Genomic DNA, 257,898 nt, shown 5'->3' on the forward strand with positions numbered 1-257,898 from the left:
TACTCTGCCTGCCATTAAAAATTCACTTCAACTCAATCCCCAAGGTAAAAAATAAATAAATAAATAAATAAAAAAATAAAAAAGTAATGTTTTAATCATTGTATGTCCATCCACTTCTACAAAGACTTAATTTAACTGGTTTATTTATTTGTACTACACACACATCTACTACTTTCATGTATATAGGCAGGGCCGCCGACAGAATTTATGGGCCCCTATGCAATATTGTACTCGGACCCCCTTGAAAAAAGTAACAATTACAAGTTACCAGTTATTCTAACCATAATAATTATTTGCAAAATAAATAAAAGATAACCCGATACACAGATATGGATCTAAAAATATACACTTTTATTACATTGGAAACTTTTAGCAAAACTTGACATTAGCGCAATATATTATATTCATAAAACATTATTCTTAAACACCTGTAATTTCTAACTTGCAGTCTAACATCAACAAACAACTCTCCTTGACTTCATTGATGCAAAATCATCAATTATTTCATCAAAATTTAAAGACCTAGCAAGATCGCTCTCCAGACTAAGGAGCCAAGGTTACTCAGTCGTTCTTGACACATTTTTTATTTCCTATATTTGGAAATAAACTGTCCCGTTTTAATTCCCTCAGACTATTTAGGAGATTCACATAGGTTTCACTGGGCTTGGCCCTAAATTAGAGGCATGAATTGATTTTAAATATTTCGGCTCATCACTGATCTCTTTGTTAATATCTTCATAATATTTTTCACCCAGTCTAGCATCCATATTAATATCTTCCAATTTTTTCTGTCTCTCCTTGTGCTTCTCAGCCCCCGACTTGCCTGTACTTGTCTATTGTGCAGTTAAACTATAACCAGTAACACTAATGAACAGAATTTACTAGACAAACGACAACGAAAAGACGAAAGTTTCGATACGAAACATACAATATACTGAAAAAGAAATGTATCCTACGACTTCGATTTGAGAGAGTCCACTAGCATATTGCGGTGGGCCAGTTAAAAAGGACAAGCTAATAAATACTTGAACGTGTTCAGTACAAGCGACGGGAACATAGTTCAGGCAAATGCCGGGGCCCTCAATTGTCGTGTCGGTGAACGTTAATGCGGGAAACCGATATTCTATTATATAAAAGTCAAATGAAGTGGTAATTTGTATTAATTCTACTATTGTTGAGTTAATAAGTCAGATTTATGTAACAAATATTCTTACAAAATTTTATAGTACCCGTATGTATCTACGAATAATTATTCGTGATAATAAAAAGTAATCAGACTCACTTAATCTGACGGGCCCTTATTGCTCACGGGCCCATATGCACTCGCCCCCTTTGCCCCCCCCCTTCTCGGCGGCCCTGTATATAGGCATAAACTTTTCTGAAGATGGCTTACTTAAGCCGAAAACGTTAAAAAACTAAAAATAAATATGGCAAATATTGTAAACTATTGATATGTTAAACAGATAAGCACAGACGGATCCTGACAAAACTCCTATTGTTATTATATCAGCTTATCGGCCTCCATCATGCCTTTCAAAAATACATACAGTATATAAACTTGCATAAGCCGTACAATAATATGCTAAATGACAAATTCAAATAACATTACCAGTATGTATTTTTCAGCATTGTCCTCATTTTAGATTTTACAGTGAGCTTGAGATGCATATAAATACATAGGTAGGCCTATTTTAAAATCAAATAACGATAACTTTATTTCGTTTAATTTGTTTCCATTTGGACTTAAATTCATGTTCTTATACTGCCATTAAAGTTAATAATGAAGTTAAATGCGTCATACGAATATGTCAAATATTAAATTGCGTATTACTTTGGAAATAAAACTTAAACCAAACATTTCTCCAGTTCGAAAATGTATTATGAGAACTTAGAAATTAAATAGACCTAGTATAATTTTACCTTCCGACAACTGTCTTATTTCTCTTGTCAGACTCGTAAAGTAATGTTATAATGAGGAAATGATCTTAAGCTTCAAGAATCTTCATCTATAAGCAATAATGTCGACTTTCAATTTGTTACACCATTCTCGAACATCTGCTGCTAGTAATTATTAAGTTAACATCGAGATTTAATAATCGCAATTCGTTAATTTTGTACACATTATTTCTGAAAATTTCTTAAAGACGTGTCAGAATAACAATGCATTCACTGAGAAACCATATCTTAGTTGTATCACTAAGATGACGCGGACCCATATGTCTAACATTACTTATGATATTTACAACAATAAGAACACTGGAAAGACTAACATTGAAAATGTGACATTTTTGTAAGAATAATATTATGTTTAAGAATAAAATATAACGAATAACTCACCTCGTTTTAAGTCTCCGCTAACGTAATATCTCAAATAACTGTTGTTTCTATTTTCTAGCTTCTCACTCACTCATGTAGGCTATACGACAATAATGAAAGCAGCGTAACGTTTTGGAGGCCGTGACTTCTTCTGATTGTGTGAGAATGCTATAAAACTGTCCGTTTACATACTGTTATAATATTGCTGTGAACTGCTATTCAATACAAATTCGTAATCGTTTATTAATAAAATTACATATAACATTTATAAATAATTATATTCGTATTTGGTATGTTTATTACAAAATTATACGATTCTTAGATACTTTTTGATCTGCACTTACAGAAAAAAATGTAAAATTAATATTAGCAATCGTCTAATACTATTATCCCATTTTCACGAAAGTGGCGGGTAAATTTATTTCGGTGGAAACAACAAAGCGTAAGTCATTTTATTTAGCCTGCTTTTGTTACACTTAAAAAGCATACAGATATTTGCTGCGTGATTATGTGTAAATTTAAGCGAAATTGTACATCACGTGGTAATCTCAAATAATCATTATTACATGTTTATACACTTTATATTGTAAGGCAAAGAGTTCATTACACTGACGTTTCCAAATGCAACTTTAACAAAGCCATCTTGGACACAAACAGTAATATTTTATGTCATTCATTCATTGTTTTCTGCTCAAGGGCAGGTCTTTCACTACAAACCCAGCATTCTCCAATCTTTCCTATTTTCTGCGTTCCTCTTGGTCTCCGCATAAGACCATTTATATTAATGTCGTCTATCATCTGATATTTCTGCCCCGACCTTTTCTTCCGTTTATCTTTCCTTCCAGTGCTTCCTTCAGTAAGCAGCTTCTTCACAGTCAGTAACCCAGCCAACTTCTTTTTCTCTTCCTTATCAGTTTCAGAATTATTCTTCCTTCATGTACTCTTTCTAGCACAGCTTCATTTCTTATTCTGTCTGTCCATTTCACATTCTCAATTATTCTCCATATCCACATTTCAAATGCTTATAATCGCTTGACTTTACTTCTACAAGCCACACTCCACACAAAGCACTTCACTAGCCTCTTTCTTAGTTTTTTTTTCAAAATCCACAATATGCACCTTTTTCTATTAAAAGCTTCCTTCGTCATTGCTATCCACCTTTTGACTTCTTGCCTAATACGCAATCCCTGTAAATACGCGGTTTACACGTGTTTCCTTAAAGGGCATCTTGTCGGGGTTTGCTCTAATAATAATAATAATAATAATAATAATAATAATAATAATAATAGCCTATTATTATAAACTTTTCGCGAAGCGACCTGGTACTGTTTTATTTACCACTACACTTTTTTTGCTTTTTGGACATTATATCCTCACTTCGATCACAGATACCAAATGGTTTGAATATTCCTCCGGCAGTAACTTTATAACTGATACGAAACCAGAATATAACAGTTTTAATAAGTAAATATATTCCCATTCATTATAATATTGGCATAGTTTATCAATTTCGTTTAAAGGTTTCCACGTATGTGTACTTGTGTGGACTTTCAATCCAGCACAATTAAATATCTGCTATATTAAATATGGTTATGTTAAATTAAGCAGTTATAGGCTTCACACGCGCTTTTGGGTCTGAATCATTGGTCCTCCGGTTGTCTATTCAGATTCACGTTTTAATTTTATGCTTCCTTGTAAAGGCGATGCAGTGTTACATTTTACTGGTACCTATCTCATCAAATCATTAATTGAAATGTTTTAGTAGAGTTTGTCTTATGAATTAACATTAAATATCTCAAATTTTCTCTATTTCCGGTTGTAACGAAATATTTGGTGAACATACGTTACTATCTCATTACTTTGATACCACAGTACATTAAGCTATTACAATAACAACGATTTCCTTGAAGATTTTTGTTTTATTTCTTTAATTGTAAGTTGACGTGATTAAAAATTATTAGTACCAATAATTTATTGAAATGCTGCAGTACAAATTTTATACTCAGCACGATCAGAGTATGAAGCAGTATCTCAGGAATATTTCAGTGTGATAGATTTCTGTTATTAACTACACTACGAAACTAAATAGTCCTTTAAAAAAAACACCGAAATTAAATTGTAATACGCCTATTGTTCGTCACTGAAATAACTAACAAAATGAACGTACTCCTGTACAAATATGGTATGTTCTTCGAAATCTCTGAGATGCAGCCAAAGATTGTAAAATGTTGTCCATACTCTACGCATTCTGGCGGTCACCGCGGGAACTATATTCGAGAAGTGTCACATCTGTCAAACGAAGCCTCTTTGCCTTCATCCCAGCTGATCGATATTTTCCAAGACGGATTGTCGTCGAGCAATGTGACCATGTGATCAAAAATACCTGAATCGCTTTCAAGTAATGGCTGGACGATGTAGTGCCTTTATATTTAAAATAGACGAAAGATTCTACAGGATATGTTCGGTTTCAAGTGAATCCGTAACAGTGTTTTGTTGATTGTTTTGGTGGGCTTTTCTCTTGTTCCTTTGGTTCTCAAGAGCCGGTTCATTTATAGCTCATTGACCGTGAAGTTGCTGGTTTTGTAGCAGACGACGGTCGTTCTTTGTGCCTGGTAAGATAGATTATGCATGTTTTATACGATAACTTGTCAAAATCGATGTCATAGCATGCATAGAGAGTAGTGTTTTATGACATGTTTATGTCATCACAAGCCATTTCAACATTTCTGAATAACTGTATCTAGAGATACCCCTAAATGTTTATTCTTCCGTATATCACGTTATTTTCTGCTGTCAATGACATAAATTATAGTTTATTTGCATTTGCACATTTACTTACCACAGACATTAATTTTTTAAATTCCATAATTGATTTTAGTTTTGGTGTCTTAAGTATATTGTTTTACTTTGTACTGGCGTGAAGATGCGTCAATATTTTATTTAAGTGATTATTTACACTAGCGTGATTCGTAGAATAGTAATTTGAATTAACTTCAATTTGTTTTCATTGTTATTTCGGACAAGCTTAAATCCAAACAATCAGACTAACTCATATTATTAATTTAATTCACTGAATTTTATAATATGGTCACGATTTTTCATTTACCAATTTTTTTTTTAATGTTAGTATAATTATTGTTAGCTTATATTTGATTATTGATAAACATAATATTCAGTAATCTTGCCTCTAAGTAAGAAACTGACAATCTTGTTTTCGTTTAGGATAATTATGCAATGTGTATTTCAAATATATTAATTTTAGTGTCTTAAAGTAGAAAAATAATGCAGATAGTGAAAACGGTTCCGTTACATTGTTTTGCAGATTACGATCCTCGTTACTTTTATTGTCTGAAATATTAGATAGGTAAGCCTACATCAGATTACTATGAAATTTAGGTTGATTGTGCATTTGAAAAATAAGTGGAAAACTTTCGGTACTTTTGGCGGTATTCTTTTCTCTTTCCTGAAAACGTATTAGTGATATTTTCGTTTTTAGTAGAGTTATAAAAGCGATTTATTGTTCGGCGTGGTTGTCAAATTCGCGTGAATTATTGGAAACAAACTGTATGCTTGTTACATTACTTGAACATAATAATAGTGAAACACCATTTTCTTGTGAGTTCGTGGTCGTTGGCAACGCGAAGTCGCGGTTCCACCTTTCAGTGTATATTTATTGCCTGGATTTTGTTTACTGAATCATTATTTTATTAACACAAGCGCAAAATTCAACGTTAAGATTATAAATAAGAGCTTTTAAGAGAATAATAGCTACTAATTTGTTCATGAAATATGCGTTTAATATTTTTTCTTTATGTTTTGTTGACACAGTAAGTAACTTTCACAATAAAGTGACATGTTACATTAAATCTGTAATATAAAACTGATCTCATACTATCAGTTGCATGTTGAGTACATACCTTCACACTTGGTCACTCGTAATGAGTGCATCTCTGCATATTGTATGTTGGACACAGTGCATGGGGGTTGGCCACTAAAGGGAAACTAAGAGGTGGAACTTAAATTGAGAGGATTCCATCCTGCATCGAAACTGGAATCCGGTGTGGCTTAGTGGATAAAGCGTCAGCCCGTAGAGCTGAAAACCCGGGTTCGAGTCCCGGTGCCGTAGAGAATTGTTTTCCGCTCCACCCATCCTTCATCACATGTTTTAATGAAGCTTCGCATGCTTGTGTGTTTTTGAAACTTTAAATTTTACATTTTTTTTTCGATGTGTACCTCAAGGCGTTTCTGAGATATTTTGATTCAAACTTTGCAGGCTTGTGTGTTTTTGGTTTCGTAATAACGTAAAGTATAATATTTACTGTAGCATTTATTTGTTCAAAAGAAATATTATGGGCCATGAAGATGTTAACATAGGACCAATGCATTGTATAAGACTTGGAGAAAAATATTTTTTCAAGAGATAGGCTAAGTAAGTTAAAAGATTTTAGTTTATTTTGTTCATATGATTATTACAAGCATTTTAAATGGAAATCGTTTAAATATTAATAGATTTGTAAAAGATATTAGAGATATGCATGATAATTGCACAGTTTTCATCTAAAATTTTGTTAATTAGAAACTGCTCTACGAAAATATTGAAAATGCACAGTAAATCAGAAGAAATATATTCAAAGTATGCCAAATTTCATTTATAAGGACTGAAATATAAAATGTTAAATTGCGCTCTCTTCTTAAACATATTTACGTTGGGAAAGGAAATGATTGGCAAGTGTTAAGTATGTTTCTTTCAAATACGTAGTATAATATGTTACAGGCCAGAATAAAATAAGATTTCGAATGGCTGCACCACAGTTTGAGAGATGAGTACCGGTATCGCTTTTATTTTTCGTCTTCCGTTAACAGCACAGTAACGGAAAAATAACGATTCATCTGTAGTGATATTCTGTGATTATCTTTCCCATAAGAAGTTTAGCTGGCAGTATTCTATGAAATAATAGACAAATATGAAGGAAGAGAACTTCAGTAAAGTGTTTCTCGCAGTAGAAAAAAGTTGCAATGTTATTGCTACTCATTTATGAAACAAGTAACAAAATACACATAGGCCTACTTTGTGACAGTAACTTATTTCATAAAATATGAGCGACTGGAGTAGCTCAGGCGCTAGCGCGTTTACATGCTGATCTGGAGTTGCGCTCGGGCGTGGGTTCGATTCCTGCTTGAGCTGATTACCTGGTTCGGTTTTTCCCCCGAGGTTTTCCTCAACCTTAAGGTGAATGTCAGGTAATCTATGAAGAATCCTCGGCCTCATCTCGCCAAATACCATTCGCTATTACCAATTTCATCGACGCTGAATAACCCAGTACTTGATACAGCGTCGTTAAATAACCAACTTAAAATAATAATTTTTTTTTACGAATGTGTTGATACAAATTACTTAGAATAACCTATAAAATTACACACATTAAAAATTAATTGGAATAACCATTCTAGGTTGAAATCCGTTTCAGAGACTGGTAACCTTAACCCCTAAATTGGCAATACTTCAGTCCTCACACTAGTTTAATAAACCGTGTCGGACTGTAAAGAAAACAACTATCGCAATGTCCATATTGTATATGTTGTGGAATATTATAGTATTGTGAAATTGTAATTTTCCTACCAATTTTTTTTCTGTTGTATTAAAATTATAGCATACTAGCTTAAATTACCCGGCGTTGCCCGGGTTTTAAATTTTGGTCTACAGTATTTCTAAATAAACTGTCTGTTAGACTTATCGGAGACCTCGGCAAGGGAACTATATAAAACCAAAACGAACCATATTTACTTATGTTTTCTCCTCCCTAGTGACGAATATTAAAGAAAGTGCCACTAATATCCAAAGAAACTGACTAATCGAAATAATTCCATCTCACCTATGAATAGAGTTTTAACAATATTAAGACCTTATGCTACAGGGGTATTTAAGATATTTAACATTGTGATTGATGATAATATTTATCGTACCACGGCATTATGCATTATTAAGCCTTTCTGCCCACAATATATTTCATTTCCTTCAAGGTCAAACTACAATCTGTAACGGATGGATTCTATCAAATACATGGATTTCAGGGTGTTTTGCAGTAACGGAGACTATACTCATCAGAATTCACTCTCCTGGAGAAGGCAATGTAGAACACTACCACAACAGAAAATCATATTTTTCTATAAACGGCCAACTCATTAGTGACCATAACTTATTAATAAGAGACGGGTTAACAGTAACAGTAAAATAGGCTCTATATTATTATTGCAATATTATAATATTGTAATATTATCACAAATATTACTATAACTTATAATAATTGCTTAAAATCGAATGGCTATAATAGCAATAGGCCTACGTGGGATAAAAATATCATCTTCTTTCGTTTTTCCAGTTAATATTGCCACTCATATTACGTTTCGCATGAGTTTTTGACACAAATTCTTGTTAGTGCAAAATTTTGGTGAGTCAATATTTCGCAATAGTAGGTCTACTATGGCTATTCAATATTACGTAAATTATGTGGTAGAAATCCTTGTAGTTTGAAAGAATTCTAGAATTAACAGTCTGCTCACTATCTACAATACTGCATCGAGGAATTCATAATATGGTGCTGGACTGCGTAAAGATACTTATTGCACGAATTATCTAGTTTTAGCCTTTATGATGTGTAACAACAATGTAATTTAATTTCGTGTTAAAATTTCCAAGGCCTCGTTAAAGTCTATGTTGAATACAACAGACAATAATAAAGAACAATTGACTGTAGAAGATTTTGCATTTTAATACATGAATATTTGATCTATTTATTTTTGTTTTTTATATATTTAATTAATTTAACTTCCACTTGCACAATTTTAATGTAGCCTATGTTCTTCTCCTGGTTAAAAGGTAAAGGTAAAGGTATCCCCGTAACATGCTATGAAGGCACTTGGGGGGCATGGAGGTAGAGCCCCATGCTTTCCATGACCTCGGCACTAGAATGAGGTGGTGTGGTCGGCACCACGCTCTGGCCGCCTTTTACCCCCGGGAAAGACCCGGTACTCAATTTTATAGGAGGCTGAGTGAACCTCGGAGCCGTTCTGAAAGTTTGGCAACGAGAAAAAATCCTGTCGCCACCTGGGATCGAACCTCGGACCTTCCAGTCCGTAGCCAGCTGCTCTACCAACTGAGCTACCCGGCCGTTCTTCTCCTGGTTATGAAGGTTAAATGTGCAAACTTTGGCACATATCAGTCAAAGCGTGTAGATTTGTATAGAGAACATACATACATACATACATACATACATACCCACATTCAATTTTATATATTAGCCTATTAACCTGTTGTATCCTATAGGATACATTGCCAATTTAAGGGTTAAGCTACAGTTATCTTTATATTGTTTCATGTTGCTCTAGATAATGCGTTAAGTTATAACTTGCTATATATAATATTTCATTAGTTCATATCTCTTACACGATGATTAATGTGAGGTCGATGCGATGACAAAGTAATACAATTAGAGTGTTACAATAGTTCACCTGTCATGACGGTAACCCGTATGTGTTAACCCATATCATGCGTTTTCATCGTTGTCCGTGCGGGTGCGCCAAGGACAGAGCCAGGAGAGAGTAATTGGGGTGTTTTTCTCGAGTGCAATGTATCACGTATAAATTACACATTTTGACGTTCTAATAATACGGTGCATTGAATCTTCAACATTACAGCCCCTTCATTATATTTAATGGTAAAATATACTAAGTTACAAGGTAGTGCATATGTAATATTCGTATTTTTACGTTATATCATGGTAGATTTTAGCATCCGGAGAATATATTGCTCCAACGAATTTCTGGCGAGATACCGTACAGAATACATTTCGTTAAAATTCCAGATGGCGTGGCTTAGCTCTGTACCAATGAACAGGAAGATTAATGTGTAGAAACATCTGTACTTTATCTTCTATAGCTAGATTTCTCGTGACATCACTACCAATACTCGTGCGAACTTATACAGGCTGTCTCAGGAGGTATGCAAAATACTTCAGGATAATGTAGTTTGGGTTAATCTACATCGATTTAACTTGATATACCTATGTCCGAAACGTAACGATTGTGATGCTATTGATGGGCGAACTTTAAAATGGAATGAGGCATTATAGACATATTTATACGTTTTAGATACAGGGTTGGGCAGAATTATGCACTCTGTGCTTGCACGGTGTACTACGAGCGAAGTGTACTTATAGAGTGCACGAAAACCGGTTTATTCAAGTTGCGGTACGTACTGTATGTTTCAAAAGAAAATGTTATTCTATCAAACTAAAAAAGAACACAAAGTAATGAAACACTTCCTTAAACACACAACAAAACATGTCTGTTGCACATTAATCCATATTACTCAATTTCTAAAGATTTGGAGAAACTTTATTAGCACAAGCTATGCGAAAAACTGCCGTTAAAAGCCCATCATTTCTTGTTTAAGATTTGTTTATTTTCGTAATAGAAAATAACTGTTCACATCTATAAGTGGAACCAAATAAACACAAAACTTTCTCACACAGCTTATGCAGATTGGGAAAGCGTCCTCTTGGGAATCCGTCATAAAACTGCATAAGATTCGACCTTGAATCATATTTTGCTCGCATCTCTCGATCACATCGCAGGTCAATCAATTCACACTATAATGAAGGGGGGACGTTATCAATAATCAGTTGGAATCAGAACATATAGCAAAAATACGCAAATCCATTTCCAGGCAATCTAAATCGTGGAACCTTGATGTAAATTCCTCTAATAGACCGGATAGAATACATGCGTACATTTCGAAATTTTCATTGTTCAAAATTCTATGCGCTTAGATAAGGATGGGAAATGATATATTTCGCCCTTTTGCATTTGACGTATCCATAACAGCAATTTCTCCTTAAAAGCTGCAATTCTATCAGTAAATTGTGTATTAAGAATTTCTTTTCCATGAAGTCCTAAATTTAGCTCATTTAAAAGTTGTAAGATCTGTTATAGCTGCTGGCACACTACAGCGCTCGCACTTGGAATTCCCCGTGTTCACGGAGGGCAAATGCACTCAAACGCCCATCGCTTTTAGAACATTGTGATATGATACATTATTGAAAATGCTGCATCGTGTGTTGTTCCAATAAACTTATTTCATAATTAAATACAAACTCAGTAAGAAAATAAAATGATTACACAAGACAAATTACTAAGGTTGCCTTTCTTGTGTATTACATGATTTATAAATGCATATCCGGTCGTGGTACCGGTTCTCTTTTCGACCTCAATAAAACACTTGATAGCTTGCCAATTTCAGATAACATCCGATAAACACGGGAAAACACACTGCTAGAATGGAACTCTTCGATTGGGAAAACGTCGTCTATATTTCTCAACAGCAGCCAATGCATTGCCATAACAAAATCCATAAAAAAAAACATGTCTGCATATTCACTATGCCAATATACGGATTAAATGTCAAGTGAACGTGTATTCATTTGCAGGTGTTGCGCTGTCGTTGCCGTGCTCAGATGCTGCCGTGTGCAAAAGATGTGGCGTAACACGTCAAGTATAGTACACGAAATCTCAAAACGTTCCAGTATCCCCCCCCCCAACAGATTTCGGACATAGGTCTATCAGGTTAACCGAAACATTACCATGAAGTATTTTACATACCTCCTGACACATCCTGCATATGGCATTCTTTAAGCTGTTATATGCATATAATATAGAATATTTTCAAGCCAAGCGAAGAGTGAGCATGAAATTCATGTTGTGCTTGTAAGGCAGATGACATATGACTCATAAAAAAACTGATAAAAGCTGTAGTTTATGAACATGTGTATAAAATGCAGTAAAGGATAGAAAATAATTATACCTGAAATATGTCTATGAGATGAAAAAAATTTCTCATAAAGCAAAGAAATTGCATGTACTTCGAAGTTAGCAGAACAATAATGGTCTGGAGTTTCATAATCTTATTAGTAACTAGCCGTACCCGTGCGCTCCGCTGCACCCGTTAGAAATAAATATAAAGTAATTACATAATTAAAATAGGACATTTGATCCAAGGAACATTTGTGTTTGATATAAGGGTAAATCGTTTATTATGTTACTTAATTTAAATTGTATTTGCATAATTAAAATGCGATCATTTTGATCCAGAGACCACTCATTTGGTCATAAAAATTATTTTAGGAAATACAGGAAACGAATGTACAGAATAGCCTATCAAGTTTTCTGTGCATAAGAAGCTATTTTAATCTTACCTGTCCTCAATTCACTCAGAAGTTACTGTAATAACATTATAGCATTATATCCATCTAGAGAAACTACACTTTCCAATGGTGAATTAATAATTAATTATACAAATCGGTTAATTTAGCTTCCGATATTACTTCATACAAACACAGAAACATTAGCTGTAGGCTATCTTTCATAGCTTTCGATTGTTGCTGTCCAAGGCCCTTTATAGACGAAGTCATTTGTTTTTTAATTCATTACTCGGCCTTAGATGGCAGTTATTCTAATTTTAAAACTCATTTATCTCATTAAATATCAGTCGTATCAAAATTTTCAAGGAATAAAACTTATCGGAAATTATTTTTAAAGAAACGTTTGTTATGTAACATTTTTCACAAAAATCAATAATAAGCGAGATATTTCGATTTATTTAATTCAGGCCCCCTTATAACCCCCCTTTTAAATAATGTATTTTGAATGCCATATAGCCTAAAATCTAAGTTACAACGAACTTAATTTATATTCCAATTTTCATCGAAGTACGTTCAGCCATTATCGCGTGAAAAGGTAACAAACATACAGACAGACAGACATACAAACAAAAATTTCAAAAAAGCGATTTTCGATTTCAGGGTGATTAATTATATATGTTAGGACCAATTATTTTTGGAAAATCGAAAATTACCAGACAAATTTCGGCTACAGATTTATTATTAGTATAGATATATTATATACGTGTTATTTATTTCCGACTTAACAAATATTTGATATACTCTTTCGGTTGTCAAACATCACAAAATAGTACTATGACATATAAATAGGGACTGTATTTTTGGGGAAACAAAATAGGTGATTTCTGTGTTAATCCTGCCACTATTTCGGTGGGTAGGTATTTCGTGAAATAGGTTCTCAGTTCAGTGGGTATTTCGTAAAATAAGTTGTCAATTAAATATACGAGTATTATGTTTAATATAAAACTTGTTACTTTTTTTTTTTTGCTTCTTTTTTCTTGCACATACTGCGCATCGGCGTCACCAAGATATAAACTAAGCATGATTTCTACATTGTCCACACGAAGATTTGTGCAACAGTCAGTGAGTAACCTATTTTCGTGTACACATCCTCTCCCTCCTCCCTCTCCATATTCTCATTCCACTTTACCAACTGACCTCATCCCTCCACGGTCTCCTCCCACCCCATCGTCATCTCCTCACACACTATCTTCTCTTCATTGTTCTATATACACTTTTAGCACTTATAAATCACTGATTAACTTTTAACTTCTTTATAGTGTTAATTTTTAGGAAATTACCTGGATGACTAGTTTCGAAGTGTTGTTCTTCATTGTCCAAAGTCTAGTGAAGATCCCGCGCTATTCTCTAGTTTCCTGTTGTGGTGGAGCAGGCATGTCAATTGATGCCCACAGGAGCAAGCGCGCGCTTTAGAGCCCAGGAGAGCCTGAGCGCTTTACATCGGAAAGGAAAGAGACAGACGAAAGAGGTGGTATATGCCGCTTGGTCGAGCTATATTCAGGGATGGCCAGCACTGATTCAATAGATAAAGGGAAGAGAACGTATTAAAACTGTACCCATGTTAATTTTTAGATTTGCCTGAGAAGTATAAGTGGATTATAAGAATGTAAGTTTTAATTTTAATGCTCATTTTTCACAAGTTTGATTTTTTTATTCAAAAGAAATATTTACTCAACTTTTCGTATAGAAAAGTGAAATTTTCAGGTATAAGCCTATTTATTTAGTAGTTTTACGGAATGTTTTCGTAAATCTAATATACCGTATATACGTATTACTGAAGATAGTGTATTACAAATTTTGAAAATATTCGCATGGAAAATTGTTTGTAAGGAAATGAATTAACAAAGCAACTACTGTTACATCATAAGCAAAAGATACGTGCCCATGTGTTGTAAAAATGTCAGCTCTATAGCTTCAGCAGATTTCGAGAAAATAATTTAATATTCTGATGATAGGAAGTTGGTCACAAATATCACCTTAAAAGCATAATGCGATAAGAGTTTTGTTATGTAATATTAGTTACACATAAAACAGATACAGTACCTAGGTAACTTTGCTTTGTACTGTAATATTGTTTTGATTAGTTTATTGATTACTTTTGTAAGGCTAAAGATACCATCAATATAAATTCCAACTTCTCATGTCATACTCAATCTCTTTCTTTGGAATATCACTTTCTTTATGAATGATGTGTTTCATCCACTTAATACAGTATAATATCATACTACTATGGAATTTAAGTAAATATTCCTTCTTAACTCTCTATTATGTTATTAAGATTTAAAACACAAGTGCAATATTAAGAAATCAGTGTTAGTACTTTTGTTTTACAGACAGTATAGATAATATTAAACAGAAAGAAGCCATGTAAAAATAACGACATAAAATTTCACGTTCCGTTTGAAGTTTGTGCACCATTGTTTTCTTAATCCAACAGGTTGCTTATTCATATGCACAACCCTTCCTCTTTCCATACTTAGCGCTTGCTGCCCGCGCACGACGTCAAGGTCAGAAAAATGCGCTTCCTTTGACATCACTGTGGTGGAGTGTGCTCATGATTGTATCAAGAAGGGTTTGTGTTTTGAAATTGATTTGAGTGCTCAGGATATACTGGGGGTGTGTTTTTGTATGTTTGTAAATTTCATATTGTTCTAGAGTGTCAAGTTTCTGGTTTTTTTTAGCTAGGTTTGTAGTAATTTCATGTCAGTATGTTGCTGATAGCGTGGGATCTTCACTAGGCTTTGGACAATGAAGAATAACACTTCGAAACTAGTCAACCAGATAATTTCCTAAAAATTAACACAGTAAAGAAGTTGAAAAGTTAATCAGTGTCTATCTTCTCATTTCACTCCACTATCTCATCCAACTTCTACACCCTTCCTCTTCTTCTTTCTCTTCTTCACCACCTTTTCCCACTCTACCACATCTTCTCTTGTAACCCCATTTCATACCGCTCCTCCATTGTTACTTCTCTCGCTCTATTTTCTCATTCCAATCCACTACCACCTCATCTTTACCACCTTTTCCCAACTCCTATCACTCTACTATCATCTTCTCCCACTCCAAGACCCTCTCGTCATATTCCCCCACCACTACCTCGTTCTTATTATTAAATTAACGTCGTCATCATCATTATCATTCAGAAGTGGGCTTTCTGGTTGTTTTAGTCCTCTGTGTGTAACTGCTAGCCATAAAGGAAAATAATCCCCTTGTATTCTTGAGGTAATGTGGTCGGCATCACGTTCCGACCGCCTTTTACGTCCGGGAAAACCCGGTACTCAATTTGACAGAAGTCTGAGTGGATACCGGGGCTGCTCTGGAAGTTCTGGTAACGAGAAAATCCCGTCACCACCCGGGATTGAATCCATGGTCTCCCAACAGAGTTACTCGATTGCCATATAATATACTATTCTCAAACCAGGAGATTAACCGTGAAAGAAATGTGCTTACTATTGGAGCGAAGTAGATAGATAATATTACCGTTATAACGTCAGTTTAAAAAAACATGCGCTCTCCTGCATATATTATTTCCTGTATGGAGGGATTAAAAGACCAGGAAATTAACCGTGATCTAATTTTGTAACTAGGGTAATATAAGAATGTGTGTATCAGTGTTATCATTTGTGCTTTGAGAGTTAGCAAATGGAGATGCGTGTACCCTCGTGTGCGACCTTATGACACCTTATGACATCAACATTCATTCATAGCATAACCCCGCTGCGTCTCATTCCCCTGAGACTTTCCCGTGGTTGGAGGACAGTATGTAGTAGGACAAGAAAAAGAGAGAGAGCCTCGCAAAGCGAACAGGGGTTGGTAACCACACGTGTTGCCCGTAGGCAGAGTACTGGTTTACTATAATTGAGGATCCGGCTTCAAATCCCTGTGATGGTGAAGTCGATTTTGTGATGCACAAAGCCAAGAATCTATGAGATTTTCTCTCGTTTCTCTCTATCATTCCACCGTCACTCTTCAATTCAATATTAATCATTAAAATTGTACTAACATTTTCCAAAGTGGTGTAGCTTTGTGACTGGCGAACCGATGGAATCTGTCTGAGAAGACCGTAAGTACGCTTTCGGGAGGCGGAGAACACTGCAGTGGAACTCAGAACCATAAAGTTGTGCAGAATAAATCGACAAATGCCACTACACAGCTGAGTCAAAATATCCATAATATATACAAGAGCGCAACTGTTCAAACTTCAAACATCTTATTTATTTGTTTGTTTGTCTGTCTGTCTGTCTGTCTATTTATTTATTTTGCTAATAATTGTAACATAAAATATAAATAAACAGAAAAACTTTAGCTCGCCCCTGAAAGAGTAGAACTCGTGCTCAGTGGCGGATACCTGAATTGAAATTAAGTAGTATATAATACAATTTGTCTTATGTCTACTACGCAATAAGAATATATAAATTTAAATTCACAATTTTTCAATTTTTATAAAATTCATACATAACTTTTTTAATTTAATACTAACACTATTAGAATTGACAAGATTAGGATATTTAAATATAAATTTGTTATATATTCTTGGGCCTAAATTACTACTGTGATTAAATACTGTAGCAGTGTTGCATTTTGGTTCAAACAATCTTAAAGAATTCATACTTTTTGTTATTTTGTTGTTTGTTTGTTATGACTCTGCGGTTAATTTTAATAGCGCTGCTTTTTTCAATCCAGGTCAATTCGTCCATACCACAAAGTCCAATATACAGAAAGTTCATTACTAAAATGTCCGCAACCAAAACGTCCATTCAAATAAGCCCACTAGTCAGAATGTCTAACATGCAGAAATGTCCACAAATCAAAATGTTCAATAAATATAAATATTCACTTGTCAACATTCCAATATATAGAAATGGCCACAAATAAAAATGTCCAATATATGGTATGTAGAGACGATTATTCAACATTCTTAGCCACCAGCGTGGCTGAGTCGGTTAAGGCGCTTGCCTGCCGGTCTGAAGTTGCGCTCGGGCGAGGATTCGATCTCCACTTTGGTTGATTACCTGGTTGGGTTTTTTCCGAGGTTTTCCTCAACCGTAAGGTGAATGCCAGATAATCTAAGGCGAATCCTCGGCCTCATCTCGCCAAATACCGTCTCGCTATCACCAATCTCATCGACGTTAAATAACCTAGTAGTTGATACAGCGTCGTTGAATAACCAACTAAAAAATTTCAACATTCTTTCTCGGAGAGCCTCATTTCGCAAATACCATCACGCTATCACCAATTCCATCGACGGTAAATAACCCAGTACTTGATACAGCATCGTTAAATAATCAAGTAAAAGTTACAAGGTGTTCATAGGACCAATAATGTTTCCGAAACAGAAACACGTATCTGGCAAACAGATTTTGTGTTCATTATAATAAATTATGTCACAGTTCGCAATATTTCAAAGAGAAAAACATAATATTGACGAGAAAATAGACGGAGCTAAACTGAAGGTGGCTGTTCATCTTGCAAGTACTCCTACTCAGCAATTTACTGATAACAGGCTTTAATGTAGTTGCCTTCAGTGAATTTATGATTGCAGACGGAGACAAGATGATCAATATATTAGAAGTGACAACTTAACGTTAGTTTGTAGCTATTTATAAGGCTACATTTTGCATTTTACTTACTGCTATATGGATACTTAGGTGGACTGAAGCTGCAAACTTGCAACAGCCAACTTCTAACCCAAGTACTAACTTTTTCTCACTACAAATAGTTCATGAGCGCTTGTCTTGGCACAAAACAAACTACTACAGCAGCGATGTTACTTTAATTAACAGCATTCGTGTAATTGTGATGCTTTTACTGTTTGGTTAATGTTTTAGGACAGTTACACTAGGTTCCTTAGAACCGTGATGGAGACAGTATTTACTTTATCTCTCAGACGTGTGAGTTTTAGTACAGTGACACTTTGAATCGTGTGAACCGTGGTGGGGACCGTGTTTACTTTCCCTCTCAAGTATTACTAGTTTCAGTGGAAGTCTGTCTTCTTTCAGCAACATCTTCACCATTACATCATAGGGGCGCATCTGTGGTTTAACACTAGCAAGCTGTCTTCCATCTAGATGGTCAGGGTTCGATCGCCGTGTAGTCGTGATGGAATATGTGGTGAATAAAACAGATGTTGTGGAGGGTTTCCCTCGCAACACTTCTGTTTCTCTCTTTCATTCCACCAACTCTCTTCCTCCTCCACATTTTATTTATTACCTGCAATAGGTGAAAATAGGCCGCATGAAGTCTTGGGGATAGTGTGGGCCTCCGATGCTGATAGAGGTTCTAACTCCAAAAAATTGGAGCTCCGAGCCTTGGAATTTCTCAGGTCTTGCCTGGGGAAACCTGGTTTGTCAGGGTTGAAGCAGGATGGCCTGTCTTTCAGCGTCGAATTCACGAATGCCACCGAGGCCACCCGTCGCACCTGGAACAATAATTGTATGTATGTATGTATGTATGTATGTATGTATGTATGTATGTATGTACACTCAAAACAGTGGGGGGGGGCAAGTGCATGAATCCGTGCCGGGATCGGCCCTCGGAAGTCTAGCCAATGCATCGTAGGAGATTTACCTATTAACCCTTAGGAGTCGTGCGTCCATTGTAGTAGTGGTCAGCTAGTATTATGGTCAAGACGTGATATAATATGTTATAAATTGTATGTTATATATAATAATATATAAAGAATAATATTATAATACGTTGATATTCTTTAATTTTATACAACTTAAGAACATTGTACTTGAACAATTTTTTTATGTTCTTTTTTCTTAAAAAGGAGCAAAATCATTTCAACTGCAGTCAACTGAAACCCCGTCAGCTTACATGCATACCATTACACCGATTGTTTTACATGGGCCCTCCCCATCCTTTACCACAGGCTCAATTGACTGCACTGGCCGGGACGCGAACCTGCGATCTTAGGCACGATATGCTGGCCGGACATATCTTGTGCGCCTTATACCGCTCGGCTAACGAACCCAACACGAATTTGCACGGTTATTCAGGTATACGAACCCCTGGTTCAGAGTTAGACATTTGCTTGCAATAGTGGTATAAGTCTTCCGGCTTCTAAGGGTTAGCATGTGATAGGTTATTATTTTGTCCGGTTGCTGGTATATTACTTTTGTGCGAGATCGTGCGTATTTGCTTGCTTTCCGCACACAACCAATACGCGGTAAGTGTGAAATACCACATTCAGTATTCCCAACGTAACACACACAACAATTTCCCTCTTCTTACCGCTTAAGCGCCATATTCATTTTACTGCTTTAGGCTTTTAACATATTATTTTTAGAGACGTTCAACATAGTAATAATTATAAATTGGAAACTTACCACTGCAATTTCACCTAAATTGCAATGTTAATTATTGTTTTTAAATATTTTCAAAAATTAAGTAAAGTCTACTACTCCACGAAACTTATTGCATTCCTGATACAAGTAACATTAAGGAAGCCGTGAAAAAATCGACAAGATTCCAGATGCCGATGTTATTACTGCAATATGTTATATAAATAATATTGTTAAAATATTAAAATGAAAAATAAATCATTACATAACCTTACCGTTTGTTTTAAGTTCGCATTTATAGACTGGGGGGGGAAAAAAGGCAGACGTATATCACGGCCTGCTGGAGTTTAGTAAACACAGAAAACATTTTATAGCAACAATGTTGAAGAAAGATATTATTTTGGTGTTCCGAAGTTGTCGTCATTAAACAGAAACCAACATGGAGATTTCATTGCAACTAATTAGAAATTCGTCTTTCAGGTATGTAATAAACGATCTTCGCACAAAATAATGTACGATACACGAGCGGTATGTTTGTTTTCATGTTCTCGGAAATTAAAAAAGCTCAACTACGTTTCGCTTTTTCAATCTTTTCCTCGACCATGAAAACGTCAACATACCGCTCTTGTAACGTATATTACTATTGTGCGAGATCGTGCGTATTTGCTTGCTTTCCGCACACAACCAATACGCGGTAAGTGTGAAATACCACATTCAGTATTCCCAATGTAACACACATAACAATTTCCCTATTCTTACCGCTTCATTTTACTGATTTAGGCTTTTAACATATTATCTTTAAAGACGTTCAATATAGTAATAATTATAAATTGGAAACTTGCCACTGCAATTTCACATAAATTGCACTGTTAATTATTGTTTTTAAATATTTGCAAAAATTAAGTAAACTCTACAACACCACAAAAGTTACTGCATTTGTAATGCAAGTAACATTAAGGAAGCCGTGAAAAAATCAACAAGATTCCAGACTCAACATAGACTGGGGGAAAAAAAAAAGACAGACGTATATCACGGCCTGCTGCAGTATAGTAAACACAGAAAACATTTTATAGGAACAATGTTGAAGGTAGATATATTTGTTTTCCAAAGTTGCCGTCATTGAACAGAAACCAAGATGGAGATTTCATTGCAACTAATTAGAAATTCCTCCTTCAGGTATGTAATAAACGATCTTTGCACAAAATAATGTACGATACACGAGCGGTATGTTTGTTTTCATGTTCTCGGAAATTAAAAAAGCTCAACTATTTCATTGCAACTAATTAGAAATTCCTCCTTCAGGTATGTAATAAACGATCTTCGCACAAAATAATGTACGATACACGAGCGGTATGTTTGTTTTCATGTTCTCGGAAATTAAAAAAGCTCAACTATTTCATTGCAACTAATTAGAAATTCCTCCTTCAGGTATGTAATAAACGATCTTCGCACAAAATAATGTACGATACACGAGCGGTATGTTTGTTTTCATGTTCTCGGAAATTAAAAAAGCTCAACTATTTCATTGCAACTAATTAGAAATTCCTCCTTCAGGTATGTAATAAACGATCTTCGCACAAAATAATGTACGATACACGAGCGGTATGTTTGTTTTCATGTTCTCGGAAATTAAAAAAGCTCAACTATTTCATTGCAACTAATTAGAAATTCCTCCTTCAGGTATGTAATAAACGATCTTCGCACAAAATAATGTACGATACACGAGCGGTATGTTTGTTTTCATGTTCTCGGAAATTAAAAAAGCTCAACTATTTCATTGCAACTAATTAGAAATTCCTCCTTCAGGTATGTAATAAACGATCTTCGCACAAAATAATGTACGATACACGAGCGGTATGTTTGTTTTCATGTTCTCGGAAATTAAAAAAGCTCAACTATTTCATTGCAACTAATTAGAAATTCCTCCTTCAGGTATGTAATAAACGATCTTCGCACAAAATAATGTACGATACACGAGCGGTATGTTTGTTTTCATGTTCTCGGAAATTAAAAAAGCTCAACTATTTCATTGCAACTAATTAGAAATTCCTCCTTCAGGTATGTAATAAACGATCTTCGCACAAAATAATGTACGATACACGAGCGGTATGTTTGTTTTCATGTTCTCGGAAATTAAAAAAGCTCAACTACGTTTCGCTTTTTCAATCTTTTCCTAGAACATGAAAACGCCAACATACCGCTCTTGTAACGCATATTACTGTTATGTAGTTAGGTCAGCTTTATTCCTCATCTAACAGTGAGACTTCATACTGAGTTTTATCATCCTTGAAATGTTTGGTTGTACAATATTAATATTTTTGTACGGATTTGGTTTTTAGTTAATTATTTATTATACAGGGTGTTGCAAGAAAGCGGCGTAACTTCAGAAACGTGTTCCTCATGTGCAAGCAGTGAAACTAATTTATATGTACATAGGTCCGGAAATGCTTGGTTTTCGAGTCCCACAACACATGCTAACCAGAATCTCTGCCTGCCTTAGGTGGTTTATCACACTTAGTTTTTCACAGTACCCTAGAGAAGATGTTTAAAATGTCAGCATCCTGCCTAAATACGGACCGCACCTCGATGTGTCTTCACCTCGCGAAGACGCTTTCGAATTTCTGACATATTTCGTATTCTCACAACCTGCTAAAATTCGATTGTAGAGATTGGCCACATCTGCCGCTGGAATACACCAGTGCTTTTAAATAGCCCCACAACTAGAAATAATCCAAAGGGTTTATATGAGATGAGCGTGAAGATCAGGCAGTTGGTCCACCTCTATGATCACCGACCAAGGTATCTCCTGTACACGTTCAAAAATATCTGACACTACTAATCGATAGTGATCGATAATTTGTTGGTGTAAGTATGGTTTCTTTAGTTATTACTTTTATGAATAGATGACGAAGATAATAGTCGGAATTGCCAATTGTACATAATTATACTCGCATTATAAAATTAAATTTTTCATCCCACTTTTTTACACACGAGATCACCTTGACAATAATTACTGAAATTCATTTTAGACTACTTGGATTGTCGAAGGCATTTGAAAAGATGCTATGAAAATAGATATATTCTTAATATTAGATGAATATTTATCAATCGTGCAGTGAAATAGAATGATGGTAAAACTCTTTTCTCAACATTATCCGAACCCTGAACTTTGTAGTCTGCGAGCAAGCACGCCAGCACAGAGCCATTGGAATGGTTACGATGATTATTGTCATAATCAAGGTTCTCGTACTATATCGTGTTTGCTATTTAATGATTTTTAGACATCCATTTAATGTTATTTCAAGGTTAATTTCATGCTTTTTGTATTAGTTGTGAAATGCATTCCTGTAATAGGGGAGACTGTTGTACCTTTAAACAATTTTCACATTTTTTTGTTTTTTGTTTTTTTTTTTTTAATTTTGGGAAATGAAATTTTTAAATAAAAAAATGCTTGAAATAATTATTGAAGATTCCTTCGCAACTTCCTGTATGTATTTTCCTGTTTTACGGATCTATTAAGGATGGAAAAAAATAAAATGAAGGAATATGTAATGTGTTCAAAGGTACAACAGGTTCATGTACCTTGGAACATACCCTCTTGTACCTTGCAACACATGGCATATAGGTGGGAATGTAGCTGTAAAACTGACAATCATATTTAAAATGTATCTGCCATCATAAACCAGAGCAGGCTTCTCTGATTGAGATTTTATTTCCTCGAGAAGCAATAACTGCTTCAACAGCTTTCTTCAAGGCATCCGGATCAATTGGGGGCCTCGTAACTCCAAACTTACTTCGTGATATGATCTTAAAATAAAATAAAAACAAAAACCGATAGTATCGTGTACCTTGGAACATGTTGCATGATACAAGATGTTTTGTATTCAAAGGTACAAGAGGGTGCACGTTTAAACAAATATGGCTCCCAAAACTAGAGATTCGAATAAATCATGGAAAATAAAATATGTTATTACTCACCAGATGATAGGGAACACACTGTACTTGAAAGATATTAACAAATACAATCTGGTTTTGTGTTAGAAAACATATATCAATGAACGAAATGTTTACTTTTGGTACTAAAAAAATTGTTTTGTCTACAGAACTCACACTTTGCAATAAATCAAACCGAAACTACGACCAGAGCTACTTGCTACTTGGCTTTCTCTTTAGTCTACTTCAGTTTGAGTCCTCTAGGTAGCAGCAAAAATTAAAAACAAAAAATGTTCAAAGCTACACTATGCTAAAGGTACAATAGTTTCTCCTACCATTCAAATAATGCTCGGTCGAAAAAAAATCGTTGTTAAATCGTTCTGGTGTGAATCGTGCTCTATAAGGAGACTCAAGAGTCGGGCCATTTTTTGTTTCTGGGACTGTACAAAGTGGCTGGACGAAAATTCACCCGCTTGTAAACAATTTATAGGAATATTTTTATGCATACAGAAGGTATGAATGAGATGAATGGCAACCCCAACGGTTGGCTTATCAGCCCCGGAGATGTCGCAGAGTTAACTCGGGCAGGATTCTTAAAGGTCGCCAGATATCGCAGATCATTCTTCCCAACGGTACGCCAATTAGACGTCCTTCCACTGACACCATGACCGTGTCTGGGATACTTGCGAGTCTCCAAAGGCGTCCTTCATCTATCATCCCGGATGCTAGCTGGGTATCGCCCGTTGAGCATTTCCGTCTCGCACCGGTGCATGGTTATGAGAGTTTTATAATAGAAGTAATAGCCTTGCTGGTCATCTTCATCCGGCGTCACCAAAGCTTGTACGCCATAGCCTGAAAAAAATTTATTCCGCGAAATGAATAGAAGAGGAGAATGAAATACAGTGTGTTGGAGAATCCTGGAGAGAAAACTCTACGCTGATATCTTCCAGGGCACCTTGTTTGCGCCATTTGCCTTCTACGGACACTTTTTGGGCCACTAGTATAGTGAGGATCACGTAAGTGTAGTTCCTTAATAGTACATTATGCAACGAGCCTATAATGATAGTAATTAAGAAGCGAGTATGGATGTTTATGAAACGAGCGACTATAGAGTGGCCATGTTGTCCTGTACAGCGCTCTTTGCGGTGCCACCGCGAAACACGGCAGATCTGAGCTAAGCGCCCACCTTTGTAAAAATTCGTCTGCTTACAATGTTGTATAACGGAGGTAAGAACTACAAAAAAACGAAGAAAAAACATGCCTGTTGTGTGTGCTGCATATAACTGCAATGTCAAAAGGAAAAAGACAACTGATATATCATATTTCATGTAAATTTTATGAAGTTAAGTCCATAGATTTGTTAATTATCAGCATTTTTTTTCATGCATAAATGTGTAACAACGCCCGGCATAAACAAAATAAATGGTTCACTGGTAATGTACTTAAACTAAATACGGATAAAACCAATACAATTCCGTTTCAGACCCAGTGAAAAACAAATAGCAATACAATATTAAAACTGTATTTCGAAACCGGCATCCTTTATTTCTGCTCCTTCTGTCCTTACTGCTTATAGAAGAAGACGATGAGCTGTAGCTTATAAGATGTAGGCCTATTTCGAAGACAAACGATTAATCAAATAACTGGTTCACTAGTAATAAAGTTAAACTAAATACGGATAAAACCGCTACAATTCCGTTTCAAACCTAGTAATAGCAATCAAATATTAAAATTGTATTTCGACACTCCCATCCAAAATAACGCAAAACTCTGGGATAGGTCGTATTGTTGTTAGTATTTTGACTGGAAGGACATGAAAGAACATAATTGAGCACCCACGTGCAATAATGGGGTAAGTATGAATATATTTCGTAACTACTTATCCCATTATTGTACGTGGGTGCTCAATTATACACTAATAATTATCTGTGGTGCCACAGCCCTTGAAAGGCTCAGACAGACCAGCCGGCTGTTGGCCTCACGTTCACATTTCGATAATAATTATACTTTACTGTAACGAAAAAACTGAAAGCGTGTTTTGTCATGTTTCACCCAAGTTACAAGCTTGGAGGTAAAGGTTGTTTACTACAGATAGGGCCTACTTTCATTCTATATCTTATGGTATAGTAAATAGTTTTGCAACGTGTAGAGACTGGGAAAACAATTTAATAAAATCATCCGAATCATACTCGTTCATTTTATAGGCAATCTTGCAGGTCGCATTTAAAAGAACCTAGGAATATTAACATTTTCTTCAGTATATTTGCTAGGACTTCTTGTCATACTACATGACAATTTTGCTTAGGTTATTCTTTTAAGCATTCCTTCTAGGAATAGCTCAAGTGTTTTAAATTTAGCGTACATAAGTTTAGATTAAGTTCCTAGCACGTATTTGACGAAATACTAGGTTTTTCCACTTCAGTTTAACTGATTTATGCAAACGAAATTAAGACAGCTGACGATTCTAATGTAAGTTATCACCACGCCCACTTTGTTTTGGGCGCATAAGTTCATTACCGACGGTCGTTCAATTTTCTTCAAACATGGCGGCGCAATGACCACTCTATATCTTTCTCTTTCTAACTCGTTGGTCAGTACCCAAAATTCGAAACGAAGTTGGTAAAAGAGAATTCAACCTTAGAGCTAGAAAATCACTATAATTCACTAGCATACTGTATGTAGTAATAGGGTAAAAATAGTTAGGTTTCAGCCTTAGGGTATTAAGTAAGCTGACCCGGACTGTACTCAGATTTGCTTTAGCGCCACTCAGCCATAAGTATATGAATTTTTAAAAAATGTTTTTGAATTGGTGTCCCATGAGGACGTCAAGGCACAATTTTATTTCCCGTCCCACTAAATACAAGACTGACAATTATATTCCCATCTAGTGTGATTAATAATAATACATTGTGCCTCAGATATATTTATGCTTTGAAACACGCCAGTATTTAAAACAATTATAATCATTTTTAAAACCAAGACTGTTAGGTGAGGGATCTTTTTAAATAGGACACGTGTTTTACAAAAACAGTGCGAGAAATTTTGCTTTTTCTACACTTTTGTACAGTATGTACTTTTCAATCTCGTATTCCCATTCTTTTGTTTTAACTAACATCGTGATTTAAAAGTGGTGTGAGTGTTAAAATACAGAATGGCGCAAAAGCCAGTTTCCCCCTACACAGTAATTAATAAGGAGACAAGATATGCTTAGATTTAGGTTTAATTCGGTAACACAAGTGTTGACTGCATAAACACATTCGTCAGTCGTGAGTCAGCTATTGTTATTGAGTGGAATCTGCGTTGTGTAACATTCTTTGCAATGACACATAAGCCTAAGTTTCCTAATGAACCACTCATTTACATGTCCAACTGAGCAGACGCCTTCCTTGTTGAGTTATGAAGACTTGCTACAAATGCTTGAGCTCATATAGTTGAGCATTTTCTTCATAACAGACAGTAGGGGAGACTGTTGTACCTTTAGCATAGTGTACGTTTGAACATTTTTTGTTTTGTATTTTTTTGCTACTACCTAGAGGACTCAAACTGAAGTAGACTATAGAGAAAGCCGCTAAGTAGCTCTGGTCATAGTTTCGGTTTGACTTCTTACAAAGTGTGAGCTCTGTGAACAAAAGAATCTTTTTTAGCACCAAAAGTAAACATTTCGTTCATTGATATATGTTTTCTAACATAAAACCAGATTGTATTTGTTACTATCCATCAAGTACGGCGTGTTCCCTATCATCTGGTGAGTAATAAGTTAATAACATATTTTAATTTCCATGATTTATTCGAATCTCTAGTTTTGGGAGCCATATTTGTTTAAACGTGCACCCTCTTGTACCTTTGAACACAGAACATCTTGTACCATGGAACATGTTCCAAGCGACCAAGCTACATAATACTATTGGTTTTTGTCTTTCTTTTATTTTAAGATCATGTCACGAAGTAAGTCTGGAATTAAGAGGCCCCCAATTGATCCGGATTACTTGAAGAAAGCCATTGAAGCAATTCTTGTTTCTCCAGGTGCTGGGTAACTTTCGGTGCTGGACCCCGGACCCATTTCACCGGCATTATCACCTTCATTTCATTCAGACGCTAAATGACCTAGATGTTGATCCAGCGTCGTAAAATAACCCAATTAAAAAAAATAAAATAAAATTGTTTCTCCAGGAAATAAAATCTAAATCAGAGAAGACTGCTATGGTTTATGATTGCAAATACATTTTAAATATGATTCATGAACCTGTTGTACCTTCGAACATATTACATTTTATTTTTTCCATCCTTAATAGATGTGTAGAACAGGAATATATATACAGGAAGTTGTAAAGGAATCTTCAATAATTATTTAAAGCATTTTTTAATTAAAAAATTTCCCAAAACTTAAAATAATAATAATAATAATAATAATAATAATAATAATAATAATAATAATAATAAATAGTGAAAAATGTTTAAATGTACAACAGTCTCCCCTAAATGGTCGGCCGGATCTTGATGCATCTTCAATCAGTGTTGCCAACTAGATTCTTAAAAATCCGCTGTGAAGCCATGCAGAAACCGCTAAATTGCTATATTGTCAATGTAAAAATATATTATTTTGCCGCTGTGAGTGCTAAAAGTACCCGCCAAATCCCTATATCAGCAATACAAATTTCATAAATTTTACCTGCTAAACTAACGCCGAAAAACTCTAGATCTAGCGGAAAAAATCGCTGAATTGGCAACACTGTCTTCAATGTTTCCCGTGCTTTCAAATTTTAGGTTAAGTTTCCGCAAATGTTGCCGAGTTGGTAATGGTGCATCAGGAAACCCGTAGGCCTACTGAAGTCGTTATGTATTCTGGCAATTTCTTTGTCATACTTCCACAATAATGATAATAATAATAATAATAATAATAATAATAATAATAATAATAGTAATAATAATAATAATAATAATGATTTTATTTGAAAGATAATAGTACATTTTTGATTGGCACTCCTGATGAAGCAAAAGCTTGTGGCCGAGAGTCTACACTAAAATAATTATTTAATTGTTTAATTTAATTAATCAAGTATAAGTAAGCACAAGTAAAGTGAAAAATACGAAAATAATAATACAAGAAATAAAAAATACAAAAAGCATGTAAATGTATATCATGCTTTGATTTGGTTCGTGGCCGGATAGGTCATTTTGTAGAGCAACTGGCCACAGGCTGAAAAGTCCAGGATTCAAATCCGGTTGCCAGCGGGATTTTCTTGGTGCCAATCTTCCAGAACGACTGTGGAGTCACAATCTCTTGTCAAATGGAGTACCGCATCTTTCCTGTGAGTGAGAGTGCTATCGGAGCGTGGTGCTGACCACACCACCTCATGGAACTCTACCTCCATGCTCTACATGCGCCTTAATGGCGTCTAAAGGAAACATCTTTTGTTATGGTTCACACATGCGTATCAAATGTGCTAATAGTCTACTTTAACGATATATATGATGATATGATATATCTATTTCTACAACTCTTATTTGGTAATGGGTCGCCACCACATCTTTGTATTCGTGCTCCCCATTACCTTCCAATTACAATGACACATACAAACTTTCATTGACCTGTACAGTCATCTTATTTTACCGTTGTTACCTCTATTACTATAATACATACTCTCAATTTGCTTTCTAACCTCTCACCTTAAAATGTTCTCTTCTTTCTAATGAACACCTCACCACATTTATTGTTTACTTATATTGAAGTACTTCCTATCGTCTAAAATTTCTCTAATTTTGAACTAACTTTTATTAACACTATTTAATCATACTCATCCACTTTCATCTCTACTTTACAATCAGTTCTACCTCTCCTCACTTCTGTCATCACCCTTGTCCCCTATTTCTCCATTAGACACTGAATCACTTGTTTATTTTGTTTAATTGTTCCCTTTCACCCCGATAAATTTTCCGTTTGGTACTATTTTTGTAAGTCAACTCAACCTTCATTTGTAAACTTACATTGAAATACTTGCTGTCTTCCTATCATTTCAATTTCTCTGATTGTACACTAACTTAGTCGACACTCCAATATTAGTAACATTTCACTACCAATTACTATTAACAAACACTTCTAATTTTGGAGTGTAGGCTTTCACGGCCGGTGTCAATAGTAGAAAAGTTTTCCGGGCTATGAGGCTGTGGTCACACAACCAACAGACCACGGCCTCATAGCCCGGAAAACTAGCAGTGAACGAAACGTTTGGTCACACAACCAACAGACCACGGCCTCATAGCCCGGAAAACTTTTCTACTAATTCTAATTTTCTCTAGTCACTTCTTTTATCAATTATTGTTTCTCTGGACACTAATTCACTTATTCGTTCATACATTCTCCCTCCGATTATTTTGATAGTTACTCTTACTCCTTGAACATTCACTTAATTGTTTCAGTGTCTTTTACCACACTTTTATCACTCCATCCGCCTTAAGCACCAACTTCGTAGACTGTAGTTCTGCGGTTCCTTATTTACTTCCTTTCCCTCACAAGTAGATGGACTACCCAAATCTTCTTTACTTCCCTTGTCGGCTCCGGACGTCTTGCTTGTTTCTTCTTAACCACCTTCTTGATCTGTTTTCTATGACCTACTCTTCCCGCTGTCAGCTGATTCGTCATCTTATCCCTTCCGCTATTGTCAGCAGTCTTCAGTAACTGTTGCTTCAAGGTGATGATGGACTTATTTGCGACCACGCGTCTCTTCTTTCAATGACGTCATACGTGTCTGCTTCCATTCTTCCTGAACTTGCTGTTTCAGACATTCCTTGTGTGGTTACTGCCCTCGCTTCGGATTGTCCTGAGCTAATTGAATCCCTTCTTGAAACTTCTTCCACACTTCCTTGGCTACTAATCTCACTTCTTCCGCCCATTTGCTTGTTTATAATCTTCCTCAATTTCATTTTCAAGTCCCTCCTGTTTCCTTCTATAACCTCGGACTCCAATTCCTTTTGATTCAAATTTTCTAAACAAAATTCTATATCGAAAGTCTCATTATTGATGTACAATTTATCTCCATACAGCCTGGCGAAATGTCCGTTCTTCCTAGCCGCCCACATAAACGGTAGCAACAGTCTTCTTCTACATCTTTAACGAAGTATAACTACAACGTCTTTGACTTTAACAATGAAATTACACTTCACCAATAGTAATAGCTTCATTGAAATTTGACAAAATGACAACGAAAAGTATAAATAATTCCAGAGTGAAAAATATCTTTGGGGAGGCCGAGACATAGATGGGAGGATAATATTAGAATGGATTTGAGGGAGGTGGGATATGATGGTACGGACTGGATTAATCTTGCGCAGAATGCGGACCGATGGCGGGCTTATGTGAGGGCGGCAGTGAACCTCCGGGTTCTCTACAAGCCATTTGTTAGTATGTAAGATGTTCACTCACCGTGTAGTATACTTTATCCAACAGTCAGTTTTTAATTTTGTTTTAACTTGTTGATCATTTGTTTTGTTTCGCCAGATACTATAGTCCTGTCGCTCTAATTTCCGGCAGCCAATCACGTTGCAGGTCGGCTACATTTAAAAGTGTGCGTCTTGTGATTCGCTGATGAAGATGTTAAGCATTTCCTAATCCTGGATAAATACTTAATATATAATCGCCCGCCATTTTGGCTCTTTCGTTGGCGTTCGCACAAAGCACACGAGGACGTTATTTGCCGCTCAATTATTTGCTGAATTACAGTGCGTTTGATTTATTATCATAGGAGCTACGACATGATAATGTTTAACGGTGTGGCAAATAGATCCCTCGTCTGGTAGCTCGACAACGAAAGAACAAAAATGACGAACGATACTACCTACCTAGACTTTATAGAGCCTTGACTTCCTAACACATAAGCAAAGAGGAGGAGTCACGCCGGGAATAACAGCGTCGCGACTATAACTTGCTGTATGTTTCTGTCCTCATACATTGTGGGCACCGTTCATTCTAAGGTTGTGTTTCACCGAACTTAAAGACTAAAGGAATTGTGCAACGCGTATGCACTCCAATTATCTCTTAAGTACACATAAATTTGTAACAGTGTTGAAACGATATATCTTTTAATAAACTGCGTCTCTTTGGCGAGTGTGGTGTAAGATATGCATGAGCTCATTATTTCCTCGCCTCCACGGCGACTAGGTTGGTGAATTTCATTGTCACCACGAAAATTTTATTTTTATAAAAGTATGATTTGGTCACGTTATATTTCAGTAAACGTTTATAATTACGGATTCATATTTTTTTTTGCCTATCATTAACAATTCGAGGGCTGTTGCAGTTTCAATCACATTGCAACCTGTGCAGTGACATGTTGCATTTTAAGTTGTTATTACAGACGACAGCGACTTTATTGATTGCTTGGTATCCGGTCAATATTACGAATATTTTCCTGCACCGTGGTACTTGCGCCGCCTCCCGGTGTCGACCCCAGACACGCAAGATATGTGCCAACATTTATTAAAGAACGATACACGAACGAGGAACGAACCGAAGATATTCATACTTCAGTATATAAAATATCATGTTGTTTATGACAGTTAATTGATAGAGGGAGGAGAAGGTATGTTTTAATTGAAATGTTGTGCTCGGATGTACAAACTACACAAACCAATTTCACTAGTCATTCCCGTAGAATGTCACTGTACAATCCATGTCTCCCCCTACACCGATGTTGAAATCAAGTTCATGCCCTACAAGCTACAGATACTGTACTGTAATGTAGGGTTCCCATCCCAATCTTGTGTCGCGCAGCCGCATGGAGTGTGTCGCGAAATTTTGTAATTGAAAAATAAATTTTATGCTCGACCATGCCGAAATGCAGTAATTATACACCTGGTAGCAGCCCTTTAATGGACCTCATTAAAGTACACCTATTCATTAAAGTTCAGAAAACACCATTGTAGCAATATGAAAGCGCAAGTATTGATTATTCTCGGATATGCAATCGAAAGACAACTAGCGAAACGTCACGGAGGCTGGAAATCCAATACTGTCGCAGAAGGTTATGTTCTGTTACTATAATAATTAGCGTTAATTGTAAATAATATTCAAATAAATTCAATTTGTCATCTCGTTTTTCAATGTCTAAATCAATTTCAAGGTTATGTCAAGATTGGCATTTGTGTCTCGGAAAAAATCAATACTTTCGCGTCTGCGCACATCTCACAATTTACGAGATATTGCACAAGATCAGTTCCGCTCCCCAGTCAGGTAAGAATAACATGAATACTTATGAATAATTTCAAGTTAGAAATATGGTCGAGCATAAAAAGTCGTATGAAACTTGCCTATAATGGTAATTAAGACGCTCGTATGAAAATTATGAAACTCGCTTGCGCTCGTTTCATAAACATACTCGCGTCTTAATTACTACCATTATAGGCTCGTTGCATAATGTACTATTGTATAATCCAGAAAATCTATTTACAACGCATTTTTTAATTTATAAGGATGTCTTTGATATGATATATTTTATTTTGAGACAGACTTTACCAATGAAACGTGAGCACCTGCAACAATGTTCAGTTTAATTTTTCTGCCTGGCGATAATTCGAATGAAAGTGAACACTGCAACAACGTTTAGTAATTCGTTTACTCTTCCCACTTAGTAACAGAGTTTAAAATCGTCAGAACATATCGGTCAGTTTCAGTATATACGTGTTATCAGGTGATAGTGCGGAAATTTTGATCAAAAATGCTTTATTTAGATTTTATCATGGACAAAATTTTAATTCGAAAATGACAACAGTGCTAATTCAAATAATGTGAGCGAAAATTCCTTTCAGGGTTCACAAAAACGTACTGCGCTTCGTAAATATAGTGATGAATACTTATATGGTTTTACGTGGCGTGGCGATGAATGTAAACAAAATCCTGAGTGTCTTATATTGTGGAAATTTTTGTCAAATTAGTCGATGGTGCCGAATAAATTAAAAATATATTTATAACTGCCGTTTTCAACGTCATAATTGTGAGAGTCAGCATTTTCTATCATGAAAATAGTGAAATCTAAACAAAGGAACAGATGGCTACATCTTGATAATGATTTACGTTTTGGTCTGTCAACCATAAGGCCACGTATAGAGAAACTCTGTGCAACTTACATTCACATTAATTTAAATAGGTGGGTTCTCAAAAACGATAATAAAAATCTTTTATCGGACATCCAACATAGATAGGTTGGGATGTTTGACACATAACTTTGTTTTCTTGTAATTCCACTCAAGTTGCTGCTTGTGTTTTTAGAATTTCCAATCGCGTGTTAACATCGGCCACAGATATATAGTATTCCTATACATCTGTGACATCGACCTATTTATAACACTGGATGTCCGACACTACAAAGAAGTTATCAGTGCTTTTTTTCTGGCGGAGTGCGTATGAATGGCGTTCCGGCACCTTCTTCTTGCATTTTTCGTCATGAAACCGAAATATGTTTGAATAACTATGTTTTTAATATACTGTAATTTTTCTTTGAATTCCGCTTAGACCTTGAAAGTTTTAGTCGTACGTAAAGGAGGTTAAAAACGACAAAATTCCCGTGCAGTGAACAGTAGGCCTAATCATCTCCCCGTCCGCTATAAAATATTCTACAAGAGTTTCACCACATTTTTCTCCAGAAGAAAAGCACTGGTTATTATTATTATTTTTATTATTATTATTATTATTATTATTATTAATAAAAACAAATAAGTGTGTCGCGAAATAGTGGGCCTTCAGTGAAGTATGTCGCCAGTTAAAAAAGGTTGGGAACCACTGCTGTAATGAATGGATGAAATCCGGCCTATACGAGTAACCACAATAATGTTCCTTGCTATGTAGTCTCGACCATCAGCGTAGCACACAGGGGTCCGAGTTCGAGTCCCCGTCAGGCCTGGGATTTTTCGCAGTTACCATGCTGACTATTAGATCCGAATATCGCGCGTTCAAACCTAACTGAGAGCAATAGATTTCAAAGTGCTGTAAGATTCTTAGCATGGCTTTCTTCCTTCGGGAATTAAGTAAAGCTCTGGGTGCCTTTCACTGCAAATGCAGCATTCTCTAATCTTCCCTATTTTCCGCATTCCTATTAAGTTAAGGCTGATTCGCAATAAACCGGAAACGAGAACGGAAAAATTGTTAAAATAAATGTATTTAAATGTGCGCATTTACAGTTAACGAGAAATATGCCGGAGCCCGGGAATGGGAACGTGAGAGTTAGCTAAGACGTTTGCCTGCCGGTCCGGAGTTGCACTCGAGCGCGGGTTCCATTCCCGCTTGGACTAATTACCTGGTTGGGTTTTTTCCCCGATGTTTTTCCCAACCTAAGGCAAATGTCAGGTAATCCTTGGCCTCATATCGCCAAATATCATCTCGCTATCACCAATCCCATCGACGGTAAATAACCTCGTAGTTGATACAGCGTCGTTAAATAGCCAAGAAAAAGGTAAATAGTATTGACGATCGTCACTTGTTTCTGTCCATTGTACATCGATTTGGAGCAGTGTTTAGCGTGCTGGCGAAACTAGCGGGCCTGGAATCGAATCCTGGTTGGGACAAGTTGCCTGGGTGAGATTTTTATCCCGGAGTTTTCCCTCAACCTATTAAGAGCAAACGCTGGATAAATTTCGGCGTCGGACCCCGTGTTAATTTCGCCGTCATTATCAGCTTCATCTTCAACCATGCTGTCTGCTTCAATACTCATCCGGGGCAAACAGAATCCGACATTGGGCTTTCCCCTACCTCCAAACAGGATTCTTAATCATAATCGCCAAGAAAGCACTCTAGATACGGCACAAATCGCTACACGCAAATATGCGCGGCGACTTATTTCTGTCCGTAGTTGACTTCTCAAATAGCCTATATGTAAATTCAGTTAGTACGTTAGGTAAATTAGCATGTGTTCTAGGTTAAGGCTACACACTATTATTGGTTCTTTTGAAGTGTCTGAAAATGTCGTCAATCATAATAATATAGTACAAGCTAAAATGTGATGACTAGAGCCCTGCGTTTGATTACCTGAAGTCTCCCAACAACCCGCAATAGTGTATGTACTCGTGTATAGCTTTACGGCATCCAACGCTACTTAGTTCAGGTCTGCTATCCAATGAAAATACGAAAACAAAACAAAGCTAGGCTCTTCGAATTGAGTGCTACAGTAGAAGAGTTTGGTAGCGAGCACAGCATTAGGAGAGAAGAAAATGTATTTTATCAGAAAGAAGGAAAATTATTTGAAACACAATCATTGATTGTAACGTGTAGAGCAGGCCTGCACAAACAGCGCTCAACTGTTTTACGTTGCTTACCAACTGCTACAGTACAGTATGGAGGAATCTAAAAGACGGAACATAACATTTAACATTTAACGATTTACAGCTCGAACTTATTGATCTTCAATGTGACCTAAGGGCTAAAGATTTTTTGAATAATACTACTAGCCTGGTTGAGTTTTACAAGACTAAACATTAGCAATAATATCCACGACTACACAGGCTGGCTGTGAAAATGATTGCTATGTTTGGCTCAACATTTATATTTGTGAGCAACTGTTTTCTATACTCAACTTTAATAAAGGCAGACATCGAACATCTATAACTGATGTTTCATTATGATCAGTAGGCTACTGTTCCTTTCAGCTGCCAACAGCATAAAACCTCGTTTTGATGTACTGATAAATAAAAATATAACAAAATGATATTGTACATTTAAGTAGCTAAGAATTTCTATTACTTCTGTAAAATAAATATTTCTTTATTAATTAATAATAGTCCAAGATAGTTTTGCAAACACTGAACGGGAATTCATTTCATAATCACTCGTAATAGTGCTTCCTTTTGTGTTTATTTTCTACGAGATCACCCCTTCTTCCACTCCACCCTTATACAGAGCGCAGCTAATATCTGCATTCCGCTCATGAGCTGTGAGCCGGCTCGGAGAACGCAAACCTTGTGCAGGCCTGGTGTAGAGATTCGTAAAACGCCCATTTATAATTTTTTTTAATTTACGCTCAAATTTATATTTTTGCATTTGTTAATTTCAAACTTTAATTATGGGGGAACAACTTACAAAACTCCGTTGGTCTGCGCATGCGTCAATCTTAAAGAGTGTCTCCTTCCTAATTGTCAGCCAATAGTAGTGCGTACTGATAACAGTGATGCGTCAGATGACGCCTATATACCCAATGGTGTTTTCTAAACTTCAAAGGCTGTGTAAATCCATACCTTTTTTTTTTGTTTATTTATTTTATTTTATCATTTTTTTTTTTTTTTTTTTTTTTTCTTCAGATCTATCCAGACAAGTGTGTCCGGGAATCGTAAATTTCAAAAGTGAATACCCTACTTCGTAGGCTAGCAGCTGATACACTGTCGTTAAATAACAGATAAAAAAAGTAGTTACCGGAGCAGCTGGAAAGACCTAGTGCAGTGTGTGGTTATTGAAAGTACAGGTATTACAAAAATTGCTAGTAAAATCGAATTGAATATATTGTACAAAGGTTTTCTGCGCTAGAATAATAGTTACATAAGCGGGGTTCCCAACCGGTGTGTCGCGCAATCCCATGGAGTGTGTCGCGAAATTTTAGAATTGAAAAATAAATTTTATGCCATCCAGAAAGTCTCTTTACAACGCATTTTTTATTTACAACGAAGTCTTTGATATGGTACATTTTATTTTGAGACAGACTTTACCAATGAAATATGAAGACCTGCAACAATGTTCACTTCAATTTTTCTGCCTGGCGATAATTCGAATGAAAGTGAACACCTGCAACAATGCTTAGTAATTCGTTTACCCTTCCCACTTTGTTAGTAATAAACAGAGTTTAGAATCGTCAGAACTAGAGATGGGAAAAGTTGTTATTTTCTCGTAACAGTTCCAATTGTTCCAGTTCCATGAAAATACTAGGTTCCAAATAACAGTTCCAAAATAACAGTACCACCATATATTATATAGCCTACGCCGAAGTTCGCTCCACAGCACCGGATCGAATCCCTCCTCCAGTGTTTTTCTCTTTGTGGCCTGATTCCATGTTGTTACCATAGGATCATTCTGTAGGATCAGGAATTAATTTTTACATTATATATATATATATTTAATGTGGAAACTGTACCAAAATAAAACACACCAGGAATGAACGAAACCCCTTCAGAGTCAAATCCCTAAATTCAGTTCTGTCATTCTGTGAAGCGTGTGACACAATTTATTTTTGTTAAAACCCTTTAGTCAAAGTAGTTTATGCAAACATTTGGGTAAAAAAGGCAATAGTATAAGTCGAGGGCCATGAGAAAGTCCAGAAGTCATACTGACAGTATTGACACCACGAAGCCTGTTACGTTATACACGTATTAATGCAAGACGCCAGTTCAGGATTAAAAGTTGGTATTGATTTTGTCTCTGAAAATTGTTAAAAGTAGCCAGATATGGCCGGTTTCACCAACCTTCGTTATTATTATAACGTCTCGTTAAATAATTTAATTAAACATTAGTCAGTTTTTGCGTTTCACCAAGCATCATTATTGCTAACGCATCTTTAAACTCGTCGTTAATTTATTAGGACCTATTCGTCGCGTTAAAACAGTAACGATGCGTTAAGAAGTCAACAACATGGCGGACGTATTCGATGCTGAAATTCTTTATTTAGTACTTCAATATAATGGCGAACTTATATGTTGTAATAACTCTCGGAATAATCATTTTGAAGATTTAAGTGATGAAGAATTCCACGAAAGCTACACATTAAGGAAATAAGCAGTAAGAATGATTCTAGAAGAAACTGAATATAGGTTAGAATACGACAGATGGAAACACCCACTTAACGCCTCTTCAACAGAGTCTTCTCGCTTTAAGATAATGTTACGGGAAGTTTTGAAATAGTAATTGGTGATATGGACGGAGTGTCAAAAGCTGCATTGTCTAGATATGTAAATAAAGTATCCCTACTATCAACATTACGACCACAATACAGTCATTATTTTTATAATAGGTTTATAGCTAAATTTCCTGTCGTCACTGACAACGATAGATTGTGTACATGTTCCAATCATCTCTCCTGGCAGTAATATGGCCAAAAGATTCTGCAATAGAAGATCTTATTTTCCATTCAATATTCAAACAATTTCATAGGCCTATGTAACGCTCCGCATATAAAAATTGTGGCTAAACTAGCGCTGTGGTAGTTTCCTTCGTATTCTGCTTATACACCTTCCGTGACAGGTTAGGTTTGGTTAGTTTAGGTTTTTGTTAAGTCTTGCATATACGTCAACTGCATCTCCTCAAAAAATATCTTATAAATTCAACGATTTTCACTTCCGAAACCAGCAGAATTACCTCAGCGCTAGTTTATTGAAATTGTAATAGGTTAGAATACGACAGACAAGAATCACCCACTTAACGCCTCTTCAACACATTCTTCTCGCTTTAAGATAATATTATGGTTAGCACAACATTCCAAAGGAGGATGCCTTTTTTAATGAAAAGGGTGCAAAGAGGTTTTCTTTTAGGAGAAAATGGATACCTCTTAAAATCCAATTTAATGACGGCTGTCCTGAATTCTGCCACATAAGCATGGTAAAATTGTTACAGAGTACATAAATCTGAATAAAATACAGTGGAAAAGTAGTATGCAATTTATGGAAGAGGCGATTTCCGTCCTAAATTTAGGCCTAAGAACAACTGCTTAGAATGCTTTGATATGATTAATTGTGGCATCAATTCTGAAGCTGTCGACCTTATCGTCCGCAAAATTGTACTGCTCTACATTCTTCTTATTTACATTGGGAAACATGTCTTTTTGTTTTTAATTACGTTATGACAACATACTGTATTTAGGAAGAATATCAAGAACTAAGAACTTTTAGATGTTCTTAAAATTACTGCCTCTTACCCGTTTGCCTATGATTATTTCCTCATGCCAAACAAAGTCAGCCATGATCATATGTAACCAATGAAATATGTGATTTCGAAGCCATGGTCGTATGAGAAATAAAACATGCAAGATAGAAATACAAAATCCCCACGTTAGTAAACGCATACTAATTTTAAAGAAACGGTGCTTGATGAAATACTCAACGTTTAAAGGTCTCGTTAAAATTAAACGATCTATTTGTTGACAAGTCGTTTGTGCTGATTTAAAGAAGGTTGGTGAAACCGGCCCTAGTGACATAGTCGGTAAATTGATAACACTGCAGCAACGGTTGTCATAATGTAGTTCCATACACGGCCGACTTGATGCTAGCTTCGCTTCATCTTTGAAAGCGAAGGTATCATCAAGTCGGCCGTGTTCCATAACATCGAGTATATTGTAACATGTAACAGCAAGTATTTTGTATAACAGGTACAGTACTACTAGTATGCAATGTAACAGTGATGGTTTGGAACAGGCCGTTACGTTATTTTATAGTCATGCCTCATAATGTAGTTCCATAACATCGAGTATTTTTTGTAACAGCAAGTTATTTTTTGTAACAGCAAGTATTTTTTGTAACAGTGGAAGAGCCACGTACTACTAGTACGTAATGTAACAGTGGTATTTAGGAACATGTACGGACGCTAAATAATCTCATACTTGTGATGCAGTACGATGTCATAATGAGTCGGGATGTGAATTCCTGTCAATGAAATCTTTTCTAATGCTAAATTGAATTCGTAGATCAGGTTTGTTCGAAGCAGGAAATGTAATATAATTTTAAATTATTTGTAAATTGGTCACGAAATCGAAATGGATCCCAGTGGTAAATAAAACCTAACCTATTCTTCCTCTTCTGCTCAGCTGAAGGTCACAGTAGTGTTCAATTTCTCCAAAAATGCGTAAATAAAAGCTATAATAATTTTGGCCGTGCTAAAATTCATATTAATAATGTACCGTCATGAAGAATAATAATCTCATTGTAATGAAATATGAAAATTTACCGTTGTACTTTTCTTTAAAACAAAAGAACTTCAATAATAGTCATGTTTCAACAGATTTTAGTTTAATTTCAAGAATTGGTAATGAAACTAAAACTGTAAAATATTTGGAAATAAAACGTAACCTATATATTTTCATCTCCCTTGATAAAACTCCTATAATACAGGCATTATGTTATTTGATAGAATCCTATACTTAATTATCATCAGTTCCAAGATAGTGTGTACATTTTTTAAAGGCTATATTCGTATCTTTACTATTTATCTTTTACTTCAGTTTCCAACATTTATTTCAGTACGACGAAAGGATTCCTAATTCTGCTTTCAAACAGTGGCGCCAACTTATATGGGCTCGTGTTGTGAGATTTATTTAACTTAAGGCTCTTCAAATGTTTGAGCCCACCTACTGTTTTCAAAAGTTGGCGTCACTGCTTTCAATAGTACTAAACATGTTCCGTTCTGTGGAACAGGCGTTGTCATAATGTAGTTCCAAAGTGAAACGAGTATTTGTAACCGCAAGTATTTCCTACTAGGCCAGCGCAACACTGTTATTTTGGAACATAGTGTTCCAAGGTGCTGTTACTTTTTGGAACAGTTCCAAACAAGGAACGGTTCCAAAATAACTGTTACGTTATTTTTTCCCCACCTCTAGTCAGAACATATTGGTCAGTTTCAGTATATAGACTAGTACGTGTGAGCGGATGATAAAGCACTTTTGATAAAATAGTCGCACTATTTAGATTTTATCATGGACAAATTTTGAATTCGAAAAAGACAATCTGAATCGAGTTCTGGGTTAGATCACAGCAGTGCTAATTCAAATAATGTGAGCGAAAATTCCCTCAGGGTTAAAAAAAACGTACTGCGTTTCGTTAATATAGCGATGAATACTTCCATGTATTGTGGGTCCCTATCACCACGGCATGGCGCGTCCTCAGGTTGCGGATAGAGGAGACGGCCTCCAGATATGGAGGGTAGCTGCGAATATATTGAATAAGCAGTCGTGGACAGCTGATTAGGGGTGGTCCTCCAGCTTGGGGGTTGGGCGAAGGGCTAACAACCCATCACCGTAAAAAACAGCTCGTTACGTATCCCTATAATAAGCCTCGGAATAGGACTGATTCTCTGGCACGACCACAGCAAAGGAATAAGGATTTGAGATTTGGCACTTGGAACGTAACTAGTCTTTATAGAACAGGAGGGGTAACATTAGTAGCAAAAGAACTAGCTAGATATAGAATAGACTTCGTAGGAGTACAAGAGGTTAGGTTAGATGGGAATGGCATATCACAAATAGGAGATTACTTGTTGTATTATGGGGAAGGAAACAATAATCACCAATTAGGAACAGGATTCTTTGTTCATAAAAGAATAAAATCAGCAGTAAAAAAGGTCGAATTTATCAGTGACAGGTTATCATATTTAGTACTTAAGGGTAGATGGTGCGACATCATAGTTATAAATGCTCACGCCCCTACAGAAGAGAAAGACGACCATATAAAGAATAGCTTCTATGAGGAATTGGAACATACTTTTGATCAGTTCCCTAGATATCACATGAAAATTTTATTGGGAGATTTCAATGCTAAAGTAGGACGGGAGGATATTTTTAGACCAACTATTGGAAAAGAGAGCCTACACGCAATTAGTAGTGACAATGGAGTTAGATTAGTCAACTTTGCCACATCGAAAAATTTAATTGTCAAAAGTACTACATTCCCCCATAAGGATATACATAAATATACTTGGACTTCTCCAGATGGATTGACACACAACCAAATAGATCACATCTTGATAGATAAACGGAGACATACTAGTATAGTAGATATTCGAACTTTCAGGGGTGCAGACTGTAATTCTGACCATTATTTGGTGATTGGAGAATTAAGAGAAAGATTATCAGTAGCCAAGCGAGTAGAGCAACAAGTTAATATTACTAAATTCAATATTTTGAAATTAAAGGACGAGGAAGCTAAGCAAAATTATCCGGTCGAAATTTCGAATAGGTTTGCCACTTTAGAAAGTTCCGACGAAGTTGAGAAAGAATTAGATGTTAATAGCGTGTGGGAAAATATCAGAGATAGTATCAAAATTGAAGCTGAGCAGAGCATAGTTTATTATGAAACTAAGAAAAAGAAACCGTGGTTTGATGAAGATTGTTGCATGGTAGTAGAAAGAAGGAAACAGGCAAAATTGAAATTCTTACAGGATCCAGTTGAGGAGAAGAGAGATAATTATTTCAATGAAAGACGGGAAGCAAGTCGTACACTTAGGAATAAAAAGAGAGGTTACTTGAAGGAAAAACTGAATGAGGTAGAAACAAATAGTAAGAATAAAAACATTCGAGATTTATATAAGGGTATAAAGGAATTTAAGAACGGATATCAGCCAAGGGTAAACGTGATCAAGAATGAGAATGGTGACTTGCTTGCAGACTCTCCATCAATCTTAAACAGATGAAAAAACTATTTTGCGCAACTACTAAATGTACATAGGCCAAATAGAAATGATCGGGACGAAATTGAAATACAAACTGCTGAGCCATTTATACCCGAACCCACGCTTTCAGAAGTCGAAATTGCGATAGAAAATCTGAAAAAGTACAAGTCTCCAGGTATCGATCAAATTCCAGCAGAATTAATACAAGAGGGTGGGAGTGCATTATATAGCGAAATTTATAAACTTGTACTTGCTATTTGGGAAAAGGAAATTGTACCAGAACAATGGAAGGAGTCCATAATTGTACCTATTTTTAAAAAGGGGGACAAAACCAACTGTGGTAACTTTCGAGGAATATCACTTTTGTTGACGTCGTACAAAATTTTGTCCAATATTCTTTTGAGAAGATTAACTCCGTACGTAGATGAAATTATTGGGGATCATCAATGCGGTTTTCGGCGTAATAGATCGACTATTGATCAGATTTTTTGTATTCGACAGATAATGGAGAAAAAATGGGAGTATAAGGGTACAGTACATCAGTTATTCATAGATTTCAAAAAGGCTTATGACTCGGTTAAGAGGGAAGTATTATATGATATTCTTATTGAATTTGGTATTCCCAAGAAACTGGTTCGATTAATTAAAATGTGTCTCAGTGAAACATACAGCAGAGTCCGTATAGGTCAGTTTCTATCTGATGCTTTTCCAATTCACTGCGGGCTAAAGCAGGGAGATGCACTATCACCTTTACTTTTTAACTTTGCTCTAGAATATGCCATTAGGAAAGTTCAGGATAACAGGCAGGGTTTGGAATTGAACGGGTTACATCAGCTTCTTGTCTATGCGGATGACGTGAATATGTTAGGAGAAAATACACAAACGATTAGGGAAAACACGGAAATTTTACTTGAAGCAAGTAGAGCGATCGGTTTGGAAGTAAATCCCGAAAAGACAAAGTATATGATTATGTCTCGTGACCAGAATATTGTACGAAATGGAAATATAAAAATTGGAGATTTATCCTTCGAAGAGGTGGAAAAATTCAAATATCTTGGAGCAACAGTAACAAATATAAATGACACTCGGGAGGAAATTAAACGCAGAATAAATATGGGAAATGCGTGTTATTATTCGGTTGAGAAGCTCTTATCATCCAGTCTGCTGTCCAAAAATCTGAAAGTTAGAATTTATAAAACAGTTATATTACCGGTTGTTCTGTATGGTTGTGAAACTTGGACTCTCACTCTGAGAGAGGAACATAGGTTCAGGGTGTTTGAGAATAAGGTGCTAAGGAAAATATTTGGGGCTAAGCGGGATGAAGTTACAGGAGAATGGAGAAAGTTACACAACACAGAACTGCACGCATTGTATTCTTCACCTGACATAATTAGGAACATTAAATCCAGACGTTTGAGATGGGCAGGGCATGTAGCACGTATGGGCGAATCCAGAAATGCATATAGAGTGTTAGTTGGGAGACCGGAGGGAAAAAGACGTTTAGGGAGGCCGAGACGTAGATGGGAGGATAATATTAAAATGGATTTGAGGGAGGTGGGGTATTATGATAGAGACTGGATTAATCTTGCACAGGATAGGGACCGCTGGCGGGCTTATGTGAGGGCGGCAATGAACCTTCGGGTTCCTTAAAAGCCATTTGTAAGTAAGTAAGTAAGTAAGTAAGCGATGAATACTTGCAATATGGTTTTGTGCGAGATCGTGCGTATTTGCTTGTTTTCCGCACAGAACCAATACGCGGTAAGCGTGAAATACCACATTCAGTATTCCCAACGTAATACACATAACAATTTCCCTCTTCTTACCGCTTAAGTGACATATTGATTTTACTGCTTTAGGCTTTTAACATATTATTTTTAGAGACGTTTAACATAGTAATAATTATAAATTGGAAACTTACCACTGCAATTTCACCTAAATTGCACTGTTAATTATTGTTTTTAAATATTTGCAAAAATTAAGTAAAGTCTACTACTCCACGAAACTTATTGCATTCCTGATACAAGTAACATTAAGGAAGCCGTGAAAAAATCAACAAGATTCCAGATGCCGATGTTATTACTGCAATATGTTATATAAATAATATTGTTAAAATGAAAAATAAATCATTACATAACTTACCGTTTGTTTTAAGTTCGATTTATAGACTGGGGGAAAAAAAAGACAGACGTATATCACGGCCTGCTGGAGTATAGTAAACACAGAAAACATTTTATAGCAACAATGTTGAAGAAAGATATTTTGGTTTTCCGAAGTTGCCGTCATTAAACAGAAATCAACATGGAGATTTCATTGCAACCAATTAGAAATTCGTCTTTCAGGTATGTAATGTAATAAACGATGGTGTCTAATAAACTAAAAGGACATTTAGAACTGCCGTTTTTAAAGTCATTGTGACTGGTTGTTATTATTATATTAATATTATTACCAATAAAAAACAAATAAGTGTGTCGCGATATCGTGGACGTACGGTAAATTGTGTCGTCAGTCAAAAAAGGTTGGGAACCACTGACATAAGCTATGATTATCAATAGTAATACTTCACCCATTCCAGGATTTCGTTATAGGCCTACTAGTTGCCTGTCAACTTTGCATACTCTGACGTCATCTTCGACTACGTGACTCAAATACAGAGTCCAGAAATTCATTTTATGTAGCTCATGACCATCTTGTTCTAATTAGAGAACAGTGCTGCATATTTCATTTCTCATCATCACCAGAATCCAGAATTACACCCACTGACCTATTCTGCCTAAATACCAGCCGTTCACCTTGTGCGAGATCTCCCCCTCGCCCCGCTCCGCTATCTCTACGTTATGTCGTGTATGTGCATTGACGACGTGTTCGCTAAATACTTTTTGACGAGATAGTTTCAATGAAACTTAACTGAAGAACAACAATTTAAATCCAGCATAACTGGACTGAGGAAGTTTATGCGTATGTTTACTTGTATTAACTGCACATACCGTCGGTAAACACATTGAGTAAAAAAATATTAAGTTACTTCTGAGAAAAGGGTGTAGGATATAATGTAGGCTACATAATTTATGTATATAAACTTATAATTGGAAAATGAAATACATTTAAAGAGAAATAACTAACTAAATATAAATATGTGAATTCAGTTTTGTCAGAAGAAAAACCCTTTTTCTCAGAAGTAGTATGTTATATGATTCGTAATTTCTCTTTGTTATCTGTCAACTCCTCACTTTATTTATCACTAGCTGAAAGTACCCGGCGTTGCGCGGGTTTTCCTTTCTGCTTCTATTTTTAATTGAACTGGTTATTAAATTTTCGGAAATCTCGAAAATCCAACTATAGACAACCATAACAAATTGTCTTTACTAAGCTTTCCTCGTCCATAAAGATGAATCGTTACTTAACTTCACTTACATGAATTAATGAACTCCTTAGCCAAATGCCTGCCAGGGTTAACTAAATTTAAAACAGTTTTAGATCAGGCACCGAGAAGAAAACATTTCATCATGTGCTTCACATTTAATTTTTTTAAATTTATATATTTATTTGTTTTGTTTATTTATGTATTCTGGTGTAGATAAGGCCATTAGGCCTTCTCTTTCACACCGCCAGAAATACAAATAAAATAATAGAAAAATCAAACTACAGTATAAACAAAGTAAAACCCAACGAAAATATATACAGACTACAGTCACACAACCTTTAAATGAGTTAACATTGTCTTGAAGTTCAGCAAAACAAAAACACACCCTTCGCTCTCTATACGCCCTCTTAGTGTTGATTCAATGTTCTACGGATCTTACATGTTATCTCTGCCGGTGAGTTACCGCTAAATTTAAAGTGCCTTATCTTAGTCGTGGCTGTCAGCGTATTAAATAATTTTTCTGCCGTCTCATTTCCTCCCCACCACAAATGTGACATTGTACTGAGGCAGAGATAAAATAATTATAAGATCTGTACATTGATCTGAAGCTGTGCTGACATACATTTCACATAATTTTATGTCTACATGTACTTTCACTTCAACTTCAGAGCTGACGGTAATTAGAGAATTCCTTTGTTCCCAGTCTGAATCCGTTGGGGTGGCATCGTGAGCCGAAATTTATCTGTCTATCGGTCGTACAAAAGAATCAGTATATACGTATATAATTCAGTTTATATTGGAAGATTTTTTTACCCCTTGAGAGCTGTACGTCCGCTTATATCATACCCGGGCTTTTTAAATATGACTCGAGATATTACATCTAACAAATTCAGAATATATTTAATATATTACTTTTTATTTTATATACAGACTGCAGATAGAGTATAATTTTGCAAGAAGTCAACATAAATAATAATATTTTGAAAGACATATGTTATAGAAATGAAGTGACTGTTCTTTCCATAACGCTTAACATTCTACACTGGCAACATGATTACACAGAATTTCGCAATAACACATTATCGGACACGGACAATAATATTTTGAAAGATACGTATTTTAGAATTAATATTTCAGTGGAATTACGTATATTCACATACTACATTAGGAACATGACAAAAGTATCATTGATATGCATACAATTCGTTTTTCCCTCTTTTGTATAAATGTGTATATATGTTTAGGTGTGCTCACTCGAAAGCAAGTTACGCAATTTATTTACAATGTGAAAAATACGGAGTTTTTAAGTGAATGCCTGCAACTTTGAGTGACTATCTTTGAGCTTTATTTTACTACGGTCATTACGAATGCTAGTCGCACTGAAATGGCAGTTTCTTAAAATCGAATGGCATGTTACTGGCTACTATAGGAATATGTGGGATAAAATAATATTTTCTTTTCGTTTTGCCAGTTAATACTGTCACTTCTGTTACGTTTGGCATGAGTTTTTTTCACACCAATTCCTGTTCCATTGCATACTTTTTGTGGATCAATATTTCGCAATAGTACTATTGGTGATTCAATATTAAGTATTCAATTATGTGTTGACAATCCTTGCGATTTCAAAGAATTCAAGAATTCAGTTTGATAAAACACAGTCTGCTCACTATCTATCTCGAGAAACACATAATACGGTTCTGGACTGCATAAAGATACATGAATTGTCCAGATTTGGCCTTCATGATGTATCTACAATGTTATTTTATATCGTTTTGCTTTTTCCATGGCCTCATGAAAGTCGATGTTGAATACAACAGACAATAATAAAGAACAATTTACTGTAGAAGATTGCATTTAATATTATACATTAATATTTGACCGTATATATTCTTATGTTTTTATCTTTTTAATTAATTTAACGTCTATTTGTCCGATTTTAATGTAGCCTATGTTCTTCTCCTGGTTATTAAAGTTAAATGTGCAAACTTTGACACAAATCGGTCAAAGCGTGTGGATTTGTATAGAGAACATACACACACATACATACATACATACATACATACATACATACATACATACATACATACCCACATTCAATTTTATATACTGTATTAAGATAACGTAACTCATTCACAGACACAGCCAAATCAGCACCCGTACTGAAACTGCGTCACTGAAAGAAAAGCTGATTTGCTCTTGCAGGTCTGTATAGCTCTATCGCGTTCCCCTCCAAGGCGATTCACTCCCTCCAAGTAGGGGAATAGAAAGTGCACATCGCACAGAAAACTACTGCACAATGTGCAGGATTTTGGCATGCCTGGCCTATATACTGAAATGTTCATGTTGTTCATAACAGTTTCATTGTATTTAATGTTATTAAGTACATTGTTGCCAACTGACTTCCACGTAAATCACATCAGAAGGTGCTTAAATGTAACCTATTTTCGAAAGAAAAAATCCAGATGTTTCATAAGAAACTTTAAAATGAAATAATTCAAAATATAATTTGTACTGTTAATTAGACCTATTAATATTATTAATTAGTAATTGAAATTATGATTATCTGATAAGAGATTATCTCTGGATCATCAGGGACAATGTTTGGATCCTCTATGTTTAGAAGCAACGGGAAAGTACTAAAGGCTGGTCCACAATAAACCGGGAACGGAAACGAAAACGAGAATGGAAATATTGTTAAAATGTAATTACTTAAATGTGAGCATTCACAATTAATTTTCACGTTCACGTTCACGTTCCCGTTCCCTAGCTCCGGCAAACTTTTCGTTAATTGTGAATGCTCACATTTAAATACATCTATTTCAACGATATTTCCGTTCTCGTTCTCTTACCGTTCCCGGTTTATTGTGGACCAGCCTTAAGTAATGGAGGCTACTTACCACATCTATTGGCAGTATGTAATTTTTTACAACAGTTGCCCATCCGACGAAGTCCTAAAACACTCTCCACCTCATCATTTGACCTGGGGAGAACTAATAGAGAGTTTGCAATGTTGGATAAATCTTCAAAAACATCAGCAGCATCTTTATAGTTTGTCATCTAGTGCCAGAAGCGAAGTATTTCTGATGTTTTCCTCTATTTTATAGATGTTGAATTTTTCCATTGAAACTCTGTTTTTGGTATTTTTTCAACAGAAAAATGAAGGTATTTCAGTAGTGGAATCGGGAAGTCTTTCACGGTCACGCCACCGCAGCATGAATGGGAAAGCGGCTGGAGGGAGAGCTTAAAATCCGGTCACGTGTTCTAGCATGATGAAAAACATTTCGTTTCGTCTTTGCATTATAACATATTACGTGACTGCCAATGAGATCAATGTTAATATAATATTAAATAAATTTACCTGTATTTGGATTAGCCTAATCCAACGGAGATTTCCGCCCGCTAAGTGAAGAAAATAATCTTTTGATTCCTCGCTAGACGAGATTAATTTGTTCCCGCTAAATTAAACTTTAAAAAACTATTATTATTATTATTATTATTATTATTATTATTATTATTATTATTGTTTTTTATTTGGTTTATTTTACGACGCTGTTCAACATCTAGGTTATTTATCGTCTGAATGATATGAAGGTGACAATGCCGGTGAAATGAGTTCGGGGTCCAGCACCGAAAGTTAGCCATCATTTGCTCGTATTGGGTTGAGGTAAAACCCCGGAAAAAACCTCAACCAGGTAACTTGCCCCTACCGGAATTCGAACCCGGGCCACCTGGTTTCGCAGCCAGACGCGCTGACCGTTACTCTACAGGTATGGACGTTATTATTACCATTATTATTATTATTATTATTATTATTATTATTATTATTATTATTTATCGAAGTACATATGATATTTCCGTGCAGGAATTCTGCGTTACCATATGGTGAAGGATGGGTAGAACAGAAAAAAATTATCTCCGGCACCAGGACTCGAACCCGGGTTCGAATGGATAGAACAGAGAAAAATGTCGATTCAAGACGACGCTCATCCCGTCGGATCCCGGCCACTTAGTCACTCGTAATGAGTGCACCTCTGTACATAGTATTGGACATTGTGCCACTGTCACATATTCTGTGACACAGCACATGAGAGTAGGCCACCAGAGGGGAAAAACTGAGAGGTAGAATTTAAACTGAGGGGATTCGAATCGATCCAGCATCGGAACTGGAATCCGGTGTGGCTTAGTGGATAAAGAGTCAGCACGTAGAGCTGAAAACCCGGGTTCGAGTCCCGGTACTGGAGAGAATTTTTCTCTGTTCTAGCCATCCTTCATTTTAAAAAAGCTAGATTTAGCTGTAAAAAAGCTAAATTTGCAACGCGGATTATGTAGTTGCTACAAGACCATGCAAATCAGGCGACTGTAATTAAATCCTGTTTGAAAAAACTGTCGAGGTTTATTTTAACAGTCTTCCTTGAATGTGTTCGTTCAGGTCGGTTAGAATATGGCCAGCATGGTTAAGAATACGCGGGTTTTTCATTGTTGTCGTGGGTGACTATTATCTGTGCATTTCGAACTGGCGGCTCAAGATCAATCAATGAACTGCATTTGCCACGTGTGCTTACCCCAATCCTGGAGCATTCTCTCAACTAAAGTCAGCATGGACAGTCGGAATTACCAGTGCTTCAGGTCACAATTTTTAGATCAGTAACACGGGCGTGGTTTGTACGTGACCTTGATCCGCCGGTTCGAAATGCACAGATAATAGCTGACTTGACAATGCGGACGATAGCTGATCTAAGATAGGTATTTCAGTAAACAGTTTATTGATGCCATTATAAGGATCAATTGCAGTTCACTCGTATAGAACTTAACTTAAAATATCATTACCGGTATTTGTAAAATGGAATTTAAAGCATTAATTTCAACAATATGTGGAGTACATATTTTATTTTGTTTTATAAGCTAGTGATAAATTAAAATTTTTCTTTAGCGAATAATACATTTCTGCGCCGACTTTTTTTTTTTTTTTTTGTAAATTTGACAACGCTGTACTCTCAGAACCATATGCAGAATCAGAGTTTAAGTGGACGAAATCCATATTTGTCACATTTTAAGATAAGCATTCCAAGGTATACATATCTGGAATGCCATATTTTTCAGGCAATAGAGAACTAAGACGTACCTTCCATGTTTATCGCCAGATGTCATCACTTTCAAGGAGCACTGAAGAATTCAGGTATAGTAGGCTACTTACATCGCTTTTAAAATTCCTTTTCTCAAATTCGGGTATCATATCGTTGACTCGCTTTAATCCTGAACCTTCCGTACTTGACTCTGAAATACTGAGAAATTTTGTTCGTCTCTCCACTCCTACTATCTTCGCTACTATTTCTACAGATGACACAAGAACGAAGCATTTATCGAATTTTAGAGGCAATTACTTTCCAATAAATTTGTAAAATGGCTCCATTCAAGCGAACATTTTGTACAGTACTCTAAAGATTCAAAATTTCTTGTGCATGTTCACAATGGCATAAACGAAACTAGGGCGTTTGACGAAAGGTAACGTCGACCTGATTAGCATAGTTGGTATAGTGCTGGCCTTCTATGCCCGAGTTTGCGGGTTCGATCCCGGGCCAGGTCGATGGAATTTAAGTGTGCTTAAATGCGATAGGCTCATCTCTGTAGATTTACTGTCATGTAAAAGAACTCCTGCGGGACAAAATTCCGGGACACCGGCAACGCTGATATAACCTCAGCAGTTGCTAGCGTCGTTAAATAAAACATAACATAACGAAAGGTAACAGAATTGTTATCTTTTTACTTCTGTTTACCACTATTGAAACAATTTCAAAGGCATGTTGGGTCCGATAAGTATTATAATAAAATTTGAAATATTGTTAACAATGTTTGAAAAAGTTAATGTGATAGGCGGTGTAAGCATATGCAATTAAGAACAAACGTGTAACATAAAATTTAAAACCATACAAAGTATAGAAAAAACAATGTGCTGATGGTTAAATGTACAACGAGATAAAATAATTTGACAATCTTCAATTGCAGGTGGTCATAAATCACAAAATACCACAGCATGTTCTACTATTTTGTGATTTATTACGAGGAAAACAGTTGTATAACATAAAACGGCATTATACTACATGTTACTGATGAAACATTAAAAGGTTAAGTGTTATTGTTGTTATCATCATCATCATCATCATCATCATCTCTGTACGTCGACCCTTTTTCAGCAGATGTACGAATAATGCGGTTAGCTCTTCAATTTGAACTCACTGATTTACTATGTGATATCAAATGAAAGCTAGATGTAAGGACTTGACAAATGTTGAACTTTTCAAATCTTTGCCAAAAAATAAATAACCGAAGCTTCGTCCTTTCGCTCTGTTCAAGCCATGTTCGCTACAACTTACGTTTGTGAAAAATTATTTTCAACAATTAAAATAGTAAAAACCAAATTTAGATCACGATTGACAGACAAATACCTTCGTGGTCAACTACGACTGGCAGTAAGTGACATAATTCCTGATTTTGAAATTTTGTCGCAGAGACATTCTGAAGACAGTTAATTTTAAGTTGTGATAATGTGTCCTATGTTTTCTTATTCATTTCTTTCTTCGTTACACGTACTAAACATTAGTTTGTAGCCTTGTACTGTATAAAATTATATTTAAGTGCTTGACGTAAGGAAAATGAAAATCCGTTAATAAGTCAGACAGTTGCTTCACTTCCCCTTCGGGTGTCCGCCTCCCTCCATAGGTGCTATGCACGTGCAGGTTACACAGTGGCTCGACGCACGATTACATTTTCGCCACCGCTGCACTAGACTATACCGTACTTCTAAAGAGAATCGCATTTACCATCTCTCTTATCGCTTGTCTGCAAATAGTGAATAATTAGGGTCACTTAGATGCATAATTTCTTATAATATATTACACTTTCGTCCTGATGAAGTAACTGACACAGTGACCACAATGACTGAAGACTCTCTTTATTTATGGGCTCAAAAGTTTGGACTGAGAAAAATCGCAGGCAATTGTAATGGGACATGAGCGCTTACTCAATACTATTCACTACAAAACCATACTAAGATTGTCAATAAATGGGTCGTTTATTAAGTTTTAGGGACACTGTAAAAAATCTTGGATTATTAATGGACAGAGATCTAAACTGGAATAGTCAAGTAACTCACATCTGTAAGAAAATATTTTCATTGCTCCACTCTCTGAATCACTTGCGAAATTGTCTGTCCCTTTCCATAAAAAGAAACATTGCTCAATCGCTAGTGATGCCCCATTTTGATTACTGCGCTCAAATAAGAGGATGAACTTTCGTTTTCAGGATTGCACACGAAATGTATTCATTATAATCCCAACCGTAAGACACTTTACTTCATTTATACATTATGCTCGATCCTCCACTTAAGCTTCTGTAACTTCTATATTTGAAGGGTAGGCCTTCACGGGAAAAACAATGAATGTGAAAATTTCGTAAGGATGATGTCATTATCTAATTCAAAAGATTATAACAAAATTTATGCTCGACCATGCCGAAATGTAGTAATTATACACCTGGTAGCAGTCCTTTAATGCATGTCATTAAAGTACACCTATTCATTAAAGTTCAGGTTTTCGATTATTCTCGGATATGCAATCGAAAGACAAATATCGAAACGTCACGGAGACTGGAAATCCAATAGGCCTACTGTCGCAGAAGGTTATGTTCTGTTACTATAATAATTAGCGTTAATTGTAAATAATATTCAAATAAATTCCATTTGTCATCTCGTTTTTCAATGTCGAATTCAATTTCAAGACTAATGTTTATCTTACTCTCTAGATTGTATCAAGGTCGTCGACATTCGTTTCCCGGAAAAAAATCAATACTTTCGCATCTGCGCACATCTCATAATTTATGACGTAGACTATTGCACTAACTCACACAACAATAACATGAATAGGCTACTTATGAATAATTTCAAGTTAGAAATATGGTCGAGCATAAAAAGTTGTATGAAACTTGCCTATAATGGTAATTAAGACGCTCGTATGAAAATTATGAAACTCGCTTGCGCTCGTTTCGTAAACATCCTCGCGTCTTAATTACTACCATTATAGGCTCGTTGCATAATGTACTATTATTGTTGTTCTCATTAAAACTGGTGAAAAGGAGAATTATCACCACGGGTACAGTCATCCTTTCTTTGATTTTAAATAGGAACAGCAATAAATTTTGCAGTACTATAATGAATTAGATCCTTATTTCACTCTTACGGAAATGTGACATTTATTGTTTTTCCTCTGTACCCTTCATTTGTAAATTTAAAGGATAGTGTGTAAAAATATTCCGCATAGCTTATTCTGGAAGAACTGAAAAATATCGTCCGGAAAAACAGCACCTCCATTTCTTAAAGGTTATTGCATGAAGTGATGCGTCACTTTTTAAGCACGTGCTGCAAATCTTTTAAATAAGAAGACATACATTTCAGCACCTCCTTGCTTAATTTGAGTGAGTAAATACATGTTAATTGTTTATAATTAATAATATCAAAATTGTAGTATATCGAACCACCGATAACACGCTTTCTTCGTAACCAGTGCGTGGGAGCTCATCGGCCGGCAGTCAAGATGCTGCGCCACGGTAATGAAATAATTTACTTACCCTGTAATTATATTAGACTTCCCTTTACTGATTCACTCATGTGTAAATGCGTTTACAACAGTGACGAGTCGAACAATGGAGCGGTCCTAGAAATCTCATTTCAGCCGTTCCTGTGGCCCTTCTCTCTGTAGTCTATTCGCTGTCCAGTTTTTGTTCGTAGATAACACAGGCATAAGCTATGCCGCAAAGCCATTACAGTATAAAATTTTATCGTGGTATCTCTTCTTGCTCTTTACCCTACAACATCAAATAAGGAATGATATAACAAAACATATTCTTAAGTTTAATAATAATAATAATAATAATAATAATAATAATTTATTTCATCAATATTTATTCACGTCATGGCGGATTAGATGTGTTCCAGTTCTTAATCCGCCATCACTCTCTATACCAGGGTTGGGCAGAATTATGCACTCTGTGCTTGCACGGTGTACTACGAGAGAAGTGTGCTTATAGAGTGCACGAAAACCGGTTTATTCAAGTTGCGGTACGTACTGTATGTTTCAAAAGAAAATGTTATTCTACCAAATTAAATAAGAACACGAAGTAATGAAACACTTCCTTAAACACAAAACAAAACATGTCTGTTGCACATTAATCCATATTACTCAATTTCTCAAGATTTGGAGAAACTGTATTAGTACAAGCTATGCGTAGAACTGCCGTTTGAGATTTGTTTATTTTCGTAATAGAAAATAAATGTTCACATCTAAAGTGGAACCAAATAAACACAAAACTTTCTCACACAGATTATGCAGATTGGGAAAGTGTCCTCTTGGGAATCCGTCATAAAACTGCACAAGACTCGACCTTGCTTCTCTCGATCATATCGCATGTCAATCAATTCACACTATAATGAAGGGGGGACGTTATCAATAATGAGCTGGAATCAAAACATGTAGCAAAAATACGCAAATCCATTTCCAGCCAATCTAAATCGTGGAACCTTGAAATAAATTCCTCTAATAGACCGGATAGAATACATGCGTACATTTCGAAATTTTCATTGTTCAAAATTCTATGCGCTTAGATAAGGATGGAAAATGATACATTTCGCCCTTTTGCTTTTGACGTATCCATAACAGCAATTTCTCCTTGAAAGCTGCAATTCTATCAGTAAATTGTGTATTAAGAATTTCTTTTCCATGAAGTCCTAAATTTAGCTCATTTAAAAGCTGTAAGATCTGTTATAGCTGCTGGCACACTACAGCGCTCGCACTTGGAATTCCCCGTGCTCACGGAGGGCAAATGCACTCAAACGCCCATCGCTGCTCTATACAAACATTACAAGAACAACTACATATTGAACCTATAAGTATCCTCTGTGCACCCTAATAATAATAATAATAATAATAATAATAATAAACTAATAAGTATAGCTCTTGTATTTAAAACTCTTACTTTAGCTTTTTCACTTCTATACTCAATCTTTTAAAAATTATTCTGTTAACTCCATTGACTACTTTTCGCAGTTTCCTATCGTGTCCGACTACACAACATTTATAATTCCATATCCGTTAGAGCTTTGACTTTCTCTTCCCATCTAATTTTAACTCTAAAAAGAAATTTTCCTAATTTATGCAGACTGCTGGCGTTAAGGGGACCATTCATTTTTTATAAGCTACTATAGCGTTTATTTGTAGAAATTTTTTATCCACCCAACTGTGTCTCACATCATTCGTTGCCTGACACTTTAACGCAATATGCATTGCTTCTTCCGCTAGCCCACGCAAAGGACATTTATCCTTCTCTACGTTCCCTCTCTTATTCTTGAGCCTCCAGATACCTAATCTCCACCATGCCATTCCTGTTCTCTCTTCCCTTGAATTTAGTCTAATATATTCTTCCTGTTAAAACTGTTTAACCTCCCTATAGTATTTCAGTGATTTTAAGTTAAATGAAAAAGATGCAGTAAAATAATAATAATAATAAAGGTAAAAAGGTAAAGGTATCCCCGTAACATGCCATGAAGGCACTTAGGGGGCATGGAGGTAGAGCCCCATGCTTTCCATGACCTCGGCATTAGAATGAGGTGGTGTAGTCGGCACCACGCTCTGACCGCCTTTTACCCCCGGGAAAGACCCCGGTACTCAATTTTATAGGAGGCTGAGTGAACCTCGGGGCCGTACTGAAAGTTTGGCAACGAGAAAAAAATCCTGTTACCACCTGGGATCGAACCCCGGACCTTCCAGTCCGTAGCCAGCTGCTCTACCAACTGAGCTACATAATAATAATAATAATAATAATAATAATAATAATAATAATAATAATATCATCTGTGATGCGACAGCCCATGAAGGGCCAACGCCGACCAGACGACTGCTGGCCTCACATTCACATGCCTCAGCAGAGGTGAACGATCATCAAACTAGAACGTGGGTGACGTGTGGTCAGCACAATGATCTGCTCAGTCGTTATAGCTGGTTTACGAAACCGGATTTCGCTACCTGTCGTACGATACTGGTTGGACACTGGTCCCATATACTGGCCGACATGTAATAAGAAAATACATTATAGATCTGGCACACGCACATCCAGCGGTTGGAAAATAGAAAATTTACCAAATACGAGTACAAATCACAGTACAAACTTACAGGATCCTGAGACATTGGCAGGTCAAGAAAAAGGTAGGAAGATAACTTTTGAAGCAAATCGGGGCACTGAACCCAGCTTGTAGATGATATTATTATTCTTATTATTATTATTATTATTATTATTATTATTATTATTATTATTACATTTTTAACGGTCAAATAGTCTTATTATTAGACTATTTACGAAATAATATTCTCTATGACCACAACTATATAGGCCTACAAAAATAGAAATAAGCACTTAACACAAAATATGATCTTATCTAAATCCATTGTTCATTCTGTTTACTCGCTTTTCATTAGGTTAATTTGTAGCATGTTCACTTTTCATTTTTCTCTTTTTAGTTGCAGCAGAAGTATTGATTAGATTAGTCTTTTGCAGGGAAGAAAATTCAACAATTTTTATATATAATTGCAATTAAATATAAATATATTTTCAGCAAACAGTGTTTAATAATTCAGTAACCATATCTTACCGCCTTAGCTCAGTTGGGTCCACGTCTGTGGAGTAACAGCGCGTCTGGCCGCGAAGCCAGGTGGCCCGGTCAGGGTAAGTTACCTGGTTCCGGAGTTTTCCCCAACCCAATATGAGCAAATACTGGGTAACTTTCGGTGCTGGATCCCGGACTCATTTCACCGGCATTATAACCTTCATCTCATTCAGACGCTAAATAACCTAAGATGTTGATAAAGCATCGTAAAATAATCTACTAAAAAAAGGTCAGTTGGCAAAGCACTTCCTTACGACGACTGCGGATCCGAGTTCGAAGACCGGCGATGGTGAAGCCGTTTTGTGTTTGAGAAAGTTCACCCCCCCCCCCTCGTTTGCCTGCATCTTTCCATTGTCAACTTCCATTTCAATATTCATTTTCATTATTTCAGTAGCTTAATCAAAAACGGTGTCGGCGTGATGTATTATGGCTGACGTACACTGTGAGGATGCGTAGTAGGCTAAGCTTTAGAAAGGAGATGAAAGGAATTCTAGTGGGACTTCACCGGAATCTTAAGCCTACATGGCTGAATTGACGGATGGCACTACATAACTGATTCACGATATCTACAAAGAAAGTAAAGTTTGGTTTTCAATACTCATTCCTAAGTATAGGAAGAGGCTGCGGTGCTTGCCTTCGGGCTCCTCTTCCCTACAAAAAACTATGTTAATGACTATCTTTCTACATTTCGTAATATCATACAAGTTATAATGGTCATTATTTATGTATAATAGAAGTTATATTCATGTTCATTTGTCTCGCCCCCCCCCTCGCGTCCTGGACTACTGCTCCTTTAACTTCTTAACTAAATACAGCCATGATAATGCATGGATAATGACGATGTAAATTGTTCCGACTATAGTAATAAGTGCTTGTTGTGTATCTATCATTTTTATGCCCTCTGTGGAACTATCTAGATTTCATCTCATTTTCATTTTTCTATTTTTCAAGCTAAAAGTTTAGCCTCGACAGACATTCACTGGCTCTCCCTTCCTACGCAAGTGGGCGGTGTTGGTCACATCCGGTAGGCAATTCTCCCCTCAGTAAAACTTGAAACTTTTATTTATTTTAATCACCTTTGCATAATAAATGTAGGTCTACATTGAGATAAAAATAGCAGTATTATATGTGACATAATCATACTAAAAGTGAGTTGTTTTACTTAAAATACTGTATAGACCTGAATTGTAAGTACCTATTTCTGTATCACATACCATACATTCCTTTTTAATTTGCCTTTATTTCCTTGGCTCTTATTAACAATAGCTTATTTCGAAGAATTTGCTCGTAAAATTCCTTGCATGTGTAATCTAGGTTCTATTTACATTATAACATAGCGGTCACATCCAACTTGTTTCGTTCTTTTGACTATTGAACATTCACTAATGAGCAAACGTGCTCAAAATTAGCATTATGAGCTAGTACAGGTATACTGAAGATATACCAACACAAAATTGACAAATCTGAGATTTGGTTTGGTGAAGCACATAATGTAAGAGTACCATCTTTCATGGCATAAATTGCTTTGACATTCTTCGTTATGGCTTTGCATATCTTGTTGAGCAATTTTTAGTGATGTCCACTGGTAAAATTTGCGTCATTTATTGAAAGAAGATAAATACCGTAAACTGGGGTTACTTTGAACACAGAGGAAACTCTGACCATTTTTTTTTTTTTTTTTTTTTTTTTTCCAGAAAATCATATTTAGGTTTCTACATGCTGCATTTGTTATAGATGGAGGTAAATTATCATAAAATCATTCTCATGCCAAATTTACCTCCATCTATAACAAGTGCAGCATGTAGAAGCCTAAATAGGATTTTCTGAAAAAATGGTCAAAGTTTCCTCTGTGTTCAAAGTAACCCCAGTTTACGGTACAGAACATTTCGGGCGTCAGTACATGACGCATGACAATCTTACGTACAGTCAATTTCTTATTGTAATTAAAAACACACTTATTTTGAAAAGACCTACAGTCGATCTTTAGGCCTAAAATCTACATTTTTCAGTTATAGAGTAAATATTTTACACAAGTCTTCCTAGACCACGTCTTTGACTTTCGGTGTTGGAGCCCGGACTCATTTCACCAGCATTATCACCTTCATCTCATTCAGACGCTAAATAACCTAGATGTTGATAAAGTGTCGTAAAATAACCTACTAAAAAATAAAAAGTAAAATAAAAAAACCACGTTTTTGACGTAGAACACGACTTCTGTCTTTGAGACTTGGGGACGCAAGGCCTAAAGGACCTAAAAGAAAATTTGTGACTATTTATAAGTGCTTTTAGGTCACATGCTGTAGGTAATTTTTACGCTTGTTAGGAATATGGCAAGACATCGCTGTCCTTTGGAGTTGTAATAATAATAGAATACTGATAATAACAGAATTCCACGTGATCTTCGTAAATCTTCCGGAAAGAGATGATAGAAAACTTTCGCTGCTATTATAACAGATAGCTGGATTAGTTCCAAGAGCGTTTTGGATACCAACCAGGTGCGTTGTCGTGAGATTAATTCGCTCCATTTGTACCCGAAAGGAACGATAGTGAATTGTAAAGCGTATCCTATTCGAATAGTAGGGAATTCCCGATTCCCGACGGTACTGAATTTCACTCAGATCGTGTGACGAGAACGTTAGGCATGCGGTGGCGCCGAGACATCGCGGCGGGAGTTGGGGGAGTGAAGGGGGCATCCCTGCCGTGACTCGCGTAATGCACGGCGAGACTCTTTGGATACGGCACTCGGCAGGCACTCCTCTGTCTGATCAAGCACTGGTGTTGACTACCCAAGGTACAGATCTTTGCATCATTATCATTCTAATTTCTTTCTGTCTCTTTTCTTCTTTACTATTTTCCGTTTCCTTTCTCTTTTCCTCCCTCTCTTTCTCTATGCCTTTCTTCCACTTATTTTTCTCCCTTCCTCTGTTCCTTCCTTTCTCTTTCATTCTCGATTTCTTCCTTCTATTCGTTAGTTTCTTCTTTCTCCTGTTCTTTCTTTCTTCCCCTCTTATTCCCGCTTCCTCTCTTCCACTCATTTGCTTTTTCCCTTCTCTATTATTTCTTTCTTCCTTTCTTTCTCATTTCCGCTCCCTTTCTTCCGCTTGTTTGCTTTCTCTTTTCCCCTGTTCTTTCTTCCTCTCTTATTCTCGCTTCCTGTCTTCCACTCATTTGCTTTTTCCCTTCCCCTATTATTTATTTCTTCCTTTCTCTCTCATTCCCGCTCCCTTTCTTCCACTTGTTTGCTTTCTCTTTTCCCTTGTTCTTCCTTTCTCTCTCATTCCCGCTTTCTTTCTTCCACTCATTTGCTTTCTCCCTTCTCATGTTCTTTCTTCCTTCCTATCTGTCTCATTCCCGCTTTCTTCCACTTATTCGCTTTCTCCCTTCTCTTGTTCTTTCTTTCTTCCACTTGTTTGCTTTCTTCTTTCCCTTGTTCTTTTTTTCTTCCTTTCTCTCTTATTCTCGCTTCCTTTCTTCCACTTGTTTGCTTTCTCCCTTCCATTGTACCTTTCTTCCTTCCTCTCTCATTCCCGCTTTCTTTCTTCCATTCGTTTTCTCCCTTCTTTTGTTCTTTCTTTCATAATCTCTCATTCCCGCTTTCTTTCACTCGTTTGTTTTCTTCCTTTCCCTCTCATTCTCACTTTCTTTTTTCTACTCATTTGCTTTCTCCCATCCTTTGTTCTTTCTTTCTTCCTTTCTCTCTCATTCCTGCTTGCTTTCTCTTTTCCCCTGATCCTTTGTTTCTTCCTTTCTCTCATTTTCGTTTTTTTTCTTCTATTAATTTGCGTCCTAACTTCCCTTGTTTCTTTCTTTCTTCCTCTCTCACTTCAGCTTTTTTCTTCCACTCGTTTACTTTCTCCCTTCCCCTTTTCTTTCTGTCTCCCCTTTTCTGCTTCTTCCTTTCTATCTCTTTCCTGTTTCCTTTCTTACTTTCACTCATTTATTTTCTCCCTTCCTCTGTCTTTGCCTGCTCTTTTCTTCTTTCCTCTCTCTTTTTCTTTCTTTCTCTCATTTTCTCTTGTTTTCTTTCTGTCTTTCATCCTATTCTTCCTTACTTCTTTCCTTTCTTCTTCATTCCCATTTTCTTTCCCGTTCGTTTAGTTTTCTTCCTTTCTTTATTCCTGTTACCTTGTATACCTTTCATTTTCCTTTTCTTTTGCCTTCCTCCTTTCAGCTTCCTTTCTTCCTGTCTTTCTTTTATCTTTATTCACCACCTTTTCTTTCTCCCTTTCCCCTCCTTTCATTCTCTTTCTCTCTCTTTACCATTTCCTTTCTCCCATTCTATCCCTTTCCTTCTTTCTTCTTTCCACACAACACTTTCTTTTTTCATCTTTATTTTTCATTTTGATTTTCTGGATTTTTTTCTGCCACAATCCTTTTCTGTACCGGCTTATTTTTTTACTACGTATTTCTTATATCTGTCATTTATTTATTGTTTTCATGAAAGTATATACCGTGTTTCCACTCTTTATTTAATTTAAATACATTTGTATGTTTTCCCACATAAGTTTTGGTCTACTATGTGGTCAGAAAACATGATTTTAACTTTTGTTCTACTTATGAAAACTTATTTATCATCATCGTCGTCGTCGTCGTCGTCGTCGTCGTGGTTGTTGTTGTTGTTGTAGAACAAGAACAACTTTGGACAAGATGTCTCTGACATTAAAATTTGTCATATTTGTTATGTTGCAGTGTGGGATGCCGGAGCAGCTGGAATTGCAGCAGCTTGTGGAGACAGGAGGCAGCAGACTCGACGATGTGGAGCGAGGTGGCGGAGGCAGCACCACCGTGGCAGTCAGCAGATGCCGTCCTTGCCCATACCTTGGTCTGCTGCTGGCTACCTTGTCGTCTCTCTTCTTCTCCCTCTGTTCGGTGATAGTCAAGTGGCTGGTAGATGTGCATCCCATGGAACTGGCAGCATGTCGCTTTGTGGGTGTCCTTCTACCAGCTCTGCCCATCGTCCTGTGGCGCAAAGAACGTCCTTTTCCACGAGGCAGGCGGATAATGCTCCTCCTCCGCTCATTTGTTGGCACCACTGGCCTCATGCTCAGCTTCTACGCCTTCCGCCATATGCCTCTGGCTGATGCCTCGGTAAATTTGTTTGTCAAATCTTTGAAACTTGTAATTCAGTCTAGGACATTGATGGTAAGTTATATTTCGACTCTGATGGTACAAGACACTAAATTAAAAGGTCAAAGTAATCGAAGATTGGTCATCTTCTACAAGAATACAGAGTTGTCTGATGATACACTCATCATTATAAATGTAAGTTCTCTGTCAGTATAGCTGGCACCAGCGTTTTTGGCATGTGTCCTAGATATATAGTGCCCATTTTGTGAGCATGTTGCTAGTGCATCTGAGAATTGTGCCACTTCCTATACACGTCACATCAACCATTGTCCAAACACAGTTGTCAGACTGACTGCGGCAAATGTAAAACACTAGCACTTAACGTTCCCATTACTTATTTCACACGCCAAAAACGATGATGTGGACTATAACTACAGAGCTTCCAATATCGAGTGCCCTGACTCTCCTGCAAATATAGTATGTGGGAAATCCATCCACGATTCTCAATACTCAGGTAATTGGACTGATGCTGTAATTACAACACATTGCCTGGTACTCAGGTGATCAGCTATAGGCCTACCTATCGCAGTGTGGAAAAACGTATGAATATCTTTGCTAAGTGTAGGTGATATCGTAATGTAGATTTAAATTTGTGAGAAAATTGCCTGGTGTAAATGGCCCAAGCAAGTCAATAATAAAGGTATTTCATAGGAACCTTTGCACTACTGCTTCGGTGTCGAACAAGAAAGTAATCACAGGAAGGGATATTTTAACAGAATAGAAATTGGACGAAATTGAATCATCATTAAAAATAATTCCAAGAAAATCTATCAGTGATCTAGCAGCACAATGTGCAGTTTCATGTGAATCTGCACATACAGCAACAAAATTACTGAAAATACGACCGAATAAAATTTCAGTGATTCAAAGACAAATTAATCCCAACGGCAGTGCTGTTTTGTAACTGCTTTTTGCAATCTGTACATGGCAGGATTGTCCACTTGGAACTGACAGACACACTAAAACACACCCTAACCAAATACTCAACACACAGATCAATTTCAGAACACACACAGTATTTGACACAACTCTTCATCACACGAACGCACCCACACAACAGGCAGCGAAGTTGAGATGACGCCGAGACACAGAAGGCTCTGAGGATGGTGTCAAGTAGCACCGAAACAGCTATAAGCCGCACATGCTTACATAATTAACACGAGTAAGATCGCCATTTAATCAGTTATTTATATTCAAGTGTTAAAAGTAGTGTACGAAAGATTCAACATGGATGATATTTTTTATTAACAAAGTATGGCAGCCACTGGCGTGGCTCATTCGGTTAAGGCGCTTGCCTGTCAGTCTGAAGTTATGTTCGGGCATGGGTTCGATCCCTGCTTGGACTGATTATCTGGTTGGGTTTTTTCCGAGGTTTTCCCCAAGCGTAATGTGAATGCAAGGTAATCTATGGCGAATCCTCGGCCTCATCTCGCCAAATATCATCTCACTGTCACAAATCTCATCAACGCTAAATAACATAGTAGTTGATACAGTGTCGTTAAATAACCAACTAAAATAAAAAAAAAAACAAATTATGGCTACATTTTTTGGGAAATGCCTGTTATTATTCAGTTGAGAAACTTTTGTCATCCAGTCTGCTGTCAAAAAATCTGAAAGTTACAATTTATAAAACAGTTACATTACCGGTTGTTCTGTATGGCTGTGAAACTTGGACTCTCACTTTGAGAGAGGAACAGAGTTTGAGGGTTTTTGAGAATAAGGTTCTTAGGAAAATATTTGGGGCTAAGAGGGATGAAGTTTCGGAGAATGGAGAAAGTTACACAACACAGAACTGCACGCATTGTTTCCGTCACCTGACATAATTAGGAACATTAAATCCAGACGTTTGAGATGGGCAGGGCATATAGCACGTATGGGCGAATCCAGAAATGCATATAGAGTGTTAGTTGGGAGGCCAGAGGGGAAAAGACCTTTAGGGAGGCCGAGACGTAGATGGGAAGATAATATTAAAATGGATTTGAGGGAGGTGGGATATGATGGTAGAGACTGGATTAATCTTGCTCAGGATAGGGACCAATGGCGGGCTTATGTGAGGGCGGCAATGAACCTCCGGGTTCCTTAAAAGCCAGTAAGTAAGTACAGCTAGGTACATTTTTTGGATTATGTAAATTTCCAAAACAATCATTACTGGAATTCAGAAGTACTTCATCAGTTACATGAGCGCCATTACATGATACTTATAACATTATACAAGAACATTATATTGAAGCACTGTGAAACTTGTGTACGAGCAGATGGACATCATTTCGAACATTTTTTTATAACTTAAGGTAAGATCAGACATTGTGATAGAATTTAATTACACTTTTAATCCTGTAGCTTAATCACAAGACTGAAGACTGATCTCTGTTTGCGTATTTCACTGTGAAGGTGTATCCCATTACATTGGACGTAAGGCTAACAACAGGCTGGGAAATGACCAGACATGTTGGGGGCGCTCGAGATTGGAAACCCTGTGTTAATCAGTGGATTGAGTTTTATTCCAAATAATGAAAGCAAAGATTTCTACCACTCCCACTGTAACAATATGCTTTTTTTTAGTCCTGTGTTTGAATTCTACATTGTCTAAAGCAGTAATGTACAACACTTGCATGGGACAAGTGTCTTGTCATTAAGCATAGGCTGCATAGGTATGCGGGCATGAAGGAAGGGGTGAGGAATACAATCATTGTGTGAGCAAAGTAAACACAAGCATATTATGCATCAGCAGTAAACCTCGATTAATATGCTTGCATTGGAGCAAGTAGGTCGACTGCTCCTATTTAAGTTGTATGTAATGTTACTTGACATTTAACTTTGTTCTGTTATTAGCAGTGAGGGAAGTGGGGGGGGGGGGGAAACCAGAGGCGGTATGCTACCGCAAGATTTTCCTCTGGCATACCTCGATTAAAAAAAGGCACACAATATAGACATATATGATGTATACAATAAATTGTTTCGTGCAGTCAATAACATGAATCTTTGAAGCTTACGCAACACATTACATTTCTTAATAAAATAATTTCAATTTACTTAAGTTATTTACTAGATTATTTTACAATGTCCTTTGAGACTTGTTATTTAAAATAATGTTAAAGCTTCAAAGTGCCTTACTTAATTATTAATAAAAAATGTAACAAAAAAATTACACAGTCACTAAATTGGCAACAATGGCCACCACAAGCTACAGATCACAGCCTTCTATAGGCCTACTTGAAAAACCACCGTTGTAAACATTCCAAGGGTTGAGCTTATCAAATAAGCGTGTCTAAATACATACTGAATGCAGTTCCAGAAGGCTGTGGTTTAGATTTACGAAGCAAACTGATAGTATTCTTGCTGTGAAGAAATGTACTGTATAAACAAATTTTTACGATCACATTTTTACGGTGACGGTATGTCATTTTTCACTAATGATATGTTTTGTGGCCATAGAAACCAGTGGCAGTATTCCATACCGTTGCATACCGTCTCACTTCCCTCACTGGTTATTAGTGCTTTCAAAGTTTCTATTACAGTACCGTATCATACATTTTACATGATTTAGTGTCACACAACTATTATTCTCATTCCAATTATTATTATTATTATTATTATTATTATTATTATTATTTTATTATTATTATTGACAAATCATTTAATGAAAATATCGAGGAGAGAGATAAATGTGGCTTGCTTAATGAGACTTTTATCTTTGTAAAGTTACAAGACAAGACAAATCATTTAATGAAGATATCGAGGGAGAGGGATAAAAGTGACTTGCTTAATGAGACTTTTATCTTTGTAAAGTTACAAGACAAGACAAATCATTTAATGAAGATATCGAGGGAGAGGGATAAAAGTGACTTGCTTAATGAGACTTTTATCTTTGTAAAGTTACAAGACAAGACAAATCACTTAATGAAGATATCGAGGGAGAGGGATAAAAGTGACTTGCTTAATGAGACTTTTAACGATGTGGAGATAGTTCAGTTATCTTTCATGAATGCAGATTTTTTATTTCTACTTCATTTATTATCGGGTGGCCAGGTAGCCCAGTTGGTAGAGCAGCTGGCTACAGACTGGAAGGTTCGGGGTTCGATCCCGAGTGGTGACGGGATTTTTCTCGTTGCCAAACTTTCAGAACGGCCTCGAGGTTCACTCAGCCTCCTATAAAATTGAGTACCGGGTCTTTCCTGGGGGTAAAAGGCGGTCAGAGCATGGTGCCGACGACACCACCTCATTCTAGTGCCGAGGTCATGGAAAGCATGAGGCTCTACCTCCATGCCCCCCCCAAGTGCCTTCATGGCATGTGACGGGGATACCTTTACCTTTTTTATTATTATTATTATTATTATTATTATTATTATTATTATTATTGTTGTTGTGGTGGTGGTGGTGGTGGTGGTGGTGGTGGTGGTGGTTGTTATGGTGATAATTTTATTGTGATTGAAATTGTTATTATTGTTGCTTAAATTAAAAAATAGAACCTTGAAGGACACACTATTAAATTTGTTTTTTTTTTTCCTTCCAGGTTGTAGTGTTCAGTGTCCCTGTGTTTGTGGCAATATTTGCGCGGCTCTTTCTCAAAGAGCCTTGTGGACTGTTCAACGCAATCAGTGTCTGCCTCACCCTCGTAGGTGTTGTGCTCATAACACGACCACCCATCCTGTTTGGCCACAGTATTCCCGCATTGGCTTCCTCTCCAGACGAGGAGGAACAGGATAGCGATGTCTGGGGTGCAGTTGCAGCATTCTCCGCGACCCTATTCGGCGCCAACGCGTATGTCCTTTTGCGTGCTCTGAAAGGCTTACATTTCTCTGTAATCATGACCAACTTCGGCTCGTTCGCTCTGGTCCAGACACTGTTGGTGACATGGGCGCTGGGGGCACTCTGTGTTCCACGATGCGGGCTCGACCGAATCTTGGTTGTAGCACTCGCTCTCTTCAGTTTCGGTGGTCAAATTCTCCTCACTCTGGCCTTGCAGCTGGAGCAGGCCGGGCCGGTTGCAATCGCACGCTCCGCCGACATAGTGTTTGCTTTCATATGGCAGGTGCTATTCTTTCAAGAAGTGCCTAACAGATACAGTATTGGTGGAGCAATCCTCGTCACGAGTTCTGTGGTGCTCACTGGCTTACGCAAGTGGGCCCTCGCGTTGCCGGAGTCGTCTTCTGTTAAGAGAACTCTGGGTGTGCTTGCAAGGTGAAGAGACTGGTGGCAGGTGATACTCCAAGAGGGCATTGTTGAGATGTTCTGAAGTAACTCAGACTCTTGTTATTAACAGTATTGATATTAACAATATTAGGTGCACTGACACCATTCACCATCATTTTCATCTAACTTATTAAGCAGGGATGCCAGTCTGTTTGAATAAAGTTCACTATCTGTAGGTGTAATTCAATCCTGAGTTTCATTATCACTGGTGGAGGAAGACAAATTAGTGTAAAAAAATTAGTTCATACAGAATTGATAATTAAAATATAAGCCACGACTGTTAGTGCTCAAATGTTACATTTTGCTCAGCATAACATAATCTGCAGTTCAAATGTAAATCCCATCTGAATGAACTATTAGAAGAATGTGGAGGAGTTGTTTCAGAAGTTTTTTTATGGCTATTATTTATAAATGCTGGAATTAAAATTAATAAAATAATCGTGCAAGGAAATAGAGTGCAGAAAAATAAGATATAGGCCTAATCTTCCGATCCCTTATACTGAATGTACAGTAATTTCTACTTGAAAAGTTTCTGCAAAGAATTTAACATTTTTTGAAGTTAAATTTGTAAGTAATAAAAAATTTATAAAAACCCACAGTTTTCACATTATTTGCTATTTATTCTGCAAATTTCGTCATTCATATTGTGTATGCCTTGAGTATAGGGAAAAGAAAGTCTAAGAAATTTCAGATTTTGCTATGTACAGAATGCATCTTCTAAAAAAAAGTAGATCATCAAAGCTATATTTATAAATCTCGAGTAGAATAAATTAATTTCATTGCTTCGGTGAGAATGCACACAATTTATTACCATAGTCTTTACATCTGTTTTTGGATAAATATTACTAGTTCACTATGTACCAGTAACCTTATTCTGGCACAAATTTATATCTTACTGAAACATAAAGTACCGGTAAGTGCCCAAAAATTAGATTATAAATTCTACACCTAAAAAATATTCATATATATATTTCAGCGGAATTTTTTTTAAATTTTCAAACAAAAATCTTTGTAAATAAATTACATATTATAATATAATATTAATTTCGTGTCCTATATATAATTTAAATATACATATATTTTAACGACCCTACGTAGTATTAAAATAGTATCATATTAGTATTGTGGCTTTTATTTTGTAAAAAGTATAATTAACATCTCTGGCCACACATGATGCGAATCTACATTAATAAGCAATCATAATCATATAACAATGTTATTCAAGACATCTACCACACAATTTGGGTCATCTGAACTATTTTAACAAGAATTTGGAAATGTTTATGCATGACAATTTACTATGAGTTCGTATTTCAATTTAATTGAACTCCTTATAATAACATTTATTTGAAATTTCCCTCATGTTTAGCACTTCTTATGGTTTGTGATTCTCATTTACCGTTAACTACTCTGCGTTCGCACTGTAAACTAAATTGTCTTGACTTGCTTACCAGTGACAATCTAGACACGTCTACATACGTGTTCTTCTATATAAAATTAAGTCCTACCCTGTTTCATCTAAGTCACACTGCAGAATTACAGTATTTTTGTTGGCTTTGGTCCATATTATTGGCATCCCTGCAAAGCAGCATTGTATATGTATAAAATGACTATAATATTCAATATGAGAATTTCTAGTCACATGACTTTTTCTTAAGTTGTTGTTATGTGATGATAACTAGTATTAGTTTGATAATGTCAGCATGACTATGAGGTACAAGCTTTATTTACATTTACAAAGGTTTTTATGCTAGTACGATGGTTCCCAGCTGCTTTCGTTATGACAATTATATTATGGTACCGTACTTATAATTCAGAACTTGCATAATTTAATTATTTAAACTAAACCAAAATACATTTATTTGCTATTTTTCTGCAGTTTGTTTATTTATAGTTAGCGAGAATTATTAACACATATGAGATAGATAAAAAAGACTGATATAATGGAAAACAAACATCTTTTACCATGACATTGAACTGCCTCTGTAGTAACTGCAGTATAAATGTATTTTAGCATAATATAGGTAGAGAAGTGTAAGAGTCATCAATTTCATAAAGATAATTCTTCTTATTCTTCATAAATTATTGTGTTTAAATATAATTATATTTGAATGTTGCTCTTTTAGTAAGATCTGATCAAGAAAATAGATCTTATAAACAGCTTGGATGTAAGAAACCATACTTTAACCCTTACATTAGACGAAAGTTAATTATATGTAATATTACAAAATGGAATGGTTTAAAATTTGCTCAGGAAATAAGATGAACACGTATAAATACAGAATGTATACAAATGATTCATCGGATTTTGACATCGTATATCTTCAAATGTATAATGTCCATCCATATATACTAATAGCCAATCGAAAGAGCACATTTTCAAGTTCTGTACATATCATTACAAATGTTCTATGTGCCCTCCTCGTGTTACCCAACACACATCTATGCGGTAGTCCAGTTCGACCCATACACGTTGGAGCATGTCATTGTCGATGATCCTCAGCGCAGCAGTGATGCGATCCCGGAGTTCAGCCAATGTTGTCGGCATAGGTGGCATGTAAAAATTCTCTTTCACGTACCCCCAAAGAAAAAAAATCACAAACTGTGAGGTCAGGAGACCGTGGGGGCCAAATCATCCTGAGCACATCGCCCAATCCAGGAATGTCCAGTTCGCGACTTGCTCGACGTGTTGATTTTTGTGGGCTACGAGCGAATGCCTCTCGGATTCTCTCCACCTTTTCAGCTGAAACACCTGGTCTCCTGAGCTTTTTCCTTTACACAAGCACCCTTTGTCTTTCAACTGTCGATACCCCCGCAGAATGCTTTGGTGGGTCTCCCCTGTACTGTCTTCGGAACACATGCTGCACAGTGATGATGGATCGAGTACTACTCTTCCAAAACACAAAATGCTTTCTGTTGATCAGTCACCATTTTACCAACCGCCACTAGTGAGTCACTGAAGAGTCAGAATGAAATCTGAAATGAGAGATACCAAATTTAAGAATATGCTCTTTCTATTGGCTATGAGTACAAATGGGTGGACATTATAAATTTTAAGCTATATGATGTCAAAATCTGATGAATCATTTGTATACACTTTGTATATTTGAATGGCTGCAATGATTTGTTTCATCACTCCATTTCTTTTACATGAAATACGTTGCTACTAAGTGAGGACTTCATAATACAGATAACTTTAACATAATTTCATTGCAAGTTCAACTTAAAAATGCATATTAACAACATTCCTTTTATAACATATTTTATTTACGTTACGGTCTAATTTACACTTCACATTATTTTTAATTTGTGTGAAATATGCGCTATATAAACTAGTGCCATCGAAATAATTGCGTTTGTATTTACTACAGTATTTCAATATACTGCTTGCGTAGCAACACAAACAGTGATGTTAATGTTACCGATTGGTTTAAAGTTACCGTAAATAACTAATAGTCTCTCTAATCAGTGAGGAAAAGTGACACATTAAGGTACTTTTTGCTTCATTTTGTACTTGATACAATTACTGTAACTATCAAGCCTAGGATATAAATGAAATTATTGAATGGTTGAAGTTCCTGTTTAGGAAAACTCACGAGTGGCAATAATTCTGCAGACCAATTAACAGTTTGACTTGAAAAGGTGTAACGAAAGGTTTTCACTGTTCTGATATTATGCGACATTGGGTTGCAGAGTACAAATATTTCACGATAATGAGATGATTAACAGATAACATACCAGTCTTTTAAAAGAGAGTACCGTATTACATTTAATAAGAAAAAAATTATGATTAGGAGTGATTGATAATTTTTATAATTAATAATTGGTCTAAAATTAATTATTATTGCTAATTTTGTTAATGAATTAAACATATCACAGTTTGATTGCGGCAGTTTTCTTCGAAACTGTTCTATTTCTTTATATTATAATAATGAAATAGTATTGCTGTTATGCGAGATTTTCTGGGTACTTGCAACGTGTTCTGAATACAAAGATATCCATCGTTACGACTACATGTCCACTCCATCATCAGGGAAAGGAGAATGGGGAAACCTACCTGTTGGATATGTTATCAAGAGGTATTTTCTAGGACTTCAGTCTTGGTACCGAATCCAACAAGTAGGTTTTCCTGTTCGTCTCTTCCTACCTCCCCCCAATTATGGAGCCGGCATGTAACTCCAAAGCATTGGATCTATTTTCATCTAAAACATGACGCATCACATTGATCACCGTGAAAGTCTCGAATCATACAAGGTATTACTGTTCTTGCTCTCGTATTTAAGTACAGTAGAGGAGGCAAGATCTGTCCTGTGACCTTATCATGTGCCATACCTATATCACCAATTGGTATGGAGGGAGAAGATAGGCTCTAGTCTGAGATGAACTTCCGTGTCAGTAGATTCGTATAATATTAACCATCATGAAACAAACTCTCTTTCTGATAGCTCCTTCCTTGCCTCTGGCGTGGCTCAGTCAGTCAAGGCGCTTGCCTGCCGGTCTGAAGTTGCGCTCGGACGCGGGTTCGATCCCCGCTTGGGCTGATTATCTGGTTGGGTTTTTTCGAGGTTTTCCTCTAACCTTAAGGCGAATGCCAGGTAATCTATGGCGAATCCCCGGCCTCATTTCGCCAAATACCATCACGCTATTACCAATCTCATCGACACTAAATAACCTAGTAGTTGATACAGCGTCGTTAAATAACCAACTAAAAAAATAGCTCTTTCCTTCCTCTGTCGCACAGTTCACATGCCAGGTCTCGCCTCCTCATCTATACTTTTAGATTTTTTAAGTAATTCCAAACCTTTTAGATGTAATATTATTCTTATCATACATCAGGATAAGTTAATGTACCGGTAAATGTTTTTATATAGTGTGTCAACTAGTACAAGTATGTGGGAAACCTTCGGGGAATGGATAGGGAATGTGAAAACAAGCAAAAAGTTCCTGAAGATACGGTGTAGTCAATTTAGCTTTGTTTTTTAATTACAGGTACTTTTTATTTCATATGGTTTAGTTCTTACATTAGTGAGTCATGTTTATGTAAAAAGAAAAAAAAAAAAAAAAAAAAGGATCTGCTCATTATTGCCAGCTGGGAAATTCCACTACACTTAATTTACTGTATATGATTCATGCATGACAGAGCACTGCCTCATTTTTCTCTTGCTGCTAGAACGATTCTAAGTCAGTGATTCTCTAATAAGTGGACATAGCAACATCCAACATCCGGACTTGGGTAAACAAAGATGTAGAAATAAGCCTGTAATAAGCAAACACGTATGAATTAAAAAATGCTTGTAATTAGAAAACAAAGCGAAATTGACTAGATATTTACATGAACATTTTTGCTCGTTTTTGGAGTTCTCTATGTCCTCTTATGTTCTGAAACCTGGATATCAAATGCATCAATTGTATAAAAATTGCGAACTTTCATTAACCAATGTGTCGGGGAAATTTAAAAATTTTATGGCTGAAGAAAATAAAGATTGAAACTCTATTGATATTCGCAGATGAGGAACCAATAGAATTATAGACATTAAAGGAGAAAATGACGATGGATAGACCTTACATTAAGAAAACCTGATTCTGCGATAGAAAGGCAAGATCTAGTTTGGAACTCTCGGGAATCCCATAGAAGAAAACAACTTAAATCTTCATGGAAGAGATGATGAAATTTGTTAAGCAGCAGGAAAAGACCTGGAGTGAAGTGAAGGTGATGACATCAAATCGTGTCCGATGGTGAACATTCACAGCAGCCCTGTGCTCCCACGTGGAGTGACAGGGTATGAATGAACGAATGAATGCTAGGTCTTCTATCCATTCCTCAAAAGTTTCCCACATATTAGTTAACACTCAGTATATTTACTTACTTGCGGATATACATGGAATGACTGCAAGACAACGGGTTTCTTTTCACTGTTTTATTTTTACAGAAAATGTGGCCACCATATACAGGGTGATTCACGAGGAAAGGTAAAAAATTTGGGATGTGAATTCTGAAGTCATCCTGAGTCAAAAATTTCATATGAATATAGGTCCGTTTTCGGTTACGGAGATATGGCTCTTTGATTTCACAAAATCTTCTGGGATTTCATTGTACTAACTCGCATTTAGAGTCAGATAAAGGACGTATGCAGACATACCTAATATTCTAGATGTCGGGGTCGATGTTTTCGCACATTTTCAAAGGTACCTCCTTCTGCTTCAATGCACTGTTGCGCTTGGGCATGAATCGCGCTTATTGCTCGGGAGAGTTGCTTGTGGCTGTTCTTTATGTGGCGTGCAGCATCCAAAGTACTGTCGATTAGCGCCTCTCTCGTTTTCACCTTCCTTTGGTATACCAAGTCTTTCATCCAACCCCATAGACAGTAAATATTCTTCGATCTGGTAGCTTTCTGTTCGGAAAGCATCGTTCATATTCAGCAACGGCATGCAAGGAACTTCCATCGCACAAACCATAAACATACACAATATTAGCGTATTCTGTAGTCGAAAATTTACAAGACATCTTGAAAAAACACAATTTAACACTTCCAATAACTGTAGCTGTATAACTACTGTACTGTAAGTAGCTGACTGAACTGCTGTGAACTGATACGCGATAGTGTATTTGTGTTATGCGCGGGATCTGTGTCATTACATCAGATAAGGGCAGGCGATTGGACATTTGTAATGCCCCATCAAGTGGTTTGTGAGGTGAATGAACTTATCCACGTCGCTCACAATGCAGATTCCAATGTTACGTCATTCATTGCGATCTGTGACCTTGTCTCGCATCTCACGTCAGCAGCATATGGTAGCATCTGATTCACATTGGGATGAGAAGTTTTACCAAAAAAATACATCTAGCTCCGCCATCGTTCGAAAACAGACCTATGTTCGTATGAACTTTTTCACTTAGAATGGCCTAAGATATCGTATCCTAAATTTTTTAGCTTTCCTCGTCAATCACCCTGTATATGCAGCAAGTTTCGATAGTAATTATTGTCAGCAAGTAGGTACCTGTTATTTCTCTTGTTTTATTCTTTATGAATAATTCCTCTCTTGTTGAACTTACTAGATTGATTAAAACAGTCACTTCGCAGTACAAATAGGTTATACCAAAGAGCAATTTAGAATTGGTCCCAACTGGGAAGAAAAGAAGAGGAAGACTTAAGAAAGCATGGCTGTAGAGTATTTATGGCATGATGGAAGCGAAAGGAATACAGGATCGTGATTGGGAAGGTAGAAATTAATGGAGGAAGAAAATCTCAATTGCATTAAAAAAATCGGACACAGGAAGATGTTTTTATATTTAAAACCCGTGTGCTATGCTATGCTAGTTACTTCGTATTAATCCAAGCAAGTGTGTGTGTTTTACTGGTTAATTTCTCTTGTATTTTCATAAACAAAATCACTTACAGAATTATCAAATAAAGCAACTTTTATATATGAGCACAGTATTTTTAAGATAAATTTAGTCTTGCGATGACAGGAAAAGTGCAAATAGTATAAGATAGTCAAGAAAAAGATGTAGGTAAAATATATTTGACATCTTGAGCTCGAAGGTAAAACAATAAAGAATGATAAGGTCAGCTAGCATCTGGGAGCCATCTTCATAGCTGGTGATATTATTTACTTAACTATGGGTATGGAAATATGTCTATGCATATCACACACTGCAGGTGAAGAGCACTGTTTTATTTCCTCCATGTTAATGATATATAGACTGTAATACGGCCTGAATGAAATCGTATTATTTTATTTACGTTTCTTGTGAATGTTGTGTAATGATGGATCTGAATACAAACTTAGCATTATCTTCTGACATATTTTTAACGGTTTTTACAAATGTCGGGTCTTGACTGTTCGTCAGTATTTTTAATGTAATTATAGCAATATTAAATACAATCGAGAACATTATTAAAATAGTAGTTTTGATAACATAATGACCTGAAAAGATAAGTTATCCACACTGAAGAATGGAAACATGAAGTATTTTATGCACTGACGAAGGGATATAATATGAAAAAAGGAGGAAATTGAAGTTAAATGCTTTAGCCTCATGTTTTCTGTACTGACAGCATGGAAAGTAATTATTACTTTGATTCAAACCACATAAACGAAATCAGATAGTTTTCATTGCTTTGTTGTGAATATAATGATTAGGCCTACATCTTTTTTGTGAATCATAAGTGTATTGTTATATTATGAAACTCGACTCCTTAAAAAATGTTGTTACCAGAATTGAAGTACGATTATTACCAAAAGTTTGGGTCATAATTTAACAATAATAATTTAGTGACACACAAATTGATTGCTGGTACATAAAGTGACATAACTTACATGGTCTGGCACAAGTTAAGTATTGTTCAACTCAGTGGCGGCTCGTGATAAAATATTGTGTGTGTTCACAATTTTGTGTTCCAAAGTCGAAGAGAATTTGAAATCGTACGTTTAGCCTAATATGAAATGTTATGATTCCAATGTTTCACTATCGAAAAAATCGTATATAAATTCAAAACATTTAATAATAATGATAATAATAATAATAAACGTGAAAACCAGGATTTTTATTTTCAATTTTTCCTGGTAAGTCAGTTTACCCAGTTCTTTACTGTTCAGAATTGCTTGAACAGAGTTCATTGTTTATGTTTGTTAAAAATTAATACATACCACAGTGCCATCATTTACAAAAGCATGTGTTCAGTAATATATTTTGGTTCATAACACACTGATACACTGTAGCCTATACCAGACTGTAATTCTATTCTCATAGATTTATTACTATAAATACATGCCAGTAAATATTATTCTTAAATAATATACACCACCATACAGATATTTAAATTCATACCACCATCACATTCAGCCAGCACATGTTTGAAAGCCAAACTATGCTATTATGCTAACACTAAAGTATAGTAATTCACAAACTACACTCTCGTAGCAGCACTGTACACACATCCACATAAAGTAAACGTTCCGACAGTGAGAAATGCTGACACCTACAGGCTAAATACAGACTATTAACTTTCCTCCTCGAGATATAACACGTGAACAATAGACATCGATGCACCTGACATCTGTAGGATAGATTCACTGTTCACTTAACACTTTGTGCTCTTGACGAGTCATAAGCAGCCAGCGAAAGACAATTTTCTCCCACGCATGCATGAAATTCCTGTAACCTTCTTGAAAAGAGCACAGTTTGTACGTGAATGCATGTTGTAAAGTTTACATAAGAAGTCTATGCAAGATGCGGGAAGTTTAATATACTTTATTCTGATATTATACATCCCCACTACGTCAATACGGTATTAAATAATAAAACTAGTCGTGTATTAATGGAAACAAGATGTTCACGTGCTCTTGTGCTCTTATTGGCGCCACTGGTTAAACTGTCTCCGAGATCATGTTGTCAGTTTTCTGCTAGTAGACAACATGTCACTTGAGAAATCCCAGTGAATACGTTCTCTTCCATGTGTCAGTGCTATATTCGCTGATCCTCTATACCGCATACCCCTCGTCATAAAAATACTTCATGTTTTGTTGCTTCAAAAACTGCTCTTTACAGGATGAAAAGTTCGCAAAACTCATTTTGACGACTAAATTGCATTTTTATAATGCTTCTCTTTACTATCACAATAAAATTGTCATGAAGATTATACCCGTTTGGTCTTCTTTACTTTGGATTTTTATACATATAAGTATGATTACACAACATTTCCGTAGTAGTCTGAAGTAAATAAATAAAAAAATCTAATAAAAATAAACTGTTATTATCCTCCTCACATGAAAATTAAATAATACAATTTCAATTGAGGTCTTCCCAAATATCCAATAAAATAAAATATGCAATATTATTTATAGTGATCAGTTAAGAAAAACGTTTATTGAATGCTTGCCATTTTCTTGAGAGAGTGAGTTTTTTAGTAATTTTGCAAACAGTTGTAGGTAATTTTATGCAACATTCTTTATTTGAAATTATTGATAATGAAGTTGTAAGACATATTTCAGTTGATGTTGCTGGGTTTGTATAAGAACTGAGTGTCATGGTTTAGTCTTTGTATCATATCACTGAGGTTGTAATATCTTGTTACCGGTTTTAGTAACAGGGATTGTTGTCTTACGACCCAGACTGTTGCTTCTTAATAAAACTATACAGGTATTTTTGTGGTTGTAACGTGAAAATTACCTATCTTCACGAACTCCTCAAGTGAACGTAGAGTTACCAGACATGTAGTAGTTTCAAACAGAACAGTATCTACTACTATATCCAGTTAGATAATTTACTTGAACAAGAAATGTCTGATAATTTCTACTTTGCTTATTCCTTTTTTTTCTTTTTAAGATTAGACACCACATAAATTCGTTACCACACAAGAATTTATCAGCTTTGTTACAGTTCACAAATATGGTGTTTCCAGTCGTCAGCATACAACTTATTACGTAATTCTAAGTGTAACGTTCCTTTTATCATTATCGTGTTAATTACTTGCAGTTTTTTCTTTTTACTTTTTTTTTTCTGTCCACGACGTACCGGTACTACGTACATTTTTTTCATATGCTTTTGCTAGTGGATTAACAACAACTTTTGTTAGTATCAGTTCTGATATTGCAGTATAATTGTGTCTGCAATTTACATTATCGTAGCATTTTAAAACTCAAAAAGTGTTATGAAATATTCATAGATTTCAAAAAGGCATATGACTCGGTTAAGAGAAAAGTTTTATATAATATTCTTATTGATTGAATTTGGTATTCCCAAGAAACTACTTCGATTAATTAAAATGTGTCTCAGTGAAACTTACAGCAGAGTCTGTATAGGCCAGTTTCTATCTGATGCTATTCCAATTCACTGCGGGCTAAAGGAAGGAGATGCACTATCATCTTTACTTTTTAACTTTGCTCTAGAATATGTCATTAGGAAACTTCAGGATAACAGACAGGGTTTGGAATTGAACGGGTTACATCATCTTCTTGTCTATGCGGATGACGTGAATATGTTAGGAGAAAATCCACAAACGATTAGGAAAAACATGGAAATTTTACTTCAAGCAAGTAAAGTGATAGGTTTGGAGGTAAATCGCGAAAAGACAAAGTATATGATTATGTCTCGTGACCAGAATATTGTAAGAAATGGAAATATAAAAATTGGAGATTTATCCTTCAAAGAGGTGGAAAAATTCAAATATCTTGGAGCAACAGTAACAAATATAAATGACACTCGGGATGAAATTAAACACAGAATAAATATGGGAAATGCGTGTTATTATTCGGCTGAGAAGCTTTTGTCATCTAGTCTGCTGTCAAAAAATCTGAAAGTTAGAATTTATAAAACAGTTATATTTCCAATTGTTCTGTATGGTTGTGAAACTTGGACTCTCACTTTGAGAGAGGAACAGAGATTAAGAGTGTTTGAGAATAAGGTTCTTAGGAAAATATTTGGGGTTAAGAGGGCTGAAGTTACAGGAGAATGGAGAAAATTACACAAAGCAGAACTGCAAACATTGTTTTCTTCACCTGACATAATTAGGAACATTAAATCTAGACGTTTGAGATGGGCAGGGCATGCAGCACATATTGGTGAATCCAGAAACGCATATAGAGTGTTCGTTGGAAGGCCAGAGGGAAAAAGACCTTTGGGGAGGCCGAGACGTAGATGGGAGGATAATATTAAAATGGATTTGAGGGAGGTGGGATATGATGATAGAGAGTGACAGACTTACGTGAGGGTGGCAATGAACCTGCAGGTTTCTTAAAAGCCATTTGTAAGTAAGTTGTAAGAAGGTGTTACGAAAATGGATGAAAATATATTGCAGTCTTCATAATAATTTACAATTTACTATCAGTTGCAGAACGTAATGTGAAAGAAAATGATGAATATAAATAAGTAGCCATAGTTTTGTGATACTGGTTTCTCTATGCTGCATTGTGTGATTGAATTGCCGTGCTAAGCAGGACTGGATTTACGAATCGTGTAAAAATTGGAATGAAGAAAATGCTGATCTTTGCTCAAAATGGAGTGAAATTTTTAAAATTCTGTCTGATAAATTTATTTTCTATGCACAACTTCAGAAGCTGATTGAAATATTTCCGTGTCTTTCTGTAAGTAATGCTTCAGTAAAAATAATTTTTTCTTCTATGAACATGATGTGGAGATCCAAAAAAAAAAAACCAGAATGAGTTCAGAAACTGTTCGAGTCATACTTGCTATCTTAATCAAATTCAACATGACCTGTCAGGAATTTGCTGCAACCTTGGAATCCAGAGAAGAACTGCTTAAAAAAATTCACTCTTCTGAAAGCACCAGTAGTTTAAGTAGTAGTTACATAGAATGAATATTTTTTGTGTATAGGCTAAGTACAATGATTATTTTAATTTCTTAAAGTGCATGAAACATAAGTTAATGGCAAACTTTCATTAACAGAAATGTTAAAAGTGGTTTTGCCATATATTGCATATCTGTCCTCGGAAATTGTGAAAAAATTCTGGTAACTTTACATTATGAAGGAACTACAGATTGAACCAGTCGTGGATTACCTACAAAATTACAGGCAAAATTGGAAATCAAATACAAATAGAATGCCTTGATCTAGAATTCCAGCCAAATATTGAATTGTCGTCCTATGATCAAGAAATCCTTGGCAGATCATTAAAACGGGCCACTAGGCCCAATACATGGAAGATGATGATGATGATGATGATGATGATGATGATGATGATGATGATGATGATGTTCTGTTCTCCATGGCAGCACTTAGCTCATCCACATTGTGGATGCGATGTTGAAACACCTTGTCTTTAAGCTGATCCCATAGGAAAAAATCTGGTGGGGTCAAATCCGGAGACTGAGCTGGCCATTCCACAGACCCACATCAGCCAATTCAACATTTTAGGAATGTTTCGTTCAACATTTATTGCACTTGTATGGTGTAATGTGGTGGTGACTAATCTTGCTGCCTCCACAGTCGCGCAGACAGACATGGAAGGATGCTGATGATGTTCTGTTCTCCATATGGTTACCAGTGGCGTAGCATGAAATTTTGAGCAGGGGAAGCTAACTCAAATTGTCTTCCATGTACATATGAGATAATGTATTGGAAAAATATAGTCTTAAAGTAAATAGTAGTCAATGTCAAGTCAGCAGTCCGAAGATTGGTTGGAACCTCGTAAGTAATACCAATAAGGCATCACCTGAAATAGTACGTAGTAAAATATGATTTCATGGTTTACACATATCTCTAACAAATAGACATGTATACGTATAATTTAACACTAGCTCATTCTCCGTCATATATAGAGAAATCACAATATTAACGGTCAATAAATACAGTATTAGTAATTACGTAAGTATGCGTCTGTCTTGGTTGTGTCCTTCATTGATAGCAAGGGAATCGGTTGTTTGTTTTTTAAATCACAAATTTTGTTCATAAGTCAGTCTTGATAATGGAATTGTCCTAAAAATTCAAGTAAATTAGTGTCAGCAACAGTTATTTCACTCATTATTTATTATAGACTATCAGCCACAATGCACACTAACACTTCAACTAAACACAACTCACGAAAGGGATAACTCGGAAACTAAATTCTTTTCAATGTTAAAGCTAGCTTCTTGCGAGCCTTGCGACCAGGGTAGTTTTGTTAGAAAGAGATGGAAAATCTTCGGGTAGGGTATACAGAAGAATGAGGGGATTGGAAGCTGGTGTGTGCAGGCTTCATGTTTACTGCTGCATCACAAATCATCCTAAGCTGCCGCATCACAATATTTAACGCGTAAATATAAATTGTATTAAAATTAATAAATAATTTCGTTCATAAACTGCAGGTTTGTTATGAAATTATTATTAACTGGGGAAGCTGAGCTTTTTAGCTTACATTGACGCTACGCCACTGATGGTTACTTATCTTGCTGCCACCACAGATCATCAATGTCTAGTTGCGCAGACAGTAAAGGATACATAGTATTGGTAAGCAACTGTAGGTAATTTTCTACGGTAACAGTATTATTGAAAAATGATAGATCAATCAAACCATCATAATAGACACCACCCATACCTTGACACCAAGACTTTTGTAATGAATATTGATGGCCAGTTTTCTCGCCTCTGGTTAACACTCCTGGAAATGTGAAACTTGGCCTCATTTGTCCAAATGACGTGTTTTTCCAAACCGCAATTTTCTTGCAGCATTCGCAACCACATAATTTGCGACTTGCATGTGCCTATCTGGATTGTCATAGTCATATACATAAATATGGGCCATTCTGTATGTTTGGCAAACTGCAATTGACAAAATAATAAATTTTCATAGATAAGTGTTATTTGTCCTGTATGCCCACACAATTCCTTCATTCTTTTCCTACTACCCAGCAACACAATGGATGGTAGATAAAACTTTTAGTTTCATATAGTAATTATTTTTATTTTGACTATTTATCATCAGTGTACTTCAAGTTAGGAAAATCTGACACACTTATTACAATGCACTGTGACTGTAAAACCTAGACCTAAACCTTTGTGTTTCAGCAGTATAGTTTGAAAATTGTGAAAAGATGTGATGTTGTTTGACGTGACTTCATAATATCACAGTCTAGTATATACAGTCACGAAGTAAATATGCATCCATAGATAGTTGCTAACCACTAGGATCACTAATATCGCCTCATTATAGACAATGCAAAATAGTACCGGCACAGTCTATTGTTCCTAGCACCCTCACAACTCAAGCTTCGTGACTGTATATACTAGACTGTGGTAATATGTTATGGACAGGGCCGGATTTAGGTGTAGTGCCACCTCTAGGCAGTGATAAAATTTGCCACCCCCAACTCCCACAAACAGTTTATGAGAAGCTATTATACAGGTCATGTTTAGTTTAAATTAGTTTTAAATGAAAGTTACAATTCAGAAAACTGGGTAAGAGGAGAGGGTAAGCTAGAAACTCAGCTGAGTGTGATGTCATTGGATGTTGGGATAAACAAGGCTCAGTCACAGGCTGGCTGCTTCCGTGTCGGGTGTTGGTCGTAAGAGTGGAAGAAAAACTCGGATTCCTTGCTCGGATCTTCTCTTGAAATGTGGACAGTATGGAGAATGTCTTCACACTGAAATCATAAGGCCATGTTCATTACCGCCCAGCCACAGTATAAGGACTTTCACAGTCGCACAACATTGTCAATATAGTGTAATGTACGGTACTCGTAATATTTATTTAATCTAAGGCTCAAGAATTCGTTACTACGTATTATCATTAGTCTTCTGGCTTCTCAGGACTCATAATGTTACCTTATACAGAGTGGCCCGCCCATGTAGGAAGTGTTAGGAACTAGTATCTAATAAATGGATCAATATAACTAAATTCTGTTTTTTCTCCCCCCCCCCCCCCAAGTTTGTAACGAGAAGGAACCTATCAGAAAGAGACATTGACAACTTTGCAGTGGAACACTGGGGTGTAACTTTAGTATAAACTATAAAACGTCTTTGGAGTGGCCCAGCTGGAAGGTCATTAGGTCACACGTCAAGAAAAAGATGAGAAAAAATTCTCTTCTGTGATTGTAACAGACCAAAAGGTTTAATACCGGTACTGGAAGGATGATATTATTATTATTATTATTATTATTATTATTATTATTATTATTATTATTATTATTATTATTATACTAATAAAGTCTAGCGACTTCATAAGATGGGTTATTGAATCATGACAGAACAGTCAATGACTCAATGTGCTCTAACAGTCGTGCATGTGCTTACAATATTCTTTGGAGTATGACTCTAACACGCTGGACCTGTTACCCTGTTAACAATGGAACATTAAGGAAGTAATCGCATTATAGCTGGTGTGTCGGCTTTCCACTCCGAGGTCCAGAGTTCACATATTCTAATTAAGTCCAAAGAGAAGACTAAAAGAATTAAATTAGGACGTAGTCAAAGCATTAATGACCTTATTAATATGGATATCAACATTCTTAATTATTCTCTTGAATTTTTAATCTCTCAACGTATAAATCAGAGTGATATAAAAATATGTGTCGGCCTACTGGATGTAGTAGGAATAACGTAAGCTTTCCGAGGATACAGCGTGCATCACAATACGCTCTCCATGTTTTTGGGATTTGAAGACAGAACGTACAAACTTTAGAATCCTTGCTCATATCAGACCAGAATTTAATGTTGTTACAAAATAGTGAATATAAAAATTAACAACCTTCTACATCTACTGAAATTCCCTATAGGGACTGAACAGTTTTTCAGAGATTTGTGTGAAACGATTCTTTCTAACATTGCATTTCATAAACTCGAAAACAGAAATTTTAAGAACATTCGATTTGGAGAAAGGACGTACTAGAAAGTATTATATTTCTTGTTTACTGTAAAATGAATGACTTCTTAATTACAGAACAATTTAAACATGTTTCTTAATTGGCGTGATAATCTTAGGGCTCTATAGGTCTAGGGCAAGACGGGGCAAGACGATGATTCAAACAAGCCGCCACTTGTTCGATAAAATGAATTGAACTGCTCTCTTTTGACTGCTCTCCCATTCGCTGAATTACGCTTGGTCAGCTGAAAAACGGCTTGACAACAGTCGGAGAAATATTCCAAAACGACATCTACCGGTATTTATTTAAATTATTATTCAGCAGAATCCAATCTGAAAGTGATTGGTGATTGATTTATCAACAAACGTATCCATTGTTTATATTTTTGTTTATTATATAATGCTTCGTCTTTATGTGGGGGAGTACGCGTAGTTTATGTGAACTCAAAATTAATCAGTTCTCATAATACACTGTGTGGGTGTTAAAACATACACAAAAATGAGTGTTGTGAGCAACGCTCCTCACAAAAAGAGTGTTGTAACAAATGTCGGAGTCAGACAAGCAAAAGCTCGAAAGGATCCAATAATTTTAGATGGAGGTAATTGAGTGAATGCTGTTGAAATGTTTATCATAATGTCATAACCTATACTGTTAACCATTTTGGAATAATGCTTTCTATTAGCAATGTATGAAAACGTGCTTGTTTGACAGTTTCCTGTGCATTTCATTTATAGATCCAGTTACAGAAGAATCTCTTGCGAAGAAGGGTTTTGTTTCACCGGAGGATGTTTTACGGCTTCCAAGAATAACAGAAAGTTAGTATTAAGGATTTACTACCGTTACATCATGTGTTCCGTTTGTATAATTAAATAGCTTTATGCTTAAACTCTTAATAAATAACTTTTTGTTTGCAGATTATCTGTGTTCACCAGAGGCCAACGTGTATGATATTGACTTCACACGATTCAAAATCCGTGATTTGGAGAGCGGCACAGTGCTATTCGAAATAGCAAAACCTCCTCCTACAGGTACATATTACATACAAATACGTTCTACCGTTTGAGTCTTCTGCAATGTACAATAGCTTTGAAGTGTAATGTTGTTTTCTTCATGTCAAGATTCAGAAGAAGCTGATCCTGAGCCAGAGCAAGAGGAGCTGGATCCAAACGCTGGCCGCTTTGTCAGATACCAGTTCACACCTCAGTTTCTCAAGTTGAAGACAGTAGGAGCAACGTAAGTAGATCTAGAGTGCTATTTGCTTGTTGTGAATGAAATAATTTAATTTTACATTCGGCGTTTCGTAACAAAATTCCTGTATTATTTATACTATATCTCAACAGTTCTCTTGTCCCACTTTACATCAAATGCCCCAAAACAAGCTTCTGTACCTGTTGTATTTTTCCAATGGTACATTCCATTTCGCCAGTGAACGATTGGAAAATATCTCACTCTATGTAATAAACCTACGTTTAACCGAAAGATACATTTTTTTGTCATCAGTACATCATTTTACAGTTCTGGCTCTCTTGTCTTTGATCCCATTTCTCAACTCCCCACTTCATTGCCAGAAGAACGCAAAGCCAGAGTCATGACTTCTTACCCATTACACCCAACAAGGAGAGATGTTCTTGAACTGTATTAATGAAATGTCACAAATTCATTTGTCCAGTAACGCATCTTCCTATGTAAGCAACATGCATCTAACTGCAAGGATGATTATATGCAGTATAGACTGACTGCATAGACACTCCCAGATATTCACCTGGGTGAAAATTTCAAGCGTGAGATCACATTTAAACAAAAAATATAAATTTTTTGTTATATTTTTTTGCAGTTTAATGCCCTTTCCTCTTAATAGAGGAAATGTGAATGTATATATTTGCTTATGTATAGCATATCGTACATGGAGGGGATATATTATCCCTCGGATATGAAGCAAACAGGCAAAAGGTTGAGTATTATCACAGTCTACTATATACAGTCACGAAGCTTGGGATGATTTTTTGCCAATGAGTTGCATTTCTCGCGATAGTTGCTAGCCGCTTGGAGCGCTGTGAGTACTATGAACAATAGACTGTGTCACTGCCATCGTGATCTAATACAGGCCGTAAGGCAGGCCATGTGACTCACTTAACCCGATCACGAAGGGCGGCGTTTGAACCTTATAAATTAATTGGAATGCATAAAGAGTTAACATATTCTTCTCTAAAATGTAGTGTAATTGCATTAATACAATTTAAAACAATGATTAGGGGACACATCAGACATATTCCTTGCGAGTTAAGGCACAGTCTACTATATACAGTCGCGAAACTCAATATGTAGTAAAAATGCAAATATGGGTAGTTGCCCACCACTAGGATCGCTACTATCGCCTCATCATCGCAGATCTCTCTCCTAGCAGCCGACAAAATATGTTACACTTTCGTTGTCGTGTTCTTTTGGAAAAATTAACACCTTCCTTCCATTATTGAAATATTAAATGCATAAAGTTAATTTATTATTTTAATGAAGTATATTAAATTCCACCATAAACTCGAAGATACCTGCAAGAAATAAGTTAATATAATTTTTGTTTGTGCAAAACGAACTGAAATTTACTATAATAGCTTCACTCATTCAAGATTATAGCGATAATTAACTATGAAACCAATAAATATTAATTTGCATTTCTCTTTACAACAATAATAATGGAAATATGAATTAATGGAGTAACTTACGTGTACCGGTACTTGTAGTGTAGGCTTACGTAGTTAACAAAGTGGGATGAGGTTAAGCAATAATAATCACACCAGAATTGGAAATAAAACGTGATCAATAAATTTTATTGTAACAGACTTTTTCTACGTCTCTAGTAAAGCAACAAATAAAAATAACAACAAAATTAACAGCTATAATTAAAAACATATCCTTTGAAAAAAAAAAAAGTAGGCCTAAGCAATAATAATCCCACCAGAATTGAAAATAAAACGTGATCAATAAATTTCATTAAAACAAACTTAATTTTTCTACGTCTTTAGTAAAATAACACATAAAAATAATAACAAAATTAATAGCTACAATTAAAAATATATCCTCTGAAAAAAAAAGTAGACCTAACCTTTACTTCTCTGGAAATTTAGCAGCCTAAGTGACAGAACTTTAACCGGTATCTAATGTCCTTTCGGTTAGATTGTAACATTTCATTGTGAAATTTAAGGATATAATGTATTCTAACAGTCACAAAGAACTTCAAAATTAAGAGTTTTGTTTCTGCACAACATTCTTGTGGAAACCCAGGAACCTTTCTGAATCTTTCGGAAATCGGAAAAAGGATAACTCTGGCCTCTTTCTCTTACTGTTGCTACAATTTATAGCACTACAAACGTCTCCTCCTTGTCCCATATTATTATTGCAATTATTATATTTTAGCCATTAACATTTTCATTATAACCAATAACGAACATTTCACAAGCATCAATGTGAAACATGCAACGAGCTAGCACTCGATAGAAATACGACACAGTCCAAGGTCGACCATGGACAGTCTATTGTTTCTAGTTGCTAACCGCTTGGAGCGCTTTATCACGAGATTTGCAAAAAAACACCTCAAGCTTCGCGACTGTATATAGTAGACTGTGGTTAAGGTGTAATATTATTTTTGGTGTGAAAATTACGTTGTTCGTATGTGTAATACTGCCCGTGTTTCACGTCCTGAACCGAGAGTTCCCTAGTGCTTATAGCCACGCCTCTTAGGTCTGCTCGGACTGGCATGGGAGCTGCAGCGTGGCGGCACGGCAGCATATTACATGTTCTGAAAACATTATCCTGTGCCATCGCAGGGATCTTTACTAGGTATAATACTGGATACTCTAATCGTGGTTACCACTATCGCTATTATCTCTGATGGCGATTTCCTAAATGTATGTACACACTAGGCCACTCTTCGTTCAGTCTGGACAACTGCTGAATTACCATAGAGCAGCGTTTCTTAAAGTATGTTCTGGGGTTCCGTGAACCCTATATGATTTTAAATGTTATTATATACTTTTTTTACTTGGTTATTTAATGACATTGCATCAACTACTAGGTTATTTTGCATCGATGGGATTGATGATAGCGAAATGGTATTTGGCGAGATAAAGTCGGGGATTCGCCAAAGATTACCTTACATTCGCCTTACGGTTGGAGAAAAAATCCATCCAGGTAATCAGCCCAAGCGGGAATCGAACCCTCGCTCGAGCGCAACTTTGGATCGATAGGCAAGCGCCTTAGCCAACTGGGCTGCTATACTATAAAAATACATAGAAATGTTACGAAAATATGAATCAATAATAACATGAAACCACCGATAATAATAATAATAATAATAATAATAATAATAATCCAATAATATGCGTAATAATAATATTCCAATGATATGTGTAATAATAATAATATGTTTAATGAACATCTAAAACGGAAAATACCCATAATACTTATCACTTTCATCACTGGATTCTCTGCATATGTGTTCACTAAAACAAAATATCGAAAAGACAAAATGCAGAAATACAGTAGAAATGAGACTACAACTTTCCGCCATAAAACCAGATTGCAGATACATTCGTCCCACTGAACTGAATTATTGAGATGCTAGCTTTCACTTGTCTGTTAATTATTAAACACTAATAAAATATTACAAGGATTCCGCACTTACACTTTAGATTAAAAGGGGTTTCACAGTGGAAAAAGTTTGAGAAACACTGCCATTGAAGAAAGAGTTTACGGATGTGTACACATGACAACCGTAATCGCGATTAGGTCGATAATCTCGAGTAGAGATTGTAGTCTACCACTGGTATTAGTGTTTAGTTAAGGAATTAATGAGGACATAATTTGTTTTGTGAGGGGATAGCCTATACATTCGCTTGTCCATGGCTGATCTTGCACCATAGCTGTCGAAAGGAATCCTGTAAAGGCCGATGTGTTGAACGTAGGGTAGTAGGTACATGCGGTACCCAGCGCCTCCTACTCTCCCCCTCTGCATCTCGCCCCGCAAAGAAACAGCTCAGGAAGTGAGGCACGGGCAGTACTTGCCTTTCTTTCGATTAAATATTGCGAAATTCGTGTACATTCATTTATGAACGATTCAATAATTTTCAGTTGCACCGCACGAATATTTAGATGTGTTGAATTATAGGTTATGTTTACTGTACCAGTTGCCCCTTTCTGTCTAATTTTAGTGGTCTCCAATGCCCTGTTATGTATGTTATGTCGGTAACATGTAAAATTCACTTCACATTAAAATAACACAGTTTTGTAATTATTTCTGCAACATTTTATGCAACAAGAAGTAAACAGAACTTATGGACAAATTACACTAAATAAAGCTTAGCAACGATAAGCAATAAAGTTATAATATAATATTTCACTGAGCTCCATACACTGATATAGAAAACCCGAACAAACATTACGGCCTGGTCTAGATCGAAAAAGCATTGACTGTGCCATAACTTATTTCCCATTTTTGTGAAAAGCTATGTAAACTGTGAAATGTTCGTTATTGGTTGTAATAACTGTAAATGGCCAAAATACAAAAATTTGAATAATAATATGGGACAAGGAGACGTTTGTAGTACTATAAATTGTAAGAAAAATAGGTTATAGTTATCCTTCTTCCGAAAGATCCAGGAAGGTGAGTTTATAGAATATAATATATACTTTATGAAAATAATATATAAACCTTGTGTATTTCATATTTCAATAGTGGAAGGAAGGTGTTAATTTTTTCAAAAGAACACGATATCGTAAGTACAGTACATTTTATCGTCTGCTAGGGAAAGAGTCTGTGATGAGGCGATAGTAGTGATCCTGGTGGTGAGCAACTATCCATGGATGCATATTTCAACTGTCTATGTTTGCATATTTATTAAGTATTAAGCTTCGTGACTGTATATAGTAGACTGTGGTATTATCAAAATAACCTGTTAAGAATGAATAACTGGTGTGGCCAAAACCATCTCCATTGTAGTTAAGAGTAGAATACATTTCGAGATGACCACAATGTATAGTCTGGGTCAGCCTACTTCGTAACCTAAGGATGAAATCTAACTATTTTTCCCCCCATTACTACATATGCTAGTGGATTGTGGTGATTTTTAGTTTGCAGGTTGAATTCTCTTTTGCCAATTCATTTTGAATTTCGATACTGACAAATACTATAAATGGTAGTGATTTTGTAACTGTTATGTTGGCAACTGAGACATACATTGTCGGTACTGGAGTCCATGAAATATTAAAATTTGTACTAGATTTCTGAGCCGGTTACTGGAAGCTAGTGAAATTTGAACATACTAATATAATTAATTAATATCAGTATTAATATTAATACATAATAGTTATTTCATGTGTTGCATTGCGTTGTGGTTACAATTCAAGACTGTAGTCAGGTAAGTGTAAATAAATATAACATACTTGGGTGTGATAATGCAGGTGGGTAATTGATAGAAACACCATTTCACATTTTAATGAATTTCTTTCGTGTTTGGATTTTTATTACAATAATGTGAAAAAGAGGAAAAAGCATGACAGCGACTCCACCAAGAAAACTTAAAGCGTGTTGCGAGAGTGGGAATAACTTCTCCTACTGGCGCTCTGTTCGTTCAGATTTAATCTAAAGAAGATAATGGAGGAGGAATTATGCTCACGAAGATAGCAATTATAACTAGAATAGCAAAATTATTAGGAGTAAGTATTCTTAAGCATATATTTCATGGTGGTATTCAGTTTTCGGAGTTAGTACTATTAATTTCATGTGGTCAAACAAAATACATTTTTAGATTAGGTCTCGTGGATTAGTTGTTTATAGTCAAACCAATGAATTTAATATTGCCAGACAAAATACCTAACATGTTGATCCCTCTCTCATATAGTTTGCCTACGAAAATATGTTACAAATTATTGAACTATTTAGAATAACCTTCCAACATAAAAGTAAAGTACGGTAAGTAAATAAGTCATTCAGTACTAGGATCGTGATTTTACTTCATATGATGATATCTGGTAACAGTTGGCAACACTGACAAGATGGCAATATTTGCTGTTTAGAAACTATTCTTATGTGACTCTCATTATACAAGTCGTATAGTTACACGAAAAACTAATTGCAAATGATCACATTATGCTTGGTATCATAATTCATGTAAAACATCTCTACAACACAAAAACCTTAAAGTGTTTCGACTATAAGCAACAGCATATTGTTTCTGGTGAGTAATTTCAAAGACTGAAAACAAGTATAAGATCCTAAAGATACTTATTACAGTTTATCATTATCTTAGCAAATAATTTTGCTATGTCAGCTGTTTACAACCCATTCGTCGTCGTCCTCCTCCTCCTCCTCCTCCTGATTAAGGGCATAGGCAACTACTTAAGCACTTAGACACGAATGGCCCATTGTGCATTCAACAGCTAGAAAATCAACCTAGGAAACTGTAGTGGGTGACTAGTTTCGTAATGTTACTAGTAAATAAAGTAAAAGTAAATCCATGGCGCTACAGCCCATGAAGGGCCAAGACCTACCAGCCGGCTGCTGGCCTCACGTCCACATGCCGAAGTAGAGGTGGACGATTATCCAACCAGTATGGAGGTATCGTGTGGTTAGCATGATCCCCCAGCCTTATAGCTGGCTTGCGAAACCGGATCTTCGCTACCTATCGTAGCTTCCCAAGTGCATCACAATGCTGGGTGGGCACTGGTCCTGTACACTGGCCGAAATTTCATGAGAAATTTTCTTCCCCCCATGAGGACTCGAACCAGCGTGCATTTCGTAACACGAGTCCTAGGGGCAGGATGCCTTAGACCGCGATGCCACGGCACGGGACTTTGTAATGCTACTGGGTTTCATTTTCTCAAATCCCCTCAGGCGACGTGTTTTTTTTTTTTTTTTTTTTTTTTATTGATTGGACACACACTCTTAACACTTATAATAATCACTGATTACTTTATAACTTATTTTATGCTCGACCATGCTGAAATGTAATCATATACCTGGTAACAGTCCTTTAATGCATGTCATTAAAGTACACCTATTCATTAAAGTTCAGGTTTTCGATTATTCTCGGATATGCAATCGAAAGACGAGGGAAACGTCACGGAGGCTGGAAATCCAATACTGTCGCAGAAGGTTATGTTCTGTTACTAAAATAATTAGCGTTAATTGTAAATAATATTCAAATAAATTCAATCTGTCATCTCCTTTTTCAATTCTAAATCAATTTCCAGGTTATATCAAAATTAGTTAATGTTACATTACATCAAGGTCAATGACATTATTGTTGCTTGGAAAAAATCAATACTTTCACGTCTGCTCACATCTCACAATTTAAGAGCTATGAACAAGGTCACTTCCGATCTTCTGTCCGATACAAATAAAATGAATACTTCTGAATAATTTCAAGTTAGAAATATGGTCGAGCATAAAAAGTCGCTTGCGCTCGTTTCATAAGTTGCATAATGTACTATACTGTGTTAACACAACCCACCACAACAGGAAATCAGAAGATAGTGCGGAACCTTCAGTAGGCTTCGGACAATGAAGAATACCACTTTGAAACAGTCAGCCAGGTAATTTTCTTATGGTAACACAGTAAAGAATTTATAAAGTTAATCAGTGAACATGTGTTTCCTGAGGTATTGATGTCAGATTAGGCTTAAACCTGGATAGTCCAGCAGAATGTGAGGTGATAATGGCAGTGTCCGGTTAGAAATTCAGTTGTCCATTTTAAACTTCTCCTTTCTTGAGCTAGGAGTTGTTTAGTTAAGTTAGGTCGTGGTTCCTCAAATAAGGAGTTTGGTTTGTCTTATAGCTGGTGTAGATTTCCAGGCTATCAATAAACCTCTCCATCAGGTTGTCCTGTAGAGCTTGTTTGATTATATGTTAGAAATACCGACACGAAGTTCCAGGCCATAGCATTGGGTGGTGGTTTCCATGCTTGGCCAGCAAATCAGCTTGTTCATTACTGTACTCCCCACTGTGTCCTAGGACCCAAATGAGCTGTACTTTATTACTTCTGAATAAAGTTTCCAGGATAGTTCTGCATTCTTTGACCAGCCTGAAGTCTACTCCGTGCATATTTTGTACACATAGATTAGCCTGGTCATCAGGGCAAATGCAAATATTCGTGTCTTTGCATGATCTGTTTAAGTTTTTCTGAACACAAGCAGATGTGAAGCCATAACTCTTCAACTCCATGGTATTGTGTTAGCCAACTAAAATAATTTTCCGTTGGCTGTTATAATTACATACAACACCAGTTTCGCTTAACTTAGATTTCAAGAAAAATGCAATTATTTCAAGAAACAGGTTCCTTTAACTGTGAATGTAAAATGAATGGAAATAAAAATATTTCGACTCTCCTTCCAAAGTTTGCATTTATTACAAGCTGTTGAAGATAGTGTTTTTATTAATTGTGTTCATTACATTAGGCCTAATATATGTTGTTGTTGTTTTCTAATGCAAGGCGTTTGACAATAAAGTCATTTGACCTCTTGCACTCCAATATTTTTCAAAGATATTATCATGGCAAACTACTGAAGCACAGATTTTGAGGTGTTCCGAATCCATGTCTTGGTTTGAGTTGCACAGTGGGCAGTTAAGGGACTGATATATTCCAATTCTATGCAGGTGTTTGACCAAACAATCATGGCCTGTTGCCAATCTAAATGCAGCTACAGATGATTTTCGTTGTAAATCGGGAATTAACTGTGAATTATGATGCAGAGAGTTCCATTTTTCCCTTGAGATTGTGTTATCAAATTTTGTTTGTTGAAGTCTAAGTATGTAGATTTAATAAATCTTTTCACATAGTAATACGTAGATTTTCACTCCAGGCCTAATATATACATAGAGCAATAGAAATGAAGAAATTGGAATTAATAATGATCATTTGTTGTTGTTGTTTAGTCAACTGTCTGAAGACAGATCTGAACCTCACAAGTGAGACCAATAAGGCACCACTTACGAGGCAACTAAGCCAGGAGATAACAGAGTAGGGTGGCCAGTTCCTTTCCCCCTCCATTGCATACATCTCCGATATTACACTAATCGGACTTCAGATATATACAAACAATTGTTCTTTCTCTGACACACATCGTCAAGTGAGATGTACTGCCTGATAATAGATGTACAGACCCAGAAACAAAATTTGGGCCATCTGAATTTTGTTTCTAGGTCTGTACTTATCAGCCATAACCTTAATCATTTGAATGTTACGAATATTAAAATTAAACAGCAAAAACTATTTAGAACATTAATTATTAAGAAAATATAGAAATGCATAAAAGCTTCAAGGTACAAGGATTTTTATGGAGTGGTTATTAGGTAAAATGGAATCTTAGATTAGAAGAAATGCCTCCAGTGAATGAAAAATTATATCAGTTCAAAAAAAATCGCATGTCAAATTATAGCAGTGTTCATATAAGAACTTTGTCATTTGTGTTAACATTTCTTCTTTGTTCATTGATATTTAGTCAACTATTGCGTGTTGTGAAACAGCTGTCTCTCGTAATTGCCTGCTAATTTTCCTTGAAATGTTTACAGTGTGGAGTTTACTGTGGGCAATAAAGCTGTGAGTAAATTTCGAATGATCGAACGTCATTTCTTCAGGGACAAGTTGCTCAAAAGTTTCGATTTCGAATTTGGATTCTGCATTCCAAATAGCAAGAATACATGTGAGCACATTTATGAGTTCCCAACTCTTGCACCAGATCTAGGTGAGTGTTTTCATTTCTCTGTTAAGAAATTTGTAAGGAAATGGACTCAGATACATTTGAAGGAGTATTGTGCATTACTCTACATTGCTCATTGTGAATTCCTTTTTGATTATTGAAGTGAAACATAACTTTTTACATAGACTTCCTTGAGGTTTGAGGGATTACCACGATTGCTGTTATGCCTAAGATTCATATATTTAATCCTTACTTGATGGATTTTTAAGGTTGTGACTGTGGAAGAGTAGTGAAACCAGAGCCTCACGTAGTATATTTACAGCAGTTAGTAGGACCCAGTCCTAAAGCATAACTTTCCACACACAATTTATTAGCTAATACTTGTCTACGTCAAAATTCATCTCAGTCGTCTTCATCATGTTGCATCATGTCACTGGGATTAATAAATCCTGCATTCAGATGCCACCATCTTAGAAATATTATTTGGCTTCATCTGATCTGCAGAATCCAGAGAAGTCTTTCGGCCATACCTAGAGACATTGGAAAACAAACCAACCAACAATTTTACACATTTAGGAGATCTCATTATGAGCATCTTACATCCTTAAAAATTGTAGAGTTACTTACAGATTTCAGTAGCAAGTGATGTTAATGTAAAACATTTTACCATGTAATTGGTAGTGATAAATGCAATAGGACTCTGATTGTCGTTTATAACAAAAGGTAATTACTAATTAAGTACAAAGATCAAGATTATATATTAAAGTGTACTGTTATTAAATCAGCCTGTAAAACTTTGTCAGTTTATTATTTGATCAGTTAAAGGTATGAGATTGCACTGTATAGCAAAAGTAGAATTAGAATTATTTATTAGGGTGAAGTTAAGGCCATCAGGCCTTCTCTTCCACTTCACCATAAATCAACCTGAGGTACAAAGTAATTCGTACAATAGAAAAGAAGTACAATTTAGTAAAAGTAGACATAAAACAAAAGTTTGGAATAATTTTGAAGGGAAAAATTGTTCTGGGGCCGAGTATCGAACCTGGGACCTTTGACTAAGCGCACCAACGCTCTACTGACTGAGCTACCCAGGAACTCTACCAGACACCAACTCAATTTTTCCCTTTATATCCACGTACCTCAAAGTGGGCTGACAGACCATCAAACATCCAACATTGAATGCACACAAAATCTGTGTGACTTAAATTGTGGTTTTCTGTCAACGAACAGTGACATATATTATGCAAATCTAGCTTTCAGGTATAGCTCCCTGTGTAGCTGATTTGAATAATTTCAAGGGAAAAATTGTTTTGGGGCTGGATATCGAACCTGGGACCTTTGGCTGAAAAGTTAGTGTTCATTTGTATTGTTTTGACAACCATCTGTGAAGTTACGCACTGCTATATTGGATTGGTTAAAGACAAGGGCATATGCAAGGGAGGGAGGTTAAGTGTAATAATGACAAGCATTTTATATAGCTTTTTTTTTTTCTGCATCTAATTTGGTTCTCTCCAATAAGAAACCATTTGTATATATACTTAGGTATATAAAGAGGGTCATACTGAAAGTCGTGAACAACACATTGCTATAATTTCAATTTCAACAATAACAAAAGCGATTATATGATCATAATCTACAGACTTTACACTCTGTATTGACATATTGTGATGTCTTTAACTTATATGTGACGACAGACAATGTTTGCAAAATGGTCGACAACGATGGTTTGTTTCGACAGCATGCTGTCATTAAATTCTTTGTTAAAGAAGAAAAATCTGCTGCTGAAATTCACCTTACACTTAAGCGTGCATACAGAGACGTGTGCATGGGTGCCAGCATTGTTAGGGGATGGGTGAAACATTTCGAAGATGAGCCTCGTAGCTGTCGCCCTTGAACTTGCGTCCATGGAATGCAACAAGAAAAGAGGTGATGAGTTCTGGTATGCATTTTGATTGAATTTCTTGAACCTGGACAGACCATAAATGCTGCCTGCTCCGTCATGCATTGCGCAAGAAATGTCCTGGGAAGATCATCCTGCAACATGATAACACATGGCCTCACATTGATTGTGTCACCGTGGAGAAAATCAGAACATTTGGCTGGGGAACTCTTCCCTGCAATCTCCCTACAGTCCCAACTTGGCACTCCGACTACCATCGTTGTCTTCAGGAAGATGAAATGGACTTTTACAGCAAGGGAATTTTCAAACTTACAGAACAGCAGGAAAAATGTGTGCAAAGAAATGGAGACTATTTTGAAAAGCGACAGAAAAGTCTGTAGATTAAGATGATGTACCTGGTTTGTTTAAAAAATAAAAATTAAGATTTATAATAATGAGTTGCTCATGACTTTCAGTATGACCGTCGTATATAGCTACAGTGAAACCTCTCCTTACGGACACTCCTCATATATGAACAGATTTTTATGTCCCAACTGTAATAATATAGAAATAATGATAAATTTAACTCTCGTTTAGGGACACTCTCAGACATGGACAGCTGTTTCACAGTCCTAAAGCTTGCTTTACCTCCTGACTGTGGATAGAACTTGGATTTCAAGATCTAATGTGTTACACAAATGGAAAATTTAGTTTTGAGAACTGTACAAAAATTCCTTAACATGAAAGATGACAATAAGGGTCTCGTAGGCTACCACTAGCCAGCCAGCTACCCCTTGTTAGCTGGAAGCGGGTGGATAAACAAAATCATAAAATTTAACCTGTCTGATGGGTCCAAGGCTTTCATGATCGTGAAATTGTATTCGACACATGATAGGGTTGGTAGGATTATTCTCTTCACTTCAATCAGTTGTTCCCTTCCGAGAGACATGGCACCTGAACGTAAAGGTTAAGTTGAAAATTGTAAATTATGGTACTGCATAATTGTAGACCTAGAATAAAATTGCATGGCACGGTACTGTATTTTCCTTTTTCGGTCTTATCTACTGTAGTTCAAAGTTGCAAAGAATTTACTGTAGTACAGTATACTGTATTTAGAATTAGACTACAGTAATACATTTCATTTAAATAAATTATTGTGGCTCAGGTTAAATGAGAGGAGAAAGTTACATTCCCTTTCTCTCTTATACCGAATTTTGCACACCTCTACTCCTTCTTACTTATCTGATTCCACAGTCTTTCTCGGTATCATAACTTAAATACTCGGTCACAATATAACACGCTAGAAATACCACTGCACACATCATCTCTTTATTCTTCATCTTTCACTTTTGCTACTTCTCTTCGCTGGAATTCTCTGCCACCTGAAGTCAAGGGCTGCCGAACTTTAATTTCCTTTAAATGTAAATTAGAAAAATATCTTATGATGAGTTGCCAGACCTAACGCGTTGCAAATATTTAATGGAATGTGTTCCACTGTATTTATTTTTATTTATTATTTTTTTTAATATTATTATCTAAATCGTGTTTATTTATCACTTAACGCGAATATGTATCCCACTGTGTTGTTTTTTTCTTATTATTATTAATCTATTTTTTTTGTGTACATTTTATTCAATTGTCGGTTTCTGGTTTAATTATGTAAATCCTACTTAATTGTAATCTAATACTAATATGTATACTAATGTGTTTATTTTTATCTTTACTCTGTACATTTTTTTTATTGCATTATCGGCTTCTGTTTTTATGTGATTCGTATTTGATTCTAACAAACATTAATATGTATTTCACTATGTTTATTTTTATTTTATGAGGTAAATTTTATGTAACTACCTCTTTTGATCTCATTATGTACCTAAATTGTATCAGTATGTAATTACTTAATTCCGATCCAGTTTTATGTTCAACTGTGTAAGCAAGTTTTAATCCTGGTTGAATGTAAGAGAAGGCCTCACGGCCTTCACTCTGCCAGGTTAAATAAAGCTATTATTATTATTATTATCAGGGAAAGGATTTATATGTAAATACATATTTACTTATAAAGCTAATATAATTTATATTTTGCATTATCTTTATGTTTCACAATGTGTAGGGTTGAAAAATCCTACTTTTATTTTCCATATTTTTCCATATTTTAGAGTTTAGTACATATTTTCGTTAATTTCCATATATTTTCCATATTTCATATAAAACAGTCCATATTATATTAGGTTTAACAATAAAACAAAACAAAATTCCATTAACTTTTAAAAATACATTTCAACAATAGAGATTTGAACACATGTTCAGTAATCCCTTTAACATCAGAGTTATTTGAAAATTAGCAGTCCTATCAACAATGGGAAAGTAAGTTACAAAACTGTATTAATTTAATTTAAAATTTTTAACAGACTTCAGTTGTGCAGCTCAACAGTTAAATGCCAGTCAGAGTACACATAGGTTCAGTTTTGTAAATCATACTATAAAGACGGTAAATATGCCAAAAGTACGTCATTCAGTCAATTTAAAATCAAAACTAACAAGTTACATTTCAGAATTTAAAGAAGATGGTTTATCAACTGACAATAAAATATTATTTTGTAATTTGTGTCAGTGTGCAGTATCATCTACACAAAAGTTCCTGGTGCAACAACACATTACAACTAGTAAACATCAGGCCAACAAACAACTAAATTCCAAGCAGAGACAATTGTTTTTAACACAACCAACAACATCGAATGTAAGATCTGAGTTTAACATCGACCTGTGCCGTTCTCTCATCTCTGCTGATATTCCTCTCTACAAACTAAAGAATAAGGTCTTCAGGGAATTCCTTGAAAAATATACTCAACATACAATCCCGGATGAGTCAACACTTAGGAAGACGTATGCTCCATCCATCTACGATGAGACAATACAGAAGATAAGAGATGAAATTAAAGATAGTTCAATTTGGGTTTCCATTGATGAGACTCCCGACAAAGAAGGTAGACTTGTTGGTAATGTAGTTATCGGTTTGTTAAGTGAACAATATTCTGAACGAATTCTTTTACATTGTGATGTTCTAGAAAAGTGCAATAACAAAACTATAGTTAAACTGTTCAACGAAGCTATGGGTATCCTGTGGCCAAAGGGTATTATGTACGATAATGTGTTATTCTTTATTAGCGATGCTGCCCCTTATATGGTCAAAGCTGGACAAGCATTATCTGTTGTATATCCTAAATTGACTCATTTTACTTGTGTGGCGCATGCATTTCATCGTGTGGCAGAAGTGGTCAGAGACAATTTCCCTAAAGTAGATTTGTTGATTTCATCAGTGAAAAAAGTATTTCTCAAAGCTCCCAGTAGAGTTAACATGTTGAAAGAAATGTACCCTGAAATTCCATTGCCACCAAAGCCAATTTTAACTAGATGGGGTACATGGCTAGAAGCAGTTGAATATTATGCCGAACATATAGACTCTATTAACAATGTTCTCCTTGCATTGGACTCTGAAGATGCAGTCTCAATTGATACTGCGAAAACAGTTACCTGTGACATAAGTGTGAAGAATGACTTAGCTCACATTCAGCATACATTTTCATGCATCATAAAAACGCTCAAAAGTCTCCAAAATAGGCACCTTTCACTATCTGAAAGTTTTGAAATTATAAATAGTACTGTGGAACAACTGAATCGTGGTAGAGGTAAAGTTGCAGATGCAGTAAGAGCTAAGGTGGACACTGTACTTTCAAAAAACCCTGGATATGAAGAACTACAAAAGGTTGTTGCTGTGATGAGTGGTGAATCAACAGTGAAGATTAACTTGGACTTATCCCCAGCAGACATTGTGAAATTGAATTATGTACCAGTTACTTCTTGTGACGTCGAACTCTCTTTTAGTCAGTATAAATCTATCCTCAGAGACAATAGAAGAAGATTCACTTTTCAGCACTTGAAAGAAATGTTTGTAACCTATTGTTATGGTAACAGACAATAAAAATTGTGTTTTGTTGAAACTACATTGGAAGATAAGGTACGTCCATTATATTTTTTGTTTAGTTTGATTAAAATGTACCAATATTTAACGTACATAGTCATTTTTTTATAATTTTAAGTCCATATTTAATTCCATATTTTGGTAAAAATCCATATTTAATTCCATATTTTGGTAAAAATAACTACATATATATTTACATATTTCATATATTTTTAGTCCATATAAATCCGTTCCCTGATTATTATTATTATTATTATTATTATTATTATTATTATTATTATTATTAAAGTGTGAAGGGATACATAATGCATATCTATCTATACTAATAATAAATCTGTAGCCGAAATTTTTCTGGTAATTTTCGATTTTCCAAAAATAATTGGTCCTAACATATATAATTAACCACCCTGAAACCGAAAATCGCTTTTTTGAAATTTTTGTTTGTATGTCTGTCTGTCTGTATGTTTGTTACCTTTTCACGCGATAATGGCTGAACGGATTTCGATGAAAATTGGAATATAAATTAAGTTCGTTGTAACTTAGATAATAGGCTATATGGCATTCAAAATACGTTATTTAAAAGGGGGGTTATAAGAGGGCCTGAATTAAATAAATCGAAATATCTCGCTTATTATTGATTTTTGTGAAATATGTTACATAACAAAAGTTTCTTTAAAAATGATTTCTGATAAGTTTTATTCTCTGAAAAATTTTGATAGGACTGATATTTAATGAGATAAATGAGTTTTAAAATTAAAATAACTGCCATCTAAGGCGGTATATTGAAATAAAAAACCAATGACTTCGCCTATAAGGGGCCTTGGACACAACAATCGAAAGCTATGCAACATAGCCTACAGACAATGTTTCTGTGCTTGTATGAAGTAATATCAGAAGCTAAATTAACCGATTTGTATAATTAATTATTATTTCATCATTGGAAAGTGTAGTTTCTCAGGATGGACATAATGCTATAAGTTATTACAGTAACTTGTGAGTGAATTGAGGACAGGTAAGATTAAAATAGCTTCTTATGCACAGAAAACTTGATAGGTTATTCTGTATATTCATTTCCTGTATTTCTTATAATAATGTTTATGAACATATTCATTTTTATCTCAGAGAATTAACGGAACAATGAGAGTGTATTGATTTAGTATGCAGTAATAGTATGTTAGCTTATCAATCCATTATTTTATAATTCAAATTTTAACTATGCTCAATTGAATCGTTTTAAAATACATAAAATACATATGCAATAAATGCAATGCAAAAAAATTGGGTAACGAGCCAAGCAGATTATGTTGTGCTGTTGTAAAAGTTGTTCCTCCTGAGATTCAAGAGCTCTCACAACAAATTAAAAACTTTCTAATTCGAGTACATCCGTTATCAACACACTTTTTCATAATATAATATAATATAAACATAATAATAAATCTGTAGCCAAAATTTTTCTGTTAATTTTCGCTTTTCCAAAAATAATTGGTAATAACAATTAAGAAACATGTTAAAGGAATTGTCATTGCGCCAAATGAGTGGTCTCTGGATCAAAATGATCGCATTTTAATATTTTAAATACAATTTAAATTAAGTAACATATTAAACGATTTATCCTTCTATCAAACACGAATGTTCCCTGGATCAAATGTTCTATTTTAATTATGTAATTACTTTATATTTATTTCTAACGGGTGCAGCGGAGCGCACGGGTATGGCTAGTTAATTATAAATTTACTGTTAGATTGGAGAGCCTCCCTCCTAATAGAGGACAACTCCCAGAAGCAGACAGATTGTTACGTCCCTTCAATGTTCGTAAATGAGAGGTTTCACTGTATATTGAAGTTGGATATATTTCTTCATTACCAGTAGTTTTTAGTAACAACTGTTTCATTTCTTGTCATATTTTTTTATTCTATGTTAAACTGTTTAATATACAGGACTGTTTTTACAAGAATGAAGTATGTTTGTGTGTTTTCAGTCAAGGAGATGATATCTCATCCCTTCGAAACACGGTCAGACAGTTTCTACTTTGTGGATGACCGGCTCATCATGCACAATAAGGCAGACTATGCATATGATGGTGGACTTCAGCAGTGATTTGCCGTACAAACAGCACTATATGCTCCCTCCATCGCTCATTTGGGTTCCCCCTCCCATGGTATTTAAATCACATTCCACATAATTTATTGTTTCATTCCTATAAGCACCATTGTGGTTCATTATCCCATTCTTTTGTTCAGACGTCACCTTTATATACAAAAGGGAGCGTCAAGTTGAATTGAGTAGCTCGTAATCCAGAAATGCTGCTCTGATAGGTCCATCTCTCTTGGAGTCTGTAAGTCCTGAGAGAGACTGAAATCTTGCAGGGTCATTGTTTAGTATTTGCTCGAATAATCAATAATATTTTAGAATGAATACAACTGGTCCACTTATTTGCTAGTTGTGAGGGAGAGAGAGCTGCATTTATTAAGAAAAGTTGTGTGGAGTGCAAGGAGGAAGCACATTTTGAACAAGGTTGTATCCACGATCTCATTTTTATAGCAGTGTCATTCAGTAATGATCCATTCATTACCCTAAAAATGCTCACGTCTAAAGGTAAGACCTATGAAGGTATTGTAAGAATTCTGAATAATTGATATTAATGATATGTATGAGAATGTAATGTTATGACTTAGTATTTATTATTGCATATTACGTGTGACCTCGTTTAGTTAGTATGTTGTGTATTTAGTTTTATACAAAGTAAAAACAGTGATGAATTTACTGTGAAAGAACTCTTAAGGAATAATAGTTTAAGGCACAAATGTCTAATTTAAACACATCTGCTATGGAATATTCTTAAAAGTTTACTAGTTGGGGATATTCAAATTATTCTGCTTAATTTGACAACGTAGACTAGTTTGTTTTGTATAAGATGAAGATTATTGTCGAAACTCAAAACATCATACACTTACTATTTTGAGATATTTTTATTCAATTTCAAGAAAAGTGGTCACTTTAATCTCCTTCTCTTTTTGTTACAGTATGTTCTTTATAAAAATAATAATATACTTCCAAGCACGAAGTTGGCATATTATGTTTTAAAGTAAAATCGTATTTAACTCTATAGATTTTAGTGGTTAATATTTTTTCTGTGTAATAATTCTGTCCAGCATAAGTTTTTGTCGACCATCGCCACTTTTGTTTCAGTACAAAGCATTATTGAGAATTCAGTGTCATGCCTTAATGAGGTGAAAAATGTGTAAAAACTGTACAGTATTGTAATAGGCCTAAGTTAACTGATCGAATAAAGTAAAGCAGTTAATTATCATATAATGTTCATGAAAACTAGATTTTTATGCACACATATTAAAAATAAAGGTGAAACAAATCTTTTGTGTTTTGCATGTATCTAAGATGAATTCATGACGTGACAGAATATTCTAATACACACTTACTGCCCAAATTAAAGTCAGAATAATTATTAGATTGGACACACGAGAAATTAAATCATGAAATTATAATGTGAAAATTATGAAGAGAAAAATATAAACCAGTATGTAACATTTGTCATCATTAAGTGATAAAAATACTTCTTGCTTGAAACTTGAAAGAAACAAATTGCAGTAATTACATGTACTTCCAGTTATAGCATTACATTCATATTCCATTATTTTTCCAGTGTGTATATTCCAGAAAAATAAATTAATAAAAAATTGATAAAGTTTCAAAAGAATATGGGTTTTGAAAAACATTACTAGTGACACTGATTTTTTACTGTTACTTATTTACATCATGTCATTTGCATTTGCTTACGTTTCTGCTTGCACTCCATCAGCATAATATAGTTGGTCTCAAAGCCACAACAGTTTGGTTGACTGATATGTAGAGATAAAAGAGATATAAGTGATTTAGGCATATTTACTATCAGAGTTGGTAATGAATGACTGAGCTTTCTATTTGTCGCATTTAGATTATATAGATAAGAAAAGTTGTCCATAAAATGGTATGAAAAGAATGAATTGATCTGTTCCATTCAATCGTGTTCTATTATATAATCATAATTTGGGTGTAGAATCCCAAGAATTCCACGTGTTGACATGTTCCTTATATGTAAGATCGGAAGAAGCATTAGGATCAAAGCAGAGTGGGTTTTATATTAGCTTTTCGCTCATGAAGATGTATGCGTCCCATTGTGTTGGCTGCAAGATATATGACAGCTAATTGTGAAGAACGTTGGATCGTTGTCAGGATGAGGATAAGAACATGCTCTGCGTGTAGCAAGTTTTGTTGAATTCTTGAGTGGAGAGGTATGGGGTTTACAAAGACTTTTAAGAAAAGGCCCTGGCCTCCACCTGAAACAAACCTTTCAAAAGCCCATTCACAATAGTTGTTGCGTAGAACAGTGAAGAAACCGAATATATGCAGGTTGTGCCACAAACATGCTGGCTTAAAGACAGTTTGTTAGAGAATCAAAGATTTTATTCCCATGCACCAATTTCAGAAATCATTACTTCACATTTTCCTCACAAAACTATTTTCAGTAGTGCGAACAGAAATGAAGTTTTCACTATGAACTGAAGACATAAATAACAATTGTTATTGTATTTTTATTATACAGGGCGATTCAGAAAGATGGAAACACTTTAAATTTGCTATATTGCCTGAACTATGTGTTGTATTTTAATTCTGTAAATTACATTTGGAAGTTTAAAGATGTTCCATATGCCTGCCACCGGCTGCACGGACAACATCTAGACGGTAGCTGAATTCGTCCCACACTCGTTGCAGAATGTCTTGTGTCACTGAGTTCACCGCAGCTGTGGTTCTTAGCTCATTCAAATTCATGGGAAGAGGTGGTACGTAAACTGCATCTTTTACGTATCCCCACAAGAGAAAATCACAGACTGTCAGGTCGGGGGACCTCGGTGGCCAGAACTGAAGTGCCAAAGCCTGCATTTCCCATGCGGCCTATCCATCGTTGAGGTAGAGATTCATTCAGAAAACGTCGAACATTCAGGTGCCAATGGGGCGGAGCTCCGTCCTGCTGGAAGATGTAATCTCCTGAATCTTCATTCATTTGAGGAACAAGCCAGTTTTGCAGCATTCTAAGGTACGTTACTCCAGTAACCTTATTTTCGTCAAAAAAGAAAGGTCCATAAACCTTTTTCAATGAAACGGCGCAAAACACATTCAATTTAGGTGTGTCCCGCTCATGTTCCAGTGTCATATGGGGATTTTGTAGCCCCCATATCTGAACGTTATGCCGGTTGACTTTCCCATTTATGTGAAACGTAGCTTCATCACTAAAAATTACACGAGACAGAAACGAATCGTCTTCTTCCTGTTCCAGAGCATAGCATTACAAAATTCTACACGCCGTACCTTATCGTTTGCGCGAAGAGCCTGTAGCAGTTGTAGATGGTATGGTTTGTACACTAAACGGCGCCTCAGTACACGCCAGACAGTTGTTTGCGGTAGCCCAAATTCCCTACTCGCTCTACGAGTTGATTTCATTGGGCTACGTTCAAATGTCGCTCGAGTGCGGCCCACGTTCTCCTCCGATACACGCGGTCGACCTGGGCTTTTACCTTTATTCAAAGAGCCAGTTTCGTCGAATTGTTTGTTCCAATGATAAATGCTCTTCCTCGTTGGAGGTGTAACATTAAACTTACACCGAAATGCACGCTGCACAGCAGTTACAGACTCGCTTCTACTGAATTCATGAACGCAAAAAATCTTATGTTCTATAGTAGCCATCTTGATTACAACTGACGTGGTACTGTACAGTGCAGCGTATTCGAAACAGCTGACAGTACAGTGCGGTGGGATGCTCTAGTGGTAGTATTCGAAACTTTACACCTTCCTCTTTCAAATATACTCGACAGAATTAAGATACAACACATAGTTCAGGAAATATAGCAAATTAAAAGTGTTTCCATCTTTCTGAATCGCCCTGTATTTCTCGCATTTAAACCGTCCTCATATAAAGGCCATCCCATATACAAGCTCTGTATTGTTTCCAGCATTGGAAATATTTTGTGTTATTTATTGGGTAGTTATAGTTTCAGATAGGCCTCACATTGATAAATGGATCTCGTGATTGAAGGAAGTGGATGTGTGAAATTTGGCTCATATATGAGTACGTCCAGTATTTATTCAAATCATATCATGTATATGTATGTAGTTGCTTTTGACGTCTTGTACTTTGTAATTTGAACTACAAGGGTATATATTTCTCAGACATACTATAATCATTTCTTGTATGTCTAGGTAAATGTGTAAGAAATAATAATTTAAATTTAGAGCAGTTTTCCATAAGGATATGTACAAAGTTGAACAATTTTCCTTTCAGAACAAGAATACCTTATAGGTTTCAAAGTAATGATTTTTAATGGATAGTTTACATTTGGAATTAATGCATTGGGAACAATAAGGGGCGATTTCTAAAACGAGGTCTAGATCACGACCATGGCTTTAAACCGCGTTTGGATTTATAAAACGAGGTTTTTTCATTTTCTAAGCATGGCTCGAAACCATGGTCTGAAGCAGAGACCACAGCTGGGGTAGGTTTAAAACCTCGGCTTCATGTATGCAAGATGGAGATAGTAGATCAGCTGGATGTTTATCAAATGAAAATTTGTGTCTACAGGTATTAAATCCCTGGATTAGAGTGATGAGAGACAGGAATAATCCTTTGTAACTACATAAGGACGATAATTTCAGGCGAATATTTCGATTTTCGAAGGAATCAACGCAAAATTTAGCGAGAATGCTAAATAATAATCTGCAACGAAATGCAAGAGGCGGCAGGTTGTCAATTTTTTCAAAACTTCTTGTTGCTTTGAGGGAAGTAAGATATATTTTATATTAATTATACCTTTATGCCTATAAGACGATATATCTTAATTCTTAGTCTTTACAGTGGTTTTGGTCATTTTATTTAATACTCGAAATTTATGTGAGCCTATAAGGATATGAAGCAAACGTGATTTTGTCTTCTTAATTTAAGTTTTATGCTACTGGGGCTTTGCACGTAGTAAGTCTAGTATATGTGAAAATATATAGAACTACACTACATTTTAGTTTTAATTGAAATTTTAATCCAGTTAATTCTTAGGTTATTAATTCCTTAGACCTAGGTTTTAGGTAGTTAATGTTGGTAGTAGTTATAAACAAATGATAAACTACAACATGAATGCTCGATTTGTGCTAATTATTTGGGCAATATCATTCTAGTACCTAAAAATCTGTTTACTATGAAATACTAAGTAATGCAAGTATTTTAAACGCACATATGTATATTCTGTAAATTAGTAAATATAACAATACCTTAGCCGAGAACAAAAGAATGTGACTTACTGCAATTCAATAAAAATATTAATCCCGATGTTCATTTCTTTCTAATATCGACTGTTTACAAGAATAAAAATCGATTCTTAGCTGCGTTGCCATATATAAAACCGACGAACCTTGGTTTCTTCTCAAGCCGCGTCTCGACTTCGTTTTAGAAATTGCATCAGGATTCAGACCTTGATCGCGGTTTAAAAGCCGAGGTTTGGAACCACGATTTCGTCCGTGTTTTAGAAATCGACCCTAAATGTTCTTGGAATTGGGCTGAGAAATGTTTCATGTGACTGAATTGTATTCTGAATACATTTTTCTATGCATGTGGGTATGCTGGCACAGGTATTATGACATGTATTTGAACCGTATACCGTATGTATGTACATAAATGAAAATGTACAATCTGCTCAGTAAGTGACCAGATGTACTTAAATTGTTATCTCTTTCCATTTGTTCGGTTGTCATGGAAAAAAAAAATATATATATATATCTTTGTTGTCATTGTGAATGGGCTTTGCGATTACATTGACATGGAACTAACCAGATTACTTATATATCTGGACAGAAGTAATAAATTTGGGACTTGTTCCATGTCACTGCAGTTCTTTTTCCTCATGAATATATATCCGACATGACACCCCTATTCTCCATAAGCAGCATTGTAGACAAGAAATTAATATCTAGATAGAAGTGTCATTTCTAGACTCTTTAAAGCATTTAAACCAACTGTTGTTTGATCTCCAGAACGTCATAGGTTTCAGTGATTTTTGTTTCCTTTCATCATCACTTGATGCAGAGACTTGAATAGTTTCTTGAAATACATTCCTCAACTGGATACTTTTAATGTAGTGAGGTAGATCGTTTGTGTTTACTTGTCAAAGACTCTGTGTTCAGTAGATTAGGTCACTCAAGATCTGTGTTAGCTAAACAAGCTCTTGCTAAGGAGAGCTAATAGAAGCTACGGTTTATTTTTGTTGTCTGAAAATAAGGGAAGACTTATGTGTCAATTCTGTAATATTACATTCCAAAGAAATAATTTGTTGAAAACTAATGATAATGTTTTGGCACCAATAGGAAATATTCCAATGTTAGCACGGCATTGGTGCAAATCACGGTTTAGGGGATCATGAAGTCTCAATATTCACGTTGTAAACGTGCTGAAACTCGCACCGTCACGAGCTTCTGCTTTATCTGCCCCTCTTGATATATTTATGCGCACGTTACATTTACATGTTGATGAGGGACACTTTTAACGTTTGTGTGGGGAGAGTAAAAAAGAATCTGAACTTGTGCCTTAACATGATCAGTCAGTCATTTAAATAATGTGAAGGGACAGACTGTAATCAAAAAGAGAAAATAATCTTCACTGATGATATTTTGCAAACAAACAATAAGAGCTTGTATTTAGATCTTGAGTTATTGTACACATGCAAACACTTTTTTCCCAATAGTTACAGTGTTAGCTGTGCGCAGACTGCACTTTTATTCCTCAAGGGATTTTTTAATTATTTTTATATTATTTTTTATTGCTAGTTTTTTTAAATGCTCCAGTGGGGTGTAAAGTGTTTATTTTCCTTACATCACAGTCTGATTTTTTTTTTTGCACTGGAGGTACAGCAATCCTCTGATTTTTCCCTCTTTGAAAAAGGAAATGTTACTACATGGTGACATGGTTAAATGTACAGTAGTGTGTGACCATCTGAGAGATATTGTACTATAAGGCAGATGCTGCTACATCATTAAATGCTGTACCTTTTCAATCAATGACTTGCGTCTTTCTTCTTTCCTCTCAAATCCGGTGTCACTTCCATATGTATACCTGTCCATCTATGTCCTACTTTAGTTAGTGTGATTTTGAAAATGTGATTTGATTTTTGGTGATTTAATTGAAGTAGAAAAGTATTTTGGTGCAATAGTATTTTCATATCTTTTAATTAGCAATAACCAAACACTTGCATTGTATGAACTGTGATCTGTAGAATTATTACTTGTCTTAAGTTAATCAAATAATTGGAGTTGGTGTAACTGTAGATATGTACAAAATTCATTATTTTATTCTTAAATTTAAAGTCACATTTGTGTTAATATGAGAGTCTAATATATTTTTTTTTGTAGAAAATACAGTGAGTCCCAGCAAATATTCCCAGTGTTTCTGTCAGCCAACCAGCAGCAGGTTTTCCCCCCATCCCCCGCTACAGCAGCTACTTGCACCTGCAAACTCATGACACTTTTCCGAATTAAAACTTAGGTACAGATCTGGCACAGTAGAGCATCGATTATCCGAAACAATTGGGGACGGGGAATGTTTGGATAACTGATTTTTTGGGTAACCGATCATTTACGAAAACAAATTGTACTGGTGTCATAGGAGCAGTATGAAACAAAGAAACACCGATATTAAACACAAAACTGTACATACATATTTTGTATCACACGTCTTACAAATAACACAGAGAACTGACTAGCCTAGTTTGACAAGTTCAGAGTGGTCATTAAAGTAGACCTAGAGTTTAGGAAAAGATTTTTTTTTTTTCTGCTTCAGAGCTGAGACTCGTTTTTTTACTGCTAAATCTTGCAAACAAACAGCGCTAGTGAAACTTCTACATGGGGTACGCAAATTTGAATTTTCTGACTGGAACGTTTTCGGTTAACCGATGTTTCAGTTCATCAATATTCAGATAATTGATGCTCTATTGTATTTTATCTCTGTCTCTGTGCAACGTCATATTTGCAGTGGGGACATGAGGAAATGGGAGGAAAGTTCAATACGCTGATGCCCACATTTGTAAGATAAGGTACTGACCGGCTAAGATATAATCCGAGATCTGTACTATGTGATATTAATAACAATAACATTCGGTACTCACCCTCCACACAGTAGCTGCTGGAAGTGTTGTCCATCTTGTGTGACACTTAATTCACATCACGTCGTTCAAAGAACCTGTTTCATTGAACCTATTTGCGTAAATTTTGTATTTTTTTCTGCACAGAACTGGGCGGCCAGGAAATCATATTCTGGCACACGATTTCTTTCCCCATATGTACATTTTCAAAATGTGTACACTTCATGCACTGAATATGTAACTATTGCAAAGTACAACATAATAAGAGTCACTGCATGCGTTCATTGCCTCTTGTTATAGACAAACACAGCTAATTTTGGGGGACAGGCTTCACCAACCGTGCAGCTTTCACATTGTGATCTCTATTTCTGTTTCCCTCATTTCCTCTCTCTTGACATGTATACAAAAAAGCTGATACCTGAAGGATAATATAAACACCGGTCAGGAGTGATGAAATAAGCTAAACATTAGGGGATTCACCAGTCATACAGATAAGGGGAAATGAACTTGTGAGAATAGTCGAATTGGTATCTTTAGTGGTTAGTCATAAGACAGAGATACCCAATTTTGAAAACTTATTACATTTATTTATGTAACATAATACGTAGTTTTAATTTATGGGTTCACTGATCAATCAGCAGTGGCAGCTGGTGAATCTGCCGCTAGTCAGCTGACAGAAACATCAGGCAGGAATGCCACTCACTGTATAAGAGTGGTCAGGAACAGAATATACCTTCTGAAACTGTCCTTGACATAGTAAACTAAATATCTCTCATTTCATTTTGTTGGGAGTTTGTCCGATAAGCAAGCTACAATAAGATAAAGTTTGAATGGACCGTCAATGCTTATCTGTTATTTGTAAAGATGTTACAATTTATTAATCACATAAACGTTTTCGGCACGTGTGTGTGCCATCTTCAGATGTTGAAGAAATTACTACATATTGACAATGCCATAATGGTTACACATGCTGTCGACATAACCGTTATATGTGTACATAAATGACCTTATTTCCATATTCCGTTAAAATGATTATAGCATACAATACTAAGCAGGGGCGGCTTTCGAAGAGGGGCTGCGGAGCTGCAGCAACCCCAGACATTTGTGGCTTTTGACTTGTTTTATGTTGTGAAAAACATTTATTATACAGTCTCTATTTAGCGGCTCGAATTTTTAAAAAAGTTTCGCTCTCAATTACATGCACGCAATCGTTAGTGAAGTCGCTTCCTCCCCTGGTGCTGCCAGAGCGAAACCAGAGACAAGGACTATAGGGTGAAGCCACTTCCTCCCCTGGAGCTGCCAGTCTTGTCTCGGATGCTTTGCGCATTAGTTTTACCCCACCTCCCTGCTGCCCCTTGCCATGAATCCAGAGTTTCTAGGCGCTGCAAAATTTGCAGCAGTTTGTCAGTAGCGCGCAGTTTTAAATAGGCCTACATTTTCTTTAATGTTGTGAGTATAACAAGTGCAGCAATGTTTAATTCTGTACAATATTTACAGTCTATTCAGTTCAGTACCTTAACAATTCAGGAGAAATGTGAAATTAAGTGCCCATCAGTTGAATCTCATACTGGAAAGAGCCGCTAAACAAAATACAAAGGCTCGCGTATTTTTTACTCATTTATCCAGTATCCCTGCTTTCTTCTCTCGATCTCCACTCAGTCTCTATTAGATTAATGTGTTTCAAAGACAATTCCGTCAGCTGGGGCAACAAGATGGATTTAAAATAAGAACAGTAAATGTTGTTCATGAGAAGGAGCCATTGCTAGAATGTTTTCAAACCATAATGGAATCTGAAACGTCTAACATCATCACAATAAATGAGGCAAGCGCCCTGGTGCGTACTCTTGAATATCCTGAATTCAATTTCTGGCTCAGTTATTTTTTTGATTTATTGATGTATATATATATATATATATATATATATATATATATTATACAACCAACTACAACATCGCCAGTTAGATATTTCTAAGGTTGAAATCTGCATATAAAAAATTAAATTATGGTTTATTTAACGGCACTCGCAACTGCAGGGGTTATATCAGCGTCGCCGGTATGCCGGAATTTTGTCCGCAGGATTCTTTTAAATGCCAGTAAATCTACTGACATGAGCCTGTCTCATTTAAACACAACTTACAAGATAAGGCGCATGGAACTAATCTTTAAGTAAAGTAAGTTGCTTGGTTTATTTTTGTATGCAGCCTCCCTTAATTCAATACGCACGAGCCGCCACTGATACTAAGTAAAACAGTTGAAAGCAGTTAAATAAAACATTTTCCCTTCGTGATAAATTATAGTTCACATAGTTAATAAACATTATAAATAAAGGCTGACAGCTTTGACAGTATTAGATGATGTAGAACAACTTCAAATATCATGTTATTCTACATCATCTAATACTGTCAAAGCTGTCAGCCTTTATTTATAATGTTTATTAACTATATGAACTATAATTTATCACGAAGGGAAAATGTTTTAATTAACTGCTTTTAACTGTTTTACTTAGTATTGTATGCTATAATCATTTTAACGGGACAATTGGAATATGGAAATAAGGTCATTTATGTACACATATAACGGTTATGTCGACAGCATGTGTAACCATTATGGCATTGTCAATATGTAGTAATTTCTTCAACATCTGAAGATGGCACACACATGTGCCGAAAACGTTTATGTGATTAATAAATTGTAACATCTTTACAAATAACAGATAAGCATTGACGGCCCATTCAAACTTTATCTTAAATATCTCTCACTAAATGTCATTTCAAAAATGTGTTCCTGTTCTGATATGCCTCTTGATGCTAATACAATGTAAGTAATACCAACTCAATTTAAGTGAACACACTGACCCACTGATATACAGTACATCTTGTTACCGGTTTTTTTTTTATAGGAACTGTCCTATAGTGTACTTGCTTAGAATTTGAAAGGTTTGGAGGCAATTACTAGGCCAGTTATCCTTGTTAAATTTTTTGGTAGCTTTTTATCGGTTTCCAGAAAAATCCTAGAATGTAAAAGAACCAAAGTGTCTTGGTCACTATTTTCAGAGGAAGAATAAATGGGAAATGTTGAATAAGAGACTCAAATTTACGAATACAAAAAGTTTTTCTTTAAAGTGAATGAGGAAATGTTTAAAACAATGAAAGCCTTTTTCTTCTTGTCATGTGTTAGGCTGCTACTGGCCTGTTACGGTCTCAAAACCATCTTTTGTTAGGCCTTCCTATTGATCTCTTTCCTTTGGGTAAATAATGAATTTGTCGCGGAATTCGACTAGTGTTTATCCTGAATATATGGTTTTTCCATAAAAGCAAAAACTTTATTTATTACTACTTAAGCTCGTAACTTTCCAGTCTGTAACAATCATCGATCTTAAAATTAATGGCACTTATAGAATAATTAGGGTTACCAGATGTCCAACTGCTAAAAGATGGACATTCTTGGCTTTATAAATATATTTTGCAATTCATTGTATATTATAAATATAGTTACAGTATGTATATAGTTTTTAATTATTTTACATAGGTGCTGGAATATTGTATAACATTGACGTAAAATGTATTATAACTTACAGTTTACCCCTTTGTTAATTCTTGCAGTGGCTAGATCTTAGCTGTCACGTAGGCAAACAGAGACAATAAACGTAAAGAAAATAAAATATTGCTATAAAACGACGTAACTTCATCATCCTTTGAAAGAAATGCATTTTCCGATGCTCAAATGAACCGTGTAACAAATGTAGTTTAAGTGAGGAAATGTTGAAAACACTACGTTGAAAATTTGAAAAAATATTTATCAAATATAATTTCAATAGCTGACTGAGAATTTTTAAAAATTATCAGCTTATCAATTTAATATCTAACTTTTTTAAATGAAAAGAAACGCAGGCCTAAAAATTTGCTCACTTGTAACTGTTTATTAAGTTACTTTACATGCATCATTTGAATTTCGAGTGAGTAGGCCTATATTTAATAATGGTACAGTTATTCAATTTTTTAGGTTGAAAATGTAGAAAATTTTGTTCTGCAGAAATGAAAAAAAAGTTTCTCTAGTTAAATGTCCCAAGAGCGCGCATGACAGCTTAAAAATAATAATAGATCAGCTGTTTGGCGTCATATCGTGATGTGGGTTAGGTTGATTTCTTGGATTTATGCAATCTTGCACAGACAGGTTTATTGAAAAATTCATAGTGATGCTTGAAGCGGACAAGGTCGCAGTTGGGGTTTTTCTCAGGATTTCCCTATTTCCTCAACATAGACATAGAGACGACATTTCATCTATATCTCGCCATTGCATTATCATATTCATCAGCATTTCTCTGATCACCAGTTGGCGATTTGTAGAGGAGATTGGTCCACGGCCATGTTGGATTGCCTGCTCTGGATACACGGCATACCTTAGCACAGTTGACTGGATTGAGTGAGAATGCTTCTAGCCAGTACAATGGATCAGAGAATGGTCTGTGTTTAGGGGCTCTTAACCTATGAGTTGTCGTGGCTTTTGAAATGGATCACCATAGCTTCCTGAAAAAAAAAAATAAAATAAAAAGAAACACAAAAACACACCCCAATGAAATTCTCAACACACAACTCAATTTCAGAACACACACACTCTTTGACTCCACATTACACCACACAAATACACCCTCACAGGAAACAAAACGAGAGGTGCCAAGACCAACAACGACCAGTTCTGAGGATGACCCATAATAGGTCGAAACATGTAAACCAGGTACGATAGAATTTAACACAAGAAAGTCATATAATACATATTCCGAAAAAAAAAAAAAGTCAGGGGATATGTATGCTGACTCATCCACAATGTTTCCACATAGAATACGTCTGCGGGAACTTTAGGAATTGATATTATTGAAGCAAAACTTGTACCGAATCAAATGACATCAGAATGAATTCTGTACAATGTGTTGTTTCCAGGTTATGACTGTTTACTGGCACGTGACACAACATTTTCTCCCTCTATAATGCCTCTATCCCCACCACTTCTATAGTGATGACTCATCGGTCAGGCCACACATATCAGAAACGTTTGTCTCTATACTCTAAAGTGCAATTTGATGTATTTGGATATCTCTATTAGTTCTGTCACAGTAGGTGTTACTAATCTCGTTAGATTTTGTGACACTCTGAATGAATTTGGCTTCCAATATGCAGTGTGAACAAAGAACAGGAAGAAGTTAAAATGCTTTGTTTGAAATTATAACATTTTTATGGACAATAATAATGAAAAAACAATAATGCCAGCCTCTGTATAATATTAATTAATTTATACACTTATTTATACGATATTACATTAACTTCTGCTAACTTCAAAATAAGACCATGGGTTGTATAAACTGATCGCCTAGTTGACTTTGGCCAAAAAAGGTTAAAAACCCCTGATCTAAGTGCTGGGTCATTGGGTCGTCCTTGTAAGGCTCTTCCCTCTTCAAATCAAGTCCAACTCCGCTAACTTCAATATCACTTTTGTTGCAGTGGTTCGAAAATGAAACTTCAGCATGTAAATGGCAGCAGGCTCAGTGTTGTCATAAAAAATTAAAATATAACATTTCGTTACAGGGGTTTTTTTTATGCCTCCAGACTGGAGGATTTTTGTCCTTAAAAAACTGGTCTGAACAGTTTTTCAGATCTGAAGAAGGGGACATCTGGTAACTCTAGAGTATAATTTATTTGCTTTGAAATTACATATTCTTACTTTCATTTCTTTGTTTTCTTTTCAGTGACTAAGAAATTATATCATTACCTGAGACTTTACTAAATCAATGGATCTGATTTCCTTCTTTTGCCGTTTTGTAGTTGTTCATCATGTTTTATAAGAAGTGCGGAAATGGTATATAATTTACCTGTATATAAATAATTTGTAGTTTCCTTGTATTTATTTGAGTTGTAAAATTTCATTTAATAAAATTTGCCGAATCTCAATTTAAAATGCAATTGAGAACTGGAAATGCCAAATGTGGTAAGTACCAAAATTTGTGAAATAGAGTTCTGTACCACAAAATATGTTGAATACTAAGGATGCTTAAGTGAGTGTATGTTGGAAGTAGTTCAGAATTGCAATACCTGCACACTTCTGTTAGGCCTGCAAATAGTAATATGCATTACAAGAGCGGTATGTTGAAGTTTTCATGTTCGAGGTAAAGTTTGAAAAAGCGAAACGTAGTTGAGCTTTTTTAATTTCTGAGAATTGAAAGAAAACATACCGCTCATGTATCGTACATTATTTTGTGCGAAGATCGTTTATTACATACCTGAAAGAGGAATTTCTAATTAGTTGCAATGAAATCTCCATCTTGGTTTCTCTTCAATGACGGCATATTTTCAAAACAAAAATATCTTTCTTCAACAGTGTTGCTTTAAAATGTTTTATGTGTTTACTATACTCCAGCAGGCTGTGATATACACCTGTCTTTTTTCGCCCCAGTCTATAAATGCGAACTTAAAACAAACGGTAAGGTTATGTAATGATCTAGAGTTTACTTAACTTTTGCAAATATTTAAAAACAATAATTAACAGTGCAATTTAGGTGAAATTGCAGTGGTAAGTTTCCAATTCATAATTATTACTATATTGAACATCTCTAAAAATAATATGTTAAAAGCCTAAAGCAGTAAAATCAATATGTCACTTAAGCGGTAAGAAGAGGGAAATCGTTATGTGTGTTAGGTTGGGAATACTGAATGTGGAATTTTAGACTTTCCGCGGATTGGTTTTGTGCAGAAACCAAGCAAATACGCACGATCTCGCACAAAAGTAATTTGCATATTTTCTTCTCTGATGCAAGCAGACTTGTTTTATTCCCGACAACTTGGCTGCTATAATTTTGGAGTACACGTGGCAGACACGAATGATGGTTACATGTGTACAGTAGAGTCCCGGAAACTCGACATCTGCAGAAGCTTCTCTGTTTTGTTGTTAGTGGATAAATTATAAAATAAGTCTCTATTTTATTTCTCTTCTTACACTGGCCGAGTGGTATGACTAGAACGTTCTGTACTGTAATACATAATAAAATTCCTGGCGACAAATGACTTGTACAGGGAAACTACTTCTTATCCCAGGTAGCAACTTTTGAAGGTGGGACAGCTTGCGTCACTCATTACTCACTGCAGGAATTGTTATTTCGTGAGCAAGATGCTCTGCCATGGACATTCTATTCCTCCAGCATCGGCGTGATGAAACCACCAGAAGAAGGAACGAGTGCGAGAGACAAACAACTATCATCAGATTTTTCTCCACTAAAGACTAATAATTTCATGTATGTGTAAGTTTTTAAATTGTTAAAAAAAATTGTTTTAGATTAGATTTTATATTTTCTTTCGGCATCTATATGTTAAAAACTTTAAGTTTTTTTATGTTCTGTATCCTGAAATAATGTTTTATACAGACGTGGACAAATTATTAGACTAAAACGTTTTTCTTTGAAACATAATATAATTCGTCATATCAACTATCAGTATAATTCACAGAGTCTCTGTTGTTGTAAATATGATTGCTTACATCTTCTGGTATATTTTTCCAATGGTTAGGTATATTTTGTCTGGCTGTGTTGGTACCACTGGTGTTTTAATTATATACTTCAGAAGATATTCAACAGTCTGTTCTCCCATGGCCTGCAAGAAGACCGGACATGAACGAAATTGAAAATGTGTGGTCTATACTGAAGAAGAAAGTGAACAAAAAGAGGCTTACAACAAAATGTGGACTCATTTAAGCACTGTCTGATATCTGGCTAAATGATGCTGATATTCAAAGACAGTGTCAAACTTTGGTTTCCAGCATCCCTGACAAAATCGACGTGTTAATAGAGAATAAGGGAATGTTCACAAAATATTAGTAACCTCCAGACTCAAGTTTCTATTCATTATTTATGTGTAAAATACATTTTTGCTCATTATTTCTGCCGCTAAATACAGCTTTGTTCCGCATATAATTATTTTAGTCTAATAATTTGTCCACATCTGTATAACCCTTCTACCAAATCTGTAAAACTCGACATCCTCTCAGTCCTCATTAGATCGAGCTTGTGAGACTCTACTTACATGGCATGAAGGTGAATCAGGGCAAGGAGAAAAAGAAATTGCCTCTTGCTTGTTTCGAGTTACCAATTTTAAAGCTTTTAAACACAAAGACAATCTTATTATCTAAAGTTGCACTGCACATCAGAATAAAAACCATATGGTCGTGTTTTTGTTCATGTATCTAGTGGCAAGGGGTGTATTCAAATTCATTGAACACAAGATTTTAACGTGTGATCATAGGTATTTAGCATGTGGCAGAGATTTTGGATTTAGCCTATAGAAAAGAGCAAGAAAATAACAAGAGTGTGTGGTGGCTGAAGATATTGAAAAATTATTGCAGAAACTTATTACTATAGGCCTACAACTGGCAAAACTCCGTTGTAGGAGGTTATTAAACCTTGCCGCTGTGCTGGAAGTGGAGTCTGGATTTCTCTCCATTAATCTGAACCATTGTCACTATAGATTGACAAGTCATCTGACTCATCACTGCTATCAGTACGTGCTACTATTGGCTGACAATTGGGAAGGAGGAGGTGAATAGTATATTATGTCACTCTTTAAAATTGATGCATGCGCAGACCAACGGAGTTTTGTAGGTTGTTCCCATATAGCAGTCTTTCCATGTAGTCAGGATGTTCATTGTCTGGATTTTGATGCAGCTACTTTGCAGCAAAACTTCACATATCATCTGCCTCAGCCATTGCAATAACAGATGAGAACCCAACCGTAGTGTTAACTAAGAATCAATCTAAGTGAAATTGAATCATGGGAAAGACATACTGTGTTAAAAAAAAAGAGAGATATATCTCGATGATATAATGCAGTTTCATGGTAGGGAAAATAAAAAGGACTGTCTGATGGGAGGAATATGTTGGATTACATGGATGAACAGTACAAACCATTTTATGTGGCGCTATATAACAGTAACTCTGAATGAGTATTTTGTATTAATCCAGTACATTAAACTAAAAAGCAATAACTATAAAGATGTTTAGTTAATATTTTTATTCATGTAAGGTTATTTCCTTTCATAGTACCTTATGACTGTAACATAATTTAAGTATGTAGAAGATTCTGATATGTTGTTGATTTACCTAAACGTTTACCACATTTTGCTGTGTACATGTAATAGTAATTGCCATATTCTGCAAAATTATATGGAAATGATTTTCCACATCATTATTCATTAATTCGTAAAAAAAATCTTGAGAGTTTTGATATACTGATGAAGGATGCATCATGTGATTTTTTCCATGTTCTGCACTCCTTTACAAGAATATAATGAAGTGCTCATTGATTATCTCAAAAACATGCCTTTGGTACTTACTACATTTGGCTTTTCCAGTCCTCAGTTATTGTTTAGTTATTAAAAATTGATTTGTTTTGCGCGAGGACTCAATGAAGAGATTATAAATGGTTTGGTTGTTGTACAAATATTTGTGAAATTCTTAGCCTGGTAGAGCAGGGTCCTGTGTTTACTTTCTTCTTAATATTTTCTTAGTTACCAAAATTAACAAGGTACTTTTATGTGCACATTCTATTCTTATGGAGTAGAATGATGAACAGTTGAAGTGGCTAATTATTTTATGTGCAAACCATTTGAAACTCTTCAGAAGAAACATTCTAATAAAAAAATCTTGTAAATGAATTTCTTGCGTCTATAATCTCTCTGCCTTAAAATTGCATTCTTAAATACTGTATTTACCTGTGTAATGGACACACCCAAATTTTTCGCGTTAAGATTTAAAAAAAAGAATCCCCACGTAATAGATGTATAGAGGAATGTGAATCTGTGACAAATGATAGCAGTGATGGTGAACCTGACAGTGAATAAGGTAAGGCTAGTGTTAATAATAACAATAAAGTGTCTTATTATCGCTGTATTCATTGTTATAAGTTATCTGTTTATACAACTGCTGCTAACTATCGATTGTCTTAAGTGTGATGCAATTGATATACTGGGTGTTCAGTTCAAAGTGTGTCATGGCTCGCTGTATGTCGTCATGTGGCTAGCCGATGAGCCTAGAGAATTCAATCTTCCTACATCTCCGCAAAGGCGTATTACCTATATGCAAGAGAAGTTGCCTACCAAGTATGGCGTTCATTCTGAAGAGTACTTACCGATACGTATGGTAACGCCTGCAGTGGCAGGAATGTGAACTGTTTGGAAACACATACTGAGATGAGTTTTTTTCTTACTGTCGGAATATGGGGAGAGGGTTAAGACAATTACTTACGTACAGTATTTGTTGACATTAACTTCGACGGTCAACATGGACACGGAGCATTTGATTTGTATTGTGGAATGTTGCCGTATGCAACCAATGATAACAAATACCCTGGGTACGACTTGCCCGCGCAAAACACAGTTCGAAAGAGGTTATAGTAGCACGCAGACTGTACAGACCACCATCTGTTGCTACGACGTTCAAGTTGTACTGTACACGTTCTTAAGTTCAGATTGAACGCCTTGATTAATAGGCAACTTCTCTGATATAAAAGCTGAAACTCGCTTCAAATCGCTGACTCACCAACAGTGACGTCATGACACTTTGAAATGAACACCCAGTATAAATTAGTCATGACCCATATATCGTTACATATTCTATTGATTATTTCAATTTTTGAACTGGTGCACCTTTAATAGGCCTACATTTTTTCTTTTCTTTTTTTTTTTTCACTAAAATTTTTTTCTCCCATAAAGGACGCACCCTAGTTTTTTGTTATAAAAATTGAAAAAAAAAAAGTGCCTCTATTACGCAGGTAAATACGGTAATACATCTACAGAGACAATCATCATTACAAGTTAAGTAAAAGTTTTCCTAACATTCTTTTAATGTAGATTCCACAAGGAAACAAAACATATTTATATAGCATGATTTTGAACATAAAGACGAACATGGTATATATAGTAAAACTTCAGTATAGCTTTCCCATTTATAAAAATTTTCTACCTTTAACATTCATTTTTTCTGGTCCCTTGATCCATCCCATAAGAGTAGGTGACAACACTGGACACACCAGCGAGAAATTCTACAAGCTGATAATGATAAGTTGGGACTTAGCGGCTGGGTGAAACGTTGGCCAGATGATGTCAGTCAATCTACAGTAGTGATTCGCATATTTTCCACGTCTTCAGAAGTTTTAGTGCATCAGTATGTGAACTGATGATGGCGAAATGAGTTCGAGGTCCATTGCCGGAAATTACCCAGCAATTCTGCTTCCATTGGTTGAGGGCAAACCCCGAAAAAAAAAAACACCAACCAGGATTTGAACCCGGGGCTGCTTGTTTCACAGCCAGACGCGCTAACTGTTACAGAGGTGGACTAGCTAATTTACAGGTGATTCAGGATCATCTTGGCTGTTTGCGCATGTGAAACATGTTCTTGAAACAGATGGTATTGACGGACTGACGTTGAAAATATCTTATGAAGCTGTACTTTTGGACGTTTCATTCATGAATCAGCTATTTTTTTTCTTATGTCTTAATCACTTTTGTTTGAAACCTATTTATATAATTTTTCATTTTAAATTTTATTGTGAGCTATTCTGTGTCTCAGGGCAAACCCAAAATGTTGGGTCAGACCAATAAATTAATTTGAAACTGTTTCTATAATATAGAACAGTTTATCTCCATTTGAAATATAAACTCTCAGTTGCTCCTTTCATTTCTAATTTTATTGTAAAATCGTCTACTATCAGTCTGTTGCTTCGTCTCTTGCCAACACCCATGATGAATAAGAAACTAAACCTTACATGGAAAACATCCAAAATCCCACTTTAAGAGTAGAACAAAGTAACTAAACCAGACATATAAAACAACTAAAGTCCTATATTTAATATTTTTATATTCTTAGAAACTAAGAAATACAGAAAAAATTATGGTCTTCAAATGGCTTTAGGCTTTGCCACTTCTCCCTTACATTGGTAACATTGTACATCCCTATCACCACGGCATGGCACATCCTCAGGTTGCAGATAGAGGAGATGGCCTCCAGATATGGAGGGTAGCTGCGAATGTATTGAATAAGCATTGTGGACACTCGATAAGGGGTGGTCCTCCAGCTTGGGGGTTGGGCAAAGGGCAAACAACCCATCACCGTAAAAAACAGCTTGTTACAAATCCATACAATAAGCCTTGGAATGGGACTGATTCTCTGGCACGTCCACAGCAAAGGAATAAGGTTATGAGATTTGGTACTTGAAATGTAGCTAGCCATGGTACGGAGCGAGGGGAGGAGAACTACGGTGACAGAGCGGAGCAGAGAGAGCAAGGGAAGCATCGAGAAACGGATTTCTCTCGAAGGTTCTGAAAGCCATGCGAATGGAAGATTCCAGAACATGTGATGTAATAAATAACACCGTGAGTCAGTCAGTCTTCAAGTCTTGTCTTGGACAGCAGCGAGCAAGGGGGATCTGAGTTCGACGTGTAGTGAACTTGAGTGAGTCCGTAACTGTGGCAGTATCCAGGCGAGTGCGACACATCCAGGGAACCTGGGTTCGACGTGCATTGAACTTGAACAGTGAGCTAGAAGAATTAGCCAAGGCAAGTGAACTGTGAACTGACAGTTTTGTTCTGCACGTAGTGCATTGTGAACATTAATTGAAATTAGGAGTACATTGTTGTTCTCAATAATACACGTGTATTGCCATTGTCGTCGTGTGGAGTGCAATAACGACTATTGTGTTGCTGTGGTGAGTGGAATACCCATTGTTGTAGGGTGAATTATTAAGAAATAAAAGTCACATTGTTGTCGGGTGTGAAGTGGTTAAAGCAGAATAAAAGTTACAATATTAAAATGGATTTGAGCTAGGTGGGGTATGATGATAGAGACTGGATTAATCTTGCACAGCATAGGGACCGATAGCGGGCTTATGTGAGGGCGGCTATGAACCTGCGGGTTCCTTAGAAGTTAGAAGCCGTTTTGTTTGCATATATAATTATTATATTCATCCATGCCGCTTGTAAGTATGTAATCGAAATTAAAAGATATCGACTTATTTTCTACTTTACATCGACTTTTAAAGGCAAGAAATTGTGGTCCAATCCCGAGTGTTGTTTAAGAAATTAGTAGTCCAATAGAAATACAACGTTCTTGTATATTGACCAATGGTGTACACTACAATCCTGCAAATCAAAACGGCTGTGACGGAAACGGACCGAAATTCAACGTACATTTGACATGGAAATGCGTGCATTTATTTGTAAATGCTGGACATCATTTTTCGTCCTGCTGCGACAATACATAACCTATAATTAACGTACCACGGACGTTAACTTTGGCTATATGAAACCATCAGAAGAAATGTCAAGAAATGAAATGAAGTGAAGTGAAAATTTTCATAACTGTCGGAAGTACATTTCAAAGTGAATCTTCGGAGGATTAATGGTGCAACAGTAAGGTAATTTGTGTTTTGATTTGGGCACTTGTTGACAGTAACGTTATGATACATTAATATGTATCAGGGCCATCGTGGTTCACAAATTTATTTCATTTGCAGGAGACTCGGGCAACTGTACTTTAAAAAAATGTATCATATAGGCTATCCAGATATAATTTATTATGATTGGCTATTCATTTCAGGGTATTGTCATACATTTTGGTGAAACTAACGCTGAAGTAGTTTCAGTGATTTCGGAAGTGAAAATCCTTGAATTGGTGAGGGTTTTTTTTTGTCTAGATGCAGTTGATCGTATATGCATTTCATAACAAAAGTATAAACTAACCAAACCTACCCTGTTACAGATTGTAGTTGATGGTATATATGCAAGTCATAACCAAAGCATAAACTAACCAAACCTACCCTGGGATTCCTATATGCAAGGTGTAGCTATAAGCGGAGTACGAAGGGAACAATCTCAGCGCTAGTTTAGCCTAAGTTTTATTTACTTCATGGATAAATTTAATTTTTCAGTTTGGGTTGAGTGAAGTTTGACTCATTTACATAACAAGACTGAAAAATGGAGCCATCTAAAGAACCTATTAGCGTTCGTATTGCTCGTCTGAATAGTTTACTTCTGGGACGTGTGGGTACTGGCAATGTACTCGCCAAGAAGCATCGTCTTGGAAGAGAAGGATTGATGGATGCACTCATAGTTCTTTATGATGAGTGCAATAATGACACACTGAAAAAGGACAGGAACATCGCCTTATTTGTTGAAAAATGTATGTGTATTTCGACATTATTATTTGCAGGTATATGTGTTTTGAAATATGAATCAATTTACAGGTTGTATAAGTTAACTACCTACCGTTTTTCACTTTCAGACCGCAGTTTAGTTTCAGAGTTGCGTTGTTTACGAGTTAATATTTCAGACTTCGAAGTAAAGAAAGTTATTGGACGTGGTCATTTTGGTGAGGTTCAAGTTGTACGTGAGAAACAAACTGGAGATGTGTATGCAATGAAAACCCTGAGGAAGTCAGATACTTTAAGTCAGCAGGCTGTGAGTATTGTAGCTTATTTTTCCTTGTCATTTGACATTCTTATGAATACTTGTTGAAATTATTATTAACGTTATAATGTAGCTAATTATATCAAAGCATTTTAAGATGTGTATGTGATCTTTCAGGGAAAGTTCGCTACAACATGCAGTTACGCATAATTACTGATGAAATGGAATTAACTAAACAGAATATCATTGTTAATCCTTAAATTGTGTTACAGAAACATAACACTGGAGTTGCTAATGAATTACAGATACTTTTTCTAGCCCAGGAGAATCTTTAAATGTAGAAAAATGTGAAGTACAAGATCCTTTCTCTAAATTAGTATTTGAAAATTTGGGAACTGCATTTGTAGACATTTCTGTAAGTTATTTATCCTTTGTCATCATTGTTCATTACCACTGATAATAGGGCTCCTGTTCGGAAGAAGCTATCCTCTCATCGAATCCACTTTATCTTGTCATTCAGATGTTGCCATTATTTAATGACTTATTTTTTTCCATTTTATACCTAGGCTGCATTTTATGAAGAGGAACGAGACATTATGGCTCATGCTTCTTCTCCTTGGATCACGACACTACAATATGCTTTTCAGGATATGCACAATTTATATCTTGTGATGGAATTCCATCCAGGTGGTGATTTATTAGCATTGCTAGATAGGTTTGATGGTTTGCTGGAAGAAGATACAGCTAGGTGAGTAAGATATCAATGTTTTTCTTTTGTCGGCTGTTCTTTTAAATTATTATTTCTTTTAAATTATTTATAGGTACTGCACTAGATTCTATTGAGCATGTCTTTGATGTATTTTCTTCTCTGTTTTTCTTTCTTGCCAAGTATTTTCCCCACTAATATTTATACAACAGAAAGGCGTGTCCATAAGAAGTTCATAACCATGAAACCTAAATTCACTGTGAAAGAACATTAAAAGGACGTTCAAGAAGCTATATACAGTACTTCAAATCACATGACTGCCATTAAATTTTCATGTAAAGCCTATCCCAGCAAAAAATCAATCACATCCCAAAAATTAAATTAACAAATAAAAAAATAAGTAACCATTGAAATATATACTTCATACATCAGAGTTTTATTTACCTTTGATTCTATTGTTTTCATGTTTAATTTCACATCTTTTAAAGGCATTCAAATGAATATGTTATTTGCGTTTGAAGATAGTCAAATAATATACACTTTTCAATATGGCATCATCCCTTAATATTGTTTAGATACAAATTCTGAAGTGGTATGCTATGAAAGAACAAATCTTCATCTATAAAATGTCATAGATTATTCTGATTAATTGCAACATTACACATTCAAGTAGGGCCTAACCCTAACCATTGAACAATTCACCATTACTCTTCCCCCTTCATTCAGATCAGAAGAGACACTTGTGAGACGTAATTCATCATTCCTGGATGATGATGATTGATTACTAACAGATGAATTTTGATATGGGTGAGAAATGGCCAGTAAATTTTTCCTGTAATCTTGTTACTCAGACTGGATGGTTTTACATTTTATAAATCTACGACCTAAACCTCCTAGGTTCAATTTATTTGGGAAGGAAGCTCCTCTTCATAATCATCATCACCGCTATAATTCTTCACGATTCCGAGACCAGATGGTCCATTTTGGTACACAAAATGAAAGGAAGCTATGCTAAGAATTCTATCTATAGTTCTCAGTTCTAATGGCAAGTATAGAAACCACTTGGTGACAAAAGACAAGTATTTAAATATATTTAATAGCGTATTTGCTGCATCTACCTGTGTGTTTATAATACTTAGACATGCATGGAAATATACTGTGTTTTATGAAGTATATATATTTTAGACAGGTATTGTAAAAAAAAGTAGACTTCTGTATTTAGAAACCATTCATATTTTACAACCTGGGGCTATTTCACCATTAAACTTTGCAACTTCGCAACATTCCACTTTTCAACTTTTGAAAAATGAAAGAAAAGTCTCTTTGTTCCTCTATGAATTAGAGACTGCTTCGGACTTTTCATTTCATTCTGCAAGGTGTTTACATATCAATAATCATTACAGCTCTGTGCTGTTGAACCTCATTCCCTAGCCAATGAAGATACATGAGTAGTAAGTCATTGTTTTTTTAGATGAAAGAGATAAACTTCTTGGTTTTTGTTTTAGAGTAGGCCCATTTCTTTCAAGAACATAATTTACATGAGTTGACGTAATTCAAAGACATTCACAGAATTGAGACAAACTTAGGTTATGGAAATACAGAATTGAGAAAAACTTAGGTTATGGAAATGTATTCTTTTGGGGGGGGGGGGGGGAGTGGTGGTGTTGGTCACTTGAATCACTTAATTTAATATTAAAATTTCTCTTCTTATCATATTTCTTCTCTAAATTATTTTGAATCCAAAGCAAAAATATATTCAGTATAATGAATTTAATCTTATTGGCAGAGAGACTTGTTTCTTTGCAAAAAATTCCATTCACTTTTCAGCATATGACCACAGTCTACTATATACAGTCGCGAAGCTCAATACGTAGTAAATATGCAAACATTAGATAGTTGCTCACCACTAGGATCGCTAATATCGCCTCATTACAGGCAATGCAAAATAGTACCGTCACAGTCTATTGTTTCTAGCATCCTCAAAACTCAAGCTTCGTGACTGTATATAGTAGGCTGTGATATGACTTTACATATTTTAGAATGATTGTAATCGTGGAACAAAAGTAATAATATATTTGAAAAAGTTTCTTGTACTTTTCCTTTTCATTTTGGGAACCAGTTTTGAAAAGTGATAGTGGAACAGAAACTGCAATTGAAAGTGCGAACTGCAACGTGAAAAGTTGAATGGTGGAAAAGGTCACTGGTATTCAGTTTGATATTAATTAGATTTGTGAAATTCAGATTTTGAATTTCTTCCATTGGTGCGAAATTTGTATTAACTTCATATGTAGATATATATGTATGCTCAACACTTGTTTTATTGCAGATTCTACTTAGCAGAGTTGGTGCTTGCCATTCGCAGTCTTCATATGATGGGATATGTGCACAGGGATATAAAACCTGACAATATACTCATAGATCGTTGTGGACACCTCAAGCTTGCAGATTTCGGTTCAGCTGCAAAATTAACTGCTGCAGGAGTTGTAACGAGTCAAATGCCAGTGGGCACACCGGAGTACATAGCACCTGAAGTTCTTGAATCCATGGAAGCATCTTTAGGAAACAACAAACGAAAAATTCAAAGTGCCTATGGGGTTAGTTACATCACAGTTGTTGGGCAATGATTACACGTAATACTTAAGGGCAGTGCTTTCCCTCCCCCCCCCAGAATGCACCGGAATGGTGTTCCGGCATCTTTTTATTATATTTTTCATCACGGAACCAACAAATGTGTTAGTAATTACGGTTTTTCTCTAAACTGGAGAATTAGCACAGTAGATTTGAACCGTGCCATTACGGTTACGACCAAATTTAACTAAATACACAATGTTGCCAACATAAGAACATGACTTTGGTCTGTGGTGTTGTTAGATGGAGAAATTTGTTTCTTTTCCTCTCTACCTCCTTCGTGCTGAACATTACTGAGAGATAGCACCACTGTTACTTTCATCTATTTGAATTATGTTTCCTTGGACCACCAATTTGTTTGGACGACATTTCTACATAGAAGATTAAGACAGATCTTACATGTGATCTCCAGTTACTAACAGTATGGTCATCAAAATTGTGTGTCCATTTTATCTCGAACTAAAATCTCTTGCATTTTTTTTTTTGTTTCATCATGGCCAAATGGATTTATCTCTTCGGTATCGATGTTTCTAGTTGATGGCCTTTATGACAGTTTTTGTTTCGTAATATTGATAAACAGTAATATAATTAAAGCAGGGAATAATTTCATGGCTCCTAAAAGTTTTTTTTTTTTTTTTTTTTTCGTAAAAGGCTAGGTATTTTCTCTAGGCCACAAATAAAACTTCAACGCGGTCATAATTACGCTTAACGCTTTGGCGAACATTGACTGGATATTTACTTTCCGTTATTTAAATGATGTTCCGTGAAGCACACCATTTTTCCCTTTATTTCGTTGTTATCTTACTACATATGTGTTTTCTTTTAGTGCATTTAAAACATCGTCGTTGTACTGCATAAACCTTGCATTTGACTAATGGAGTCATTTATTTAAGAATATAGTCGCGAATTTTACTACCACTATTTCGGTTGTCTTTTGTTTGACACGGCTCGGTATGGCCCGGTGACTAGTGGCCAGCAAGTAACGTCGATTATAGACATTGCTCTACCGTGCATATTATCCAGTTGTTCCCGTTTTTTAACATAATTTTTTTTTGAACACCGGTTAAGCCTTTAAAGTTTTAAAATTGGACAAAAAGGAGATTAAAAACTACAAGATTTCCGTGCACTGAATAGCAATCATCTCCCCATCTTTTATAATACATTCTACACAGAGTTCCAGCACCTTTTTCTCCGGAGGAAATGCACTGCTTAAGGGTATATTTCATATGCAAAATATTGCACTTTCCATAGCTGTTATGTTTGTATTGATACAGTAATTCTTAGGTTAATACTTGCTGGAGTAGTGTAAAAATTATGATTTCTTCGACACATTATATTCTAATACTGCCTTGGGTAAGAAATTCCAAATATGTGATTGTTTGTCTTCACTTGCAATCAACAGATGACTTATGTGTGATCATTTATAATAATAATTGAACTAATTTATTCGATATTTTTCTGTGTGCTGAAAGAATCTTGTTTGCCACATGCTAAATAAAAATATTTCCAAGAGTTACATAATTGATATTTAATACTATAACACTTACCTATATTTTAAGTCACTATTGGCTATTATAATAGCTATTAACAATAAACACGCATGAAAGTGATTATCATGTCATATTCTGTAGATAATAATTATTTTTATCCTACAATAATGTTTTAAGTTTAGTGTTTATCCAAGTGGTTTAGTGTGTATATATGTGGACATGTTGCCTGCAGATGGATATAATTCTATTACACACTTGTTTCAATGTATACTGGAGTATCTTAATTGAAAGGTGGCATTTCTACCAGTAGTGATGCATTGTTGCTTGGTAGGTGATGTCTGGCTGTGATAGAGCACTATTCAAAAACTCTTTCAGTTTAATCATACTAAAAAATGCGAGATTGTGGCATATTTGATTAATTTTTTATTTCTGTTCTGATATAAAATAATACATTTAATATCGAATATAGGCACATCTGCATTTGTAGCTTTAACACTGAATGCTCAAGTCACTGTTGGCAGTGTTATGATCCGCTCACACTTATGTGTCATGCTGCAGCATATTCATGCATTGAAATGAGAGGCTGCAGAGTGATGCAGTGTGGCATATCAGAATCAGAAGTTGTTGAGTAGACGCTCAGGTTTTTTCGTTTGGGGCTGAATTGTTGACATAACAGCTTTCTTTTTATATAACTTACCTGTGCATCTTAACTTCTTTATAGGTTAGGAATTAAAATAGATTGTGAAAACTGATTAATTTGATGTGGAAATATCCATTTCTTTATGGCAAAAGCCACAAATATTACTGATTAACTTTACAACTCCTTTAGCATGTTAACTTTTTAGGAAATTACCTGGCTGACTAGTTTCGAAGCGTTCACTACATCATATCGCACTCATCGGACGAATCACATGGATCGCAAAAAAACAATCTTTGCTGTAACTGTTATGTAACCGCATTCACTACATCGTATCGCATGCATCGCCTCTCGGCAAATCCGTCCACGTTTCTCGGATGAGCAACTTTTCCGATGCGTGCGATCATGGCCTTTTTTAATAAATCAATTTTAATTGGTCAACTGTTACTATTATGTTGTGCCATGTTCAGTGTCGCACCAAAATGGCAGATTGAAAACTTATTTCGCTTGTAGAAAACTGTGAAGAATTATATAATTTGAGGCATTCCATTACAGTAATCAAGTCGTTTCTTACATATATATTATGTAACCAATATCTCTTTCGTTTCTTCCTCTTCAATTAAGACTCATGAAGCAATTACAAATTCTTATTCACTAACAGTCATAATTAATAGACCTAACCTCAACTCCCCTGTTTTCAGCAATGTCAATATCGTACGACGTCATCTTTTAAACAGCTGATTGGGAATCTGATGAGGTAGAGCTGTTACAGTGAATGCACTGCAATTAAAATATCCGTTGCGTGCGTTTCGTATGAGTAGTGCGATATGATGTAGTGAACGCTTACCTTTATTCTTCATTGTCCAAGCCAAAGTATAGAACAATGAAGACACGATATTATTGTAATGACAACTTAGTGATAATACCTGGAAGGAAAGTGGTAACACATTAGGAAACATTATAGGTGAGAAAATAGTTTTAATCCACTTTGTTTAGTCATGCCTTGCCGCTTTGCACTACATTACTCTAATGGGAGCAGACTAGAAAAAATGTTAGTGCAGCTTGACATGCTGTGATGCATAAATGTGAGTGGGCCATAATTGTTTAGAGTGACTATGTATTTTTGCAATACTACTTGTAATTTAATTTGGCAGGTCGAATGTGATTATTGGTCATTGGGGATTGTTGCTTATGAAATGGTAATGGGAATAACGCCATTCTCTGGTAACCAGCTGACAGCCACTTACTACAACATTATGAACCACAAGTCGAGCCTTCAGTTTTCTGAAGAGTATGATGCCTCACAGTCATTTCGAGATTTGGTGAAAGGACTCTTGGACGATGCTACGTCACGTCTTGGTCACGAACAGCTGATGAAGCACACTTTCTTTTCCAGCATCGATTGGAATACATTACGAGAAGGTGATAACTAGTTTAAAATAATATGTATTTATAAAATTGAAAGTATGGCTCTTGAAATAAAAAAAGACTACTTTACACAGGAGGTTAGGTTTTCGCATATTTTCACTGAAAAACACATTTTCAACATCTTTCTCTCAAATTTTCGCAAAGCATTTTCGTCATCCTTATTTAATGTTCACGATTCTGTTGAATATGATACAAGTCTTGTTAATGTTTTATATAATTTGAGTTTAGTTAATAATTTTGATTTTAATAAATTAAAATGTGCAAAAAATGCTTCGTTTGCTGTTATTATTCCATTATTTATTCCGTTATTTTTTTCTTGGATAAGATTGTAACAATGGCTAAAATGTAGTCATATTTAAACTATAATTATATTAATAGACATAAAAATGTACTTAAGTTACAGTATATAAATTATCGTTTGTTAAATGTCTGATAGAATGATAACTACTTCTATTTACCTTAAGAACGAGTATATGAGAGTTCCAATATAAAATAATTAGAATTATAAATGAAAGTTATAGAAATATGGTTTGCTTTATTCGCATTACTTTTTCTATATTTGTTTACCGATACATAATTTGTATTAATATTAGTATTACTGCATGGCATTACTGTGATTGTAATTTTTCGTTAAAATTATTTTGTTCCTATTTTCAGCTGTTCCACCATTTGTTCCAATTGTGAATGGTGTTGATGATACATCAAATTTTGTCGAGTTTGAACATGAGCCACCAACTCTGTCGATAGAAAACTTCAAGACTAAGAAAGGATTCTGTGGCAACAACTTGCCTTTCCTAGGGTTTACATATGTTCAAGATGAGATGACTTCAACGTAAGTATGAACTATATTATTTATTTTCGATAAACTTTGTTTACATTCCAAATGACAGATTTTTTAAAATCTGTTGGAGATAACTGCATGTTTGATATTAATAATCTTTGTAAGAAATAAGAGCGTGGATGTGTGCATAATTCTTACATATTGGAATATACAACGTTAGGAAAAGTTGGTGTCTTTTATAGGATTCCGGCAATTCAAATAATACCATAGCATAGCTGCTAAGAGTTCCCATGTTGAATGGATGAGGTCGTTGTACCTAGTCAGAAAGAGTGAGATTCAGGAAAAATTGAGACAATTTTCGTGTACGAGGCGCATCCAGAAAGTAAGTTTCCCGATTTTTTCCCCTTAAAAGTAAATGTCATTAGCCGTGTCAATTGCACATGCATAACAGATCTATGACGTGTCAATCATATGCCAGCCGGACAGGTCCCGCCTGGTGCCAGTAGCGTGGCAGCAGTGGTCCGAAATGGAAGCTCTTATTCCTTCTCCAGCCGCCTGTGAAGTTCGGTCAGTGATAAAGTTCTTTAATGCACAAAGCATTGTGCCAATTGAAATTCATCGGCAGCTCTGTCAGGTCTGTGGGCCGAACATCATGAGTAAGCAGATGGTGCGTCGCTGGTGTAGGCAGTTTTCCGAAGGTCGTCAAAGTGTGCATGATGAAGAGCGCAGTGGGCGACCGTCCCTCATCAATGATAATCGTGTTGAGCTGGTGCGGCAGTGCATCATGGAGAACCGTCGCTTCACGATTACGGAGCTGAGCAGCCATTTTCCGCAGATATCGCGATCCTTGTTGCATGAGATTGTCACTAAGCACCTGCTGTTCAAAAAAGTGTGTGCCAGGTGGGTGCCGAAAAACCTGACATCCGAACACAAAATGCAACGTTTAGGAGCAGCACTGACATTTCTGCAACGGTATCACAATGATGGCGACGAATTCCTCGACAGGATCGTCACGGGCGATGAGACTTGGATTTCGCACTTCACCCCAGAAACGAAGCAGCAGTCAATGGATTGGTGGCATAGTGGATCTCCGGTCAGGACGAAATTCAAACAGACGCTGTCGGTACGGAAAGTGATGTGCATGGTGTTCCAGGACAGGAAGGGCATTCTGCTCATTGACTTCCTTCCAAGAGGTGAAACAGTGAACGCTGACCATTACTGTGAAACACTGCGAAAATTGCGACGTGCCATTCAAAACAAGAGGCGTGGAATTATTGCAGGTGTTGTGGTCCTCCATGACAATGCTCGTCCACATGCGGCTCGGCGCACAGCAGCTGTTTTGACGGAATTTGGCTGGGAGTTGTTTCATCACTCACCCTACAGTCCTGATCTTGCTCCCAGCGATTTTCACGTTTTCTTGCACCTCAAGAAATTCCTGTCCTCCAGTGAGCGTTTTGGCAACGACGAAGAGCTAAAGACGTCTGTCACACGCTGGTTCCATTCACAGGCGGCAGAGTTCTACGACAGAGGGATACAAAAGTTGATCCCACGGTACGACAAGCGTCTCAATCATGATTGTGGCTATGTTGAAAAATAGCTGAAACATTGCTTTACCTGTTGTCAATAAATGTTTTCCTGAATGTGTGTGTTCCTTTTTTTTTTTTAAATAGGGAAACTTACTTTCTGGATGCGCCTCGTATATATCTATTTTTAATATTACCATTAGCAAAGCACAATATTTTTATAATTTAGTTTATTTCTTATATATAACTTTTAGCAATTCTATGAAAAATAATATCAACACAATAAACAGATTGTAAGTGCTTGTATTCAAAGATTATCCTGAAAGGTAATGTTTGGAATTCATCAAACTGTGCCTTCGATGTTGGATCCAGTAGCATATTATGTTAATTTTCAGGCGCACAGAGAAAACAAGCATGTCTCCTAAGAAGAAAAATGATGATCTGAATGAGAGTTTGCTGAATCAGAAGAAAGAGATTGAGAACTTGCAGAGAAAAATTCATCAGTTAGAGAGTGATGAAAAGTAAGTGAAGTTATTAGCTATGATGATGTCTGTTGAACATTTTAGGTCATGCAAAGGCTCTTAATTAAGGCACTTTTTCTAATGTGGGTCAATTATTTTGTTTAAGTAATGATTAAAGGCAGAGTTTTGAAAAGGCAAGGAGATATGAAATTTCTTACTGATGTGTTAATTCTATTAAGTATTGATACTAAAACTTTGTGTTGTACTAGTAGACTATATTGTAAAACTCTTCTGTATATATTTCAACTAGACTGTGACTATAATTAAGATTTTATAGTACTACTAAGATTTTTTTTTTTTTCTTTTTTCTTTTGACATGTTCCTATTCTAGTTGTGAAGTGAAGTGAAAATGGCAAGTTGTAGCCGATTTAAGTGAACACCATATTTTAACGTTTTGGTGGCTTCTTCATTCACACACAACCCCCAGAATGTCTGGAGGACCACACCTGCTGTTGGTCGACTGGTCCATTGGACCTAGCTGGGAGATCTTGTTGATCACCAGCTTTTCCTCCTTAAGCCACTGAAATACTGAAACAGTTGTCTTTAGAGACAATTAATATTAGGTACCCTCTACAAAACTGGCTTCATTTATACACAGACGGATCCTTGATCTCCAGAGAACAAGGTGCCAGTGCAGGTGTTACGTGCTGTCTCTTCTCACTTTATAGATCTCTTGGATATGGAACAACAAGTTTTGATGGTGAAATCATTGCAATAAGTGAAAGTCTTAGGAATCTTCTATGCCACATCAATAAATTTAGGAATGCAGTTATATTGTCAGACTCCAAAACAACTATTCTATCAATAGTCTCTAGACACACACCTTCATCTCAAACAGCAGAAATAACTAAAATGCTCTCTCAATTAATATCACTCAATAAAAGAATTGTATTGCAGTGGATACCATCCCATTGTGGAATCCTGGGAAACGAGAATGCAGATGCTTTAGCAAAGAAGGGCAGCACTTCTACTTGCAGACCTGTTACTAAATCTACGTGTTACTCTGTGAACAGATTTATTAAATCTACATACTTAGACTTCAACAAACAAAATTTGATAACACAATCCCAAGGGAAAAAATGGAACTCTCTGCATCAAAATCCACAGTTAATACCCGATTTACCACGAAAATCGTCTGTAGCTGCATTTAGATTGGCAACAGGCCATGATTGTTTGGCCAAACATCTGCATAGAATTGGAATATATCAGTCCCCTAACTGTCCATTGTGCAACTCAAACCAAGAAATGGATTCGGAACATCTCAAAATCTGTGCTTCAGTGGCTGGTCATGATAATATCTTTGAAAAATATTGGAGTGCAAGAGGTCAAATGACTTTATTGTCAAACGCCTGGCATTAGAAAACAACAAAACAAGAACAACATATTCTAGTTGTGAAGCAATGTACGAATACCATGAAATGTAAATAAATACAATACAATATGAGAAGTTAAATGTGAATCTATATCAATTGATATTGGTTTAATGAACGACTAAATTATGGTGGGGGGGGGGGGAGTTTTCGTTATATTCTTTCAAGAGACGTATATAAAAGTAATTCATTGGATATGTTGTCTGTTTGTACTGCATATAAGTAGTGATTGGAAGCAGTTGAATAAATATTCTATAAGCACTGCTTTTGTATTATCTTTTAATATGGTCGAATGTAAAATAGTTATTCATTTTAAATTGTTAAATTTCACTGTAGAAATAAATATTGCTTACGTTTTCAGGATTAGAGAGGTTGAAACATTGGAGAAGAAGCTTGAACAACAGACCCATAAATACGAACTTTTAACAGTAGATAAGGAAGAGTTAGAACGTCAGTGTGAAAAATTAAAGAATGAACGACTGGTATGTGTATATGTTGTTATTGTCTTATTGTATTTTAATTTTGAATGAATATTCTCTGCATGCCGATTTAATACTGAGAAAGATTAATATATTTTGGAAATATCTTTAATATAATATATTTGGCAGTGTAAATGTGTTCTTCAGCAATAAGTCTATATGATATAGTCCCGTCGCTCTAATTTCCGGCAGCCAATGACGTAGCAGATCGGCTACATTTAAACGTGTGCGTCTTGTGATTTGCTGGTGAAGACATTATGCATTTCCTAAGGCTCGATAAATAGTTAATATAATACTTAATATTGGCTCTTTCGTTGGCTTTCGCAGTAAAAACATGAGGACGTTATTTGCCGCACAAATTTTTGTTGAATTACAGTGCGTTTGATTTATATCACAGGAGCTACGACATGATAATGTTTAACGGTACGGCAAATAGATTCCTCGTCTGGCAGCTCGGCAATGAAAGAACAAAAATGTCGAACGATACTATACTATTTTTGCTGTAAGAAAAATCCTAATTTAAACACAATCACGTGGCTGTCATACTCGTGATTGGCTCTCATTCATTCATTCATTTATTTTATTCCATAGATCTTACATGAGCAATGAAGCTTTAAGATGTGGAACATGTCAACATTTTACAATATTACAATTACAATTTTTACAATTTTGTACAATTTTTTACATTTTTTTTTTTTTTTTTTTTACAGTCGAAACACTCACATGACGCAGGAAAATATAGTCCGTATTTGCAAACTATCATCTTGTATTATTAGAAAATAAAAAATTGAATTCTAGTTGTTAAATATAATGAAACATATAACTTCACTCATAAGTAAAACGATATGAAAAAGAAAAGCTACTTTTATATTTTGTTATGTACTATGAACGCAGATAAATACCAAAAGTAATACCAAGGTAGTCTGTTCTTGTAACAAGCTGGCATCACTTGAGGTCGTAGTTGTTCACGTAAGCACATGGTACTGAAGTATGGCTTCTGCATCCTCGGTGTGTTTGGTTATTAAACATAAGAGTAGAAACTCAAAAGCAGAGAAAAAGAAATAGTCTTAAATGTATATAATAAGTTATGTGAGATTTAATTACAGTAATTATAAAGTAAATGTTTCCTAAGCAAATGAATGCATAGTAGTGAGGTTAGGCCTACTTGACGAGTAACAGAAAATGTTTAACATGAAACAGAATGTACAACAGTGGGCAGGAACATGTACTGAGAATCTATGGCGCCAAACAGCGGCCAATGAAGCCTCACTTCAATCACATGCTATTGTTTATATTAGGATTTTTCTTACAGTGAAAAGATTATACCTACATAGACTTTATAGAGCCTTCACTTCCTAAGATGTAAGCAAAGAGGAGTCACATCGGGAATAACAGCGTCGCGACTATAACTTCCCTCTTCCTCTCGAAGCATTAATGTAAATAAAATTGTGATTTGAGACTTGTACAGTTGTCAGTTTTGATAATTATTAAAATATTTTAAAAGATCTTTTTCTGTGAGGTCTGCATGGGTGAACTTGCTGAGCTGAAGTGAAATGGAACATTATTTACTTTCTAGATACAAGAATTTGCAAGTTAATTTGAAACTTTGAAGTTATAACTCAAATAGAATTGTATTCTGAACAGCAAGAGTAAAATCATTCACACGCGGTACACTACACTTCTTTACTACAGTATTATTTTTGTACTAAGAATCTACGTTTATTTTGTTTTGCATGTTTGCACATAATTTCTAAATTTAAAATTGAGTAATGTGAGCTGAAATATTTTCCTGTATTCAGAGCTTATTGCGAACTTTGGATGAGACAAGGAAGGAACATAAAATGGTGGAGACGAAGGCTGTTCAGTTGCTTCGTGACAGCAAGGCCAAGTGGGAAAAGAAACACAAGCTGGAATTGGAGAATTTAGAAAAACAGATTGAGGTAGGTGTGAAAAAAACAAAGATTTAAGTAAATTAATAAGTTGTTTGAAAGCATCTATTGAGCAGTCTGATAATATTCACTTAGGCATGATTTCTAAATGAACAAGTTTATATGCTTTTAAATTGAATGGAATACCACGATATGTGTCAGAGGAAGAACAATTGAAGATTACAGGGGGAAAACCTGATAAGTCACGTTTTACTGTTTTTTACGAGAAGAAAGTTTCAAGACCCATTATATTCTGTTGTCTTTGCGTTATCATTCTTCAAATATTTTTGAACTAATAAGGTTGTTATTCTGTACAGTTAAACTACACAAACCTACACTACCTGAGTTACATAACATCTAGAACAGAAAATCGATAATTTTGGAACTTATCATGTTTTTCTTCTATGCTCTTCAATAGTTTGTATACATCTGAATTCTGATTAGTGTAATATGTAGCCAGTCAACAATGTATGTAATGGAGAGGGAAAGGAACTGGCTACCTTACCCCATTGTCTCTTGGCTTAGTTGCCTCATAAATGGTGCCTTGTTGGTATAGTAGGATTTTTCAAAGGATCCCCAGTCGGTCTCTTTTGTTGCTAGAAGAACTTAGCCACACGGTCCACCCCGGTCATTAAGGGACGCGTGCAGAAATTTCTAGGCGCGCAGTTGTCACATTTTACATTGACTTCGCCACGTGGGTATGAAACAATCGTATATTTATTTCTATACAACAAATTGTACTTTCATTCAATCAATCACGAATTAATGAATGGTTAATTTTGAGTTACTGTGTGTATAAAGATCCGTTTTAGAATCATTGTACGGTCAACTTCTTCAAACTAATATATTTCATACTTAGACTACATCAATAATAATAATAATAATAATAATAACACCGAAATAATATTGTCAATTTGTGTTTCGTGTCTAAATTCGCAGCGAAATCTGAAATGTTATGTAATAAAATATGGCATTTTTCTTCTCTTACCTCTATTCGTCGTCACTCTCTCCTAAAGGAATCACAAATCTCTCTTGGTTACTGTCCCTGTTGTGCTTCATATAATTCCCTTCCGTTTTAATTGCATGTTGAACACAGGAGGACCAATTATGAGGACCGATTGTTGCAGCTCCAACACGCAGAAGTTAACACACTAGACTCAAGTCGGGATAATATTGTTTTTCCTAACATAAGACTTCAGTTGATGCCAAAGGTCGACCTGGTTGGCGCAGTTGGTATAGCACTGACCTTCTATGCCCGAGGTTGCGGGTTCGATCCCGGGCTAGGTCGATGGCATTTGTGTGCTTAACTGCGACAGGCTCATGTTAGTAGATTTACTGGCATGTAAAAGAACTCCTGCGGGATAAAATTCCGGCACACCGGCGACGCTGATATAACTTTGGCAGTTGTGAGCGTCGTTAAATAAAACATAACATTTAACATTCCCAAAGGATTTAGAACACAGTGGTACGGAGGAAATCGTAACACTTCGTGTCCACATGAGGCTGCGAGCTCCTCCACTGCATGTTTCTTACTGCATGGCTAATTTGATATCCTTGATGGGTATGGGTTGGACAGGGTTATATTATTGTCCTAATAAAGTTAATTATGTCTTTAGAATTGCTGTTCATCTATCATTGCTATCTTGGGGTTGTAAAAAACTAAGTAATGTAGAATATACTCCAGGAAATAATAACAGTAATAATAATAATAATAATAATAATAATAATAATAATAATAATTACAGAAGACTTTCAAACAACAAACGAAAACACTTGTGAATTGTTTGGACATATTAAGAAAGACTGCAGTTAGTGTTAGCATTCAGGGGAGAATTGGCAACATTTATGTTTGCCTCAGAAAGCGGAAACAGAGATTACCCCATCCCCCGAGTGGACAGAAAAGGTTGGGGGGACCGTCTTACTTCAAAAGACAACCGCTCAGCGTGCGGTAGCCTCTGTCTTTAACTGGGGATCCAAAGAGCGATCCTACTATATCAGTTGTGAGGTTCAGACCTATCTTTGGACAGTTGACTAAACAACAACAACTTGGATATACAGAGTAAAACCATTATTTTATTACAATCTTTGAGTGATAAAGGTAATCATTGATCAGTATGAACAATTTTCGTATAGCAATCTATGTTCGGAAATGTTCAGTTTGTTATTTACAAGCATTCATCTGTGTAGTCAGCCTGCTTTCTTCAATATTGGTAAACCACATTTTTCCATTCTAAAGCAATAAAGGGATCGTGATAAATATTTTTGTTTTCTTTAATGTAGGCTTATATAAGTTAACTCGTACGCTGTACAGAACTTCGCAGCATAAATATAACCGTCCGCCGAGTTAGCTCTGTGGTAGCGTGAATGCCTCCAAACTAGTCGGCCCAGGTTCGATTCCCAGCAGGGTCAGAAATTTTCTTGTAAAATTTCTACCTCAGGACTAGGAGAGTGCACTTCACTAAATTGTGCACCAATATGCCTGGGTTAAATCCAAAATCTCTCCGCAGTGCATATGAAGGGAAGGGATGTGTCACTGTTGATAGTGATTCGTTTGTCGGATGAGGACATTAAGCCTGGCAGACCCCTTGGTGCTATTTGACAGGAATAGGCTACATGCCGGCAGCGAGTTTACCTTTCTCCCATCCTCACCTTCATCATCATTCTCACCCATTCCCTACACTACACTTACACGAACACTTAGCATACACTCACCCTAGTACACAACATAACTCTTCACAGATACACATCATGCATAACGTGGCCTGCCGAAGTGATGTGCAATTTGAAAATGGGTCACAGCCCTGGCATCTATCTGCAGTATGCAGAACTTGTATCACGCAAAGTGAAATGGGTAGGCATTAGACACACACACACACACATATATATGATAACCAGCTGGCATCTAACTCAAGACCAGTGCATTGGAACCTCACTTCAGTTTAAATGCAACTTTCCTTCAGTTAGGCATTATATGCATACAATAATTTTGGTTTCCATAGTTCCTTGTTGTGTTATGGAAAGATTCACTTTAATAGAATTTGGAGCTTGCCTGCCAGTCTGAAGTTGCATTTGGGCGCGGGTTCGATCCCCGCTTGGGCTGATAACCTGGATGGGTTTTTTCCGAGGTTTTCCCCAACCGTAATGTGAATATAAGGTAATCTATGTCGAATCCTCGGCCACATCTCACCAAATATCATCTCGCTATCACCAATCTCATCGACGCTAAATAACTTAGTAGTTGATACAGCGTCGTTAAATGACCAACTAAAATAAAGGAAAAAACAGCAAATAGGAATGGAAGAAAAAACTGGAAAGCTTTATCAGTTAAAAGATAATTTGTGATGCTAACTAGCTCATACCATGTTTAAGAATCCACCAGCGTTTGCAGTAAATGGGAAGTCTGCAATCAAATTTCAGAAAGATGGCCTTGAGTTCAATAATAGCTGGCTACACTAACACATGAAAACTTGTAGCTACCGAATGAATTATTTCTGGATATAGGTTCCTATAAGAAAATTGTTCATTTTTGTCACTCTCTATCCCTAAACGTTTGTAGCAAAGTTACTGCTACCTATTGTATATGACAGTGAAAGTTTCCTAAATTTTCTATTGTACTTATTTTCTTTTGTAACTAAGTTCTGTGAGCTGCGTTATAGTGGATGACAAATGTAAGACTGTGAATTGTTACAGAAACAAACTCAACGGATAACGGAGCTGTGCACCATTAATAACACACTCAGCAGTAAAGTGGAACGTCAAGAAGAAGATCTGAAGAGTGCAGTTAGCGAAATTGAAATGCTGCAAGCAATGGTTCAGGAAAACCAAGATAAGATGGCAAAGGCTCGTGAGTTAAATCGACGTAGTGTGGTGGGAGTAGAGTCAACATTGGAGCGTATTGCTGCTGATAACCAAAGTCAGTTGGCAGCACTGCAGTCACAACTTGCAGATGAAACCAAATTATGTTCCGAGCTGCAGAACAGACTGCGTGAATTGGAAGGAAGTGTTGCCCAGAAAGAGGCAGAGGTAGAGAGATTTATTTAAATCCACATTAATTAATGTTGAAGTAAGAAATTATCTTGTATTTGATCTATTTTATTAGATTTCACTACCTACAATCTGAATAATGCACATACAAGTTATTAGAACACATTGAAAGAAAAATATTATTTTTATATTTCTTTGAAAGCATGTTGCTTTCATAATCTTTTTTGTTTCCAGAGAGGAGATACTAATTAAATTCACTTATGTTACAATCACATATTCTATTTTGCATCAGAACTATCACTAAAACTTGGAGAGGTAAAAATCTTTTGCCATAGACTGTTTTTTCCCTGATATACTCATTGATGTTCCTTCATCTCCATGTTATTTTTGTTCAGGAAAAATCTTCTTCACCTTTGTTAGAGAGATGTTTGGCTCTGCTACTCTCTGTATCTTATTTTTAGCTGATCCGCTTATTTTCTCATAAAAGTGTATAAGTTGAGAACGATCTCTCTTGTTCATCTCCTGCTATATTTTAGTCTAAAAAGTATCGGTGGCATATGACCTACAGGTCAATTTCTTCTAAGCAACTGAGCATACTTTCATTTAGTGTCGTTACTCCTCCCCCGTCTACCCCAGCCCATTGCTTGACCCACCCCTGCAAAGGACCACCATCATAAAGGCACGCTTGCTAACTTTCTCTTTCCTCAGAAGTGTCAAAAAGATCTGCAACACTTATAACTTTGAATACAGCAGCAGTGCAGTGTCACCAATGACTTTATCAGTAATTTAAAAGCATGATTATTGTTTTGGATAAACTTCTGTATTGCCTTCTAATATCTGAAAGTAAGGAACTGTGTGAAAATTTCAGAGTGATATCTTGGAGTCATTCAATACTGCTCATGTCAGAGAGTAATGAGTTCTGCCCTATAATTGTCCCTAACTCAGAAGTATAATATTTTCAGTTAGTACAGTCACTGAAGGTCTTAATGACTACATCTGGGAACATTGGTAACTATAGTTAATAGCATAAAATAAGCGGAACAAAAGTAAATAAAAACTAACACATTTTGAAAGTAAAATTAAATTACTAATCATTATTAAGACACTGGTGTTTATATTTAATGTGGCAGATAAGTGCAGTAGACTTAAATTTAATATGTAAAATATTTTTTTGCTCGACCATGCCGAAATGTAGTAATTATACACCTGGTAGCAGACCTTTAATGCATGTCATTAAAGTACACCTACTCATTAAAGGTCAGGTCTTTCAGCCAATGACGACTCAGGTTACAACTGTTCAGCCAATGACAGGTCAGCTTTCTACTGTTATAAAACCGCAAGTATCGATTATTCTTGGATATGCAATCGAAAGAGAATTAGCGAAAAGTCACGGAGGCTGGAAATCTAATACTGTCGCAGAAGGTTATGTTCTGCTACTATAATAATTAGCGTTAATTGTAAATAATATTCAAATAAATTCAATTTGTCATCTCGTTTTTCAATGTCTAATTTAATTTCAATGTTATCTCTGTAGGTTCTTATGGTCTAGCAAGGTCAATGTGGACATCTGTTCCTCGGAAAAAATCAATACTTTCGCGTCTGCGCACATCTCACAACATAGGGGACATTGCTCAGAAATTAATAATATCAAGTTAGAAATATGGTCGAGCATAAAAAGTCGTATGAAACTCGCCTATAATGGTAATTAAGAAGCTCGTATGAAAATTATGAAACTCGCTTGCGCTCGTTTCATAAATATCCATACTCACTTCTTAATTACCTTCATTATAGGCTCGTTGCATAATGTACTATTCTTTAATTCAACTTGCATTTTAGTATTTGTTATGTGTATTTGCAGCTTTCATCATTAAAAGAACGAGAAACAACACAGACAGCAGCGCTTACAGTTCAGTTAGAGACATGTCAACATCAGTGCTCTGAACTGCAGCAACGGGTAGAGTTCCTTGAGGAACAGAATGAGACTGCAGTCAAAAATATGGAGGCTAGTAATAAGGCTCTTGTTTGCGAGCTGGAAGATAAGTTGCGCAGAGAAAAACAGGAATGTAAAGAGTTGCGAACACGATTGGTGGTAAGTGTGCATCTTTTGTATCTAATGTTCCTTCCATTCCTTCTGACGTAGAATATGTCTTTTTTTGCACCTCAGTATAGAGTGACGGGTCATTAAATTCTGTGTGATGAAAATCATACAAATTTAAAATCACTAATACACATTAACTAAACAATGTACAACAATAGAACTGATGTCAATTGACAGAGCTAGGACGAATGTTTAGTGCGTGGTGTGAGTGATTGATCAAATGACCTTGAACACTTGGTGGAGTCTGTGCACAAATAGATTTTAATAGCACACTTTTGATGTTTCATGCAGTAATAACTCGGCAACAGAGAGTGATAGATTGACTGGACTTGCACTAAACTATTTGTTTCGTCGAGTTATATGAGATTAACGAGCAAAAACTTGCAGTCATTACTTAAAATTAGTGTAAAAGTAGAAAAACTGTAACTTTGTAGTGAAAATTCACAAGGATGAAAGAATGTTAGATAAGAAAGAAAAGAAGCAGTAACTTTCAGGGGCAGAGGCAGCATTGCTATCATAAACGTACTATTTATAGGACCTTTGTTTTGCCCTTCTATTATTAGAGCTATTATTATCAAAGGTCCGTGAAAACAGTGGCCGGCCATCCCCTGCGTGGTTTCTGGTGCGCACGTAACCGTTTCTCCCACACAATCGACCTCCAGTAGCCATATGGCATTCAGAGTGCTTAGAAGTCGTGTAATGAAACTCTCAATTCTTCAAGTGTACAACGTTAGTGTATAAAGTTTAGTGATTATTGTGTGTTTTGGTAATGCCTAGCAAAAAATTCTCACTGTGTGAACGTGTGTATGTGTACAATACGTACTTAAAGGCAGTGCAAAAACAAGACGAAAATTTCGAATAAAGTTTCCAAACCTGTGCCTTCTGCCAAAACTATTAGATGACTTGCTAAAAGATTTAAAGAAACAGGCTCAGTGAAGAATCGAAAATCAAGCAGAAAACATAGTGTTCTTACGTGGAACGATTGTCAGTTTATTTCCAACAAGATTCCGCCATTGCTCATACAGCTGCTGTGTCAATAAGGGAATTGAGGCATATTTTCGGTACGAGACTCATCAGTAATAATTTGTGGCCTCCACAAAGCCCAGATATAACACCTTTAATTACTTACTCACTTACTGGCTTTTAAGGAACCCGGAGGTTCATTGCCACCCTCACATAAGCCTGCCATTGGTCCCTATCCTGAGCAAGATTAATCCAGTCTCTATTATCATATCTCACCTCCCTCAAATCCATTTTAATATTATCTTCCCATCTACGTCTCGGCTTCCCCAAAGGTCTTTTTCCTTCCGGCCTCCCAACTAACACACTATATGCATTTCTGGATTCGCCCAGATGCACAGTGGTTCATTTTCCCAATTTCTTGGCCAAAACCTCTAGAGATGTCTGAATTAATTTGAACGTAACAAAGTTGAAACAAATCGTAAAAGTAACATAATTAAGAATTAAATATCGAGTAAATTCACATAAATAGCTATAGTATATGCTTTTTTCTTCCGTGGATGATCATTTCATTGCTTCTTAGGGTATTCAAAGTTATAGTCTATTTTATCTATATATAATGTGTGTATAGTACAGTAATTATTTCATTCGCTAGCATCCTAGTCTGCGGAGATAATGGAGTCATCTTTATCAGAGGCCTGAGTGGACACACCTAAATGTGTAGGTGGATCTGGAGCTGACAGAAGTGACATTACATCTGCAGATAAATGCTTCAGTTTCTTTCTTGGGACTTTCAATATTCTTTATGAAGTATGGTCCAACAATGTCTGCAGATCAGTTTTAGCAGACTTTTCTGTTATTTGAATGGCATTGGTATCGGGATAGCATGTCTTTTGTGCTTCTAGCACCGTTCTGTATTGCTGGAAAATGCAGGCGATGGATTTTTAGTCTTGGACCTAATCAGGTTATAATGGAATTTTGTTAATTTAACTTCAACTAGAATGGATAATGCTCTGAACTTAATTTATAAGCTTTTCTGCATGTTGACGTACTGATTGGTGTTGAAAATTGTACATCTTTTATTGCAGCAGCAGTAGTAACAATCTCTCCTGCTTCACAAAGACTCATTTGTGTAGCATATACGAGTTCTGAAGGAACTATGTTTTGTCTTAATCCCTGTGCTTTTCGTCTTTTATAACGTCCATCACTTTACTAAATTCTAGTAATGGACGTTCGATTCTCTATTGCGTTTCAGTAACGCATATTGGAAAACTCGTAGATTTTCAAGCCATTTCTTATTCTGTGGTAGGAATCTTTCAACTGTCCTATTTGACCATTGCCATCTGGTTCTAAAATTATATATTAAATGTTTTAACACATTCTTTACTTCAGCGGGTGATGTTGCAGGGGAATCTGTTATGATTCTAATACGTTCTCTTAAATAATCATACTTTTCTTCAAAATTATGAACGTTCCTGTAGTATAGTAAGGTTTATGTGATGACTTTCATATCTTGAAAGGAATTACAGAAATAATTCAAATTTTAATAAATTGATGAAGGATTAATATACGACACAACAATTTTTTGTGGCAACGTATTTTATAGGTAAGCAAAATGAAATAATGCACAAGAAAGCTAGAGGTTTCACCTATTCTTCGACATTGCAACCAAGTCTCTCGACATATTTCTCCTATCGTGACACATTTCAGTACACCTCGTTCATAAAACTGTTTTTTGGGCGTATAGCTACCTGCGCTCGACCGATTTCACTTCTTCATCCGAACCGAAGCGTTGTCCTCCTAGCAGTTTCTTCATTGGTCCAAAGAGGTGAAAGTCAGACGGTCCAAGGTCTGGACTGTAGTGTGGGTGATTGCCGCCTTAATGATGCCTCTGACATTGGGTGGTGTTGCATCAGTCACTAGTCAGCCGGAACGTGCTTCGTCGGCGGACTTCTTCGAAGAACTTGCACCACCTGGAGATGTTGCTATGGTCCAGACAATCAAGCGCCATACACCTCCAATATTTCCCTGTGGATTTCACTCGATTTTTTTTTGTTTTTCGCAAAAAAAAATGGACTACACCTCGCTGCCCTTCAGAAGTGAATGATGGTAGAAAACGCGTAATTTTTACTCAGTAGTTACAGCTTGTTTAGCCAGGGCGACATCCAATCGAATCATTGCTGTATGTAGTGCAAGATTCAAACCAACTACCTCCCAAATTTGAACGTCCTAACCAAAATGTATTCCGTTAAATAATTGTTGTCTGTTACTTTCCAATCCTTCCTTGTATTACAACGCAAAGACGCAGTGCGCACTTCAAAACTAAATTCGAGCTAGTGGGCCCAGTGGCAGTTGGGAGCAGACTTTCTTTATTGGTACATGAAAAGCATCCACATAGGTATGATTTGTAATGAGTAACTTGACAGGACCTCGCAGGACCGATAACTTTTAACCTCCGTGAATCCGCCGCTTTCACATTTTCAACCACAATCAACGTGACTATATTGTTTAATATCTAAATGACGTTAGTTAATTAAGTAATAAATTAAAACTATGTTCAAATATTCTACACACCTCCAGGAATCGAATCCATGCTTCAGCTTTTATTTTCACACTTATACTACTTATTTGTAACAATTCAAAAACGACCTTTCTTTCACCACGCGAACTCAGCAACTGCATTGTCCAAGAGAGACGCATTTTCAGCCATGCATTTACAAGCACAGGACTGGAGATGGGAGATAAGATATACGATGTCTACATGCCCTGTCCTTCCTCTTCAACTTAAGACAACAAACAATCCTCTCCTATATGTTTCAGTTTTGGGGTTTTGGCCAGAAATTCGGGAAAATGAACCACTGTGAGACGTGCTACATGCCCTGCCCATCTCAAACGTCTGGATTTAATGTTACTAATTATGTCAGGTGAAAAATACAATGTGTGCAGTTCTGTGTTGTGTAACTTTCTCCATTCTCCTGTAACTTCATCCTTCTTAGCTCCAAATATTTTCCTAAGCACCTTATTCTCAAACACCCTTAACCTATGTTCCTCTCTCAAAGTGAGAGTCCAAGTTTCACAACCATAAAGAAAAACCAGTAATATAACTGTTTGATATAACACCCTATGACTTTTATTTATGCGGAACACTAAAAGGTAAGGTTTGTAGGAAAAATCCTCATTCTATAGATAAACTAAAAGACTATATACGAGAAGAAATCCAAGCTATCAATGATGTGGAACTTCAGAGTGTTGTTCATTCGTTTATCAGAAGATGTCAATTGTGTGTGGCGGCAAATGAGGGCCATTTTCAGCAATGAATGTGAGCCTGGTAAGTCCAAATTATTGAACATTTATTGTTAGTACTGTTATATATTGGAGATGCGCTGGAGAAATGGTTATGCGCTCGGCGGAAACCACGCAAGGCATACCCGGCCGCTGTTTTCTTAGAGTTTCAGAATTCTTTTTCTGAGGTGACGTCATTTGATGCCGGAATTCATTATCCTTTTATGATGGGCATGGATGTCGACTAGCAGTATTAGAATTGTGAAATTAATGAGAAACACTAGTAACATTTTCCCCAGAGTCCTTTCACTCAACGTAATTTTGTGGTGTAAATCAGTGTACTAAAAACGACATATTTATTTTAATCCAACTTCTGTTACAGAATTTGGAAGGTGAGCTCAGCGAATCACTGATGTCCCAGGAAAGTACAGTAGCTGCGAGGGAAGTAGAACGTGAAGCTCATGTTACCATGTTGGAAGCTGAATTGAAACAAGCTGCTGCTGATAAAATGAAATTGCAGCACAGACTTCAAGAAGCAAAAACTAAAGAAGGTATTCCTACTGGCTTTTAAGGAACCCGGAGGTTCATTGCTGCATTCACATAAGCCCATCATTGGTCCCTATCCTGTGCAAGATTAATCCAGTCTCTATCAACATATCCCACCACCCTCAAATCCATTTTAATATTATCTTCCCATCTACGTCTCGGCCTCCCAACTAACACTCTATATGCATTTCTGGATTCGCTCATACGTGCTACACGCCCTGCCCATCTCAAACATCGGGATTTAATGTTCCTAATTATGTCAGGTGAAGAATACTGTTCGTTAATACCGTGAGTCAATCAGTCAATTAAAAGACATTATGGAGCATGTCGATTTCACAAAATGCTTCCACTGTGTTCTGTCTTTTGCTAGTTTCTCCCATTTTCATGCATTCCTTCTGAATTTCATCTTTTTATCTACTTTTCAAAAACAGTCAAATTTCTTCATTTGGAATGTGTAATATTTCGTTTCCTGCTTTGGAAGTTCAGTGGATACATTTTACTGATTATATAAAAATTCATCTCTGTATGACTTCAGGCTTTCCGGGTGTTTGATGTAGAATAACTCTTCTCGGGTTCTCAGCCAGGTGAGTTGGAGATTAGCTTCCAAGCTTTCGACGGCTAGCTCTGCCATCTTCTTCAGGGAATTGAAGTGATGTGGGACCATGTCTAGCCGGTATATATGCAAAAGTAGGGCTTCCCGCTGTGGGCCAATCAGGAGCTAGTTCCTAGTCCCGACTGTCAGGCGCATTCTGGTTGGTGGAAGCGGCAGCCAATCAGGAGCTACTTGCTGGTCCCAACTGTCTGCTGTGTGCTGGAAGCTAATCTCCAACTCACCTGGTTGAGAACCCGAGAAGAGCTATTCTTCTCAAAATTCATCTCTGTTTCTTTTTTGTCTTATTAATTAACAATGATGGCAATGATGTTAGAGATACTTTCATCTCAGAAACATAGTCGGCTTTGGTGGTTGAATGTCTGCAATGCTTTGAGGTTGATAGTTTTAAACCTGATCGAGGGTGGTGTATTTTTAAGATCAATAAAATTCTTTAACCTGACTTTCTTTGGTAGAAAAAGTAAAATAAGAAGCCTGGTATTCAGAAGAATCAAGTTTCTAAATGAGGGGGTTTTGGGGCAAAATGTGTACCAGTCATTTCTCTCTCATATTAAAAATTCACTTCTTTTGGCATGTGCCCCATCTAAAATGAATTTCTCCCTATTACCAATCCAGTAATCTTAAGGTTTTCATTGATTAAATTGGAAGGTTTTAGCAGGCAGCCTCTGAAATAGAATTTTTCACTCTGGTACAATAACAAAAATCTTAGCCAATGTAAACTTCAGTATACCATTCATCGTCGTCGTCTTCCTAACAAGTATTAGGCCGAGTGGCCTGTTACGGTCTCAAACTAGAATTTTCAGTCCATCTCTTCTTCGGACGACCTAGAGATCTTTTGCCATGCGGATGGTAATGAAACAGTGCTTTTGGAATTCTGCATCGTTCCATTCTTTCGAGATGACCCTTCCACTGAAGTTGATATTTGCTGATGAACTGCATAATGGGTTCTATTTGAAGTTCTTGCATTATGTCCTCATTTTTTTTATGATCCCAGCGAGTATATCCAGCTGTTGCTCTCATGAACCTCATCTCACTTGCTGTTATTCTACTGACATCTTTATTCTTCACAGTCCACGCTTCACTACCATAGCTTCTTAATACTGGCTGTGCTAAGGTTTTATACAAGCCTATTCTTGTGTGTCTTCGTACTAGTGAAGGTTTCATGATTTTATTAATGATCCCCATTGTTTTATTATATTTACATATTTTTTCAGCAATATCTACTTCATCATAAGATGATAGTGTATAGACAAGGTAAGTGAAAGTATTTACTCTGTTATTTTATTATTCAAACAGATTTTACTTGGTACAGGGAATTTCCCACAAAATGACGTGATTTTCGTTTTTTCAATATTAATTTCCATGTTATATTTTTCACTGACCATATTTAAATTGTGTACTGAATATTGTAAATCATCTTCAGTTGATGCTATGAGAACTAGATCATCAGCGAAAGTGCTGCATAGGTGGAAACCCCACCAATTGTACCTCTCTGAGCTAGCAACCCATTGGGCGTCATTTTCACATTGCTTTCAGAAGCCTCGGATGACAAAGTATACCATACATAAACAATAATAATAATAATGAACATGTTTTGATTTTAATCATAAATAATTATTTACAGAGGAAGATAATCGCAAGGTGGAGACACTAGAGGGGCTATTGCAGCGTCTGGAACAAGGTTTGGCACGTCTAGAGGAAGAGAATCTGAAGTTGAAAGCACAAACCATCTCGGAGGACAGTAATAAAGACTCCAATATCCGTTTGGAAGAACTGGAACAGCAGAAACTCATTCTGTTGGCTCAAGTGGAGAAGTTAGAATTGCAAGTGGAGAAACTGAGAGAAGCATCAGTTCTAGACAGACAGGCTGCAAAAATAGCACAGGAGCAGCTATGGAAGGTGTAGAATTTTCTCAGATTGTATTGTATGGGCTATTCGATATGAAATCAATCAGTAAAAAACCTCGCATTTTTTTATTTTTCCTACTTATACAAGGTTCTGAGGGGAGTGCATTTTCAAAAATATACTATCGAAAGTCAAACTGTTTTCGTATTATTGAGCGACAAATTTAGCATATTTTATAAAAACAAGCCTCTTTTAGTGCTCAGAACTCTGGAACCATTTACTGCAGAACATTGAATGAGAGCTTATTTTGAAGCTGACATTTGGTAGGTTATGTTAAGAAGTAATCCTTATTTTTGTTGTACACAGAGAGACAGATAATCTGATTTTACTTGCTTTTAGGCTTTTTGGCCATTTGTAAAAATGTAAAAAAATATTTAGAAAAAACCTTGCATTATTAAGAGGGATTCGGCATTATTTGTTTAGTGGTATGGCAATAAGTTTCGAGGGTATTAAATAGAATATTTTCACACGCCTAGACTTGAACGGCGCAGTACCGCATGCACTGGCCGAGAGCTGAAGATAAGCGAGCGTTGGGCGTCATTTTACTCCTGTGTTTATGAAAACCTGTGATAAAGCTAGCACAGCCATGACTGCTAGACAACACATCACGTGTTTGTCTCCTGGCCTTGCTTGTCTCAACTAGCTCCCGTCTCACAGTCAGCTGGTTAATTCACGCGCTTACTATTTATTTTCTTTATTTGATATTTTCAATACTTTCTTATCATCATACCATCAGTAAGAAATATGTGTTTATTTGTACTTTTAATGCGGAATCTAACTATATATTTTTTAAATATTTTTTCCTAGCCAAAGGCGTCTTAATGAGGAAAAATCTAAATTTCTCAATTTCCATAAAAAGGAAGAAAATCTGTTTATATGTCAATATAAACTTTAATTTCTCAACATCAAAATAAACCATGATTTTGATCATTGGGTGAAAGGGTTTCGGAGCTACAACAGTTTAAAGTTACTAATTTTATGAAAATACGATAAATTTAAATATTTTTAATTTAAACACTATGAAGTTCTGATGCCTCAAACTTTACACAAAGTATTGTATCACAGTTCTCTACGTACAAAAAAAGTTTCATTGTATTTAAAAATTATAAGGTCAATTTTCTCTATATTTCGGTCAATTTGAGATGGAATAGCTCGTATGCGCCTATTTTTCTGCATGATGACTTGAAAAAGTCAATGTTCTAAACAAATATAATTTTATACATTTGTAGCAGGTATTTTGTCACCATTTGTACGAACTATTTTGTCCGTTTCTCTCTCTCTCTCTCTCTCTCTCTCTCTCTCTCTCTCTCTCTCTCTCCTGTTTGACTATTCCAAATTTTATTATTCAGGCTGCAGTCTTCAATAGAATAACATTCAGGCGCAAATTAACGCTTAAATTTATTCACATCAGTTAAAAATTTGAACTATTTAAAATAAATATACATTGTCGCCTAAAGAAATCAACACCTGAATTTAATGAGAAAAGAAAGAGAATTACTAATTCGAAAATAATCTTCATCTTACGATGTTTGGTGATGTATACACGTCCGTTGATGTGACATATTAATGAATTTAAATACTATTATAGTCACAATCATGCCATGGTATGAAAGAAAAATTTCACAACCTCGAGCGGGAATCGAACCTGCGACTTCCTGTTCTCCGGTCAGGCGCTCTACCACTGAGCTATCGAGTTCGTCTCACGCCAAAGGGTTGGAATTATCCTTTCATACTGGCGACTCTGTTATAGAGTACTGTCCATAGCGTCTGATCTAGTCAGCACTGCTTATGGGTTGAAAGAAACTTTACAAATGTAATCATCTTAGGATGTTTGGTGACGTATACATGTCCGTTGATGTCTAGATCAGATGCTATGGACAGTACTCTGTAACAGAGTTGCCAGTATGAAAGGATAATTCCAAGCCTTTGGCATGAGATGAACTCGACAGCTCAGTGGTAGAGCGCCTGACTGGAGAACAGGAAGTCGCAGGTTCGATTCCCGCTCGAGGTTGTGAAAAATTTTTCTTTCATACCATGGCATGATTGTGACTGTAATAGTATTTAAATTCATTAATTCGAATATGTTTGTTCATACATAAATTTACTTTCCATTTCAGAAAGAAAAGGAATTATCTGATACAAAAATAGATTTGCGCATTGCACAACGTGAAGCAAAGACAGCGGAAGAACAATTGAAATTGCTGCAAGAAGAGAAGCAGAAGTGGGGAGAAAAATTGCAAACAGAAAAGAATGTTAGTGCTGAGCAGTTGCAAGCGGAACGTGAGAAGCTGGATAAACTGCATCAACAGGTTTTATCTTTAAACTCAGAACTGTCGGACTTAAAACAAAGAGAAGAAGCTGCCAAGAAGCAGGTTGATGTAAGTATTCGTACTTTTTACAGCAGTGCAATATTTCCACATTATTCACGTTTTCAGATATTTTTTGTGAAACAAAGTTTCAAAATGTGACTTTTCTACATAACTGTTAAGGTGAGAAATTCTGTGATCATTTCTTATAAATTCAGACTGCCTATTTGTAAATACTCAGGGTAACGTTTTATTTACTATAGGATTTTAATTAAAAACAAAATATTTTACTTCAGAAATTCTTACATTCATTTCTCTTACAAATTTACTATTTACATGTATATGCAGTTATGCGACGTAAATGTATTTATGTATTTGTGTGAACAATTTTGTTTCATTCGTTTCGTCCCCGTCCCCCTCCCCTCTCTTTTTTTTTATTTTTATCATATGATTAAGAGAAGATGATTTCATACACGTAGATATTACTTAACTCTTACAGTAATACTAATAAAATAATTATACATCTTGATTACACAACTTTTAACACTGTATCACTTCGGAATATGTATGGTAAGACTTTCCTGTGTTAAATTTCAACGTACCTCGTTTACATGTTTCGACCTATTTATGGGTCATCTTCAGAACTGGTCGTTGTTGGTCTTGGCGCCACTTGTTCTGTTTCCTGTGAGGGTGTGTTCCAGTAGTATAGTGTAGAGTCAAAGAGTGTGTGTGTTTTGAAGTTGAGTTATGTGTTGAGAATTTCGTTGGGGGGTGTTTTTGTCGACAGAGACATCAACACAGACATGGAAATACTACACATCCAACCAAAAAGCCTGAAACTAAACACACTAGAACAATATGAAATATACAGAAACACAAAAATACACCCCAACGAAATTCTCAAAACACAACTCGACTTCAAAACACACACACTCTTTGACTCTACACTATATCACAGGAACACACCCTCACAGGAAACAGAACAAGTGGTGCCAAGACCAACAACTACCAGTTCTGAAGATGACCCATAAATAGGTCGAAACATGTAAACGAGGTACGTTGAAATTTAACACAGGAAAGTCTTACCATACACATTCCGAAATAAATAATTATTACACTTACGAATCCGTGCTTCACATGGAAAGGATATATTCCTTTCATGTGAAGCATGTGTATAGTTTTGTTCTTCGAAAATTGTTTTCCCATGACCTCGTCTTTTTTTCCCCCCTCCTTAAATAATATTAATAATAATAAAAAATTATATGTTACATTCAAATAACATAAGCTAATTCAACCTAATTCATATTTCATAAAATATGCATTTTTTTTTCTTCCATTCGCTTTCGTTGTAGGTCTTCACTGTTCAGATTTCTGTGTTATTAGTGATTGAATTCCTTGCGAGAAATGGTGTACATTTTAAAATGCAACTACTTGAAAAATAAAATACTTTTGATAATAGTCTGAATGTCGTAGAGTAGCCTTGCCAAACTCACTTGGAGGGGGAAAGTATGACGTCAACCTCACTCCAAATCTTTTAGACACTATTGATGTTCATGCATCGCTCTCAGTCTAAAACTTGCTTACTGAGTTGTGGAAGAACAGACTCGATTTTCTTGCCAAAAAAAAAAAACTATATTTTTCACACATTTTGCCTACTTGATTCACCTTCATGATGAAACATTCAAAGCTAAAATGGATCAAGTCCACTTTTTCTTTCTCAAAATGTTGTTGTTTGCTAATGCTGAATTTCTGACAATGAAATCATTAATTCTCTCGCTCCCCAGTGATAGTGGCTGGGCAGTGTTGAAGATGATTTTGATCCATTTCCTCTTGAAGATCACATAAGTGGCAGAGTGGTGAAGGGAATATTCCAATCCTGTGGAGATGCTTGGCCAAGCAATCATGGCCCGTAAACCGTCTAAAAATTGCAACTGCATTCTTCCTTGGGTATCTAGAGACTTTTGGGTTGAGACAGATTCTCACCTTTTATTTTTGGAAATTTGGAGATGATGATTTGTTATAATTTTGTGGTATTGTGAAGTAATTATTCTTTTTGTTGTATAATAGGATAATTGTGTAGCAGGTTTCTGAATAGTACCACAGCCCTTTTTGGCAAAATAATCAGCATCATTGCCAGTCAATTCACAGTGTGTTGGTATCCATTGAAAAACTATTTCTTTCTTTAGGTTGTTGAGATGAAATAGAAATTTTCAGCACTCAAGAATTTGTTGACTTTTTGGTGTTAAAGTTGATGTTATAGCTAAAATGGCTGCTTTTGAATCAGAGAGAATTACTGCTTGCTGGAATTGAGCTTTCTCAAAATGTGATTAAGCACTAACTAGCAACTTTGCAGCTGTTACGTCATTTCCTACATTTAAGTTGATATCTCTAAAGCAATGTTGGACAATAAAATTATTGATAGTCAAATTAGATAATTCACTAGAGTAAGTTGATTTTAAGTCAAATTATCTCAAAACTGTGCATCATGGACTTCATTCACTTTAGAACTGAATGCCTCATATAGCCTTTCACTTAATTAGAATTAGAATTTGAACTCTCTGTTCATAACCAGACACTTTTCCTAATGAGATTATAACAGTTTATTTTGTATAGGTATCTGTTAATAATAAAATTGACCTTTGGTTTTAGCACTCATAGAGCTAGTTCTTAGAAACATTTACTTGGGTTCAAGGTCCAGTCTTGATCCTCACCATGTGTAATGTATATTTGCATTCAGGTAGAGAAGGCATTACTTGCCCAGAAGAAGTCAGAACTGGAGTCCAGTAAGACATCCGCACAGACACTGCAGCATGAACTGAGCATGTTCCAGAAGCAGAGCAAAGTTTTTGAGGACCAAGTGGCAGTCATGCAGGTTGAAACCAAGCGCTTGAATGATGTGATAAATCATCTGCAAGCAGACAGAATAAACCTGGAGAGTGAATTAGAAGAACAGAAGAAAAAGATAGAGAGCTTGGAACTAGTAAGTATCAAAACTATAGTGCTATTACTGTTATATTACTACATAGTACAACAAAACATAAGTTGTCAAACTTTCTTGGCCCATGGTCTTAAAAATTGCTATTAGACCGATACAGTAAAATCCCTCGTATCCGGCACCCAAATAAACGGCAATACTTAAACAATGGCACTTTTGGCTGGGCAAAAAAAAATGTTTAGATCTGTCACATTTCCACAGTCTGGGCCGTCAGTTTCGCCACATTAGGAAGTTCGCACGAACTTTCATTTTTAGTGAATATTCGAACCTAAAATTAGTGTATTATTTGTGTTGTGTGATGTGTTTTAATAAAGAAAATCCACGTAGTTTTTATGTTTATTTAATTATGTTCGGACTATCAGTTTTGCCACATTAGGAAGTTCGCACGAAGTTTAATTTCAGTGAATATTCGAACCTAAAATTAGTGTATTATTTGTGTTGTGTGATGTGTTTTAATAAAGAAAATCCACGTAGTTTTTATGTTTATTTAATTATGTTCGGACTATCAGTTTTGCCACATTAGGAAGTTCGCACGAAGTTTCATTTCAGTGAATATTCGAATCTAAAATTAGTGTATTATTTGTGTTGTGTGATGTGTTTTAATAAAGAAAATCCACGTAGTTTTTATGTTTATTTAATTATGTTCGGACTATCAGTTTTGCCACATTAGAAAGTTCGCACGAAGTTTCATTTCAGTGAATATTCGAATCTAAAATTAGTGTATTATTTGTGTTGTGTGATGTGTTTTAATAAAGAAAATCCACGTAGTTTTTATGTTTATTTAATTATGTTCAGACTATCAGTTTTGCCACATTAGGAAGTTCGCACGAAGTTTCATTTCAGTGAATATTCGAACCTAAAATTAGTGTATTATTTGTGTTGTGTGATGTGTTTTAATAAGGAAGATCCACACAGTTTTTATGTTTATTTAATTATGTTCGGACCATCAGTTTCGCCACATTAGGAAGTTCGCACGAAGTTTCATTTCAGTGAATATTCGAACCTAAAATTAGTGTATTATTTGTGTTGTGTGATGTGTTTTAATAAGGATAATCCACGTAATTTTTATGTTTATTTAATTATGTTCGGACCATCAGTTTTGCCACATTAGGAAGTTCGCACGAACTTTCATTTTTAGTGAATATTCGAACCTAAAATTAGTGTATTATTTGTGTTGTGTGATGTGTTTTAATAAAGAAAATCCACGTAGTTTTTATGTTTATTTAATTATTTTCGGACCATCAGTTTCGCCACATTAGGAAGTTCGCACGAAGTTTCATTTCAGTGAATATTCGAATCTAAAATTAGTGTATTATTTGTGTTGTGTGATGTGTTTTAATAAGGAAGATCAACACAGTTTTTATGTTTATTTAATTATGTTCGGACCATCAGTTTTGCCACATTAGGAAGTTCGCACGAAGTTTCATTTCAGTGAATATTCGAACCTAAAATTAGTGTTTTATTTGTGTTGTGTGATGTGTTTTAATAAGGAAAATCCACGTAATTTTTATGTTTATTTAATTATGTTCGGACCATCAGTTTTGCCATATTAGGAAGTTCGCACGAACTTTTATTTTTATTGAATATTCGAACCTAAAATTAGTGTATTGTTTGTGTTGTGTGATGTGTTTTAATAAAGAAAATCCACGTAGTTTTTATGTTTATTTAATTATGTTCGGACCATCAGTTTTGCCATATTAGGAAGTTCGCACGAACTTTCATTTTTAGTGAATATTCGAACTTATAATTAGTGTATTATTTGTGTTGTGTGATGTGTTTTAATAAAGAAAATCCACGTAGTTTTTATGTTTATTTAATTATGTTCGGACCATCAGTTTCGCCACATTAGGAAGTTCGCACGAAGTTTCATTTCAGTGAATATTCGAACCTAAAATTAGTGTATTATTTGTGTTGTGTGATGTGTTTTAATAAGGAAAATCCACACTGTTTTTATGTTTTATGAGCAAGTGATAGAAAAATAAGCTTCACATGGCTGCAGTTTCAACATTTGGCACCATGAAGTACGAACTTTTTTGTTTATTAATTCAATTATCTGGCAAAATCTCATATCCGGAACTAGCCTGGTCCATTTGGTGCCAGATAAGAGGGATTCTACTGTATAATGCACCTGTGTAAGGTGACTATGGTGCACAGTTCAGAAACCACTGAAATAGTTTTAAGAGACAGAAATCACTCCAGGTAGGAAATGCTGCAGAAGATGATGTAAAATATGTGTTTCCGTCCCACTACCCCTTTGCAGAGAAAGTTTGAGTTGTAATAACAAGCTTTTATTTTATCGTTAATCATTATACATATTGGTGCCTCAAGTGTGACCATCAGTAGAGTTCAAATTGGAAAATCATATTATTGATAAATTCAGTTCCAATATTGTATTAAGAAGTATGTAAAATTCTTTAATTCGATTAAAGTTAAAGTTACGTTTTATTTAACGACGCTCGCAACTGCAGAGGTTATATCAGCGTCGCCAGATGTGCTGGAATTTTGTCCCACAGGAGTTCTTTTACATGCCAGTAAATCTACTGACATGAGCCTGTGGCATTTAAGCACACTTAAATGCCATCGACCTGGCTCGGGATCGAACCCGCAACCTTGGGCATAGAAGGCCAGCGCTATATCAACTCGCCAACCAGGTCGACCCCTTTAATTCGATAAATTGTCAAATTCATTTCAATTTATCTGTAATAAGTAAACAAAACTAATTCGATTAGTATAGATAGAAAAGTATGTAATTTGGATTTGTTAATAATCTAGGTTGTTCACATAAAGAGTTAAAAAGTTGTTGTTTTAACTCCTGGACTGTTAATGAACTTTGAACTCTTTCAGAATAATAATGTTCTGAAGGAATTGTGTACCATGCAGGATGTTCAGCTGGACGAGTTTGAAAAGCTTACGAAGACTTACAAAGATAAAGAGGTTGTTCATGCTAAGGAAAAGTAAGTTGTATTCTCAGTTATTATTAATGTAAATACATTAGTGTCATTATTAGTGGATGGGTTAAAGTAGAATTACTGTAAGCCAGAAGTACGAAAAAAGAAAGTTTTAATAATTCTGCAGATATCTACAAACATAGTGAAAGTTGCAAAATAAGGTGGTGATTTTGATAATTAATTTGAAATTCATTGATAACAATATAATTGATTTTTTGAGTTACCGTATAACCATAATTATGCAAATAAAGAACTATAATTAGATATAATAATTATTATATTCGTAAATTTTTAGGAAGGAACTAAAATCGCAATTGGAGTCCATGCAATCTCAACTTCAGATGGCGTCAAAAGCTACAAATGAAGAAAAATCTCTGCGTATTCGGGCAGAAACACGAATTCAAGCTTTGGAAGCAGAGTTGCAAGTTAAATCTGATGATCTGACTGTGTTACAGAATCAGCTGGAAGATTACCGTTCTTTAGTTGAAGATCGAACAAAGGAGGTTAGTTCTGAGAAAAGTAAATCTTGGTAATATTATGTACTGTTACATTTACTTACTTATGACTCATTGTCGCTTCACATAAGCCCACCATTTGTCCCTATCCTGAGCAAGATTAATCCAGTCTCTACCATCTTATCCTACCTCCCTCAGATCCATTTTAATATTATCCTTCCATCTATGCTTCGGCCTCCCCAAAGGTCTTCTTTCCTCAGGCCTCCCAACTAACATTCTATATGCATTTCTGGATTTTTCCGTATGTGCTACATACCCTGCCCATCTCAAACATTTGGGTATAATGTTTCTAATTATGTTAGGTCAAGAATACAATGCATGAAGTTCTCCTGTAACTTCATCATACCTCTTAGCCTTAAATATTTTTCTAAGCACCTTATTCTCAAATACCCTTAACCTCTGTTCCTCTCTCAAAGTGAGAGTCTTAAGTTTCACATCCATACAGAACAACTGGTAATATAACTGTTTTATAAATTCAGCTTTTTTGAGAACAGGCTGGTTGACAAATTTTCTCAACCAAATAATAACAGACATTTTCCATATTTATTCTGTGTTTAATTTCCTCCCGTGTGTCATTTATATTTGTTACTGTTGCTCCCAGATATTTGAATTTTTATACCTCTTCAAAGGATAAATTTCCAATTTTTATATTTCCATTTCGTACTGTGACTGTTACATTTACATAACTTAAATGGTTTAATTATTCCCACCAAGCCAGAAATTTGCTTATCTGTTATATCTCAACTCGAAACTAATACTATAATTCATTTTAAAATGGTGAAAAATAATTTGAGTTCATTCACAAAATGAATTCAGTCCAAAATAACTGAGATGTTTAATTTGTAGATTGTACTGTCAGATAGGAAAACATCTTTTTAAAAACAAGTTCTCTGTGCCAGGAGCAATTCCGTTTATTCCAGATCTCTTTGAGTATGAGTTGAAAGTTGCCACAATATTTTGCTTGCTTACTTACTTATTTACAAATGGCTTTTAAGGAACCCAAAGGTTCATTGCCGCCCTCACATAAGCCCGCCATCGGTCCCTATCCTGTGCAAGATTAATCTAGTCTCTATCATCATATCCCACCTCCCTCAAATCCATTTTAATATTATCCTACCATCTACGTCTCGGCCTCCCTAAAGGTCTTTTTCCCTCCGGTCTCCCAACTAACACTCTATATGCATTTCTGGATTCGCCCATACATGCTACATCCCTGCCCATCTCAAACGTCTGGATTTAATGTTCCTATTTATGTCAGGTGAACAATACAATGCGTGCAGTTCTGTGTTGTGTAACTTTCTCCATTCTCCTGTAACTTCATCCCGCTTAGCCCCAAATATTTTCCTAAGTGCCTTATTCTCAAACACCCTTAACCTATGTTCCTCTCTCAGAGTGAGAGTCCAAGTTTCACAACCATACAAAACAACCGGTAATATAACTGTTTTATAAATTCTAACTTTCAGATTTTTGGACAGCAGACTGGATGATAAGAGCTTCTCAACCGAATAATAAGGGGCATTTCCCATATTTATTCTGAGTTTAATTTCCTCCTGAGTGTCATTTATATTTGTTACTGTTCCTCCAAGATATTTGAATTTTTCCACCTCTTCGAAGGACAAATCTCCTTGCTACTTCGAAAAAAATTACAAAATAAATCGAAATTGTTTTGGAATTGAACTCTTCAGTATTATTAATATCAATTTCATTATTTATCTAGTCTCCGTTATGAATTTCAGGTGACAGAACTTGAAGACCGTTGTTGTACAACAGAGTTAGATTGGCGAAATACCTGTCGCCAGCTGCAGGCCTCCAAAGATGAGTGTAATGCTTTGAAAGAGGAAATAACACAGCAACTTACACAGATACATTCTGTAAAGGAATCCAACTTCAAACTGAATCGAGATCTAGAGGATGCAATTGATCAGATTCGTCAGCTGAAAATGGAGTAAGTTTGAATTTAAGTGGTTGTACATTTTTGATTTGCATTGTACAGAAGTATGTTCGAAAACTGAAACTCTATGAATCCGAAAACAAATGCATTTTATTCTCGTGTGGGATAATCATTTCAGTTATTTTAAAAAAATTTGCTGTTTTAAAATTGGTGTGTGAATTGAGTTTGACTTTGTTTAGTTTGAAGACCAATTCAGTGATATGTAAATTCTGAGTGTGATGATCAGCAAAGGTGAATTTCGATATGAACAAGAAATGGCTTACAAATCGTATCATACCTTAATTTTATTACGTGACACTGAAGGCAGGTATGATGAGATATTAGTTCATTTTGAAACTTTTTATCATCTCCATGGGCATGAATTCACGTTTTGCTTCTCTTCATCGTAATATAACAAATACTAGTAAGTTTTCTATGAACTACTTAATAGCTGTATTTATTAAATTTGCTGTTTATTATTACTATTATTATTATTATTATTATTATTATTATTATTATTAATTACTTACTTACGGGTTTTAAGGAACCCGGAGGTTCATTGCCGCCCTCACATAAGCCCCCCCATCGGTCCCTGTCCTGAGCAAGATTAATCCAGTCCCTACCATATCCCATCTCCCTCAAATCCATTTTAATATTATCCTCCCATCTACGTCTCGGCTTCCCCAAAGGTCTTATCCCCTCCAGCTCCCAACTAACACTCTATATGCATTTCTGGATTCGCCCATTATTATTATTATTATTATTATTATTATTATTATTATTATTATTATTATTATTATTCATATAAAACGATTTCCTAAAAGTTCAGCATGAGTTAAGTGAGGAGGCTCTAATTTTGTGATGTTACATACATATATTTGAAGAGAGAATGAACTTATTCTAATACAAATCTCAGTTCAGTATCATCTTACAGCTGAAAGAAAATTGACACTTCTTACTGCTCCCATTAAAATTTCTTCTTTACTGATCGAAATAGATTTAGTCACCAAATAAATTCAGAAAACGTTAACCAGAATGTATCTGCACAGCACACACTCATTCTGTGAACGTAAATGTTTTGTAACAACAGGTTTCGTCTGAATACTGAAAATCACAAACCCCTGTTTTTATTTTGCTACAGCTAGGTTGAAAGGGTGACATACTATCTGCTTCAGTTCAAAACTATTAGTCTATCAACTCTCGGTTGTTTCTGTCTCCATTGTCTTTGTACAATACAATCATTGTGTGACTATTTTTTTTTTTTAATTTATTAGTTGTTTCCCTAATGCGTGTTATTATTCGGTTGAGAAGCTCTTATCATCCAGTCTGCTGTCCAAAAATCTGAAAGTTAGAATTTATAAAACAGTTATATTACCGGTTCTTCTGTATGGTTGTGAAACTTGGACTCTCACTCTGAGAGAGGAACATAGGTTCACGGTGTTTGAGAATAAGGTGCTTAGGAAAATATTTGGGGCTAAGCGGGATGAAGTTACAGGAGAATGGAGAAAGTTACACAACACAGAACTGCACGCATTGTATTCTTCACCTGACATAATTAGGAACATTAAATCTAGACGTTTGAGATGGGCAGGGCATGTAGCACGTATGGGCGAATCCAGAAATGCATATAGAGTGTTAGTTGGGAGACCGGAGGGAAAAAGACCTTTAGGGAGGCCGAGACGTAGATGGGAGGATAATATTAAAATGGATTTGAGGGAGGTGGGGTATGATGATAGAGACTGGATTAATCTTGCACAGGATAGGGACCGCTGGCGGGCTTATGTGAGGGCGGCAATGAAGCTTCGGGTTCCTTAAAAGCCAGTAAGTAAGTAAGTTGTTTCCCTAGCAGTTTTTCTATGTTCATTCTTAAACACTTATATCAATTCTATTTTGAAGGAGCATTGTCATAATTCTGCTTACAGAAGTGCAGGAAGGAAAAGGAAGTGTCATTGTACGTACTGTGAAAAAATTCACGTAAGATGGAAAACGTATTGCTAATACTACATAATGGAAGTATTCATTCTCAACCTCATACAAAAGAGAAGAAGACTCTCAAAACATGATCAGTGTTTTCATTTTATATTTTAGTATTTATGATAGTGTGCAAAATTAAAACACTTCCAAAAAGAAAATTTAATCATTGATTAAAGTTCTCGTTAACACTTTGTTAAAAACATAAAATTTACTCTGTCACACGTTAAAAGTGTTAAAATTGTTAAAAAGGTATTTACCTTCGACAGACGGCCCGTTTTGACGCTATTTGTCGTCGTCTTCAGTGTCTCTTGAACCAGTGGTTCAAAACGGGCCGTCTGTCGAAGGTAAATACCTTTTTAACAATTTTAACACTTTTAACGGGTGACAGAGTAAATTTAAGAAAATTTAAATATCGCATGTGATGGAAGTTTTTAAATACTTGATCAATTCAGGTAGTGCAGATATTAGGGACGAACTTGACAAAGAATCTCGAAACTTGCATTTTGTGAGATCACCCCTAATATTCGTAACATCTCAACTTTCCACATAAATGCAGATAGTAATGTTACTGGTTGTAAAGTTAAATATACAGTTAAACTTCATTTATAGGTTTCTCATCATCATCATCATCATCAATGGCACGACAGCCCTTCATGGGCCCTGGCCTTCTTCAGAAGTTTCCGCCATTCCTCCCTATCCAATGCCAAACTTCTCCAATTTCTAACACCCAAAGTCTTGATGTCATCCATCACACAGTCTTCCCATCTCAATCTCGGTCTCCCAAACTTCCTTCTTTCCATCGGAATAAATTTAAAAACTCTCTTCACAACCCTATCATCTTGCATTCTCATAACATGCCCGGCCCAATCCAATCTTCTTATTTTTATGAACTTAACAATGTCCGGCTCATTATATAATCTGTACAGTTCGAAATTATATCTTCTTCTCCATGTTCTGTTTTCTCTAACTGGTCCAAAGATTTGCCTAAGAATCTTTCTTTCAAATGTACATAATAATGTCGCATCTGACTTCGACAATGGCCAAGTCTCAGATGCGTAAGATAGTACAGACCTTATAAGAGTTTTATACATCATAATTTTTGTACTTCTAAATATATTTGAGATTTCATATGTCTTCTAAGACCATAAAAGCATCTATTGGCAGATAATATTCGTTCTTTTATTTCAGAACTAACATTATTTTTGTTGTTAATTTCAGAGCTGAGATAGATAAAACTATGGACAGTTTCAAATTTAGAAGAGCCTATTTTATACGTTTCTCACTTATACATTTTTTCTGAAATCTCGGAAAAATTCCTATGCTTTCCAGGTTATTTTATTTCAGTTACACGTTTTTCATTTATATGTTTTTCACACATATATGATTATATTTTAAACCGGAGAGGTACAAAATTCCATTTATATGTTTTAATTACATTTTGCTCGAAATTAGGTTTGTTGTGAAAATGTAAGCATACGAAAATACCGTATTTCCGCCATTGAATATAATATGCACACTAATTTTTTTTATCCTAAAATCATATATAAGCAAGCTGACCTTAATTACACGCAAAAATTGGGATATGTGTTACAAAATGTTTCCTAATGAATCTGAGAAGGCGTAGTTTCTCTTTGTATTTTTCTCTGATTATTATTTCAATGTGTAACAGGTATGCTGCCTTGGAAACTTCATTGGCGGAGATGGAGATACACTACAAGCATAGAGAATACAAGAGCGACTCAACAATTCAACAACAAACTAAACTAATTGATTACCTGCAGAAACGAGTGGAAGATGTAGGCAAAAAAAAGAAGGTGCGTCTTCCTACTATCCATTGTTTATGGATTCTCTCTCTTTTTAAATAGATTTTTCTCATTAATATTGTGAAAACACTTGCAATTATTCATAATTTTCTGGAAGACATTTTGACACTTATATGCAAGTAGTCAATATTAGTGGAAGGGATTGTTAATAATTTTATTGTTATTGTTTTTTAGACTTTGACAGATAAACTTTTTGGTAGTCGACAGAAAGAGAACGTCTCATTACTAGCAAATGCTCCACCTTATAAAAGTAAAGAATTACCTAGTCAGCAACACCTACAAGCAAGCAAGATGAAGTCTTTCGCAGACCGTGAAATACGCCAGACAATTTGGAAAGGTATGCTATAATATTTTAATATAAGTATCTGTTTAGAAATTTGTTACAGAATTTGCGTCATGTTTTCGCACAAGATGTGCTTTATGAAAGTATTATGCATATACACATGCTCGTGTAATGAAAATAGCATTGGAACAACACTGAGCACCAGTGTTGCCACGACCTACTCACGAAAATCAGGAGAAAACAGGAGATTACAGTAGATTAATTAAACATGAATTTTCTCTTCTTATTATAATATTAATTACAAAACAGTGTATACTCTAAGAAAGATGATACTGTTTTATTACTATATAGCACATCCCTAACCAATGAAATTGAACAATTTTGCTAAATATTACTACTTCATCTTTACTCAGCGTATGTAAATAAGTCATGCAATTTTGTTTTTACACAGTAATGTCTCATTGACAATGTTTCGCATTAAAATGTATTAATCAGGAGTTTTTTGTATATTGACAAACGATTTTAGATAGAACGAGATTTATTTTAAAGATGATATTAAAGACAGTACTGCATTAGCTGCGATTATAACAGACGAAAAATGATCCCTTTTCCTGTTTTTGCGTAACTACCATTTAAACTGTTCATAATTTTCCCACTCTGATTTATAATTCTGCGAAGAAGTATTTACTCTTCTTTCTTGCTGGGACACTTTCAATCATTTTAAAAGATCACTGTGCACGATATGTAACACAAAAATACCAATACCTACACTTTACTCCCTCACTGTTTCACGTGTTCTTGCTCCTTTAAGCATTATTGTGGCGATGCGCTATGAGCAGGGAGACACAACGAGCTAGAAGAATATTCTTACTTCTAGCTCGTTGAGGAGACAAATGAAAACATTCACTTGTATATAAGATGCAAAAGTAAGACACGGTGACATAATATAATATGTAATAAATTTAAAATCCGGGCATAGAACCAGGTGACTCCAGCATGCCAAAAACGAAGGAGAAATTCGGACTTTTGACAAAAAAAGAAGTAGAGCAGTAGATTCAATGGAAAAACAGGAAATCTCCTGCTTAATCAGTAGGTATGGCAACACTGCTGAGCACTAAACGCTTGACTACACTCCAAAAGCTCCCAACAGTCTGTGAAGGAAGGGACGATTCAATGCAGGGAGAGCGAACGAGCACTTGACCAGAGGCAGGCTCGTAGTGCCAGCCGAGCAGGGAATCATGGATAGAGATAAAAATGAAGCACTATGCTTCAGACAATGATTTTATACTACTCAGTGTCATATTGCCATATTTGTCATTATTATAATAAATACATTTTTTTTCCTCCAATGGCAGAGGCCTTAATTTGTCATTATTTGCACTGACTCTATGAGCAACTCATAGATGTCATTAGTGCCAAGAGACTATCCACAGATGGTAGTCCACATTACACTCGTGATGAATGATGATGGAAAATTGTTGGGATGTTACAGGGAAATTGGAGTACTTGGAGAAAACCCCTGTGTTGCCTGGACCACAGGCTTGTCCAACACAAGTTATTAATGTGGAATCCATAATATCATTACTAAAATAATGACTTCAACCATTAAAGTTATAAATTTAAGGTACAGCAAGATTTGAACCCAGATCCCTTGACTTATAAATAATAAAAATTTAAATATGCTTTTATAAAGCCACAGTTTATGTTTACAATGTCACAATTAACATTAACACTTAAAAAATTTGGAATTCATATCATTCCTAAAATAATCACTTTAACCATTAAAGTTATAAATTTAAGGTAGAGCAAGATTTGAACCCAGATCCCTTGACTTATAAATACAAATTTAAATATGCTTTTATAAACCCACAGTTTACGTTTACAATGTCACAGTTAACTGTTGACACTTAAAAAATTTGGGATTCATAATATCATTCCTAAAATAATCACTTTAACCATTAAAGTTATAAATTTAAGGTGGAGCAAGATTTGAACCCAAATCACTTGACTTATAAATACAAATTTAAATATGCTTTTATAAACCCACAGTTTACGTTTACAATGTCACAATTAACTGTTAACACTTAAAAAATTTGGGATTCATAATATTATTCCTAAAATAATCACTTTAACCATTAAAGTTATAAATTTAAGGTAGAGCAAGATTTGAACCTAGATCCCTTGACTTATAAATACAAATTTAAATATGATTTTATAAACCCACAGTTTACGTTTACATTGTCACAATTAACTGTTAACACTTAAAAAATTTCATAATATCATTCCTAAAATAATCGCTTCAACCATTAAAGTTATAAATTTAAGGCAGAGCAAGATTTGAACCCAGATCCCTTGACTTATAAATAATACAAATTTAAATACGCTTTTATAAACTCACAGTTAAGTTTTTCTACTATTTAATTCACCCTTCCTCCCTCCCTTTTCATTTGTACTTTATTCACAGTGTTCTTTGAATTGCGTAATATTTTTTTTCTTCATATTCTTTTGAAAAATATAAAAGAAGAATTCGTCTGTGTATGTACTGTATATATAGCTTTTTGAACCTGGTTATCTACTTAATTTCCTGAACTATTAAAATGGAGTATTAAAAGCAGTGATTATTTTAAAGAACTACTTTTTTTTATTGCATCTGAAGGCGATGGAATTAGAAGAGCAAACATTGTGGCTCTAAACAAGACTAATAGTCTTTATACTGGACCCAACTGTTAGATTTGAGATGAGCCAGTCCCAACCATCTGAGATCAACTAAGAAAAACAACAAATTTATGAGCCTACTATTCTGTATTTTCGAGAAAAATACCAGATGGAAGGCACCTGGGAAGTGCAAGGTTTAATGATCAGAATGAGGGGCACCATCTCACAACTAACTGTTAACACTCTTAAAAAGTTTGGAATCCATAACATCATTCCTAAAATAATCACTTCAACCATTAAAGGGTCTGTGGCAATCCTGAAAAACCATTTATACCCAATATTATAACCCCCCCCCCTTTTTTTTTCTTTCGTTAGTGTGTGATTGTAATAAATACATGTATAATTTATATTATTTCTAAAATTCGTGTTCTATGTTCACGTAAATTTGACTCGTCTACGTACTGTAATCAGTTATTATTCTTGTGTGCGTAACATTATCCTGTGTTTTTGTCAGCCCAGGACGATTTTTTGGAAATAAATTATATATGCTTGTGTTGTGGGAATATTTTTTTTATATATCTAACGAAGTTTGTTTGCGGAAATATTACATAAAATCATTTACTTCTTGTATGATCCTACTGATAGTTCTCTTTTCTTGGCAGTTTTATTTTGGGTTATTTACTGCATTTAAGCAAGTATGTAAAAATGTCTGTGATATTCTATTGGTACTAGCTGCATAATTAAGTTACATTTTTATGTAATATGTGTTGTCAGATGATTACAATATTTTCATTTCGTTGAACGCTTATCTTTACTTTATCTATGAATTATAAATATCTGACAATATCCCATATGTTTTAATCTTAATTTGTTTTAATATGCTAATATCGTGTCATAAAAAATAATAATTTGATCGTAATTGTGTGTGTCAGATGCGGATAGTGGCAAAACTCCTGCTGTTACTGCAATGGTACCAACTACACCTCTTTCAAAGAAAGCATTGACGCACCTGGTACAGTCTCCAGGGTCCCAGACACCAGGTTCATTTGCTAGACAGCCATCACTCCTGAGGATGCATTATAATATCCCACACAGGTAAAGTAAATTAAACCCTTTTCATGCGAGTTAGTTCATGGACGGAGCCATTAAGCAACATTACCTAGATGCATCGTATTAAGACTCAGTCACTGATAGTAGTAATAATTTAAATATTACATACACCCAGACAAGATATTGTAGCCACGAAGAAGATGAGACATATAAATTAAATCGCGTGAAAAGCATTATAGATTTATGTACTATTGTGCAAACAGGAATGGTCTAATTATGGTATGAACATTAAATTAGACCTATAATGTAATTACTACAGTTTGACACTTAATATTTTAATTCGACTTAATGATCCTCATAGTCAGGCCTGCAGAACTGTAGCTCTTGAGAGCGACTGCTTTCCTCCCCTTTCTTACCCCACCCACCTTTTCTACCTGTGCGGTCACGGCATTCTAGTTATGCTCAGCTGCATCAATATTCATTCTCGGGGTGGAAGTCGATCATCCCCAATAGAAGTGGAGTGAGACTGACGTCATAGTTCCCCTACTATACGAGTTGTGCAGGCCTGCTCATAGTGAAGGTGAGAATTTAATAATTGTGAAACTTGTTAATAGAGAATTACCAGTATGTATAATTTTCCCAAAATTATTCACAAGTGTATTGGAAAACATTTTGCGCAAATTGAACCGGAAACAGGAATTGTGGAATAAACATCAATGTTAACAGACTGAATAATCTAAGGTTCGCTGATGACGTCGTACAGTAGCGTGCAAATTAATCCGAACAACATAATTACTTATGCAAAAGCTCTCAAACGGGATAAAAAAAGGATCTAAGACATACCTCAGTAATCTATGTGGCCTCCCTTGTTCCTAATAACAGCTCTGAGACTATTTGGCATGGATTCCACTAATTTCCCACAAATATTCTTCATTTCTTCATCGTGAAACCATACACCAATGAGGGCAGAAATCATCTTCTCCTTTGTAGAACAATCCCTTTTTTTGCATTCATCTTTTGCAAATTGACCACAAGTTCTCAATGGGGTTGATGCCGGGTGAGTTGCCTGGCCAGGGGAGTACCTGAATATTCTTCTTGTTGAAGAATTCTGTAGTTTTTCGAGACGTATGGCATGGTGACAGGTCTTGTTGGAACACACCTCTGCCATCCGGAAATGATTTTTGCAGCTGGGGTACGATTCTGGTTTCCAATAAGTGAATATATTTGTCAGAATTCATCATTCCCTTGATAGGTATTAATGCTCCAGGCCCTTCATGTGTAAAACAACCTCAAAACATTACTTTAGGGGGTTATTTGGGTGCTTGTTGGAGATGAGCTGCTGTTACTTTTTCGGATCCTTTCCGTACATAAGAAACACTGTGGCCGTGGACCTCGAAATGAGACTCATCGGAAAAAGTACATTCTTCCAGTCATTCACTGTCCAGTGTTGATGTAATTTTGCCCACATTAAGTGTTTTTTGCACATAACAGGGGTTAGCAGTCGCTTCTTAATAGGCTTACGAGCCCTTCGTCCAGCTTCCAAAAGCCTACGCCGCACTGTTGTGACGTGAATGTTCGCCCCAGTGTTAGCCATTAACTCGCGGGTTAAGTCGACAGCAGTTAGTCTAGGATTTAATTTACTTTTCCTGACAATTAAACGATCATCTGCAGGTGAAGTCTTCCTTTTCCGGCCACAGTTTCCTTTTTTCTGGGGTGTGATGGATCCAGTCTCCCTGTATCGTTTTATGATCGAATTAACAGTAGCCAAACCGATGTGACATTCTGCAGCAATTTGCCTCTGTGTCATATGTAGAAGAATGCTCTGCTAATGTTATAATTTTAGACCGTTTTCGTGGAGTTGTATCCATTTGTGAAGACGACAGAATGTACACAGGATTGCAGTATTAAGTCTTCAACACAACTGAAATGCTTATAAGTACAAAACGACAGGCAAAATGTCACATATTATAAAAAAAAATAATGACAGACCTTCAACAATGGAATTACACGTACTACAGATGTCAATTAAAGCGGTATGAGCAGCTGTGAGGCCAACAATGACAGAAAATGTAAAAATATGTCGTGTTCGGATTAATTTGCACACTAGTGTATTGTTCGCTAAATCACCCAGAGAATTGCGGTCAATGCTCCAAGAATTACGCGACGCCAGCAGATCAGCAGGCCTCCTGATGAACAAGACCAAGACACAAGTCATGTCAAACGGGCTGGAGTCACCCATAATAATTGATGGTGCAGAACTGCAATACGTATCTGAATACGTATACTTAGGACAACTAGTCTCCTTTCACTAGAAGACAGCGTAGGAAATAAAACAAAGGATTTCTCTTGCGTGAAAGGCATTCTAGACTCTCAAGTTCATCATACTGGAGAAAACACTCAGCAAAAACTCAGAATAGAAATATTGAAGACCTCTGTAACTCCTGTACTGTTGGATGGGTGTCAGACATGGTCTCTCACTGCCAAACTTCGTAAAAATCTCCAAATATGCCAAAGGAAAATGCTGAGAAGGATACTAGGCTTATCACTGAAGGACAGAGTTCCAAACGAAGTGCTCCAAAAGATGTCAGCAATTGAAGATTCAGCACTGCAAGCCACCATCACTAAATGGAAGTGGGGGAGACCATGTTGCAAGACTTAGAGACAGAAGATGGACGCAGAAAGTCACACTATGGGACTCCTGCATTGGTAAGAGATCACACGGAAGACCAAGAAGAAGATGAGCCGACCTCTTCAGTGAACGTGTAGGAAGATATAACACCTTGTGACTTTTATTTATGGGGAACACTAAAAGGTAGGGTTTATAGGAAAAATCCTCACTCTATAGATGAACTAAAAGACTAAATACGAAAAGAAATCCAAGCTATCAATGATGTGGAACTTCAGAGTGTTGTTCGTTCGTTTATCAGAAGATGTCAGTTGTGTATGGCGGCAAATGGGGGCCATTTTCAGCAACAACTGTGAGCATGTAAGTCCAAATTATTGAACATTTATTGTTAGTACTGTTATATGTTAGAGAAGCACTGGAGAAATGGTTATGTGCTTGGCGGAAACCATACAGGGACATATGATAATAATAGCTCTGTATTAAGCAACTCTTAATTACGTTGTGTACATAATTAATGTGCTATTAAATGAAACATAGTGACTATAAGAGGAACGTTTTTGTATTGCTGAAAAATAGCATATTTTCCCCTTCCCCCATGAGATGAAATTCTTTGTAACTCCTTTATTTAAATAATGGACATTTGATTGCTGTATCTCATATGAACTGTACGTATGTTTACAGGTTTGAGCAGAAGGTCTGCATGCGTACTATCAAGTGTGCTGCTTGTCTTGATAGCATTCAGTTTGGACACTATTCTTCTGTCTGTCAGGAGTGTAACATCTCTTCTCATCCTAAGGTAAGTAGTGTAAAGATGTAATGACGTATGTGTTACAAAATTTGTACCATTAGTATTACATAAAATTGGTGCATCTGTATGCAGTATAAATGCATATAGGCATGCGAACACAGAGACTTGTTCAATTTCTGTTTGCATCAATATTTTCTTGATATCTTGAGACACTTTTTGAGAAGTATAGCGAAAAAACAGTTATATGAAAGTTTTCTTCGAATATTTTGCTTTACATTGTCATTGCCATTCCATTATTCTTCTATTTTTAAATTTCATGTCGAATAACTTATTGTAGTGTGCAAATCAAGCTTTCAGGTATAACTCCCTGTAAAGTTGATTTGAATAATTTTGAGGGAAAAATTGTTCCGGGGCCGGGTATCGAACCCGGGACCTTTGGTTTAACGTACCAACGCTCTACCAGACACCGATCCAATTTTTCCCTCTATATCCACAGACCTCAAAGTGGGCTGACAGCTGTCAAGCAACCAAAGTTGAGTGTACACTAACTCTGTGCGACTTAAATTGTGGCTTTCTGTTAACGAACAGTGACGTGTATTATGCAAATCAAGTTTTCAGGTATAACACAGAGTTAGTGTGCACTCAACGTTGGTTGCTTGACAGCTGTCAGCCCACTTTGAGGTCTGTGGATATAGAGGGAAAAATTGGATCGGTGTCTGGTAGAGTTCCAGGGTAGCTCAGTTGGTAGAGCGTTGGTACATTAAACCAAAGGTCCCAGGTTCGATACCCGTCCCCGGAACAATTTTTCCCTCAAAATTATTCAACTTATTGTAGTGTTTAAAAACTTGTTATGGTTGAGCAGCAAATACATTTTTCTTTGTGGATATAATTATGTACGTGTCTGTGGGGATTTTGAGATGGACGAACTGATTCTTTTTATGTGAATTTATGCAATAACTTCTTAAACAAAACTTGATCCTGATAACTACCAATATTAATCAAATTACATTTTACAGTTTCCATCCTCAAATATCACCACTGAGAAAAAGCTATGCATTAACATAGCATTAGATATGTCATATTATGAATCTGTTACGATTCTCAATAATTATTTATCTTCAGTGACTGCATATCTTTAATGACTGCATACCTAAAACAGAAAATGTACTTACCATAATCTGTTCTTTTTTATTTTTTTACTTTCTTGTTGCACTGAGTATGAAGAGAATTTATTACGAAGTTGAAAGTTAATTGATTTTGAGATTTTTAAAGAAATACTAGTTTTCAACTGTCAGAAAGAATAAAACGAATTGCTGGTACCATAACTAATGAAAATCTAAACAGATTCAGACAGGGACACTCTTGTACAGACAATGTCGCCGGTTGCTCTACTTTCGGCATTTTTACATCTTCAGTTGCGAGATACAATATGCAGACTGTGGGCACTGTGGCTACAGTAGCTTATTTGTTCTATTGCGTTGAATTGGGGGAAACACATAACACACGTGATCAGGAGTCAAGGCTAATGCAACCATAAGGTAATTTCTTTACATTAAAAATGATTTTATATAAAAACGTAGAGAATTGAACTTGGAGACTCATCTAGCCTTTGTCGATTATGAAAAGACTTTTGATAAGTTTAGATTACTATAGATGTGTGATATTTTAATAAAAAGTTGGTTTCTATGTTAAGTAATACAAGTTACAAGAAGTCGTTATAATGACACATCATCTGTACCAATTCTGGATACAAAATGGGTAAGAAATACATCATTACAAATCAAAGAGTCAGGAGGGCTGTAGCTTGTCAACAACGCTATTTAATGTTTGTATTGATGAATTGTTTTCTGAATGGGATCAAGAAGCATACGAATTACGAAAAATTGCTTTGTACGAGCTTCAATATAATATACATAAACTAAATGAAATATAAAAAAAGAACAGTTTTAGAAATGTGACCCATTAAAACTGAGATGATGGCTTTCATGAAGAAAAACACAATAAGATCTAAAATTGTTCTTGATATAATATTGAAACAAATTTCACATTTTAATTAATTAACACAATTGAAATTTTATAAAACTCTGGCAGTACTGAACTTCTATTTAGCAGCGAATATTGGTCTTCAAATAAAAAGGAGGAAAACAGAATAAAGCAACCGAAATGTGTGAGAATATGTATGACAACAATACACAATTGTATAAAGCTGGTAGTGTATTATCTTTCCTTAGGGCTTTACCTATTTGATTCCTTGTGTCTTCTTTTGTTCGTTTTGTATTGTCGACTATTGTCTGGTAAAAATAAAAAAACATAAATTGAATAGAAAAGTTATGATCCCGAATAATTTTTTATTTTTATTAGGCAGTAGTCGACAATATAATACAAAACAAGCAACAATAGAAGTCAGAAGAATGGAAAAACTAATAAGAAACAAAGTAAAAGATTTTACACAGTGTTTTTGCATTATGTGTCATTTTTTTAACTTTTTTTTTCTTTTCTTTTTTATTTTTTTATTATTATTATTATTATTATTATTATTATTATTTTTACAGTGTTCCTTGGTTTTGCCTTCAACTTGTGGTATACCATCAGGATTTGCAAGGCACTTTTCACAGTCTTGGAAGAGAAGTCAAATGGACGACGACTCATCTCTTAAGAACGATGGTGCTGACACAAAACCAGATCCTTGCAGAATGGAAGGATACGTTAAAATTCCCAAGTAAGTTTGCATCACTGTTATATTTATATAGATGAATTTGGAGGCATGAATATAGAATCAGTATTACTTTTCTGTAATTAAGTTTAGACTCTGTTTAATTCTCTTTGCATTATTATTTCGTGAATTTTTAAACCAATTTATATTCCAAATATTAAACGAATGTTACACCTAAAATAGCAACTTCAGTACTGTGTTCTCATTTGTCCTATTCCTAGTGTTTGCGTGCTTTACTAATAGAAATCTGTATTAATACGTAATGGAAGAGAGCTGTTTATATGCTAATGGTTTCGAAATGATAATACTATGTATGGGCTACTCCATATGAAATCGATCAGTAAAAAGCTTGCATTTTTTTTTTATACTCTAATTTTTTCCCTACTTATACAAGGTGCTGAGGGGAGTGCATTTTCAAAAATATACTATCGAAAGTCAAACGGTTTTCGTATTATTGAGTGACAAATTTAGCGTATTTTATAAAAACAAGCCTCTTTCAGTGCTCAGAACTCTGGATCCATTTACTGCAGAACATTGAACGAGAGCTTATTTTGAAGCTGACATTTGGTAGGTTATGTTAAGAAGTAATCCTTATTTTTATTGTACACAGAGAGACAGATAATCTCATTTTAATTGCTTTTAGGCTTTTTGGCCATTTGTAAAAATGTAAAAAAATATCGAGAGAAAAAACCTTGCATTATTAAGAGGGATTCGGCATTGTTTGCTTAGTGGTATGGCAATAAGTTTCGAGGGTATTAAATAGATTATTTTCACTCGCCTAGACTTGAACGGCGCTTATACCGCATGCACTGGCCGAGAGCTGAAGATAAGCGAGCTTTGGGCGTCATTTTACTCCTGTGTTTATGAAAACCTGTGATAAAGCTAGCATAGCCATGTACTGCTAGACGACACATCACGTGTTTGTCTCCTGGCCTTGCTTGTCTCTGGCTAGCTCCCGTCTCACAGTTAGCTGGTTACTTCACGCGCATACTATTTATATTCTTTATTTGATATTTTCAATACTTTATCAACATACCATCAGTAAAAAAATATGTGTTTATTTGTACTTTCAATGCGGAATCTAACTATATATTTTTTCCTGGCCAAAGGCGTCTTAATGAGGAAAAATCTAAATTTCTCCATTTCCATAAAAAGTAAGAAAATCTGTTTATATGTCAATATAAACTTTAATTTCTCAGCATCAAAATAAACCATGATTTTGATCATTGGGTGAAAGGGTTTCGGAGCTACAACAGTTTAAAGTTGCTAATTTTCTGAAAACACGATAAATTTAAATATTTTTAATTTAAACACTATGAAGTTCTGATGCCTCAAACTTTGCACAAAGCATTGTATCACAGTTCTCTACGTACAAAAAAGTTTCATTGTATTTAGAAATTGTAAGATCAATTTTCTCTATATTTCGGTCGATTTGAGATGGAATAGCTCGTATGCAACTTGATGGATTGTTAAATTGCTAAACATGAGAGTATATACATTTTATTTCAGTTTCGTTACTGTAGTGTTGCATATACAGTGAGCCTTAGAGTTCTGCTCATTTTTTAATCACTTCTGTACATTTGGCCAGTCACAAAATTAATCTTAAAATTTTGGTAATAACTAAAGATTGTTTGGAAAATTTGACCTAAAGAGACTGAATACAGAACAGTATATCTGTTTACTCGAAAATTTCTGAAAGTGTTCTGTTGTGTAGAAGTATACAAAAATGGCTAATTCTACACAACTGACCCTGATTTGATTTAACCATTTGTAACAGCTCCAACTGTTCAGCTTAGGAGTGAATCCAGATATAAAAATGCGTGTACCACAGAATTTCATTATTCGTTCTTTGTTACAGAACGGTCACGACATTCTGCAGTTTCTTGTTATCATCAAGTCTTCTTCTAATGGTCAACATTGGAGAATGAGTCCATTTGTTGCGTGTACCTCAATTGTGTCACTGAATTTCCATAAGCATAATGCTTATGCTATAGTGAAAGTATTGAAATATTGTTTTCTTTTAAAATATATTGTAACAAAATCTGAGTCTGTACACTTTTTATCAACTACACTCGGTATTGCTACTGTATAGGCTAAAAGTGTCTCGTTCTTGTGAAGTTTAATTCTAGAGCTTTTCTTTTAATTTAAAGACAAAGGTTAATTCAGTCTTTTAAATTCTTAAGTTTTCTAGTGCAATCTAAATCCATTCTGCCCACAAAAGGTTTGTTCTAGTACGGTTCAGAATCGATTCTGAACCTTGCTCATGCACAGTAGCACAAGACTTGAACTGATTCTTGAACTTCCAGTTTCCTTTTCCAACGTGCTTTGGAACTAGTTTGGAACGAGTGAAATTGGTTCTCGATTAAGAGCAGGAACTGGGTATTCTGAACTCCTGACGCATGCATAGATGGCTTAATCTGAGGTTGAGGTTAAAGTACTTTGAGATTGGGCAGATTAAAATTAAAAAATAGTCTATCATGAGTGAATTGAAAGGTGATACAGTTTATGACGAATTAAATTCGGAAGATGAATATAATTTTAATATGAGAAGAAACTCCGAAGGCTGTGAAAAAAGGTGTTCAAGAAATGTTCCAACAGCGTAAAATTCCAAACTGTTTCTGAGAACATACTTGACTAATGCATGCGTTGAAGGAAGTTCGATTTTAGTTCGTAACGTGTTCTGCAATCAATCTTGTAACATTCTTACTTAATTTGTCCTATGACATCCCAATAATTTTTCGTCGTCATTATCATCATCACTTTTTATTATGAGTGTAATGTAGACCCACCACCTGTGGTGCATTCTGAGTAGTGTCTGACGAACTAAGTTATCTGTACTCCTCGGCACTAGCAACATCTATGAGCTCACTTGTAGAATCAGGTTGAATAATAGCAAGTTAAGAGCCCTGCCATCCTGTATGTGTGTGTAAATCTTTGCCTAAAAATATCAGTTTGTCATTCTTTGCTCCTTTTTGTGCAGAAGAGGTAGGTCGTGCTGGGAACGCAAGTACCTGAGATTGGAAGGAAGTGAACTGCAAATATTTGATCATGAACCTACCGATGAAACAATGTGTCCAACAAGTACATTCTTGGTGTGCCGACCAGAAGGTACAACAAGTATATTGAGCTCAGTGCCATATTCGGAAGTAGTCAGTACTGCAAAATCTGATCTTCCATTCATACTTAAGGTAAGTTTGTTTATTGTGTTATTTTATGTATAAATGGTTTATCATAACTTATTCTACAACTTTACCTCATTAACTTTACTTCTAATTGTGTCACAAGGAGTCCATTTTTCCTCCTCTCCTGTATGAATTTCAAAACCTCTACCTCAGGATGACTTCCTTTTTGCAGGCCGGTGAACTTCTTCCTCATTGCTTTAGAAACAAATATCGCCATTCTGTATTGGCACCACAAGCAAATCTTACTCTCTGCTACACCGAATTTTCTTGCAACTTGCAACTTGCCTGTTTCCATGGTTTTCAGCATAAAGTATAACCTTTCGTTTGAAATTTGCTTCATATGACACCCTTCTCTTTTTGTCTTCCATCTCCTGATCAAGTGCAACTTACTTTGGAGTTTTTGCCTGTATTAACGATAATACCTACGAAAATACAGAAGTGCACGAAGTGAGGAACATTGAGTAATGAAGAACAATGGGGTAACCTAAACAGAGCCAAAGCAGATGCAGAACCTAGCAGAACGTTGAGCAAAATTTTCGAGTTTGCATAGGAATCTAGTGCACTGTTGATTGTAATGTGCATCCCAATTTTGGAGACTAAATTCAGCTGAAAAAAGTTCGAGTAAATACGATAACTTTAAATGGTGCTTATTGAATATATTTCTAGCAGTGGCGGCTCCTGCGTATTTCTTAAGAGGAGGAAAGAAGTTAACAGCACGAAATGATACCTTCTTGAATGAAACATGCTACAAATTAGCCTACATGCATACATTTTAGATCAGGTAGTGTTGGGGTTGGCCTTCCATTCTGTATAGCAATAATCTGTTCTTGTAAACTGAGTTTCAGAAATTTTACAAAATATATTATGTTTTCACTTCCATTCATTGTTGAATAATTGCACAAATTAACAATTATAAGGAAATTCACAACCTCGCAGCACACTACAGCATCACACGTGTTGGAAGAGACTACAGCTACTATCACGTAATCGGAACCATTTTACGGAAATGGAAATGGAAATAATATTAGGAAAGCGAGAATACTACACTCACCCAGGTGGTCTGTGTTGCCACATGTACATTTTACAAGTTCTGTATCACATGCTTTTGAAGAATGTCAGATCTTGTGGCTATTGCCCTGTCTAGTAGACAATGAATGGAAGTGGATTTCAGGGGCCAAAAGACGTGCGTTACTAACTACTTCCTCTTTGTTTTATATAAACCCAACTTTAACTTTCAAATATCCTCGAAAGTTTCAAGCCATGAATAGTAGCTTTTATAAAGTGCAATGAATAATATTTTTTATTTATAATTAAAAAAAATAGTTTATATGATGTCTTTCATAGCTTTGCGTTAAAACTGTTTTTATTGTGCCTCCTCCTAGATGTGTTATAGTCTGGTTGAATGCAGCATCGTTAGATGGCAGTGGTAGCGAGCTTGCTGCAAGACCAGTCGGTTTCTATTTCCCACCCATGCGCTGATTCAGAAGAGGATCTCCTCCCTATCCGTTCATTTACTTGCTTTAAAACTCTGCTTCTTTCTCTGGCCGCTAGTGCACTGTTGTCTATGTGTGTTAACTGCAGTAGAGGAGGAATGGAGTGCCTTTCCTCAACACAAACAATCTCGCATCCTTCTCACAGTTTTCTAGCAGCACATGAGCACGCGTCGTTTAAAACTCGAAGAACCGAGGTTTTCTTATAGCTGAGAACTTAAAAATTATCGAATCTTCCTCAAATTTCAAGGCACATATTTTATTTGGTATTTACTTTCAAAAGAAAAAAAAATGTGAGCAGGATGTTCCTCCCTTCCCTCCCCCGAGGAACCGCCACTGCTTTCTGGGTCATTTTTTAAAGGCAATACCTGTACTTTATGACAGCATTCCTTAAAGTAGTACCAGCATTGCACAATATTTAGTGATTCATCAGTTTCGTTTGTAGATAGATACAATACCTTTTGTTTACAACAAATATGTTCTTAAGAAGGAAAAACGAGTGGTAACACATCACATGAGCCATTCTGTAGATTGTGCATGGAATTTTCTAAAATGTGTTGTATTCAAATTCATCATCATCGTCCAAACAAGTATAAGGCCCCCCTTTTTTTGACGACCTAAAGATCTCTTCCCTTCGGGATGATATTGAAGCATCACTTTTGGAAGTCTGTTCCGATTTATTTGTTGGACATGGTTTTTCCACTGCAGCTGGTACTTGTTTATAAATTGTATTCAAATTAATGACTAGAATGTAAAGAAACGCAAGGGAATTCATTTGAAATAATTTATTTTATAGGTTGAAGTGAGCCCACGAACAACATGCTGGCCTGGGAGCAGTCTTTTGATTATGACACTCGGTCTTTCTGATAAGCAGTCATGGGTGTCTGCACTAGAGGCAGTTGTCCAGCGTTACAATAGTAATAGAAAGGATGTTGATGGACAACCTTCTAGGTATCAAGGAACCACTTTACTCCACATAGATCGGACTGAAGGATTGGACCTTAACTGTTGCTTACAACTTAGTCCAGGGGTATGTACGCTTATTTTACTAGTTGTATTTTTTACTTATCTTTGTCTTTGTCTCTTTTGCGCACATATAATGAGGCTGTGTGCGAGAAATAAGAGTTTATTTTGTCTATAAATTTCAATAGTTTCAGTGCACAGTGGTTCGAAACGCGAATCTAGGGGGACAAAATTAACTTTGATCATCCATGTGAAAGTGCATTTTATTGATGAGATAGTATTGTAAACTTACTGAACTTTCACACTCCATTATCTAAACTACAATAATTAGCAGTATGTCAGCACCATGTTATCATGAAGTTGGACCAGCAGACAGCTGACCTTGCTTGTAGTGCAAGACAGTTACTCAGTGTGAAAGAAGGAAGGCGGTGTGTTCGACAGTGTGAAGGACTATAGTCCCGTAGCTCTAATTTCCGGCAGTCAATCGCGTTGCAGGTCAGCTACATTTAAACGTGTGCGTCTTGTGATTTTCTGATTCATTTCTTAAGGCTCGATAAATACTTAATATAATCGCCCGCCATTTTAGCTCTTTCGTTGGCGTTCGCAGAAAGCACACGACGTTATTTGCTGCTCAATTATTTGCTGAATTACATTGCGTTTCATTTATTATCATAGGAGCTACGACATGATAATGTTTAACGGTGTGGCAAATAGATTCCTTGTATGGTAGCTCGGCAACATAAGAACAAAAATGGCGAACGATACTACCTACCTAGACTTTATAGAGCCTTCACTTTCTAAGACGTAAGGAAAGAGGCGGAGTCACGCCGGAAATAACAGCGTCGGGACTATAATTGTTAAATTTCTACAGCAAATTTTAGCTTAAAGAATGCAAATATTGTAACATAATATTGAATATGAGCATACTGATGACTGACAGTCATTAAAGAAAAAATAATTTTGTGATTATTATAAATATTGAAATATATTTTTAAAAGAATAGATTAAAATGGATCGATGAAACATTTTTATGCCCTACAACAATCCTTGAATTTCTAAACATTTAAGGTGGTAGGTACAATAACCTGCAGGTTGGTAACATATGTCTTTACGAGATTGTCAACAGTTGTAGATCTTATGAAATATAAATATTGAAGTTACTATACTATTATAATTGTACTAAATTCCATAGATCTCTAGACGTTTTAAGTTCGTTCTTATTTAATAATTAATAGTATTTGTCACAGAGGAATTAGATTACAGGACTGTAGTGTTACCACTTTCAGTTAACAAAAAGACAATGAACTATTTAAAATCTGATTTTCGAAATTCTGGAAACAGTCGAGTAGGAACACCATACTACGTTTTTATTGAAACACCAGGGTTGGTTAAATTGTAAAATAAAATTTCCTGCAAGTATCATAAAATCATTGTAACCACTTGATGCCACTCAGCCGACTCCCTATTCTCCAAAAGTAGGACATTTTTTTTTATATATCCTAAGTAGTGTCGAAACTAAGTGCAGACTGATAGAATCTCTTGTCAGAGAAATTCCGACAGAAGGATTGTGTTTCAGAAGTCAGTTTGCTTTGGGGAAGAATGTATGCTACTTGTAATTCTTGTACAAAGTTTCATAAAAATCTGTTACATAGCAGAGAAGTTGTTAATTTGTATAAATGCATCTCTCATACAAATATAATCATAGTTTGTACACAAAAAAGTTGTTAATTTTGTCCAGCTAGATTTGCGTTTTGGACCACTGTGCAGTGGCTCGATAAAGTTTAGTTAGCTTACGAGATTTTTGGTTCAGCCAGTTTGGTGTGAGCATTGAAAACCTTATAAAAAAAGTGAGTTGAACTTGTTGGACAAGCCCTTGGTTCAGGTAACACAGGGGTTTTCTGTGGGAGCTCCAGTTCCCCTGTGGAATTCCAACAAATCTCCATCATCATCATCATCATCATCATCATCATCATCGTCTCATTTCATTGCAGATGTAGTGTAGATTCTCCTATATGGTGCACCTTGGCAATAAGACTGTCGATAAATTGGTCTACACAACTGGTTTCATATGGGTGAATGATGAACAGTCACATTCTTGCCCTTAGACAAAAAATATGTATGTTGTTGTTGTTTTCTAATGCCAGGTGTTTGACAATAAAGTCATTTGACCTCTTGCACTCCAATATTTTTCAAAGATATTATCATGGTCAGCCACTGAAGCACAGATTTTGAGGTGTTCCGAATCCATTTCATGGTTTGAGTTGCACAATGGGCAGTTAGGGGACTGATATATTCCAATTCTATGCAGGTGTTTGGCCAAACAATCATGGTCTGTAGCCAATCTAAATGCAGCTACAGACGATTTTCGTGGTAAATCGGGAATTAACTGTGGATTTTGATGCAGAGAGTTCCATTTTTTCCCTTGGGATTGTGTTATCAAATTTTGTTTGTTGAAGTCTAAGTATGTAGATTTAATAAATCTTTTCACAAAGTAATACGTAGATTTAGTAACAGGTCTGTAAGTAGCAGTGCTGCCCTTCTTTGCTAAAGCATCCGCATTCTCGTTTCCCAGGATTCCACTAAGGGATGGTATCCATTGGAATATAATTCTTTTATTGAGTGATATTAAGTGAGAGAGCATTTTATTTATTTCTGCTGTTTGAGATGAAGGTGTGTTTTTAGAGACTATTGATAGAATAGCTGGTTTGGAGTCTGACAATATAACTGCATTCCTAAATTTATTGATGTGGCATAGAAGATTCCTGAGACTTTCACTTATTGCAATGATTTCTCCATCAAAACTTGTTGTTCCATATCCAAGAGATCTATAAAGGGAGAAGAGACAGCACGTAACACCTGCACCGGCACCTTGTTCTCTGGAGACCAAGGATCCGTCGGTGTATAAATGAAGCCAGTTTTGTGAAGGGTACCTAATATTAATTGTCTCTAAAGACAATTGTTTCATTATTTCAGTGTTTACTTCTGATTTCAGTATTTCTTCTGTTAAATTTAGATTATATTCTATATTTAATAGAGTTAAAGGGTTTGGTTTAATTTGTAAGTTTTCTTTTAAATTCGGGATATTGATTTTCTGTTTTAATTCTTGAACAATGGATATGAAACTTTTTTGAGTTTTCAATCTACAGAGAGGACTGTATGAATGCCACTTGTTTCCTGGTAATCTGATAAGTTTTTGATATTGAATCAGTGCTTTTTCTTCTATTGTCGTTTTGATGCTGAAAAAAAAAATATGTATAACACATTTAAAATAAATTATTCTAGGATCACAAAAAAAGGAAAATATTTTATTATACAAAAACAAAAATATGTTTTTACTATGTTACAGATAATGCTGCTTGGAGCTGAAGAAGGCCTATTTTCTTTCCGCCTGCAAGAGAAAAATGCAAAACCTGTTAAAATACATGGAATAACCCATGTGCACCAGCTATCTATGTTGCCTCTACTTAACTGTCTGATTGTGTTGGCAGGTACAAAAACATATTCAGTTAAATTGTTACGAGTTTTTTTTTAAGAGTTGAAGTCAGTGATTTTTACATTTTCCGTTAATACCTACAAACAGTAGTTATGACATTTTAATTTATCTACTTAGATCTTAATATTTAAAAAAATATATCACAAGAGTTTTGTAAGGTTATCACAAAGAAAGAACCGACTTTTGACAGCTCCATAACATTCATTTTTTAACTCCCTTGTACCTGCTACTCATATTGATCACCCAATAGAAACTGAATTTGTCACTTGCCTTTTTGGCACCATAAGACAAGTGAAGATAGTGTTGCCACATAGAACCTTAGCTTACAAGCAAACATTCTCATGGAGGCAGATAAAAAAGTTAAATTTTTTTCTTCCATCGTGTTAATAATTCCAAAATAAGCACTTATACAAATTTTGGTCACCACCGCAATTACGAGGCCGTCCAGAAAGTGATTTTCCCTGGGGCCGTTTACAGAAAAAGAAACAATTTCATGGAAAGATTTATTGGAACAGATGCAACAATTATTGCGTTATTTTTCAATATATTCCCCACCAGAAATGAGACATTTGTCATGCCGGTTCTGATCCCAGGCGGCAGACTTCTACGACAAAAATATACAAAAATTGATCCCATGGTATGACAAATGTCTCAGTTTCAATGGGAAACATGTTTAAAAATTAGGCGACAATTACTGTATCTGTTCCAATAAATCTTTGCATGAAATTGTGCTTTTTTCTGTAAACGACCCCAGGGAAAATCACTTTCTGAATGGCCTCATAATTGCGGTGGAGTGGCCAAAATTTGTATAAGCACTTGTTTTGGCATGATGGAAGAGAGAAATTTAACTTTCTTTTCTGCCCCCATGAGAATGTTTGCTTGTCAGTTGTCATGATGTTGTTGTTGTTGTTATCTAATGCCGGGCTTTAGCAACGAAGCCATTGTCATTGTATTGTAAATATTTCTATGCTTAATCAGCAATACTACAAAATCTCTTCTGTCTGCCTCCAGGGTGAGAGAAGAAGGAATACTGCTAGCTTCAATGTTGCACTCTGACCCTGTACCTTTCAAGTGCTTCACTAGAAATGTCAAAAGTTGGTTCTTTCTTTGCAGTAGCTGTAATGTATTTATTGCTGAAATTCAGTTTAACTGAGTTTATAAACTGTTGCAGTATAGTTGTTATATAATTGAAGAGTCCACTGCAAGAATGATGGATGTCATTTGGAATACATTTTGCAGGAGAAGCAATTGAAAGTTTGAAATGCTTAGCGCTCAAAGCTTAACTGTGATTTTCCGATCATTACTGGACAATGACTATCAGTGTTAATGCCATATAACTCTGTATGTACATGCTATATGTCTTAAGCTATGCATTGACAGTCTTGGTTCATTTTCGACAAGAAAGTGACATCCCTCATTCTTGCAGTGGACTCTTCAATTGTTTCACTACAGTAGAACGCATATTAAACACTTTTCTGGGAACAGTGAGTAACTTTAAATGTGGATTAACACTAAATAGGGATTTGCTATATTTGTTCAAAACTTTTTAATAACTATTACAAAAATTCAATTTACTTGCCAAAAAGCTACAATAAGTAAATTATGAATAGTACTGTTCAAAAAAAGCGCAAAACATTAAGAGGAAGCTGTGTGCTAATCATATCTTTATCGCGCCATCTTGGATATCTTCACATTTGGGATTTTTTTGTATTTCGTGAATTAAATTAACTTTTTTTTTTTTTTTGCAAGAGAAAGAGTTTTCCTTTTTGCTGTCATTGCATCCACTGGTTCTGAGTAAAATTATCGTTGTTGTTTTTTTTAACAGGAATTTGTATTTTTTGAATGGGGTTAAGTACCGGTATGGTAGTGGGGGGGGGCTCGCAAACAAAAGTCTCGTCAAAAAGTGGGTCGTGTCTTTAAAAAGTTTGGGAACCACTGATCTACATTGTTCCCAAGTTAACACAGTACACAGATCAAAAGTTGATACTTGGCAGGGTATAGTTCATTAGTGAGGAAGCAGGCATTTATGATAGGGTGTTGGGTCCACACCTGTGGAGTAACGGTCAGCACGTCTGGCCGCGAAACCAGGTGGCCCGGGTTCGAATCCTGGTTGGGGTAAGTTACCTGGTTGAGGTTTTTTCCGGGGTTTTCCCTCAACCCAATACGAGCAAATGCTGGGTAACTTTCGGTGCTGGACCCCGGATTCATTTCACCGGCATTATCACCTTCATTTCATTCAGATGCTAAATAACCTAGATGTTGATACAGCGTTGTAGAATAACCCAATAAAATAAAATAAAAATGGTAGAGTGTAGGGTGGTTCTCTAAAGGAAACATGGCATTGGTCAAGGATCAGTATGGATAGTCTTAAGGTACGGTCACACGTCGCTACTTTTGTACTGCAGCTGCAAAAGTTGTGTGTCGTGTTCACACGTAAGCCAAAAGTAGCGCGCTGCACGCTACTTTTCGTGCTGCGCAACCCGAGTGCTGCAAAAGTTGCAACTGGAGGTTGCGAGTCTGTTCACACACAAGGCGCTACTTTTGCAGCCGCAGTCATGCTGCAGGTTTCCATCTCCGTGTTGACTTCCCAATATACATTTTGTGGTTATGTTCGCATTATTAATAAACTCATACGAAAGCTTACTTATCTATTATTTGCTTTTCTGTCCTAACTAGTATTCAGAAATTGGCATTATTTTTACTATAAAGCTTTTAAAAACGCCTATATACTTAAAAGATAACCAACAGCATATTCACGTAATCAATGTTGGCAACCCTCCTGTTTGAAACTATGCTACAGAAAATTAAAAAAGTGAATTATATCGTCAGAAAATATGCTCAGACTGTGTTGTGCATTTAATAACTGTTACAAATAATTTATTTTCATCACATCTAACATTAAAATACATCCAAACAATAAAAGTATGATTGACACATTTGGGTGGCAACACTGGTCGCAACCGCAGCAAAAGTTTCAACAAAACCGATATCAAAAATGCTGCGGCTGCAACCCTGAGAACCCTGTTCACACGTCGCTACTTTTAAGTTGCGCACAGCATGGAAAAGTAGAGAGCAGCAGGTTCGGCAGCCGCTACTTTTTGGGTTGCACCGTTCACAAGTCGCAGTACAAGAGTTGCGCAGTTTTTTGTACTGCATCGCTGCAAAAGTAGTGACGTGTGACCGTACCTTTAACTTCGTCTTGTTAATGTCCAAGTTAGTTTCATATTCAAGATATAAAACTAATTTATTATTTATTACAAACATTAAAACATTGGAACAATAAATGAGACAAATAATATGATACGATAATGTAGATGAGAAAGTAGAAAAATTAATGAATATTAGTCGGAGATAAAAAAGGTTTTTAAGATAAACAGAAAATTAGGAATAACAGTAATGGAAGATGACAATGATAGTAGAGATGGATGAGTAGAGGTAGACGAGAATGTTTCTATATGAGAGAAATGTAGACAGTATTGCATAGCATTCGGGAATGGGATTGAGGGAAGATAGAGAAGGTAAAGAGTTGAAAATACTGTACATCAGAAAGGATGGAGAAGAAATAGACAGAAATGGGGCTTAACTTTAGGTAATTGGAAGATATAGATGATATGAGAAATATATTAGGTAATGTGAATGAATGTAATCAAGGATAGTGGTGGACCGTATGCAGAAATGTGAGGGAAACCACTACTTGAAAACCGTAAGATGATAATAAATATGAATATGAATTTATTATTTTGTAGGAGAACAGCGAACATTAATGCAATGTGACTTGCGTCAAGTGAGAAGCAGTGCAGAGGCAGCAGAATGCGTGAAGCCCAGTATTGTTGCAACCCCCCTGCTGCAAGATAATGAACCCAGTCGCTTAGGGTGTTGCCTTCTGTTCGCAGCCTCAACTACCAAAGACGAGAAGGATCATGCACGTACTATCCTTTGTGCTGCCACAGAGAAACGAATAATGTAAGATTACAGTTTTTGTCAATATATTATCGTTTTACATTTTTTTACTTCAGCTGTTTTATTTTGAGCCTTTTAGTAGAAGAATTTCTGTTACAAAAGTGTTATGTTTTTTCCCCATTGCCATTGGAGACTTATTCTAACTTTGGATATTGGAAGTTTTGGAATAAATATTATAATAACTCTAACAAGTAAGTTACATTTTAATATGAAAAACTTATCAGATTACCAGGAAACAATTGGCATTCATACAGTCCTCTCTGTAGATTCAAAACTCAAAAAAGTTTCATATCCATTGTTCAAGAATTAAAACAGAAAATCAATATCCCGAATTTAAAAGAAAACTTACAAATTAAACCAAACCCTTTAACTCTATTAAATATAGAATATAATCTAAATTTAACAGAAGAAATATTAAAATCAGAAGTAAACACTGAAATACTAAAACAATTGTCTTTAGAGACAATTAATATTAGGTACCCTCCACAAAACTGGCTTATTTATACACCAACGGATCCTTGATCTCCAGAGAACAAGGTGCCGGTGCAGGTGTTACGTGCTGTCTCTTCTCACTTTATAGATCTCTTGGATATGGAACAACAAGTTTTGATGGAGAAATCATTGCAATAAGTGAAAGTCTCAGGAATCTTCTATGCCACATCAATAAATTTAGGAATGCAGTTATATTGTCAGACTCAAAAGCAGCTATTCTATCAATAGTCTCTAAACACACACCTTCATCTCAAATAGCAGAAATAACTAAAATGCTCTCTCAATTAATATCACTCAATAAAAGAATTGTATTCCAATGGATACCATCCCATTGTGGAAACGAGAATGCGGATGCTTTAGCAAAGAAGGGCAGCACTGCTACTTACAGACCTGTTACTAAATCTACGTATTACTCTGTGAAGAGATTTATTAAATCTACATACTTAGAATTCAACAAACAAAATTTGATAACTCAATCCCAAGGGAAAAAATGGAACTCTGTGCATCAAAATCCACAGTTAATTCCCGATTTACCACGAAAATCGTCTGTAGCTGCATTTAGATTGGCAACAGGCCATGATTGTTTGGCCAAACACCTGCATAGAATTGGAATATATCAGTCCCCTAACTGCCCATTGTGCATCTCAAACCAAGGAATGGATTCGGAACACCTCAAAATCTGTGCTTCATTGGCTGGTCATGATAATATCTTTGAAAAATATTGGAGTGCAAGAGGTCAAATGACTTTATTGTCAAACGCCTGGCATTAGAAAACAACAACAACATTGTTAACTTTTGAACTTTGTGGTTTTTGAGGTTCTCACAAAATCAAGGCAGTGAACTTATCCTATGCCCAAATACCCAAAAATCAATTAGTTTAATTATCTTCCTTGCAGTTACAGGAGTTGTTCAAGCATGGATATTTTATTATTTTTTTTATTTATTTATTTATTTATTTATTTTTTTCATTTATTATATTCCATAGATCTTACATGAGCAATGAAGCTTTAAGATGTGGAACAAGTCAAAATTTTACAATATTACAATTACATTGTTTTTACAAATTTTTACAATTATTTTACAATTCTACAATTTTTTACAATATTTTGGCGAGATGTAGTGAGATGAGGTGACGTCCGAGGATTCGCCAAAAGATTACCCAACATTAGCCTTTTCGTTGGGGAAAACCTCGAAAAAAACCCAACCAGGTAATCAGACCAAAGGTGTGAAATGAAGTGAGGCTGAGGACTCGCCATATACTATCCGGCTTCAGTCCCACGGCTGGGGAAAACCTCTGAAGAAACCAATGAGTCCAAAAGGGGATCCAACCCAAGCCCGAGCGCAGCTCCAGATCAGCAGCTGCTATTGTTTGAGATGAAATACTGTAGAGAGAATTGATAAAATTAATTGAATCAGTCGGAGCTAAAAGGAACTAAGTTACTTTTCACAAACTTTCAGGAGAAGCAAAAAGCATTCCACTAATAACACAAATATTATATTTTTATGTTATAGAAGACAAAAGAATATTTAAAAGTCTTACTTCCTTTTTCCACCGTTCGATGCGCATGACATCCGTTGTTCAAATTGTTGCATAACCCAAAACTGCATATTTTGACTTAATTCCTTTTAGCTCTGACTTATTCAATTGTTAAATGTGAAGTGTTTCGTTATTTGTTATTCTTAATTTTAATTTGTACTCACTAAAATGTATTCATCATTATGTTCAAATATTACAATAGGAATGGCTACCCTATTCCATTATCTCCTGACCTAGTTGCCTCATAAGTGGTGTCTTCTTGATATCACTTGTGAGGCTCAGACTGTCTTCGGACAGTTGATTAAACAACAATACATTTATCGTTACATTTTGAGCTAGACATTGTTATTTAATAAATGTGTTGACTGTTTTAAGTTTTTCGTAGTCCCAAGAGAAGAAAATTCATATTTACTCATTAATTTTATTACACAAGGGGTCTTAAAGACCTTCGTTATGCATTATTGTAGCCTATATTCCAACTCTCGTGCATCCTGGAGTTAATATAAATCGATATTTCTTAAATAGGCATTGTAATAAATGGACATTGTTGGCAGGTTACTACGCTGGAATGTTTCCAAGAGCACATTTCAACAAACAAAAGTTCTTGACATAGAAGAATCATGCAGTTGCATTCACTTTGCTCGTCATTCCATAATTGTGGGATGCAACAAATTCTTCGAGATAGATATAAACGACTTTTCCATGGAAGGTAAGCTCTGTTAATGAATAGAACAGAATTATTTTAAATGACGTTGAAGATGATGTACTGAATGTTGCAATATAAGTAGGGAAAGTAAGTTCATGCCCTAAAAACGTGAAGAATATGTATGCATTTATGCCGTAAAAATAGATAAATATGCTACAAAATATGCATTATCAGTTTGAGATTATTTTAACAGAATAATAAGGTGTAGGTAACTTACGTTTAGTCTATGGATTTTGAAGTGCTTGCCTCATTGCTGAATGCTCCATTTATGCTGTTACAGTTCACAACTAAGCAGTGACGTATGTTTTCTGTTGTCATTCTTCGCCTGTGTAGCGTGAAAAACTTCATTCTACGTCACAAGACGTAAGAGGGGCTTGCACAAAAGCTGTGAGCTGTTCTATAGAAAATTTTGTTGGTTTTTGGGGTGTTTTTCCTTCGAGAATATCTTGAATTTAAGTTGATAATAGCCAGGGTTTTTAGAAAGAATATTTGCTTTTTTCTCGTTCACTTTATTTCCTACATTTCCTGGAACTGATGTTAAACTGGATATTGTTCTATCGAAATCTGCTAAAGACTGCAGTAAAGGAATACCAATTGCTAACTTGAGAGGCTCCCTATGCGGGCGTCATCGTTACGTTCAAAATTCATAAACATAAATTAGTCGTGTTTATGAGGTTACACACTTTTAAAAATGAGGGAAAGACAAATAAACATACATAATATGCAGTTTCCCTGCATAGATGTTAAAATATGATGCTTTTATAAATAAAGGCAAAATATGCACTTTTATGCACAATAAAAGTAATATTCAGAAATTTGTGATTCATGTAGATAATCTTTTAGCATATTCACACAACAATAGAGAACAAATATGCAAATGCATGAACTTCCTTTCCCTAAATATAAGGAAGCAGATTTTTATATATAATTTGGGAATGTTTTATGAAAAACTCAGCCATTCCTTTCTATTTGTATCTGTGCTCTGGATCTCTGACATTGCACATTGTCTTATATCTGAGACTTAGAATATTCCAGGCCATTACCTATTTCTAGCACTTCACTTCTCAAATGTGCCAAATTCTGGAAATGTTTAGAGAAGAGTGCAAGGCATTTATTATATGATCATACAGTTTATAAAATAAATAAATGATAATAATAATTGTATTTTATACTTTTTATGTATCAGAATTTTTAGATCCATCGGACAAGAGTTTGGCCCATGCTGTATTTGGAGCACAACAATTGCACAGTTATCCAGTTGCCATATTGGATGTCACTAAAAGCAGAACAGAAGAACCAGAGTACCTTTTGTGTTTTAGTGCCTTTGGAGTGTTTGTTGACAAATTTGGTCAACGGACGAGATTGGATGATATCAAATGGAGTCATTTGCCCCTTAGCTTCGGTAATTCTGATAATTAATCTCTTTTTTTTTTTGTCTCATTTGTGTTTTACGTAAAATGTTAAAGAACATAAATTAACAAAGAATACAGTAGATGTACTTGCATGTAGTTTTTTTATATGCTATGTTACAAAAATAAAATACAAGTGCATGTCCGTAAAGTATGCGTTTTGTGTTTGTCATTTTAACTTACTGTAAAACTATAAAATATTTATGAACGTTGTTATAAAAATTAGGAACAAGATGAATTATTGAAATGATACTCATGTTATATTTCAGCTTATCGCAAGCCTTATTTATTTATTGTGCACTTCACATCAGTGGAGGTGATGAAACTGTCTGATTCATCTTTTACACGATGTCAGGATGACAGCAGTTCCACTGTGAACTATCCAGATCAAACATTCATTGAGCTCAATAATCCTCGTTACCTTGGTAAGTAGCACTTCCAGCATTTTTCACATACCAATATCTGCTATAGTGGTGATTAGGAAACAAGATGTTTAGGTCTGCAATCACAGTCTCGTTTTCAAACTTTAAAGAATTAAGGAAGGGAATTTACTACTCTGTGAAATCTCAGGCTTTCTTGCTGCCTGGATTGTTTTTGTGAGTTTTGCTACTGTTTATGACAATATTTTTTTTCGTTCGAGAATTTTGTACAGTGTGAAGTAGAGGTTGCATTTTTCGCCTCTGTTAGATGCTTTCCTTCCCAGTCATGAAGTGACTGCCATTTCTTGTCGCATAATGAGGGAAAGTAATAAAATAAATACGAAATATTTGACTCACCTTCACCTTAAAGCAGTAAGTTGTAAATGGTGTCGTCTCTGGTCTGTACATAATTCTCATTGATAAAGTAATTTCGAAACTTTTTTTTTTTTTTGCGTTATTTCATGGCGTGCTTCTTATCTCAGTTTGTAACTTTTGCAAATTATTTTGGTACATCTTTTGTTTTACGTTTCCCTATGCATATAGTTAAAAAATAACACACAGAAGAATGAGATGGCCATAGTCCATCATCAAACTCTTCACAGCATGTGTCCATTGAGTAATGTGGTGTATGGAGAGTTCTTTCTTTTTCAGTAAGCAATCATAATTGTCTAAATTTGTCGCATAATCAAATATGGTTAGTATTTAATGTTGTTGTTTTCTAATGCCAGGCGTTTGACAATAAAGTCATTTGACCTCTTGCACTCCAATATTTTTCAAAGATATTATCATGGCCAGCCACTGAAGCACAGATTTTGAGGTGTTCCGAATCCATTTCTTGGTTTGAGTTGCACAATGGACAGTTAGGGGACTGATATATTCCAATTCTATGCACGTGTTTGGCCAAACAGTCATGGCCTGTTGCCAATCTAAATGCAGCTACAGACGATTTTCGTGGTAAATCGGGAATTAATTGTGGGTTTTGATGCAGAGAGTTCCATTTTTTCCCTTGCGATTGTGTTATCAAATTTTGTTTGTTGAAGTCTAAGTATGTAGATTTAATAAATCTCTTCACAGAGTAATACGTAGATTTAGTAACAGGTCTGTAAGTAGCAGTGCTGCCCTTCTTTGCTAAAGCATCCGCATTCTCGTTTCCCAGGATTCCACAATGGGATGGTATCCATTGGAATACAATTCTTTTATTGAGTGATATTAATTGAGAGGGCATTTTAGTTATTTCTGCTATTTGAGATGGTGTGGGTCTAGAGACTATTGATAGAATAGCTGGTTTGGAGTCTGACAATATAACTGCATTCTTAAATTTATTGATGTGGCATAGAAGGTTCCTGAGATTTTCACTTATTGCAATGATTTCTCCATCAAAACTTGTTGTTCCATATCCAAGTGGTCTATAAAGTGAGAAGAGACAGCACGTAACACCTGCACCTGCACCTTGTTCTCTGGAGATCAAGGATACGTCAGTGTATAAATGAAGCCAGTTTTGTGGAGGGTACCTAATATTAATTGTCTCTAAAGACAATTGTTTTAGTATTTCAGTGTTTACTTCTGATTTCAGTATTTCTTCTGTTAAATTTAGATTATATTCTATATTTAATAGAGTTAAAGGGTTTGGTTTAATTTGTAAGTTTTCTTTTAAATTCGGGATATTGATTTTCTGTTTTAATTCTTGAACAATGGATATGAAACTTTTTTGAGTTTTCAATCTACAGAGAGGACTGTATGAATGCCAATTGTTTCCTGGTAATCTGATAAGTTTTTCATATTGAATCTAATGTTGGGCAGTTCATGATGTTATTCACTCTGATGTAATAATAATAATAATAATAATAATAATAATAATAATTTTATTTTACCTGACAGAGTACAGAACATTTTTAATTCATTCCTGTAATTAAACGATTGAAGTCTCATCATTATGTTAAAGCATTTGTCTTAAGAGGTTAGGTACAGCTTACAGCAGTAAAATTTTGGAAATATTCAACTTTTTTTTTTTTCCTCCATTACTGTACCTTGTACAATAATGAAAATTAGTTTGTGTAAAATACTGTCCTACTATATGAAAAAATATTTTTACGATAAAAAAACTCCCCCCCCCCCCCTTCCTAAATCCAGTTCACTGTGCAGTGATGAAGCATTTCCCACATAACTAAAAAACTATCCAACATTCTGTGATGAAATTTTTAATGTATATTTATGCATGTCATATCTACAATATGATGCAAGATCACTTCCCTACCTTTGATAGATTGTCTGATAAAAAAATTAATTCATTTTAAAAAATAGTTAAATGTCAGTATTTCCTTCTAACACAAAATAAAAAAAATATATTATTTATTGAGGAATGTACTGTAGTTGAAAGAGCATGATATTGTAAACATGAGTTTCAGCAATAAAATAAAAGAGAGAGAACATGAAAAACTTAACAAGTTTATGAATTATGAGGGAAACGCTTCATCACTGCACAGTAATCTGGCATCATTTTGAATTTTGAAAAAAAAAAAAAAAAGTATAAATAGTTTTTTTAGAATCGTAAAAATAGATATATTTTTTCACATAGCAGAAGGACAGTGATTTACACATATCAATTTTCATTATTGTACAAGATACAGTAATAGAGGGGGAAAAAAAAATGTTGAATATTTCCAAAAATTTTACTGCTGTAAGCTCTACCTAACCCCTTAAATGTCCTATTAGCTGAAAAATTTGCGAAGAATTGAGTTAGAATGTTTCAGTTGTATCTGTGTTACGATATGTACAACACTTGTCTTTTAATAATAATAGAATAAATGTGCACAAGTTGTGCATAAGGTTGTTATGGTACATAGGATACAGATTGAACTTAGCACTCTGTTGCTCACATTATTTGTTCTCAATGTTCTACCGAGGATTTCCCTCTAACTGTTCACCTTGTTCATTTTTCACAGAATTCTACCAGGGATTTCATTCGTTTCTTGCACTTGGTTACGTGGTATCGGTCACACGGTTGCTCACACAGTTCACACACACAGTTGTTCCCGGGTTCGTGGAAGCACTTGGTCTTGCATATTTTGTGGTGGTATCCATGCACTGCTATTGAGTTCACTAGGTGTCGGAGATCTTGATTTACGTCGGCCCAGGATCTGTTTGTCATGGCTTCTGTTGTATAAAAATCCAACCACATGTCCCTTCTCTTTTTCTCCCTTTCGTGTAGAAGTTTCTTTGAGCTACTTGTCTTTTAATAATGCACAATAAGTTGAATAAAGTTAAGTGAGTTTCGTGTAGTGGTTTATCAGTACGGTTAGTTAATGAGAACATGTAACTGAAATATGAATAAAGATTTGTATGTTCATTGATAAATTTTATTGTTACATTATTGTACAAGAAGATATTTTTGGAAACATTTGCATTTCACTTTAATATTACCTATTCTGACGAGTAAAAGTATAAATCTCTGAATATTTTTGTCACAAACTCTTTGTTGTGCATCAATTTTTGTTACTATTCATTGTACCTATTCGATTCTTTGTCCAGGTCCTGCAGAAGGCCAAGGTCCAGCTATTTATGTAGGCCATTGTACACAGAGCAGTGTGGAGATGTTATTAATTGAAGGTACTTTGGCATGCAAAGAAGAAATTAGTTTTAGTTCAACCAGAGATTCAGTATCTGAAGGGTAAGTTCATACTTAACACAGAAAGGATTACAAGAAAAATATCCATGTAAAGTCCATGTATGTGTTAATGTTCCATTTGTATGTTGGGTATAGCATGGTGTTGACGTCATTCAGCATGCTTGTCTGAAATAAAAGGTTTTACGTCCTACAAAATATCTGTGAAACGTGTGTCTTGTGTATTTTGTCTGTGAGAGAGAGCATGTTTATTAATTTATTTTTCTTGGCTTTCATCTTATGCTGCATTACCATCATCATCATCTGGCACTACAACCCTGGGTGGGTTTTGGCCGCTCGTACAACAGTCCTCCATTCTGTCCTATCTTCAGTCTTCTTTCTCCAACCCCTCACTTCCATTATTTTTAGGTCCCTGATGACCCCATCCAGCCATCTCTTCTTAGGTCTTCCTTTCCTTCTTCTATTGTGGACATACTGCATTACACCATAGTGAATAACTGATTTCTTCGGAATATGTATAGTAAGACTTTTCTGTGTTAAATTTCAACGTACCTCGTTTACATGTTTCGACCTATTTATGGGTCATCTTCAGAACTGGTCGTTGTTGGTCTTGGCGCCACTTGTTCTGTTTCCTGTGAGGGTGTTTTCCTGTGGTATAGTGTAGAGTCAAAGAGTGTGTGTGTTTTGAAGTTGAGTTGAGTGTTGAGAATTTCGTTGGGGTGTGTTTTTGTGTGTCTGTATATTTCATATTGTTCTAGTGTGTTTAGTTTCTGGCTTTTTGGTTGGATGTGTAGTATTTCCATGTCTGTGTTAATGTCTCTGTGGGTGTGGTTAGCATTTGTGATGTGTTCTGCATATGTGGAGGTGTTTTGTAATTTTGTTATGGCTGTGATGTGTTCTTTGTAACATGTTTGAAACGATCTGCCTGTCTGTCCTATGTAGAAGTTGTTGCAGATGTTACAAAACATCTCCATATATGCAGAACACATCACAAATGCTAACCACACCCACAGAGACATCAACACAGACATGGAAATACTACACATCCAACCAAAAAGCCAGAAACTAAACACACTAGAACAATATGAAATATACAGACACATAAAAACACACCCCAACGAAATTCTCAACACGCAACTCAACTTCAAAATACACACACTCTTTGACTCTACACTATACCACAGGAACACACCCTCACAGGAAACAGAACAAGTGGCGCCAAGACCAACAACGACCAGTTCTGAAGATGACCCATACATAGGTCGAAACATGTAAACGAGGTACGTTGAAATTTAACACAGGAAAGTCTTACCATACATATTCCGAAGTGATACAGTGTTAAAAGTTGTGTAATCAAGATGTATAATCAAAACTGATTTCTATCAATTAAAGACTTTGCAACTGTTTAAATACGAATCCTGTTCTTAGCTGGTTAGTAGTTAGGGTGTTAAACAGTTATTCAGTGATAACTTTACTATCTTGTTGCCATTTGTTTGCAATTCACTATTGTATGTTGTAACTCTGTTGAGCAGTAGATGGAGTTGGAAACCATATGACTGGACTTCTGACAGTCCCTTCAGAAGAATACTCTTCTTGACAAATTGTCGGAACAATTCGTATGAAGTTGAGTTGATATGTGAGGGGTTCACAACCAGAGTGGACCAAGTCCTTCCAGAATAATTTTGAGAAATTGAGTCTTAAAGTTCCTGGCTCATGCTTAGCAACCTTCACCTTCCTTAGGAAATGCTGCTCTCTGTGGAGTAACAAATGAGTTACTGTATATACTTGGTTTGTTATGGCAATGAATAAATCTAAGTTTTCTTCATCCGAGATTGTATTAATCCACAAACTGACCACTGGTGGACTTTGTCCACTCTGGTTGTGAGTCCCTCATATCTGCTTCTATCTTCATATGGGGTTAGGTACAGCTCACAACAGTAAAATTTTTGGAAATATTCAACATTTTTTCCCTCCATTACTGTATCTTGTACAATAATGGAAATTGGTATGTGAAAACCCTGTCCTTCTGCTATATGAAAAACAAATTTTTTACGATTTATACATACATATATATATTCCAAATTCAGAATGGTGGCAATTCACTGTGCAGTGATCAAGCATTTCCCTCATAACTCATAAACTTGTTAACTTTTTCATGTTCTCTCTCTTTTATTTTATTGCTGAAACTCATGTTTGGAATATCATGCTTTTTCAACTATATTCCTTAATAAATAATATTTTTTTATTCTGTATTAGAAGAAAATACTGATATTTGGCTATTTTTTTAAATGAATTTATTTTTTATCAGACAATCTATCAAAGGTAGAAAAGTGATCTTGCATCATATTTTAGATATGACATGCATAAATACACACAAAAAAATTTCATCACAGAATGTTCGATAATTTTTTAGTTACATGGGAAATGCTTCATCACTGCAAAGTGAACTGAATTTAAAAAAAAAAGTAAATAATTTTTTTTAATCATAAAAATATTTTTTTTCATCTAGCGGAAGGACAGTGTTTTACACATACTAATTTTCATTATTGTACAAGATACCGTAATGGAGGAAAAATGTTGAATATTTCCAAAATTTTACTGCTGTAAGCTGTATCTAAGCCCTTAATTGCTGTGCACCTCATTATTCATTACAGAGTTTGGATACTTACGAAGAGTACGCTGGGGTGATGAATATATGTTTATCCTATGTAAATGAGCAGTCATGGCCACTTGTTAGTCGAAAAATTGCAACTGATTTATTTCTTGGTAAATGTGGAATGATGCCATAGTCTTTTAATTGAAGGTTTATCTTTACTGTTATCATGAAGTCCTCCTTTGAATTTTGCCTGTGATATATAGTTGATCCATAATTTTACATTATGAAAGGGAAGACTTGTTAGGGGGCTCTGTCTAATTTTTATTCCTTTGCCAAGAATCTGCTATCTCATTTCCTTGGAGTTCTCAATGGGAAAGTATCCATTGAAATGTTATTTCTTTTTGTAGATTTTGGAGAATTTTAATAGTACCTATTCTGAATTTCATTATTTGGAGGTTCAATTGATGTAATTGCTTGTAGGGTTGATTTGGAATCATTTAAAATCATCACCTTCTTAAAAATGTAAGATAGTGTACCTGATTCCTAGACCAATTACAGTTTCTGTTTTTTATTTTTGTGGTTATACTTCTCGAATTGATCTCACTTTTTCTTCTAGAGAGAAACATTTTCGTTTTCTGTCCCTCATGGCCGCTATAGGCATATTGACTGGTTACCTGCATTGACATCTTTGATTCCCATGTTATGTACGTACACTAATGTGTTACAGCTGAGCCAGCGTTTTTCCGTGTATCCTAGATATAGAGTGCCCAGTTTGTAAGCATGTTGCTAGTACAGCTGAGAATGGTACCACTTCCTTTACACGTCACATCAGCCATTTGCCAAACACAGTTGTCAGACTGACTGCGGCAAATGTAAAACACTCGCACTTAACATTCCCATTACTTATTTAACACGCCAAAAACGGTGACGCGGACTGTACCTATCATGTTCTGCAGTGAAAAGTCGTCTCTCTGCATTCTCTCTTCCTCTATAGACACACTGCTATTGCAGTAGTATGACTTCTGTCTTGTCTCTTTGAACTAGTTCCATGTGCTGCACAGTACACATTCATATTGTGTTCTGAGAGCAAGAATGTAATATCATTACTAGAGACCGGAAGTTTAGGTATTATGAATCATTAAAATAGGCAGGCAAAAAGGCGTCATAAATAGCTAAAATAGGCAGGCAAAAAGGCATTATAAACAGCTAAAATACGCAATAAAAGGCAAATACAAAAACTTTGCACTACACGCACAACCTTGCACTTTCCACAAAGGGATTTTGGCAGCAAGAAAAGCTTTACATAAGTCGAATGCAAATTGAGATTTTCGACTCGATGTTGCAATTACTGTTGGAAGTAAAGAAATCTTCTTCCCAGTAGCCTTGGAAAGTGCATTTTTATGTTTGGTTGTACTGATATGTTGTGATATGAAATATTTAGCTAGCTACAACAACGTCGCAATGAAAACTGAAAGAAAAATAACGTTAGACCCGCACTCATTGTTGCCTTGTCAAATAAACACAAGTGATAATTAAAACGCTTACTGTTATACATTTTTGCACGGCAGCACTCAATGTTGCAAAGAGAATATGAACTGACAGAAAGACAATAATATACATTCGGTGAAGTCACTTTCATTGTAGCAGTTATAGAAATAAATTAAAATACACCTGTAGGCAAATTTTAATAATAAATAAAGAAATAATAGATAAATAATAAAATAAAGGCAAAAAAAAGCACTTGTTTTGTAAATTAGGCATTTATATTTAAAAAAAAAAAAAAGGCAGAAAAGGGCAACATAAAACTGTGACGTTTCAATCACAAAAGTATAATTCATACAGATTTACTTTCTAAATGAAGATACATTTAACACATTTAAAAAGGTATTCTGCCAAAGTTCCGGTCTCTGATTATTACATACAGCTCAACCTTGAGATCGAAATATTTTACGTATAAACGCGAATTATGTTTAAATCAGTTACGTATAACTCAGAGAAAATTTATATGTAATAAAATTCTGTTTGCTGGGACATACAAAAAGCTTATGCTTTAAATAAAAAAAAAAGTATAACTAGATTACATATAAACCAGTTTCAAAGTATGTAAATAGTTTGCTACTTAAATTTGTATTATGGACACCGAATTGTTTCTGGAATTGATAAGTGGAAGTAGACTCCTGAAAAGACGAAAACCAGTTTAGTGGCAAACTGTTCAACTGTTTGCTCTATATAATGTGAAAATGTTATTTTGTAATTAATATTTTATGGTGCTATTCCTGAGAAAGAAATGTATTGCAAAAGTTACTTTGTGTGAACAAAATAATTTGAAAAGTATCAACAAATTACGAACACAAAAATGATAAATATCTGTAACTCAAGTTTGAAAAGATGAAAGATTTTGGGGAAAAGGAAAAGTGGATTGTGGAGAACATAATGCATGAAACATTTCTGTGTTAAACACATAAGAATGCAGCATGAATTATGGCTACACTGGGTTGTATGAATGTAAGCATGAGAGGTGATGCATGTTCTATTTAATAGGGATGGAGCTGATCTCAACAATTATGATGGGTCAGAGTTCAGCTTCACCTCATCAATGGCACAGTCTTTGGAGAATGATACAGACAGTCCTTCATCTGTGGATAGTGACGCTATGGACATGGCTAATCAGCCTAGAAAAGTCCGCTTTGATGCCCCATAAAGAAGATTTTGGTGAGTTATTTTCTGTTAGTTCCAGATATTAAAATATATTAAAATAATATACCAAAATTGGTTATATATTCGGAAATATCTGGTAGAACTGTTTAGTCCCTTCGGATTTTATTTCTAATCATAAATAATGTCAGAAGCAACTTCGAAGACATACTTTTCCTTACTTTTTTATTTATTATACACAGTGATTCAGAAAGAATAGTAAATATTTAGCGTGTGGTAAGTCCTTTCCATTATGTAGGATTTCAAGGAAATAGTTATGATAGGTAATATGTACGAGATGCAAACAGAATTTGATTATCAGAAAGAAATTGTTGCATTACGTACATAGTGATTTTTTATGCAAATAACCTATCAAGTAGATTATCGTGGGTTAGTTTAAATTGTTTTTGTTACTTTTGTGAAAGTTTACTGTGATTTTTCTCTAGTTGGTGTCATTTTGTTAATACAGAGTGTCCCATTTATCTTGTGCACTTATTATAATCTTTTGTTTGGGTAGGTATTGGAATTTTTGTTTTTGAGAGTTATGTTAGAACGAGGCGCAAACATGAGTGTAGAGATATGGTGCATGTAACTACATTATGGTACAAGATATACGTGACATCATCAATTTTTCAAATAGCACTACATATTTTAATTATCATACATTGATTACACACATTAAGACGAGTTCAAAAATGTATCACAATGTCACCTTCCCAATCAATAACAACAGAATGCAAAATGAATGCCATCAGAATGTGCCGTTTATTGTGGTGTCCCATTCATTTTGTGCATTAACTTACACGAAATGAAAGACGACTGACGTCCGTACACGTCGTGTGTTGTGTGTTTGCTGTCTTAACATATAAACAAACCACAACTGTCGACGCCACAATCCATGTACAGTGACCTGCACGTTCTCCGGACCTGTCACCACTCGACTTCTTCTTCCTATAGGGAACTGTAAAGGACAGTGTGTACCAGAACATTCTGACAACACCAGACGACATGCAGCAACGCATTCGACAGGCTTGTGTGTCCATTCAGCCAGCAACATGCTGGGCAGTCATACAGTCTTTTGGGGAACGCCTTCGATATTATCATTGTTAGCCACTGAAGCACAGATTTTGAGGTGTTCCGAATCCATTTCTTGGTTTGAGTTGCACAATGGGCAGTTAGGGGACTGCCCATTTATACTTGACAATGAAATAGTAAACACCCTCGCCAAGAAAAGGACACAGATTCAAACACCAATAAATCCCGAAGGAAGATAGAGGAAGTTAGAAAAGTATGGTTAAATGAATTGGTCTAATGTAATAGAGACTAGAGGCTACCTGATAGTGTTTTTTGTTTTATTATCAATGCTGAAATGTTTCCATTTCAGTATGCATGGAAATTATACAGGTGCCAGATGTTGCTACTTTGTTTTGTACTGTACATAACTCAATAAAATATCAACTGAAACTCTTTCTTTGTGGCCAGTGTTAACACTAGAAACCAATTTGAAACTTCAATAAATTTGTTATTTTGTATGAATTACTCACACTTAGGTAATATAACAAAAGTTATACCAGTTGTAAAATTTACATCTCTTTGAATCTAGGTTCACATTTATATTTCAGTGTATGTGTGTCAATTTCATGACGTATTTTCATATGTATTTTTTCTCCATTTCATATCTAGCAGAAGAAGTGATTTGAAGAGGACGTGGATTCACTGAAATATGGAATCTATATTATTCCGAGTCATTTGGATTGTATTGGATGATTTAATCAGTCCATCTACTAAAGAAAACAATTATAAATAGTATTATGTATATTAATATCTGTTCTTACTGCATTGATTAAACGTTGTACTTAGCTTTCCAAATTGAAAGAATTCTTTTTCCCTTAAATCAAATTTCACACAGTGTAACCTATGGTGCTTGATATCTTGAGTCATAACGGTACAAAATTGGTGTCAGTAAAGGAAGTGAATCAGAGTGAAATTTCATTGGTACAGTGACTGAAATCGAAATTGTTTTAAAACAAAAATGGAAGAGACATGTTTTGTTTAGGTAATAAGTTGTTTAGTATTTAACACTACTTAATATGAGAAACATCTATATTGAGGTGTGAGATAAATAGTTACATTTTTTCCTTCTGTAGTCTACACTATAAACATGAAAGATTCAATTACCTGACTTCAGAATAATAATATTCGGGAAAGGTCAGTCCAATATTGAAATATAATTTCCTTAAAAAAATTAATATTTCCATTGAAAAACACAAATTTCTCGTTATTTCGCGAATTTAAACTCACAATATAACATAACATATTTTCTTTTATTGATTGGAAAACCGTGATTTACAAAAATTAGGCATTTCTAGTTATACCGGTAGTACATTATGACATTCAATTTTACATTACTTTCTAGAATTGTATCAAAAGGACATTATCGTATAATAAAACTGAGAAAGGGCTGTCAACTGACTGTGGTATTCAATGAACTGCGTATTTATAAAATACGATTTATTCTAACTACAGATCATACTTTTTGTACTTACATAGTATATATATATGTTAACAATGAGAGCCCAGCTTAACAGTTGATGATAATTGCTAGTCACAGCATCAATTTTACTTACATTTACAATTTTCCTTTGATATGCTTCCGACTTGAAATAATTTATTATAAACATTTTTGTTGTCATATAATTGTTTTATAATTTTGTATATGTAGTAAGAAATTAATTTGTTCAAGTCTTTCACTGTAGTAAATTGTAAAGATTTCTTTCATTTTAAGATTATATTTTATTGTGGTGAAAAAGTAAGATGAACGGCTTGTTATTTTTGCTAGAACTGCCTCATAACACAATTGCATTATTTGTTGTACATAAAATAGTTTGTGAAAATTATTTTTCTAACTTCACATTTATATTAAAATATATTTCTCATCTTTATATTTATTGTATATCAACAAGTTAGAATTTCAATTCTGTTTCCTAAACTGATGAATAAAAACCACAATGCCTGCTTTTGTTAGATGTTTTGAGTTCTTTTCAAAGCATATGGAAGTTGACAGGAAAATGGTTCGTCTTTGTGTCACTAACAAATATCGTTCTATAGTGAGGTTATTTTGTTGTGGTTTTGTAGCCAATGGAGCTTGTACATAAAATATATTGAGCAACACTCCTAAGAATGACTACATGAGCCTGGTTAATATAGCATGTAATGTAGATAGAGCTGAGACGAGATGTTATGGCACCAACCTGCACAAAGTTTTAAATTGCCGACCAGCAGGGTAGAGGAGTGGCAGTTGTTTGGGTTACGGTTCTCAAGCTCAGAGCGGCAGGCATATCTGTTTCATCTCTTTCTAAAAACATTCGTCTTACCTTAGTATCACAACTTTCCTACTCAAGAGTCCGAAGGTACCTAATGGAATTATGCCCGCTATTCCATCTTTATATTTTTGTTCTCCGTCCGAATCAGACGACTGATCTGTGCTCGAATCAGATGTCCCTAAGTTTATGGAAATGTTCTCCAAAATACTGTCCATCACGTGCTCACTTTCAATGTAATTGTTCTCTACTTTCTTTACATAATCATACACTGATATCCATTCTTGGAAGAAGCGATTACAGAGTCGGCCTCTGTTTATGCGTTGAGTAGAAATTATAGATGAGACTTCTTATGACTTCCTCATCAAAACTGTCTACAGCTGCTTCTTCTTCGGCTGTGATTTTTCCGGACTGGAGAAAGAATCTGCTGTTCCTGCCTCAATATTTTTCCCTTCTTTCCTGATTCTTGCCAAGGTTCGCTTTGAAATACTAGTGGCAGCCAGTACTCTTGCACACACGCTTTTCAATGGAATTGGTATTCCATTTACAGCCTCTTCTGACATGAATTTCCATACATTGTATGCTATTTCATGCCCTTGACTATGAACTACTCTATGATTTCACACCTTAGACAATGCCATAATGAGAGCGCTCAGAAAGACAATGTTTTCAGTATTAGCAATAGCGGTAATAGCAGAACGATCTGAACACTCAAAATGTTAGTAACCAACTAACCCAACACCCCTCCAGTTGAATGTGAGGGAGAGTCCAAGCAAATGAACTAAAATGCGTCCCTCACGTTGGTGCCATAACTCCTAGTCCGGGCTCTACCTACCTAGAGATGTTACTGAAAATGCTGACATTTGTACATATGGTTTCTTTACACCTTTATAAGAAGTTTGAGCGAGATTTTTAGATTTTTGCAATGTTTCATACATGTAGAAAGTCCACTGCTTAGGAGTAGTGGTCAGCATGTCCGGCTACGAAACTAGCTGGTCCAGGATCGTATTCTGGCTGGGTCAAATTGCCTGGTTGAAGTTTTTTTTTTTTTTTTTTTTTTTTTTCAGGGTTTTCCCTCAACCCCTCATTAAGAGCATTTACTAGGTAATTTTTGGCACTGGACCCTAGGCTCATTTTGCTATCATTAACTTCATCTTCATCCACCCTGCCTAGTTCCGTACTCATATCATGGGGCGAACATGGCCCCGCCAAATGCTATCCCAATCTCATTACAATCATCATTAAAATGGGCAGATATATGCAAATGGCATTTACACCAATATCCAAGGTATTAAAATAATGTAGAAACATTCAACTTCTGAAGTTGGGTATTAGCTCCTTCAGCTCCTAATACATTTCAATATCACTTTTAATTACTAATATTATTAAAGTGAATAAAATATATGGATAGCTATTTTATGTTATATTATGCAAAATTAAATCCAGCTCCTTAAATCGAACAGTTCTATCAGTGTGAACTATGGACGACAACCAAAAAAAAAAAACACGAAAGTAAAATATAGACCTCACAAATTAAGTTTTTGAAAGGAATTAAAAGATGTACAAAACTAGATTAAATAAAAAAGTAAGCTATAAGAGAAGAGATACAAATTTTTAAAATGGGATGATAGATTGAAAGATTATAAACAACAGTGGAAAGAACATTCAGAAAGAATGCCAGGTACAAGATTGATCAAATATGGAAATAGTCCACACATGTGGAGTAATGGTTAGCGTGTCTAGCCGTGAAACCAGGTGGCCCAGGTTCGATTCCCAGTCGGGGCAAGTCACCTGGTTGAGGTTTTTTCCGGGGTTTTCCCTCGACCCAATATGAGCAAATGCTGGGTAACTTTCGGTGCTGGACCCCAGACTCATTCAGACGCTAAATAACCTAAGATATTGATGAAGCATCGTAAAATAACCTACTAAAATAAAAAAATATGGAAATATATACCTGCGGGAAAAAAATCTGTATGCAGACCATTGAAGAGATGACTGGAAGATCTTTGAAGGCAGAACAGGCAGTTAGCTGCTTATACCGTGAAGTGAAGAAAAAGATGATCATGATGATGATGATCATCATCATCATCATGATACATTCTCCTGAGTCCTGAGACATTTGTTGTTTTGAATAATTTCGAGGGAAAAATTGCTCCGGGGCCGGGCATCGAACCCGGGACCTTTGGTTAAACGTACCAGCACTCTACGAACTGAGCTACCCAGGAACTCCACCAGACACCGATCCAATTTTTCCCTCTATATCCACAGACCTCAAAGTGGGCTGGCAACCGTCAAGCAACCAACATTGAGTGCACACTAACTCTGTGTGACTTAAATTGTGGTTTTCTGTTAACGAACAGTGACGTATATTATGCAAATCGAGCTTTCATGTAAAGTTTATTTGGATAATTTTGAGGGAAAAATTGTTCCGGGGCCGGGCATCGAACCTGGGATCTTTGGTTAAACGTACCAATGCTGTGCCAACAGAGCTACCCAGGAACTCTACCAGACACCGATCCAATTTTTCCCTCTATATTCACAGACCTCAAAGTGGACTGACAACCATCAAACAACCAACATTGAGTGCACACTAACTCTGTGTGACTTTAATTGTGGTTTTCTGTTAACAAACAGTGACGTGTATTATGCAAATCAAGCTTTCAAGTATAACTCCCTGTAAAGTTGATTTGAAAAATTTCGAGGGAAAAATTGTTCCTGGGACCGGGCATTGAACCTGGGATCTTTGGTTAAATGTACCAATGGAGCTACCCAGGAGCTCTACCAGACACCGATCCAATTTTTCCCTCCATATTCACAGACCTCAAAGTGTGCTGACAACCATCAAGCAACTAGCATTGAGTGCACACTAACTCTGTGTAACTTTAATTGTATTGTGGTTTTCTGTTAACGAACAGTGACTTGTATTATGCAAATCAAGCTTTCAGATATAACTCCCTGTAAAGTTGATTTGAATAATTTCGAGGGAAAAAACTGTTCTGGGGCCGGGCATCGAACCCAGGACCTTTGGTTAAATGCTTGATTTGCATTTGTTGTTTTATTTTTAAAGTTCAGTATAATTCTACACTTTAAAAAAAAAGTAGTGACATGAGGAAAAATGCTGAAAAAATTCTGTAGGTTACAGTTAGGGCACAAATGCAGGTATATTATACTATACTTTGGGTCTCTGCACATGCATGTTATATCATAATCATGCATGAAGTATGGTATAATATACTGTACTCTCAGGACTCAGAATGATATGTTTTTCCATGTTGCTTGCATACCATTTGTGCACTTCATGAAGCAGAGTATTCTAAAAACATCCAACAATGTTTGGAAAAGAAAAAAATTTAACATTTTAAAAGTATATTTACTTTCCATAGTCTATTACCTGGATCTGATTGGTTGTCTGATTTCATCTAAATTGGAAATTCTTATTGAAAGTATCTTACTTCATTGTTAGATGCAGTTAACCAAACTTTTACCACAACTCTACAACGAGATAAATTGTGGTAAGTGTAAGGTTTCTTAGAATTTTGATGTAAAATGAAAGTTGTTTAAATTCGTTCGTAGGTTAGAGTCGTAAAAATTTGTAATTTATATAATATTGTAACACTTTAATGCTGTAACATTGCACAGTGAATTCAACAGTTTTATAGTCTTATTTCTGACGAAATTTATTTAGATTTCTAACAACCTTTGCGTCTTCGATTACGTCCCCTTTTCTTTGGACATGGGTTTTGTTGCTGCTTTGGTTGCTGTTTATTTTTCCACCACGAGAACTGGAATCCAAACCACCAAGACACACCACCTCCACTTGGTGCTGGATGTTGTTGCCATGGATAGCCTCCATTTCCACAGTTGCCAGTAGGACATGGAAACCAGCAATACATGAGAGGACCTGTACACAGCACAGCATAATGGTAAGTACCGAATAATCTATATATATAATTTGAACTGGTAATTGAAATTACGGGAAAACGGCTGAACGGATTTTAATAAATGACCCCTCATTTTGAAGGCTGGAACCCAAAGTTTTTCGGAAAAATAGCAGTTTTCAGTGAAATGTCAATTTTCCTACATAATTTTCTTATTTTCCAAAATCCATCTGTCGTCAGTTTTGAGAACTAGCTAATTGCATTCAGGAAAAGCGAAGCGAGCATTAAGTCGGCCGTGTTGCATTTCAGAATAAAACAAAACACACACTACAGTAAACAATATTACACGAAGCCCATGATCTGCAAGAATGCTGACATATTTAGAGCTCAAATTAAATTGGTTATTAAAAACTTAACTTACTAAAAATAAATTACAGGTTCGATTCTGTGGTGTGTAATTTTCTGGGTACAGCTGTGTATTGGATATTAAAAATTACAAAACTTGAGGTAGTTTGATGACATCATTACTATTATAAATGAAATATTATTGTAGTTAATGTCATGATGTGACTATTTTTCATTAATTATACATATTAATGCTATATTGATGATATGAAAGTGAAACGTTTTGGAGTTATATAAGTAGATGTAGAGAACAACTTAACATTTTTTTTATTTCTATATTTTACTGAACCTGCGGGTTCCTTAAAAGCCATTTGTAAGCAATAGTAATATAGTTTTCAATATGATATATTAATTGAATTCTACAATTTGGAATTTCTTGTTAGAGAGTATAAACTCTATTTATTGCTTTGCGTTTTCTCTGATTCGGCTTAAATTCGCCTCTTCAGCTAGGGAAGTGTGATGACAAAAATTCTGTCGATCACTACTCTAGAACAGAGTGGAGAAGGAAAAACCTCTAACGAGAAATTCCAAATTGTAGAATTTGATACTCCTCCACAAATGCTATTGCTTTGTCTTTTGACTTACGTCTTTTGACTTTGCTTTGCAAATGCATTAATTGAATTGTTGCAGAGCGCATAGAAAGTATGAGAAAGTGTATGTCACCCTTGTGGTACTCATTTTTTTTCACTTACCCCACGTAGTTGTAACAACTGATGGTAATGTAGTCATTCTGCTACTTGTTGTCGTTGGTGTTGTTGTTGTGGTAGTGTTGGTTGGGGTTGCTGTTGTTGTAGTGGTGGTGGTGGTAGTAGTAGTGGTAGTAGCTGCAGTTGTTGTAGTTGTCATATTTTGTGGTGGCATAGTTCCATTGCCCCCTGGAGGCATCATGGTTCCATTGCCCCCTGGAGGCATCATAGTTCCATTGCCCCCTGGAGGCATCATAGTTCCATTGCCCCCTGGAGGCATCATAGTTCCATTGCCTCCTGGAGGCATCATATTTGTGGTGTTGACAGTGTTGTTTGTTGTAGTAGTTACAATTGTTATTACTGTTGTGGTTGTGTTGGTGAAGGTAACATTCTGTCCTGCCTGAAATATAGCAAAAGATGATACTCACAGTGTATGGTACTACTTTATAATTAGGACTACTTACAGATGTAATCTTTACTAGAGATGCTAGGTTATCCAGGGTTTAAAGTAGGGGATTTACAATGATCTGGAGATCAGAAATGTAAAATGTTAAATAAAGCGAAAATCTATATCTATATATATAATTTGAACTGGTAATGGAAATTACGGGAAAATGGCTGAACAGATTTTAATGAATGACCCGTCATTTTGAAGCTTGGCATCCAAGGATTTTCAGACTTTCAGTGAAGCGTTCGTTTTCTTACATAATTTTCTTATTTTCCAAAATTCAACTTTCGTCAGTTTTGAGAATTCATTTCAGAATAAAACAAAACACATACTACAATAAACAATAAGCTATTACACGAAGGCCATGACCTGCAGGATTGCTGTCATATTTAGAGTTCAAATTCAATTGGTTATTAACAGGGAACGGATTTATATGGACTAAAAATATATGAAATATGTAAATATATATGTAGTTATTTTTACCAAAATATGGAATTAAATATGGATTTTTACCAAAATATGGAATTAAATATGGACTTAAAATTATAAAAAAATGACTATGTACGTTAAATATTGGTACATTTTAATCAAACTAAACAAAAAATATAATGGACGTACCTTATCTTCCAATGTAGTTTCAACAAAACACAATTTTTATTGTCTGTTACCATAACAATAGGTTACAAACATTTCTTTCAAGTGCTGAAAAGTGAATCTTCTTCTATTGTCTCTGAGGATAGATTTATACTGACTAAAAGAGCGTTCGACGTCACAAGAAGTAACTGGTACATAATTCAATTTCACAATGTCTGCTGGGGATAAGTCCAAGTTAATCTTCACTGTTGATTCACCACTCATCACAGCAACAACCTTTTGTAGTTCTTCATATCCAGGGTTTTTTGAAAGTACAGTGTCCACCTTAGCTCTTACTGCATCTGCAACTTTACCTCTACCACGATTCAGTTGTTCCACAGTACTATTTATAATTTCAAAACTTTCAGATAGTGAAAGGTGCCTATTTTGGAGACTTTTGAGCGTTTTTATGATGCATGAAAATGTATGCTGAATGTGAGCTAAGTCATTCTTCACACTTATGTCACAGGTAACTGTTTTCGCAGTATCAATTGAGACTGCATCTTCAGAGTCCAATGCAAGGAGAACATTGTTAATAGAGTCTATATGTTCGGCATAATATTCAACTGCTTCTAGCCATGTACCCCATCTAGTTAAAATTGGCTTTGGTGGCAATGGAATTTCAGGGTACATTTCTTTCAACACGTTAACTCTACTGGGAGCTTTGAGAAATACTTTTTTCACTGATGAAATCAACAAATCTACTTTAGGGAAATTGTCTCTGACCACTTCTGCCACACGATGAAATGCATGCGCCACACAAGTAAAATGAGTCAATTTAGGATATACAACAGATAATGCTTGTCCAGCTTTGACCATATAAGGGGCAGCATCGCTAATAAAGAATAACACATTATCGTACATAATACCCTTTGGCCACAGGATACCCATAGCTTCGTTGAACAGTTTAACTATAGTTTTGTTATTGCACTTTTCTAGAACATCACAATGTAAAAGAATTCGTTCAGAATATTGTTCACTTAACAAACCGATAACTACATTACCAACAAGTCTACCTTCTTTGTCGGGAGTCTCATCAATGGAAACCCAAATTGAACTATCTTTAATTTCATCTCTTATCTTCTGTATTGTCTCATCGTAGATGGATGGAGCATACGTCTTCCTAAGTGTTGACTCATCCGGGATTGTATGTTGAGTATATTTTTCAAGGAATTCCCTGAAGACCTTATTCTTTAGTTTGTAGAGAGGAATATCAGCAGAGATGAGAGAACGGCACAGGTCGATGTTAAACTCAGATCTTACATTCGATGTTGTTGGTTGTGTTAAAAACAATTGTCTCTGCTTGGAATTTAGTTGTTTGTTGGCCTGATGTTTACTAGTTGTAATGTGTTGTTGCACCAGGAACTTTTGTGTAGATGATACTGCACACTGACACAAATTACAAAATAATATTTTATTGTCAGTTGATAAACCATCTTCTTTAAATTCTGAAATGTAACTTGTTAGTTTTGATTTTAAATTGACTGAATGACGTACTTTTGGCATATTTACCGTCTTTATAGTATGATTTACAAAACTGAACCTATGTGTACTCTGACTGGCATTTAACTGTTGAGCTGCACAACTGAAGTCTGTTAAAAATTAATACAGTTTTGTAACTTACTTTCCCATTGTTGATAGGACTGCTAATTTTCAAATAACTCTGATGTTAAAGGGATTACTGAACATGTGTTTAAATCTCTATTGTTGAAATGTATTTTTAAAAGTTAATGGAATTTTGTTTTGTTTTATTGTTAAACCTAATATAATATGGACTGTTTTATATGAAATATGGAAAATATATGGAAATTAACGAAAATATGTACTAAACTGTAAAATATGGAAAAATATGGAAAATAAAAGTAGGATTTTTCAACCCTACACATTGTGAAACATAAAGATAATGCAAAATATAAATTATATTAGCTTTATAAGTAAATATGTATTTACATATAAATCCTTTCCCTGGTTATTAAAAACTTAAAGACTTGCTAAAAATAATTTACAGGTCTGATTCTGCAGTGTGTAATTTTCTGAGTACAGCTGTGTATTGTTTATTAAAATCTACAAAACTTGAGATGGTTTTGATGACATTATTACCATTAGAAATGAAATATTATTATAGTTAATGCCATGATGTGATTATTTTTCATTTCATATTAATGCTGTATTGATGATATGAAAGTGAAAGTTTTTGGGGTTATATGAGTAGATGTAAAGAATATTTTAAATTAGATCTTGATTTCTATAATTTACTGAGTGGAAGCTAAATAGTATATACCGGTACAGTATATGTTACTGAAAACTATAAAACTTACGTAACATAATAATATTGTTATTAATCAAGTAGGGTTGGGACTTTTTCATATATTTAATGGCTGTGTGGTGTAGATATTTATATGCATGATTCTCTTCAATATTGGCTCGAGAGAGCGCAAAAATTACAGTTCCTAAGGAAAGACCAAAAGGTATTATTTACTGATCAAATAAGAGGCCTACAAGATTTTGTAGTCTCCCTATCATTTCAGCAAGATCTCTTAGCAGGATAAAATGATTTTACCCTCTACATTTCAAGCTCTACATGCAGCAGCTATACCAAGATGCTATGTCTATTGTTCGAAAGCATAGCAAACCTGACATTTTTTTAACTTTCACCCTAGATCATATATACTAACGATCTAGGCTTTCACCTACAATCCACAATGACCTGAAATAGCTATTGCTTTACTCCCACATGAAAAACCCACTGATCGTCATAACATTGTTACTTGCGTTTTCGCGTTCAAACTCAAAAACTGAATGTGTATAGGTTCAATAAAAAGTATTTGGCATAAAAAACCATTCAGAAGGAGTATGGAAGCAAATAACTTTCAGAATGTCTGGTATTCTTCATTGAAAATAAATCTGAAAAAAGATTATTTGAACATCTAATGAACTTAGTTTGCAGCATTTGCTGCACAAGCCACTAGTTAAATTATATTTTAGAATTTTACTTAATTCATTCATCTGAACATATTAAGAAAATAAAATAAATGTTATTGCTTTGCGATTTATTTTAAGTACCTTAACATTTTCCTGTGAAAAATACAGGGAAGATAGTACAGTAGAATTCCTCTTAACCGACACCAATGAGACCAGGAAAGTTTTGGTTACGAGATTTTACCGGATAATTGAATAAGTATTTTAACAAATTACCTGTTCGTATTTTTTGATGCCAACCTGTTGAAATTGCAGCCATATGAAGCTTATTTTTCAGTCACTTGATCATAATTAAATAACATAAAACTGTGAGGATTTTCTTTATTAAAACATATCACTTAACACAGAAATACACTAATTTTTGGTTCGAATATTCACTGAACAATCTTTGTTTTGTTTGAAGCCCTTAGGAGAGGTTTTCATCGCACATGTCAGCGTTGTTGTAGGAAGACACCTCTATAATAAATTAGTCTCGTCTGCATTATATATTTGAAGAGTCCACTGCAAGAATGATGGATGTCACTTTCTTGTCGAAAATGGACCAAGACTGTCAGTGGATAGCTTAAGACATATAGAATGTACATAGAGAGTTACATGGCATTAACACTGATATTCGTTGTCCAATAATGATCGGAAAATCACAGTTAAGCTTTGAGCGCTAAGCATTTCAAATTTTCAATTGCTTCTCCTGAAAAATGTATTCCAAATGACATCCATCATTCTTGCAGTGGACTCTTCATTTGTTCCACACTAACATTACTCTCAGACACAATTTTCTGAAACTGATTAATAAATTGATCCATGGACATTCGTTGTCGCTCCTTTGTTCACCAGACATGTCTAGTATTCAGATTTCAGGTCTCTCTTTGAATCTGTTAAGTCACCCAACGGAAAATCCACACTCACCTTGCAGTTTCATTTTCTGGTGCAATTCCTTGACGTTTTCTTGTAGCATCAGCCCAGAAATGCACATTTCCTCAGATCTTTTAATCGCGAACCATTCGTATAGAACACGATCTAATTCTTCACAATGGGACTGATGTACAGTTTTCCGATTTTCCGCAACTTTCGTAGATTCATTGTTACTTATGAATCATCGGAGTTGACTGCCTTATTTCTTTATATCGTATAAAGTTGATCATTTACCCCATAAATTTAGAATTTGTACTTTTTAAATTATTTACCATGTTCTTTTTCTCTCTCTCTTGTATGGAGGAGGGACCCGAAGACTTAGAAGGCTTACACTGCAGCCTGACACCACTCCTATTTGGTGAAACTATTATTTTTATTATCGTTAATATCAACAATATTGTATTAGTCTAGTCATAATGTAGGGGAGAAGTGGGTACAGTGAGACAGGGAGAACAGTGAGACATATTTTATTAGATGGTAAATTTTGATGTTGAGATGTTTGTAACAGTGGAGTTGTATGTTGCATGAGTTAAGTAACAGTATTTTCATACTCGATTTGATTCTAGTTATAAAGGTGAGTGATGAAAAAATAATTCGTAATTTTTCACTCTAGAAGTAAAATTTTGGCTTGTGTTTAATGAAGGTTATATTGGATATACAAATGAAATAGAAATATGAAAGTTTTGTCACCTAATACTATGGTATTTGACGTTATATTTCGCAAAGTTTCGTCTTTCTTGTTTTGATTTTGAAGTGATGGCGCCATTTTTTAACGAACTATGCGTAAAGGGAATAGTGAAACATGCCATTGAAGGGTACACTGAGACGTCTCACTGTTCCCATGTACCAATGATTTGCAAAAACAAACTGTAATTATATTACATTTACCAGTAACTAACATTAAAAATGAACATACTAGTAACCAATTTAGGAACTATAGCTTAAAATAATGGATACATTACATTTTAATGGTTTCTTAAATAAAAATTTTTACACAAAATTGAAGAAGATATTAAAAAATAATAAAGAATTAAATTAAATTATTATAATTATAAGCTTTGTTGTCACCAAAAATTAATTTCATTTTTTCGCAAAAGTTTTAAATGTCATGGAAAACTCATTTTTCCAAATGTTCCAGATGTTTCAATGGTTTCGAAGTCAGACGTCAAAATGATTCTAAATAAGTCTATAGAACATGGCAAGATAAAGACAGCAAGCTTTCTTTTGAAATAAATGTAAATCATTTCAATGTCCGTTAATAGACACTGAGGTGTCTCACTGTACCCTCCTGAATGGGAACAGCGAGACATTTGTATTTTTTTGACAAACACGCATTGTATATTATGTCCTTTATCTATTAACATTTCTGTTTATGTATTATTGTACTCCATGTTACACTTGATTTTAAAAATACTTGAAATTTTACTTGCATACATATGTCTTAATATTTTCTGTCTCACTGTACCCACTACTCCCCTACTAATCTATTGTTGGATAATCACTGTTAGATAGCACATTAATAATAATAATAATAATAATATTATTATTATTATTATTATTATCATTAATTATGATACAATATAAGCTACCAAAATCGTTAAAAGGTCTGTAAAAGTTCGTGGATTTTGTGATTTGTAAACATTCTCAAAACGGTAATACATTTTCAATTATTTGTAAAGAAAGGTAGGATGTGTGAAATGCATATTGCATATACTACTTACCACGAGAAAGCCTGTGACGAGAATCAGAACTGCAACTGCAGCTGATGGATGTATGGCTGCCATGGTGGATCCTGTGTTGTCCACAATACTTCACACCCGTTTTATGCACTCCTCCTCAACAGTCGACATAACTGGGAAAATCCCTACCCATGATTTGTTAATAGATGAATCAGATTGTTACTGGTATAGAGTGCATTGGCACTTTATGTTCATAGTCCCTGTTATTAAACTGTATGTTTTCTGTGATTTATGCTCTGACTGGGGTTCAAGGATAGCCAATGTTTATTATTGAGGCCATGCATGGCCGTTTGAGAATACATTTGAATTGCTTTGCATTATGTATGTATGTATTTATTAACACTACAATTGGGTATACACCCGGTGGTAGTAATATATAATATACAATAATTACAATTACATGAAATAAAATAAAATAAACGTAAATGAAATAAAATAGAATAAACGTAAATCTATAAATAGTAGATGCAATAAACCTAGGACTATAAATAAAAACTATTCTATAATAATGCCTACGATAAGCAAAAGTAAATCTAGCTTATAAGTACTTCTATTTCACCCAACTATTACCAATTTAAGTAATTACATATCACCTTAATTTATTTATATATCAGCTTAATTAATTATATATCAACTCAATTAATTACATGACACAACTTAAATAATTATACTGCAGCTCCAATTATATTTTCAGTCTAATCTTCTCAACCTTTCCTTAAATGTATTGATTTTAAGAGGACCACCCTGAAAGATTGCCGCAGGTAAGCTGTTCCAGTCTACTATTGAGCGGTTAACAAAGGAAAATTTTGCCACGTCCGTTCTTTGTTTTCTACATTTAAACTTCCTAATATGATCAGTCCTTCCTAAGTATGATGGTGCTGCTAATCTAGCATTGATATCGGTCCATGCTTTGTGTCCCATTTGTGCCTTGAACAATGCGGTGAGTCTGGTTTTTCGTCGCCTTGACTTGAGAAGTTCCCACCCTAAGTCTTTTACTATCTCTTCACCATGTCCATTCCCCATTTTGACATATTTTGCTGCCTTGCGTTGGACCTTTTCTATTGAATCGATTTGGTTTTGTCTGTAAGGATCCCAACCTACTGCTCCATATTCCATAATTGGGCGAACAAGGGTTTTGTATGCTAATTCTTTTGACTTTCGGTTAGATTTCTTCATTGTTATTGATTTATTCGAAATCTCTAATAATTCAGATCAACTTCTCTTTGAATAAATTTATTCAAGTCTGCTTCTCAGGGAGCTTTACCTAAATGCTAGATTTGCATAACTTCTCTTTGTTTTCTCTAATTTTTGCATTGTAAATTCTGGCAAGATACCCTTAGGATTTTTGTAATATTGATTCCTACTAATTCTTGCTGACTTGCTGTATATTTGTTATTCTGTGCTAAAATATAACTTCAGAAGTTTACTAAATATTGTAAACATGCTGTTTTTTATGCATATGTAATTTTTAAAACCATGAACGTATTGAAAATCATATGTTATTAAAATGTAAGTTTTTGTAATATGAGATTTTTTTAAACTGTGGGAGATGCAGAAAGAGTGAACATTTTGGAGATATTCTCCAACTCTTCGTAACGGATCCAGCACACAGATCACTTTTTCCTTCTATTTCTTGTATATTGTAGCCATTACATAGCTTCGAAAGGACACATTACAAAACCGCAAAAATATCTCATCACATTGAGTACTGTGAAAGTATTAAATCAAAAATGAGTTGTTTTGGAATTAACCTACTGCTTTTCACCGAAAGAGACTGGAAAATTTGATACACCATATGTCTGGTGAGGTTTGCTGTGGACAAAATAGTAAAACAATCCATATTATTACGGTCATGGCCACCGGCGTGGCTCAGTCGGTTAAGGCGCTTGTCTGCCGGTCTGAAGTTGCACTTGGGTGTAGGTTCAATCCCCGCTTGGGCTGATTATCTGGTTGGGTTTTTTTTCCGAGGTTTTCTCCAACCATAAGGTGAATGCCAGGTAATCTATGGCGAATCCTCGGCCTCATCTCGCCAAATACCATTTCACTATCACCACTCTCATCAATGCGAAATAACCTCGTAGTTGATACAGCGTCGTTAAATAATCAACTAAAAAAATTACGATCATATGGTACGTGAATTAATTACAGATCATCTTGTCTGCAGTAAGAATAATAGTAGTTACAACTGAATTCCCTATAGTTTCAGAAAAGAAAAACTGGGGAGCTCTTTTAATTTCAGAAAAACTTCAGTATTAAATATACTGAGACTAACCTGACTGTAGAGTCATTTTGGATGTTGTAATTAGATAAAAAAAATTTCGCCCCTTAGGAGCTTGAACTAATGTCCTTTCAGTCTAATCTCTTTACTACGAGAGCCAAATCAGTTCCTGCTTCCACATCTGGATTTCAGAAACAATATATTTTTATCACTACATTTAAAAATGTTTGATATGTCAATACCTCTCTCTGAATCTATTTGTACCGATGTGTATATATATATATATATATATATATATATATATATATATAGTCTGATCCATTTGAGTATGGATAATATTAATTTATTATTATAAAGCTATTATGATAGTAGGAAAAATTTCTTGCTGATTATATTATAATTAAAAGCTGGGAGTTTCCATAATATATGACAATCAACAAGGGAATTTCGACGTGAGTGTGGTGTGCGTAATGTACCTAAATATGATTCCATAATGTTGTAATATCGAACATTTGTAGAAACAGGTTCTGTGTTAAAAAACATGCAGGAGGTCTCAGGTGAAACCCAGTACAAGAAGCAGCTATCTCTTGGCTTGGTCCCCAAACTCCCCAGATCTAACTTCTCCTGACTTCTTCGTGTGGGGTTCTGTTAAAGACATTGTCTATTCACAGAAACCCAGGAACATTGATGCTCTGAGAGTAAAAATTACTTAAGCTTTTCAACAAATTACCCCTCTTATGCAAATCTAGTCTTTCAGGTAAAGCTCCCTGTAAAGCAGATTTGAATAATTTCAAGGGAAAAATTGTTCCGGGGCCAGGTATTGATCCCAGGACCTCTGGTTGAATGTACCAGTGCTCTACCACTGAGCTACCCGGAAACTCCACCCGACACCGTCTCAACCCCTCTTATGTTACAACAGACATGGGCTGAATTGCATCACCGTTATGAGTTATGCAGGGTGAGCAATGGGGGTCATGTTGAGCTCTGAGGAATCTTCCATCTTTCAGTGTTGTATGCACAAAGTTTCAACAAATAAAGTTCAGTAGTAAATGTTTTACGGTGTTTTTATTTTATTCATACCCAAACGGATCACCCTGTATTTTTGTATGTAAAGTGGGCAGAAAGATTGCCTGTCAGCTGACGATATAATTATGTTCCTACATGTAACTAACTATTAGTTCAAATTAAATGAATTCATAGATCTCTTATACATATCCTATAAATTACGTGACACTTTAATCATAATATTAGAAATATTAAACTGTTATATGTGGCCTATAAATCGCGTGACTCTAGGTGTATTGTCGTAATATTGGAAATATTGAATAAGACATTCGGGAAGACCGAAAAAATAACATGTTAAAAATCGCGTCAGGACTCGAACCCGAATCTCTATACAGAAACGAGCACGTTATATGGTCGCAAGTGTTGTGAACAGGCACTTCTGACGCTAGACGTGCATAATACTTAATTCACTTAAAATATTGTGGCTGGGCATTCTTCTTGCCTATCATTGTACGTTTGGATTAAAGAATAAAATTTACAGATAATGTGTCGAGCATAGCTCAGTATTGAACATAGGCAGATGTGACTAGTACGATGTTCACCCCTGAATCAGGATAGAAAGTCATTTCTGTCAGAAAGAGGTCAGTTTGGAGTAATAGCAATCAATCTTTGCATTTACAACAATAAGCCTTTTATTTACACTGCCAACATTTTTTAAAATAAACATATGTATTATGGATCCTTGAACCCACATAAAAATTGTCCATGGAAGTGTGCTAAAAGCAACATATTATGTTAACAGTCTGACAAACCACAACAAGGGATTTTACAGTTAGCACAAAGGAATAATTAGTTCCAGCTTTGAAGCCTGATTGTCGTATTGTAACATTTGTGCTTGCATGTACTGTGTGCACTCACGTGGTAGAAACAGATTTCTCCTTTCCCTTAGCGCTGTATCTCTTTCCTCTTTACACTATAAAGAATATGATACGATATGATATGATATGATATTATGATATATGATATGATACGATATGATATTATGATATATGATATGATACGATATGATATTATGATATATGATATGATACGATATGATATGATATGATATGATATGATATGATACGATATGATATTATGATATATGATATGATATGATATATATTTGGTCACAGCACTTCTTTACATATAATGGTGTACCTCACATTTCTGTATCCGGTGCCACCATTAACATATTACAGTAACACATTATTTGCAGTACACGTCTACACAAATACTCCCAATTACACCATGTACCTTTTTTTTTTTTATTACTTATTCAATCTCCCCTTCAGTATTTCTCCTACATTTCATTTGCTATTCTCTATTTGATCATTAATCGTAATATATCTAAAATTATATATGCCTTTCAAACCCCCTTTTTCCTGTAACTACTATTCACTAAAATTTCAATTTCACTTATTCTCTATAAATGATCATATTGAATTATTTGTTCTTTGACCTTTTCTCCTATCTTTCTCTTATATTCATTTACTGTTCCAACGTTCAAATGTTAGTACTAATTTTATGCTGTCACTTGTTCATTTCTCTTAACCCTTTTTCACTATTTTCACTCATTCCTATTTGCGCTCACTTTCACTTTCTCACTATTCCACTTACACCTAATCCTTTCACATTCTCACTTCCTATAAATACTTATATTTATCTCTATACATCAGCTTATACACTTTCTCTCTCCCCTATACTTCTCTATCATTTACAATTTCCCTTTACTAGCACATCCCCACATTTTTTAATCATATCTAATATCTTTGCTATATCCTCAGCTGTCGCAGGTTCTGACCTTTTTTTACTGTTCGTCTCTGTATAAAGAATATAAGACCACGTATTTGACTTATCCTTTTGTGCCCTGTACTTAATGACGTCATTACATTGAATTCAAATTTGGAGTTTTACCGAATTTACAGAACAATTCAAATTGTTCCTCCTGGACTTTATCATTAAAACAATGCTATATTACCACAGACCTATATTCTTTATTTACAAGTCTGGCACTACAAGTTTTTCAGTTTTATTTGATTGATTTCATAATTTTAATTCAGCCATGCTTTCAATTATAACTGTTGTTTTACATACGCACTTTGTTTTTAAATCACTGTTGTAAGTATGGATCTTAAAATAGTATTTTATTGTAAAGAAATCATAACTTAAAGACTGGTAAATTCGGAAATAAAATGCAGAATGTCAAGGAAGAGGGGCAAGAAGGAAAAGGAGAGATTGATGGTAAAATGGTGGAAGCAGATGTAAATAGGAGTGTTATTTTGAAGTAGGCCTAATGAAAAGCAAGATACAGTAAAAATGTGTTATTTTCAAAAGTTTATCAAGCCGATTATACAATAAATATTGTAACATCATTATTGACTGTTTTTATAAATTTGTAGTATAGGCTATATCTTTCATTTTTATAAATTTCGAACAAAACTTTTATCTAATTAAAGAAAAATAAAATTAATATGAATCACATAAGACTTCAAAATTAAGCTAGAGTATTACGCATATTAAATACGAATTAAAATTTATAAATCATCATCATCATCCTTCACGAATTAGACCTCTGTAGACCTGTTTCGGCCCCATCTAGCAGTCGTCTAAAAGGTCTTCCTGGTCAACGATGTCCTTTAGGTTTATACTGCATCATAATTTTTGGGATTCTTGAATTTTTTCTTCTACTGACTCTACTTCTAATTGTTCCAAAATTTCTTCATTCCTTTTTCGGTCTAAAAGAGTATATCATGCTGTCCTCCTTAAAAGTTTAATTTCCGTTGCTTTGATTCTGTTCATGTCTTTTTTCTTTAATGTCCAAATCTCACTTCCATATAAAAGGGAGGGTAATGCTAGTGTATTATATATTTTTATTCTTGTAGATTTTTGTACTAATTTAGCTTTTAAAGTATTGTTTATTATTCCTAGAATTTGTGTAAATTTGGTAATTTTCTTGTTCACATCTTTTTCATTTTGATAAGATATTTCACAACCCAGATAATTGAAATTTTGCACTTGTTCGAGGCATTGGTTATTGTGTATTATCTTACCTCTGACTGGGTCTTGTCCTAAAAATGCCATTACTTTTGATTTTTGTGCTGAAATTTCCATCCCAAAATCTTTTAATATTTTATTTAATGTTTTATAAATTTATAAATAACTATAGCTATTACATAGCATGAAAATTAAGACGTAAAAATGATTTAGAATATTTAATCCAATGCCACCAGGTTGTCTTTTCGACATTTCTGGTCTTCTCTCCTGGCCGTGGCTTGATTGTAACCCACTTCTGAGGTTGGGGCGCCTGGAAGGCGGAGTTACATTACCCCGATGATGTGATAGGATGATTATGATAATGTGGTGCCAGGAGAGGTCGAATATATATATATATATATATATATATATATATATATATATATATATACACATATATATATATATATATATATATACATATATACACTGTCGTTTATTTTCACAGTTACTCGATATTAGTAATTAAATAATAAACTGTAGAAATACTGGGCTGTACACATTTTTACATGCGTATATCAGGCTTTAAAATTTATAAAATAACCCACATTAATGTTATGGTTAAGATATAGTCGGCTTGACAGGCTATGAAAATGCCTGTTGCCTACTGTATCCTGTTTCACATGCTTGTGAAATCCCCCTTCTAGTCATGCCTGGCTTCACCAGTTCATGCTTGAAGGGTTTGTTTGTGTGTCTGGTATTAAATTGTTATTTTCACAGGAAATGTGACAGATATTTAGGTCTCTAATTTAATTACTCAATTAATGATGTCGTAATTTGAGATACATTGTATATATTGGTTTTCCCCTAAATTGCTTCAAGTGTTACTAGAATACCGAGATAATTATCACTAAGGTCAACAAACAAAGATTTTTAGATTATGGAAACACACTTCTGAATACAGGAAACTTCTAGTGCCATATTGTAGGGTGAAGGTAACTTGATAAGCCAATTGATACAGCTACATGACAGTAATTACTTTCAATTTGAAGGCGAAATGTACAATATCTATATGACGCACCATTAGCTGCATTGCAAGAGTGTTGGCTTTCCATGCTGGTAACTCAGGTTTGAGTCCCAACTTGTCCAACTGGAATTTGGTGAACAAAGACAGTGCTTAGTGAAGGGTTGTTCGCGGGTTACCCCTATTTTCCCCTACTGACATTCCACCATTGCTCTATTATTCGTCACCATGCAGTGCTATGTAGTTCTTCGGAATATGTATGATAAGAACTTTCTTGTGTTAATTTAAATGTACCTTGTTAACATGTTTCGACCTATTTTGGGTCATCTTCAGAACTGGTCGTTGTTGGTCTTGGCGCCTCTTGTTTCCTGTGAGGTTGCGTTCGTAGTGTAGAGTCAAAGAGTGTATGTGTTTTGAAATTGAGTTGTGTGTTTAGAATATCGTTGGGGTGTGTTTTCGTGTGTCTGTATATTTCATATTGTTCTAGTGTGTTGAGTTTGTGGCTTTTTGGTTGGATGTGCAGTATTTCCATGTCTGTGTTGATGTCTCTGTAGGTGTGGTTGGATTTGTGATGTGTTCTGCATATGTGGAGGTGTTTTGTAATTTTGTTATGGCTGTGATGTGTTCTTTGTAACGTGTTTGAAATGATCTACCTGTCTGTCCTATGTAGAAGTTGTTGCAGGTGTTACATTTGAGTTTCTATACGCCTTTGTGGTTGTATTTGTTTGTTTGTGTTTTGAGATGTTTTTGTAGAGTCTTATTTGTTCTGTATGCGATGTTGTAATTTAATTTCTTGAATGAGGTTGCAATTTTATGTATGTTTTTGTTTTTGTATGTTAGTGTGATGTATTTTTTGTGTTCTTGTGTTTGTGTTGTATTCTTCTGTTTTTTGTGGTTTTGTTTTGTCTTGCGTATTATGTTGTCTATTATGTTGGGGTTGTATCTGTTTTCTTGTGCTATGTATGTCATTGTGTTTAGCTCTTCGTTGTAATCCTGTTGGTTCATTGGTATGTTGAGTAGTCTGTGTACCATTGTTCGGAATGCAGCTTGTTTGTGTATGTGTGTTGTTGTTGGTTTTCTGTATACTTTGAATGTGTGTTTGTTGTCTACTTTTGTTATTGTGATGTCTAGAAAATTTCTATGTAGTTCATTTATTATGGTGCAACAAGGGCAAGTCCTACGGCAGCTAGAATAACTACAGCTTTGGCACATCATCTACAGATGAGGACACTTATATGACTGTGTTTATATCTCAGGAAACACAGGTGAATATGTTAAAGGGAGATCGTGACATATTTCGATGGAAAGCATAGGAAATTGTTATATTTATATGTAATAATTATTTATAAATATGTACATATTTAATTCGTGTTTATCAGTTTACATTCATGTTTTAAAAGTATAAAATACAATAGATAATCTTAAATAATAAATAGGTTTTCTATCTACACACTAGTTCTCATTACAGTTGTACTCTCATATTTGAGATACCTTTGGAGTCACGCACATTTCAAAACTTCAGAAATGACGTACATATTTTGTAACGAGTTAAGAATTAACAAAACTCTGATAATTGTCTGTATGGCACAATAAATGATATGTTTTAAAGTCAAGCAACAGCAATTATTGTGTCATTGCCATGGCTTGAAAAGGCACACTTCTCTGAAGTAATGGAACACGTACATAACCTCACACCAGAATCACACAAGCCATTGAAAAATAAATTAGGAACATGACTTAGTTCATAGTTTGTTGCATGTTGTAATTTTGTTAATCAATGCTTAATCTTCTAAAAGCACCTTCAGAACCAAACATCAGATCATTGAGCTTTTGGTGTATGTCCTTGTTTGGTCGTTTTTCCTCGTCTGCCTTCACGGATTCTTCCTTTCTGAACCACTCCTGATACGTCTCCAACTTTCTCGACCAGTCATCTGAAGAAAATATATTTAAATTAATATTATTTGTTTATAGATTTCATTATCCTTATAGTTTGTTGAGGGAAATAATGTACGTTAATTCTTGAATTTTTGTTCATTGTCATAAAAATAAATATCAAGGCTACATGCAAATTCTGGACTTATAGACCTTCTGGAATGTCAGTTTCTTTATCGTGAACATAATATAGACAGTTTTTCGCCTTAAGTTTACGATGTAAAATATAAAAACAAGTTAATGAAAAGACATTGTTACAATTCATTTACCTTGTAATTCTCGGCAAGACTTCTCCTTTCCTCCATATTCTGCAGGGAGGATCTCTCGAGGTACATATTGATGTAATGTTTCATGCCCATGATGCACATAGAACTGCAAAAGGAAAAAAATCAAACTTAAATCGTCCGTAATTACAGTTTTAATTTTGTAATGAATATGAATATAAATGTTAGAAAAAATTCACATGTACTCATTTCTTTTAAGATGGTTGTTGGGATGTAGTCAAATCACAAATAAAAACTTAAGTTTTTAACATTCTTGTTTCTCTTAAGTTGGCCATTAAGGAAATCGTGTTTCACAAATGTTACTAGAAGATGCCACTTAGATAGTTTAAGTAAATTGAGAAATAGAATAATTTCGAATGTGTCAGTTTCAAATTAATTTAGCTGTTTATGTCGAGAATCTTGTTTCCAGAGTTTTTGTATTAATAGAAATATACTTAAATAATTGATTAAATGGCGATCTTACTCGTGTTAATTGTGTAAGCATGTGCGGCTTTACAGCTGTTTCGGTGCTTCTTCACACCATCATCAGAGCCTACTAGATCTCGGCATCATCTCGAACTTCACTGCCTGTTGTGTGGGTGCATTCGATTGTTGAAAAGTGTTGACAAATAGTGTGTGTGTTCTGAAATTGATCTGTGTGTTGAGAATTTGATCAGGGTGTGTTTTAGTGTGTCTGTATATTTAATGTTGTTCTAGTGTGTTGAGTTTTTGGTTTTTGGGTTGTATGTGTAGGATTTCCATGTCTGTATTTATGTTATTGTATGTGTGGTTAGCATTAGTTATGCGTTCGGCATATGTAGATGTATTGTGTCCTTTGGTTATTGCTTTAATGTGTTCTTTGTATCGAGTTTGGAATGATCTGCCTGTCTGTCCAATGTAGAAACTGTCGCAACTATTGCATGTGAGTTTGTATACGCCTGTGTGGGTGTATTTATTTGTTCGTGTTGTTTGTGTGTTGAGATGTCTTTGTAGTGTGTTTTCTGTTCTGTATGCTATGTTGTATTTCTGTTTTCAACACTTTTTAACAATCGAACGCACCCACACAACAGGCAGCGAAGTTCGAGATGACGCCAAGATCTAGCAGGCTCTGAGGATGGTGTGAAGAAGCACCGAAAGAGCTGTAAGCCGCACATGCTTACACAATTAACACGAGTAAGATCGCCATTTAATCAATTATTTATATTCAAGTGTTAAAAGTAGTGTACGAAAGATTCAACATGAAATATACTTACTCTATTCCTCATTTTCTCCTTCATTAAAGCCTTAAAGACGTTCAAAATCCAATCTACAAAAGGTGGGGCATTGAATACGTGTATTTCCTTTAGCCTCTGTGGATATGCTTCCTAAAAAAATAAAATTCATTCTTATGTACCAGTAATAAAAACATATCTTACATTAGTAGACACAAAGAAAATAGTTTGAAACAGTCTGATTTTAAAAGTAGTAATGTTATGAAATATTCGTTTTTATATCGAATTTTGCTGGTCATTAACTGAGAATCATGTATAATTACAAATAATTTAACTTCTAATGATACTTTGTAGAACAGTGTTAAACCTGCAGGGTAGTACCGGTAGCAATTACAACTTGTACAAACTGAAGGCTTACCTGTGCTAGAACTAAAGTCTTCTTGAGCAAGGGAGTTGCCAATTTGGCACAGTGCATCAGCATTATGTCCTGTAGATCAAATAGGTAGATATCACCAACTATAGCAGTTTCTTCGATAAGTCTGACATCTGCCATCATCAACAGATATTTGAATATGCATTGCACATTTAATTTGTCAGGATCAAATGAATTGAATCTGTGAACTGTCACTCTGCATCCACTAGGTGTTAGGCGTGGTAAAAGGAAGGCGTTTCTGTAAAGAATATAATAATATCGATTAATCTTGCTGTCCATTAAAATAATGAATTAGTAAATAAAATCTGAAATTGGTAAATCACCTAAACTTACAAAACTTGCCACTTTCGATATATAGTAGTTACATAGATCCTTATTATATTTCGTCTGAAATCGCCCATCTTAAATCTCTTTTATTATTGATCTATCATACTCAGATTTCCAAATATTTCATATTTTTACTGATTTAAAATTTTCGTGTTTTTTAGCTCGTCCTTTAATTTAATCATTCTATCTACTCCTTGAAGAATGTAATATGAGTACCAGTATCATGTCTACTTTGGGCCCTTTCCTTAAAATGTAAAATTATGAATAAATTTTATGCATTCACAAGTGACCGGGCTGCGTGATCATATGATCCGCATGACACAAAACCACTTGATGTTTAGACAACTGTCCGAAGACAGGTCTGAACCTCACAAATGATACCAAGAAGACACCACTTATGAGGCAACTAGGCCAGGAGATAATGGGGTAGGGTGGTCAGTTCCTCTCCCCCTTCATTGTATACATAGCTGATTAGCTACATGTTACACTAATCAGACTTCAGATGCATACAAACAATAATTGTTCTTCCTTTGACACATGTCGTCATATGAATTGAATTGAATTGAAAGGGAACTTTGAGGAGAAATTTAAAAGGTACGCAAAACGCGTCCTTGTAAGGGGTTCGGGGCTGAAAGAAACTAAATATGTGAGCTCCAAGCCTGTTGGCCACTTGTCTCACTCCACTGAAAGAGCTCTAGAAAATTTTGAAGGGGAAAAACCGGAAATGGACGTAAACTCTTAGGTACCACATTTTGTTCAAATCATCATTGAACTGTTCATGAGAAGCGAAGTAGATTGGATTTTCCAAAGATGTCGTATTAAGGTCATCAAATGAGATGTACTACCTGATAATAATAGAAGTACATATCAGCCAGAACCTCAATCAGAGGACAAAACCACTTATGTAGGAGAAAAGTGTGTGTATTGTTTTCTATATTTAAAGTCTAATTTTTTTTAAATTAGTTTTATTTATATTCTGAAACTATGCAGACCGTCTTAATATTTGTAACTAGATCTCTGGTGTTTCGTAAATGTGTGTCCTAAGTTTGGTAATATTATATAAATATTTAATTTACAACCATTTCAAAACAGTGTGTAATTATTAATAGAATTTAAATACGTATTTACTTACAGAACATGAGATCCTGTTTGAATTTCTTTGCTGTAAGGATCACGATCTGTGAAAAGCTCGGGAACAGCCCCTCTTCCTGCGTAGTAACTGTCTATTTTCTTCTTAGCTCTTTCAACATTGTGTTTACATCCTCGCAGAAATGATCTGAGGATATTCTCATCTGTAAATTATTTTAAAATATTCAGTATGGACAGTAAGTAGCTGCAATGTAATATAACAGTAAGTCCTTGAGATGTTAAATGTTCTACATTGAAAGCATTATTTACTTATTTTATATAATATTTGATATCGAATTCAGGGAAAGAAAGGTGAACAAAAGAAAGTTAAATGAATTTAATAGAAAATCAGTGAACTGAAAGAACAATTCTTTCACGAATATTTTTAAGTATGTGCACAAAAGGTAATATTCTTAAAACAAAGCAAAGTCTGTAAAAGTTGTACTCTACAGCCCAGATTACGATTTATAATGAATGTCAGTTGCATTTAGTTAACATACATCGTTACAATTTCAGCCAATTCTGCTGCTTAAATGTGATGTTCACAAATATAAATATCAGTACCCACTAAACTAAGTTAAAATGGAATGTAAAGAAAAATGTTACATAATGGGAGTAAAGACTTGTATTTTATGACCGTCACTTTCGAGTTGTCCTATTGTATATTCAAAACAATGATTTGAAGAATTTGATTTAAAATAAAAGAGCATACAGTAAACTTTGCAAATGGTTTAGTTGAAATATATGCTCGTAATAGTAATAATAACGAAACATAATTTAGATACATTAAAAATTAATACGTACTTAGCCTATTTCATTATAATTATCTCCATGGGAAATAATTCTTTTTCTCCCCCCTACTCTCTTTGATTGATTACTAGTATTATTCGTGTTATAAACGTTTAATGAAAGATATTATGCGAGTATATTATCTTTTTACTTTATTTTCAATAAATATGTTAATTGCATTTATGCTCGACTATGCCGAAATGTAGTAATTATACACCTGGTAGCAGCCCTTTAATGGACTTCATTAAAGTTCAGGTTTTTCACCAATCAGAAAGCAATATGAAAGCGCAATTATCGATTATTCTCGGATATGCAATCGAAAGACAACTAGCAAAACGTCACGGAGGCTGGAAATCCAATACTGTCGCAGAAGGTTGTGTTCTGTTACTATAATAATTAGCGTTAATTGTAAATAATATTCAAATAAATTCAATTTGTCATCTCGTTTTTCAATGTCTAAATCAATTTCAACGTTATATCAAGATTACTGTTCATTTTACTCTCTAGATTATATCAAGGTCAATGACATTTGTTCCTCGGAAAAAATCAATACTTTCGCGTCTGCGCACATCTCACAATTTACGAGATATTGCACAAGGTCACTTCCGTTCCCCAGTCAGATAAGAATAATATGGATACTTATGAATAATTTCAAGTTAGAAATATGGTCGAGCATGAAAAGTCGTATGAAACTTGCCTATAATGGTAATTAAGACGCTCGTTTGAAAATTATGAAACTCGCTTGTGCTCGTTTCATAAACATACTCGCGTCTTAATTACTACCATTATAGGCTCATTGCATAATGTATTATTGTATAATTAAATACTATTGTAATTTCAACACATGAAGTACATTGACTTACCAATAGATTGTGGTAAATGAGGTTGAAATGTAAGCCACGTCTTGAGAATATTAATATTCTGTTCCAACGTGTTTTGTTTTTCTCCCAGTTCAGATAAGATTGATGTGAGCTGGTCATTGCTTGGTCCCAGTAATGTCATGATTTTAACTTTTTTCAACCTCTTAATCACAAATCTGTAACAAGAAATTAACACTTTATTAATTCAGACATTGTTTTGTTTAATATAATAAAATGTTCTCTTTGTCATTTGTTACATGCTGCTGCTAAACTGTCGTCTGTTATTTTCTTTAAATACGCTACCAAGAAATGTTTGTCATAGTAGCAGTCAAGTGGCTCATGAATATGCAATGATATGTAAACAATTATAATGAATTTATTAAACGTCACGTTTAACGTGAGTGACAAGACCTTACAAGGTTACATCTTAAAAAAAACGAGAGAGAAATATGAAGAGAGGCCACTCATCTACGTCAAGAAAGCTATGCTAACTGTTAATTATGATTGTTAATGCTTAAGAACTCCGGTATTCACTGCATTTTTTTTTTCTTACATCTCTTCACAATAATCTGTCTTCTAGACTTTTTTTTTTTGAGCTTGAAGAGAATTATAATTTATGAAGAAAAATCATATTCACTTAAGTTGAGGCATTTGATGGAAGAAGGGCATATATGCACCAATGACAAATTAGCTATGTGCCCTTCTTCCGGCAAATACTTGCCTCTGAATATGTATGATAAGAACTTTCTTGTGTTAAATATTATTAACGTACCTTGTTAACATGTTTCGACCTATTTTCGGTCATCTTCGGAACTGGTCGTTGTTGGTCTTCGCGCCTCATGTTTCCTTTGTGGGTGCGTTCGTAGTGTAGAGTCAAAGAGTGTGTGTGTTTTGAAATTGAGTTGTGTGTTGAGAATATCGTTGGGGTGTGTTTTCGTGTGTCTGTATATTTCATGTTGTTCTAATGTGTTGAGTTATTCTCAACACACAACTCAATTTCAAAACACATACACTCTTTGACTCTACACTACGAACGCACCCACACAGGAAACAAGAGGTGCCAAGACCAGTTCCGAAGATGGTTTGTGTGGTAGGATAATATTAAAATGTATTTGAGGGAGATGGGATACGATGATGGAGACTGGATTAATTTTGCACAGGATAGGGACCGATGGCGGGCTTATGTGAGGGCGGCAATGAACCTGCAGGTTCCTTAAAAGCCATTTGTAAGTAAGTAAATATTTCATTTTCATCCCTCTTCTCCCAACTACCATTCATATTCGGTATAGAAATGCTGCCTCATACAACAACACTGAAGTATTTATTTAGTAAAATATTAAATACTTACTTACTGGCTTTTAAGGAACCGGAGGTTCATTGCCGCCCTCACACAAGCCCACCATAGGTCCCTATCCTGAGCTAGATTAATCCAGTCTCTACCATCATATCCCACCTCCCTCAAATCCATTTTAATATTATCTTCCCATCTACGTCTCGGCCTCCCCAAAGGTCTTTTCCCTCTGAGCTCCCAACTAACACTCTATATGCATTTCTGGATTCGCCCATATGCGCTACATGCCCTGCCCATCTCAAACGTCTGGATTTAACGTTCCTAATTATGTCACATTTATTGTTTATAATGTATATTTACTTATTTATTTACAAATGGCTTTTAAGGAACCCGAAGGTTCATTGCCACCCTCACATAAGCCCGCCAGCGGTCCCTATCCTGTGCAAGATTAATCCAGTCTCTATCATCATACCCCACCTCCCTCAAATCCATTTTAATATTATCCTCCCATCTACGTCTCGGCCTCCCTAAAGGTCTTTTTCCCTCCGGTCTCCCAACTAACACTCTATATGCATTTCTGGATTCGCCCATACGAGCTACATGCCCTGCCCATCTCAAACGTCTGGATTTAATGTTCCTAATTATGTTAGGTGAAGAATACAATGCGTGCAGTTCTGTGTTGTGTAACTTTCTCCATTCTCCTGTAACTTCATCCCGCTTAGCCCCAAATATTTTCCTAAGCACCTTATTCTCAAACACCCTGAACCTATGTTCCTCTCTCAGAGTGAGAGTCCAAGTTTCACAACCATACAGAAGAACCGGTAATATAACTGTTTTATAATTTTTAAAATGTATAAGATAAAAAAATCGCATTTAGAAACAAACTTGTTCACTTGTTCATGAGATGCCTTAATAACAAAAATGATAAAAAAAATCTGACTTTTATAATGTAAAACGAATATAATTTTTTTATTATGGGTTAAATTTGTACTTACTATAGTTGAACGTATTTTGAGACTGGTACACAGACAAACTCTATTGAGCTGACAATACTTCCAATAGCTAAAGCACACAGCAAGTAACTGAATTGTGTGCCTTCGTCCATGGAATATAAAGATGCCTCAGTCTGTTCCCCCACCATCTCTTGTTCTTACACGTCACATTCTCCAGGCTCTGAATGGCTTTGTAAACACTTGAGACTTAAGAACACTATGTACAGTTGACACTGCAAGTTAGCATTAGATTCATATCCTTTTAAGACAAAAAAATATAAAAAAGGAAAACAATAAAAGAAACTTAAAGTAAAAGTGTTAATGGAGAATTACATGGTGGATTTGAAGGAGCTGCGCATGAAAATTCGTCGAGACTTACTGTGTACTGGTACGTAATAACGATAATAATAATAATAATTGCATATCATACATACATACATATTTATTATTTTAAGTGATCGTACTTCATTTAATTTAGGATGCTCCTTGTTAATATTATTATTATTATTATTATTATTATTATTATTATTATTATTATTATGCACTATCATCTTTACTTTTTAACTTTGCTCTAGAGTATGCCATTAGGAAAGTCCAGGATAACAGAGATGGTTTGGAATTGAATGGGTTACATCAGCTGCTTGTCTATGCGAATGACGTGAATATGTTAGGAGAAAATCCACAAACGATTAGGGAAAACACAGGGATTTTACTGGAAGCAAGTACAGAGATAGGTTTGGAAGTAAATCCCGAAAAGACAAAGTATATGATTATGTCTCGTGACGAGAATATTGTACGAAATGGAAATATAAAAATTGGAAATTTACTTTCGAAGAGGTGGAGAAGTTTAAATATCTTGGAGGAACAGTAACAGATATAAATGATACTCGGGAGGAAATTAAACACAGAATAAATATGGGAAATGCCTATTATTATTCGGTTGAGAAGCTTTTATCATCCAGTCTGCTGTCAAAAAATCTGAAAGTTAGAATTTATAAAACAGTTATATTACCAGTTGTTCTTTACGGTTGTGAAACTTGGACTCTCACTTTGAGAGAGGAACATAGGTTAAGGGTGTTTGAGAATAAGGTTCTCAGGAAAATATTTGGGGCTAAGAGGAATGAAGTTACAGGAGAATGGAGAAAGTTACACAACACAGAACTGCACGCATTGTATTCTTCACCTGATATAATTAGGAACATTAAATCCAGAAGTTTGAGATTGGCAGGGCATGTAGCACATATGGGCGAATTCAGAAATGCATATAGAATGTTAGTTGGGAGGCCAGAGGAAAAAAGACCTCTAGGGAGGCCGAGACATAGATGGGAAGATAATATTAAAATGGATTTAAGGGAGGTGGAGATATGATGATAGAGAATGGATTAATATTGCTCAGGATAGGGACCAATGAACCTCCGGGTTCCTTAAAAGCCAGTAAGTAAGTAAGGTTATTATTTTATTATTATTGTGTTTTTTTTTTCTAATTGTTTGAGGAGAATGGAGGAATTATTCATTTGTGTGTAGTGTAGTGCAAACTATTGTTTCCCCCTCCCCCCAATTGTTTGATGACGATTGGGTGGGAGGTTATTCATTCATGCATATTGTAGTGCAAGCCATGTGTTTTTTCTATTTCTTTGAGAACACTGAAGGGACCTTTCATTCGTGTGTAATGTAGTACAAACTATTGTGTTTTTTCTAATTGTTTGAGGAGAATGAAGGGATTATTGATTTGTGTGTAGTGTAGTGAAAACTATTGTTTTTTTTTCTGCCCGAATTGCTTGAGGACAATGGGAGGATTATTCATTCGTTCATATTGTAATGCAAGCTATATGTTTTTCCTATTCGTTTGAGAACATTGAAGGGACCTTTCATTCATGCGTAATGTAGTACAAGCTATTGTGTTTCTCTAATTGTTTGAGAACATTAGAAAGACATAGTGTTGTGCTACAAGCTTTTGTGATTTTTTTTCTGTTATTGTTTGAGAGTGATGTTTAGCATACTTTTTTTAGTGGGTTATTTTACGACGCTTTATCAACATCTCAGGTTATTTAACGTCTGAATGAGATGAAGGTGATAATGTCGGTGAAATGAGTCCGGGGTTCAGCACCTGAAGTTACCCAGCATTTGCTCATATTGGGTCGAGGGAAAACCCCGCAAAAAACCTCAACCAAGTAACTTTCCCCGACCGGGAATCGAACCTGGGCCACCTGGTTTCGCGGCCAGACGCGCTAACCGTTGCTCCACAGGTGTGGACTGTTTAGCATACTGCATTGAGCTGAATTATTAAGTTGCCAGTATGGAAAAAAATGGAAGAAAATATCCGACAAATCATTTGGAACATGTCACAAGAAATTACTTGGGTATTTCAGAACAAACTTCAGAGAACAAGTTAGCTGGTTGGGGTTTTTTCCTGGGGTTTCCCTCAACCAATTAAGATCAAATGTTGGGTAACTTTCGGCACTGCTCCCTGGACTCATTTCGCTGGCATTATCACCTTAATTTCACTCTAGATAACGATCGCAGTTGATAAAGCGTCGTAAAATAAACCAATTAGACTTTAGAGATGGCAAAAATGTATTGAAACAGGATGAGAACACTTCGAACATGTCTTCTAAGATGCACTTTTATTGATTTGAAGTTGTTATAAACATGTTTTAGAAGCTAAAATTACTAGGTGCGTTTGGAAATGGCAGCCGATTTTGCAGTAACTGTGCAAGGCATTACAGAAAATGCCACTGAGCTAGTAGAATGAAGAGAAGCTTCTTAATATGGAGGATTGTGTATATTTATATCACGTTTATTGCTAATTGTTGTGAATAAAAAACATTTGAAATGATTACAATATACACAAATTCCACAATTTGGGACATCTGGCCGAAATCTACGGCTGACCACTAGGATCCAGAATACAAAGCAGACGTTAAATTAAAAATACAATATGATTGCGGAGAGAATACGGAACAATGATAAATTTAAAAATAAAGTACAATTTGATTTCGGAGAAACATGAGATGAAAGTACATTGAAGAGTAATGAAATGAAGTAAAAAAAATTACAGAGTATTATACAAGTAATTGTGTAAAATGGATAATGAATCTCTCAATACCATTAGACAAATTTTGTTAATGTCCTCATTAGAAAATTTAAGAGAAAGAAGAATGGTTTTGGTTAACTTAAATGAAGTTCCCCTAGTGCCAAAAAGAAGTACTTTCACTTCCCATGTGTTAATACCGGTATTCATTTTGTATCTCTCACTGAAGTGAGGAATACTTGGTTGTAAATAGACTTCTTTTCATTGTTAACGTTATTGGCTTGTTGATCATCCTTCTCAAAACGGACAGTGGGGTCAAGAATGAGGCTTCTTTGATTCTGGCAACCGATGGCTATAATGTCTGCTCTTCTCTTTGAGCCATTCTCAGCCAAGCAGTGCACTTCTTCGTAAACCTCCCACTTTGCCTTCTGAAGAGTGGTTGTGATGGAGCTTCTCACTTTATGGTGGCGATTGTTCCTCAGTAGTTCTCCTTTAGGGCAATAACCCAAAACTTGTCCAAGGGTTTCTACTTCGCTGCATCCTGGATGAAATATTTTATTTAAATTTGTGGTAAACCAATTACATAAGTATATCTACTTAAACTGTACAATTGAAGACCTTCCCATAATAAGGATACAACCTTCAAAACTGTAATTCACATTTCGGGAAAAAGGAAAATAATTTCAGGGGCGTACGTATTTCATTAGGCTTATATTTATTATCAAAACTATTTGACTAATCGAGATACAACTTTATTATGCCATTTAATTCAATAATTATATATATATATATATATATATATATATATTTTTTTTTTTTTCAGGATTCTACAGCTACTGCCATCTTCCTGTGCCAATCCTCCAAAGCCTTCTGTCTTGTGCGTCTTCAGTCCTCAACCCCCCTCTTGTGCATGACCTCCATTACTTCGTTGTCCCAAGTTCTTTTTGGTCTACCTCTTTCTCTTCTTCCTGGAGGTTTCCACTGGCAAATTTGTTTAGGCCATCTATCTTCGCCCATTCTCATCAGATGACCAAACCACTTCAAACTCTTATTTTCTATTCTATTTAACACTGTCTCTTCAGCATCCATTCTATGCCTAATTTCTTCATTTTTAATATGGTTCAAGCGGGAGACTCTAGCACTTCATCTCAAATAATCCATTTCTACGGCCAAAATTCTTTTTCTATAATATGCACTCATTACCCATATTTCACTTCTGTAGTTTAATACAGATTCAACTAACATTTTGCCAATATATTTTTTGGTATCCTTCCAAAGATGTTTATCCCACCATATAGAATTTAAACATGTTATAATGTTTTTACTTTTTTCAATTCGGTTTTTTATTTCCTTTTCGCCAATACCTTCTACTTTAGTTATAATTGTACCTAGGTATTTTACCTGGTTAATTTGTTTAATTTCGATTTCATCATCTATAACAATATTATCACTACTTTTAGTATTAATGGCCAAATATTCTGTCTTCTTATAATTTATAGAAAGACCCCAGGATTCATAAAATTTGTTTAATCTTTTGACCATAAATTCTAAATCAAAAAGATCTTGGGCAATCACTACTTGATCGTCTGCAAATTGTAAATTAAATAGGAATTTATCTTCTATTTTTATTCCCATTCCTTGCGCGCCCTTTTTAAACCCCACTAACTAACTAAATGCTTCAAAATGAATTTTTCCACCTACATTACATGTTTCAAGAATTTGATGTTACAATCTTTTTCTGGGGAAGCCTTCAATTAATAATGAAGTCAAATGTCTTAATTTTGAGGTTAAAGAAAATGTATTTTATGTGTCATCTAGTAAGCGAAAGTTCATGTAGCCTATTTGGGTGCATATTAAATCGGAAATTTATTCCCTCAGACTTCCGTTATAGTCTTGGGGGTTTTTAAGATTTGCGTTTATCGAAGTAGCTTTGGAAGGTATTCCCAGATTAGTTCTATTTTTCCTGTTATTCTCGTTGCATCATTGGTTCATTATATCATCATTACATAAACACCAACCATTTCGCGATGCCATGATAATTAGCTAGAAAATGACAAAATTAACACAAGCCACAATAGCTGGCATTCACTTCCTGAACTTGTACTTTGCCCAGTGACACACCAACGTGAATTTGTAAGGTGTGATGATTATTATTCATAGTTTTACTTTATAAACTGATTATATTTAATAATTTTACAATGACATGTGTAGTATTATTGTAAATACAAAGATTTTCGTATATTAGAATCTGCTTTGTCAAGTTTGCTTTTCGTCTCTCAATAGACTCTTGTCCTGTTATAAGAAGAACGTCAAAGTTGTTGCGTGATGCGGCAATTCTTTGAAACAGTTACTCAACTGCTGACGATTAATTCTCGACAAATGTGCTGACTTCATTATGACAAATGTAATAATTGATGTGTTCAAACTTTGATCTCTTAGCAATTTGATGACGATTTTACACATATAAAAGTTCCGGTAGTAAAATCTAAAGTTCCTGTTTCGAATTACATGCTACGTAAAAATAATGTAAAAGGATTTAATTATATTTTTACCTCACACTAAAGTACTAAATATTCTCCAAATAAATTTGTAGCAATATATCCTATGAGAAAGTCGAGGTAACGTAATTTGAAGAGTAACTCATCTTCTTAAATTCCAGAATGGGTCACAGCCCATACAACCTTACATCATCATCATCATCATCATCATCATCATCATCATCATCATCCTTCACGAATTAGGCCTCTGTAGACCTGTTTCGGCCCCATCTAGCAGTCTTCTTAACGGTCTTCCTGGTCGACGATGTCCTCTAGGTTTATATTGCATCATAATTTTTGGGATTCTTGAATTTTCCATTCTTCTTACATGATCTAGCCAATTGAATTTGTATCTGGTGATTTTTTCTTCTACTGACTCTACTTCTAATTGTTCTAAAATTTCTTCATTCCTTTTTCGGTCTAAAAGAGTATATCCTGCTGTTCTCCTGAAAAATTTCATTTCCGTTGCTTTGATTCTGTTCATGTCTTTTTTCTTTAATGTCCAAATCTCGCTTCCGTATAGAAGGGTGGGTAATGCTAGTGTATTATATATTTTTATTCTTGTAGATTTTTGTACTAATTTAGCTTTTAATGTATTGTTTATTATTCCTAGAATTTGTGTAAATTTGGTAATTTTCTTGTTCACATCTTTTTCATTTTGATAAGATATTTCACAACCCAGATAATTGAAATTTTGCACTTGTTCGAGGCATTGGTTATTGTGTATTATCTTACTTCTCACTGGGTCTTGTCCTAAAAATGCCATTACTTTTGATTTTTGTGCTGAAATTTCCATCCCAAAATCTTTTAATATTTCATTTAATGTATACAATCCTCTTTGTAAATTATCCTCTGAATTGTAAATTATGACTTGATCATCGGCATAGAGTAAGGTATTTAATGTTAGAGCACTGGTTATTTTGATTCCTGATGTGTAGATTTGGTTCCATTTTAAAATAATTTCATTTATATAAATATTAAATAAAGTTGGTGATAGTGGACAACCTTGTCGAACTACAACCTTACATAATATGAGAAATATGTATGTTCCCATGGGATAAAAAAATGGCTAAAACATATTGCTGACCGTGGTATGAACAAGACCACGTTATGTCTTAACTTTTATTTTCTCATTAGCTAAAGAATTCAAGAATACAAACACACAAAAACACATCCATATGAAATTCTCAATACACAACTCAATTTCAGAACACACACACTCTTTGACTCCACATTACACTACACAAACACACCCCCACAGGAAACAAAACAAAAGGCGCCAAGACCAGCAACATCCAGTTCTAAAGAAGGTCAATAGCAGGCCGAAACTTGTTAACCAGGTACAGTAAAATTTAACACGAGAAAGATATATAATACATATTCCGAAGTGATATAGTGTTAAAAGTTGTGTAATCAAGATTTATAAATTCAAGAAAGTCGAGTACAATAATGCTTTAAAAGTCGTTTTTGCACCATCGCTGATTTATAAAATAATATAAAAGTGCTTTTATTCTGTCTGTCTGTCTGTCTGTCTGCCTGCCTGCCTGCCTGCCTGTCTGTCTGTCTGTCTGTCTGTTTGCTTATTTACATTTATTTGTTCCTTTTGAACTATAAGGTTTTATGCGAATGTAATATTTGTGAATCAACTTGTATGGGAAATATGTGCGTGCGTAAAGTATGTGGATGTCACTTTTCACTCTTTGAACAAAAAAGTAACTGAAGCAATGACATTCTAGAATTAACCGCAACTGGTATTTTTGTCATATAAGCAATAGTTCAAGGAATACTAATATTGTAGAGCAGTCAATTTTAAATGCTCAAATATGCTTTAATGCAAAAGGTCTTTACACAAAATCGTATGATATAAAACACTGGCATAACACATTACATTCAAACTAACATACAGCTGACTGTTGAAGAAATAAATTAAGAGGAACTGGTTTGACCGTGCACTAAGAAATTTGCGGAGACTGTAAGAGCAGAAACAATATCCGCTATTTTGTTGACTTGTCAGAAGATTGGAGGATCTGAACAAGAAAACAAATCTGTTTGCTACTTTAGATTTATTTGAACTGCATTTAACTCTGCTTAACGTTAGTATAATTATGACTGCAAATATGTGTACGAAAAAAAGTTATGTGGAAGCTGATTTAAATAATGTATGGGATGAATTTCTATAAAATAGTGTTTCAAAATTTACTAGGCCTACAAAAAATTAAAGTGTATAAGAATAGTACATTATGCAACGAGCCTATAATGGTAGTAATTAAGACGCGAGTATGTTCATGAAACGAGCGCAAGCGAGTTTCATAATTTTCATACGAGCGTCTTAATTACCATTATAAGCAAGTTTCATACGACTTTTTATGCTCGACCATATTTCTAACTTGAAATTATTCATAAGTATTCATGTTATTCTTATCTGACTGGGGAGTGGAAGTGACCTTGTGCAATATCTCGTAAATTGTGAAATGTGCGCAGACGCGAAAGTATTGATTTTTTCCGAGAAACAAATGTCATTGACCTTGATATAATCTAGAGAGTAAATTAAACATTAACCTTGATATAACGTTGAAATTGATTTAGACATTGAAAAACGAGATGACAAATTGAATTTATTTGAATATTATTTACAATTAACGCTAATTATTATAGTAACAGAACATAACCTTCTGCGACAGTATTGGATTTCCAGCCTCCGCGACGTTTCGCTAGTTGTCTTTCGATTGCATATCCGAGAATAATCTATACTTGCGCTTTCATATTGCTACAATGGTGTTTTCTGATTGGTGGAACACCTGAACTTTAATGAATAGGTGTACTTTAGTGAGGTCCATTAAAGGGTTGCTACCACGTGTATAATTACTACATTTCAGCACGGTCGAGCATAAACAATTTTTCGTTAACTTCTTTATTAGTAATATTCTATTAAGACTATCGCTTTAATGGCAAGGACATACAAATGCTGGTGTACGGTACAGGGTGGTGGACAAAAAAAGAAACCAGCAGTAGAACAAGTCAATGAATTTTTACAAGAACATTCACTGCAGAAATCTTCAAATTATTTTCCCACGATTTAGTAATAATATTGGAGGCGATACTAGAGAAGAAATTCTAACACATACATACTCATAATGAAAATATCTCCACATAAATATACAAACATATTTTATTTGTAAAGACTGTGTACATAGGTATAATAAATTGACTTAATAGTATATCGGCAGTATGTATCATAAATTGTTATGTTACATTAATGATTCTGTAAAGTTTATATTTGAGACCAAATTACAAACACGAGATTCATCCAGGAAGTAAGTTCCAATCGATCCAGAGATGGCATGACTAGTTGGACAGGAATGCACATGTGTAGCAGTAGAGAGGGGGTATGTGGGAATAATGCAGTTTCAGTCTTGTTACAGCAGTATTATTGCACAGTGCAAGAAGAAAATGGTTGCACTGATATTGTGTCCCGCCAACTGTGAGATTCTTGCAGTTATCCGATTTCTGCACTCTCAGAAGCAATTTTCAGCAGAGATCCACTGCCAATTGTGCAATGTGTATGGCCCCAGCATTATGAGCGACAATATGGCCAGACAATGGTGCAGTCAATTCATCAAATGCATGAACCAATGTGAACGACAAAGACCATAGTGGCTAATCGTCCTTGGTAATGCCAGAACTGATGGAAAGTGTGCGGCAGGTAGTTTTGCAGGACCGATGTTTCACAATTTCGGAACACTCTGGTCAATTCCCCCAGATGTCTCCCTCACTGCTGCACGAAATCGTCTCCCAGTGACTTGGTTTTCGGAAAGTGTGTGCAAGATGGCTGCCAAAGTAGCTGACAGATGAACACAAAACAAAACGTCTGGCCGCAGCATTGACATTCCTCCAGCAGTACGCAAAGAAAGGTGATGAGTTTCTCGACAATGTCGTTACTGGGGCGAAACGTGGGTATTGCATTCCACACCAGAAACAAAACAACACTCCATGCATTGGCGGCATAGTCGTGAGGACCAAATTCAAGCAGACAATCTTTGTCAAAAGAATCATGTGCACTGTCTTCTGGGATCGACGTAGTGTCCTCATGTGCTTTTGCACAACAATGCACGACCCCATACAGCCAACGCCACACGGAATCTGTTGTTTCAGTTTGGATGGGAGATCTTCAACCATACACTCTACAGCCCTGACCTCGCGCCAAGTGACTTTCATCTCTTCCATCTCATGAAGCACTTTATGGCAGGAAAATGTTTCCACAGCGATGCTGGGGTATAGACGGCAGTGACTTCATAGCTTCAGATGTTGGCGGCAGACTCCTATGACACGGGCATACAAATGTTGGTACACCAGTACAATAAATGCCTCAATAACGGTGGTGACTATGTTGAGAAGTAGCCAGTGAATCTCTGTAAATAGTGCAATAAATATTTCTTACTTATTGATGTTTTTATTTTCTTTATCGGCATTGGAACTTACTTCCTGGATGAACCTCGTATTTTCAATAAGCCAAGAAAAGAAAATTTATGCACACTATTATATTCAAGCAATTAAATCTGAATTGTTAAAAATTAAAGAAAAATAAACTCAAATTTCGTAAGCTGTGATAAAGAGATCAAGAAACGTAAATAATAAATGGAGAGATAAATAGCAATAATCAGTTTTAATTAACAATAAAGAAAATGATTAGCATTTAGATTAATTTTTTTATATTCAGTAGCTTTTAACACGCGTCAATGAATATTCAAGTTTTTTTTTTTTTTTAGAGCGGAACTACTACTATGATTATGTCTCGTGACGGGAATCTTGTACAAAATGGAAATGTAAAAATTAGAAATTTATCCTTCGAAGAGGTGGAAAAATTCAAATACCTGGGAGCAACAGTAACAAACATAAATGACACTAGGGAGGAAATTAAACGCAGAATAAATATGGGAAATGCCTGTTATTATTCGGTTGAGAAGCTTTTGTCATCTAGTCTGCCGTCAAAAAATCTGAAAGTTAGAATTTATAAAACAGTTATATTACCGGTTGTTCTTTATGGTTGTGAAACTTGGACTCTCACTTTGAGAGAGGAACATACAGTAGATTAAGGGTGTTTGAGAATAAGGTGCTTAGAAAAATATTTGGGGCTAAGAGGGATGAAGTTACAGGAGAATGGAGAAAGTTACACAACACAGAACTCCACGCATTGTATTCCTCACCTGACATAATTAGGAACATTAAATCCAGATGTTTGAGATGGGCAGGGCATGTAGCACGTATGGGCGAATCCAGAAATGCGTATATAGAGTGTTAGTTGGGAGGCCGGAGGGAAAAAGACCTTTGGGGAGACCGAGATGTTGATGGGAAGATAATATTAAAATGGATTTGAGGGAGGTGGGATATGATGATAGAGACTGGATTAATCTTGCTCAGGATAGGAACCAATGGCGGACTTATGTGAGGGCGCCAATGAACCTCCGGATTCCTTAAAAGCCAGTAAGTAAGTACTACATAAATTAAGCTGAAATATAAACATTTACTTTAAATTTATTTTAATCGTCATACATTTAGGAATCATTGTTATTATTTGCTAAACTTCAGAATTTTGGATTTGTTTCTCGTTTTATCTTATAATCCAGTAACATAGTATTTTGCTAATCTTGGATTAATGGTATTTTTACTCTAGGATTCATGATTAGCTTGCTTTAGCAATTCAGTATTACCTGAAGTACAAAGGGAAGCATTGATCTTATTCAAAATACATTTTTTAAAACGGTTAATTCGCGAAGTACTATAACCAAAACTTAAGTTGCATTCCCTAACAATCACTATAATGCATTAGCGCAACGTAAATTCAATGTTTTTCCATTTTGCTACCACAGCTTTGAGAGCACTACATTTACTCAAGTTTCGCTTCTGTACTTCAGAGATAAAGGTATATAGGTAGGTAGCAAACAAGTGGGGTGAACAGACACTCATACTTCAACATTACTGGTGACTAACCTCAAAGAGTACTGGTATGTGGTTATAGCCAAATAGTAGGTAGACAAAACAGTGAAAAGTGTTCTGAGGAAAGTACTTTACATAATGTGCGATATCCTAAGTGGTAAAGTTTTGCGGAGCTTCTCCAGAAATAACAGTACAGTTCAGAATATTATCCTGTAGTTTATGAAATAAATACTGTCCTAGTGGTCATATTTTTGTCTAGAAAAACTACCACATTATCCTCAAAGTAAGTTTATTTCACGATGGTCTAAGAGTTCCTATGATTGTCCGTGAATCAAACAATAGTAGATTTAGTTGAGAGTGATAGATTTTTGGGATAAACAAGTGTAGCTAATCGGCTATGTATGCAATAATAGTAGGTTCCAAATCTAGGGAATCGTGTAGGACTATTTTCAAAAAACTACAAATAATGCCCATGGCTTGTCAGTATATCTTTTCATTATTAATCTTCCTCGTATGTAATTGTGAAAACTTTGTAACTAATTCAACAGTTCATAGCGTAAATACACGTCAAAAAATGACTTTCATACTCCAGTGGCAAGTCTATCGTGCTATCAAAAAGGAGTGCATTATATGGCAGTAAAAATTTGTAATAGCTTCCCTATCGATATAAAAAATGAAACTCAAAACATAAAATTATTTAGGGCCAAATTAAAGAAGTACCAGTACCTAATTTCTCACGCCTTCTATTCTGTAGGTGAATTCATGACATTCAATAACACTTCATGAAATTGATACTGAAACTTTGTGTTGTACTAGTAGACTATATTGTAAATCTCGTCTGTATATATTTCATCTAGACTGTGACTATAAATTAAGATTTTATAATAGTATTAAGTTTTTTGACTTGTTCCATATTCTAGTTGTAAGCAATGTATGAATACCATGGAATGTTAATAAATACAATACAATGCAATGGAAGGAGAAAGGAACTGGCCACCTGACCCCATTATCTCCTGGCCTAGTTGCCCTCATAGGTGGTGCCATGTTGGTATCATTTTTGAGGTTCTGACCTGTCTTCGTGCAGTTGACTGAACAAACAAAAATCCGAAATACGTCAAACAGAAAGTATTCTATCAATGTTGTAATCTAATTTCTTAATGGCCCTTGCATAACTCTCTATCATTCTCCTATTTCGCGTGCAGTTGGCTCTGCTGGCTAACCCTAATATCTAAAAGCAAGAATGATGGAAAATTCCTCTGCTAGTTATCACCGGCATCAGTGATACTATATAACTGGGTGTCATAAAATTCTGCTAGACTGTCACAATTCCAGGAAGATATTTTTTTTTTTTATTGGTTACTAGCTTAAAGTACCTGGCATTGCCCAGGTCTTCTTTTATGCTTCTGTTGTAAGTAAACTGATAGTTTTTGGACACCACAGCAACACAAGTATGGAAAACCAAAATGAATTATCTTTAGTAATCCTTCCTCGTCACTAAAATGGATCTCTACATAGCGTCACTGACATGAATTAATGACCTACTAGGCCAAAATGCCTGCCAGGGTAAACCCAAATAAAAGTGGCTAAAGATAAGGCACCAAAAAGAAAATGTGCATGATTCCAACTCGTTTCCATTTTGGCTGTATAAGTGTCCTGTGAAAGTCTTAGTTGGCCACTCAGTCAATAAAAACTTACCAGATAATTTCATTGTAGATAATGCAAACATTTCATGCTATTATTGTCTTCTTCTTCTTCTTCCCTTCAAGTATTTGGCCAAATGGCCTCTTACGATCTCACAGTTGAATTTTCAATCCAGCGCTTCTTTGTACGACCGAGAGATCTCTTCCCGTTTGGACGATAGTGGAGCATGACTTTTGGGATTCTATCTCTACGCATGCGATGCAGATGATTTATCCAGTTGTTCTGATAATGTTTTACGTGATTAATTACAGGTTCTAGTTGTAATTCTTCCATTACATCTTCATTGCATTTGTGATCCCATTTCGTATATCCCGCTGTATATCTCATAAATTTCATTTCATTAGCCGTTATTCTGCTTTCGTCTTTCTTCCTCAATGTCCATGCCTCACTGCCGTAACAAAGTACAGGTCTCGCCAAGGTCTTGTAAAGACGAATTCGAGTATGCCTTTGTACTAGAGAAGGTTTCATAATGTTGTTAATTATTTCCATTGTTTTGGTGTATTTAGAAATTTTCTGTGAAATGTCTACTTCATCGAAAAAAGATAATGTGTATCTGAGATATGTAAAAGAATTTTTATCCTTTCTAATATTTTTTAATCTAAACATATGTTGCTAGGCACAGGGTATTTTCCGCAGAAGCCCATAATTTTAGTTTTTTCTTTATTGAGTTTCATATCATATTTAATACCAATTTTGTTGAAATTAAAATTATTGTATATGTTAATAAAGCATGTTTTAAATATAATTGAAGACTTCGGGTGTAAATAATTTTAACCTGCATTTACATTTATTGCACGCTTTTTATTTTTTATTGCAAACACAAGAGGGTTGTCATGTTTTTTCAAACAGCATAGTCCAACCATCGGTTAACATATTCATATAATTCTTCAACCGAATGAAAGATAATGTGGCTTATAGACATCTTACAACCAGGGTTATAGCTAGAGACTGGCACAGTATTAAGAAATGTGAAATATGACATTTATTTTGGCAAAATATGAATAAATATACGAAATAAATATTTCATTGCTAAAATATCTTCGTTTCTAAACTGTTTGGAGAAGGTTTACGTAATTATTTATAAAATAAACCTTTAGTGATTAATAGTTTTAGCTTTATTTTAAGAATTAGGGGAAAAACATCAATGTTCATAATAAGCTGTTTCGAGAAAATGACGTCTTAATGCTTGGACATCGACGTTCTTTCCCAGCATTATTTATCTTCAAACGTGTTTTACAATGACTATGTTGCTTATTAGCACATGGTGACTCGACAGGCCTGTAGTTACATCAGAAAAACAATCATGTACTACTCAACTCAAAAATATTAAAAGGTGGACATCGACGTTTTATCTGCATAATTAAACAGTTTGTCAGTTTAATCAAATCCTGATCTGAATAGAAGTACTACATAACCCAATTTTTTACCCTGAAGAAAAAAAAAGTTCTTATAATGATTGGACTCAACACTGGTTACAAGAAAACACAAGTAACTTTGCTATAGTTTGTGGAAAACATTACATCTTCTTCCATTTAATAGTATTTTGTATGATAAAAATAAAACTCCATTAAGTTGAAAAAAGATAGGAAGTAACGTAGACAGCAAAATTAATGGTTGAAACCCATTTAAAACAGTTTGCACTTACATAAGTAGACATGGCAACAATGAAAATACTTTCATTGAATTCGATTGAATGGTAAAGGCGGAATAGGAACCACTTGCTTTGTTTTGGCTTCTTGAGTTAATTGACGCTTTGAGTTCAGTGACTCTAAAGTGAAATTTGGAGATTTCACTTTCCCTTGGGAATCCTGGAATGTTGATGGAATGAGTGGCTTAGATTTTCAAGTGTTTTCTGAAAAATATCTCTATTGTGTTCTTATATCTAAAAAACCCATTACAGTGGTAGTTGTAGAAATATATTTTTTTATTGGGTTATTTTACGATGCTGTATCAACATCTAGGTTATTTAGCGTCTGAATGATATGAAGGTGATAATGCCGGTGAAATGAGTCCAGGGTCCAGCACCGAAAGTTACCCAGCATTTGCTCATATTGGATTGAGGGAAACCCCCGGAAAAAACCTCAACCAGGTAACTTGCCCCGACCGGGATTCGAACCCGGGCCACCTGGTTTCGCAGCCAGACGCGCTGACCGTTACTCCACGGGTGTGGACTGTAGAAATATTAAGATACCGTAATGGTGATGGAAGATGCATAGTTGTTAGGTGTGGTTGTGTTATTTGTGTTGGTGACAGAAATGGAGTATTTTTTGCTACAGATATTATAAATACTTGGGCTCCGCACCATACCATCATGGCCTAAGCCTTTAAGGTGTCATACCTGGATTCGTGTTACGGAATGAGGGCTGGTTTGAAAAAATTAATTTTCTCACGAAATATCGGCCAGTGTATGGAACCAGTGTCCACCCAGCATCGTGATGAATTTGTGAAGCTACAGTAGTTAGCAAACCAGCTGGGGGATCGGATTGTACTAATCACACAATACCTCCATACTGATTGGAGAATGATTGTTTACATTGCTAAGGCATATGGGACCTGAGACCAGCAATTGACTGGTTACCCTTGGCCTTCTATGGACTATCGCCAGGGTTGCCAGACGTCTTGAATTTCCCAGGATTGTTCTGAATTTTAATGGTATGTCCTATATCCTGAATAGAGTTAAATTTGTCCTGGAATGTCAAAAAAATTGAAAAAAATACAATTTTTTGCTCATTTCCATAAAATTATTTATAAAATTCCTTATTCATTTTTAAGACTCTCTCAAGTCTATTTTCAACGTCGTCGTCAATGCAATCTGGCGCCTCTTACTGGGTTGTATTGAAATAAAAGTGATAATGCTATAGTACGTATTGAATATTATACAGTACCTTTATTCTCAACTCTTTTTGGAAGTTGGTTTATTATTAATAGAATTTAAACCACAGTCTGGTATATACAGTCACGAAGCTTGAGTTGTGAGGGTACTAGGAACAACAGACTGTGCCGGTACCATTTCACATTGTCTGTAATGAGGCAATAGTAGCGATCCTAGTGGTTAGCAACTATCTATAGATGCATATTCCCTACGTATTGAGCTTCGTGACTGTATATACTAGACTGCAATTTTTTCTGTATAGATCTTTAATATGACATTATTTTTTCAGACTTCATCAATAATTGAAAGGAAATTTCATAACCTAGGAAAAATGTAACAAACTTAAAAGTTTAGGCCCTATATAAATAGTTCAAATAAAATCAGTTGTATTGTAAATTGAATTAATTCAGAAGTGTAGTCACGTTAAGGCATGCAGTATGATCATCTGTCCTGGATTTCTGATGAGAGAATCTGGCAACTCTGTCGCACTCAGGATTATTATTATTATTATTATTTTTATTATTATTATTATTATTATTATTATTATTATTATTATTATTATTATTATTATTATTATTGATAGTTGGGCCATGTTGAGTGGATGCCAGACTCTAGGTTACCCAGGTGAACATTGTATGGACACCCAGGTAGAGCAGGACGAAGATGAAGACCCAAGCTTAAGTGGTTGCAAGATGTGGAGGATGATTTAAGGAAGATTGAAGTTAAAGGTGGAGAAGACTGACACAGGACAGGACAGAATGCTACAAATATTGGAGGAAGCCTGGGAGCTCAATGGGCTGTAGCACCAGTTATGAATGAAATTATTATTATTATTATTATTATTATTATTATTATTATTATCATTATTATTATTATTGCTATTATTATTATTATTGTTGTTCTTGTTGTTATTACCGGTATTGTTATTGTTGCTGTTATTAAAATAGCATTTCTCTAAATAACTTATTGAAGTGATCATAGGTTACCGGTACTTTGAATTTTGTATGGAATGTTTACTTTTAATTTTATATGGAATGTTGAGATTTTCCGTTTATTCCGATTAAATACCATTTTAAATATTATTCAATGTAATAGATAAGACGTGCCATTAAATGAACTATTGCACGATGATTGTCACGTTTTCGTCATACCACTTGAATAAGAGTGAAGTGCAACAGAATTATGTTGTAAGCCAACAGTAGCATTACATCCTTTGAGTGACCTTGCATCATGAGGAATATTTCAAGGGCACTGTGAAATTTCTCTTCTTTTTCTTAAGACTGACATGAAGGAATAACGTATGCAGACATGATTTCCAATTGTATCATTGTTAATTATATATAATATTGGAGATGATTAACAGTTTGTTAGTCCAATAATTGTTATGCATTGTATGTGCACATCAAACTCATGTATATGCATTAGGCTTATGTATTGTAATGCATTTTATTAATATTTCGTAAGGAAAAGCTGTGCATTTGCCTAGTTCAGGTAGTAGGGAGTTGGACTGTGATCCAAGGCTGTGTTCGGGAGTGGGTTTGAATTCCGCTTGGCTGATTACTGCTTAGATTTCTGGACATTTCCCCAAATGTAAGGCAAATGTGAATAAATGCCAATTGCGAGTTCTGAGACTCATTTCGTTAATACCATCTCATTGAAACCAATTCCAGTGAAGCTAGTTGGTACTGTGATATTAAATGACAGATTACATTAGAAATAAATAAATAATAATGCTTATCAGATTATTTGTATGACACCTTCATTCAGATATAACGCTTGTAAAGGTGCATCTACACGGTTCAACTTTTCTTTCAACTTCACACATTTAAACAGTGCATGCAAGATTGAACGAAACATTCAATTGTGCATGCGTTTTTCCACAAAAAATTAGACTCATGCTGCAATTGAAAGCTACCCATCGCCTGTGGATATTTTGTGCATTATTTTGTTCAACAGTAGCATATAACGAGCAGTCGATTGTTCTAGGAGGCTGCAAATAAACTGAAAATTCTTTTGTTGGGTGATGGTGGACCTTCTAAGCTGAAAAGGCGGCAAGTACGATTAGCTTTATTGAAGATTATAGCAAATATGAGTGCCTATGGGATGTTCAACCACAATTTTGAGAATCAAATAGGTCTAAGTAATGGATTGATATTAAGTAATAAATACGTAGTAAAGATAACGTTCAACATAGTGCACCATGTAGACAAAATCTTCATGTATCTTGAGTGTGCGTTTTCAACTTGAGTTTTTCAATATTCTTCCCAGATTAAAAGCATATGCACATGGAAAATTGATTCGTGTAGATGCAACTTAAGAGTGCATCAATAGAGTAAATTATATAACTTCTGGGATCAACATGTAATAGATACTAAACACGCAAAAATCAAACAATGTTGTCATATAGAAGAATTATGACAATTACTGAAAGATATGATTTCCTTTCTGATATCTCCGGAACAGTACTGTATCATTTTTGTAGTTTTACGAAGATCTAATTCAATATTCTGAACCATAGCAAAATTTACTGCTATTCATCTTGATAACACACTTTTAACACTTTGTATCACTTAAGAATTTAGTTATAATAACATCTTTTTTATCTCTAACTCGAGTAATACCAAACGATTATATTTTAAGTGAAGATCTGAGAAATAAATGGAAAGGACAAGAGGTGATTGCTGAAAACAAAAATGAAGACATACCGTAGTGGTTTATATGGATGCCAGGATACGATTTGCCACTGAAATTATTCTACTACAAACTATATTGACAGAGGAATTTTGAAAGACCTTGCCACAGATGGATTGAACAATTTCTAATGTAGTTAGAGAACGGAAAATTGTACCACATACTGCAAATATGATTATTATTATTATTATTATTATTATTATTATATAATTGTAATTATTTAAATACAACTTTTCGTTGACTGACAGAAAGAAAGTGAGCGAGCATTTTCTCTCTGGGAATATAGCAAATCGCACATTATCAAATGTATTCGGTATTTTGTTGGAAATCCATAATTTCATGGTCAGTGATTTTTTTTTAGATATATAGAGTTATGTACAAGTTATAAGAACAATAACTTCTTCCTTTGGATTATAATGCAGATCCTAATAGTATAAAGAAGTTTACTTCTGCATATGGGTAATATCAGGTATGGCGCTTTTAAGTTGATTGTTTTGTACTTGACAATGTAAGAAGGAAACATCAGACTGCAAGTGAATATTAATGAAGTATTTGTTTTTTCTTCCTACGTGAGCGCAAGTTAAAATTCTGGCAGCCACAACAAGTCAGCAAGTACAAATACAAACATACTGTTTATGTCAATAATTATTAAGGTGTGGAAGTTGTCTAATCAATTAAAATCTACGCAGAAATTTCAAAACATAAACATTATAGTCTGAGAGTATTACATCATATGATTTTAATTGAAATAATGGAAATATTCAAAACACACTTACAAACTATATGTATTTTCAAGTATTTGTCTAATCACATTGCAAGTTTTCTGACTCTACGAATCATGCCAACTTTAAAACATGAAATAAGAGGATCCGGTATCTTTTTTTCTTATAAGTAGTTCAGATGTTATGTTGTAGGAGTTTTCACTTGTGCCATTTTAACTCTCTAGTGGTAGCGTGAATTACAATAGTGATCCAGTACTTCAGTTTTGATTGGTGATCCGAGATATCAGCACTTATCGCATCTGTCATCTGGTTACCTTTCCTTTGTATATTTATTTATCACCTCAGTTTGTCATTGTAATTGGCAAGTGTTAAGAAAATATTTTTTTTGGCGCGTAATTAAGTTGGTGCATTCTATATCAATACTTATCGCATCTGTCACCTGGGTTTCTTTCCTTTGTATATTTCTTTACCACTCAGTTTGTCGTAATTGACAAGTTTTAAGCAAATATTTTTTTGGCTCATAATTAAGTTGATGCATCCTTGGATCACGAGTGGCTCCATAGGAACTTTCTTAGCCTCTAAATTTATATATATTATTTTAATGTACCGAAGTACATATGATATTTCCATGCAGATATTCTGCGTCATCATACGATGAAAGAGTAATGGAATGGAGAAAAATTCTCTCCAGCGCCAGGATTTGAACCCGGGTTTTCAGATCTACATGCTGATGCTTTATCCACTAAGCCACACCAGATACCACCCCGGCGTCGGACAGAATTGTCTCAGATTAAGCTCCAACTCTTGGGTTCCCTCTAGTGGCCGCCCTCTGCACTGTGTCATAGATGTCTATGAACGTAGGATCGAAGTCCACACATGTGCTGAGGTACACTCGTTATGAGTGACTAGTTGGCCGGGATCTGACTGAATAAGCGCCGTCTTAAATCACGAAGTGATTTACGCATATCATATATATTATTATAATGTACCGAAGTACATATGATATTTCCATGCAGATATTCTGCGTCATCATATGATGAAAGAGTAATGGAACGGAGAAAAATTCTCTCCGGCGCCGGGATTTTAACCCGGGTTGGAGCTTAATCTGAGACAATTCTGTCCGACGCCGGGGTGGTATCCGGTGTGGCTTAGTGGATAAAGCATCAGCACGTAGAGCTGAAAACCCGTGTTCAAATCCCGGTGCCGGAGAGAATTTTTCTCTGTTCCATTACTCTCTAAATTTATGTTTTCACAGCATTTATTATAATAAGTATTTGGAGAAACAATTGTTATGTGAATAATGGAAAATGAATGCAGTTATAATCTGCTGATGCATAATAATTAATAATTAATAAAAAAAGTTAAAAAAATAAGATTACATGTAAAAATATTAACTTCAAATATGGATCACATTGTGATCCACGCTACCACTAATGTTGCATTTCAGTACGCAACCCCACTAGGGTTAAATATAGTGGCAGACAATTGAGGCTGGTTCATTATCTTTAAATTACTGGTACCGAAATTGTTCCAAAATTTTAACCAAGTGAAGACACTCATTACTATGGAAGTGTAATGTTATAGTATACTGTAACCTTTCGACTAGATTCATAAAATTATTTTGCTGCTTTCTTTTTGAGTAGGTACCAATAGTTTGAGTTCAGTAATGGGAAGATATTGAGTGGAAACTGACTCTTTAGTAACGAAACATTTCTATTTAAAGAGATATATAATTTAAGATGTGATTAAAATACAGTACCGGTAATTCATGTTGCAGTGTTAATTAAGTACAGTACCGGTAACTAGATATCTCCAAATAACCCACTGAACTCAAATTTAGATAAAAAGTGCTAGCTAGCATAAGTTTATTACATAACACAATACTCTGGTATCAGCTGATACCGGTACCCAGCGTATATCTGCAAGAGAAATGGATACTAACCATAGATTTGTAGAACTTAAATTCATTTTTTTAAGGTATTTCCGTATACAGTAAAGAACTGTCACAGATATACCGTATTTAAAATTAATGAATTCAGCTTTAAACAAACAGATATAGTAAAACGTGTTAATTTACTTTCACACAATTTTATTTATTACCGGTATTTTATAAGTATTTTTCTGCATTTCATTCTTTTGGGCATTTTTCCATAGAAATCTATCCCCCACTTCTAATTCATTGATGTAATTTTTTCATAACTAACTAAATTGATTCTTTATTCACTATTCTTAGAAGCAACCAGTCACACAATACCTCCAAATTTAAACACATGCACTTTAGCCTCTCTCAAGGAGCTATTCTTAGTACTTACATTAATGATCTTCCTGAAACATCTGAGAAGGCTGGTATGTAAAATTTTATTTTTGCTGATGATCTAATCGTTTGAAACACTCAGAAATCAAATAAAGTCATACAATTCGAATCAACAACCCACTCATTATTAGAAGTACTGTACTATATGAATGTTATATAAATTATTAAACAAAGAGTATAGAAAGTATCATCTTTTTTATTAGGGATTGAACATTGAAATTAATTTACACTATGTGAATGCTGAAATCGCAAGATGTGTTAATTAAGATTTCTCTGCTTCCAATTTAAAATTTCAGATATAAATACTAATTTTTAGGACATATTTCCTCTGAATGTTATAAAAGAAAGACATACAGATGTTGTTGTTGTTTTTTAATGCCAGGGTTTGACAATAAGTCATTTGAGCTCTTGCACTCCAATACTTTTCAAAGATATTATCATGGCCAGCCACTGAAGCACAGATTTTGAGGTGTTTCGAATCCATTTCTTGGTTCGAGTTGCACAATGGGCAGTTAGGGGACTGATATATTCCAATTCTATGCAGGTGCTTGGCCAAACAATCATGGCCTGTTGCCAATCTAAATGCAGCTACAGACGATTTTCGTGGTAAATCGGGAATTAACTGTGGATTATGAT

At 35.3% G+C, this 257,898-nt stretch overlaps 5 protein-coding genes and 1 non-coding gene across 9 annotated transcripts in view; 4 read left to right on the forward strand and 2 right to left on the reverse strand.

The window, feature by feature from the left end:
• Positions 1 to 78,662, forward strand: part of LOC138701267 (solute carrier family 35 member G1) — a 241,617-nt gene extending 162,955 nt beyond the window's left edge. The window contains exons 1-3 of one of the 2 annotated variants that reach the window (XM_069827984.1): positions 4,643 to 4,928; positions 62,885 to 63,283; positions 67,836 to 78,662. In XM_069827984.1, coding sequence (XP_069684085.1) covers positions 62,891 to 63,283; positions 67,836 to 68,507 — 1,065 coding nt within the window. In that variant the 5' untranslated portion in view covers positions 4,643 to 4,928; positions 62,885 to 62,890 and the 3' untranslated portion in view covers positions 68,508 to 78,662. Of the gene's footprint in view, positions 1 to 4,642; positions 4,929 to 62,884; positions 63,284 to 67,835 lie in introns of those variants that run through there. The other variant, XM_069827985.1, reaches the window with a different exon arrangement.
• A 6,423-nt stretch (positions 78,663 to 85,085) lies between these two features.
• Positions 85,086 to 103,913, forward strand: unc-119 (unc-119 lipid binding chaperone). The gene is made up of 6 exons (XM_069827988.1): positions 85,086 to 85,413; positions 85,550 to 85,630; positions 85,730 to 85,843; positions 85,934 to 86,048; positions 95,377 to 95,549; positions 103,341 to 103,913. Exons 1-6 carry the CDS (start codon positions 85,314 to 85,316, stop codon positions 103,457 to 103,459), a joined length of 702 nt encoding a protein of 233 aa, XP_069684089.1. The 5' UTR covers positions 85,086 to 85,313; the 3' UTR covers positions 103,460 to 103,913.
• A 20,826-nt stretch (positions 103,914 to 124,739) lies between these two features.
• sti (sticky) lies at positions 124,740 to 206,914 on the forward strand. Of its 3 annotated transcripts, none has more exons than XM_069827989.1 (34): positions 124,740 to 124,976; positions 125,490 to 125,740; positions 125,843 to 126,018; positions 126,534 to 126,715; positions 129,000 to 129,267; positions 132,583 to 132,850; positions 133,514 to 133,688; positions 135,556 to 135,681; positions 137,413 to 137,533; positions 139,330 to 139,470; positions 143,149 to 143,481; positions 145,301 to 145,531; positions 150,165 to 150,333; positions 152,563 to 152,837; positions 154,961 to 155,221; positions 157,887 to 158,129; positions 160,989 to 161,098; positions 161,388 to 161,595; positions 163,344 to 163,552; positions 167,181 to 167,325; positions 167,509 to 167,671; positions 171,205 to 171,367; positions 174,630 to 174,744; positions 177,249 to 177,415; positions 180,390 to 180,597; positions 182,878 to 183,111; positions 186,391 to 186,532; positions 190,284 to 190,500; positions 193,081 to 193,235; positions 194,419 to 194,634; positions 194,911 to 195,066; positions 198,589 to 198,727; positions 203,820 to 203,990; positions 205,656 to 206,914. In XM_069827989.1, the coding sequence occupies exons 2-33, from the start codon at positions 125,536 to 125,538 to the stop codon at positions 203,977 to 203,979; spliced, it is 6,081 nt and encodes a 2,026-aa protein (XP_069684090.1). In that variant the 5' UTR covers positions 124,740 to 124,976; positions 125,490 to 125,535; the 3' UTR covers positions 203,980 to 203,990; positions 205,656 to 206,914. The 3 variants fall into 3 exon arrangements, with proteins under 3 accessions (XP_069684090.1, XP_069684091.1, XP_069684092.1); XM_069827990.1 differs by having other exon boundaries at positions 205,659 to 205,792; XM_069827991.1 differs by lacking the exon at positions 203,820 to 203,990 and having other exon boundaries at positions 205,656 to 205,835.
• Positions 175,423 to 175,495, forward strand: TRNAN-AUU (transfer RNA asparagine (anticodon AUU)). The gene has a single exon. It is a non-coding gene; the product is annotated as a tRNA-Asn (tRNA).
• A 3,971-nt stretch (positions 206,915 to 210,885) lies between the features above and the next one.
• On the reverse strand, positions 210,886 to 219,055 carry LOC138701271 (integumentary mucin A.1-like). Its single transcript, XM_069827992.1, has 3 exons — positions 218,955 to 219,055; positions 212,268 to 212,661; positions 210,886 to 211,193 (listed from the first exon to the last, which is right to left on the reverse strand). Exons 1-3 carry the CDS (start codon positions 219,015 to 219,017, stop codon positions 210,982 to 210,984), a joined length of 669 nt encoding a protein of 222 aa, XP_069684093.1. The 5' UTR covers positions 219,018 to 219,055; the 3' UTR covers positions 210,886 to 210,981.
• Positions 219,056 to 227,856: 8,801 nt separating this feature from the next.
• Positions 227,857 to 235,601, reverse strand: LOC138701272 (retinol-binding protein pinta-like). The gene is made up of 7 exons (XM_069827993.1): positions 235,464 to 235,601; positions 233,181 to 233,353; positions 231,533 to 231,692; positions 230,059 to 230,311; positions 229,683 to 229,793; positions 228,436 to 228,538; positions 227,857 to 228,165 (listed from the first exon to the last, which is right to left on the reverse strand). Exons 2-7 carry the CDS (start codon positions 233,317 to 233,319, stop codon positions 228,005 to 228,007), a joined length of 927 nt encoding a protein of 308 aa, XP_069684094.1. The 5' UTR covers positions 233,320 to 233,353; positions 235,464 to 235,601; the 3' UTR covers positions 227,857 to 228,004.
• Between the last annotated feature and the right edge of the window lie 22,297 nt (positions 235,602 to 257,898).

The sequence above is a fragment of the Periplaneta americana genome, chromosome 6 (assembly GCF_040183065.1).
Source record: "Periplaneta americana isolate PAMFEO1 chromosome 6, P.americana_PAMFEO1_priV1, whole genome shotgun sequence".
Classification (NCBI taxonomy): Eukaryota; Metazoa; Arthropoda; class Insecta; order Blattodea; family Blattidae; genus Periplaneta; species Periplaneta americana.

Coding starts and splice junctions, on each gene's coding strand:
- unc-119 (XM_069827988.1), top strand. CDS start 85,314: ATGAGTGTTGTGAGCAACGCTCCTCACAAAAAGAGTGTTGTAACAAAT. Junction 85,631..85,729: donor GCTTCCAAGAATAACAGAAA/GTTAGTATTAAG, acceptor TTTTGTTTGCAG/ATTATCTGTGTTCACCAGAG. Junction 95,550..103,340: donor AACTCTTGCACCAGATCTAG/GTGAGTGTTTTC, acceptor GTGTGTTTTCAG/TCAAGGAGATGATATCTCAT.
- sti (XM_069827989.1), top strand. CDS start 125,536: ATGGAGCCATCTAAAGAACCTATTAGCGTTCGTATTGCTCGTCTGAAT. Junction 143,482..145,300: donor TTGCCCAGAAAGAGGCAGAG/GTAGAGAGATTT, acceptor GTGTATTTGCAG/CTTTCATCATTAAAAGAACG. Junction 167,326..167,508: donor ATGTAGGCAAAAAAAAGAAG/GTGCGTCTTCCT, acceptor ATTGTTTTTTAG/ACTTTGACAGATAAACTTTT.
- LOC138701271 (XM_069827992.1), bottom strand. CDS start 219,017: ATGGCAGCCATACATCCATCAGCTGCAGTTGCAGTTCTGATTCTCGTC. Junction 212,662..218,954: donor TCGTCACAGGCTTTCTCGTG/GTAAGTAGTATA, acceptor GCTATATTTCAG/GCAGGACAGAATGTTACCTT. Junction 211,194..212,267: donor AGTTGTTACAACTACGTGGG/GTAAGTGAAAAA, acceptor TGCTGTGTACAG/GTCCTCTCATGTATTGCTGG.
- LOC138701272 (XM_069827993.1), bottom strand. CDS start 233,319: ATGACATTACTGGGACCAAGCAATGACCAGCTCACATCAATCTTATCT. Junction 231,693..233,180: donor TCATTTACCACAATCTATTG/GTAAGTCAATGT, acceptor AATAATTTACAG/ATGAGAATATCCTCAGATCA. Junction 229,794..230,058: donor AGACTTTAGTTCTAGCACAG/GTAAGCCTTCAG, acceptor TTATTTTTTTAG/GAAGCATATCCACAGAGGCT.